General features: G+C 41.1%; 5 protein-coding genes and 1 long non-coding RNA gene across 12 annotated transcripts; 4 read left to right on the top strand and 2 right to left on the bottom strand.

Annotated features, from left to right (window-relative positions):
- Window positions 1–1,874: 1,874 nt before the first annotated feature.
- Window positions 1,875–6,140, bottom strand: serpinh1a (serpin peptidase inhibitor, clade H (heat shock protein 47), member 1a). The gene is made up of 5 exons (XM_046411525.1): window positions 5,955–6,140; window positions 4,081–4,738; window positions 3,900–3,998; window positions 3,061–3,293; window positions 1,875–2,966 (listed from the first exon to the last, which is right to left on the bottom strand). The coding sequence occupies exons 2-5, from the start codon at window positions 4,712–4,714 to the stop codon at window positions 2,664–2,666; spliced, it is 1,269 nt and encodes a 422-aa protein (XP_046267481.1). The 5' UTR covers window positions 4,715–4,738; window positions 5,955–6,140; the 3' UTR covers window positions 1,875–2,663.
- A 4,680-nt stretch (window positions 6,141–10,820) lies between these two features.
- Window positions 10,821–34,657, top strand: gdpd5a (glycerophosphodiester phosphodiesterase domain containing 5a). Of its 3 annotated transcripts, none has more exons than XM_046411255.1 (16): window positions 10,821–11,175; window positions 15,925–16,099; window positions 24,143–24,246; window positions 24,489–24,582; window positions 24,671–24,730; window positions 24,830–24,928; window positions 25,546–25,639; window positions 26,050–26,195; window positions 26,984–27,066; window positions 27,425–27,575; window positions 27,992–28,222; window positions 28,711–28,856; window positions 29,580–29,727; window positions 30,106–30,188; window positions 31,724–31,836; window positions 33,315–34,657. In XM_046411255.1, exons 2-16 carry the CDS (start codon window positions 15,983–15,985, stop codon window positions 33,404–33,406), a joined length of 1,761 nt encoding a protein of 586 aa, XP_046267211.1. In that variant the 5' UTR covers window positions 10,821–11,175; window positions 15,925–15,982; the 3' UTR covers window positions 33,407–34,657. The 3 variants fall into 3 exon arrangements, with proteins under 3 accessions (XP_046267211.1, XP_046267209.1, XP_046267212.1); XM_046411253.1 differs by having other exon boundaries at window positions 10,821–11,180; window positions 33,315–34,656; XM_046411256.1 differs by having other exon boundaries at window positions 10,822–11,180; window positions 27,992–28,213; window positions 33,315–34,656.
- A 2,052-nt stretch (window positions 34,658–36,709) lies between these two features.
- Window positions 36,710–50,730, bottom strand: samsn1b (SAM domain, SH3 domain and nuclear localisation signals 1b). The gene is made up of 15 exons (XM_046411758.1): window positions 50,407–50,730; window positions 47,494–47,613; window positions 46,402–46,448; window positions 46,200–46,240; window positions 45,940–46,020; window positions 45,582–45,679; window positions 44,456–44,591; window positions 43,967–44,373; window positions 41,715–41,792; window positions 41,425–41,547; window positions 39,768–39,900; window positions 39,343–39,494; window positions 37,766–37,966; window positions 37,501–37,651; window positions 36,710–37,131 (listed from the first exon to the last, which is right to left on the bottom strand). The coding sequence occupies exons 1-15, from the start codon at window positions 50,428–50,430 to the stop codon at window positions 36,941–36,943; spliced, it is 1,983 nt and encodes a 660-aa protein (XP_046267714.1). The 5' UTR covers window positions 50,431–50,730; the 3' UTR covers window positions 36,710–36,940.
- Window positions 50,731–76,834: 26,104 nt separating this feature from the next.
- On the top strand, window positions 76,835–112,380 carry nrip1b (nuclear receptor interacting protein 1b). Its single transcript, XM_046410030.1, has 2 exons — window positions 76,835–77,163; window positions 105,752–112,380. The coding sequence occupies exon 2, from the start codon at window positions 106,202–106,204 to the stop codon at window positions 109,811–109,813; it is 3,612 nt and encodes a 1,203-aa protein (XP_046265986.1). The 5' UTR covers window positions 76,835–77,163; window positions 105,752–106,201; the 3' UTR covers window positions 109,814–112,380.
- Window positions 112,381–121,463: 9,083 nt separating this feature from the next.
- Window positions 121,464–152,146, top strand: usp25 (ubiquitin specific peptidase 25). 3 transcript variants are annotated; one of them, XM_046410311.1, is made up of 26 exons: window positions 121,464–121,716; window positions 126,905–126,982; window positions 127,820–127,964; window positions 128,212–128,335; window positions 130,251–130,413; window positions 132,916–133,002; window positions 134,146–134,283; window positions 135,790–135,866; window positions 136,030–136,103; window positions 136,834–136,985; window positions 138,157–138,284; window positions 138,396–138,491; window positions 138,683–138,847; window positions 139,732–139,970; window positions 140,081–140,151; window positions 140,254–140,482; window positions 140,807–141,067; window positions 141,686–141,825; window positions 143,217–143,390; window positions 144,205–144,300; window positions 145,304–145,482; window positions 146,185–146,263; window positions 146,932–147,011; window positions 147,322–147,445; window positions 149,812–150,004; window positions 151,251–152,146. In XM_046410311.1, the coding sequence occupies exons 1-26, from the start codon at window positions 121,675–121,677 to the stop codon at window positions 151,421–151,423; spliced, it is 3,507 nt and encodes a 1,168-aa protein (XP_046266267.1). In that variant the 5' UTR covers window positions 121,464–121,674; the 3' UTR covers window positions 151,424–152,146. The 3 variants fall into 3 exon arrangements, with proteins under 3 accessions (XP_046266267.1, XP_046266268.1, XP_046266269.1); XM_046410312.1 differs by having other exon boundaries at window positions 121,465–121,716; window positions 143,217–143,255; XM_046410313.1 differs by lacking the exons at window positions 143,217–143,390; window positions 144,205–144,300 and having other exon boundaries at window positions 121,466–121,716.
- A 10,229-nt stretch (window positions 152,147–162,375) lies between these two features.
- On the top strand, window positions 162,376–218,160 carry LOC124070609. 3 transcript variants are annotated; one of them, XR_006845216.1, is made up of 6 exons: window positions 164,301–164,526; window positions 168,264–168,319; window positions 170,608–170,711; window positions 179,742–179,828; window positions 201,557–201,616; window positions 215,251–218,160. It is a non-coding gene; the product is annotated as an uncharacterized LOC124070609 (long non-coding RNA). The 3 variants fall into 3 exon arrangements; XR_006845215.1 differs by lacking the exons at window positions 164,301–164,526; window positions 179,742–179,828 and adding an exon at window positions 162,376–162,725; XR_006845214.1 differs by lacking the exon at window positions 179,742–179,828.
- The last annotated feature ends 731 nt before the right edge of the window (window positions 218,161–218,891 follow it).

The following is a 218,891-nucleotide window of genomic DNA, read 5'->3' as shown; positions in this document are numbered from 1 at the left end:
TGATTATACACACAATAACAGACTATTGTAGAAATTATGCAATTTGTTTTAAATACAAGTAAAACAGTGGCTATCTCAAGGAAATTCAATCAAATGCAATTGGACTTAGTTATTTGTCTTTGAAGACGTTTCACCTCTCATCCAAGAGGCTTCATCAGTTCCTGCTCGCTTGACTAGGCTGGGTAGACTAGTCCAACTAGCTGGTGTGGAGATCCAGGTATTTAACCTCTGTGGAGGCATTCACATGACCAGTGGTGTCATAGGCTCGTTTAGTGCCCCATTGTGCCAAACGACAGTCGTTGAGAGACAGTCGTTGGGGATGGTGAAGTTGGTTTCGACTTCGTTAATAATCTATTGTGTTATAACGACAGTTGTTAGAGTCACGTGGGGTCCTTTGTGAATGGCAGTTGTTCTTAGAAGCTAAGTTGTTGAATCTCCTGGGAAGGGATGAAAGGGCAGCATTGTAAATTGGAGATAGGTGGTGTCGCAGACCTCCTCCTCTGCTGAGAGATGGTTTTTCTAATTTCACATAGATGGCTTCTTTTACTCCTCTTTCAAACCATCTATCCTCTCTGTCCAAGATGTGGACATTGTTGTCCTCAAAGGAGTGAGTTTTCTCCTTCAGGTGTAGGTAAACAGCAGAATCTAGGCCTGAGGAGTTGGGCCTCCTGTGCTGATGCATGCGCTTGTGTAGTGGTTGTTTTGTCTCCCCAATGTAGAGGTCTTTGCATTCCTCATTGCATTGGACAGCATACACCAGATTGCTTTTGCCCAAAGACAGAACACCACACACTCAGAAAAGCAATGGATTCAACAACTTAGCTTCTAAGAACAACTGCCATTCACAAAGAACCCCATGTGACTGTAACGACTGTCGTTATAACACAATAGAGCATTAACAAAGTCGAAACCAACTTCACCATCCCCAACGACTGTCTCTCAACGACTGTGGTTTGGCACAATGGGGCACTAAACGAGCCTATGACACCACTGGTCATGTGAATGCCTCCACAGAGGTTAAAAACCTGGATCTCCACACCAGCTAGTTGGACTAGTCCCAGCCTAGTCAAGCGAGCAGGAACTGATGAAGCCTCTTGGATGAGAGGTGAAACGTCTTCAAAGACAAATAACTAAGTCCAGTTGCATTCGATTGAATTTCCTTGAGATAACCATGACCTGGATGAATGAGAATATTCACAGGCTTAAAACAGTGGCTGTTCTGTCCTACATCCAGATGTCCTCCAGGTGGTGTGATACACAAAACTGAAACACTGACGATACAAAAATACAAATACTGAGCACTCCTTTATTTGCTTATATGTTAATCTCCCTTTTAGTCATCTCCTTTGCAAAGTACATTATGTCGACCTATTTTATTGACTCTTATTTGATTCAATAATGACTCATTTACTCATTCTTGACTATTTTGTTAAAGTTTTCTTTGTGTATAATGTAAACATTCAGGTGGGAGGTTGATGTGGTGTTTAGCTTTGCTCACTGGCTGCAGCTGCAGAATGTTGATGCAGATATTTCGTTTAGGTCAAAACATTAAAAGACTATGTTTACCATACAGTGTATACCATAAAGCAACTATCTCATTCCTTGCTCAAGTAGAGCTGTCCAGGAGGTCATATAATCACCATGACTGGAATTTGTTCATGATACACAGCTTTAAAATCCCACTGGAGGCCAAACGACAGCAGACCTCCCCAGGCTCAACTGCTATTGCAAACAGACTTTCAAACAGACGAGTCTAGAGGCAAACTTAATGAAAGAGCCAGAGTATTCTGGTATACACACACACACACACACACACACACACACACACACACACACACACACAAGCAAAAAAATATTTAAAAGTAAGATGACACTTTTTGGTTTTCTTTCATAGCTTTATTGTAAAAAACTGAAATTTGTAACAGTCTAAAACCAACCATATTTTAAAACTGTCAAGCCATAGCAGTTCTTGTTAAACCAGCCATAATTTGGTTTGTTTGCCAGTGTAGACCAGTGCTTTCAAGAACTGATACCAAGAAAACAGCAATGCCTCTTGGTTAAAAACAAAAAACATACAAACAAAAAAAATACATGCTTCTAGTTGAAAGCAGTGCAAAGGATGGCCATAAATTGATGAAAATCCTTGGTCTCAACAAAGTAGACACACGACAAAATGTTGTTAAATTAAACAGCAAGCACCATAAAATCTCTCCAAAAATAAGACTGTTTAACACCTTTTACAAAGACTGTTAAGACATGACAGTAGAAATCATATTTGTGCGGGAACATACTAATTATAATGTTTAACAGGTACTCCCCTCTGCCATTAAAATTGTGCATTTACATTTTAGGCATTTACCTTGCTTAACCTAAGTTCTTAGTCGTAGTAGTAGTATGTGCCAATATATAACACACACTGATATCAAATAGTCTTTAAAATACAAATGAAGGGTGCGCACAATACTTTGCTCACAGACAAAAAACACAGATCTTCAGATTCAGATTCAGCCATATGTAGTGGAATGTTGTTTGCATGTGCTGTAAAGGAAAGCACTTGTGAAACATCAAATATAGCTAGTTCTCTCAGCACAATGCGGGAGAAAATATACACACACACGCACACATTCATAAATGTAACTCAAGATGCTCAGGTCAATGCACGGTTACAATTCATCTCGCATCTTTTCACCCTTTGGCCTGACCATCCTGCCAATGAACAGGATGGAGTTCGTCTTTTGGTCCTTCACTAGGAAGACGAAAGGATGGTCAGCGTAGAACAGTTTAGGGGTTTTCAGCTTGTCTGTGCCAAAGATGCTAGTGTCAATTTCATTTCCGTCGGTGTCCCATTCCATGGCAGAAGCGTGAAACACAGTGGACAGGTACAGGTCCTTCTTCCCAGAGATTTTGGAGAAGTCAGCTTTGGATTTGTCCACAGCTTCTGTGAGGCCCAGTTCCCCGAGGTGTTTCTAAAGGAGAGCAGAGAATGGCGCAGTTAGATTTATATTTAAAAAGGAGTCGAGGCAGAAAACTAAGATGTAATTGGTCTCGTGCATCTTTTACCTGCAGGTTGTGACTGACTTCCATGCTGACTTTGGGCAGAGACACCGCTACCGCTGTTGGCTGCAGTTTGCCCATCCACGTATCCAGCTGCTCCTTGGTCAGCATCTTCTCCAGTCTCTCCAGAGTTTCCACATGGTGGGGCATGATGAACACCACAGTGGACTTCTTATGAGCCAGAGGCATGCTCAGGATGATCAGCTTATTGGTTATGTCATCATAGAAGTCATAGAGACCTGAGGAAACAAATGAAATCAGTTACACATTAGACCTTATGAGTCCATGGCTGGATTTGTATTCGTGTGGTCTGCAGCTACATCTTATTTCTGCTATCAGTTAACATGTTGATTATTTTCACAATTAAATGATTAGTAATAAAATGTAAAAACAAAAAGTGAAAAATGCTCGTCATACATTGTCAGAGCCCAAAGTGTCCAAATTGCATCGTTTGTCCATTCAGCTGTCCAACACCCAAAGACTCTTCATTTACTATCATAAATAACAAACAGCAGCGAATCCTGACATTTGAGAAGCTGGACCCAGCAAATGTTTGACAGCTTTATTTGACTCACTGATTAATCAACTAATTGTGGTTCTGTTTGAGCTATTACAAATGTTAGCATGATGTTAAAAGAGGTTGTCTTATCTTGTAGAACAGAACCTGAAAGCTGTAATTTCAATTTGACTCTCTCTACTGCGCATACATTCCACACAAATTCAGGCACACAAGGCAAGGGGAAAATATATTGGGAATATTAAGTGATTTTGGGCACAGTTCTTACACTTAGCATGTTTCCCAGGATTGTTTTTGTGAAGGTATTAACAGGACTGTCGTCCCCTACCTGTGCGGTGCATCATCTGTACGGAAACAGTGTAGCTACGGGATACCATAAAGCCACGGTTGTCCACCATCTTATGATGGAACTGTTCATCCCAGTGAGCTGTGAGACAAAACAAATCAGTTACTTTTGACAGCATTTACAGGAAAAATATTGCACTTATCCAGATTATAAACACACTCACGTTTGAAAAACATAGCATTGATGATCATCGCTCCATCGGTCTTTTCTACATCCTTAGTAACCTCGGGCAGCTTGCCATCAGTAGACTTGGCTGCCCACTCATTGATGGAGTTCACAGCGCTCTTCTTATCTCTGAAGTTTATCTTGGAGTGGTCACAGTTATAGTGCTTTTTGCTGCGCTTGACAAAATCATCCACAAAGGTGACGGAACTGGGTCCATACAAGCGGTTGCTAATCTTCCAGGTGACATTGCGGGTCTCTGGGTTGCTCACCTCTGTCAGGAGCTCAGCCAGACCAGAGTGCAGCTGCTCATCTTTAACTTGTGCCGCATTCAGAATGGTTTTTACCTGAGAGGCAGTGGAGGCTTTGCCCCCAAGAGCCACCAGACCCAGAGAAGAGGCCACTACTACAGGGGAAATGAGAATGTTTTCTACCTTTTTTTCCTTAGCCATGTTTTGGTAGAGCGTGAAAGCCAGTTTTGCACTGTTGTCAGCCAGGATGGTGGCGTGCTTACTCAGGACTTTGTCTGCTGAAGCTGAGGTGGCAGCTGAAGCTGAGGTGGCAGCTGAAGCTGAGGTAGCAACTGAGGCTGACGTGGCCAGGAGGACCAGGGCTACCAGGTTTGTCACCAACATGATGTAATGTTAATCAGTTAAAACCTATGACAAGACATGCAGACAACCATCAGTCATTAACTTTCTGGGACAAAAAGAGAGACCAGAGAGTCTGGATTAATGTTTGTTGGGTCAGTTTGAAATACCTTGCTTATGTTACTTTTTTAAACTCATCTTGTGGTACATTTAGGGATGACTCTGCAGTTTTTAAGGATAATAGCAGGGGGAGCCCATGGCATTCAAATCAGATCTCACCCAGTACCTCAAGTACCTCAAGTACTTACATAACAGCCACGTAGGCATCTGCAGGATGTAAGACCTAAGGCAGCTTCATGTTTTGACAACTCAAAAGATTTAATTCCTCCAGAATTCTGTACAGAGAAATGGGCCTGGCTGACGCTGATTGGTTCCCCATGATCTGGAGGAAGTGACCACGTGCTGACACACATAGAACCAACAGTGGGATTTTACTGCAGTCCACGTATATAGAAAGGGTGTGTGCTTTGTGCATGACAAGTCACAACTATAGTTAAAATCTGTTGAACTAAAAGAGAAAAAGCACTTAAAGATTTTCTGCGTTGCTAGCAGTTTTAGAACAATGAAGGACAGAATGACAAAAAAATCGTAAGTTTGGCTTGTATGTATTTTTGTTCATGTTCTCTCTAGAACCTTTCATAGATGTTTATCAGTTTCGTAATCTCGTGATCATTCTTAATATTCTCTTTGTGAGCTCTTGTGAGATTGTCATCTCTCAATAGTTCATTTAACCAGACATGAGAGTTTGAATGAATGAGGAGAAATTCTCTTGTGCAGCTTTATGAACACGCAGTGTTTGTGTATATTATCAGAAAAGTAATGTGTTTTGGGAAACGATTCAATTCAATTCAAATCAGTTCAATCCAGTTCAATTCAATTTATTTATATAGCACCAAATTACAACAGCGGTTGTCTCACAACACTTTACAGTTAGAGCAGTGTACTAGGCTCTGCCAAATATTAAAAATAACATCAGGTCAAAAGTTTCAGCTATCTCCCTAAATGTCTTAACCCTCAACTTGTGCAACATACTTTTACATTTTCATCTGTCTTTTCCTTACATACTTTTCAAACCCAGCAACCATCAAATGGAATTTTTACCGATTATCACAGATCTGACTTTGTGGCCTCTTTTCACATGCCTGGGCATTTCCCACCAGTTGAACACTACACTGGATACTTTCCCCCCTCCCCCTACCCCTTACTCACAGTGCTTGTATCTTACCTTATTAGGCTCTTTCACTAATTCAGCAGGTTGTTGTCAAGCCACTTGCAAGTATCCCCCAGAGCTGATATGCTCTGTGTGAAGTTAAAGGATTTAATTGTTGGAAAGAATTGTATGAGACAGTTGCAGAAGTAGTCAAGCCCATGAAAATCTCTGCACAGGAATCTTTTTTCCAGGCTGGTCCCGCCCATGGTATTCAGCAAGAGGGGGAGAAAAATCCTCCCCCTCCAGGTCCTAAAGCCTGAATAATGGAGCACTCAGGCACCTACGCCCCAATGACCTACTATAAAGATACCCCTTGTTAAATACTGATTATAGCTGTGCTGATATATATGATAGTTTTACCTTTAGTATCTAAGACAGTTTCATAAGTATTTTCTCATGGAGCTGATATGTATTGTTTGTATTCATATGAAATATATCCAGACAATCAGTCCTGATGTGGAAACCATACACATACGTCTAAATCACTATCTATATGAGGAGTGCACTTCCGAACCAATTTACTTGGTAAAACCAACTTTCACCCACATGTGGGTGAAAGTTGGTTTTACCAAGTAAATTGGTTACTTTCCGCTCCACCCTCCCTGTTATTGCACCTCCACCAGCCAGCGGAAAAGAAAAACATTCCACAAATCAAATCATTCAAACGATGTCCCTGATGATGTCATCAGGATTATTTTCTCCAGCGTTAGAAAGCTCCTGCAGAGCCACAGAAGACAGCTGTTTTCATAGGCTGAATAATACTGATGTTAATGAGTAAGCTAACCTTTATGGGTAATGTTGGTGCAGTGGCCCTTTAAATAGGGAGACTGTAGAGAAATCAGATGACAATATGTGTTCTACACAGTCCCGTCCTTGGTGGAATGCACAGTAAGCAGACAACAAGATGTTCTTTGAAGCCATGCCATGGCTAACAATAACATAGCCTCAGGCTACATGTCTGATACCTCAGTGTTATAACAAAACAGTGTCAGGGATGTGGTTTGACCAGATTACAGACACAACTGTGGTGCAGCATGTGACACTATAAAGCCAGAGCAAATTTATTCAGCTGAATCCCAGCCACACGGACACAGTAGAGAGACAACAGAGGCAAACAGAATGTCATGTGCTTTCTGCCTTATCCCTCCTGGAAGCTGTATCCAGTAATTTTCACAGACATATTCATCATTATGGAAACATTTTCATTCATACAGTGAAACTCAGTATGTATATATGTGCTGTGTAAAAGGAGTATGGGAACTGAATGCGTTGGCTGCCCCCCAACCTTCCACCCACGCATGAATGTCTCCTTCTCTTCCTCTTGCTGTTATTTGTATCCTCCCCCTGCTTGGGAGACACTTTCAGAGGTGGACCAGGCAACAGGAAGTCACAGAAGGAGCGGATGCATGTCCGGTGTAACGCTGTCCCTGTTCTCTTGATCCATTCAAGTGTTGCTATGCACTAAGAATCTGATGGAAAAAACACATGCATGTATGCAGAACAGTTTTTAGGGATGATCCAACAGCAGTGTAAGAGAAACCCACGAGTGGCAAATCAGTCCTGCCTGCTAGCTAGTTTAAAGAACAGACAAACTCCCCTAACATAGCTGCAGTGGTCAACGTGTTAAGACTTGTGGAGATTTTGACCTCTCTTAATCCCTTTTCTTTTTCTGTAAAATCTCTGGAGTGGCTCTGACAACATGTTGCTGTTTACATGTTCAGATTTATTATGCCCCCCCAAATAAGAAACTTAAACAACCCATGTCTGAAGGAGATGGTAGAAGGGGAGCAGCTCTAGCACCCCCTGATGGTCAGAGTGTGTAAAAAGAAACTAAAAACTCACCTGGCCCTTCTTTCCTGCATTAAACACACCTATGAGACAGCAGCTGAGGTCAGCCTTTGTGTGGTGAGAATTTGTGTTTTTCACTTTATAGGTTTTAATCACTCACCACCTGACTAAAATAATCATAAGCACGTGTTCATAATCATAACTTAGCTTAACAATTTGATATTAATATTAAATGTTTTAATGGTTTATAATGATAATGTTTTATTTAATGTTTTATGATTACATTGTAGGCTACTGCAGGTCTGCGTGTGGTTTGTCCAGGTGGGGCTGCCGTACCCCAGCAGAAGCCAACAGTATTTTTCAACACATAAAACAACACTCCGTCCTTCAGTTTATCACAAAAGCAACACATCTGGAGATACATGCCTTTCACTGCAAGGGACCTGTTACATGAAAAGCAACTAGTAACTAATGCTGTCAGACAAATGTAGTAGAGTAAAAAGTATAATGTCTGCCTCTGAGATGTAGTTGAATAGGAATAAAAAGTTGTACAAAAGAGAAATACTCGCATAAAATACCCCAAAGTTTTACTAAAGTACAGTACTTGAGTAAATGTGACATTCAGCCACAGTTTAATAGAGAGTGAGAGAGGGAGAAACATTTAACAGTGTACAGGGATTGCAGCTATGGAGCCCTCTGCTGGCTGCAGTAGTGACTTTCAGCTGAGCAGTGGAAGTACCTCCCATGACCACTAGATGCCGACAAAGAGCTGAAAATAAAAAAGAAATAAACCAAAGGCAGCAATTTCTGTTTCCCCACTGAACATTATAGTTACCACCACCACCACTACCTTCATTATCTTTATCATTTCACACAGGAATTAAATTATTTTAGTTGCACTGTGATGGGATGAATTACCAGTACAAATCTAAACATGCACAGCAGATTTGAAATTACTAAATAGCCCCCCCTGACAGGTTTCCATACTTTACATTGCTCCACATGTGTCTTTTCCAGTCCAGACACCATCACAGGAACAGCATGCATTTCATCTGGAAGAGAACTTGAAGCTGAGGGACAATCGAAGCCGCCGCTAAATTGTTTGGGATTAAAGGGATCTGACGTAATTATCCAAAGCCAAGGGTTAATCTCTGAGTGCTGGGCCTGGAATAGATCTCCTACAAGACGTTACTCATCTGCTCTACCTCTTTGCCAGGTGTTGGTGATGCAGGGTGTTTGGTGATGTACAAGTGAGTGCACCATAATTATTACAATAATCAATCAAGAGAAGAGGAGAGCACTGTCATGTTCAAACCCTCTTGATGATGAATGATGATTCAATTTAGGGTTATGCGCTTCACTGTGTTGACAGCATTGTCTGACCGTTTATACAGCTTTATGGACAGAGAGAGCTGTATGAAAATATTTCACGAGGCATATCAAACTTAACTATGAGGAGACAAACAGACTGGGGAAATTAGTGGAGCAAATGAAATGCAACTTTTTTAGACAGTATGAGCTAGCAGTCACTAAAGTGGGAGAGTTACAATAGAATAGTAGGGATCCATGAAGGCACATAATCTAATTTGTGATATTTTGGTCTCTTCTGCACTACACATATCATCTCCTCTTTGAACATTCATTCATTTGTACTTCATCCGTCCCACCCAAACCTCCTCACCTTCTCCATTGTAGCTCTGCTGGGTAAATTCCAGGAAACACTAATATTTTTTAAAGACATGGGACCTATGCCAAACGTCCCTGGCAACTTCAACCCTCTCCCACGGTGAAGTTTAATTAAATTTTTTCTTTCTTGTCCCCTCTCATTTCTCCTTCCTGACATCTCCACTTTCACTTAAAACCAGTGCCATACTTGGATTAACTTTCTCAGAACACATCTCCATTCCAGTGTAGGACACCATTTGTCCTCACTGTCTGTCACGTCCCTGCTCCCAGTGCATGTTGGCCTCTGGCAGGGCTGCCCTTTGTCACCGGTCCTGTTCATCATTTTCATGGACAGGGTTTCATCTCTGCTTTAGACAGCAGAGTCACTTTCGTTTGGTAGAGTCGCTGCTCCTCCACATCGAGAGGAGCCAGCTGAGGTGGCTCGGGCATCTGTTTCGGATGCCTCCTGGATGCCTGCCTGGGTAGGTGTTCCCAGGACACGATGGAGGGACTATGTCACTCGGCTGGCCTGGGAACGCCTTGGGGCCCACTCTGAAGAGCTGGAGCAAGTGTCCGGGAAGAGGGAAGTCTGGGCATCCCTGCTCAAGCTGGATGGATGGATGGATGTCTGTCATGTCTGTTATTGTCTTCAGACAGGACTCCTCCCCTCTGCATCAGACTGACATGACACTAACCATGGCATTACACCTGTCATAAACATAAAGAAGTCTTTATGAGTGCTTGATGACTATGTCAATAAGTGTAATTTGGTCAATTACATTATTTTTATTAGGGTTAGGATTAAGTGACTGACTTACACTTAATGATAGCAGTCATTAACAATCATATTTACTCATTCATGTTTATGACAGTTGTCATGTCAGTCTTATGCACATGTACCTTTTCTCCTTACGTTAGCCATCTGCTTCTGTGATTTTAATAAAGCTGAATTTATGGGACAAAATTAACACCTGCAGAACTGAGTTAAGCTGACTTTTAATACTGCAGTGATGTCAATAAGGGGGTCTTTAGATCTTCTTAGATCTTAGGACAGTTAGGCCGTCTCACATGTACATACTGTTTAATACATGTAGAGTAATCTCTTTGACCCTGTCTTGTCTCAAGAAAGTTCCTGAGATGAATGAAGCTGTGTTGACTTTACTGGACTGAATTCCTCACTTTGTTACAGAATATTATTACCGATTGAAAGTGGGTCATCATTTTGCAGGAATGGACTGTTGGACTGGATGATGGGAGCAAAAATCCCTTTGTTTTCAACCTTTGCTCCTCCTTGTCGGCCAACAGTGCAGTCTTGCCTCTCAGGTCCTTTTAACTCTGACAGTTATGGACACTATAAGAAGTCAACACTCCAGTTGGTTCACGGCCGGCTGTAAAAACCGCCTACATGGAACATCTTTTGCAGTGTGCTGCACGGCTCCACCCACACCGGGTCGGACGGATTACAGTTTTTAACTCTTCTGTGAACACTGAAGGTGTGTCCATTCAAGGAGAAGCTATCATACGATGAATTAAAACATTTTATTATTTGAAACCTTCGAACTGTGGTGTGAAAGCTGGTCATCGCAGTTGGGGTACAGAGCAGTCTGATGTGTGCCACTGGCGCGTCTCCTACGGCCGCTGACAGTAGACTAACTTTAAAGACTTAAATGAACCCGTCCTACTGCGAAGAGACAACATTATGTCAACATCCATGGACATAACTGAATAACCGAGAGCTTGTGAGGTTTTCTGCATTGTCCGGGATACACAGGCTGTCGTGGAGGTAAAGTAAGTGTTTGTGCGCACTTTATCGGATTATCTTTATATAATCGGAGTTACTGTCACTTGACACTGGGCTTGTTTTATGAGCAACTGGTGAAGCTGTGTTGAGAGTTTTTGTAAGTATGAATGAAATCATGTCATTTTTTCCAGTTACTTCTTCTATCATTCAGAAATGTCAGTGGCATTATGACCAATGTCAGCACAGCGCTGTGGCCGTGTGGCACCACCCTACCTTCTCCATAAGGGAACGTGAAATTCAGAGGATGGCGGACGGGGACGAAACGTGTTATTAGTTGTCATTTGTTTTTCTGCATGATTGTTAATTGATAATGAAGCTTCGGTGACAACTGCTGCAGAACTGCTGTGTAAGTTAGTGGCAGAGAGAGTCGATGTTTCAAAGTAACAGTACAAAGTTAGGAATCGGTTAATTGAACACTAAACCGAATTATTTTTAATTTGACTCGTCATTACGCATGCCACCTCTGGCTAACGGACACCATTCTTTTGACATCCTGAACTGATCATGTAGATAGAGGTTCTTTGGTTAAAACGAGTGTTAGTTTATCCTTTTATACTGCATATAATCCAAGTATCTCGATAATTTTTGACTGTTTACACTTTATAATCTAATGCAAGGCAACACAACAACTCTCCCATAAATTTGCAAAGATCATCGTGTCAGGCTTTTATTGACACTGTCATGGAAAGAAAGACATGTCAGTATAATGCGGTCCAGAGAACACCACCACCATCTACCAGAGTTGCACTACTGGATTGATTGCATAAGTGTACCTAATAAAGTTGCCCAGGAAGAGGTTGTAATAAAGGCTTTTAAGGATGATTTGCTGACCTGTCCTTTGAAAAAAGTCTTTGACAGCCATTTAGAAGAACAATGTGATTAAAGCTTGATTCATTTGCTTTACAAAGATGTAGATCTTTTTGTCCTTTTGTCCTCCTGAATCTGATTTGTAGAAGACATAATTACCAATTGTCTTATCTATCTGTACGCTGGTCTTCCTGCAGTGCCACTTACATTATCTGTAAGAATTACAGCACCTCTAATAAATCAGGGGTTGCCTCTGAACTGGCAGGTGATGCTCGGCTGATGATGTGCAGAGCAGGAGAACATGCTCTCACTTTTACAATCAGAAGCTCTCTGTCGTATAACCACCTGATGAATGCAGGTTGAAAAGACAGGAATACATCTACTGAAATAAACACAATTGCTTCAACGCCGGCTTTGTTTCCAGTGTGTTCCATCATGCTCTCTGTGTGGATAATGAGCACGTGGCACTAATGGAAATTCTATTTTTGGCTAAATCCACTGAAAGATTAAGGATACTATTAATGCATGCATATCTAAATTTCATGAAGGAATGAACGATGGAAGCCTGGAAAGAGGCGACAGTGACCGAGATAAAAGGCTAATAATAGAGCGATATGGCAGAGGCTCTTGGGCAGTTGGTTGGCTGAGACTTAGTGGATTATTGTATTGTTATTACTGTTGAATGAGCAGTTCTAACTCCACTGATAACATGGTGTCTGCAGCCTTGGAGGGGTAACAGTAACCAGGTTACCTCCAAAAGCTGGCAACAAAGTAAGGAGAGCAGAAAAGTCCTTTCAGGTAAATGGCAAGTTCATGAGAAGAAACTGGCCTGGAGCCAGCTGAATTAGAGGCCAACTGAAAGCCCGGAAGTGAGAGCTTCGTCATGGCTGAGTACAGGTGAAACTGGGTGAATAACAGTAATATGTGGAGAACTTTCTTCTTCACAAAGCTGGAAGGTCCTGCAACAATAACCGATTTAAAAGGTGTAATTCTTTGGTTTGTCCTGAAACAGGAGAGAGGCTGTTACTGTACTGCACACAGCATGTGACAGAAGCTCAAAGAAACAACAGCAAATACATTAAAAATTAATAAGACATTAGACCTGAGAGTCCAATCAACAGTACAGTTCATGCTGCTGTAAGTAGCATCAAAACAGCTAACATGCTGACTCATTACAGCCAACACACTGTAGCCAATTTCCATACTGAACTGCTTATAGTGCTTATGGATATTTTCATCAGGTAAATCAGGTCATCAGGTTCATCAAAACGCACATTCAGTAAGGCCAAAAGTTTTTGTTTGCAGTGTTCTCAGGCTTGTCTGTGTGTGGTCGCTCACAGTGATTTTACTGTAAATACAACTTGTGTTGAAGACATTCCTTCAAAGGCTCCTCAGTTTACACGTTTTCATCAGGAGATTCATGTTTTCTGTCAATCTAAGTCCTTGAATGCTTTGTAAGCCATTTTCCAATAACAGCTGCAGCGTGTCCGGCATGTTTTCATGATATTTTCTTTTGTCTTTGCTCTGTGCACAGCCTCACTCTATTAAAAACATCTATCATGGCATTAACCCTAATGTCAGACAGAAACACTTAGCTGTATCTCTTGAGAAAACATTTCTCCACATTAGGTACCGTGTTTACAGTCACTGGAAAAGAAAGGTGAATCAACAGACCCTTTATAATTGCTGCCTTTTAGTAAATGTGTACAGTATAGACATGATTTATACAGTCATTTTCAGTTCACTGCAAAGAAGTTTGAAATCATGCAGCAATAGTGAAGTGTCTCAACACTGACTGAGGCCCAAGTACACCTCATGAGGAGTACTGAGTCGATAGCACCATTGGAGAGAGCCACAGTGTGACAATAGGCCAAGCTAACTGGAAGAAGACCCCTGTGATTTCAGCTTCAGTTGGCCCTTGTTTGAGGATGGAGTCAGTATGTGAATGCTGAGAATCTGCCAACTCCTCTTCATCCAGGAGAAGGCTCCCTCGGGCCTGGGAGTTCCAACCAACAGCCAGTCGACCATCAAATGCTGCGGATCTACAAGGTGTATGCATAACAGTTTCACAGTTCACAGTGGATCCTAATGTTCACAGTGATCCCCTGAGAAAATCTGAATAGGATAAAATACTATACAGCATGCAGAATAATACTCAACAATATGGATTTTATTCTGTTTTAAAGTAATTTTTTAGCAATTTCTAAGAATTAAAAGGGATAGTTTAAATTAAAAAGTAGGTCTGCAGCACCAACATACCATTCCCAAAAAGACAATGAATTTTTTCAATCAATTTTTATTTTTAATCTTTGAATATATTGAAGTGACATGGAAACAGAGAATTAGCTCTACACAGACATATTTAGCTCAGTCCCCTTGTTGTGTTATAATTTCTCAGAAATAATCAAAATCAAATAATCAAAAACTTATTAAAATCAGATCCATCAATATGTGAACATACATCAGTGTGATAAGAACTACCTAAAATGTATTGTGTATGTAATGTATGTATTTCATGTGTACTTTTTAGTTTTTAGATTGATCCATGTCCCATCTGCTAACATGGAGAGGGAGGAGTTTATGACCTGCACTGCAGCCAACCACCAGAGGGCGATCAAGATGTTTTAGCTTCTCTGCAATCCAACAATGTATAAAAATGCCATGCTGGTGGCTCTGTGAGGCTGTATTTAGGTATAGCAGTACTTAGAGGTAACTGCTAACATCAGCTTGCTAACATGCTCACAGTGACAATGGTAACATGGTCATTTTTGGGTTAAAATCAAAACATTCACCGTCCTGTTTTTTTTTAGCATGTTAACATTTTAGCATTTGCTGCTAAACACAAACTACTGCTGAGTCTGATGGGAATGTCATTAGTTTTGTAGATATTTAGTCATCAGCTAGTACTGGGCAAAATCAAACTTTGACCCAAAGGTGGTGATGGTGAAAATGGAGAGAGGGTCTGTAAGGTTTAGGAACTCATAGGAACTTCAGTTATAACCAAAAGTGTCAACCTCATGATGGCACTCAAGGAAGAAAGTCTGACCTGCCAACATGTTAGTACAAATTTCATGAGGTATTTATAACTGGACCAAAGTTGTGGAATGACATTGCCATCCACAGAGCTTTGCTGTTAAAAGCAAACAATAATAAAGTCAACATTGTCTCAGGGACTGTCACTTACCGGGGCACCAAGGTGTTTTGTAAACATAAATGCAATAAAGGTCACAAGCTCAGACTTATTTCCAGGATGGGTCATTATTTTTGGATGTTTTATAAATTATAGGCACTGTAGATGAGCTAAGACTATACAATTCAATAATTTAAACTTCATGCAAAAATGATCTGAAACTGGTAAAAGCAAAAAAAAAAAAAAAAAAGATACAGGATGTCGTTTGGCTACCTATCTTTGGGACCCTGACTAGAAGAGACAAGCACAGCACTATCTCTTCCACAGAGCCATGAGAAACAACACCTTCTGTGCCAAGACATTTTTACCTGCCACCAAGGCAACAAGCCTTCTCTAAGGCAAAAGTGAGTTTCAGGTCAACATAACTGACTTCATCTGACTAGTTCTTTTATCATGATGTTCTTCTTATTGGAGCATAAAGTCATACATATCCTAACCTACCGATGCCCATTTGCTGCTTTCCACAGTTAGAGATTCTTGCAAAGCATATCTTATGTTATTATGTCTATCCCAGATATGACTCACTATTGAGTAGTGTGTTGACTTCCTCTCACTGGTGTTGTTTCTGCAAACAAGGCACAGGGCATGTAAACATGTTCACATTGTTTTGTGGCAATATACCTCAGCAACATGCCGTGACATGGCATGTTGATAAAAAGTGTAATTGTATGTACAAAGACTGAGCTAATTATTTAGCAGCTTGTTCTGTGGAGTAACATTTTGATCTTTTCCAGGGTTTCCAGTCCTGTGTGGGATGTTAACAGACTGGTGGCGCGTTGAGGCTGAAGGAGCATGGTGAAACACCAACCCTTACAGGTCTATGAAAAGCAGGTCTTTGTGTCCTTCGTCACTGGGATCTATGGTTGCCGCTGGAAACGCTACCAGCGTTCCCAAGAAGACAGCTCCAGGGTAAGACAATACCCCCAAAATAAAAGCCATACATTACTTGTTTGGTATATTAATAAAATATACCAGTAACTTTCTATTGCTGTAGAATCTTGTTGTATTACTGCAGTACCATTATTACTGTTAGTAGATGCATCTTGGCAAGTTTTGCAGACATATGATCAAATCATCCATGTACTGCTTACGCATTACACAGAAAAAAAGTAATGACAATACTGCTCTGATTACTCAACTGCAAAAGTAATGCCTTACATTACTCTTACATTACTTTATTTAAGGCCAGCTCGGCCAAAGGCACCTTTTAACAACTGCACATCCTCCACACCCACACATCATGTTGGTTGTATTTAATGTGCAGAAATAGAAAACAAGACATTGAGGTTTAGCTAGCAGATAGCCCTACAGTTTATAGGGATTTACTGACCATCAACAGCCGGGCTGAGTGTCTGCACACAGCAGGTTGAAATGTCAACCTCAGTTGTGGCTCACACACAAAGTAGCCACTCCCTAAACCATAGCTCTATATTATCATCTATTGTAGTGACAGACTAGCGCAGTGCAGATTTAAAATGGCCTTTTCAGAACAGTCTGCTTGGCATCTGCTATTACTGTTTGCAGATTTCTCAAGAACTGCTCATCCAAATTATTTCACACTGGCTGAGTAGGGTTAACGAAACTCAAATTAGCTGACAGCTCATCAGGTACATGCACTGTTGAAAGAGAGGGTTAACTTGAACACTGTATTTAAAATGGTTTGGGTTATAAGGCTGCAACTAACATTTAAAAAAAAAAAAAAGTTAATCGAATGATTATTTTCTGTGATTGATCAATTAATCCAAAAAATAATTTAGAAATAAGTACTTGATTAATAGACTTATAACAATTAATTTACCTCAAACAGCCTAAATATAAAAACCTATTTTCTATTTCATTATTTTATTCAGTCATGTGATCATTCCAATGTCACTGCTGTGTTATGATATTATGAATAATAATAGACTTTATTTGTCAGATGTCTAATCGTTAAAATACTGGACCTCAGATTCAACAGGATTGCTGTGAGACAGATCAATTTATCACTGGCGAAGCAAACCTTGACAAATAGTCATTACATGGGTTTGTTTCATCAGTGGAGTTGACACCAGTGGAGTCAACCCCGACTACCTGAAAGAATGGGAGCTATAAGTCTACTTCCTGCCCAATGTTGTCTGGAACACATCTTTACTTTACTTTAGTCCTAAAGTAAATTAGCCATAACACGAAATAACGGGAAGTAAACAGAGAAAGCTGAACCTGAGTGTCATTTTTCAACTGCTTATCACACATAGTAACTGAAGTAGGGACGAAGAATAAAGAACCACGGTAATTAGGTTAATCACAGACCTCAGCCATAGGAGTGCATCTGCCAAATGCTCATGCTGTTTGAGCTCCTCCTTTGGGAAGTTGCAGCAGAAATGTATACCACCGCAGGAAGAAAATGTAGGTTGTAGTCTCACCGGTTGTAAAGACAAGAACAACACAGGTTTGATATGCGAAGAGAGATGTGTGTTGAGTCCATCTCCTGTGTGTGTTTGCCAAAATGATGGCATGAAAAAGCTTTAAGAGCAGAAGAAGTCTTAACAGGTATTCTTAAACATTTAACATTAACATTTTTGTAAAGAAATCAGATGGAGTGGAGAGAGTGTGGTCGTGTGTCTGACTGTACTTGTTGTGCAGTGGAGCAAAACAGGCTGATAATGAGACAGCTGAGGCTGCACTGAAACCTGATCACACCTCAGGAATAAATGAACTGGTTTTCTTTCCAATTGGTGGTTCTGAAGACCAAACAAATAGGTCAGGCTTTGTGAAAGTCAACACAAACTATGCGAGATAACCTGAAGTGCAGCACACAATCATTCATTCTGATTCTGGCATTACAGGCTCATTTTGTGCCCTGTCTTGTTTTATGGATTTTTTTTGTGCATTTTTTAATTAAATGGTCAGTACATAGTCTTCAAATAAACCACAGATGTTGCAGTCAACATCAGGGCTCATTATTGACTAATTGAAGTAATAGTCTTTTCCATAGAATGTCAGAAAATTGTGAAAAAATTCTCATCACAATTTCCCAGAGACCATAATGTTGTCTTCAGATTGTTTTCTGTCCAACCAGCAGTTCTTTTGTCCAACCAGCAGTTTTTTTGTCCAACCAGCAGTTACATACACATACTGAATTTGACTTCTGCATTTATCCCATCCTTAGTTGAACACACACATGCAACACCCGGCAAATTACATGCAGTGAAACACACACAGGAGCAGTGGGCAGCATCAAGCGCCCGGGGAGCATATTGGGGGATTAAGTGCCTTGCTCAAGGGCACATCAGCTGGCTAATGGAGGGGGGGGAGCATTTTTTCGCATTAATCACTCCACCACACCCAAATTTTTCCTGCCCGTCCGGTGGGGAAATCGAACCGCCAACCCTCCGATCACAAGCCGCTTCTCCAACCTCTAGGCCACGGCTGCCCCCCTTATCAAAATAGTGGCAACTCATTTTCTTTTGAGTGACTTATCCATTAATCAACTAATCATTGCAGCTCACTTTAACATATGTATGTGTGTTTTAACTTAAAACATCCGAGATTCACTTTAGAAATTATTTAGGAATTACCTTCATTACTATGACCTTATACCTTTAAAAAAGGTTGTTTCCAAAAGTAATACATTCAAAGTTCATCCTACTTTTCATTTATTTATTTATTCATTTTTTTCCCCCACCTGAATTCCTAAGTCACTTCTAGACCAGACCATAGTAACTGGGAAAAATTATGCTTACAATAAAGCAAGCAACAGAAGCAGTGCAGTGTCTGGTTTTGTAAAGCAGAGCCAGACGCCCAGCTGTGTTGGATACCCACAGGGCAGCCACAGCTACTGCGGCTGGATGTCTTCTTTATCACAAAGGGCCAGTGGCTCTGCCATAAATTAGTCCATTTACTGAATGTGTGAGCCTGGCACTGATGACCAAAAGGAAACACAAGCACACAGCTGCCTCTTTTCCTTCTCTGTCCTCATTTACACAGCTTCATGTGGTCGCACACACACAGTGCTCACGTAAGCAGAGAATTTGGCATTCAAGCACTGAATTGGAGTGTGTTTACACTGCAACATAGTGATGTGTGACTGATTGTATTATTAATGACAGTCCTTTATGAGTAAACACAGATTACACCCTCAGCCTTGCTTTGGGTTTCAGGCTTACTGAATTTCCCTCAGGTTCAATAACCTACCTACCTACCTACCTACCTACCTACCTACCTACCTACCAACCAACCAACCAACCAACCAACCTACCTACCTACCTAGGCTCAATGTTCTTGTAGACATCATGAGGACTCTGAACCTCTGATGCTCTCAGTTAGTCAATATGAGTAGTGGAATCTTTGCATCTTGGGACTGACAGTAACATTACAGAGTTAATCCAAGAAAATGGAGAGTGTGCTGTCTGTACTGTATGCATGCATGGTCATCTATACAATTATACAATGTTTTATACAATTGATGACATGTATCACATTTAATGTAAAGAGATCACTCCAAGTGAGAAACTCCTCATAGAATCATCAACAAAGTCTGCAGTTCCTCCCAACCTTACTGAGTGTTTTAGCTCCTTTTAGCTCGTTGCTTTGATTTTACAGCCTGTACATTTACTGTCTCTGGTTCTCTATCACTGCTCTTGTCAGCTTGGTTTCAAGACAGCACAGGTGGATTATTTCCAGAGAAAGGCTCTGATAAACCATGACCTGCCCAGCACAAAGTGATAGACACATAAAGTTAATGATTCATTGTTGTGTCACTGGGTCTGTTAACATGTTTTCCAAATCAAATTTATAATGTGATAATATCACATCAATATCGACTTGTGCAGAACCTAAGTGGCCAAAAATAAATGAAGGAATGCTCATGTTTTCCTTTTCTTTCTGTTGTATCACACATTCTATTAACTAGCAAACCAATAATATGTACTACTAGTACTTCTAAGATAAGATAAGATAAGTTGAGATAATCTTTTATTTGTCCCACAGTAGGAAGATTTGCATTGTCACAGTAGGACAGCAACAGCAAATAAAAATACAGATCAATAAAAACAAATACAAATAAAAATATACAAATGAAAATAATGAAAAATAAAAGACACTGATGATATTTACAGTGTCTCAAGAACTTTTACATTATTACAGTAAAAAAATAAAATCACACTATTGCACTAGGAGATGGGGGATTATTGCCCAGTGATTTACTGAGATTCACTTTGTTGTGGAGTGCATGGGGTCTGCTGAGAGCAGTGCTGGTTGTACAGTCTCACAGCAGCAGAGAGGAAGGACCTGCAGTGACGCTCCTTCACACACTTGGGGTCGAGGGAGCTCCCTGTGATGGAGCTGGCCTTTGGTCCAGTCTCTTCCTGTCTGCAGTAGAAATGCTGCTGCCCCATCAGACCACCACTTAGAACAGGGCTGATGCCACCATGGAGTCAAAGGACCTGAGTCTCCTCAGCAGGTACAGTCTGCTGTGGCCCTTCCTGTATCAGCATCCATGTTAATCTGACACTGGTCTTGTCTAAAGACCTTTCTGTTCAGTATTTATCAGCAGAGAAGAGGAGGACACAGATGACACAGATCAGGATTTATGAATGCTGTTAGAAATTGGGTACCAGCAGTTTCACTTGGAAAGATCGAGAGGGCTTTGAAGGGCACATAGCACTCATAAGAAAGTGCCAGATATCACACAGCTTCCTTGAAAATGACTTGTACTGCACAGTGAGAGTGGCCTGCTAAAGGTTGGGAAATGTGGTATGGTGATAATGCTCACATTTTGCATAAATGGATGAAATGTATTTAGGAGAAACCCTCATTTATCTTCTCTCATGAAGTTGTTCTTCAAGCTCAGATATACTATTTGTATATAACCTTTGACTATGGCATGTTTTTCTTGTATAATAGCTAAGATAAGCTTTCCTTATCTCTCATTTAGTGGAAAATTCAGTATTGCAAACTTTATTGTTATTTTGATACAGAATTGCACAGTGACAGATGTTGCCCATCTGGATTCAGAGGTGGCCCCTACTGGAAGAGGCAGAATATTCATCCGAACTGAAGGAGTTTTTACTGAGCAACAGGCTTCTTCTCATCACCTCATCTTTTTCTTTCTCCAAGGAGATTTTCTCAGCTAGGGATTACTTGACCTGTTAGTCACAACCTTTCTCTGACCCTGCTGGTCACTCCCGGTCTGAAACAACAATCCCAATCTACCAAACAACCAGTCTCTGGACAATACCCACGTATAGCAGGGGGATATTTAAAAATTTAACTTACAAAATACATTTACTTAATTATATCTGGTATTTTTCTAAACTGATGACTTTTTCGGAAATACCGTGAACATCAGTTAATTTTACAGTGGCATTCTGTTGTTTCTCTCCAGTGCAAGACCACACAGTAGAAAGCAGTATTAAGACAGCATTAAAAATTTGGGAAGTGGTCTGACTTAGTTATGAAACTCCATGGACACTATTTCAACTGTTGTTTGACACTCAAGATAAATTGATAACGTGGCTTTGGCTCAGTTCCCTTATTGCCTTGTACCATCACCTGACCTCCAGGTAGCTGCTAAACCAATTAAAATTAGCTTCTGTTACTTGTCATATCCCCACTTCTGCTGTCATGTTGTTACTGGCTGCATCAGATTGGTAGATATTCCTTGAAGCATATTCATGTGCTCTCGATTCCTGACTGAAAGTGAACCCCATCACAAGTCATTCTGTGTACACTCAGCTGCTTCATCAGTTCAGCCATTTGCTCCTCACCTGCACACACATCAAATGGCCTCTTACATAAGTCGCTAGAAATGGTGAGAGGAGGCCCAGTGTGGTGCAAAGCTGATCAGTGTTCAACAGGATCTGTTGACTAGCCTATCATACCCTACACCTCCCCTCACATGGCACCAGCCCCTAATCTTGTTAACTACTGAAGGGAAGAGTCCTTGAGTGTTACACAAGCTCTCCTCTATACCTTTGTCCCACTTGTGAAGCAAGACAATTTGTACAGGAAGAACCTGGTAATGCGAAAACATTTTTGAATTAACACATATGCTCTTCTACACACTTGATATTGGCTATGTCTTTATAGTGGCATGCAGGAATCAGGGAAAGTCAGGAAAGGATAAAGGACTGATCAGATAGAGAGAAAGGCTAGGGTAGGCATGGAATTAGGGGAAATGTGGCAGGCAGGAGTTAGCTTGGAGGCTGGTGGTTGGTGGTTTTTCAGGAAGGCAGGTCATGACCCTGGGACACAAGAGATTCAGGTGAGAAAACACAGTAAAGTAAACTAGGCCTGAAAGCATTAGTACAATCATTATTACCACTGAGGTTGAAACAACAATCTGAATGAAAAGACAGAATGAAGAGCTGCAGTCGATAAGCTACAGGGAGGTTAGATGATGGGAGGCAGGTGTGCAGGATGAGCATAGTCAGGTCCCAGGAGAATAAGGAACACGCCTATGAGGGAACATTAGGTACACTAGGGAATCTGAGTGCTTGTAGTGGAAATCCCAGACCAGGGACAAATCCAAGATGTTATGTCAAGAAAAAAAGAAAGTACTCGTAGGCAATGTAGGCAGGGGATCATCAGCTAGGGGGGTGTTGTATCTGGAACAGAAGGAGTAACTTGAGGCTGATAACAGTCTGGTTAATGACAAGTGTCAATCTCATATGGACTGACTTCAGATGGTTTATTTGAATTAATGGGACATCCCAACTTGCTGACCTGGTTGGTAGTTGGGAACTGGAGTCCAGTGGCAGGCTCCAGTGCATCAACAGAAGAGTTTGAAATCCAATGGTGACATACCTGTGACTATGCCAGAGTGGGAGTTGTGTGCGTACTCAGTTCACATCAAGTTAGTGTCCTAGATGACTCATTCCTTCTGACCATTTGTGGGTGATCAGAAGACAAGCTCACCACTGCTCTGGGCTCTTGTCATGGCTTTCCAAACTTGGGATGTGAACTGAGAGCTATGGTTGCACACAATGGTTGTGGGAATCCCATGGAGACAGAGTTTAGTTAGGGCCACATTTGTGCAATCTTAGAAAATGTCTCCACGGTGGTGAGTATGGTAGTATTATCTTCAGAAGTTGGGACACTGTCTCATGAGACACATGGTACAACTGATGCACAGATGACAGGAAAACCAGGAGGTATGCAACCACCGAAGATCCTGGGATGGGACAGAGTCCATTACATAGATCTGGGTGAGTCTGCTGGGCTTTCCTGACTAGGGATTTGATTTCTGAAGGCACCAGGGCTAATACACAGGAAGCAGGAAGGCTGGTATCTTGGTGGAACGTGCCCCCTCGGAGGGTATCTTGTGTGAGGAGGAGACTTTATTATGAGCAGAACTTTGTTTACTTTATGTTTAGTGTGTTGTGATTTTGTCAGCCATGCTAAAAGTAACTTTATAGCCGTCTAAAAATGGTAAAATTGTAAGCAATAATGGAGTAGCAGAAATAACCTGTAAACATCTCATATCCAGCAGTATGTGGAACAGCGTCATCATCGATTAAGAGAATTGTTTCTGAATATAAGTCCAATATAATAATCCTGCTTTAGCTCTGGATTAAGTCTTCACCAACCCCTGAGGGAAATACATCTTGCTCTTTAACAGCAAAATGCGCCACTACCTTGACAGTTCACCAGTTAATCACTAAATTTGTTGTTTGGTGCTGGAAAAGTGGGGTACAGTGGAACTTCATAGCCTGCTTACTGAAAACAGATGCCTACTGCTGTGATGAAACTGAGTCAGGCAGTAAAGTTGTGGGCTGTAAAATCAAATAAATGGTTTTAAGAGATACTAAACTGACAATGAAGTAGGTTTTTGAACATCCTCTTTTGTATTACATTTTGTCATTTGATCTGTTATTGACGTAACATTACAGAGTATAGCAACTTAAACTCTCTGTATTCTTATATATTGTTACGAAACAGTCCCAGTGTAAAATCTGTTGTTTTTCTTTACAGTGGGAGTGCACATGGTTCACCATCTTGTGCATTTCTTTTCTTCTGCTTCTCTTTTGGGCCTACTTCTGGTTGGTGGCCCAAAATGATTTCAACGAGTTCAACTGGTGAGTCACATACTGTATCTCATAACATGACCCAGGAAATGTTGTTTGTGGGCAAAAATGGGCCAAGTTCCAAATGAGGTTGTGAACAGCAGGATGCTGACCTCACAGCAGCAGGGTTTTTGGTGTTACCATGCTGCAGTTGAAGCAAAGTTCTCCTTCTTTTTTTTTTTTTTTTTTTTTACAAAAAACGATACTTTGTACCATCAGCACAATCAGATAAACCTTTCCTGTTCACGCTCCAGGTCCGTATACAACCGCTCTGGAGAATGGAGGGATGAGACAATCCCCATCCTCGCATCCACCACCGTGGGATTCAGCTACATTACATTCTTAATGGTAACAGTCGTTGTTCAAAGCACTGAATGTCTGCAAAGTTGCTTGTTTCTCAGTTATGATAACTCAATAAATTTTGTTTCTTTTTCAGATGTTAGCACTTTTCCATATATCCTTAGGCCAGCAGCTGAACCTCTACTGGGTTCACAAGGTCCTGTGATTCTCATCTTAATTTTTCTGCCATGGATTTGATGTACTCACATTTTTGAAATAAAATCTGAGCTCATCATTGTCCCCTTTGTCTCTTCAGATTGGAGTGCTGGCTACTCTGCTCACCACTATCTCAGGTGTTGTTTCTGTTGATGACATATGGGGAGATGAGTGGGACATCCTGCTTGTATCACTGCAGGTTAGAATCAATCAGAATCAGAATCTTCATGTTGTGACTAAAAGTACAAATTACAGCAGAGAATAGTGACATTTAAAGGGAGGTATAACAAAATGCTAATTTACTGAACTAATTTACTGAACGTGAAGGCACTTCCCATTAAGGGGCATCAGCTAATTAAGGAATTTAAAGAAGGATTCTTATTTTATCAGAAATTTATTGTTATCATTATTCAAACACTAAAAAGTTCCATAGTTGAGTTCAAAAAGTTAGAAATGCTTATCTAACAGACAGATTTAACAGCGCTTTTTAATTACTGCCCAAACTGACATCTTTCACATACAAATTGCAGACAAAACAACATTTTTGATATTAAAATCATTGTGTGTTATTATCATTGTGTAATGGCAATGATAAGGATTTATGGTTGACAACACAGTATCAAAAAGATCTTATATACTCCATTATTCCTGTAACACACTTAGAAAGAGCTCTGATGATCACACCATGGACCTATGTTATATTTCTGACGTATTAATTCATCCTCTGTGTGTTCTCAAGGTTGTACTCTGCCTTACTCTCGCTCATAAGTAACCACAGATTAACACCAGTGTTGTGTATTCATGTTTTGTTACCAGTCCACAGCACCTTTCTTGCACATTGGAGCCCTGGCAACAGTCACCGCTATCAGCTGGTTGGTAGCTGGCTATGTGATTCGCAGAGAGAGATCCAGTAAGTGTTGACTTGTACAAGTAAAGACCCCTGTCACCACCCAGGCAGAGTTCTGCTTTTGATTTCTTTTTCTTGTACAGAGTGATGAGCAGTAAACACTATCATTTGTAGGTTAAGCTAAGCTATATTTTTCCATCTGTTCCCACGACAACATGCTATTATGCAAGATTTGACTAAATGCATGTTGATATATTTCATATGTTGTGTGGTATAGTAAAGCTGTTTAACTACATGTGTGCCTCTGTAAAGTTGATTTCTCTTTGAGGAAGTGTTACACTCCAGTGCTCTAAACTAATTCAGCTGATCAACGTAAACAAAGCTATGTTTAGCTTTGTTTACCTTTCTCATAATGAGTAGAACTGATGAAGTAAAGATGAATAAAGTGACTCTTAAAGCCTCCTCCCTCTTAGATTTCCAGGTGATAGTGCTGCTGATCTTCATCATCATCCTCCTGGTCGTCTACTTGGCACCTCTGACATTCACCTGCCCCTGCATCATGGACCGCCACAGCCTCAAACCTCGACCTGGCATCGTTGGCCGTCGGGGAGCTCCTATGGTGAGTTGGTGCTTTGGCAGACCTCACTGTCTGATCCAGTTAATTGTTCAAACGGATGATGCTTGGCTTTGTGGGAAGAACTTGCCACTGCCAAGGGCTGTCGGGTGTCCTTTTCCTTCTGCTACTCTGGTCCAAAGTGTCAAAAAAAAAAAAAGTTCTATTTGTTGTATTGTTGTTGTATTTGTTCTATACTGTTCTATTTCTATGTCCATAGTGTGTGTGTGCCGTGTGGTGTATAGTTACAGTACTGTTATCAAGCTCAGTAAACATGAGAGTCAACAACACCCTGAACTGTCATTTCACAGCTGGCCAAGCAAATACTGTTCCACATGACGAGCTAACTGTACATAAGCAAATGTACAGGGATGTTTTCATGGCCTCTAAAGGCACTCGCACACACTCATGCATACAGTATACACACATATCACAAAAGCCACCTGCCACTCATCTCACTGCAAAGAACATCAGCTGTTATTTATTTATTTTAAATAAATACCAGAACAAATGTGTTTGGATAAATGAATTTATTTTGTGTTGTTTTTATGAAAACGTCTCTCAGCACATCTGAATCGCAATCTGAGTTATTCAGATTGTACTGTGTACCATGAAGTCAGTAATTAGAGTAATTTCACTTATTTCACTTGGTAAAGCTGCACTATGCACTGCACTGGGTACCTGGTTTGGCTCTTTATGATCATATGTTTCTCTGTTTAAATGTTCTCTTGGTGTGTGTTTCCTGTGCGCAGTGACTGACAGTAGTCCTCCTGTCTGTCTCCTGTCTGCTCTAGCTGGCTCCAGAGAACACCATGGTGTCCTTTAACAGAGCTCTGCAGCATGGCGCCAGCTCCCTGGAGGCAGATGTATCGATCAGGTCATTAATCGCACATTCATAACATTTTAATCCCAGGTGATTTATTTTTAATGAACTTGCTGTGCGTGTGAGTTCCACACATAGATCCCATAGTTGAGATATTGGTTGTTTTTTAGAAACATTTACATTTAACAAGAGGGACGCAGCATAATAATGTTTGATTTCTTTAAAGCACCTGATGTCCTGTTTTTAAAAGACAAGAAATGTTGATGTCATGTAATTATCAGAGCATTCCATCTCTGCTTTTTGGTGTTACTTACTGAGCTGCTGTTTTTATTTTACATCACTATTTTCCTTTTTACCACAGAATAAATCTTAAGTGAAATATGACTCTTGCGGACCATCTTGTCTCTTTCAGTGTGGACGGGGTTCCCTTCCTGATGCGAGACCGCACCTTGAGACGAACCACAGACGTTAGTAAGATCTTTCCAGCCAGGCAGTACGATGACGCCTCTTTCTTTAACTGGACAGAGATTCGCTCTCTAAACGCAGGCCAGTGGTTTTTAGAGGTACTGAAACCAATTTTTTTTTTGCATGTGTTATTTGGTATTGGAAAATGAATTATCAACAGGACTTTTTTTAATAGCAGTGAAATTTTATTTGGAATCTCATATTAGTTAAATGGAGTGAAACCTACAGTTGTAACAGTAATATATGTTAAAAAAAAATGTGCTATCATGCTTAAGAAATTAGTTAGTTTGGAGATAAGTGTGCAGATATTTTAGAATAGTGATGCAAAGACAAAAAGGAAAGAAAAATTCCAAATAAAAATATCCAAAATACAAGCAGTGCACAAATTAACTGCACGTACTTCATAAAGTGATTGAGTGTGCAAATTATTTTTCATTGTTATATCCATTCTGCACAAGAACATAGTGTGTGTTTCATTAGTGTATGTTACATCAGTCAGTGTCTCTGCTTCCAGAGTGACCCCTACTGGACAGTAGAGACCCTGACAGCGAGGGACCGGAGCAGAATAGGCAATCAGACGGTTTGCAGTCTGGTGGAGATGCTGCGTCTGGCGGCCAGAGCCAACAGTTCTGCGCTGCTCAACATCCGTAGACCTCCACCAGAGCACCCGCGCTACCGGAGCTGGTTCATGGACACGCTGTGGGCTGTGCAGAAAGCAGGGATTTCCCAGAAGAGGGTGAGGACTGTAGGTCCCTCCATAATATTCCTTTGATTGCTTAAAGGTGCTGCTTGTAGTACTGTAACCCCAGTCAACAATCACTGTGATTGGCAGCTGGTATTGTACGTTAGACTGATTTTTTCATAGTGTGTTTCTGTGAAGAATACTTTGGGAAATTTGCAGGATTGCTTTTTTTCATAAAACAGTTAGAGTGTACTATTCTTCCAGCTGCAAACTGCTGTAAATCATCACAAAAATCAGACATCTAAAGGCTCTCCAACCTGATACAGTCTGAGAAGGATAAATAGCACCAATAAGAATGGGTTATAGAATGTAGTCTTATGTTTGACTAAAATCCCCAGCTATCACTGTTTATTTACCCTCATATGTATATTAGTATTTCAAATCCTGCAAGTAACACCATTTTACCATACAAGTATAATTACTCTGGATATGAAGCATATGCTGCATTCTGTCTGATCAGGGTCTTTCCATGTCATATGTGTTTGTGCCAGGTGACGTGGACCCCCGACACGGACAGGGGGAGGGTGCGAGGGCTTCAGCAGACTGCAAATGAGAAGCTGTCAGTGGAAGAGATAAGGCAAAGGGGAATAACAAGCCTGACCCTCCACTACAGCAAGGCCAGCCACAAAGATATACAGTAAGAACAGTTACCATGAAGGAGATAAGAGGGAGCTTCGTTTCCTGCTTCAAGTACTGAAATCGAAAACATGAAGTGAAAAACAATTCTGGTTTAAATTTGACTCCATTCCAATGAGAACTATGTGCATGCTTACATTTAGATACATTTCAAGCAAATTTAAGTAGAACTCCTCTGTCGTATTTCTGGACCCGTGCAAGTAATGTGTTTCTTTGGCTGAAGCCCTTTGACTTGGTCTGTATTGGGCTGTGAACTGTTTCAACTCCATACTCCTCCAAACCATATGAGATTTGATACTGAAGGGGAACTCTGCAGGGTTTTGATGAAGAAGAATGTGTGGAATAAAATGCACAATATCAGTGATTCTGCTGCATTAAATTGTACAACAAAGAACTCTTCATAAAAAAAAGAAAAAACAAAACATTTGGTGTTAATATTCAGATTTGTGTATCTTAAGAATTTGCCACTTAAAATTTATACTCCAGTTTCATATCCTGTTTATTTCAGTCTAATGAAAAGGGCATAAACATGCATATAGAAACTGAAAAATTACCAAAACTGTTCTTGAAAACTTTCATCACTACTAGTAAGAAGCTTTATGATACACAAAGCATTTGAAGTGACAATATTTTCTGTGCTGTGACAAGAGAGTAAAAGGAGCTCAGGAATGAAAGGGAGAGGGCCTTCATTTCTGGGGCTGACATGTATCTTTCCTTTCCCCAGGGAGTATCTGGCCAATAATGTGAGTGTGACTGTCTACCCAGTGAATGAGCCCTGGCTCTACTCCATTCTGTGGTGTAGCGGGGTGCCTTCTGTGTCCTCTGATGCCCCCCAAGTCCTCCGAAAGGTGCCTTACCCCATCTGGCTCATGGTAAACAGCCCTCTTCTCTCTCTGTCTCTGATCTGACACCACACACACACACACACACACACAGACAAGGTCACACAGCGAGACGAGAGGACAGCAGGAGAGAGGACAGAGACTGACGAGGACCCAGCAAGACTCAAGGGCAAGGCCGCAGAGAAATATGAGGGAGCTCAGCAGCAGACTTAAGCTCAGCATGGCGTTACAGAACAACAGGACCCTGGGAAAGATTGTGGGACAAGTTGAGACAAGGGCACAGATCTGAACTAAAAAGCAGCTGTCGAGCAGGCTTTTGCTTTAGTCAGGACTTTGTGTTGGCTTAATGGTGACCTCCTCTGGCGTTCACTGGAAACCACATCGCTCTCTCTCTGTTTTGCTTCGCAGAGCCAGAACTCTTACAACTTCATCTGGATCGCTTCAGATCTGCTCTCCCTCGCCATAGTCATTGGGATTTTCTGCTTTCAGAAGTAAGTCTGGACTGTGATATAGTCACAGATATTTTAATTTTATTTTATTTTTTTTTTAATTTAAGTTACTTTATTAATCCCAAACTGGGAAATTACTTCTCTACATTTAACCCATCACTGATTGAGACACACACACATGCAACAAGCAGTGAAACACACAGGAGCAGTGGGTTGCACCAAGCATATTGGGGGTTAAGTGCCTTGCTCAAGGGCACATCAGCCAGCTAAGGAGGGTGGGAACATTATCATTTGACCACACTCAAATTTTTCCTGCCCGTCCAGTGGGGGAATCGAACCAGCAACCTTCCGATCACAAGCTGCTTCTCCAACCTCTAGGCCACGGCTGCCACGGGTCCAAAAGTACATCCTGTGGAGATACCAGGGATTGAACCCGGGGCCTCATACACGCAAAGCATGTGCTCTACCACTGAACTACATTGATTTGAAACACTCAAAACACAATTTACTTTATGTTATAATAGTTACAAAAAGGCTGGTGCACCTTGTGACGGAGGAGCCACAATCCAGAAAACGTTTAGTTCATGTGACCTTGTGATATCTAATAATACAGATAGTGCTGGTGTTATTTGTTCAGATTTTGAGATCCCTTAATCAATGGAAAGCAATGTCACTCTTTTTCACCTGAAAACCACACGATCAGCTGTTTTTATTCTCTCAGTTTATTTGGTAGAAATTAGTTCCAATAACAAATTCAAGATTTGGGTACATCCAAACCTGGGGTATTATTTTTTTTTATTACATTTGAGTGAACACATTCTCTAAAAATCTTTAGGTTTTATTTCATTTTTATTTTTTTTTTCACCTTTGAGTGAGACTTGAGACGTTTCTTGTTATGGCTCAGGAGACACAATTGCACATTTTATCTGCTTTAACGAACACAGTTAGGCTTAATGTCCTGTTCAGATACAGTGAATATAATTTTGGGTAGCACCTCATTCACAACTTCACAACGTTCAGTATGTGTTCAGTCACATATTATTTAAATGCATATCTGAATGTTTCAACATTTCACCACCAGCCTCTGAGCCTGAGCGGTCCCTTTACTGTTCTGTCTTTTGTCCTCTGAATGTTTCAATGTTTATCCTCCATGCTATAACCTGTTTTTGTCTTCTCTGTCCTCTCTTTCTCGCTTTCTCCTTTGACATTCTTATTTGTCCTGTGCTCTGTCTGATCTGCATGCAACCTTTCTCTGCTGCCCCTGGCATCTGTCAGCTATCATATGATCAGGTAACTGCTGCTACTGCCTTGGCCTTTGTTTCTGCCTCCTTGTCTGTCCTCTTTGTGCTTTTTCTGCCTGACACCCCAAGGCCAATTCCTCCCTTTCCTTCACAGTATTTGTTTATCTGTTGTTATCGGTGTAGGTTCCAATGTATGTATCATATGTATTATTTCATCTCTACTGTATCTTAAACACTCAACAACACTCTGGCATCATATTGTCTCATTTGATGACGCAGTTGGGATCGTTGCCTCCATGTACTTGTAATGGTTTGTATCTGTGTGTGCGGTAACAGGTGGAGGATGAGCGGGATGCAGAGCTATAACCCAGAACAGATCATGCTGAGCGCTGTGGCGCGTCGGTCCAGTCGAGACGTCAACATCATGAAGGAGAAGCTCATATTCTCAGGTGCAGGTTTGACTACATTCACACTTCACACTGAATTGTTCAGGTTGTAACTAGGCAGAGAGAACATGTAGAATATTCAGGGGGAATTCTAAATTCGCAAATCCACTCTTGTGACCGAAACATATTTACACATTAAGACAAATATGACAAATTTCACATTAGGTCTGATATTGAACTGGTGACACAAATCCCGTGTGCACACCCTGAAACTGTGCTGATTGCATAGATCTTCTGTGCCTCTCAGTTGAAGATGTGTGTGAGTCATCCCCATTTTACAATTTAGAGCTTCTTCACAGACACATCCACATTTGAAGTCCTGTAGTCCACCACAAGTTCATTGGTTTTGATGCTGCTGAGCTTCAGGTGATTGTTGTTGCACCATGTGATGAAGCTCCCTAACTTCAGTCCACTGTATTGCTCCACAAAAAAACAGCCTCTAAGGAAAGACACCATGTTTTTCACTTGAAATTATTCACGTGTCAATAAAGTGATAAGGAACTACATTTATTTACCTTTTTCTAAATTCCTTTAAAGTCGCCATTACATGTATTATATGAGACTTGGACAGGCTGGTGGAGGCATACAGCCATGGTAATTCTAGGTTATTTCTCTCCTCTTCTTCCTTCCTGCACATACCTGTACCCTGGTTATGCATACATGAATACATGACACACTTACATACATGCACAAGTAAGCACTTGACTACTTGCAAATGTTACAAGTGTGGGTGTTCGCACAGACTCAATAACTTTAACACCTGGATCCTGGAAGCCTGCATATAGAGTTTATGATTTAATGACAATGCCACATGGGGGTGCCAAAGATGGACGATTTAAAAGTGGGGTGCTTCTTTCATCACACTAAAAGTCTGTTCACACACATAGGTAGAACTGACGATGCTGAAGTGACCTTGCTCCAATAAAGTTAACAAGTTTTGCAACTGTCTTCATTACGTGATCAAGCTGCAATACAGATTTACACAGTGCTTCCTGGTGGATTATGCAGTGTAGGAAAATGACCTCCTGCTTAGGGTTGTCCTCTTTCACCCTCTCCTGGATTCTTTTGAGCAGCCCAACGTTTTTACCAGTCAGATTTGGCGATCCATCTGTGGTAACATTGGCAAGCGCACTCTCAATGACCCCCGACACTCTTTCATACAAGTCCTCACCAAGCGTTTTCCCCTTTAGGGATTCCATGGCAAAAAACTCTTCCGTTATCTTAAAATTGTCATTAATCCCTCCAATAAAAATTAAAAGCTGGGCGGTCCAACGGCCAGGATGTGGCCCGCGGGCCATAGTTTGCACACCCCTGGTTTAAATGAAGGATAAACGGTGCGCTTGTGGTCAGTGAACAAAAAGATCTAACGCTACAGTATATAAATGCCTTCGATGACTATTGATGTGATATGTCAGTATATGTTAATTTTGTTCACTAAAAATATTATAACATCATTAGTCATTTTTCTGCCATCTTTTCAGAAATTAACAATGGACTCAGCAGTACAGAGGAGCTTTCTCTGTTTCCTGAGAACGGTTATGCGAGATACTCTCACGGGGGCCTCAGCCGCTGAAAAAACCCCCACACTGCCACAGCTGGCAAATGGATGCTACTTTGATTTCAGAGCTTTACTCACTGAATGCTATTTTCTTGTCAGAAGAAAAAGGAGCACTGTTTTCTTTGTCAACTTCTCCCTCCAGATTTGGTGACAGCTTGGATAGCAAATCTTTCGTCAGTGAAAGTTTCTTCTTTTTGGCCAATGATTCATCAGTTTTTAGGATGACACATTAGGAACTTGTTTATGTACAAGTTATATGTAATATATGTATTTATATGATAGTTTGTCATTTTCATTATACTGCAAGCTTGCCAGTCTTTACCACATTCCTCAAATGCAGTTCTCCATTTAGTTGCTAAACGTCAGTATGGAGCAGTAAAATCTTGCAAAGCACATTGCTGATATGTGTCTATGTTGTCATCAAATGTCTCAAAAACATGATAAATCAGATGCTGTTTACAGCTGAACCAAGTGGATCTGGAATTTGTGTTTGTCTATGAATGAAAACATTTGTTTGAGTCATAATTTTAAAACTGCTTCATCTCACATTTTAATGTAGAACAGGAAAAACAGTCTTGGTTATGCGTGTGGTGACTGGGCCAAAAATCCATCTGACTACAATCAGAAAAGAAAAAATCTCTGATCAGTCTGTTTGCTTGAGTGACCTTCTCAGAAGTTAAGCTAATTAAAGTTGTAATGTTGTATTTTTCCACGTTATTCACTTCGCTGTTGTTTTATAACTGAGGAAATGGACTGTGTGGTGTTCTGTATTATAAACTGATGTAAATATGAGTTGTTTTACAGGTTTTTATTTTTTCCAATGGTGTGGACATATGAAATGTATATTTTTATGTTTGCATTAATTATCATTATGACTCATATGCTATAAGTGATAATGGCAGATTAGGGCATACATGAAAACAGTTTCATGGGGGTTTTGAGGACTTACTGTAGTGAAAGATCTAACCTTTTTTTCTGCCTCTTTTCTGTCATGCCATGATTTACCATGTAGTCATATTAGCTATTGCAACTTTCACATGACTGCCTTTTTGTTTAATAGAATGCTAGAATGCTGTAGAATACATATCTTTTTGTCTTTTAGTTAAATAAAAGGTGTGCACATTTCTAGTTAAAACACTTATTATACTAGCCACGGATATGTTAACTTCAATAAAAGTCATGTTTTCCCTTTAAAAACGTGTAGGTTGTCTTTTGTGGAATATATGTAACAGGTAAATCTAAAAATACTCAAAGTAAATGCTCAAAATGAAAATCAAATAAAAACGTCATTTGCAACAGATCAGAAAACTGAGCTACCAGTACAGCTGCAGGTTTATAAGCCTTAAATTGTATGAGGTGCCTTATTCCTATTTTTGCTGTTTTTCCTTTTATTGTTATGTCTAAACTGTTCTACATCCATTATACTGTGTTTTTTTTTATTTTTCAGCCTAATATATACAACACGTCAGTGGAGTCTCCCAGCCAAAGAACTTCACATGAGCATGTACTGTACAACAGGAGTGACAGTAAACATGTCAGAATGTTGAAAATCCATACATAGTGAAGACAGATGAATGTAAGCCATGTTAGCACGCTGTGAAATTCTTATACCTGCTTACAATTGATGCATTAATAAAGTCCTGCATACAGGACGTTAGGCTGTACAACACTTTATTGCTATGGGTACATTCATGTTAGCTCAGAAAATGTGTAGTAACAGCAGTTAATATTTTATATTAATCAGATTAATTAATCAAGTGAAATTAATAAACTTTAAAAAGTACATCATTACACTTTGAGTAGTATAAAAGTGATGACATCCGTGCTGCTGAAAAGGTTAAATGCTAAATCAATTAGTTGTTTGCCAAAAACACCATCAGCAGCAATTTTAATAATCTCTTGTTGAAGTCATTTTTTCTTTTTTTTTTTTTGCTATTTTTCTTTGTCCTAAACAAAAGTCATTTAAAACCCTTTGAGTTGTTGGTTTCATCAAAATGAACATGGGCTCCTGGAAAATATGGTCAACATTTTTCACTATTTTCTGATATTTTATAGAGCAAATGTCTAGAAAGTACGGCATCCCTGACGCAGAGAGCTGGACCCGGATGCAGAGTCTCAAAAAGGGAGGCAGACGGATGTGCAAAAACAAAATTCTTCTATTTTTTTAACAAAACAGCTCAAACTGACACACACTTACTGTGGCACCAGGATCAACAAAAAAACTACAAAAAGCTGTGGCAAAACATGGCGAGACAAGACAAGAAAATCCTGGCATGGACACATGAAGACAAAAAAACAATCCGACAAAGATGACAGGGAAGACGAGGACTAAACAGAGAAGACAACGAGAGACAGGTGAAACACATTAGGGGAGGAGAAAGCAATCTTGATAACCCAAAGTGGGCTGTGGTTAGCACTGTCGTCTCATAGCAAGAGGGTTCCAGGTTCGAATCCCGGTCTGGGCCCTTCTATGTGGAGTTTGCATGTTCTCCCTGTGCCTGCGTGGGTTTTCTCCAGGTACTCCGGCTTCCTCCCACAATCCCATAAACATGCACATTAGGTTGACTGGCTACTCTAAATTGCCCCTAGGTGTGAGTGTGAGAGTGTGCGGTTGTTTGTCTTTGTGTGTTGGCCCTGCCATTGACTGGCGACCAGTCCAGGGTGAACCCCGCCTCTCGCCTGTAGTCAGCTGGGATAGGCTCCAGCTCCCCTGTGACCCTGACAGATAAGCAGTATGGAAAATGGATGGATGGATAAACCAAAGCAACGCTACATGAAAAAGAGACACTCAGGGGAACGCTTTTAAAATAAAACAGGACATGACAAAAACCTGGATGAAACATGGCACATGGACTCCAAAACCAAAAGACAAAACACAAGGCGTGACAGCAAACAAATTCATCAAGAAAATAATTGCTTATATTATTTAAATAATTGTTTACTGCAGCCCTCTGTGTCTACTCAAGATAGTCTTACTAGTCTTGATACTTTTCTAAGGGACGGTCAGTGATTTATGTGAACTGGTTTAACCATAATGTTGTATACAGACAGAGACATGGTGATTGTTTCTGATGTCTGTTATTATTAACCATTATTATTCATCCATTATCTATGACTGCTGGGGCTGGAGCCTATCCCAGCTGACACTGAGGCAGGATACACCCTGGACAGGTGGCCATTTTACCACAGGGCTGACATAGAGAGACAAGCAAACCATTTACACTCACAATCACCAATTAACCTAACCTGCATGTCTTTGGATGGGTGTCTGTTATTGGACACAGTAAAATATAATTATGCACAAAAGAAACAGACAGACAGATTCATAAAATATTTTATTTCAGGAAACAAATGAACAAAAATTTAGAAACACATCCTGTAGTGGAGTTGGAGAACAGCGGTGGAAAAGGCTCAGTGTGGGTGTTTTATTAATTACATAATTGGAAATTATACTGTTGCAAGAAATTAAATGTATGCTTTTGATTCACAAGTCATGTCAGCAGTAACATAAGGAATAAAACAGGCATTATAACAAATAGTTTATTCTCATCAAGCTGTCCGCTCAGCTGGTAGAGGGTATTCAGAGACTAAGTGAAGGTCTGTGTCCTCTGTGCTGTTGTCAGAGCTGTCAGATGGCATGTGGCAGCCGGAGTCTCTTGGGCAATTGTTCATATCTGCCTTCATGTTCTCACCGAGTGTCTTGGCCTCCTGATTGGCCTCACTGTCCACCTGACTATCAGCTGTGAAGCAGAGAAAACAGGTTGGTTGGTTTGTCACAGACTTAAATAGACGAGCAATAAGTAATCCTTTACAGCTATTATTCCTGTGCATTTAAGGCTCTACTGCCTATCTGTCTGTAGCCACTGTCCTTGTGTGTCCTGCTCTATTCTCAGACATGCTCTTTGTAGTTATCCTGTTATCCTTAACCTCTTAAGCTGTGGCCCGGATACCTTCCCACTCTTATCTACTCGAGGTGCAATGTCACTTGTCCCTTTTTTTCTTACTGAATCCAAACATCGCAGCTTATCCTTTTCTGGTTTTATCATGTCACAAAATGTGCATTATGACACTCTCCTTAGATAGCCTTTTCTGCATTTCCCATTACTCACAGCGCAGTTGCTGCAGGGAGTCGACAGCGGCAAGCAGACGATGCCTGTGCTCTGGATCAGTCACATTCAGCTCTGTCAGGTGGTGCTCCCTCAGCATCATCAAGTCATCTACTGTTTGGTAACCGTTCTGTTGCAGAGAGGAGGAATACTCCTAGTGAAAGAAGTGGATAAAGCAGCATTCATGAGCAGAAGGGACACCTGCTCGTAGGGTAGATGATGGTTGCTACGTTAATATTAATCTGGAATGCACACGAGAACAGAGTACCTCCAAACTGAGGCGCTTTAACACTTCCTGGACTGTTGATCGCTGTCTCACGCTGTGGATTTGTGGTTCCTCATGTGTACCTGTACACTTCTCTGTTAGCACATCCACGTAAATGAACTTGAAATTTCCCATTCTGCCGTTCAGCACACCAGTCCATATGCCCATGGGGGGCTTGGCGATAATGTCAATCACATCTCCCACCTGAATGAAAGTTTTGTTTTATTGCATGTATTTCACTGTGACCATTTATAAAACAAACATTAATAGACAGAGAAGTACCAGTAGCTGCTTTGTACTAGTAGCAATAGCATACACTGTACTTAGCCACAGTAGTACTTTGAGTGTTATCATCAGCATGCTAACATGCTCACAAGGACAAGACAGGTTGATGTTTAGCATGTTCACCATCTTAATTTAGCATGTTTGATGAACATACTAAACTTTTTAGCACTAAGGGCTAATGGGAAGGTCATTAGTTTTGCATGTAATTAGTCACAAGCTTTGACAAATTACAATTTTGACCTGAGGGGGATGCCAGATGAAAATTTGATACACATCCAACAGCTTGCTGAGACATTTAACTAAAATATCAACCTCATGGTGGCGCTAGAGGAAGAGTCAAATGCTGTACATTGGATAAATTGGCTGGAAACCATGAATGCCTGAACAAAATGTTCTGCTTATCCATCAGTGGTTGTCAGGTCATCTCACTTTAACAGTTTTTCAAGTCAGTTATAAACCAACAGAACATTGAAACAGGTTCTGCTTGTTGTAATCATTCCTTCAGTTTATATTAACCGTCATGAGATCTCCTATCATTCTTCTACTGTAAGGGATGGAGAACAAAACCCACAGTCCTCCTGTCATACAAAAACATATTCAGAAGTTTATCTGAAGTCACTTAATTAACAAAGGTTTTGCTTCAAAACGATGCTTTTTGTTACTATTCTTCTTCTGCAGCTTAATACACTCCAGGGAAACTTAACGGTGGGATCCTTTTTTATAAGCTGTGGATTTTGTCCCTCCATTGCTGCCATAATTGTCAGGAAAATATCAATCTCACAATTCTAGTGTCAAGGGGTCATGAACAACATTCCATGGCAATTTATTAAATGGTTGTTGGAATGTGGTTTCAGTGGTAGACCTGTGGCTCATGACTTAGAGCAGTTGTCCACCAACCAGAAAGTAGGTGGCTCAGTCCCTGGCCTGGGGCAAGCCAATGAACTGATGTCTGACTGTTCATGTGAATGGTTAACACTCCCGAGAAGCAGATGGCACCTTGCATGGTATCTTTTGTCACCGGTGTATGAATGTTAATGCTTATGTATGAATGCTAGCTTGTGTTGTAAAGCGCTTTGAGTGGTCAGTCAGACAAGAAGAGCAACACTCCAACAAGTACAGTCCATTTTTACCATTTACCTACTGTCATTGCCATCGATATGTGAAAGAAGAAAAAAATCTTACAGCTACTGGTCAATAATTGTTATCCTAAAACGTGTAGCAGCCCAGTACAATTATAGTTATACAGTCCAACAGTTAGGTAATTTCATTTTCATTTTCTTTGCAGACTGGTTTACCTTTAGTTTGAGAGATTCAGTGTCATATGGACTTGGCACAAAGTCTGTATGGACTCTGGCTCTGCCACAGAATTGTCTTGTGTAGAAAAGATCATCCTCCAGCCTCAGACTGTTCCTATTACTGGAGCAGTCTGACCCACTGGTGACTCCACCTAGGGAACAGTAGACAAAAGAGAGGGTTCAATAAGTGCCAAGCTAATTACTTCATTCAATTCTACCACCATTGAGTCATCCACAACAGTCAATAGTAAGATAGTCCAAGTGTGAGTGAAAGATTCCAATTTTGATTTTAGATTAGCGTAGCTCTATGAATTAGTCCATCTAAAGTGAAGTAACAGGATGCATGAGTGCAGATGCAAGGATTGCATAATTCATCAGGTTGTGGTGTGAGGAATACAGTTGGCCTGCTGCCTGACGGAGCTTACTTGAGGAGCTTTGTCCACTGTTGAAGCTGCAGACACTCTCCAGAGAGTTACGGGACTTCCTGTGTCCTTTAACAAATGGTCCGCCACCACCAACTTCTCTTTTCTCCGCTCCATATTTCTGTGTTTTTCCACTCTGCACAGTAAAAAACACCAAGTCACATTCTTTTACTGCCTTTTATGCTTTTGGTTCTCTGTCATTTGTTATCTTCCACCACAGGCAAACAAAAGAGAAAGCTAACCAACCAGAAAGCTGAGTCAGGGCCCTAAGCTGCTGCGTTTGATTCCTCATGTGACGGAACAGCTCAGTATCTTACTTTATGCTGGGACACGCAGCTCCTCTGGCAAGCAAAACACTTAATCCTGAAAGAGTTGCCTTGCTTTTTATAGCTGTGTGGTGAGCTTAATCCCCAACTACCTGTGCTCAGCTTTTAACTTCCTGTTTCTGTACAGGGACTTTCACACCATGGACTGTATTTACATCAGTCAGCCAGTGGCGGTTTCTGAAGTGTAATATTCTGCATGCTGCACTGAAACTGCACTGGTATACAGTTTATGACAAATATGATCAGATTTGATTGAATCCTAAATTTAGTAATGCCTGGAAATAATTAGATTTTATAATCGTGTAGACAAATACAAAATTTACCAACGCATGTAACGGAAGTGTTCTTCTCATCTGAAGTGCAATATTTTTGGCCCTTATTTATTCAATTATTTATTTAACTTGTGAACTGAGGCCTATGGGTCATACAGTGACATGTATAAATATAACATATGTAAACTCAGTGGCTTGGAATTTATGATACATCTGCATTATTTCATGCATTAAATAACATGTGAAGCCTATGTTCTGAACCGTTACTATATTATTATCAAATCGTGACTGCTTCAGATTTAGTTAAAGATTTATTAAATTCATGCCTTGACTTGTCAAAAAGTAATTAGAGTTATCATAAATAACAAAAATACATTTTTACATTAACTTACATTAATGATAGCTGCAATGTGACCCCCATCAGATGATAGAACTGTTAATAATATGAGAGCTCACTGACACTGATCTATGCCAGTGTAACATACGTACAGGATCAACTTGTTGAGATTTTAAGCTATTCTTAGAAAAAAAAAATCAGGCGACATGCACAGTTTAGTGAATGCATGCATGGATTTGTTTTAACTGCATGTAACGGAAATTCGTAATAGATCCTGCATCATCATGACTCACGCATTAGTTAAGAATCATTTAAGCATGTAATTATTACCACTGAATATACATTTAGTTATAGTTATCTGAAATATGATGGATTCTCTGGCAATTTAATCAATTTAATGTTCTATATTCATATTGTTGTGTTAACCCATGTCAAATAGCATTTTTTAAACTAGGTTAACCACATAAGACAGCAGAACAGCTGCATATGTGTTGAACTTGTCAGCCCCTACTCTGCTTTTAGCACTAATGTCAACACTAGTCTGTAAAATGTCAAATGATAGTTTGATCGATCATTTGCAATCTGGCAGAACAGGTGTTGGGCTGACAGCTGTGGCTGGCTGGTAACAGATGCTATTTCATTATGTGTGAACAGCAGCAAATGTAGAGTGCCAAGTACTTTAACTGCTTGTATTATTGTAAGCTTTGTGTGAATGCGTGACATACGATGATGGCGGTCAACGTTTTCTCTGGAGTGGCTTTGGGGAGCTTTTTGTCACTGTGCAATGAGGTTTTCTTCTGTCTCTGCAGCCTCAGTATGGTCAGGTCACCATTCTGCTCCTGCTTTTCCTTTAAACACCAAACACATTGTAAACAGAGCTCTATCTTTCAACTGTCAAATAGACATGGTGGTCATTTTCTGTCTAAAAATGGGATTTGCACGGTATAGATGGGCTTTGAGAAAGCCAAATTCCTAGATGGACCAGCTGGCAGATTGAGGAAGTTGGTTCTCTTACCAAAGAGCTTCCATTATCCTCTGGTTTCATTAAAGGCGAGTGTTGTCTGAAGGCGTCAAATCTCCCAAATCTGGTCAACTGTTTGGGTAAAAGAGAGATTAAAATGGCTGTTATCTGGTGACAGATGGGCATATTGTCTGCCTGTGTGTGCATGTTGTTCCTGTGAGTCCACAACTCAAACAGCTGGATGTTTATTCCCTGTTTACAATTCATGTTCTGAATTAGGTTAAACCCTGGCAGCCATACAGTTTTTGGATATGCTTTATTTTTATATACTGACTCAAAATATTGTGTCTTATAAGATGCACTTGAATGATCATGTTGCACTGAAGTTTTTCTAAAAAAAAAAAAATATTATTTCAGTATCATATGGGGAGATGTTATTTTTCTACTGTTTTTATCCTGCTAAATTTCCTAATTTATATTTTTGTATTTGCCATTTATAAGGCTTAAGGGTCATTAACGATGGTTATTTTAGTGGTTATTCAGGACTGCTCTCAGAACATTTGTGACACTGACTGTTGGCTCATTTCCCAACACGACCGTTAGTGAACCGAGGCCTTTCTGTCATGCACAATGAGATCGGATAAGCAATTATTATTACCATTGTTCTTAATACTTAACATGTTGTTTCTCATCTGTTTATTAAACCAATTCAGTTTCATGTCATGTGATGGACTATTTCTTGGCTGTTCCAGTACCCTAGTGTAAGTTGTTGTGTAAGTTTAGTTGTCACAAGTTTTTGTATGGATTAAACAAACAAGATATTAATTTTAGAGCTAACTAATGTACTCGAAGAGTTAAAGCAAGGTGTCTGGACTTGTGAAGATTTGACTTGAAGACGTTTCACTGCTCATCCAAGCAGCTTCATCAGTTCTGAAGCTCTGAAGCTCTAAAGTTGCTTGTCACTGGCCCTCAATAACATTAGCCTCTCAAGTCCTGAGAGAGCTGGTCATATACTCTGATCTGATTAATTGTTTGAGATCAGCTGCACTTTAAACCAATGCTTTGTAATTGCACAGCACTTACTTATGTATTGTCATTTAAGTCCATCGTGCTACATGGTAAATCATAATACATTCCTTTTCCAATAAGGCTCTTTGTTCTCATTTATCTTTCCTGGAGCTTGCTGATGTTTAATTCTGAAGTTGCTGCTTACCGGTTACCAAACTTTATGTGTAAACCCTAATCAGATATCAATTCATCCCATGTGTTTTGTTTTCATATGATTATGATATTATTAAATGACAGTTTATGGTGCATTAACTATGCAAACTCAGGCTGAAAATGAAGCACTAAAACATTTGGTTCAGGATACCGTAAAAACAATAAAAACAATTGTTATTTGGAAATTCCAATTACAGTTCAGTATAAATGCTCTCTAAAGAGCTCTGAGGTGCAATTACAGAGTCAGGCCCTGTAAAGTGCAGTTTAACAATGCTTTGGAGATCTGGGAGAATGTTACAGATGAACTGCAGTGAGAGAGACTTCTTAGCCTTGATGGTTTCTACTGTATTTTGGCACAAAAATTAACGCTTAACAAGTAACAAGTGACATATGAATGTCACTTGTTACAAATATTCAAGACGAAGGAGCTCCCACCATGTTTCAATAAAGCTAAAGAGAAAGCCACTTAAAGGAATAGTTTTGGCAAATGAACTTTATTTGCTACCAGAGTTCAATAAGAATATGAATACCACTGTCATATCTGCAAGTCAGGTTAGAACCAGCAGCAGGATATCTTAGCTTAGCATAAAAAATGGAAACAGCTAGCCGGAGCTTTTGTCCAAAGGGGGGGGGAAGAAAATCTAAATAGTGGCACCTCTTAAGCTCACGAATTAACATGTTTTATCTTGTTTATTTAGTCTGTGCATTTAACAAATTCAGTTTTAAAAGTCAGGTTTATGCTGAGCTATTTCTCGTCTAGAAGCAGTAAGTTACCATTCAGCAGCACCCTAGTGTAAGTTGTTGTGTAAGTGTAGCTGTTACAGTTAGGTGTTCGTATGGATTAAACAAACAAGATGTTCATTTTAGAGCTCTCTAATGTAATTTCACGTGTGACAGACAGACAGATAGGAGAGAGGTATTAATCTTTTCATTCAACTCCTCCATAAAAACACTAAGGGGATTTCCCAAAATGTGCAGCTATTCTTACATGATGTAACATATGCTGGATCTTGTGGTAAAACACTACAGGTTGAGTTAGTTGGTTAGTCAATCCATTTTCTGAGGGCAGTAAGTGCATATCTTACGGTGTTTTGTGAGAACTGAAGATCTGTGATGGAGCGAGGTGGTTGTGGAGGAGACAGATCAGACTGTTTGCTGTCCAGTTCCTGTATCAAACTCTCAAAACGATCCCATTCTGTTGTCCGGGGCAGCGACAAGGTGCCGCCGCACACCCAGAGTTCATGTCGAGGTTGGTGACAGGTGTGGTAAAAGGGAGTTCCAGCCTGTGGACACTCAAATGGGCTCCACAGATAATTTCCAAGCCGTGGGCTCCAAACAGCTTCCTCTTCTGAATCTTCATGAACATCTTTGGTCTGTTGTTGCAGCTGCTGTGCTGAAGGAGCGTTTTTAGACGGTTTCTTCTCTGTTCTCGTCCCCAGGCCCATGCATGTTAGCACTGGGTTGTTGTTACTCAATACATTTGTGAGATTATCTGAAGATGAGCAGGAATTATTGTTAATAATAACAGACTGACTACAGCAACAGTGTAAAGACCCTCACCCACAGTAACTCACCATTATTCTCTGATGTGCTCCTCCTTTTTGCAGCACCACTCTGATGTCCCTTCTTTGTTTGCACCAGACTCTGTAACTTCTTCAGTCTTCCTGTGGTGTGTACTGATTCTGCTATGTCAGCTGTGGTTTCACTGCCCTGTAATTAAGAAACAAGATCTATATTCAGTGCAGTGTACACACATTTGGCGGTAATCACATGTGATTTTGTATAATAAAACTGTTAATGGGCTTTCACACCTGTGCACAGTGGTTTTTCCTCTCTAAATAACCTCCTACTGAACCACCACCTTAAGTGGAAACAGGGAAAATAGTCCCTTCTGTTTTAATCAAACTATTTCGATTCCCTGTATTTAATACTATACAAGTTTCTATTGTATTCATTTAGAAGAAAATCTCAGTGGTTCATTAATGAATGGTTCATTCATTGGTGGAATGTAACTCAATACATCACCTACATCCTGCACTTATGCTCACATGTTGTCCTGCACAGTACAGTTCTGAAGAATTTGTACTTTATTTGAGTATTTTCACTTCTACTCAGTCATGGAAGTATTCAGCTCTTTCACTAGAGTAAAGTCACCACAGTGAAACACTGAAATTAAAATGTGTGAATTCCAAATCCTACTCAAATGAAAGATTAAAATGTATTTTTCTTTGCTGTCAAAAGGCCTAATATGGTATTTATAACAGTACCTGAGTGCAACAGAATCTATTCCATCCCTCAGTTACAGCAGCAGATCGTGGGACATGAGCAAAGATAAACAACCACTGACACTCCCCTCACGTGCACTAACATGTGCACTAACATCCAGCCAGGTATCTTTGTGCCTGTCTGGCACACACAGTCATGTGGGTATGGGATTACAAAAGACTATACTCTACACAAAATTATCATTTGTGGCACTGAAGTGATTGTGTCTGCCTGTGAATGATAAGATGGTGTTGTATCTGCTGTATTGTTCTGTATGCACTGGCTCCAATACCAAATATTAATCTTCTTTGTAAAATGTAGAATAAATCATTTCTATTTATAGATATTGTAGATTGGTGCTTTTGACATGCATATTAGACAATATTCATCATAGCATGGTTCTGCTGGCCACACGGTTAGATAATGTGGTTTTACCTGAACTGGTGGATGTGTCTGTGTCCTGCCAGTGTTCAGCTCCTTCACTCTGTCATCGCTTGTCACCACGTTGCTCTGAGAGGCAGCTTTACACACCTCTGCAGGATCAGTCCACACAGGTCAGACCATGCTCATACAACCATACAGTCAAACATATCAGTGATATCATTAGCTGTGATCCTAGATGTGAGGTTAAAAAACACCAGCTAGTCTCGCCTTTGTCATTTTATATCTCTTTCTCTATCTGGTTTCCTTGCTCTGATAAGTTCTCTGATGTTCTACTGATCTCTGACCTCAGTAGACCAGAGTTTTCTAACATAAGCATTTTGGTTTTGCTCATGTAGACATATTTCTTTACCTCTGTTCTGGACTTTGAGTTGATGAGATAGGTCCTCCTTGTCACCTGATGACATCCAGCAGGCATGATGAATGTCTTTGTCTGCAACAGACGGGGTGAAGGGGGAAGAGAGGCAGGGGACAAGCTGTCACATTGTAACTGTATGCATAAAGCTTCAGCATGTACTGAAGATCCAGATGAGTATTGTGAGCCTGAAGTGACTTTTATTCCTAACTACCTGAAAACTAAAACATTAGAGTAAGTATGATCATTTAACCCACCTAGCGTTTCATTGTCCAAGGGTGATGTTGGCACACATGACCTAAAATGACAAACGATTATGACAGATATTTTAATTCTATGTTGACTGGAATGAGTCAAATACAAACAAAACATTGCAACATATAGTGAAATTATTACTGAGAAATGCAGTGTATGCTCACTTAAAAAATATGCAAAATATTCAAACAAAAAGTCACATACCTTCTATTATTACTTTTTACTTTTATTGTACTCTGAGGTCGGTCCTTCTGCAAACAAAGACTGACATTACTTAAAGCAAAATTAGAAAGGAGAGAATAAGTAGAGGATAGAGTTAAGAGGAATAACACTATGTGTGCTTTTGTATGCGTGTTAGCACTATGGTGCAGTAAATGATTCTGGAGGCACATAGTTGACTCCTGAGTCTCATTCACAAGTCGTTCAAATACCAACGCTTGAAGCGTCTCATTCCACCACCTGGGAATTAGACTCAACAATCAACTATCTGTCAGCAGGTGTGTTCACATGCACTAGCTGGCACGTGTGGTTGCAGCAGCTTCCAAAACAAAGAACAGGGAAGCTCAGATTACAGCACACACACAGAGGGAAGGTGACTTCATTGTCCCTTCAGGATGCTATTACTCCACCATATCTTTACAAAGCAAATAGTCTTTTTCTGCTATTATTGTTCAAAATCTCATGCTGGTTTATTTGACCTTGGAATATTGGATTGGAAGTTTTCTATATGTGTGTGTAGTCTAATATATGTAAAACATTTTGTTAATTTCTGACAAATGTTTCAAAACCTTCAACATGTGTATGTGCATGACATAAAAGCTAACTAACCGATCATGGTAAATATCAGGTTGTTGTTTTGTCATTTTGATCACGCTTTGCCTTGAGTTCTGAGTAATTGCTGTGCTTCAGTACATAGAACCGCTAGCATGGCTGTACTCTTTTACTCCTGCACTCTGTTTTCCTGGTTAATTATGTTGTTGCACAGCTTTTCATGTACCTGCATCAGCCCTTCAGGATCTACCAACACAAAGTACGGGAACAGGTCTAATTCCAGTCTAAGAGAGGTGGATGGTGGCAGTGCACATGGCTGATCAGCGCTGTTACACCTCTCTCTGTGACTCTGTGGTCGTACAGAGCAGGCTTTCACCCTGTGTCACTTTTTGTGCTGACAGATCTGAGAAGTGTTGCAAGTCTCTGGTTTCACATTCAAGTTTGTTTTAATGAATAAAAAAATATCTACTACGTGCATCATGGCTGTTTGAAGATCTGCAGAAAACATAAAGATAATAAACTGACTGAGGTGATGGATGGATCGGAGCCGCCCCACTCAAGCTTACGCCTCAGAAGAGCAGGGCTGCACTGGTACTTGAGTGTTTGGCTGCAGGCTGGTTCATATATGCTTTCTGTGGAGCCTTCCTGAGGAAAAAAACAGTCATCAATCTGATGGTTTAAATACTACAGTACTGGATAGGTTTGACTTTATTTTGTTGTTGCAGTTCATCGAGGAAGAATTTTTCTAGAATCAATCATCAGTGAAATTTCACAATGCAAAATCAGTGAAAAGCCATACACCAGGGAGAGATGAACACGTCTTCTAAACTAAGGGTGACTCTCATGTCATCATTCCTTATGTACCACTCAAACATGTACAATCAATATTCATCACACTTCAGGAGACTTTTTTTGCTTAATTTTCCCAGTCCAAGGATAGCACTGATCAGCAGTCCGCCATGAACACACAGGTTCAGTTCTGGCCATGTCCTTTGTTAAACATAGCACAGATTTTGACAACATGATAATGTAGTGAGTCATAAAATCTCGAACTTTTAATGTGTATTGTCAAATTAAGGTCTCATGACTTGGTAAGAAGTTTATACTCTATAAGACACGTATTTTTAAGGCTAATTCTGATATTCTAACCTAAATATCATAGGTTTTGATTGTTTATAGGCAGAAAAAGAAAGATAGTAAAAGTAAAGTAAAAAGTAAAAATGATTTCTCCAGCACTGTTATATATCTCCTACTGTACAGAAGACTTGAGCCCATAATAAGGGCATTACAATTTGCAGACTATGACTGAAGTATTAATTGAATTGATATTTTAACTGGTTGTTCGGTTAGTGGGAGGGATTCTGCTGGGGAGTTTAGACTTGAGTATTTCGAAAATCCTGCCTACAAACTCATGACAAGCCATTCTTCCTGTGGTGACTTTGTCCTTCATGTCATATTCTGCAGGATCAGCTACACCACTACTTGTTTACAGGACAGGATGGGATTGATGGGTTATAAGCCCCATCATCTAAAGCTTAAGACTGTGACACAGATACTGTAAGATGTTCAGTCCTGATGTGTGTGTGTGTAAGATGGCAACTTCTGATATATGTTTCAGCCTGCCTGTTTTGCATTTACAACTTCTTGAGAATTTTGCAGCCATCTCAACTTATATGTCCTTCCCCATATTAGGTTAGATACATTATTCAAATCTTTCAGCCTTAACTAACGAGACAGGTTGTGTAACCACTGACATAAATCTGTCATGGTTTGTTCAGGTGAGCAGATCCTCCAATGCTGTTATGTTATTACAGTTTTGAGCTGGTGAAGCCTGTGACATTTTGTACTGTTTTGTTGTTGCTAAATTTAAAGTAAAGCCTTGAAATCTGGCACTGGTTGAAAGGAGTCAGTCAGGAGTCAGTGTGGTATTAACTGCTACCACTACAAACTGTCACTAATAATCTGATTGAACATATGCAACCATGTGGCAGCTGTAATCACTTCCAACAGCAAAGTCATTATCACTGTGACAAAAAGCAGCCACTGGTGGCATGATCACATGACAGCATTTTCATTCCATCACATTCACTTAGCATTCACTTTTGTCATTTCTGTTCTTGTTACATTAATGTAAAATTATCATCTCTTGAATATATTAAGTGATCTAATAATATGTAAGCACTGAATGTGAATGTGATAACAATGGACAAAGAAAATTGTTGAATTATTGCAAAGTGACATGTTAACATGATTCTTGCATTAGTATATGATAATTAATTACACTGGTTCCAGTTCAAAATAAGACTACCCTTGTAAAGGATTTAACTGTTACATACAGATAATAAGTTTATTAATTAAACTGTGACACCCAGCAGTCATTTTTTATATAAAAAACATTTAACATCTAATAGCTATCATAATAATATATCTAATAATAGTTTTTCAAATGTGAAAATGTATTGTTTTTTCCTTTGACTTATTTCATTTTAATAATATAAAGCTCTGCAGTACTGATTGGACCAAACAAATGATAAACATAATCAGCGGATTAATCAAATCAAATAATCATTAGTTGTGGTCCAATACACAGTAGATCAAAGTGAGCTCCACCTCAACCAGCTACAACAGTAAAATCCTGCTTTTACATTAAGCCATGGGTCATAATAATCTAATGATATCATATGTAACAGTATAACAGTCACAGGGGACATTTTACTTCACTGAGTACTTTTTACTTAGGATTTTTGCTTTTAAAAGAATATCATCACAGTGCTGTATTAGTACTTTTACTTAAGTTAAGGGTCTGAGTACTTCCTCCACCATTGCAAAGTAACACATCAAATTGGCAGATTCATACGCTAAAGCTTAGGCAATATTGTTTTACCTTGTTTTACACATTACAGTAAGCCTTCGTTTTGTCAGTTCTAAAAGTTAGTAAGATTAATGAGCAGTAAGCAGTAGCTAAGTGAGAAATAGTAAGCCTGCATCAATGGATGAATGCTGTGTTGTAAATTATTTATAACTGTTTACAAATGATTTATGGTGTTTACAAGCTAATTATAAAGCATTTAAATTCCTCAGTAAGGGTAGTCTTATTTTAGAGTGTACCATAACACTGCAGCAAATGTTACATATTACAGATGTAAGTAGCCAGCACAGTGTAGAGAATGCAAGCACAGCAAAGCACAGCTGCATCTAAGGAACCTAATGAATCTTACAAAGAGTGAAAGTTGTTTGCAGTTTTGCCTCATTCCCCTGAGAGAGCATTTCTGATCCTTGTCACCAACAGTAACATCAGCAATCTCTCAAACAGTACACACACAGTTTCCTCTGTTTACAAAAAAAAAAAAACAAACAAAAACAAAACAAAACTGCAAGGACTAACACAAGTGCTCCTGATAGACAACGTACAGCAGTTCAGAGGATGCTGTATCTTACCAGTGTGAAGCAGAACAGGTTCATGTTTGAAGGTCCGTGCCAAAGATCTGGAGGGAGCCAAGTGAGACAAGCTGCTGCACACCGTGGCCTCTGCTACGCACAAACACACTTTCACACACACCGCCCTCCCACTCAAACACACACAGATGCACCCTAACACAACCCTGTGATGCAAAAGCTCACGCAGCCCCCATGCTGTCTCCAGCCCAATGGCCTAATCCTTGCATCAAATCCCTCACGTAATCCAATAGATGCAGCGAGCCATCGCGGTCCAACGCTGGCCTCAGAAAGCGCCAGGCCACCCGTGACAACAAGACAATAAACAACACATGCCGGCTTTGTTTGGCATGTGCCTGAAATGATTATGATAATGACCTGATTAAGAAGAGATTAAGTAATCACTAGGTGAGGTTAAATTTCTAGCAACTGCATTTACTTTGAAATGGGCTTTGGTCGCTTGTTTATCAACGTGTTTCACGTCTGTGTGTGTTTGGACACATGTTGAAGCCAGTGGTTTGTGTAATACATTTAGTAATCAGTCCAGGAATACGTTTAATCTTATTGATTCTAAGTAAGGAAACAAACCTATTTTGACAGTTAGAATGAATGAGTTTCATTATTTCTGTGATGGAAAAGTGAATAAACTGGAACATACAGTTTCTATGAGACAGAAGTACCATTACACCATATATCCCACAGTATTACTGCAACATTTCAACAGTGTGTGTTTGCGCAGTATTTTACCTGTTCTCTGAGCAGTGATACTTGAAAATACTTGAATGTTTCACTCTGATAAATCCCATAAATCTCTAGAAACAAATCTCTTTTTCCAGTTGCTTCTTTTCATCTATTCTGAGGATAAACATCAGTTTAAGTCTTTTTTCTCTCCAGGCAGTGGTCCCACTGATCAGGCTTCTGAAAATAACATTATTACAGTTATTATTGATGTCAGGCTCAATGTTAATCTCCACTTGAAAGCCCCCTCCCCCCGTTCCTCCTCAGTACAGTTGTCTACACCTTCTCCTGCCCCGCTGTCTTTTTGTCTCTCATCCAGAGATAAAGAAGACCTTTCATGTTGTTGAGAATTGGGTCAGAGAATGAGAACAATGTGTCTCTGGTAATAAGGAACAAACATGCTACTTACTTTACTCAAGAGCCCTACTGCTATAGAGGAACTTATGTTTCCTTCTTTGTGTTTACTGATTTTCATTATAAAATCTGTATAGAAATATAATAAAAAATAACCTTGCTTCTACCATATCAGATCAAGCATTAAGAGCTGACAGCATGTAATAGAAATGCATTTCAGCGATGCACTTTTTTTTTCTAGAATGTCCTACTTCACACATGCACCAGTTTCACACATTCAAACTGGAACCTGCCCAGCCACAGTCACAGTCACTGAGCCGCTGGCCACTGAACAGTTGGGGGGTTAAATGTTTTGCTCACAGGTATCTCAGCAGTGGCACTGGTTGTTTCTGTAACCTCTTGGCTACCTTTCACTGCAGCTCAGCCAGCTTCATTCACAATCCTCTGAGTAGCTATTAGTACTGCAGCATATTAAAAATGTTATGGCTGCATATTTAATATGTTAGCTTCTGCTGCTGCTGCTGGATTGTGACCACTGCTGCAGAACATCTGCCACAGTCAGGGGTACTGTATTACAACAGAGCTGGTGAGGACACCCTGGTCTGGTTTCATGTCTGTAAGCCTTTTGTGGCACTTCTGAACTGGGAAGTCTTGTAGAAAAATGAGTTGTACTTAACTTGACCCAGCCATCATGAGGGCTGATATATGTCAGACCCCAAAATGTCCCAAGTATCCGTCTGAAAGTGCTACATTTGTCAAGTCTTCAACATTACTCTTGTCCATACAAAAGAGTTTTATGTCAGTTAATCAGAGACAAATGTATGGATGTGCAGACTGCTGCAAGTGCACTTCTGTTGTGAAAGGAATTTTCACACATCACACATCATAAACTGTCATCAAAATGCCATTATTGGTCACACTCATGTTTGAACAGTGCTGGTACTGAGGGCTGGTGTTCTGCCCTCTACTGGAGCTGTCAGGAACCTAAGTTAAATCTTCACAGACTCAGTAGGCCTTAATTTAATCTCTCAATATTCCAAAGTAGTAATTCCAAAGTAATGATCAGCAATGATGAAAACAGTGTCTGAAGCACAGATGTGAAACAGGCCTCACAGAGTAACATCACTGTATGTCATAAGCTGTCAGCGTTTTTACCTTCAGGTGTTCAGGTATTTACTGTAACTCGTCAGCTACAGTAAATACTTCATTTCAATACAGAGCAGTTTCTGAAACTTTCAGCTTTTGATTTCAAGCACTCATCAATTACTTACTTATTAACCATTTGAATATTTTCGTTGCTACTTTTTCATCATCAGTGATTTAGTAGTGGATATTTATTTAACCATTTAAGCATGACCATTGAAAGTTATGGATAAATGTAGAAATACTTGAAGCAGGTAACTACTACAACTACTTATCTTTAGAGCTCTGCTTGCTTGCTTGTTGCAGCAGCAAGCAGTAGTGTTCAGGTGTCACAGCTGCAGTGGATATACACACAAAAATGAGTGGAGCTTCTTTTTAAGCTTTCCAATTAGCCAATAGCAACTTCAGAAGAAACCCCTGAGGTACAAGTACAGCTAGTTGGGAATCAGTTTACTGTGCGGTCTAATTAAACTAACCACAGTTATCCCTTTGTTTCACACATGTCCACTTGTTTAGTCAGTTTTTTTTTACTTTGATTTTAATCATCACATTAAAATCTTATTGTTCACTGTATCATTGTCTGGAACCCTGGCTGTTTTACATTTCTCCTGTAGATGGCAGTGTCACACCTACTGATTCCAAAATGGCTCTGAGTTCACGTCTTCTGTCATTAGATGTTTTTCTTGTTAATACAGTAGTTAGATAGTTAGCAGTTAGTAAAGTCAGGGGAAAATGTGCGCAAGCTGAAATGTTTGAGCTTTATGTTCCATAATGGTAAATATTATACAAGTGTATGTTTAAATTATTCAATATACTTCAGCCTTGTAATATGTTACAGTATGCAACACTCTACATTTTGAGTCTTGAAAGAATGGCTGTCAGGGGATATTATATTAGTTGCATAAATTTTATCCACTGCAGCAACAGTTACTCTCGAAAAGCTTAATTAAATACTGTTATTCTTCTTTTGACAGTCCGAATATAATATGATCCACTGGTTCCCATTATGTGCTTTCCACTGTGTGTAATTATAATATTAAATCAGTTACACCTCCAGCCCAAACCTGCTGCTGCTGTAGGTACAGTGTGACCTCTAGTCTCACGAATAGGGGAGTACAATTCACATTTACTCGGACATGTTCATCCAAACGGGAGGTGGAGGCTACACCTTTGACCCTGCTCCCAACCTCACATTTACCCAGCATTCCTGTGCTGACCTCTGACCCCAGGACGCACAGAATCTCAGCCCAGAGGCTACGACCTGGTGTCCTTTATTGCGACCTTTTGAACTTTTGACACCCCCTAGTCAAAAAGTGAAACAGTTTGTCCCCTTGGAATAAATGACCTCTCTCCCCTTGTCCGACAAAGGTATGTGAGTACGATGACCCCGCTCAACCTTTCATTAGCGCTTCCTTTTATTACACCGCTTCCTCCCTGCTGCCTCGTCAGCACGTCACAGAGCGGGGGATGGTGAAAGGAGGAAGAGGTGGTTGCGGTGTGTGTGTATATGTGCGTGCGTGTGTGTGTGGGGGGGGGATGAGAAAGAGAAGGAAAGCAAAAAGAAAGCCAAAAGAGAGACAGAGAGAGAGACAGAGACAGAGAGCTGAAGAGGCAGAGAGGGGCGGAGGAGAGAAGAAAGAGATAGGGATGTGAAACGAGGGCAGGAGATAGAGCCGAGGAAAGATAGATTGGCAGCATCTGCTGCGCTGACTGAAATGTCACCTTTAAATGGCTTCCCCGTCCTTGATGCCGGACCTCCCTATCTGATCTCCATTCTCCTTGGGAGTTGTAGTTCTGATGACTTATGTAGGACACAAAACAGGTCTCTTATAAAATATAGCCCCAGTTCAAGATAAGCTTTAAGCAAAAGGAAAAAAACAATTTCTCATGTCTCCTGTGGTTCTGTGAGTTCTACTGAAATTGACCATTTGAATGTTAAGTCAAAGGTCATTGTGCCATGTATGTATAAGATAATTGGATTTTGAAGCTTGCTGATACTGAGAGCTTACCGGGGTGATGGCGCTACTCTGCCCAACAACTCTAATTCATCTTTTCCCCAGTTTTGCTCTCATAAGATATGAAATCTATTTTCTTGAACGCTGCACTGTACAGTAAGACTTCTCTGCTCATCCTGAGCACACCTAGCTTAGATATAGCTGAATACTTCAGGATGAGGATTTAGCTGTAATGCTCCCAGTCCTAAAAAAAACCCAGAATGTAACAAAAAAACAAAATAGAAGAACATTTATTGTATATTTTATATAAATCTCAGGCAACTAAATCTGCCCCAAGGCAAGAACTGCACATCCACATCTGGAAGGTGGCAGATCTCGTTAGCTGTCACTTGACATGAGATGCAGTTGACATGTGTAAGAGATATGTGTGTATGTGCGTGGGTGGGGGATCCACAGTATTTTGGGGCTAAGTCAGATCATGCTGACATTGTCTCCATGTGGTAGCTTGCCACAGGGCACAGTGGTGCCACACTTGATGTCAATTCTATCTTAAATGTCACTCTCAGTAAGCCCATCACCATCTACTGTCTAGTGTCCCTGGGGCCACATTCACCCTTCAACCTTACAATAATGTAGCAAAGAGGAGAGGGCAGCCAGACCTCGTCTCCTGCTCTCTTAGGCTGCTGTTTACTCCTCTTTTACATAATCTACTGTGTCACTGTAGGTCATTAAACTCAAAGATACACTGAAAATATAATGAGGTTCCTTGTGTGAGCTTATGTGCACAGTTGACGTACGCTCACCGTTCTAACCGTTGGCCCTAAAGTGACCTTTGATCCAGCGTGACCTGGAGGTCATATGGTGCCCTTTCATTCCCACTGGTGTGGTGACAGCCAGGCTAATTACCCACACTGTGTGTCTGTGAGAGCCATAAAAGGAGTTACAGCTGTAAGGATGACAAAGCACTGTAAGGCTGCTGCTCATTTAGTGGGGCATTGGTGCTGTTGTCTTCTGTATTCATTAATGAATAAGATGTGGACAGTAGTGGGAGTGTACCAATATATCATAATGGAAACTTTGAGAAGTCACTCATTGAGACATGGCCTGTAAATAATCAGAAAGCATGTTGTGCATTATTATGTTTGTGAAGAGTAATGGATTTAAAATTGAATGAAGCAACTATTAACAAATGATATAAAATAAATATGTTACATGTAAATAAAAGTAGAATTTACCAATAGGAAATTAAAGGGAAACTATGTAATAGTTAAGCAACTGGTTGCACAGTTACATTTCACCTTTGTTTTAATCATCATATCAGTTTCAAGGGCATGAACATGTGCATTTATCATCAATGGGTCAGGTTACATTCATTTAAAGTTTCCTTCATTTATTTAAGAATTATTGCCTGAATCTATGCCTATATATTTCTCTCGGGAGCTGGTAGAGACCAACAGAGAGCTAATTAGAGGAGAGTGAATGTTAGAGTGTTTCATATAAATTTTTGTTAATTTACCTTAATGCCAGCATGCACAGATATGTATAGATTTCAATAAGAGCAAAATGTGACAGTTTAAAGATCTGGTGTGTCAAACTTAGTGCCATCTGGTTGTGTGGTTGCAGACTGCTACCCGTGTACTATCACAAAGTGACCGCCAAAATGTAATCAGTTCATCCTTTGGTCAAAGTGGATATTTATGCTGATAGAAGAAAGAAGAAGAAATTCCCTCAAGGTGTTGATCAGATTTGAACTTTGACAAGAATGGAAGGGATGGACAACCTGGAAACATAACATCTCTGGTCACGGCTACTGCTCACACAGAGGCATACAAAAGTGTAAGATGTTCTGCTACAGTTCATATTTTTAAAAAAAAAAAAGTTTAAGAAAGGTGCTTTAGCTCCCACTGTAAGAGTATCATGATGTGTCAAGCCTGCATCTGTTTGCTGAAAGCTACTCCAGGAGCAGATTACCTCTTTATAACATCATTCTCTGTAGGAGAGAATAGTAAGTACTGAATGTCTTCTCTATTACCACCACAGACAGACAGATTTACATCTCTTTCTTCACTCAGTATCTTTCCCCAAGCAGACTGACATGAATTGAGGGAGTTTACATTTCTCTGTAAAACTGAGGTGCACATCAGAGGAGCCTGTGTGTTTTCATTTTGTGACTTAAAGCGGTCTTTTGCACTGCAGCTGCACAACTCAGTCACTACTTTATCAAAGGCACAATAATGAAACGCTTCTTTTCCAACATCCAAATATAGAGTGCAATGAAAGTGGTGTCAAAAAACAAACAAACACAAAATAGATAATCCATTTGTGACCCATTTCTGTCCCTGTGTGAGCTCCATTGTTTGGAATAATAATGACAGAAAAATTTTCTCCCCAGGCACGTAAATATCTACAAAGCCCTCGACGCTGACAAAGGGTTTGTCACTGTGGGACCATGAGGAAATTAGGACTCCTGAGCAAGAGGCTTGTACAACCAACACCCTCCTTAAAAAAATAATAAAAGAGAAAAACTGTCGCTTGTTATACCACCGGTGTGATCCCACTTCTAATTTTGAGATTCCCACCCCTGCATGTGCATTCGAGTGTGTGAAGCCGAGAGCATTAGTGCTGCCTCTCTGATCGCGTGCCGGCACAGGAAGGACATTGTCACCATGTGTGTTTTTAATGGGATAGCAAAATAAACCTGTTTTCTGGTCAGCAATTACCCATTCTTCTGGCTCGGTGTAAATTAGGAAAAGCCGCAGAAAAGAGGCTTTGAAGGGGGAGGGGGCAGACAGGATCTCAAATTAAGTCCGGGTTTTTTCTTTTTTTGTTTGTTTTTTTTTTAACTGTGACTCTTTCGATTCCTCTCAACTCTATGTGAACTGAACTGCAACCGCGGATGCTCCCTGGCTTCCTGTGCACCTCCTTGTTTTGAGTTTTCTCATCACATCTCTTCATTCCATGTGACGCTGTGTTATCAAATGTGTTTGTTGGCTTTGTGTTGTCTAGAGTGGCTGGCTGGGAAGAAATCAAACACCTTTCTCTCATGGCAAACCACAGAACACAGGAACCCCACCACACACACGCACACACACACACACACACACACACACACACACACATTGCTCTGAACCACAGTGCTGACTGTCAAGAGAGCTCAGATGAAACACAAGATTATAATTGGCAAGGAAGATCATTTCATCATTTGACTTTCTGAGAAGGAGTTTCAAACAGACTTCATCTTTAGGGTGCAATTCAGGATGGAAAAGGTTTTACATCACATTCCAAATAAGAGCATTGCTCAAAGGCTGGTGAAAAGTGTATGGGAAGTTTTTGTATGGAATGAAAGATGTGATGTATGTCACATGTACAGTGTTTGAATGGAGGGTGTTTATAAAAGTGAAGGCAGCAGAGTGCATGTTGAGGCCTCGGGGGCAGGTGATGTGCGGCTGTGATGCCACCTGACATCTTCCTCAGAGGTGTTTCAGGCAACAAATAGCAGGTCTGTCTGCTGTCAGCCTCCAGGCCACCTGGGGGGGTCAGGCCTGACACTTTGCGTCATGACAGCACAAGCACCCTCCCACCCTCCCCCCATCTTCCTCCTCCTTCTCTCAGTCCAGGGCCAGGCTACAGTCCCACAATGCACCGGGAGCCGTCACGGCCGATGAGAAGTGACGCTGGTGAGGAAGAAAAGAAATCCCTCTTTCCTTAAGGTGCAATGAAAGGTCAGGAGCCTGGTATCACTGGGAGAATTACTCACCACGCCGCCCACCTTGACATCAACAGAGAGCCGAGCTGCAGGGAGCGAGTGAGAGTGAGACGAGGGGAGAGAACAGGTGGAGGCCTGGAGAGCTGTGGCAGATAGGTGGTGAGGGAGTAATGAGTCTGAGGGGGGAGGACGGCATGACAGGGTCAGGGGGAGGTGGAGAGGCAGGTTGAGGTAATGGGCTATTGGGAGCGTGTATGTGTGTCCTGGCATTTGAAATCCCAGTGTGTGTGTACTCCTTTTGGAAGGGAGGCAAGGCGGAGGAGGGGGTGCGGGGGTGGGGTGGGGGTGGGGGGGTCGTTGAAGACGTCTTGCCCTTGCAGCACTTCATCACATTCAGTTTTTTATCCACGCTTCCTGAACTTCCACTGCCTTTTCCGCTCCAGTTGGCTCTCAGCGGACAATGCGATCAGAGTGTCCCTCCATGTGCATTATGCAAGCATGTTCTGGTCTATAGTTAAGATGTCAATGATGCGTGCGCCTCCCCAAGGTCAACACCCTAATGAGAAATCTCCTGGGACAACGGTAATTATCAAATAACTGAATGCAAAGCCACCCAAAGTATGATAATTATTCCTGAGCCCACCGTTGCTAAAAGGTATGATTGTATCCTTTCCTTTGGCTTGAAAGAGAATTTTTTTCCCCAAAAATTCATGCTCATCAAGTCTGAGATGATGTCAGATACCGGTAGCTTAGCTTGTCAGTCGTAGTCTGGGCCTGCCACATATGAATTCTGGGACCATCTGCTACTTCATACATCCTCTCTAATAGCTTTCTTTTTCCATCAGGGCTGTCTCACTATTGACATAATGTAGTTATGCACAAGACATTCACTCAATATTCAACAAAGCACACGCTATCTGACTGCACGGCTGTGTGGCATTCTTTCAACCTGCCTGCACATAACAAGAATTTAAGCACATGAGCACTCCAGAGTCTGAATAGTGTGGAGGAGAGTTTTGGTGGAGGATTGAGATTGATCTGCGCTGGGACAGTGACTGTGCCGCTTGCTGAGTGTTTCTGATTTTTTAAGGTCACCCTCACTAGAACCAAAAGGGCACATCAATTTTAGAGCCCTCATGAGGAGGCGTCGCGTCTCCTCTTCGATCACTCAGCCCCCCGTGGAGAAACGACATCTGAAGGTGCACTTGATTTGTGTGAAAGCCGGTACCGTGCATGATCGGAATAAAAAATAAACAGACACAACCTGGGTAAACAGATGGATAGCACCTCAACATGTGGCGCTAGACAGCTTCAGACAAACATGCAACAACTGGAAGGCAACTGATTAGCAACTTGGCAGTTGTCAAAAACAATATGACGTTCTGTAAGTCACACTGTATTGCCCTATTTTTGTGGTACCAAATGAGTGAAGAAGTGTTTGTGTTATGTTAAGTTTGAAGATCAAGAAAAAATCATTACAAGTATGAAACTTCTTCTGCTTGCCTTAATTAGCATAATCAACACATAACATGAAAATGGTTAATATTTGCAACCACCTCCCGCACGTTTATATCACAGATACTGTTTGGGTCAATTTGACCCAGCACTCAAACTGGGGGTAAAAGGGTGTCAGAAAAGTGAAACTGAAAGTGGTGAAACATGTTTTTTTTTTTAATGAAAAACAACTGAATTATCCTAGTTGAACCATTATCTGTGAGAGGTAAGGAAAACCATTGCACTAAATATTGACAGAATAGTTAGTGAAGTTAGTAATTAAATATTAACAATGCTGAGTAGGATTTTTTTTTTATTTTCAGACTTCTTTTGGATAATAAAATATGCACTGGGTCAAATTGACCTGGGAACATCGTTGCTGTTCCTGACAAATGAACACAACAGGAGGATTAAAGTAGCTGCTAGGGGTGTGGCTGAACAGCTGAACTTTTCACTGCCAAATACTCCCTATGAGAGTTCAGAGCAACAAGTTCAGAAGCATAGACATGATTATGTCTTCATTTTCAAAGGGGAATCAGGAAAAAGGAAGTAAAACACCTAAAGAACTGGGACAAACCGTCTCTAATGACTAACCTCTTAATGAAAGTGAGTTTGGACGTGTTCAAAGTGAAATATATAACTGCGTCAAATATAATTGGCCTAGACATGACCCCTGCTCCTTATAAAACAAAAAGGTCAAACAGAGTGTGAAGCTGCTCAACATCCACATCCAATAATGCACTTTTGAAAAGCAGCGCAAGGACAAAAACAATGAGGCGTTCATCCCCGAGACAGCTTCAGGGAACAGCAGTGAGTGGGAGGAGAGTGAAAAGATAACATCTCAAAAAAAAAAGAAAAAAGAAAAAAAGAAAAAGCACAGACAAGGAGAGGGAGAAGGAGGGAGAGAGCAGGAGGAGAGTCGTCAGAGATCAGGGTGACCCTGCGCCACTCAGGAACATGTTCTGCCTATAAGCTAAAGGAGAAGCCTAAAGTTTGCCACTAATCTTTCCGCTGTCAACATCCCGGGGACTCGGCCTTGACCGTGACCACGTTCCAGCAGCGCGGGGCCACACTGGTCTCAAAACTCTGCTTGACATAGTTGAAGCTTATTTTGGCAAAATGTTTAGCCAAGTCTCTCTGAGCAGACCAGACAGCAGAGAATAAATATACACCTACTCTAAGCCCTCATACAGTAAGAGGTTATCAGAGACACTACAGGTTGAAGAATTCTCACAACTAACTTTATGGAGGGGAAAGTGGCCAAGGCGGGGGAGGGGACGAGGAAGCACACTCGCAGCAACATCACAGCAGATGGTGTTTTGTTTTGATACATGTCAGTTTGAATGGAGCCTAGCCACCATAAAAGAAATACAAACTTCTTACTTAAACTGGTTGAGCCTGATCAAGATGTGCATTAGTCTGTGGTAAAAAGGACAGATCTGTCTGTGGTCACAGGAACTTAAAAAAAATGTTAACAATTATGCAGTGGTTCAGCTTTTTCTTTATAAATGACCATGCATCCTCAGTAACAATTTCACAAAAAAATACAACCTCAGCTGGATGGAACAACAGCCTTGTGACAGCGACTGAAATGTCTTAAGAAGTAACTTTTTACAAAGAGCAGCAGGAAGTAGATCTGAAATCATTTTGAGAACACTGAAGTAACAGGGAAGCTGCATACAAAATTGAAGTTCATCAACTTTTTTTCTTCCACACAATAAGGAAAGCTAATTTCAAAGTCTCTAAAGTCTCTAAAATGTCACGTCCAAACCCATATGCAGAAGTTGATGCTAGTTCCTAGTACACATGAGAAGTGAGAAAATGTCATCAAAATAAAGCTGGTGATATTCCACTCATGGCTCTGGGAATGGCAATGTAAATCTGTAAACTGCTCTACCTCTTTGATCCACACTCAAATGTCTCGAAGATTTTTAAAAACAGGTCACAAATACATAAAGTTAAAGCATGCAAGCAGTTTCCTAAGGCAGCTGGATATTGTAGTTTCAGCTGCTGATTTGGTACACTAGTAAGTATTTGTAAAAGGAAAACAATGCACCTGTATGAAACCTAAAAAAAAATACCATGACGCATATGTTCATAATAATGAATGCTCTACGTCGTGCAGTGGAACAGTGTGGCCCATCACTGACAGAATATCACCAGACTTATTTGGACTTGTAGTCCACCACAAGCTCATTGGTTTTGATGATATTGAGCTTCAGTCTTTGCACCATGTGATGAAGCTCTCTATCACTCCTCTGAAAACTAATCTTCTAAGTGAAGAGACTGTGCTTCTCACTGGAAATTATTCCCAGGAATAAAACATGTCAGTATATCACAAAATACAATTATTGCCTTTTATTAAACTCCTACAAAATCTATCATCAATAATGCAAGTTTGGAGAGACATGAATGTTAACCACAACTTGACTACTTGGCAGAGTCATACAACTCCAAGGTTCTAATTCTAATTTGAACATGTCATTTATTCCTGCACTCCCTGTTTGAATTTGGATGATTTTGTAATTATTTCAAAGACCCCTCTCATCCCACTTCGTAGACTAGCTAGACTTAGACTTAGACTTGCATATATTTTTAAGTAATATTTACTGTTGTCTGATTCTTACATCAAAATTTGATCATCTAAAATACCTCAGAGTTTACAGCTGCAGTATCCTTCCCTTTGCAAACCAATGAAGCTACTAAAGCTGAACAATGGTAGCTTAAAATGGACAACCCCACCAGAAATAACTGGCCTATATCGACCCCCTACATAAACAACATGGGTCCTGAGACCTGGGGACATGTTGAAATCTGTCTGGTTAGGTTTTAATGCAGCAGCCATCTCTCCTTTGCCTGACCCTTCTGAAACACTGATGACCTCTCCCTTAGGTCCTTTGTTAGTACAGCAACTCTTCAGTGTATACTGTCATTTGCATTTTAGAATTGTTAAACAAATACCCACCCATGGCTCCTTCTCTCTGCCACCCACTGTGACCCCACACCCACTCTCCTCACAAGCCAGCCAAAGGTAATAGCAGGCATGCGATGAATGCTGCTCCAAATGTTAGCCAGCGAGAGCAGGGTCAGAGGGTGAATAATTCTTATGAGTGAGTGGAAGGAACGCTCAACACAAGGGATAAAAGTTTAACTAGCTTTGCATCATCATCAGCATGCCAGAGACTCCTCAACTTGATGGTGAGTTACTCAAATAGAGCAATTTAGTTTAATTTATTAAATGGCTCACTGCACCATTTTGGTGATGTGATGCCGTAAAACTATTGCATTATCGAACAGGGGCCGAATGGGCTCGGCATGACATCGTCCCCATGCGCATTAGCCGATGATGTCAGAGGCAGGGAGGCATATTTTTGCCACTTGGCATTTTGGAAATGTGGTATGGCCGTTGCTGTCGGAGCCTGAGTGTGTAGGACTCTAGATCAATAGCCAGCTTTTGGGCAGACAGTGGCAGTGTGCTGCAGTGCAATCTGGGAGTTTCCTCTGGGGAGGAATAGGTCACAAAGGGGTACGGAGCGTCGCACTGCTCATGTTGTTTAAGATGGGAGTACAGGCTAGCGCTGTGTGTTTGTGTTGCAGCTGCTGATGCGTGAAATGGAACTCAGGTAGCTGGGCGGGCCTCAGGCCTTCGCTGTATCTTCCGCCAAGTGATTACTTTACTCCATTGATTTTTCTCCCTCCTCCACTGATCTGAGAAGATCACTAGAAAGAGAGAGACAGAGAGAGAGAGAGAGAGAGAGAGGGAGAGAGGGCAGAGGAACCATTGATTGACCTAGTACCGAGATTCAACAATTGACAGCAGAACCTTGAGTGGCAGCCCTCCCTCTTAGCCTGCTAATCTATGACTGAGATCGCTGGTACATTCAGGCAGCACTGTTTCATAAATCCTTACAGATAGAGGCCAAATCTTTTCCTATCCAAACATGTTGAGACACTCAGAAAAAATATACTTGTGAGAACCCATCACTGTCACATTGAATATGCTGTCAGGAACATATGTCTTATACATTGCCTTATTAGGCAAATATTCTACTCACCGCACATTATGGTTGGCTTTGCACACGCTATCAAGGTTTGTTGATCTAGCAGGGCTGAATAAATATATTCATGGGTTTTCGAATGGTTTATTTTATTTTCATAATGCAGCATATCTTTCAGACAGCATGACATCTCCAAGAATCAAAACCCTACTTCTTTACCTCCAAGGCAGATAATATAAACTCACATGCAAAAGGTGCGTGTCATTAATATACGCTACAATGGGTTTGTGTTTGTAATGGCTAAGGGTCTATTAAGGGATAAAGTTATTTCTATCGTCGTGTTTAGCTCAGTCTGCAGGGCAATCATCTGCCAAGGTTCAGCCATAGCAGACTCAGGGGCAGAGTTGAACCTAAGTGAGATGATTCACACAGTTTCCTGTAAGAGTCACTATCTCAACAAAGCTGATAACCTTAGCATGAAACAGCTTGATTTGTCCTAGAAATGCAAGAACACTTACTGTTGAGGCAAGAGCGTCTGCAGTCTGTTCCAAAGGCCGGTGTGGCATTATCAGAAATCCTTTTTTTTTTTTTAACCATTTTGCCACCCAAATGTCAGTAATAATCCCTCACCGGCTGAGAAAGCTGAACACACAGCTGTGGTTAGTACAGTGAGCCAAACTGGAACAGGAAATTGAATGATGGAGTGATGGACGTTTACAATTAACAGTTTGGGTGATCGCTTCACCACTCATTTTTGTTTTCTTTTCAAATAAGCTGGTGGGTTGTTTAAAAACTTCCCCAGTCTGACTAGTTTTTGACAGTTTCGTTCACACAACCCAGCAATTTATTTGGTTACTACTCTACCGTGTCATTACTACTGTGCACAAAAACCACAGACATAAGAGCAATGGTAACAACGGAGCAAGAGCAATAAAATAGATTTACCCTTAATCTATTAAAAAACTATTAAAAAAAAGATTAAGGACTGGTGGAAAAAGAAGTATCAAAGGTCAAAGTATTTGTGGTAGAATGGTATGCATATCACACTATATCCTTGTAGCACCACAGTGTTGTAGTTGGTCATGGTGGAGCTAATTTTAGCTAGCTGTCAGAATAAAATACAATCAAAATACAATATTTACCCCTCAGTACAAGTATAAATAGTACAAAATTGTGTTTAGTAAGTAAACTATTTTTAGTAAATGCACTCAGTTGCTTTCAATAGCAGGGTGCCTTGCCGGGGTGAAACGTGCCTCATGAACTGTAACCTTCCATTAACCGAGCAGTCACTTTGTGTGGAAGGTCACTGTGACACCTTGCCTGCTCACAGGTATCTATGGATCTCCACTGACAGAGTCGCTGAACTCCATAGTGTAAGTAGATAAGATACCTAGGAGAGATGCAAAGTAGTAAACAACAAAGGTTTGCACCACATAAATCAAACACGGGTCAGTTCTGTTTATAAAATTATTGAACATTAAAATTTTATCCTGTGTTAGTGGAATGGCACCTTTGTCTGCCCAGCAGCTAGGGAAGGTCAAACGCAGCAGTGTTATTGGAGCATCATTAGGCAGGGAACCATGTAAAGGCCACTGTCGTAATTAAGACCTGAGACCTGCGCTTAACATTGGCACACTCTGGGTCTGGAGAGTGATAAGTGCTTGATCCTGATCAATAAGATGCACAGCCCCGTTGCCACTTGCAAAATCAATATTGTTTTATTTGCTGTTACAATAGGCTTGTCTGGTTGCAAATTAGGTCTGAGCCGCAGAGTTACTTTGGAAGTGGAGACCTTACCCTAGACTTCTGCCCCAGTTCGCCGTAATGAATAGGCCAATAAGTGTCTGCACTGGTGACCCCTTCAGTCATACACCTGGAGGAGCACTGCTGGAGAGATCCCCAAAGGAGTTTGTCATTATCTTTACATACACAGAGATTCAAACCTGCAAGCAGCATGCACAGATTGACTTTATTTATCCAATATGTTGATCTATTAGTGTTGGTTTAGCACATTGAGGGCATTGCTGGAGCAATATTTGCTAATTATTTAATATTTTTGAAGGTTGAGGTTGAGGTTGAAAAATGTGTCACCTTGTAGAATTAGGACTAACTGCAGCGATTAAGGTCTCTCTAATGTTAATTCCTTCTGACACCAGACAGCCTCAGATATAATGCAGTGCAATGTATCCATTAATCCTCTTCATATGTTCTATAGATACAGAGGTGGGATGAGTTAATCTGGATTTAGCAAACATGAATCCTAGCATTGAGCCTAATTGTCATGATAGAATAAAGATGGGGAAGGGAACAATGATTTATAAGATAGAAATCGGCCAAATTATGGATGGCGTTGGGCAGTTCAGATAATAGAGAAAAGGGTCTAGAATAGAAGGTCATTAATAGACTCAACAAATCTATTCATTCTGCAAAAATGTTCTGTGTCCTTCCTCCAGTCGAATTATAGATCACGCTAATGCTCTGGCAGATTTCACCTCCCATCTTGATTTGCTCTCCACTATCAGCTCCAGCTGACACAAGCTCATATGTGATGATTTCAAAGGAGCCTTGTTTTTGTCTTGATTTTCAGGGAACTCTAATAAATAAGGAAAACTAGCAGGTGTTTGTTTCTGTGGGCACTGGCTGGGGAATATCGCTAAAATTGTGCCAGTGCTCATATTTCATTTGGTTTTGGTAACTGACAAATTTAAAGTTGAACTGAAACACAACACAATGTCTAATACTTGACTCACTGCTGGAGAAAGCTATTCTTACTCTCTTAAAATTTTTATTAAACTATTCCATGAAAAGGACAAACATGAATCAGACTGTAGCTCAGCCTTGACTACAACACCTTTTCCACCACCACCATCACCATCTCTGAACTTCCTTTATTTTCCATTATCACCAGCACTCATACAATCAAATCAATAATGTTGCACTTAAGGCTTGTTCACCTCTTAAAGATTTAAACCCCCCTGCTCTACCCTCACAGACTCCACCAACTTCATTACAGTGCTGTGCAAGAATCTATTTGCCACCCCTGCTGTAATACTTCCCGTCCCTTCACCATAATTCACCTGAGCTTCACCTATGGGGCGCCATTTTGTCTAAGCCAAACGGCAGTGCTAATAAGGCTCCATAGCTCTCTGTGATTATTATCAGTGACAGGCATGGTCAGGGACCAGCAGCTCTCTACTGCCCCTCGTGTACATCAGATGCTGTAACCCACGTGCCCCCATGGCTCTGGCCGATTCACCCTCTTGCCCCTCTGACACACCAATGCACTGCATGGCCTTGTGGAGGGACAGAGGGGGCTGGAGAGGTTGGCTGCTGCTGGTACCCACAGCACCGCCTGCCACAGCCAGGCAGCCAGGCCCTCCATGGCCCTCAGGCTGTTCTGTCTGCTCAGCATCTCCCTTTAACCTTCATCTAGGAAACAATAAAACAAGAACAGAGAGGAGGAGGAGGAGGAGGAGGAGGAGGGGATGAGAGGGTGTGAATTTGTGTGTGTGTGTGTTCGTGCTCAGTATCTGTGTGGGGGGAGATAGAGAGAGATGTTGTGGACATTTGACACATCTCCTTAAGCCAATGTCTACTTTATTATCTTTGGCAGTGCTTATTGGTTGCACTAATCAAGTGGAAGGCAGTAGCGCTGTGTCGGGGGCTAACACACTGCGTGTGACAAATATATTATTAACTGGAGGGAGACGGGCGACCTTGGCCGTGTCACCTGAGGACCCCGCCGGCACTCACTCTGCCAGCAGGAAACGACCTTCATATTAAATCCCCGCAGAGGTCAATAAACTAAATAATTCACAAAGGTTATGTGCTTTGCACTGAAATCTGCTAAAAGAAAAAGAGGTAGAGAGGAAGAGAGTGGAAAAGGGAGGGGAGATGGCAAATCTTTTAACTTGTGAGCGGCTAAACGAGGAATGGTGTCCTTGTCAGAGTGTAGTCTCTTTATCATTGGGGGCGTTTATATGAGTGTGTCAGAGGACGATGTAAATCCTGAATCTCTCTCTATTTCCTCACTGCTGTCACTCTTCAATCGATCCGTCATTCTGTGGCAGTGGAAGTGGTGGTGGGGGTAAGTTGGGGGGACGAGGGGGGTCACTGAGCTCTAATAACACAATAGTCTTTTTTTTAACAGCACACATAGCTGTATTCATAAACATAATCACAACCTGCGGTTGATCAACCCGTTTCGTTAATTATATTTAATGACTTTCTGCTCAACAAATGCCTGTGCAGTAGCACATGTCAGCTCTATATGGCATCAGTGCATGCAATGCATTTCAAAGTGATGGATGCCTTTTGCTTGTGATAGTCCATGCAGGGCTATTCTTGTGGGCAGGAGGAAGACCCAACACAGCTAAAGGTCACGGTTAGAAAAAGAAACGTCTGTCTCTGCATTACTGACAGGCTGGACAAGCGGGAGGGGGGTCACTCACTTAATCTGAGGTACAGTCATTGGTGACAGTTCCCAATTACTGAAAATATGTTTTCAGTTTTTATCGCAAAGAACAAATCTCAACAAATCATTTATTCTATAAATTTCAAGTGCAAATTGATCTGTTTTAAAAGATTCTGGTATCATTTGGTATGTGATACTCAAAGAGAAAATGCAGAGACACATGAATATATCAAACCTGAACTAACATGCTGAGTTTTTGCAGGTCCAATGTTTAAAGCTTAACAACTTTAATCTTGACCAGGATTTGTAACTGTTTCAACATAAATATGCATGTAATTTGTAATTTATGCAACTTATAGGCACAAGTAGGAGGACTAACTAAAACTATAAAAACATTCTGAATGATTGTCATCAACATACCACAGACATATCTGCAGATTATGCTACGCTGAGAAAAGTACATAATGCTCTTTGATAGTGATATCCACCCACCCGTCTCTAGCGGGTTTTATCACCTGCCACAGATGTTTATGTACATTTTTTGTCATGATCAGAGAATTAAACTTTCAATGATTTGTTCATTCCAGTTAACCCCGGGTGATGTGGTAACTTTTCTTGTAAGGTATTCTGTGGGTCTGGCCACAATCTCGGTATTCATCATCTCGGCGGGGGAAAAACACACTCCTGTAGTTGATCATTGGTTTGTGATCTTTCCTTTCACTTTCACACGACCTTCAACAATCGATGAGAAATATTAAGATGGATTGATGGGTTACATTACAGGACAACAAAGTACAATGGAGGGTTCAAGTTATGGCCCTCGTACTTGACTAAATATGCACATGTGCACAAGCACACATGGAGAAACACACACATGCACACTTTCTAACACAACAAGCCACGCTTCTTGCTGTAATTAGACATTGCATAACTGACATCTGGAACTTGCTGACACACTTACAATTTCCAGTGAAAGCAGCAACTCTTGAGGCATCCTATACATGAAGGAATGATGGAGGGGGGGGGGGGCAACCCGCTCACCTGGCAACCTGCTTTGGTTATGCTCTTAAAGCGTCAAACATTTCACAGCTCAAGGATTTTGCAGGGGAAATCTTTAATATACTTGGTAGTATCTGCTGCTGCGTCTTGCTCGTCTGTCTTTGAGGTGTAGCAGCAGATCAGACACATCAGTGCCATCAAGGCTTGTCATGAGGAACAATCACGTCTTGAAATAACACAAACAGCCGTGTTCAAAGACCAGACATGAAAAGATGACATGCATATCAAGAGTTCTGAATGTGTTATTGTGCCTGAGCGTGTGTGTGTGCCACATTAAGAGAGAGGGGTTTGCAGGAAGAGAGAATACGTTTCATATAAGGTGCAGAAATGGATGGATTTTAATGTGAATGCAACTACTGTGGAAGAAAGGCAAAGAGAGAGAGGGAGAGAAGGAGGAAACAGTGAGACAGGCAAGCAGGCGGGGGTGGGGGTGGGGGGTTGGTTGGGGATGAGAAGGATAGACTTTAACTGTCTGAAGGACAAAGCTACTGACCCGCGGATCATTCAGAGGATTGCCTTTCAGTTTCAGAGCAAGGTCAGGCTGCTTATTTTACCTCAGTGTTTTCACTAATCTGTTTTTTGTGTGACACAAACAAACACTGAGGCCGTGTTCACATACACACAGGCGGCACACGCGCACACACATGCAGACACTGAAACTAAGCCTTCCCATACTGCCTTGAAATAATAACAGCGTATGTAGGCTTTGCTATCAATAAACATAAGATGTGCAAGCTTTGTGCCTACATGAGTATCACACTACCTCGGACCTGTCATGAATTTCAATTGCTGTGAGGGGCTGTCACAGACTACACATGTCCATGCTGCATTCTAATGTGTAGGAGACATTTTCGTCGCTGGTGATTTGGCCTTCAAATGGATAAAATACTGTGAGCTTCATGCTTTAATCTATTGTTAGACATCTTGGTCTAATGAGCCAAAACAAGCCTCTGTATTATATTGACAGGTCTTAAGGAGCTGACAGTGGCTGTTGGTTGGCAGCTCATTAGTAGCCACACTACATTTATGTCAACACGTTTACGTTTAATCAGCAGGGGGATGCTGGGAAGCCTTGACTATCCCACGGGACAAGCCAGCATCTGTGGAGGAGATGTAACAGTGGGTGTTGAGCTCCTGGTTGAGCAATCTGTCGTACTACAAAAAAAAAAAAAAAAAAAAAAGCAATGAGGACCGATCGTTGGAGCTAACTTGGTGTTCTAGTGTGGGTTTGAGGGTAGGGTTGCTATGGAGCAGAACAGCCAAAATACTGTTCTGAAAACAGAGTAATCTGCAACCAGTGTGTGCGTGAAGTGTGAGGATGTGTGTATGTGCATACAGAGTGGGTTAAAGTGCCCCAGTGTGTTCCATGCTGATCTGATAATGAGTGAGCAGGGTCAATAGGATGTTAACGGCCCCGTGGGAACGGCTGGTGGTGGTTGGGTGGAGGAAGGACGAGGGCCCAGGGACACTGAGCTGTGTTTTCACTGTCCTCGGTCACCACCATCTGTGTGTGTGTGTGTGTGTGGGCATGTGTGAGAGTGCAGAGTGTGTGCAGCAGGGACAGTAAGGTGCCTCTGTCCCTGATATTTGACTCTTTAGCTCAGCCCCAGCTGTGTTCTCCCAGTAAAGTCTCAGTCAAACAAAGCAGCTCGTCCAGTGCAAAACCAACATCAACACAGCACTGCGGATTAGTCGTCGCTCTGTCTATGGTTTCATTTGTCACACACACATGCTCAACAAATATGCACATTATACAGTGTGTGTCCACATATCACTGAACAATGGTAGAAACTTAGTAATGGCTTCAAACGGAAGCCAGGCTAACAACATTCTGAAGGTGTTTTACAGAAATATAGCAGCATATCACTCATTATGCTTGCCAATGGTCCACACTGAGTGAATGAGTGGGTTATAAGAGCCATAAACCACAAGGTGAAAGAGTAATTGGATCTCCCAAACATAAGTAATAAAACCTCATACAAGAAGACTGCATGTCAGCTTTGTGTCAGTGGGAAAAACTCCTATTACATGTGTAAGCTGAGAGACCAGCACTGATAGCTGAATAGTGAGGATGGCTACATGATCAGGGCTACAGCCTGGCTTCTAATCACTCAGAAAACACCCACCCACACACACACACACACACAAACAAAGAAAGTATCAGTGACGCTTTGAACCAGTGGGTCAATACGGGTGAAAAATATGGGTGCCTTTTATGTCCGACAAGTGGATGAAATAAGAAGAACCATCAGAGCATACAAGGGAAGGGGGCAGAGGAGGTGCACAGAGCACTAAAAAACATTGCATGTTGTGTTGGCAGGCGCTCCAGTCAAATCCCTTGGCAGTTTAGAGATGTTTTTTTTTTTGTTTTTTGCCACTAGGCCCCGCCTTTGCCATCTGATATTCAAATGTAGGGGAAACTGGAGGAGAGCTCCTCCCAGACCACCCGCAGAATCGTCAGGGATTAGTCAAAGAGCACCAACTAGGTCAACAAGATGTAGGGCCAGTGCTTGTACAGGGGGACGTGAGGCAGCTCACCCACACAGGAGTCGACCTAGTCTTGCCTGTGTTCCTATTCACACCCATGAACTCTCTCTCTCTCTGTCTCTCCCACACATGCACACACACACACACACACACACACAAATGCCGTGCTCTCACACAGAAGCAGCCACGCTTATGCAGTGACCTGTTTTCCCATACTTTGACAGCTATCCAAAAACAACTCCAAAATTCCTCTTGATTTTTCTTTTTCAGAGCAAGTGGGTATGGGTTAAGCATTAGATATGAGGACAGGCGTGGGGAGATGTAAACATTCCCACTGCTGTCAGCAGCCTTACAATTGATTCTCGGGCAGAACATTTGCTTTGCTGGGTAAAAGCAAAATGATGAAATGATGAAATGAAGGAGTTTTATTATGTCCTGTTTTGGGGCAAACCAGTTATTGCACCTCTAAACTCAGGTCATGCAGATTATTGAATAGCATCTCTACAGTTTCACAGTTACATCTTAACAAAACAGCTCCAGGCAGGGTGGCCTTGGAGATTCTTTCTTTCTTTCTTTTTTTGAAACCATAGGTGTTTATGTCTATTCTTCTCTGTGCCAGTAATAGACTGAAGAAACTGCTGAATGGGAAAACAGACACCATCCCTATTGTGAGGCCAACATCATGATATCCCTTCGCAGGGTGCAGCTCTGAGTGTGGATCCTTTCAGTCAGATCATTGGCTCTCCAGAGAAACTCAACACGGAGCTGCTGCACTAAATAACACTGACATACCTGGACAGTGACTGGAGTATCAGCTGTCTGAGCGTCAATACCCCAGAAGACATTTCTCAATGTCCCACGATGACCTCAGTCAAATATAATGTTGCTTTCCTTGAGCACTTTTCCTGGCAGCACAAACTTAAATAACTCACCCAGCGTGCTGATTGTGAGTCTGATAAACAAATAATGTGAAGCAAAAGATGGGGGTCATCATAGTAAATCTGTACTTTGGCACACCTTTTCTGACAGAGGCTGCTGTGACTTTCATGTATCTCCTCTATTAGCGCAGAGCTGTGTTATACTGGAATTATCTATCTTGTCTATCAGACACAGTTTCATCCCCCTGACACACTTCAAGGACAAAAGTGGAATATTTACTGAGACGACTGCGATGGCTGTTTAGCATGTCTGCCATAATCCAGTCATAATCACTCTTGTCTGTTTATTTTGAACAGAGGTCATGCATTTTCCTCCTGTCCATAGTTTGTCGCACCAATAAAGACAGTTTCGCTCGTTAATGAATAATCCACTCATCTCAAGGCCACTGTTGAGTCTGTAAAAAGATGTGTTCTGTAAGTTGAAGCACTCCTCTCTTTTACTTTAAAAAGCGAATGCAGATCTCGTTTATTTCTTTTGTTGAATTAAATATGTGGCCTTGGCAGAGTATCACTTAAGCCATAGGTGTAGCAGAACCTTTCCTGCAGCTGTATACGTGAGGAATGTCACAACCATCCCGTATCCTCTCCAGTTCAAAGGGTACAGTGTGGTGTGACTTCCAGCAGGCCCTCCCACTGCAGCTCGCACCTGCCTACTCCCCAAGAGGGCCTTCCTTCACTCCAAGCCTTGGGAGACACGGCGGTTGAAATTGGGGAGTAGAGTTCAAAGGTGGAGGGTTAATGTCTGCTGACACTCCGGCTCCCTCCCTCGGAGACAATCGGGCGTCTGAATCTAAACTCTCCTCTGTTTGCACTGCTGGGCCAAGAGAACGCCGCTGCAGAGCTGACCTTTGCCCACGTATTCATATGTTTTCCATTTTTTCTTTACCTTGAAATATTTAGCGGAGTATAGTAAGGTGTGCATAGAAAACCAATTTTAGAGACGGCTGGGGTCAGATTATTCCTGGATGGAGGAACAAATCAAATCTGCATATTCCATCCAAAGATTTGAATGATAATCTGCCCCGGTAACCGCTCAGTGAACTCATGCCGACACGGAAGGTGAGGCACCAGATGAACTGGCTACATTATGGTGGTCAACATTTGAACAATCGGGTGTACCGTTCTGAAATACGTGTAAATTTAAAACTTTCACCGTACTCTGCACTTGTTTCAAATTCCAGCACCGTTTTACACACTTAATACGACACTGTGTTAACAACATTGTAAAAAGTCAGTCTTGTAAAACAACAAAGTCCATTTTCTAATGACATCCACATGATTGTTAACCTTTCCTCTTATAACGCGACACACTTTTCCCATTTTCTTCCCTTCTTCTGTCACCAGCCGCAGCTCTATCAACACACACAGTATGGGTTACATCTGTAACCAACCTGCTTTTCTGCAGCTCCTTTCAGAATGTGTTAAATCACATACATAAATAAAATCTTGAGCAAATGCTTTCAAAAAGGCCCCAGACGTTTTTGTCAGCCACTCTCTGTCCTGATCGGGTCAAAGGACAGAGTTTGCCGAACCACATTTGTGTGGAAAGCTTCAGGGGCAAAGTTCAGTCTGTTCTGGTTGGGGGAAGGAATGAAAGGGAGGATATTGTATCTCCATCTATGTGGCATTTGAGGTCAGGGTTCAAAGATGAAAGGTCGCTCCAGTTCAGAGGTTACAAGGTGAGATACCATCCAAATTGCTGAGCCAGTCTGCTCATCTGACTTGAGTCTGATGTTAACTGCTGAACACAAAAGTGTTGTCCTGAGCAACACTCGTGGTGCAATCAGACAACAACAATAAATGCAGCAACATCAACTTTTTATGAATAGCACTTTGGCGAGGACTTTGATCAGACTTTTAACTGCTGTTGTACTCAAAATGCAAATTGCAGGTATCACCTATTGTGAGCAACAGCCTTGTAAAAGAAAACTATCCAATTTACCTGACTGACAAGTTGAGTGCCGCCTCTGTTTATACTACTGGCAATGAACTGAATTACTGTTTAAACACCACAGTGGGGTTACAGCAGGTTAGAAGGCACAGTATCCAACTGGCTGAAAGCATGTGGCCAATAACACAGCATGATGTGATAGCAGAGGGGAAGGAGGAGGAGCTAGCCCCCCCCCACTACCCCCCCATCCTGGATTTGAAAGGGGAAACAGAGACAGGGATGGGTAGAAGTAGGTTATGTTGTTGTGTTCTTATTCATGAGAACACTGATGTTCCCCAGGTCCTTAGAGACATTTTGTTCAAGGCCATGTTGAGAAGCCAGGCTGCAGGCCAGTGGACCTGATAGCACAGATTAGCACGAGATGTTAGAATAGAAAGGGGGGGGGGGGGGGGCAAAGTTGCTTGCGTTTTAAGTTTAGGTTTACACAATTATTGCTCAATTGTGAAAACCATGTCTTCACATGGAAGGCTGAAAAACATAAAGTGATGTTTTAAATCATTCAGAAAGTTTCCATATAGGCACATCTGTTGTTTGTGAATGACACCCTGCTTCACACTTTAGTGACACGCTTTCACACCTGGGAGCTGCCTCGGTACCTTGTTCAAGGGCACCTCGATGGCGTTGATGTTGTTCATTTTCTTCACTTGGTCACTATGTGCTGAGGCAGGTAGTAAATCTCCAGTACTGAGGCAGATATATTCTTTTAACTCTCATATTTTGGACCTCACCCAACAAGAGGCCTAATGATTTGTTTGGCAATGCTGACTAAAAGGTTGGTTGGGGCACTTCTTACTTAATTCTTCATTTATCTGAAAGGCCATTTTATTAACCCGCTTTTGTGATGAGGGGAAAGGTCAAGGAATTATTGTATAGTCTCCATTAAGGTTTCTGATTTCAGAATGCTCATTAATTGGTATTTGACTGTTAATTATAAAACAAAATAAGTGGCAATGATGTGCATAGGTGTAATAAATTACATTATGTTTTATGTTAACTCACCAAATGAGAACAATCTGTACTCCAGAAACAGAAAGAGAAGTGGGTTTAGGATGGCCCTGCGTGACATTAAGGTATTTAGGTTGCAGTAAGCTTTAAATTTGAGCAGACACTGACAGTGAGCAGCCTTATCATCATTTCCATTAAGCTTCAACAAAGTTGTGAGACTTGTGAAAGTCACACTGATAAAACAAATGGTCTACAAACAGTGGATCCTACATTTCCCATAAAGCCACTTCTTGCTCTGAATTTCTCTTGCTTGGTACATGCTCACATCTTTCAAACTCCTCGGCCCAGTGTGTGACACTGGTTTTCTGTTTAAAATCTTATTGGAACTGCCCCTCACATTTATGTACACTCTGTGAGTAACATCAGTAGAGCTCGCCTTTAAGTTGTTCAGTAAACCCAAGAAGATTTAAAAGTGACTCTGTGTCCTGCTGATATTTAGACCCATGTATTTGCTCGGCCTCCCTCAAAGCAGAGCAGTTCCTGTCCTCATAGAACGGAGACTGGTTGTAACCTGCAAACATTTACAAAGCAAAAATACATACAGTTATGTAATTTAACTTTTGCGTATGAAAATCCAGCTGACTTAGTATCAATTAATGTATTAAGTTGCTGAGAGTTTCCTTAACTGTTGATCGATTGTATGCGTTAAATATCAACTAATCACACTAATCGCAAGTCATGGGGACTGGATCAATTTCTCGATTAACCGATTACTCATTTGGTCCATAAATTGTTAGGAAATATAAATCACCTTTTCCCAAAGCCCCAGGTGACGTCCTCAAATGATTTGTTTTGTTCCCAACCCAAATATATTCAGTTTACTGTCACAGAAGAGGAGAGACACAAGAAAACATTCACATTGGAGAAAGCGAAATCAGAAAATCTGGACATTCTTACCATAAATATGTTAATTGATTGTAATGAGTATGATTTGTACCAAATACAGTATTCTGCTGCTACTGCAACTCCTACTGTTAATATTACTGACTTAGTTTTCAGAAATTACAATTAAAACCTACTTAAAAAATAAGCTGCGGGTAACGCAAAATTATAAAGCATAACACGTCTGTGAATGCATAGACTTGTAGGTGTGAATTCCTCTTCTTCTTTTTCTTATTAACAGTGGGAGTGTGTGCAGTGCTGAGTGTTCCTTTAAGGGTGGTGTCAGCGGCAGGCGGAGTAGGAGGAGTGTGGCTGTCTCCGTTCACTTCTCCACAGCGAGGGCACAGGGAGAATAAACAATCCCCTCAGACTACACGCCACGCTCCTCAGCTCGCTTTCAGTCGCAGCGCTGAAAAAAAGCAACAACAACAACAACAAAAAACAACAACAGCAAAAAGAAAAAAAAAACGAGGCTTGTTGTCGGGATTTAAATTTTGATTTTTAAAGCCTGCCTCGCTATCTCCGTTTTCCCACCCAGAGTGTCACGGCAGATGCGACCGTTTTCATTGGATTTGCCTCCTCCTGTCGAATAATAACGATGCGCCTCTCCGGCTGACTGTGGGGTGGACAACGCAGGTAGGGGATCTGCGTGTTACAGATCAACGCTCTGTCATATCTGGACAATTATTATTACCGCTGGGGGTGGAAAAATACACGGGTGCGCATAGGGGACGCGGTGTCGAGGATTTTAGCAGATTATTGTGTGTGTATGTTTTTTTTCTTTGGTTTCTCTTTTCGATATGAAGGGCTGTTTGTGTGTCGTAAGGCGATCAGAGGCGCATATGGATGTAGCGCTGAAAACGCTGCATAAAGAAGTGGAGAATGAGAATAGACCTGGCTGTGCGCGGTGCCATAGGCTTCTCTACTAGCCGTCAAAGTCCCTTAGTAATAAAGGCCACGGTCTTGCCTGAAATATAGCCAGCAAATAGGGCCTACAGTAGAGGTGCCTATCTGTGTAAAATGAGCTGAAATGATCCTCGTACACGGACCGAGCGCAGCTAAATCAAATGAAACCGCACTGCTAAATTTCTAAATGCATTTTAGCCTACTGTCACGGACTGACCATATGACTCCTGAATGAATAATGTCACCCCAGCGGCCCATTTAATAATAAGACACTGCGTAGAGATGTCCACGGAAAAGGAGTTGCAATGTAACGTTAGTACAGTTAATGTGGTTCATCACATTGGGTCAAAACAGTAGACAGCCTCCTATTTTGTAGTCGTTTTAGCACCACCAATGGGAAACACTTCACATTTGCATTATTCTGTACGTTAATTACTACTGGTAAGTCCTACTCCTTAAAAAAATCTTGAAGGGTTTCCTCCAAAAGGACCTGGGTGTAGTTATGTTTCACACGAGTAGTAAATAGGATTTCTGAGGTGTTAAAATACAGCTTTGTCCTGAATGCATTAGGCTGCTTAATGAGAAATCTCCTTGGTTGCCCACACTCATACTTCACAGTGAGATTCATTTTTGGGGTTGAAATTGGTTGTGACAGAGTCTTGAATTTGTCTTACATATATCTGTATGCTACGTGTAGTGTCATTTTCTGTTTTACATTGCAATGCCCCTCAGGGGAAGTCAACCAACCCCTGAGCATGTACAGTAAATACAGTACAGGCTGAGGTTGCTAAAATGTTACAAAGCGTTATCTCGCTATCTGTTGTTACAACAGTTCTATATTACATTCAGAATATAAGCAAAAGTTGGCTTTTTAATGAGCAGCCATGATCTGGAATCTGGAATTGGTTTATGATCCCCAGTAATTGTTATTTTGTTTTGTCTTGTTACTCCACATCCTAAAAAAAGTCAGCTTGTCTATAGCCACTGGCTGGTCTATTTGAAATGATAGTTCAGTCTGCGGACAAAAATGCAGTTGGTTGAAGTTGGTCTGTTGCTGCCTGTCACATCACTGTGTCGTCATGTCAGATATGTTTTGATAGAGTTCAAAGGCTTGGATGTTTTTCAGTAACTGCCAGGGAGGCTTTTTGAATGGCCTTAGCGTAGGTGTTCCTTTTCCTGAATGTCCTATTGCTTCATTGGACTTTGGATCAGTGTGGAGGCAAAAGGTCGGGGCATGAAGTTTGCTGCAAGTTACTGGGCAGAGTACATCCTCACTTCGCATGCTCTAAAAGGGCAATTTACAAAGCTTCCCAAACAGCAACCTGTTGGGATGTTGTAATATGACTGTCAGAATTAAAACAGTGTGCTCAAGGTAACAAATAACCACTGTAACACAGACAATCTAAAGTAGTGTGAAGAAAAGTCAAACTTCTTTAAAGCCCTCTAAATACTGTGTGTGTCTGGGGGTCTGCCTTTTAGCCTTTCTTTTGTTGAGCGTTTAAGCTGCTTAATTATTTGACCTGAACTTACACAAGATGTTCAAGGTAGTTCAGCTTGTCCTCTTTTGCCACAGATAACTAAAACCTGCAAATTTAGAGCCCATGTTTAAAGTTGCAGAAGTACATCTGTTTGGTCTGAGCAGCATGCTCTAAAGGCTCCTATCTACTGGATGTAGCTTGACTTGACTGCGCCGTCAGCCGTTGTCCAGGGAGCTGCTGTTGAGTGATGTGCAGTCGCCTGCAACAGAACCAGAGGACATTCAAATAGCCACATGCAAATGGTGTCGGGGCTGTTGAACAGTCACAAGACTGGACTCTGGACTGCACTCTCTTATCCATTGGCTGCCTTTCATGACAGCAAATCTTATCTGTCATCAAAACACCACTGCTGCTGTATGAAAGTGGCATGTTGTGACGTGTGTGTGTGTGTGTGCTTATGCAGGTGTGTTCTGAATATTTTTTTTTTTTGCTTGTGTTTTTTTAGGTGATGTATTTTATACACACGCACGCAAACAGAATCACACTGCTTGCTGCGAGTCAGTGGCTTTTCAGTCTTCTGTAAATAATTAGATGTAATAGGGTGATGATACAGATCCAGCAGTACCTGCCCAGGAGCTTCTCCCTACTAACAGCCTCTCTAACCGCTACCACTGTGCCGACTCAAACCCCGCTGTTTGTAAATCTGTCAGTCACAAAACATGAGATGCGGGGCAGACAAAATTGAGGGCGGCGTCCCGGCTTTTTGATAACTGAGATAGTCGGCGAAAAAACAAACTAATGTGCAATCTACCAGAATGAGTGTCATGCATTTACTGCAGAGTTTTTGATTTATTATAGACCTGGGAGCTGCCCAGCACTTGTGTTGTTGGCCACCGAACATTGTTCAAGGGCACTTTGACGGTGGATGTTGAGGAAGAGAAGTGCATTTCTCATCTACTTACAAGCCTGTACTTTGTCAGCCCACTGAGGATTCAAACCTGAGACCTGTGGGCCACAAGCTCATTTCTCTAATTGTTTGGGCACTATAATATTTGTGTGGAACATGCATTAAGCCAAATACCATTATTGTTCTCATTACTACTTTTTTTTTATTATTATTATTCAGTAGACACTCACTAATAACTGCTGTTATTGGGCAGTGATTTACACCATAACAGTCGTGCTGTAAATTTATTGTTTGGACTAAGACATTTATCTCAAATTGGTGAGACGAAAACACAAGACTGGTCAGTGTTGGCCAAAATGTTTATATTGATCAGTGTTCAGTATCTTATTCTAAAGTGGATGTTAACACTCCTTAGTATCTTGACTCTTCTCTGTGCCTCCTCCTCCTCCTCCTCCTCATCCACACCTCTTATCTCTCACTGGATTTCAGACACACACACACAAGTATTGTAGACACTACAGCACCATAATACACAAGTCTTGATACCACAACAGTGCCAAATTGCGTAAAACTGGAATAGAAAATGTCTTGAAATGGATATGACGAAGACAAAAATGTTAAGGCTTGAGTGATTAAAGTGTAAACATACCCAGATCGATTCCAACAAAATGGGATGAATATTCAACAGAGACATTAATAAAACTAGTAGTGGAGCTCATCTCCTCTAAGCTGATTTGAAATTAGTTAGGGACATACATTAAACAGCATTTGCCACTAGAATACCCAAAGAATGAGGCTGCATCAGAAAAACAAGGCACAAAACTCCTGAAGTCAATTTTGCTTTCTGAAATAAGATCATTGTGTGGGCAGGTTTAGAGTATTCCCACTGCGTGTTGCTTAGAAGATAGGGTTTAGTAAAGGCTTTCAGTTGTATAGCAGCACTATCTCATTCAGAGAAAATCACTCCGGCTCCTGTTGGTGCTTCTGTCATGAACAGAAGGCAACCAAAGTCAATGGGGCTCATTTTGATGACAAGGCAGGAACTGCTAAATGCGTCTTTACAGCCATCGCTCCTGGATGCAGGCTGGAATGACGAAATGCAAGGAAGAAAGATGGACGCCTCCGCTGCAACCCCGGAGAGCTGCACCAGCCAGAACTCATCTGTTGAATGACTCCCCCCTCTCACCCCCCCACCCTCACCTCCAACTCTCCACCCTTCTGCCTCCGCATTTCACCTTGGCCTTGGTGCAATGACAGGCGCCTCAATTATCTCCACCGATTGATCGCTGCTGATTGCAATTGCTGTGAATTATTTAGACTTTGCTGAAATTGCTCACTAAAGGGGATGGAGACCAAAAGAGAAAAAATATTGTACCCATGTGAAGTGTCAGCCCATTTTAAAAACAACAGCTGTGGAAGCCTAACTTTGCTGATCGATGAAGCAGAGCACAGAATCAGCATCAAGTTACCTTGTATTGTGGTAACAGAGCTACCAGCTCAACACCAAATCGCCAGTGTCCCTCTCCTCTGATACGTTAAGTAAAGGCTGAGGAGAGCGCGGAGCAGCAGACCTCCTGGGTGATGTGAGAGGAGCTGACTCTTTCCCTGGCGAGGCTGGTGTGGTCATAGCAGAACTGACTCCCTCCCTCCCTTGCTCCTTCTCCTGCGCTCTCTCTGCCGCTCTTGCTCCTGTAGCAGAGCTGCTGCCCTGGGGCTGTATAGGTGCAGTAGGAAGGTTTCTCTACCATTGTGGCAAGTGTACTGCCAGGATGCTGCAGTCAAATGGGGGTGGGGGGGGGTCTCTTGCTTTGCCACAAGCAGGCCAATGTCACAGGCCTAACAGAGTGGGCGGGATGCAAGGGAAATGAGGACAGACGCTCAAAGATGGTAGGAATACCCAGCTTGTGTGTACATGTGATGTCTGTGATGTGCACACAGTGTCTGTGTATGTCTTTTTTTCTTTAAACAAAGGAATAGAGTAAAGATGACAGATTCTTGTCTACATTTTTGTACCTTTTTTTCCAATTGTTCAGCTACAGCAGTCAAGAGAATGCACATAGTTAAGTCTGTGATAATACAGTTATTTATCCCAAGGATAGCACACACGGATTCAAATGAGCTTGCGTCATGCTTCACTCAAACCAAACAGCTTCTGACAGACGTCAGACAAGGCTACTGCACCTTGTGTACTAAATGCTGTGTTGCCTTCAAATGTATTATAGCATATGTCCCTGGCATGGACAAAGAAGCCTAAGGGATGAAGGCTAGAACAACGGGTTACAAAGTCCAGAGACCAGAGAGGTGGGCTGTTACTCAACTGTCTTATTTTAACCAGGTTATGTGGCAGGAGTGCAGGGGAGAAGCTTGGGCTAAGTGAAAATGCCACTCATTCCTGAAGAGTCCCTGGCCTCGTCAAGGTTAGTGGCTTGTCTTTGTAAGTTGAGGGATTGATGCATGAGCCTGTCTGGCGCTGAATTCAAAGTCCAAAGCTGTCACAGGCAGTAGCTCTCCCCCAGCTCCCTCTCTCCCTCCCTCCCTCCCTCTTTGCAGGCTATCACAGGGCCCCGTCCTTCCCAACTTCTTAGCAGCCTGTCCTTTTGGGAACCTTGAGCAGCCCAGGCAAGGACACAGCGTCTGGTGCAGTAAGACTGTGCAGAGGGGGAGGCTTTACGTAACGTTCTGCTTTAAACATGGGTGTATGACTTCCCTGACACAGAGCAGTGCGGTGCAGAACTGCACAGCTCACAGCACATGTCCCTTTGCGCCCCCCTGGACAAGGAGGGGGCAGAGAGATCCCAGCAACTTAATTATATCTTTCTCTTTTAAAAGCTTTCGTTTGAAATTAAATTTTCCCAGGCAATTAACTAAAGAGGAGTTTTCAGAATTTATGAATGAATGATGGATATATTGCACAGGACGACAGGGGAAGGAGGAGGGGGGCAGAGGGAGCGGAGGATGCATATGCAGCATATGCAGTTAGGTTGTGTCTCTGAGATTTATTTCCATTGCGAAACAAGTGAAGTTCGGGGAAATTCAGGCGTCATTAGACTTTGTACCTGCATGCTGCTCTTTTATACCACCAGTGCTACAACACTTCAGAGTTCATAGTGCACATTCAACTGTCAATATTTGGGTTATTTTCAGTACAAGCTTGTGAATACTCACATACTTTCACGTTGCTTGGCTTCTCAGGATGGCTGGAAAATGCAAGAGCTGGGGTTTCCCCCGTCCTCATTCATTCAGATCTCATAGAAGTTGGATATAACTTGCTGAATGATGTTACGTGCTGCAAACCCCAGATCCTCTTTTGGCTTCAGCTGTAATTGTGTAACTTTTTGGCTTCTACTGATGAGCTGAATTGTTGCTGGGCAACAAGCGACCTGTGCGGGTGGCCGTGGAGAGCCTGAGCTATGTGAGCTCAGATGGATCTGCAGCACATTATCCAGGTTCCCAAATCCTGAATCCCCCTGAAATACCTTATTTTTTGCATATTATTCCAAGTGGAAGAGTTCCTCTAAATTTAGTTCCTCATTCCTCTAAAATTATATTGCATTAGAGTCCTTCTTTTAAGATGCATAACAACCAGCCTTGTAATGGCTCTGGCATTACAGATTCCTTTCGCTCCATTTTAAAATTGTCATTGAATATATAAATGGCTCATTGCACTTTGAATAAACATTTTTTAACATATCTTAATTAAAAAATGAGTGTACTCCCACACCACAAGGTAAGGAGTAAGGACATTTGGCATGACCCCAGCCCCCCTCTTTCACTGTGGTCTCTTGAATTTCTGAAACATGCTGTGCTTTTGTGAATCTGCAGCCCACTTTTAAATCCATTAGTGAGGTGGTGTTATTTAGTGTGTCCTCACTGGAGCTGGGTAAACAGACTGAAAGACTGTGCTTCAGACATGCAGCTTTCTCATAACTGTGTTAGAAGGTGCACAGTAGTAGAGAGGCCATTTGAGAGGAGATGGAGAGCACTGGGCTGATGACTCGAGGCAGCCATATGACCTATTACTTTGGAAAAATGGACTGGTGACCAGAAGATTGCTGGCTCATACTCTCCTCACCCTCTGCCCTTGAGCAAAGGCAATTAACCTGGATTCCTCCAGTAAATATCCAGCTGTAGAAATGAAAGGAGATGTGCAAGAGTGATAATCGTGTAAGTGACTTTGAATAAAAGTGTCCACTAAGCAGGAAGATTAATACAGCTAATAGAATCATAGCTTGTGTTTTCAAGTTATCAAGGACCCAGGACTGCTGAACATGTAGAGTAGTGCATAGTCACCCCTCCTCCCTTTCGTCTGTCTTTATGCTTGCTTTCTGACAAACAAATGCACATTCACAGACTTCTCTCTTTTCCTGTGGCTTTAACCAAACCAGAGCTCGAGCATGACCTTGACCTGATTGCTATGGGACTTTTTAAGTAACTCTCCAGAAGGAGATCCAATCATGTGACACCCTTCACCCAGCCTCACCCACTATCCTCTCTCCTGACCTTGTATGTCTATGAGGATGAGGGGGTGGAGACACCAACCATGCACGTGTATGGAGCTGCAGGGGCTGTCATTCAATTGGGTAATCACCCCAAGGTGAAGCGGGGTCAAGGTCGTGTCAGATAGAGCACTGAGGCTCCAGCTAATCCTGCCCCTATCTGAATATGGTTTCCTCCCTGTTTGTCTGTGGTGACGAACTGAGCAGGTTTAGTCATCCTCTCCATTCTTAATCACTGATACCAGCATATGTCAGGGAAAGGTTGTTTCATGTCCAGAGTGATTCATGTCCAGAGTGAGCTGGCTGCTAGGATTTGTGTTATTGCAGTTGCCTTCACTTGCTCCCCTACAGCTGCCCCGCTGTTTAAACCACGCTGGCTCACTGTCTCGCTTTAGAGCATGCTACTGTCTCTGCTTCAGAGTATTTTTATGCTAGTATGTTAACATTTCTGCCCCCTGGATATGTTTACCATATGGCTGGGTAAATCAGGATCCCAGCCCACTTTGTTAAAACATGCAATAATAAGCTCTAGCCAAGTGTCAGTCTTTCTACATATGATTTGATCATTTTTCACAGCTTGAGAATCTTGTGCTCTGCTTTGTCTTTAATCTGTAGCTGTAGAACTGGATATTCAGATGGAGGCATTGTGTCCCCCCAACTTTGTATGCTAGTTGGAGCCTATAGTGATGCTGTGTATTCATAAATTTGCCCAGTGTTATAACTATATTTGGCATTTGGAATGGCACCCTACACCTTAAACTCTTGCACTTTAACCCCATTTTAGAATAAGAAATATTCATCTCTTTGTCATTTCAGGTGTTGTGGAAAATGAACAGGGTAGTGACTCTTACCATCATAATGTACCATCAAAACATCAAATACATTGCAGTGTACTATAAAAATAAGAAATGGAATTGAATTCAGTAGAATTCAGCAAAAGCAAGTTGACATTTTGCCTTGTGATGAAAAACAGACCTTAATGTCATCAGTGCAACTACTGTAAATTCAAAGCTTGAGATAGTAAGAAACTTATAGCTAGATAAGAATAGATAGAAATAGACAGAAATGTACTCTTTCTTTATTTTCTGTGGTGTGTCATTAATAATAATAATATAATAATTAAGTGTCATTAATTCTCAAATGCCGTGCTTCTCAGCTCACTGTAGTGTTATTAGAAAACAGACTGAGACACGCCAGCTTTGATACAACTAACTGATCATGTGCTGGACAGAGTAAGCACATCCTGACATGGCAACAGTACAACCATTTGTCATGTCAGGATGGAGAGGCTTTAGTAGGGGAGATAAGTGATCCAGATGAGCAGATGAGCATATCTTCTGTATCTGTTACATATAAACAACTCTTGGAGCTTTTTTGACTTGAGTGTCTTAACTTAATCAGTTTTGTGCGACAAATATTCAAATTTAAATTCAGCACTTGTTTTATTTTCACCTCAGATGGTCCCAGTGGGAATCATACTCCAAATCCTTGTATTGATAATACTGTGCTCTCTCTTGTGCCTCCAGTGCTTTATAAGCTTCCTTGATTATGTGCAGAGAGTTGTCTCATTAGACACAACTAAAATAAAGGTGATCCCCTGCTAAGATTTGACATTTAAAATCAGACATCAGTTGCTGCCTGCCTGGATACACCTTTAGTTCACACAAACAAAGGAACTGAGAGGAACCTGTAGCTTGTATGTACTGGATGTTGACTTTCAGCCTCGGTCCATCGGAGGAGCTCCTCTTGTGTAACTGTATTATGTCCAAAGAGCAACACAACACAAGTGTCACTAACTCATATGTCATTTCAAGGTAAGCCTTGTTTGGGTTTTAAAAGGTAATGGAAGCTAGGGTAAAGCTTGTAAAGCTTATATAACACAAGATTTTTTTTGTACGCACACACACACACCCACATGCTCTCTCTCTCTCACACACACACACACACACACACACACACACACACACACACACAGACACACACACACGCACCTAGGGTTAGCACAGAGGAGCTGTGTGCTTGTGTAACTGTGTTTACACGTCTGGGGCTAGCGCTGGCACAAGAGCTAGACGAATGTGGTTTATCCAGGGCCTCTTTCTCTCTAAGCCACCTTCCCTTCCATTCAATGTTGACCTTGGTGCTTATGAGGAGGCAGGGCTTGACCTACATTCACCCCCTTAACTGGAACTAGAACCTCCACCAACCCCCGCCGAATAAAGAGACCTGACACCCTGTACTACTCGCTCCAACAGCCATTTTCTCTCTGTCTCTGGACCTATTTGTTGCACTTAACACATAAAAGTAAGATACAGCAGAGCTCCATCGTTTTTGCAGCTTGTCTGGCAGCAGAGAAAAGTGGAGCAGCAGGCTTCATGAATCGTCTCTGAGGCACCAACATGTCTGTGTGCACTAGGTCACCATTAGCACGCAGGGGCTTAGCACCGGGCTGGTGAGAGTTTAGCAGCAGGTCAACCCTCCTCTGGTTTTTAAAGTGGAGTGTCAAACTGTGGCTGATGCAAATGAGTACACACGCAAACACATGTAGTCGCTAGCATCTGGTGGGACTAATGTTCTTGCATGGACAAACTGTGTGACACTGGGGCGCTAACATAATGCACGCTAATGTTCAGAGAGCTATTTTACAGTCCATTTTTAAGAGTTTTGTGTAACCAAATTTTTGAAATTTGCATACAAAGTCATGCTGTGGTTTCAGAAGGGCTAAGATGTGTAAAATCACTGCATTGTCACAAGTAGCCTTGCTTGTCAATGTGTTATTGCAGGGATATTTCTCAAATTTGTCTTCCATCCCAGAATGTATACAACAACCAACTAAATGCCAGAGCAAAAGCTACAAACACACACTGCATCAGACATAACCAAAAATAAGCAGCAGTGCAATCAGTTTAATTGCTCACTTTTACATTTAGAGCTTAGTCTACACGGGTATGAAGGAATTAAAGTGTAAAAGAAGAGGTCGCACAATATAGCTGAAGTTGTATTGTTCAGTTTCATCTCTTCGGAAGAAGAAGGTTTTTAAAAGGTAATAATTAAATGTCAGTCTCACTGCTACAAATATAGCTCTTGAATAGAGGCTAAACAAAGGTTGCTAAGCGACACCAAGGCGATGAGTGATGAGTGATAATTTTTTTGTTGGAGCATTAATATTTAAATGAGCAGTCAAAGGTGTGTGTTGATTAGCTTTATCACAGTGGCTTCAAACAGGAATCCAGCTCTGATACAAAGGGCGTCTCAGAACAAACTATCTGTTTTTATTAATGAAACGCTCAGCTGTTGTCTGAGGGACGTGTCTGTCGAGGAGAGCCATGGTTAATGTATGGAGGGACTACAAAAGCAACGCATGAGTGAGCACAGCTTAATGAGGGAAAGGTTTGCATGAGAGCGCCGTGCGTGATCTGAGATATATCATGAGCTGTCCTAACTCCACACACAGGCATTCGAGGGGGGGCAGTGTCATGCTACCAGGCATTAGGGCAGCTTCCAGCTCACTCACTCTATAATATCTCTCCAAGCCAAGAAAGGCTCGTAATTTTTCTGGCTGGATGACATGTCATACCTTCATGGGTGTTAAATGACTGCAAAAAGCAGAGTGTACGCCTGTGTTTAAATAAGGCAGAGGATCCTATTTAGCATTCTGAGTAAAACATGAGATAATGGCCACCTCGAAGAGGAGATGTAGAAATTAAGAGGTGGGATAGACTGTTCAGGTAGAGGGTGTTTGACATCGGGAGCAGTTGTTGTATCAATGTGCGGGAGGGGTTTTGCCAAACATACAGCAGGCCAGCTGTTGAGGCTGCAGGAACCCAAAACCAAAATGCAGGGATTCATCACAGAGAAGCATTGGAGTCGGTCATTTTAGACTTCTTTTCTTCCTTTGTTTCCCCTCTCTCTCTCTCCCTTGTACTGTCTCCCTTGATCATGCTCTGCAGAACTCTTTGCACGATCTTAGGGAGGGAAGAAAAAAAAAGAAGAAAAGTGGGTCAGGGCGACCTATTTTTTTTCCCACAGTTCACGGAGGCAGAGGGTGGCGGTGTTATCGTCAGTTAGACGAGGAGCAGGGCCTGATGGGGAGGCAGGGCCTTGTCGCGAGACGCAGCCACTCAGAACTGGGTCAGCAGCAGAGGCTACGTCTTGTAAACGGCTTGTCATACCGGGGAGAAAAGCTGCAAATGAACCATAGATTATACGCCCCAAGCTGAGCGCTGAGGTCTCTCCTCACTTCCCAGCCCCACACTTCAAAAAAACAAAAAAACAAAAGACAGGCACATATAAGCATTACAGTAGCACAGGAGTATTTGAAGCACTGCCACCTCCTCTAAGTTCCTCTCTACCGCTCTTAGTCTCCAGTAATAGCGTTTGATTACTGCAGTCAGACCTGACAAGCTCAAAGCCCGAGCCACACACGCTTTTATGTGAGGGATCTTTTCACGTTTCTCTTTCTCTGACACACGGGTTGCTGTTTTCTAAATATAGGCTGCTTTCTCCCAGATTTGCTTGACTTTATTCAGGTCAGGTTATTTACTGTACCAAGTTCAACTGTGGTTTAGAAATGAGCAAAACAGATGCTTATTCAGCTGCAGTGACCTCTTTGCATATCATCTGTGCCAAAGCCAGACATGTGAATAGATAATTTGCTTACATGAGCCCTCATGAGATATTTTTCTGACAAAAATAAAAAAAATTAACTCATCCCGGAAAACTTTTAAAAGGAGCCCCAGAAACTTTTTTGCTAATAACTTAATCATTTTCAACATTTGCAGCTTCTTAAATGTCAGGATTTGCTGCTTTGGGTTTTGGACTGTTTGTCTGACAAAAGAAGCAATCTGAAAATGTTATTTTAGGCTCTGGGAAATTGTAATGAGAATTTAATTTTTTTTTAAAACAAAATTATTAATTGATTTAATGTGAAGATAATTGGTAGAATTGTTAGTCAATATTGAAAATTACGGTTAGTTTCAGCACTTAACCGGACTGAGCATTGATTTTATGTTAGAATGAGACTTCATGATAGGTCAGTTTTAGCCATGGAGTTTTTGGCAAGTACCCCTCAACCATCAGGACAGAACTATCCATAGTCAACATATATTTTTGATATTGGTTCCAAATGGGTCTGTGCCATGGGTCGTTGTTCCATATCCTTTGTGTCTTTCTCGATAAAGTGGGCCAAACACTGAGTTTGATCTCCTTCCGACAAATAATTGCTGTGGTTGTTGTATTGAGCGAAGAACTTAGAACTGAAAATTAGGGCTTATTCTTGCATTGGGGTTCACTTATGGAGCAATGCAATTTTCAGGCAATAGAGCTCACTCATATTACACTATGTGGAACAAATCTGCCTGTAATGAATCTCCCAGGACTGTGGTGTCTACGCAAAAGAGCCTGCTTTTTGGCTCTTCTAGGGGAGAGATCTATAGTGGACCTTTTAATATTTCAACACCCCCATCTCCCTGATATGAAAACTAGATTTTTGTTTTTGATGGGAGGAATTTCTTAACAAATACACACAAGGTTCATTTGAATTTGAAACCCCCCCTGTATCAGTCCCAACTAATGTTAATCATATTGGTTTCGCTCTGTGTAAAAACAGACTTATTAGCTAAGGTGTCACACTAACAAACATAACATAATATCCCGAGGTGGGGCTAAACATGGCGGGGGATCAGATTAGCAGCAAGACTCCGGTTAGTACACACACCCGGCTCTCCTCAGTGCCACAGTTCCCGAGCCCTGCCACTGCTGGGCAGCAGACCTGTCTAATGTTATTCTTAGCCCCAGAACTTCATGTCTCTGTGCGAAAGCCCCTTAACGCTAATTGAGGAGACTGCTCATGGCTCACGTCGTTCAACAACAGCCTCTGAGGGGGTGTATGCGTGTCACCGTCTGTCTTTCCACGTGTGAAGGTGAGGCATGCTGAGCAGTAAACCAGTCAGAACCAGTACTTGGCCTCTACAGCTAGTGTTATGGGGTTTGTTTGTTTTTTTTGTGATCGGAGCCACAACAGTGCCTTTAGCAGATGGTTTCCAGCAGGCCTGCGTATGACATGTGATAACATTACAGTTTTGAAAGGTCAGGCATGAAGAGAACCAGTAGGAGGGTTAGGCCAGTCTCAGAGTGTCCAAATCTCCAATACAGTCCTCTGCACACACTATTATACAGTGCATGTGCCTTGTGTTCAAAAGAAAAAGGCCTTTTATGAATTTTCAAACACTCAGTATTGAACACATTGCTGACAAGGCAATGCAAATATTTACTGTATTGCTTGAACCTTGGTGGCCTGAGTCGCAGTTGTAGGGAGGGTTCTGCAATATTTGCGTGTTGATAAAACCCTTCTTTGTGCTTTTACAGTAGACTACACTCATTCTAATGCAAGAGCAGAGCTTAACAGTGCAGGATTGGACTCTGGACTATGGACCTTGGTGTTTTCTTTGGAAAATCAGAGGTCTTCATTGGGACCCAGCAGGTCATCATCAACCTGTCAAAACACTGGCACTGAGGCGCTGCCCCCTCTCTTATTCAGAGAACCTTGGATGGCCAGTAAACGGCTCATCTTTGGAAGGCTGGGATATTTGTTTTGAAGCTACAGGTCGCTCTGTGCCAATGGTTCAGAGTAGACTGTGGAGGAAAAACAGTCTGGAATTTCCTTATTCATAAACAACACCTCTGGAGAGGATGGACATCTCCTCACACAGGTGTATTCCATAATGCCCTTTTACCCCCACCAACACCAACACCACCCTCTTGAAATGGCACAGGGCTTGTGCACGAACAAGGAGAAGGAGGAGTTGGTTTAAAAATAAATCTGCACAAGCCGGTCAGACATTTTGAAATTCTGTTTCTATCTCAGTCTGATAGAGAGGTTAAAGATACAGCATCCTGATAAATCTCTTCCCACCAGGGGGAACAGATAAGGAGTGGCGTAGATTGAATAAAAGAGCTGAGGAGAAAGGGGGAGGATAGGTGGGGTGGTGGTGCGAGGAGGGCTGAGATGTCTATCAGGCCGCGTGAAGGGTTTTTTTTTTTTTTTTTTTTTTTTGTCTTGCAGATCCAGTTCAAGGGCGCCCGCAGGCGAGGCAGCTTTCGCTCTTGCCGTGCCAATGCTGCTGCTCAAGGTCATATGAGCCAGCCCTGTGACATTAAAGAGGAACAGGAAAGGGGAACGGGGAGGGGGGCAGAAGCCATCAACCACAGACATGCACAAACACACACACACACACAGACACAGACACAGTCACACAAAATTGAGCTGTAAGGGGAAAACTAGTCTTTAACTATATGAATCTTTCCTGTAACTTTCTGCACTGGTGTCTGGGTCTGTAGTGGATTTTGTTAGGGCAAGAGCTTATTAAGGGCAGTAATGTGAGTGTCTTATTCTTTCTGCACAGAGCCAAGAGATGCTTGGCTAACTGCTTTGTAGTTGCCAGCTACACATAAAGGCAGTGTGTGTGTGTGTGTGTGTGTGTGTGTGTGTGTGTGTGAGAAAGAGAGAGAGAGAGAGAAAGATGGAAGAGAGGAGAGTCACAGTGATAAACCTCAGGGGAAAGAGGTAGAGAAGAGGGAAAAAGGTCTTAAAGTTATTTAAAGGGACAGCAACCATTGGCGGACTCTTCCAAATGTTTTTCAGTTGAGGGCTGCGACTAAAGTGCGATTTTAGCTTAAGTGAATATCACCATTTTTTGACTCCAAAGAGCAAAAACTGCTGTACAGACAACCCGTAGTGCATCAGCAAGTGGTTTCTAGTAGAAAGGAGAGGTGATTGATTATACTCCCAAACTGACGCATGCATGGACAGCTGTGGACACCACAGATGTGTAGTCAATCGCTGTTTATAGGAACACATATTTTCCAGATATGCACTACAAATCAAATCAAAATGGCGATATCTTTGCAAGTAGAGGAGCTGCTTTGTCTGTGGAATACAACACCCTCACAAAGATAATTAAATTGTACAGATGCAGGTAGAAATGAACATCTTCACACAGCCTCTTTTCAAATTTAGAGACAATTTTGATATTTCAGCATTACAAGTGGTCATCACAACAAAGTGAAGGTACAGGCCAGTCCGCACAGAGCCTACATATACAATATTTACTTTACATATAATTGGGGAAAGAATTCCCGCTTGAGTTTCACTGATTAACTGCAGCTACAGTGTGAATATAAACATTTTTAGTACAATTACTCATAGATGATATAGGCTGTTTTATTATGTCAAATCTATGTCATCCTGCGCACCCAGTGGGTGCTGGTGGTGGGCTCCTCGAGTGCTCATCACTATATTGACATGTGTGATTCCGGTGAGTAATTTACAGTGAGATACATGGCTGGTTTCATTCAGAGATGTCACCACTTCATCTTTTTATTCTGTTAGACGTGTGAAATTGTGTCATGATTAACATGTGAATTATTCAGTTATGGTGTAATAGGTTTTGTGAGGTCACAGTAACCTTGACATCTGACCTTTGACTACCCAAATTCAATCAGTTCATTCTTGAGTCCAAGTGGACATCTCTGCCAGACTTAAAGAAATTCCCTCTAGTTGTTTCTGAGTTCACAAGAAAGGGACGGATGTGAGATCACAGACACCTTTGACCACTAAATTCTGATCAGTTCATCCCTGAGTCCAAGTGGATGTGTGTGCCAGATAAAATGAAATTCCCTCAAGGCATTTCTAAGATATTGTATTCGCAAGAATGGGAAGGAATGCGATGTCATAGTGACCTTGATGTTTGACCACCCAAAACTAATCAGTTCATCCTTGAGTTCAAGTGAGCATTTGTGCCAATTTTGAAGAGAATCTCTAAAGGCGTCCATGAGATATTACGTTCAAGAGAATGGAGCAGACGACAGATGGATCGACAACCTAAAAACATAACGCCTCTGACCGCGGCTGTCGTTGGTGCGGAGGCATAAAAATGATACAGAATGTGCAATATGCTTGGGTGGCTGCTAACATAACGCATGTGGGAAGCACTGAGTATCATGAAACAAGTACTATATTGTGATTGGTAGAAAATATATGCTGTTTGTGTTGATGTTAACCCCAAAGCTTAGTTTGCCAAAAAGGCTATTTTCCCTTTGTACTAGCTGGACAGATATCACACAGTCAACTTAGAATAGTGTTAATCACTCATTTCTTTTTTAAACTTGATTCGCCATTAGAAATCACACTTTTGTTTTGTACATTTTGATATCAACATAGCAAAAGGGAGCTCATACCTGAATATCAACCACATACACTGAGAGTATAGCTAATAAGTTGTAGCATGGAGTATCTATGGGCTGACTTGCTTTTGCTTGTTCACTTTTTGTTTACATTGTAGTCATATGTCCATCAGTCGATCCGGTGTCGCTTTGCAGTGCCCATTACGTTGTGCCTACGCAGTAAGATGAGAACAATGTCTTATGTCCTATGACAGCACACAACTGTTCATGTCAGTGAGGTTAGAGACCATCCTATAACCCGGTTACCTCTTTTCAAGTCCCTGCTTTTGGCAGCATACTATATGTTGTGCTGAACTGTCATTAAGAGGAACGCTGGATCACTACCAGCCCCAGTCCAGGAGTTCAGCTATGCAGTTGCCCCTGGCCTCTGACCTTGCTTTGATGGGGAAAGTGAAGAGGATTTCCCTTAATAAAGTATCACATTATTAACAGAATCCAATTATTATTTTATGCAGCTGTAATTTGGCCCTGAGAGTATGTGATTCCCTTAGACCAGTAGGGTTTTTCATCTACTGCCAGAAATGAGAAATACCTCCTCATCAATGATTTTATACCAATTTACAATGAATTGGAAAAGAGAGCAAGGTGAAACTAATTTGGATGATTTTTGGACCAAGATATGGCTATGTTTTCTGGGACAGAAATAATGGCCCTACCATCATCTAAATTTCCTTGTAGATGTAAAAGTACAGGCAGACATTGTATGAGTCCCCAAAGTCAGTCAGGCCGCTAATGGAGCTGCTTCAGGCTATGCATCAATATGACATCACAGATTACAATCTTTAGAGTTTGGGAGCACTTCAGGTACTTTCTCTGCTGGAAGAACGTAGCGAGAACTGGCTGACCAAACACTGAGTCATTATAATAACAATCAGAAAGACGGGTGGAGTCATACAGCCGTGCAGATATTACTTAAGTATTCCCATAGGGAGTTGTAGTGTCTTTGGGACTTTCTAGGGATTTTACATTGACCTTAAAGAATTTTATAGTATCACTAATCTCATACGGCACTGCAGTATTTCCTTACCTATTACATTGTACCAAACGATTTACACACCACACAATTGTATCACTGTAGAAATTCTCTTCAACATGTTAAAGTAACGAACCAGTTTTTTATGTCTTCAGCTAGACCAAAACTGATATTAACCCATCATTAAACTCTGAAAATAAGGTTACAAAATGTCAAAATAACAAAGGGTTACAGGCATTAGTGACTGTAATTTAATGCATCATTTTCAAATTGTGATCCCTCTCTGCACCCACTACTGAAAAAAATAATCACGTTACCGAACATGTTATATGCGCTGCTGCCCTGCTCTGCTGAGGTTTATACCTCACCACAGAATACAGATAGAAAATAAGGGTGTTGCTACCTCGAAAATAGTCACTTCCTGTGATGAATAATAAATTGACATTCAAATTGCAGCAGAGAAAGTCCTTTATGTGAAGTGTTGCTCAGGGGAGTGTGTTTATCCCTGTTGCATGCTCTAACCAATGTAAAAGGGCATTTTTTTTCTCTGTCTGCACAGTCCTCCCTTCCTTTTTGTATGTGTGTTGGTGGAATGTCTAGCAGGGAGTTTACCCCAGACACCTGTATCCGAGTGAAAACCTTCCTCTAGGGTAGAGGAACATATGTATCCATCCTGTATGACATCCAGCCTAAGTCTCTATGAACTGTACTTTCTACTCAGACAGGATTTACAGGATAAGTGTCTCTCGCACTTGTGACGCAATCCTTTTGAACACTAACCACTCAAAGCTGGATTTGAAGCTCCGCTGAACCCTGATGAACTTTGACATTTAAAGTGGAACTAAGGAAGAAATGGGTGTAGAAAGGGATTCCTCTCACCAGCTAAAGCCTTGCTGTGTGCAGACCCCAGGGCATTCGATCACACCTGTTCATCGCCCATTTGGCATACGAGCGTTTTGACTCTTTCTTTTGATTAAACGAAAAGGCATTTAGACTAAACAATCAATAGGTAGAGGCTTGAGTCCTGAATTTCTCTAGCATAAATCTTCTTGGTGCCTGGCATGGAGTCGTCTCTGTATCATTTTTGCTGATTAGTTTTCCCATTACTCAAAACGGATGTGTTCACTGGTGATGAATGATCCAATTATGGGATATTTGTCACCCATTTGATATCTGCTGCTAGTCAGAGACGAAAGAATTTCATTGTGGTGCTACCCTCCAGTCCTCAATCCACTCTGGCTGGGTATGTGTTGACCCAGCCTTTCGGTGTGTTTAACTGGCCAACTGGCCATCAGACAGGGGTTGCCCTGTGGTGTTTTTCTGTCCCAAGTAGCACCCAGCCATTTCTCCCTGATCATCTCATCAATCTTGCGGTTATAGATAAGGGAGGTACTTAACAGAGGACTCAGCACTCATTTCATTTTGAGATAACAGCTGCCCTGTCATAAAAGTTCATTTAACTTCTGAATCCTCAAAAGTCTGCACACCCTGCTGCCCCTCCTGTTGACATGCCTCAGATTGTAGTCATACATGTCTAAACTGTAGTTGACCCTCCAACTGTGATATGCACGCACACACACACACACACCCCCAAAACAATACACAAACACTCACAGCTGAAAGGATACATGTACGCCCTCCAACCCCCCCTCTGTCTGTGGACAGTAGGCTGATTTTGCAGCCTCCCTCCCTCCCTTCCTATCTTTCTCTCTCCTGCTTTGCTGTGCTGAGTTCTGTGTGTGTGTGTGTGTGTGTGTGTGTGTGTGTGTGTGCATGTGTGTGACAGCTGCCTAATTGGGCATTCTCCCCTCGTCGGAGCGCCTGCCTCTCCTCTCTCTCCTCCAGCCTGGGCCGGGGCTGCTGACGAATGGCAGCGGATTACAGATGAGGACACGGTGACCTGCCTGACCTTGCTGCACAGCCGCGGGGGAGGGAGAGGGGAGGGGGAAGACAGAGCACTAGGGGTGGAGCGGACAGGGTGCTAGGACTGCAGAGCGGTGGGGAAGGGAGGGGGTGGCAGCAGTGGGCATAGGTGGAGGAGGGGGGGCAAGTGGCGTCAGGTCAGAGGAGGATGAGGTCGCCCGAAGGTGGGCTAGATATTAGGATGGGTGTGTGTGTATGTGTATTTGTGTGGGTGGGGCAGTGTTTGCCAGGTGGCCGGGCAGGCATGCGGGTGGACAGGTGGGTGAGCAGGCGAACAACAAGAGTGTCACATGACAGTAGCCCCCCCCCCCATGTCAGTATGTCAAGGGCATCAGCCCCCGCTGGCAACCGCCACTGCGGCATTTTCCCCCACTTTTATTTATATATTTATTTCCTCTCTTCCCTTCCTCTTCTTTTTTTTTTTTTACATGTTTTTATGTGTCTATCAGATGAGCAGCTTCTATATGGCTCCTGGCTTGCCTCCACACGCCCCCGGGCCGCGATGTGGTCGGTCAAAAGGAGGCGGCAGATTCTTGAGTGTGGTGAATTTTAATTTCTGTGCGCACTGTAGATATTTCCATACCCCCCCCCCCCTTTCCTGCTGTGTGTGTGAGACTGCCAAGGTGAGGTTGTGTCCTCTTGTTAAGAGCGATTAATGGCACTCGTTATGTACATAATGAAATATCCCTGCTGATGCATAGGGTGGCGTTGTCTTTCTCCCTCTGTCACACACGCTCCTATTGCCTGTATATTTGTATGAGTGTGTGCAGTGTGTGTAACATTGAGGACGCTTTGTTACAGCCTCCAGGCAACTCTGGTATGTGTTTGATATGGTGTAGAGACCCCCCCCTTGTAAGCCATCTCTCTCTTTCTAAAAAAAAAGAACAGGAATTAAGGCCCTGTCAATTCACAGTCGAGTTTGTTCCTCTTTTTCGCTTTAGATGCGCACAACACTGCAGCTCCCTGCGTGACATGTGTTCTGAGAGATAGAGATGGGTGGCTCACCACCGAGTCCCGTTTTGACTGGCGAAGTAAATTTAGATCTAATCTTCTTGTGTGTGTTCTTTTATAGCCTGAGAATGTTCACCTAACATCAGCTTTTAAGTTGACCTTGTTGTGTTGTTTGCTCGTCTGAGGCTTGTGTGTATGTGTGTGTTTCTAGGACGAGACGCTGCTGGCTTCTCTATAAGTTTTTATTCTGACCTCGTGTGTATTTGCCTGCGCGTGTGTGCATGTGTACGCGCTAACACCATTCAGTGCCTGAGTCAAGCTGTGCAAGCTCTTTTAATCCCACGCCCCGGTGCACGTAGGCTTGATTAGTGGCAGCAGTTATCTGTGGAGAAGACAGCCCGCCCTCCTTTAGCATTTGGTCAGGTCTGGGGCACTGAGGGGGGTGTCAAGTCATGAGAAAGGTGAACGAGGAAGGAGAAAGGCAGAGGGGAGGGCGGTGGCGGAGGGATGGCGAGAATGAGGGAAGAGGGGAGGGCTGAAAACTGATTAGTATTCTAAAGGAGCACTCCTGCCAGTAGAGCAAATTGATTACTGCACTTTACCTGTATCAGCCTCCACAGCTAAGGATGACAAGGTACAGGAGCATGATTTGTGTCTGCGCTCACCTCCCAACCACAGCAGAACAGGTGTGTTAGCATTTGGCTTAGTGTGGAATGTTTTTGTTACTCTGTACTCTGAACTTACTACGTTCACCACTGGATAGTTTCCCCTGTCCTCTCAATCTCCTTCATGACAGAGAAATAATAGGCTGGCTGCAGTTGGGTGCTGGCCTTGTCTGTTGCTCTATGTCTGATTTAGTAGTCAATGACTGACTGAGGGAAGACAGACTCATTTCCTGCAAGCCTTGGTCCCATGCTTGTCTGCATTCAGGCTGACAGTTAGTGTGTTTCTCTTGGTTACGGTGAAGGCAACCTCATCATTTTCAAAGTAAGAAAAGCCCTGCGAAATTTAGTAAATTTTTACTTAATAATTTCCATCAACACACCGTTAAAAATGTGAGTTCAGTACTGGTCTTCAGGCTCTGAGCTCTACTGGTTCTCAGAGTAGCAACTCAATCAGGGACTGATTGTACCTGGGCTGCTAGGTGAAGGCAATTAGTTACAATTAACCTTTTTGCTTAGATAGAAAACCAGCGGTAGTTGGTTCCCCTCTCACCAAATGTGAACACTGAAAGCTGTTTAAAGGGAAATTTTGCTTTGTGTCATTGCAATGTGGGTAACATATGAAATGAACAGTGTCAAACTTCTTGCCTCTGCCCAGAATCCCCCACTCATTTCCCGGAAGAAGTTGCTGTTTCCCTCTCTCTCTCTCTGATCAAGGAAGGGGGCAACTCACCAAACTCAGATGAAACCGTGAAATGAGGAAGTGCTGATTAAACATGAACCTCTAGCCTGTTCATTGTTAATTTCTTGCCTAAAACTTTTCCAGAAACATATTTTATTGCACTGGATGAGCCGGAACCAAGCACCACCCAACTCACAATATGTCACCGGCCAGAGCTTTTATTGACCTGCTGCAGCACAATGTTGTAGGTTTTCTACTAATACCACAGCCCGGTCACCTGGTCAGGTGTATTATGACATGTGTTGCTAAAGTCCATTTATAATATCTGTTCAAGTAGGGTATTCAACAAAATTCAACAAAATTTTTGACTCAGTCTGTGTAAACATAGCTGTTGTAGACTATTTAAGCAAGCAGTAATGAAAGAACTGGGATAAACTTGAGATTACTTTGGTCATATTTTGTAAATCTTAGGGTAGTGATGAGTTACTGAACCAAGGCAGCTCATCCACAAATATTGAACAGACAAAGAACAGCTCAGGCAGGGCCTCATATCTTGTATTGTAACACTCAAGTAATCATGCTGTCATTGGGGAAACGCTGGGATAACTCGGTGTGTCCCAAAAAATTTATGAAGAAAGAAAGAAAAAGTTATGATTCAAAGACAACATTTTTGAAGTCTCACTTTGTAATTTTGGGGTCGGTTATCCCCTTATTTTGAAGAGATGCAAAAAGCTAAGGACCTTCATATATCATACTACATTCATTTCTGTGATGCTGTCTAATTAACCTTCCTCATTATGATTATTATTATTTACAATAATAATCATAATAATAATCATGTATTTTCTATATGTTTTTGTATTTATAGTTTTTAAATACTGAACTGTGCAGTAGCCAGCAGTGGCGGTGACTCATGCTCTAAATAAAATGTTTCATAAGAGAGGTAGTGGGTCTTAAAACTTTGGCAGAGGTAAAGCTATATATTTCTGAGTATCAGAGTAGGTAGACTTTCCGGAAGTGGGTTTGCAGTGACATAACCGGTTCTGTTTTAGTCTTCATGTGGACATGTTAATCTTTAGTCAAGTCTTTGTTGATGTGTTAAACTGAAATGCAAAGTTGTCACAGCTTTTGATTAACATGGACTATTGTCATCACCTTCAATTCATGTTGCAGTTTTCATCCTAATGGCCCATGTATTTCTGCTCAGCCTCGTTCACGGCGGCGTGCGACACACTCCCAATCCACGTGTTCGGCTTTGCTTGTCAATCCACTTTTTAGTCCACCGAATGAAGTGTTGCCTAACTTCAATTTCCTATACCACTGTTGTGAGCTTGTCTTCCAAAAAGTTTTTTTCTCTATTGGTGTTTTTGACCTTGCAGTCAACATATTTCATAATAATTACTGATGTAATGGATTATCTGGACTTAATAATTGGTTAGTTAAAATTTGTTTTGTATCATGTTTTCCTGAAAAGCAGTATTGGGCTTAAAACATTAACTTAAATGGCTGAGGTTGTCTGTCTAAAGTCGACACTTGGGTTCTCTCCAGGTTGTGTAACAGCACGGTGGTACAAGATCCTTTGGGGTTGCAGGATGGCAAGCATATTGTTGCTCGTTTTATTAGTGTCACCTAAAACCCCTTGCATGGTGGTAAAGCATAGGCACTGCAGCAGTTACTAATTTTGTTTGTTTTTTTAGAACTGTATCTCGTAAGGGGGCATCCAGAGAGAGAATTTTAAGTTATTGTACTTTTGTTTTCATGTCTGTGTTATTTGCACCTTAGATAATCAGTTAGATTACCAGTTCAGCTTACAGGTTTGTGGTCATGTTTGTGCCACCCTGACCTCAAACAAACTTTTATTTAAAGGTGGTTTTGGTTATTAACCTGGTTGCTAATTCAGATTCTAAGACCGTCAGAAACAATTAGAGGGAAGCTGGTTTTGCTGGTTGCACCAGCTATTGCTCTGTGGGTCGGGCATCAGGGCCAGGTGTAGGACTAATCTTATTGAAGTCTCCTGTTCATTGGCATGTACTCAGCTCTGCTCTGCCAACTGAATTTGCTGCTTGAGAGATTTTTTTTCAGAAAGGTTACACGTAATTGTTTTATCCTTTATTGGGTTAAATGTGTCCGATTGATTTAAAAGATTTCTTTAATGGTGTAAGTTTGAATAGGACTATATTCTTGCTTAAGCAAAAGGAGAAAAAGATTGTGTTTTTGATGATTCTAATGGAATGTCCCTTCACAGTCCATTGTACCCGTAATATCTTTTTGCAATCTCACTCAGAGCATTAGGATGATTTAAAAACTAGAAAGTAGGTCAATGGGAGCATTATGAAAGGCAAAATGATAGCAGAGATATGTCTTCTTCTTTTGTCTGTCACTTAGACCTCAGTCACACCCCTTATTAATCCAAACTATCGCAAATTACTGACAGTTAAAAGAAAAAGAGCAATACTCTTTTAACCCAATAAAGACAGACATCTTGCTGACTCACTGCAATAGCCTTCTCGGGGTTGATGCCAAGAATATTATGGAAACGATTCATTAAAGGCCAAGTTTTTTTTATTTTTTTAGCTGGTTTTATCCAGCTTTCAGGGCAGCCTGACAGTGGGACATTTGATCTCAATTGCAAAGTGGCCCATTTCCCTCAGACATCACCACTGCAGTCTGTTTCAAGGGCCTAGCTCTGCCTTTTGGCGTGCTGGCCATGGGGCAATCAGCTGTTCCTATTTCCAGCCCCGGTGTTTACAAATGGAAAATGTGTGTTGTTTCGGGAGGGAAATGAGCACCATTTTGGACAGACGATGTAAGCAGAAGATTGCCTCAGAGCCCAATAGAAATGAATCAGGTATAGATTGATGGCAGCCATGGCTCATTAAGAAGGAATGTGTGTGTATTTAATTGATGCAGTAATTTTCAGCCACTCAGGAAATGGCCCTTGGGTGGGTCCTCCAAATGGCACACAAATATTTACTATCAACACAAACACTTCTGTAAGCACGTCCATGCGAGCCTGGGCATGTAAGGTAAGGGTCTGAGGTACAGTGCTGTGATATCATCATTGCACCGGCTAGTTTGGCTGGATCCTCTGCCAGTCAGCTGGGCTCTCAACTGCTTAGATGACTCATCAGTGTGCATGAAATTTTCTATGCTCTCTCAGCCCCGAGAACTCTTTGTACTGATGAGTACAGATGAGGTTAAAATCACCCCCGCGCTCCTCATCCGAGGCCAGATGCAGGCCAAGAACTTTAGCACTCCAGCCTTATTTTGTCCAAGTCTGAAATGTCAGCACTCAGTCATCACATATTGCTCCTCACATTCAAAAGTACTCTGAGTTGGATGATTTTTCCCCGTTGACCATCTGTGCTACTTAACATAAGAGGTCTGACTTTTCAGCATTTTTGTATCACATTTCCTTTATGTGGGGTACAGCGTACAGAGTTTCTGTGTGCACACATGGAGGCATGTGTGCTATGCATGACTTGTTTGGTCAATGCATCCTAAGAAGTGGGTCAGAGTGCCCTAGTTCTCATTGTGTGGGCGTGCATGTGTCTGTGTATTGCATTTCAGTGTTATTTTGTCCTGATTGACTTATCTGTGAAAACATCTTCTTGCTCTAGCTCTCCTGCTGTTCGGTAGCGTGTTGTTCTCTTGTTTACCTCTCTCAAGGTGAACAAGAGCTTTTAATTCAACTTTCCTCTGGTGCACTCATTCACTTGTGGAGGCCTTGGAACAACTGCGTTTGGTCAGGTAGCTTATGTTTTGTCTTATTTAATCACGTCAGGCCATATTGAATTTACAAATAGCGGTCACGCCGCATGTGTAAGTGAGCTACCCTGTTGAGTATGTGCAGCAGGGCTGGGCTGCAGATTACATGATATAATAGTGTTTAGGCATCGCCTCTCCTTTTAAATTCCTTTAACCTTGACTCCCCTTAAATGCAGGGAGAACACATCTGCCAGGCTGGTGTCAGACATTAGTAATACACACTGCTCGGGCAGCATTGTCACTTTTTATTAACGCCCAGAGCTTTGCATGGACACCAGCTGTTGCATCAAGTGGAAAAGCCTTGGCGGCATGAATGACCTTGACTTTAACTGCCGCTCCTTTGGCTCTTCCCCCTTTTAATTCTTTTGTTTGGTCTCATACATTTTAAATGGCTTAAATGGATTACCATTACTGACAATGAAGGTCATTTAGCAACTCAGTTTTTTAAGATAAAAAAAAAGACTACATTGTCAGCAACAGCACAGTGGGTGTAATCTGGAGGTCAGTGGAGAGAAGGAGAGACGGTCACTTTTTGAGATCTAATCCTTGACATCTGCAGCACCACATTCATGTCAGCCGACTGGTAATTCCACATATCTTAGGAAGTAGTTGAGAGTACAGTGACCTTTCCTGTTCCAAGTGTCTTTTAAGTACAAGAGGAGTGAAACTGAGAGTGAGAAATAAATAAAGAGCCCACCAGCCAGGGGATGATGAAGCTTTCACCCCTCCCCATCACTTGCCCTCCCTCTCACATGTACGTGGCTGACTGTAGGGGTAAAAATCACTTTAGAATGGTGCCTGCTCTGTCATTGGCTGACATTGTCAAGGATAATGGATAATCACCACAGAAACCGTAGAGCAGCTCATTGGTGCTGTGGTGTCCCACAGTGGGGGAAGGGGGTGGAGGTCAGGCTTTTTGGGTGCCACCGCCAATGAGATGACATGTTAACAGATGTGTAAGGTCATTTTCAATGTATACACCAGGGGAGATAATGTAATAGTAATGCACATCACACATTCTGAAAGAGGAAAGGAGGAGAGCTGTATGCTTTAGGGGCTCAGTATAGAGGACAGCTTTCCCCATATTAAGGTCATTTATTTGTTAACAGAGCTCTGTCACTGAGGACAACATATTTTTTTTCTTGCCCTTGCTGTAGCAGGGCTTTTTAACACCAGCTCTGTCATTACACATCTCTCAAGAGCCTGAAGGTCCCCACTTTGTTTAAAGAGTTATTTGTTCCTAATGGGAGATAGTGAAGGCAGCAGCTCTGTTGTGTATATACTAATATAGTGCAGTGTCATAGTCTCCCTGTGTTGCCTTGTCTGCTCTGTATTGAAGTTTCTTTGGGCAAAAACATAGACAAGGTCAACTGTAATTCCAAAGGTTCACTGCCAGCAGCAGGGAGATTAACAGAATTTCCCATCCCAATGTTCCCATCATTTACATCTCTCTCTCTCACTAACTGCGGGCCTGTACAACAACATATAAGTTACTTTGCCATGCCATGTTGAAGGTAAACAAGTATACATGTTTACAGTACTAATCAAATGTGGCATTACAGAGCATTCTATTATAATAGCGTTAAGCTCACTGGCGGGAAAATAGCCCTAATCCTGAGCATCTAAGATTAGCGTGTCAGCAGACGTCAGATGGTCCAGTGTGACCAGGTTGGCTTTTATTGTTGTCAGATTTAGGTCAACAGCTTAAAAATGGCCTTGAACTGTAATTGACGCTTATGGGCCAATCTCAGTGAAGTTATTCTTTTCTAGTCAATGCTCCACAGTCTGAAGAGTCTAATCAACCTGTGGACCTTTTGGTTGTTAATACTGCCGATCCGGTTTTTCTACTGCTTTTCGGACTCAATTTTGCACTGATCATCTTAAACCCAGCCTCTAATCCCAGTTCATTTTCAAGGTGGCATTAAAATGGCCACCTTGCTGGCCTTACTGTCATGACAACCTGTGGACCTTGGCCGCAGAGATGGATTTCAACCTGATTAGAGGCCTGTTGCCCTGTTGTTTTTGGCCCTTGCTTCTGCTCTCTGTGAAGTATTTAGGCTGGTGGCTGCATGAGTTGCCATGGCCTTTCGTCATAATCAAGGGCTGCTGTCCTGTTGTGTGACCTGCTATGTTGGTCCACTCAGCGGACACCAAAGGTGAGGACGGCATCGGGAAAGGACACGGACAGCAGCCGAGGCGAGGTGGAAACTCTGTATTAATTAACCTTTATGGGATGCAGCCAGGACTGTCGGAGATGTCCTGTATCCACGGAAACCACGCTGACAGGGTTCAGAGCAGAGGTCTCTCAGGGCAGCGCTGCTGACACTGTCATGGCAACTGGCACAATGCTCACCCCTGTGTCACCGGTGCTGCCCTCCTGACAGTGGTGTGGTGTGACAGGTGCACCTGATCCTTAAGCTATCCCCACCCCTCCGTACGCACACACACAAAACACACTTGACATCCAAGTGCAGCTTGTCTCTTAGTGATATGCTTGCTTTGATTCTCACTGCCTTTGTACTGAAATCATAAAAAGCACTAAGTCAGTTATTGTTTTGCTTTGTCCTCTGACTAAAAGCATTTCATGGTTAGGAAACAGAAACTTTGTGACCAGGTGTTAATAAAAACAGTGAGTAGCCATCAGAATGATTTTACATACTGTGTATGAAAGTATGTATGTGTATGTCTTCAATGCCATTTTTAGACTTGTGTCTAGGCATGAATGCTTGAAAGCTTGCTAACTTGTATGCATGCAGGTGGGTGGCTCCAGCGTTGTGTAGACTGAGGGTTGCGTCGCATGAGATGCTGCTCAAGTGCATAAGGAGCAGGAGGTGGTAGAGGAGGATAATCCACTGAAATGACAAGCTGCATAAGAAATTATTCACAGCTCTCACAAGGCCCTTCACTTTTGAAAGACATCGCTGTGAGGGGCTTGCAGCTCAAGACCTGAATGTTTTCAAGGTAGTGGGCTTGAATTTTCAATTTGGATCCAATCAGGCCTAATCTGCATTTGTCGTCTGTTCAGTGGCTGCAAGGGGAGAGTGCAGAGAGGAGAAGGAGCCGTGTGCAGTCAATCTGAAATGTTGCTAAGTAACAGAGATGGCAGACGAGGTGGTGAAATGAATGTGATATAGTGCTGTGCAAATCCCTGCTTCTCACACAGTTTCTCCTTTTTCTCCTCTTTTTCTCTGCCCAACAATCTCTCCCTCCCTCCCTTTTTTCTCTCTCACTCCCATAGGTCCCCCATGTAAAATCTGCAAAGCTGAAAGGCGCCACTGACAGAACCACAGCCAGGCCTTAGGACAGACATCCCAAACATCCACAGCCACGGAATGTGTCAACATCTTTGTGGTGAAATCCCGCTGACTCGTTGCTTGCTACTCACGTAAGCCTGGAGCTGGGCCTTCTGGGATTCTACAGTGTTTAAAGGCATATAACAATGCCTGGGAGGCCCACCTGCCCCAGATTGCCTCCAACCATGGTAGCTGTTTCACGGCAGTGCTGACTGTTCCCAAAAGAGGGATCACATCCAGCCAGTGCATCCTTTACCCTGCAGACTCACTCTGTGCAATTGTCTGCCTTCTTTTTGGTATTTAGGAAATACATGCCACTGTCAACCAGATGACCTAGTGGACATTTCTGTCTCAGTAGCAGTGCTGAACTATACGAGGGGATCCTACTATTGAACATGACTCATGGGGAGGAGCCTGGCCCTGAGACACACAAGGATTCAGCTGTTCTAACTTATCTGGAAGGTTTACTGATGCATCCAGTGGTAGCCGGGCCTGGGGCCACGGCAAGCGGAAGGTCTGAGGCTGCCCACAGCAACCAGGAGCAGGGTGACAAGGTGGGCGGGCCCTTCCAACTGCCCAACCATGGCCCTGCAGCTCCCAAGGCTGGTACCAACGGGCCCACACTAGGTTCTTCACAGCACCTAAAAAAGGCCCGCTTACTGAGGTCTGGAGCCTGGAATGATCCAGGGAACCAGCGGATGAGTTCACCCCCAGTGGAGCTGAATGGCCAAGGGGGCGGGCTGCAAAATGGAGCACTAGAGGGATCTCCTCATGCTGGGGAGAGCACCCTGTTGGCTTCCCTGCTTCAGTCATTCAGCTCGCGGCTTCAGAGTGTGGCAATGTCTCAGCACTCAAATAAACCCCCCAGTGAGTGTTCCTCTCCCTCTAAGGCATCACCTGCGGACAAAGAGCCACTTCCTGTATATGGGTTAGCCTCAAGCCGTCTGAAGGGCCTCATGAGGAAGAGCAAACTTCAGAATCACAACAACACACCTTACAGTCGCCGAGGGCACAGTCAAGACAGACCCCCAGAATCTCCCCGGTCAGCACACAGCGCCACACCTCCCTCTGCTCCTACAGCTGCTGACTCAGTGTCCTGTGCGGAACGGTTGAAGGCTGTGGCCAATATGGTGAAAATTCGTTCAAGTCCAGCACCGTCACCCAAGCCCAGTGTGGCCTGCAGTCAACTGGCCCTGCTGCTGTCCAGTGAAGCCCATCTGCAGCAGTACTCCAGAGAGCATGCACTCAAAGCCCAGCTCTCAGGAAGATCTGCCAGTGAGAGACTAGCCGCCATGGCAAACCAGCAGCATGGCCAGGACAAAAGGCCACCTAGTGTGGGAGGCACTCTAACTGGAGCCCCAGACACACTAAACACACTAAGCTCCTTAACAACCCAAAATGGAATGACAACAACAACTACAATAACAACAGCACTCCCTCGAACAGCCCTATCAAGTCCACAGAGCCCCTCTTTGCTGCATGGCCATAGCCAAAGCTCCCCACCAACTCCCCCACATGCTCCAAACCACACTCACAGCCAGCCACCTAGGGAGAAGCGAGGCTTTGACTCACGTCCAACCCGACCCCCTCAGACATGCAGCAGTTTACTGCTCCTGCTACTCAACAACCACAATAACCAGAAGCAGCTGACCAAGAATGGGCACCTGGAAGACAGCTGTGGTATTCTTCCACCAAGCGGCTCCTCTTCAGTTACATCAGACAGTGAGTGCTCCACCCAGGAGAGGAGCTTGACAAAGGACAGCAGTGATGCAGAGAGTTCCTACTCGAGTTGCTCTCCCATTGACCTCTCCATGAGAAGACGGGCCAATACACAAGATACAGGGCCTAAAACTACCACCCCCCCTTCCACCACTACCTTCTCCTCATCCACCACAGTGTTTTCCTCTACCCCAGCTGCATTCTCTCCTCAAGCTTCTGCTCAACCCTCCACCACCTTTCCCTCATCCTCTACTGTTGTTTCCACTGCTTCTTCTTCCTCTTCCTCCTCCTCTATCTCTACATCCTGCCTCGACAAACTAACAGAATCTCTAATAAATAAGTGGAAGCCAGAGCCATCAGGATCAAAGGTATCCAAAAATAAGGAGCCTGAAATGAGCCCAGACATGAAATCCCACCCTAAAGTCACACTTATGCAGCTTCTTCTTGAGCGCAGAAATAATGAGATGGTTAATAAAAGTGTAGCTAACCAGGATTTGCCACTTGATATAACTATGGCAACCATGTCTCAAGGCCAAGCAAAGGGCCTGATGCCCTGGGAGGACACCAGGACAAAAAGCCCCTTAGATAAACCTGTGGCCCCAGCCCAGCCGCTGTACTCGCTTAACCGTGACACTAGCAGCGCACTATCCCCATACTCTTACCCCTCCCCCCATGTCCAGTCTAGTCCACTGGATTTGTGTAAGTCTAAAGCCTTCCCTGCTGAGAAGACTTCAGACCCTTCCTTCAGTGCCAGTAAACTGCTACAGAATCTGGCTCAGTGTGGCACAGCTTCTTCCTCCCCACCCATTCCCTCCAGCAAAGGGGGGAGTCAGGAGCTTGATGCCAGCAGGCCCCTTGCCCTGTTGGAAAGGCTCAATGCTCCAATCCATAGGACCACCACCACCCCTCTCTCCGATGGACCTTCAGGTAGTGGGACACCTTTCAGTCAGAAGGAATCTTCTCCTCCTTCATCACAGATTGAGAACCTTCTAGAGAGGCGCACTGTGTTGCAGCTCCTCCTGGGAACTGGCTCAACTACTTCCACAGTCAACCGCAAAGACAAGCCCAGTGGCAGGAGGAGTGTGGAGATGGCAGGGGGGTGCTTTGAGAAGAGCCCTGGTGCTTCTGTCGGCTGTGACAGCTCCAACGGCCCCCCTTTTGACATAAAGGTCAAAACAGAGATCACAGAGGAGGTGGGGCCATCCTCAGCCATATCTGAGGACTCCAGCAGCAGAAAGAGAGCTAGTGGCTATGGGAAAAATAGTCCCCTGTCAGATTCTCAGCAAGACTTTAAAAAAGAACCAAGGCCCGCCGAGGTCATAGCAAAATATGGCCTCCTCAGCCAACTGCTTAAACAACAGACTGCTACCTATTATACTAGTGCTGCTATGCAGGCTGAGTCACAGCCTCGGCCAGTTAAAGAGGAACAGAAAGAGTACCCAAGCCCCAGTCCCAAGAAGAGACGCCTCTGCTCTGATCAGACTGATAATTTGAATAACATTAACTCTCCAAGAGCAGTGGACAGTGGCGACACAAATACCTTTTCCTCTTCTACTGTTCTGGTAGAGTCTGGCCAGCAGAGAATTCTGAAGGAAGAGGAGGCTCCACCCAAGAGCCCACCAAGTGAAACCCTCACCAGAGAGAGTCGGGGCTTCAATGTGCTCAAACAGCTGCTGCTCTCTGACAACTGCCTGAAGGAACTGTCCCAGCAGTCCCGGGGGACACCCAGTCCCTCCGTCCTGCAGGCAAATGGCAAGGCCAATGGCAGTATTCTTAGTCAGCCTTCCCATAATCACAGTTTCCTTCACCTGCCCAGCTGGCACCCCCATGGTTCCCTCAACTCAGGGCTTGCAAGTAATCTCAGACCACTGCCCACCCCCCCTGCAGGTGACAGCCCAGTTAGCACCCCCTGGAACCGCCAGTCAGCTCCATGGCCAGTCACTCAAAAACGGGACCACCCTACTCTAGTCAAGCAAGAGCCTAAGAGCCCTGTGCGATGGAGTAGTCAGGAGAATGAGGAGGATGAGGGTTGTGACTCAAACCTGGACTCTCCACGGCTCTCACGTTCCAACCCCATCCTGTATTACATGTTGCAGAAGGGCAGTATTCAGCTGAGGAAGGAGGTGAGGGATCAAGCAGAGGGCACCCAGTCTGTGATCAGAATTAAAGAAGAGCCAATCAGTGACGTGCATGCCTATGATCACAGTCTGAGCTCCACCTCACAATCACCGGCCCACAATGAAAAGCACAGCCATGAGAGCCAGGGGCTGAGCCAATTGTCTGAATAGAAGTTGTATCAACTACAGAAAAATACAAAATGAAATCAAATTCATTGACTCTTTTGCTTTTCCTTTTTTAATGACTTGCCAAATTGGTTTAATGAAACAAACAACAAAGATTGAAAATTTGTTTGTTTGTTTGTTTGTTTGTTTTTGTGGAATAGAGCAAGTTCAAATTCAAATGTATACTTGCGTTGGTTTCTCAATTTTAAATAGTGAGGTCATGCAATGGTACAAAACAGGTCTAGCTTAACAAAATTGAAAGAGCCAAAACTACACATCTGTCACAAATTTGACCTTTCCCATTATCATCATTACTATCAAGCGCTACATATTTCATTTTGTGAATTATGAAGTCCTCCTTTACAGTTGGTCTTGGTTTACACTTATTATTTTTATCTAAATTGTACACCTACCACTATTCCATGTCCTCTTTGTTGCCTTCCATAAAACATTTAGCAAGAACATTTCTGGCAACCTTTATTATTGATGACTCCAAAAATGTTACCGCTGAGTTCGGTGGACATTTATTTATTTTTCCATCAGAACATTTTCAGATAGACAAAGTCCCATCAATTTTAGATAAGATTCCAAATACAGTCATTCTAGGGCAGGCACGGTGGTCTATTACAACAATGTACATGATAAATTCATTCAGAAGAGGACTTTGAAAATAATATTTACACTGCAATAGCTTCAGTGAGGATCCTACCACGATGAATGCTTTGTCTTGCTTTTTCTCAAGATTTACAGTGTGGTATGATTACCAAAGGAATATATCAGTGGGGGTTTGAATGGTCACAACTCATTCGATTATGCTTTTTTTTAAATGAACTGTTAAGGACAATATTCGACAGTGCAAGCTCGTGGTGATGTGTTTGCAGATTGTGCAGGTTTGAGCAGATGGGTCAACAGAGCATGTGTGGTGGTGATTACAGTTGAGCAACTGTGTGCAAACAGGTTTCTAGAGCAACAGTTAAAAGGCTGTAGTGTCTGAAAAACCTATCTTACTCATCCTGGGTAAACCCGCACCACTTTTCTTCATACAGACAAAAACTTTAGAATGTGAAGCACATGGCCTTTTCTTTTCTTTTTATATAAAGGAGCACCCAGAGTTTGCACTATCGAAACTAAGTCCTTGGTGTCCTTTTCAGAATAATTTAATGGCATGTAATAAAAAAATGTCAGTATTGTTATCTGTTGAGAATTTGACAAGTTTGTGGGTTTTTTTCAGCATTTCTTAACTGTTGTGGTTTATGAGCATCTTTTATTTTTTGTGGCAGTCTCTTAACTCAAAACATCAAAAGAATTGCATGATAATTAAGAGAAGACCACGGGTACATCTTTGTTTTCAAAGCAGCTGGATATGTGCACCCGCACCCCTATAATCACCAAGATATTTTGGTGTCTTGAGGGATATTTGGTGTCTAGCTCCTTATTTTGATTGTACTGTATTCTTTTCCGTTGATTTCACATACTGCTTTATCCATTTAGTCTTGTGATCTTTTTAATACATATACCTATGAAGTATGTCTCTTCGATTAATACATTTTCACAATGGTTAAATATATTTGTGTAAATAGTACTTTCAGTATGAAAGATGACTATTTTGTAATGTTTAAGAAAAGATATTACCCTAGTTTTTAATGCCCTGATATGTAAATATGAATTATATGCGTACAAGTGTACATACAAAGGCAGAGGATGCTATTCCCATCTTTTGGTTGGTTTGTTCTTTGCATGTGTCTATATGTGGTAAATGATAATCTATCCTGCGCTGTGTTGTGTAATAATGTCTGACTCTCCTCACTGCTGCCTGTTGCATGCAGACGCATGGGAACTACCTGTGTATCCCTACTGGTGATGGGGGAAAAATGTCAAGTCTTAAAATAGGTCTTTTTTATCACAGAAAGAGGTTCATTTAGAATATGGACAGTCCCTAAATAACCACAGACTGTTGAGCAAGTTGATTAAAATGTGTGAAAAATAAACGTGCATTGAATATTTTTGTGATTTCCTTTTCTGTTACTGGTTAACAAAGCTCTGTGAAAGAGCTCGGGGCTATAGTGGGGGATTGACGTACAATCATACATCTGCATTGTGCATCGAAGAAAATACATTTGTAGCAGCAAATATTAAAAAAGGTGTTTCATTTTTTTTTCATGTGAAGACCTGAAACATTATTTCATTTTTTTATGTTTTCATTTTTGGTGTTCATTTGCACTGATATCTCAGAAATAAAGTACTAAAATGCATGACCTAGTATGAATGTGTTCCTCTTTTTCTAGCTTGCAATTCAGACGTGTGTCTTTCTTGTGTGCAAGTATATCAGATGTCACATTATCTTGAAGAAGCTCTAGTCTTTCAGGTGCCACCACAAAACACATTTGTATTTCTCTAAATGATTTTAAACAGTACTTGTGTTTAATTATTTACTTGTTCAGCTGCCACGTACAGCCTACTTACAAGTTATCATAGAACATATTAGCTTGATCCAAATAACCAAAAGGGAAACTGTTGCATTCCATACATCCCAATATCTGGGTTGCCTCAAATATGGTTTATCATTATTATTATTATTAAAAAAAGGACTTCAAAGCCAAACTGCACTTTGTGTAATCAAAGACTGTGGTCCATTAGAGTAGAGTGAGAGGATGTCCTGTATTTGCCCTAAAACTTCTGCTTCTGAGTTGGCTGCTGTTCACTACAGTGCTGAGTCTTAACAAAGGCAGGAAAGACACTGAAAGGAGGGAGGACACATGGAGGTCACCAGATGTACACTGAATGCCCAAGGATGTGCCTTACAAAATGGAACATATATCTTTTACTGAAATCTTATAATAGATTTCATTGTACAGCCAATACAAAACCTTAATCCTCCTAGACAGTCGTCCATTTTGTCATCATTTTCTTGACATAAATTTGAGAGAAACAGCTCATAGTGTGAGACTTCCACTAAAGGTGAAGATGAGTTCAAGCTAAACTTCCTTTGCTCTGGGTTTGAATATGAAGTCCAGTGGGTGAACAGACGGCTTTTTGTCTGCAGTGCACTTTTGAAATCGCAGCACAGTTCCTCAGCCCTGACTTCCCTTTTATTTAATACTCCTCATGACTGGCTGCACTCTCTTTAAACTCTCAGTAACCTTTCCCCTCCGTGAACTTCTCTATTTCAAGATTCTTATCAAGGCTGAACCGCCAGTAACCTCTTGATTTCCTCCGATTGCTGAAGCATCGGCAAACATAAAGGAGGGAGTCACAACTTTAAGCTGAGGTCAAGGTGTAAAACTTGACAATCGGCTGTTTGTCTGCGGCTTCTCTTTGATTTCCTGACCTCAGCATGAGGCCAAAAGGATGTGAGCACTGCACACCGGGCCACCAATCACTCAACAAGAGGCCAAGGACTTGGAAGTCCCACAACAGACATTTCATAGTTATGAGGCCTCCAAAAACTATTTCCTGGCGTTACAGATGCGTATTCTCTGACAAACAACTTAATGGCTGCACTTAATGTGCTTGGTCAAGGGTTTTAATACATGGAAACATGAACTGTTGAAAATACAAACTGCATTATTATGCACAGATTTGAGTGTGCTTGTGAGGTGCTTTGTTTATTCACATGCAGGTCATACAGAGCTAACACTTGTCACTTGTCGTCATGGTGATTGGTGTGATAAATATGCCCACAGATGTTCGATCACCCTTTCCTTATACAAGTGTTTGAACTTTAAGCACATGGTTTGACCTCACATGTTATGTAAACACACACACACACAAACACACACAGTGTAATTAGCATTTTATGGGTCGTATGGCCCCATTTGGCATGTCGTAATGACGAAATATATTAATAAAATTGTAAAACATCACTTTCTTGCTAAAAGATATCTGTAATGCTACTGCTTGGATGAGTGTAAGCACACATGAGATTCAAACAAACAGTAAGGAGGTTAAAGCAAACACCTGGGGAAACTGCTTTGAGAAAGGAGGTCAAATTGGTTTATTTTCCCAACCTTATACCGGTTCCCCCAGTGGGGTCTTTGCTTTTGAAGATGTACCTCTTTGTGAAGTCTGTTCCTTAACCCCTGGGGCCACGACCTTTTGCTCCCCTTTTTGCCCTGACCTGGCTGATCCTGTTTCCCAGGACAGGATCAACTGTTGGCCTGCAGCTGTGGCACCCCCTCACACACACACACACCTCCCACCTCCCTCTCGTCACATACACACACAAACCACACACCACCCACCTTCCTCCCCCCTCCCCTCCCCAGCATGACACTCAGGCCATTCTTCTAATGTTTTGTGTAAATATGACAAGTGGCAGCAGTCCTTTCTTTCCTTTTATACTTGATAGCCTCTTGACCCTTACTGCTTCCCATGGCCTCCTAGTCTACATACATGAGGTAGGAATTAGTCATAAATGACTAAATGACTGATTAGCATTATGTGCAGAGAGTCTGCAAAAATGGGCGGAAATAATACATACATACACACACATACCCGCTCAGATCAATGACAGCTATTTTGAACAGCCATAAGCTTCCTTATGGTGGCCATGTGCAAGCATGTAAACACACCCAATGTAATATTCATGATGATCGAGAGTCCCTGTGGTCCACAGTTCAGCCTGTCAGCTTGAGGGATCTTGGCTGACACTGAAAGAACATGGATGATATTTGCCATGTCGGATAAGCACAAGGGTAAATGTTTTACAAGCTGGCTCGGGAGAACTAGCAATGTCAATCTCCTGTCTGCCAGTGTCTTTTACGTCCACAGATCTCCCCAGAAGTGGAAGTTCTTTCTCATACAGCTAAAGATTTTTATTTTTGAAGAAGAAAATCCCCTCTGTGCTTAGTGATGTTTTTGGAGGTGATTAATTTCACTGTCGACCTGACCCTAGCTTTAACGTATTCTCAGAAAAAAATGTGTTGACAGTCATCTCACCAAATTCTAACTCTTTTATGTGAAAAATCTCATCTTCAAGAAGTGTATTTTACCACCAACTTCCTGTATGTTTCATCACAAATGATGACGCTGTGGTTGATCTGCAGGGTCATGAACTTTTCAAGTAAACATTTCTCAAAATCCCCGGTAGAATGAGAAAGGGCAGTTCAGTGTCAACCAGTCTGGCTAAGACCAGCTTGGGATGTGAACTTTGTGCCGCGGGGGCTAAGGGCCATTTAGGACGAAGCATGCCAAATTTAACTCTGTTGAGTTTGTGCTCTGATGTTCCACTCAGAAAAAATATAATAGGGCTGCATCTGGCATTCAGAAGGGATTACATCTCCAAAAAGAATGTTAAGAGCTCTTAACAAGTTTGGACAGTATTAAAAAGAGCAATCAAATTGAAAGATGTGAGGAGGGGGCAGAAATATATTACTTTGCCATTGTCCGGTATCTTTAAATGTTAAACAGCAATACTAAATAATCACAGTCTTTGTCACCTAAGTGTTTCCATTTCTCAGGTTTTGTTTATTGACCCAGTTTGCAGCTGTGCTAGCAGCTTGGCTCTGTGTCAGTCAGCACTCCGCTTTGGTCCACACTGAATTATCTCAACTACTGGATGGATCACCGTGCAATTTGGTTCAGACATCCATGTTACCCACAAAATTAACTGTAACAGTTTGATTGATTGGTGATCTGCTGATTTTTCATTTCTTCCACTCATCAGGTCAAATACTGCAAAACTAAAGCTGTTCTCATCAGCCTCAGCTGTACAATGTGTTTAGGGCTAGTTAGCAAATGCAAGTAACATTAACATTTGGTAGACATGCTGCATATTACACCTGCTAATCATCAGCTTGTTAACTTTGTCATTTTGTCCGTATGTTAGCATTTAGCTCAGAGTACCAATGTGCCAAAGCCTGTCATGAGCCTGTCACAGCTGCTGGGCTGTGGGCTCTTAGTTGTGATCTGAAAACCAGACTTAAATGTATTATATGCTTGAAATTACTTTTTGTATGATTTTTTAGAACCCTTCAAGTGAAGCATAATTAACCTTTCGAGTGACTTTGGATTATGTATTAAAAATAGATATACATTATTGATAACATAATACAAAAGATATAAAGTAGTCCTAATCTCTGTCGTCACAGATGTTTTTTTGTATCCTGTGGTAAAACACTTAACAAATTGTAGTTTGTGGCATTAACTTGGCTTTAAAAATCATCATGATTAAATATATATATATATATATATGTATGTATATATTTATATAATTTTTTTTCTCACAGAAGGGGACTTACTAGTGGAAGCTGTGAATGGCAATGCAAATCTAGAAAATGGCTGAAATCCTCCAGAACAAATATTCCGTCACGATGCGCTACATCCAGCCCCAACAGGGCTTAACTACTTCATTCTTTACACTGTCATAAAATCAATGCTCATATTGCAGTCTGAAGAAAAGAACAGCAGAGGCAAAGGACACAGTGAGTGTTGTTCATAATTAAATGAACTATGTATTATTGCTGCCACGCCTGTTTTCTGCAAAATACATTGATATGTGTTCACTGACTACAGTGCTTGCTGTGTTGCGATGCCTCTGGCACAGTGTAGCTTCTGTATCACATATTAACATCTGTGACTCACCCTTGTGTCTGTATTTGATATTAAGTATGTGGCTTTTCCCACAGCATAAAACACATCGAGGCTGGTCTTGTTGATATGAAGACCAAGACCGCATGTACCACCTGTTCGGAAACTGTAAGTCAGAAAGATGCTGAATTTGATTGAGATACTGATTTACTGGCTACTTTCTCCAATAAAGTTATTGTTAATAACTGTTTCTGGACAGATGCAATAACACCTTTTTTGTGCAATATGCATTATGTGCAATATTGGAGACAATGACAGAATGTGGGTTGTATGTGTGTGTGTGTGTGTGTGTGTGTGGCTTTATGTGTTTCACTTTCTTTATTAGCTTCAGTTATATATTTTATCATTTTTATTTTCTTTTTCTAGAGCAGTTATAATTATAGTTTTCTTATTTTTCTTTTTCTATGTATTTGTATGTTTGTATGTACTTATGGCACTTCACGTTCCAATTTCATCATACATGTACAATGTCAATAAAGAGTATTCTATATGAACCTTATGTTAGATAGGTAGTATTAAGGTTTACCAGAGAAGCAGTTGCACTGTCTGTTCCTTTAAAAATGGTGAAAGACACAATAGTGATATGTTGAGAAACTGGACTTTAGCTGATTCAGGATGAGATCCTAACAATTTCATAGTGACTGAGCCAACTCATTTGGACCTAAAGCCATTATGTGATAGACTACACTCATAAAAGTTATCACAACTCAATTTCATATAGTGATCGCCACAATGTCTGTCTGAGATGGCGTGAAAGATAATGGGTGGTGCATTGTCAGCCAAATTCAGAAACATGTAATTGCTCCACGCCCTTAGTTAATAATAATAATTTTAAAAAAAGCTCTATTGACAATAACTCTACAGTATCCATCTGCAGCTTTAGAGCCTGGCGTGTCTAAAATCCCAGAGTAGTGGACAGCGAGAAAAACCTGGCAAGTGCACAAACAGACTCAAGAGGGCAGCACAGAGGAGATGACCATGGAAGCATTTCAAGATTTTGTTTCCAAAACAGTGTTGCAATATCATGTGTATACACAGTGTGCGCGTGGAGCCAGCTCAGTCTGCTCTGAGGAAAGGGTCTCTTTTAGCGACAGATTAGGTAGCTGGTGACATTTGCTACAAAAATTTGAATCCTGGAGGAAGACTGGTTTTCCAAATAATGTTATCAGTTTATTTTCTATATCTGCTTATTATTTTTCAGGAATTCCAGAAATGTGGACAATCAATCTGAAGCATGCATTGAGTGAAATAAAACAAGAATAAATAAGTCTCTGTTTCATTCAGCATGTAGAGGGCTGAAGACATGGCAGGTTAACCTACAGGGGAGGCAGGTGCCCTGCACCAAGGACCACCAAGGACCCCAAAGGCTACACATCTACTGCATATAAATGTGGAATGTAATATTAAATGTGAATTACAGCGTACTGTATGTGCCTAAACAGGGCCACCAGTTTAAGAAACATATAGAAACTGTATGTTAAGAAGTGGTAGAAGACTGCATGAGATTCACACAAGTTTACACGTTCAAAACAGTACATTTTGATGAATACATTTTCACATAATTTTTTATCAGTAATTATCTAAATTTATATTGAAGTTAATTTGAAATACACTTTGTACTTGTGGTAGATTACTGAATCAGAGAGAGAGTGGGAGGGGGGGGGGGTTAAATGTCCTGGTGTGAGTCAATCTATTATCATACAGCCCTCGGGCTCACTTTCAGGGTTCATTTTGATCTTCAACAAACAAGTCTGAGCTCTTAACATCAGCTTGTCAGCCAAGGATCTATTCAGACTGCAGCGGCTATACTGTTTGACTTTGCCAATTGATTCATCAACTTATTTTCTGATTGGTTTCCTGACAGCTTCCCAGATTCTCTGACTGATAGCTCTACCTCCTGCCTTGAGCTCAACTATGATGTGTCTGCTTAGATATGAAGGGTGTTTCAAGAGATGTTGCGGGTGCTTAAGGTAACCTTCATGCACTCTGGTGGTCGGTCAATATTTCAGCATGCTTCACATAGAACTCTAAAATATTGATTAAGCGGCAGTGTTGAAAACTGGAAACAGACTTTCTAATGTATAATGCTACTTGATTTACCAAGTGGAACCATTTTCATGATTCATTTCCTTTTGCACATTCCTGCTGCTGCTGTGTGAGCCTGTCAATATGCAAGCTGGTGCTTCAAAGGAGGATGTTGCCATCTGCTGGAAACAGGAGCAAACAAGTGACATTTAACAGCCAAAGTACTGAAAGGAGTATTAAGGCCATAGGAGAGGATGTACTGAAAGCTACTGTATGTTTGTGCATATTAAAAAAGCAAAATGCCAAATGGCACTCATTATCATTTTAATTACCATTCTTCTTGTATATATATAGTACATGTATTTATAAATGTATCCTGATGTAATCTCCCCTCATAACCTCCCTGTTGTTGTTGCTAAATCCTTCCCCCAGTAACACAACAAAGTTCTGCCTATTTCCATTAATATTTATATGTACTAGTTAGATGACACAGTTCATGTTAACAAAGCATGCTGACTGCTTCAGTTATAACTATTACAACAATTCTATTCCTGAACATCTAAAGGATGACCCAGTTCTGTGTTAGAGGACTGTTCTCTTCCAACTTGCGCTGAATTAATCACAGCTGACAGATTTGAATGGCCAGTGTTTGGCTGCTGGTATGATTTTATCGGTTTGAATAATTAGACAAGAAATTGGACATTTGAATTTAGTCCGTTTATCCACACATGATCTAGAACTAGAACCCGTGTTACTTAACCAATCAACCCTACTGTCAGACTCCACTGTTAACAGAATAGCACATGTTAGATTATTTCAGTCTGTTTCAGACAGAGCTGAAACAATTATGAGAAAGAAGCGACAAAAATGTCACCTTATTTTAGATAATTCATAAAACTAGTTGACTTCTATTAAAACCAACAGAAATGATCTGACTAAGCGGATGTGTCCACTTTTTTAGGGAAATAATACTTAATTTATGATCCAACAATAGACGCAAATTATTTTGCAAGATGAAGAATTTTGTGTTAAAATAAACTACAAAAATGGAGTGTTCAAAAAATTCAATGATTCCATCTGCATGGTACTTGAGTACGTAATTAGTTACTTTCCACCACTGTTAAATAGTTGCTAAAAATAATCAGCAGTGGTGTTATGGAGGTAATTTTCACCTAAACCTGCATGTTAATCCACATATCTATATTAAACTAAATGCATTCAAATCTTAAACCTGTATGATGATAGTCGAGCGGGGGTTTTAGAAGTACATTATGTGCTATTGTTATAGCACCACCTGGAGGACACATCATAGACGAGCTTAACGGTTGAGCTTTTCAGTGTAGTTATAAGCATACTGAAGGGTGCAAGTCACGGGATTGCGGAAGCCTTTATCTGATTAAAGCAAAAGTAAACTGAACTTACCACACGCAATAAAAGACAACGGCAACACTGCAAAGTGAATCATTTCTAAGGTTGATAATAAGGCACTGAAGTATTTCACAGGTCAAACTGGATGAAATGAAATTTTCTATTTTTCTTTTCTATTTGTTGCTGCCATGTCGCTGATCATCATAGCTAAAGAAATGTATGATTGAATAGTACTGACATGGTCTGTGTATCACCTGAGAGTAACCTGCAATTCTTATGTTTAAGCAAAATGTAAAATCATTCTAAAAATTATGAATACAAAATGAAACAACAACTGGTAGTAGTTTATTCCCTGTTATATTCTCAGTTGTCTAATAACTCACTGGGTCAAAGCTCTTTGAATTTTAGTAGGCTATTTCTAGTATTATGTTGAGTACTGCATATCTACATATCTAAATCAGGCAATTTGAGGATCTCCTTACATTCTTTGTGTTATGTGTTCATAGTTTTATTTTATTAGACCTGTCTCATTGAATAGGTTGATTAAAAAATACCAAGTTCACTTTGAAGATTTGCTCCAAAAGAGGAACAAGATACAATTTATCAAATGATGTAAAGCAAGGTATAGGCTAAATATTGACCGTGAACAACTTCTTTGACTGAAGAATGTAAAACAGAATTCATACAACCTCATTCAGTGTCCTTATACAGTAGAGGTCAACTGATACTGGATTTACAGAGACCGATAATAATGATAGTTACATGACAGTAGAGGGGAAAAAACCGACCAATATCAATCAGCAATATCGCCCCTAAGCCAAAATCACCCAAAATTCGACACAGTTAGAAATGAACAATCATCAGCCTCATTAACAACTGAATAACTGTTGAATGAAAGTAATTAATACCAAATTTAGAAATCTGGGACTGAAGATCAAACTCAAAGTAATTAATATATGAATAAAGTCAGTATTCCCAGTTGGGAAGTTGACTGGTGGAGGCTGCCCAGCCATCTAACTAACCCATGAATCGGTCTTCTTATTAAACAATATTTGAATAACTTACATATACATGGCGATATTGAACCATGTATGCAATGGTCTGGTATTGATGAAGCTTCCTACATATTCCTAACATTTTAGAACAGTTTCTAAACCAATTTAGCCTAGAGTTCTTTAAAACAAACATAGGATTCTTTAGATTATGGTGGTAGTAGCAAATAGGCCTGCAATGTGGTTATTGTTTCGTCGCCTATGCTGCTCATATTCAAAACTGAAGGGATACTAAACTAATAAAAGCCACTGAATAATACGGCACAAAAAACAACACATATGAAATATTGAAGGTATTAAGTCCCACATTTGCAAATACGTTTTCTTTCGTATTACCCTAAATACAACTGTTGGCATATATTGTTTGGTTTACTCTTTTGAAAATGTTGAAAAGGAATTGACTTACTCGTAGGAATGTAACATTTTTCCAACATAAATCCCAGGTTAATAAGGAAGCTTCTTACTCTGATCGAAGTATGGTTGTGAAGTCAGAAATGTGTTCACAACATAACCCACGTTTAAGAAGGAAGTGGCCGATAATAAAATCAGAAATTTCTTGCAATGTTTTTTATCCATTATTTTTAAAAGTCTGTGTCGTGACGTAAATGCAGTTCAGACAGACGTGAGTAATCGATCCCAGATCTGAGGCAGGGCAGAGCAATGTTTTCATGCCTGCTGTCGACCTGCGCCAGTCACTCTGCCATGGCGCCCGTAGTGTCGCTGATTAAGGAGGGGACATCGTAGCATCGTGTTTTAATTCGCTTTAGTGGAAATTATCAACTGCGTTTTGCTACTCCTGGTTTAAATTTAATAGCATTTATCTCTGAACCCGCCATGACCGTGGAGCAGAATGTCCTCCAGCAGCATTCTCAGAAGGTAAGCTTACAGAAGCTAACTTGGTGTCGAGATAACTTTAGCTTAACTGTATAGCTACATAGTTTTAGGGCTCGTAGTACATGCAGAGACGGCTTGCTAGCTCCTTGATAAGTTATGTTAACTTTGAATTGTCATTTTATTTTGGTTACGGATAGCCGTTAAAAAGAACCGTTTGTAAAACGCAAGTAAGTTTGTTTAAGCTAGGCCTATCGTTGTGCTAACACAATGCGTTATCCAATATTTTGCTAACTGTTAGCCAACGTTAGCTAACGGCAGCAGTTAAAGTTAGGTTAAATCGTTGTTTGTGTAACGTATGTGCTGATACCCATAGCTAGCGGTAGCACTTGGGGCGCATTAACAAAGACGACACGTCCTTTGGTAACGTTAGCATCCTGGGCTAACTGTGTCGTCAGTTGAAATAAACAAGGCCAAGTGACAGTGACAGATTTAATGTGATCGTTAACGGGACACTCTACTAAAGACAAGTGATGATGAAGGTTACCACCAATGATGATGCCTAGTTATTAGTTGATACTGTGTATCTATGTTTGCAAATGTTTCCTGGGTTAAGTTAGTCATCACAAATCTGATATCTTTGTTTACAAAGTAGCTAAGTTATTGCCAGAATCATAGCCGAGCTCAGATGCTTGGCGGACGTTGCGTGGCCACATAGCAAGCCAAGTATGTGATGGTTCATAACAGAGAAGGCAGATTATTTGGTTACATTTGGCCATAACTCTTGATTTTGACAGTGTATCAGGGGTCGATCCTGTTGCTTAGGCGCATGGTTATGAGATTTATTCAGTGACCGCCATACCCAACATTGCATAGCTCTGGTTAGTTATGTAACCAGTTGACTGATGTTGTTAAAACGTCAGACAGCGTTAGGTGTATGCTCTGTTAGACTAATTGAAAAGAAATACAAATTTTGCTTAAGGGTCCGTAATCACAGCCATTTCTTAATACAGTGCATACAATTCAGTACCTCTGTTCTGCAGCATAAACCTGCTGTGTTAAAGCAAATCTGGCATAGTTCACTCCCCTACAAACACATCCTAGCAGTGTGAGATGAATATCAGATACCCCATAAAAACATGATCTTGAGTATAGGCAAAAATAAATACTTTGCCCTCTAATGATGACTCAAACTAACAGTAGCTGTGTAATACAAACCTTATTATGCAGTCTGACCTTTTCAGGGGCTGACATTAAACCTTGATTAAAAACAATTACAGTAAAGATGGGCTAAAATGATCTAATACATTTAGATGTGACTTAACATTTGTAAATGAATATTAACAACTTTTCTTGGCTTTCATCCTGTCACCTTTATACTGTTTTATAACTGTTTTCATAGTAGACTTTTATACAGAGCTGTTCAGATTTGTTTTGTATTGACAGCGTACAAGTGAGTGGTGGGGCTACAGTTGTGCTCCAGTCAGTGCTCCATGAGGGCAGGGTGTGGTGAGGGTTTCATGAAGGGACTTGTAATGATACTAGGTCATGTTCTACTCCTGTCTGTGCAATTTGATTTGATTTGCAACTCCTTCATACTCACATACAATGCAGCTGTGAGAACCTGGTAGGAGACTGACTGCAAATTGCTCTGTCTGTAGCCTGCTGTAAAGCCTCAAACTTGTTCTCTGTGCCGTGCAGTGAATTATGTGGTGTTATTCACAAGGCCGCCTCTTAATGGCTGTTGTCCAGTGTAACAAGCACCCATGCCAGACATGTCACGTGGAAATGAGAAGTGTGTGTATGTGAGAGAGAGAGAGAAAGAGAGTGGATGAGTGAGTAAACGCTCTTGTGGTTGACTTGGCCCAAATCTATCACAGGTGTAACTTCCCTCACGCATCACTGGCATCGCCATCCTCCATGCCAACAAACCTGCATACACAGAACACACGTCGTATTGTTTACCTGTCTGCAGTGGTTGAAATGTGGTAAAATGTAAAGTTAACAATTCTATGAATGCTGTATTAATGGAGCTTTTTAGAGACACTACATACACAGGCTGCTGATTATTAGACAGAGCTACTGTAAGTAGAGGTTTTATATTTTTTTATTTATATTGATCAAAACTGTTTGAAGACCTGAAAGAAACACTTAAATGAGGATCTATAGTTGCATCTCCTCTAAAAGGTTGGCAGAGAACAGTATCATGTTGTCATTTACCAATCTGTCGCTGTGACCTAACCTGCTAAATGAGTATTAAGCTCACTGCTGCGTTGTGTTTCCATGTGTAGTGACAGTGAGCATGGTCACAGAGAAATTGGGTTTTGTGCATTATTTATGTGATGTTACTCTAATAAAAGCATGAACTTTCTTTGTCCTTTCTCCAGTGACTCTGTGGGGGGGAAAAAAAGTCCCTGGGGTTTGCTTTTTGAAAGCTCACTGAAAATTATGTAACTGATGGCAGGTATAGAACAGCAGTGCTTTACTTCAGGACATGACAGTCAGACAGATGCTGTTCTAATGTCTTTGACTGGGCTGTCAGTGCTGATCAGTTGTAAATGCATGTTTTTCCCAATACTTAGGTTGTTGTGATGATGACAAATATCATTCGTATTATTTTTATTCAAGAAGAATTGTTTTAATATGATTACTGAATTTCTAATGAAGTGATTTATATTTTTAAATCACTACAAAAATTGGTTCTCCAATCTATTTCCAAGGCACACATCTGTCTGGAAATACTTGTAGTGTACATTGTTTTGGGTGCATGACTGACAACTCAGTTTAACTTTTTTTATTTTATTTAACCTTATCTGTGATTCTGATGTATTGTTCTGGGTGTACAAGGCAAAAGGCTAACACAGATTGCCTTTGTTATGAACAGTTTTTGTGCCTTAAAATAAATAAGATTTTTGATTATGAAATTACATTCAGCTTATATTCTGGGCTGCATGTATAATTTAAATACACATAGGGTTGTGCACACCCAAAGTTTGCAATTTGTTGTGAGTACTGTTTCGCATCAAAACTGCAAGTGGGAGGTAATTAAAGAAGATTCATTTGCCATGAGTGCAAAAACAAGAAAAAAAAACTAGAATAGTGTGTGGCAGTGTGATATCAGCCTATGTTCACACTTGGGCCAGTTAGAGAGTTCTTTCTGTCAAGATTTTCTTTGAGAGTTAAGTTTAATGTTTAATTAACATGCAGTCCACATTTGCTCACTTTCAAGTGCGTTCATGGTGCACATCCATACACTGCACAACAACGCAGAACAAAACACATGTTGGATGCTTGGTGGTGCTACTGCTGCTTTATGACACGGCATGTTCCCAGCCCTGTCTGGTTTTCATTGCCTTCTGTGGCAACTCCACTAACAGTGTTTAAAAATGACTGTGACGTAGATGGTGTACACCGTTGCCATGCATGTGTGTTGTGCAATCAGTCTATGGTGTGTGAAAACAACCTACAGTAATGAGACTTAACCCGGTGAAGACACTTCGGACCGACACTCTGTCTGTCTGTTGCCTGCTGCACCTGTGAAAGCAGTCAGAAAGAAGTCGGTGGTCCTCTCACTTAAGGCTTCTGCGTTGGACACTGACATTAAGAGCACTATCCCATTGTTTATAGTGCATTTATTCAAGCTGTGCATTTCAGGTTAAGTGTGTGTGGTAAGGCCTTGCAGCCCAGCTGGCTTTGACATCTGTAAGTCATCAGACTTCAGGGACCATACTAATAAGGATGAGAATTGACAGGTGTAATTTGATACTGTATAACTTCTCTAAGTTAATATAAGTAGGAATGCCCAGATTAGTTGGTTTGCAATAATTGTCAGTCGATATTTAGTAAATGTGGCAGGGACATCAGTAGGGGTCAACCAGTGTAATTTTTTTCCTTGGGGCTGTTACAGATTTTGATCATTGGTAATCAAAGAGACTGATAACCGATATTTGGAACCAGTTTTGCAGTACAATACTTTACTTGAGTATATTTTCAAGATACTTCAGTACTTAATTACATTTTGGGGGCTAAAATTTTACTCTTCAGTCCAGTACATGTATTTTATAACTTTAGTTACTAGTTACCTTGCAGATTCAGATTATTAATACAAATTGTAAACCTGGCATTATGAACAATAATTTTAAAGTTATCTAAAAAAAAACACACTGTTACACATAATCAGAAAAATGCTGAATGTCAGATCTGAGAATCTGCCGATATTCCTACTTTCTAGTTGCGACTAGTGACAGTGACATGCAAATCAACGAAGTCTCTTGGTACTCTGTAGGTCTGCTTTATGAATGCCTCACTAGCTGAGCTGCCATTCCTGCAGTGTGTGGTGTCCTCCTCCCTGCCCCACATGTCGCACATCCACACACACACGGGAGGGGGAGAGAGATTACACTGCGTATTTCAGTTGTCCTTCTAGACTTACTGAAGGCTACCTGTTGCATTGCTCCTTTGAACTTCTCTGTGCTGCTCTGTTGATTGAACAGACTAAAATCATGTTGCAATATGAAACCATAAACACTTACTTCTTGTGATTCTTTATTTTGTAATGTACAGTCACACAACATATAGCCCAGATTAGACTGCCACCTGGTGAAGATTTCAACACACTACATAGCAGTCTAACTGAGCTGTAATACTGTTGTAATAGCTGCTGTAGCAAAACAAAACAAACAAACAAAAAGATTGGTATTGCCTGTGTATTCGCTGATACAGCTCATAGATGATTGGAAAATATATCGACGTCAAAAAAACACTATTGGGGCGTTTTTAAATATTAAATGTGTTCAAGCTAGAATTTCTAACATTTGGATTTGGCATTAGAAATGTTTTGTGATCAGTTGCTACTTTTATTGCGGTTTATGTGTGTAGTTGATTTAACTTAGACTTTACAAAGTTTATTTGGAAGGCAAAGCAGCAGTTGGCCTTTTATTTTTCTCACTGCCTTTCCCTCAGGATGATGTTGTGGCAGATGCAGTCAAATGTTTGTTCCATAGAATGTAGCTGTCTGTGATACTGTCAGGTTAAATTCTCATCAGTTTTCAATATCTGAAATAAATAATTACAAATCATTTGCCATATAAATAATTCCAATATGCAGATACAGATTTAGTTGAAATGGTGGCTTTTTACCCCTACAGTTTTGGTTGGTTTTGGTTTTTAAACCTGTTTTAAACTACTTGCTTCTCTTTCACCATGCTCATGCTCTTTCTTTTCCCTTCGATAGCACCAGCAGACGCTACTAAATCAGTTGAGAGAGGTCACGGGCACCACAGACGTTCAGCTGCTTCAGCAGGCCCTGCAGGTACATCATCAAACACAGGCGTTGCAAACTCTGATGTCACAGCTGATACATGCACACAGACTGTTCTCTTGCTGTTTGTCTTTTTTTGCCTTTTTCACACTAATACAAGCTCACTGTTTAGAATAACAAAAGTTATTCTAAACAGCAGCCACAGTCTTCAGGTCTTATCACCAAACTAAAAAACATGCAATTCTGAACTGAAACCAGCTTCAAGATATGATTGAGTTTTGCTGATAACTGTTTTTCTGTTTTCATACACAACTGACGTAAGCCTTAACAGATAGATTGAGCCTGTTCAGAGCTGGTATTGACATTTTTTTACAAAGAAAAAGTTAGCTTGATGTATAATGCTTGCCAAATTTACAAGAAGGCTCAAATTATTACGAAATTGTCGTAGACAGCGCTAAGTCTGTACTGCTTCTCCTAACTCTGGGGACTCACAGCTGATGAAGTAGCTGCCTAAATTGGTTACTCTTTGCTGTATTTGTAAACAAAATGTGGTCTTATTTTATAAATTTAGTGTACATGGTGAAATCAGTTGAAACAGTGTGTTCAAACTGCTGCTAAATGTCAGCATGTTTTTTTTTTAAACAAGTAAGCAAACAGTTGTGTATTGTATAAAATGCTGAATTTATGCAACTGGGTACTGTTGTGCACGCACTGCTAAAAGAATGTGGTCGTATGTGGCACAGACCGCAACGAATGTGGCCACCGAGTGCTTGGATTTTACAAGCGTCCTCAATTCATCTTGGGGTGTATTCACAGCTGTGCACCTGTGATTGGACCACTTAGGATACGTGTTAATGCCAGGTCTGAACAGGGCCGTTGTTACTGCAGGTGAGCAATGGAGACATGGCTGAGGCTGTGGCGTTTCTGACAGAGAAGAACGCCAAGGTTCCTCAGCAAGATGAGACGACCTATTACCAGACGTCTCAAGTGGCCAGTGACAGATACATCAGCGTGGGCAGCCAGGCAGACACAAGTAAGCAGCTTACTTAAACTTTTGGCAAGAAAGTTATAGATACCTCACAGGGATGATTAAACTCTTAATCCATAATTCTGTATTTTAATTTCAGTTCATACAAAACCAATTCAACAAATATTTCTCACCTTTGTCAGTATTTATATGTATATAATATGTATATATTGTGATAACACAAAACATCATCACCATGAAATTAAAGTCTGTGTTTATGTAAATCATAACTGCGTGCATTTACTTAATGCAGATGTGATTGACCTGACTGGGGATGATAAAGATGACCTGCAGAGGGCTATCGCTCTCAGCCTGGAGGAGTCCAACCGGGCATTCAGGGAGACGGGCATCACTGATGAAGAGCAGGCCATCAGCAGGTGGGCTCTACAGCATACACTTGCCAAGAAATTCTGGATCCATCATCTTACCACACAGTAAAAAAAAAAATTTTTGCACCAAGCCTTGGATGAATATCCACACTTACCACCTACATCTTGTCCATCTTTGCCCAGCGATGAAAATATATCTTGCATTCATTTATGTTGTGTAATGCTGACGTGTTGCTCTGTCATGAGAAATCACTGATGTCCTGAGTTGATCCTAAAGATTGGTATTGATGCCAAACCAAGCATAGCTGAATGGGTCAGTATTGGGTTAAATAAAGGTGATTAAAGTTTGATCCTTTCTTTACTGAACTCTGCTGCATTTTTTTACACCTCAGCTTGTTACTGTTGCAGCGCTGCTGTCCTTAAAGGGCTTGTTTGATAGTTTTTGAAGTGGGGTTGTAAGGTTCTTAGTCCGTGTACTACCTCCAGTAGTAAGTGGTCAGCGTGACCCCAGGTTGATCACCTATCTTGCAAAATTTTATTAATTTATTATGTCCTGATAAGAAAGAATAAAAATATTATTAACATTGTATTTTAAATCACAACCCTTAATACCAAGTGCAGTATGACTTAAGCACAATACTCAGGAGCCACTATCTGGCAGTTTAATCAAACCCCATTCTGGCTGAACTGAGGTGGACTGTTGAGATAAGCCTCTCTGATGGCTGATGTTTGTATGAGGTCATGTTGTTGGCGAGAAACACTTTGGAACTCCGTAATGCAGCTTCACTTATGTGGGGACCATTGTCACGCGGTTTTGTTTGATTTTTGCCAAAGATAAAACAGTGTTTCCATCACATATAATTTTCAGCAGCAGATCGCCACTGTGGAATTATTGCAGCTGCAGTTTGAGAATTTACTCTGCTGAATTCTAACGAACAGCCATCCACTCTCCATTCACTTTGAGGATGAGCAACAGGACCTCAAGTGTGTTGCCAAGTTGTGACAACCAAACAACAGCCCAAGTACAACATTTGCTCCTCCAGCAGTGCAACAAGCAGGAAAGGGGATAGGATTGTGTTATCAAAGAACAGGACAAATGGAAATTTGACCAGCTAATGCTTAAGTTGTAACCCTTAAGATTTCAGTAGCTGATTTGACAACACCTTCAATTACTGGTAGTAGCAGCAGATGTGGCTTAATACTACAGGCCGCAGGATTCTGGGAGCAGAAAAACAAATCCATGCGGTCTTGATAGTTATCAGAATTTGTGACCCAATCAAAATACAATGGAAGGACAATTTTTGTTGCTGCCGCTTTAAATGAAAAAGACTGTAATGTAGTGTAGTGTAGTGTGTAGTTTGCACAGCTTAACTTCCCATTTGGTTCAGGGAATCTAATGAGTCACAGAATTCGGTGCAACACAAGAAATGTCTCCACAGACCCAGGTTGTAATACTGTAGAAATATATAAATATTTTAATGCTTTGACCACAGGCTTAATCATCATTGTATTACCTCATTTATTGATATTGACTTAACAGACATTTAACTAAAAATCATGTCCAGTTAATAATAGTTAATATTAATAATTCACCATGACATATGCACAACCAAACCCTTTTCCACACAGTTGAAAAAAATCCTGCAAAAGAAAACACTGAAGAATGCGATGAAAACAACGCTTCACTTTCTGGGTGATACATTGAAGGATAAACTGAAATGAGGCAGCTACTGAGTGATGAGGTGTCGAGGAAGACCAACCTGTCCCCCCATACTGTGAAATGAACACAAAACTAATTGTATAATTAAGGTAATCCCTCTACTACCAGTTTGTTGAGCAGACATTTTCAAATGTTGCTGGGAGATATATCTGGCACTGGTGAGATCATTTAGTGGAAAAATAAAGATGTTGATTTCCTTCAAATGAATTTGTTTATGTTTTGCTTTCTTCTCTTTTTTCTAAGAGTTTTGGAGGCCAGCATAGCAGAGAACAAGGCAAGTCTGAAGCGTACCCACACAGAAGTATGGAGCGATTCGCCCAACCCCCATGACAGGAAGAGGATAGAGAGTTGCCCTGTGGGATTGAAAAATGTTGGCAATACCTGCTGGTTCAGTGCTGTCATACAGGTGGGCATATACACATACACATAATCACACAAAAGACATTATTTGGAGGGAACAAAAAGTGATGAACCCTTTTAACAACGGCTTTTTCACAGACTTAGCAAGCCTCTGCTCTGTGGCTGGAGAGTTTTCTGGCTGTTCATCCCTCCATCTCATTTTTGTGAACGCTTATACACTAATTATTACAAAATTTCACGTAAATGGCTAATTGGATAAAAAGTGATGACATTTTATATCGAAAAGGTCAAAGGTCAACTTCGCTGTGACATCGTAATGTTTTCTCTCCATTATTCAACACCATGACTCAGTAACAGTAGCGGGGATTGGACATCATGTTTGATCTGATATTGAATTGGTGACACTAATGTTGAGTGTCCACCTTGATACTGCTGATAGATCTTCTCTGCTGCTGGGTTGAATAAGTGTGTAAAGTATCAGTGTTTTAAGATTTGTGGCTTCTTTGCGGCAGCGTTTTTTTTTGCAGCCTTGTAGTCCAAAAATTTCATTGTTTTGATGATATTGAGTTTCAGGTTACTGTTGTTGCACCATATGATGAAGCTCTCCATCAGTCACTACGTACAATATTTTACATAAGTTTGGACAGACATGGAAACAGTAACTTGACTGGTTGGCAGAGATACAGCCTCAAGGTGATCATACTGGTTTCTGATTGTTCTCTAAGCTGCTCTTGTTTGTCAGTTTGGCTTTTTTGTCATTCTTACTCGTGCTTTGCTTTTACAGCTCTTGACTTTTTCATTTTTCATAGTGTTCTCATTTGGTCGAATGCCGTTGTAACGACTTGAATTTGCAACAGCCATCATAAGGACTAGTGGGTAGGAGAGCCATAAAAATACTTACATGCTGGTAAATGCTTGATCCTAGCTGTCACAAACACTTAGTTTCTTGTATATTTGTGGAGTCAGTGGTAGAATGTGACCTGAGCTGAAATATGCCGCACGAACACTGGATACACCATCACATGGTGCCTGGCTCCTGTGTGTAATGTAACCCTCCACTCTTGAGAAGAAGGCACTGCCTGAACCTGACCCCGCTGCACTTGGTACAAGAACAGGAGTAAACAACTTTCTCTGTTCGTGACAAGATATCCTCCTCTTGACAACTTTCATGTTCATTTTCATCAATAAAACAGAAACTTAATGTCATGACCCTAAGTTAAAGCAGTGAACATAAGTTGCTCTTGTTATTGCTGTCACAGGTGTGAAAAGTTGGGTTGAATGCGTGCAGTTTTTGTTGAAAAAAGTGACTTACAGTCCTTGGTAATTAAATTGTTTGTTATGTAAAACATTGTGTATTTTGTGAGACTGTGAATGTTTACCCATTGCTTTCCCACATCACCTCAGGTTGTTTTTCAGTACTTTATCACATGATGCAACAAAAACTGTCTTATAATAAAGAAAGGAGTCAGGTTTATATCATATATGTGTATAATCTAGCTTTAATTTCTGTTTCATGAACTATAGTTGCTTGTGATTGGCTTGCGTGTGTCTGAGTTTCCAAAGGGAATGTCTTAATGTAGTTAACAACAATACCGAAAACACATTTGATGATTTTCTTCTTTTATTTGGAATGGAAAACAAAAACAATTGTCTCACATGAGACAACACTTGAGTTTCAACTTTGGTTCAAAACATTGTCATGTAAAAATGGATGACAGGTCTCCACTTCCTCTCACTTTACAAAAATGAAGACAAATTATCTTGGATACGGGCACTGCCGTCTTACACTGGTGATGTCATTTCGAGCCAGAGTATGTGCAGCAGTGATTGGGCGATGTAGCTGTTGTATCATGTTCCCTCCCATACACTCAACCAACCAAGTCGTGAGCGAGACTCAGTTGACTTTCATGATGTTTTACCCCCTTTTTAATGCATCACATAACTATTTTTTTTTAGTCAAAATGTATTGGCTTCAATTTTAGGGAGCTCCCATGTCCCACATATTTTGATACAAATCAGTGGTTCCAAATAAGAACAATAATTTTGGGTGTTACAGGTTTTGAGGTTAATAGGTGCAAGTAAATAGCAGCATGGCTTCAGTCAGTGCCATGTAAAAATCCCAGGAATTAGAGGTGCTTTACCGCCACCATTTGTTAAGCAGTCCTGCTGCCAAAATTACATTACCTTGATGGAGACAGCTGTGGTTGTGAGGTCATGTGAAAATGCAGACCTGGTTTTTGACATAGCCTTCCCCAAATATACAGCAGACACTAAAGAATTACACCTGGGGGTGGAAACCGTAATCTGTAAACTGGAAGCTTGCCAGATCTCTACTGGTAGACACATTTCTACCATTAGGCAGTTCATACTGTCATCCTGTCCAACCCTACAGGGAGCAAAAAATGTTAAGGAAATGTAGAAAATTAACACTGTATTTTTCAGTGTAGCTTATCATGGCTGATGTCTGACATTAAAATTGTATGTGAACCAAGGCTGTTGTATCATTAGATGTTAACAACTAACATTGTTATTACTTTTCATCCTCTAGTCCCTGTTCAATCTGCTGGAGTTCCAGAGGCTTGTGCTCAACTACTCACCTCCAGCCAGAGTCCATGACCTGCCCCGTAACCAGAAGGTATGACCCACAACCTTTCTTCACAGGTTTTCAAAATAAAGTAACAACAACAAGTCTTTTAATGCTTTTTAATTCAGTTTCCCATGTGTGTGCAACCTTACAGCAGCTCTATTTATGTCATAGCAGCGCTTCTATAGCTTATCACAGCAGCAAGCAGTGCTTTAGCTGTGAGGGTTTGACCCTCTTGGAGCTGCCACCATTCAGCAGCTGTGTGTTGTTGCCCTTAGGTCACAGCAGCTTAGCATTTTGCTCCTTTTGGTTCACATATCTCATTGCTAGCAAGCTACTACAAGCGCCAACAAGTATGAAATGTTGGGTTAGACGTCTGTATTGTAAATTGTAAATGAATATGCGGAGAGCGTGTAGTGTTCGGCCCTGGAATTTGAGATGCTCACGTGTTCAGCCATAGTCATCGCTGCATTGACAGAATAGTTCTCAGCATGCTTTTTATCCTTGTTTTTCCTTTCCCTCACCATAGGGTCAACAAGCTGTCATTAATCTGCTTTAAGCCTCTGCTGTAGAAATGTAACTTGGGGCAGTCATCTCTTCATGTCAGTCCCCTTGGTCCTAAACAGTGACCTTTTACAGCTGTATGAGACTGCAAGATTGTAGAATCAAATCTTTATATCAGCATCTATGACTCACTAGCACAGAGAAACAAGTGTGATTCTGTGCACTGCTAAGTCACGTTACCTGTGCATCTCACGGTCTTATTGTTACTATGGTGACATTGGACAACTTAAAGATGCAGTCTGCAAGAAAAAGGTACGGTTCGTATGTTGCTGTTAAAAGTTACGTGTTTCAGTCTGAGGTCTTTACTTTGGACTTCAAAAGACTGCCTCCTCCTGTTTAAAAAATTAAATTCAATGAAATACTTTCTACTTTCTCAGCCTGTCTGGGGCACTGAGCTCCAGACTTGCTGAGTAAGATGTAAGAATGGGTATACGTAGTGTTAAAAGTGACTGCTTTATGTTAAAGGCTTAATGATTTCTTTAAACACCTGAGCACGGTAGTTACTTCATTACTCAGACAGGAGTAAATAGTGCGCATATTTGAGAATATATAGTTTCCCTCTGAGATGAGGAACACTGATTTGACTGAAGTTTGATTCACTAAATTTGTACATTGTATTACTATGACCAGGAGCACAGGAACCTGCCCTTCATGCAGGAGCTGAGGAACCTCTTCTCCCTCATGGTGGGGTCCAAGAGGAAATATGTGGATCCATCACGAGCTGTGGAAATACTCAAGGATGCCTTCAAGTCCAGTGAGTCGCAGCAGGTAAGCCTCTTTCTGCAAAAACCTCCGCAGGATAATGACATTCACTTAGAAAAGCCAGTATTCAAAGGTGATATCTTCATTATTGCAACCAAGCGAGAAATTATATTCTTTCTACGGTTAGTATCTTCTGATGAAAGCAAAGAGATGTCAGACATTTTACTACGATGGCATCCATAACATGCAGTGGAAAACATGACCTGGCAGATACTGAGCTGCTCAAGAAAGTAACAACATTAGAATCTACTAATTATGTTTTATGAATTGCATTTAATGCAAAATTTACAAGATGATTTAGAATTTGTCATAGTCTTTTCACTAAGTTTCTCTTGACTTAACTTTCTAAATTGCTCATTTAGGGGGGAGGCAGGTGTTTGGGCATATTGTGGTTCAGTAGAGAAATCAGTTTGTTTCCAAATATCTGCTGCTTATCTTGGCAGGCAACAGAACCCAAATGTGATTAGCATTACATTGAGCCAAAATAAAATGGGCTTGTGTACTTATAGAAGACCTCAGTTGAGTAGGCGGTCCTACAGTGTGGCCCCGGAGATATTAGCATATACACTGCTGGTTTTCAATGCTCTTTAAAAACACACTGGAATTTTGCAGATAGAATTTTGTGAGCCTTTTTCATGTAAATGTTTATTAACCACTGTTTATATTTGTTGTTCTGTATTGTATTGTTATTTTTTTAGTGATTACAGGGGTTACATACTGTTTAAAGACTGTGAGGGGTACAATAGCGCTGTTCTGTTTTTTGTTTTTTTTTTTTACGTTTGGCAATTACTGTCACTCTCTAGGAATATCAGTAATACCTATAGAAATGTGTGTGTGTTAATATTATTACTTTTGTTTTATAGAATATAAGCACTTTTTGCAGCTTACACATACTAGAAATATTTAATGCCCTTTATCCCCTTTTTGTGCCTAGTTCTTTCCACCAATGGTTTGACTGCTTAATTTCATTGTTGTTCTACTGACTCAGCTCTACTGAATCTGAGACACTTAACCTCCTTTATCTATAACTATTTATCCTCAAACCCACATCATCCCCCCTGAACTTTGCAAAAAGTAATATTGACTAGGTTTTGTGCATATGTCTACTAATGACATGGCGAATGTACAAAACCGTTCTATTCTTCTCCACACTAAGCCAGTGTCTCTGTGGAGGTTAACTGAGGTTAGCCTTCTGGCCTCTGTGCTCATCAGTCATGTCTGTACTCTGTGTATTAGTCAGGATGGATTGGTATTGACCTGAATTATCGGCTGGCATTGATGTCTCGTGGTGTGCAGGTTCACTTTGAAGTTCAGCCAGCACTGATCTGTCATCTTTCATCCAAAGCTCAGTCTTTATCAGCATATGACAGATACAGCATTGATTTGAGTGACTGACTACATGACTTAACTGTACCTGCGAACAAGAAAGTCCTTCTTTCTCGTAGGTACAGTTAGTTCCATGTCTCAAAGCAGTTCTGTAATTGATCATTTTATATGTGCTTTGTTCAACAGCAGGATGTAAGTGAGTTCACCCACAAGCTACTGGACTGGCTGGAGGACGCCTTTCAGATGAAGGCTGAAGAAGACAGGTAAGCGCAACTCTTTATATCCAGAGGTCACTGTTGAAAGAATGGACATGCAGTATACACACAGTAGTTGATGTTATTGGGCAGCAAATAATAATAAGAAGAAGTTTACATGGAACTGACTCGGAGATGCATCATGTAAACAGCTTTTTTTTTTTCATTTCAGGGAGGGTGAGAAGCCAAAGAACCCTATGGTGGAGCTTTTCTATGGTCGCTTCCTTGCAGTGGGTGTCCTGGAAGGTGAGCTGAGGAGTTGAGGCGTTAAATTAAAACTACCAAAGAGAAAAAGTGAGGGGTAGCTACACAATCACAGAGAGATAACACATTAGCATGGTCTCATTGCTGCAGCCAGAAAGCAAGCAAGTCTTTGCCCCTAGTAATGAAAAATGACCTTGTCTTAATGAGATGTGGTCCATGTAAAAGACAGAAGTGGTTGCATTGATTGTGGAAGACCTTGATGCCTGATTGACATTGTGCTTATTATGCATGACAATACTGGCCCAGAGCCACCAAAAGCTGGGCCAGTGGACTCTGCTGCTCATAAAATGACCTTAATGCCTCATCTGCATGTCCTCTAGCAACTCCTCTCTATTTCCTTTTCTTTTTCTTTCTCTCTCTCTCTTGCTGCTGCCCCCCTCCCCCCCTTGTGTGGCTTCTCATCAGTGGTTGATGTGGTAAAGTCTGTGCAGCTGTTTAATGATGACTGAGTGACTGCTGAACAAGTGAAATCAGCTTAAATGCAAATGAGTGTGAAATGGCTCTTTATTGCTTTTCCTTTTACGCTCTTTGCTTTTCCTACTCATCTGTCGTGCCTGGCATACCTTTGGCCTATGTTTGTGGTATGATGTGTAAGGACACACAACTAGCTGTTGGGTTCATCTTAACCCTCTTTCAGGTGGGCTAGCAATTTTGACACTTCATTAATTATTAATTGCAAGTTTATGTCTGTTGTATTCATATCATTCCACAGGTAAAAAATTTGAAAACACTGAGATGTTTGGGCAGTACCCCCTGCAGGTGAATGGCTTCAAGGATCTCCACGAATGTCTTGAGGCAGCAATGATCGAAGGCGAGATCGAATCCCTGCACTCAGCAGAGAACTATGCCAGGTCTGGACAAGAGGTCAGTGCCAAAGCAGTTTGACGGCAGAAATTTTGACAAGTGATACAAAATAAAAGGAAGAAAGTTTTGCTTTCACCCTCTGGTATTTATTCAAGTAATATAAAGTTGACAAGCCATATACGTTCTGTATATATGTGTACATTGAGTCCATTCAGTGGAAGTCAAACACTTAAATCTTTCATAAAGCAATTATCAGTCACCACCTCTCGGTAGCACCCTTCACAAGAAAAGACAATCGGGTTAAATAATTTGGGCTTAATGTGGTTGATCCTCTCCAAAGGATTGACCTCCTTGCCCTTATGTGACACGTGCGCTATTTTGGGTTTGACCTCTGGTTAGCTGTAGCCTTGCCTATGCCGTCCCACAGCAGCTGGGAGCAGCTAATTACCATGCCAGTGCACAGATGAGTATGGCACCAAGCTCCTGTCATCAGCACAGGGGAGCACTGCCGACAAAGCGTGAGTGATGCTCCATACACACCATGTAAAAGACAGGGTTTCACCTGGGGAACTGGTTAGCAGAGGTTGTAAGAGTAAATCCCCAAAAGAGAAAAAGAAGAAACCAGTGAGTGACATTAGTCGTTTAGAAAATGTTGTTGTGGCATAAATTACAGTCAGACAAGCATATTATTTTGTTAGATTTTAGATCTGTTTCCAGGGAGATAATACTGAGTTTATATGGTCAGTATTGAAAGCATTTTTGTTGCTGCTTTACAGATATTTGTTTTATCATATTCAAGTTGTTTTTTTAATTTGTGATCCTAGTCTCGATTTATTCTTAAAAAATAGTAATTGAAATTGTTCTAATTAAAAATGAGCAACTTTGCCACAGATGAGGATGGAAAATGCAGCACATCACCAAACCCCAAGTTCTTATTGTGACATGAGTTGTGGTGAGCTCACACCTGAAGTATTTTTCAAGTGCAATCAAAAATAGACGGAAAAAAGGAGTTATTTTGCTCCTCAGTGATGAAATGAAATGGACGTCATCGTCACCTGCCCCTGTTATGGAAGGTTTGATCTTCACAATTGTTTGGCCTCCATGTCGTGGTTAAATCCAGCTCAAATTTAAATCAGCAGCCAAAAACTCTAAATGTTACAGAGATCTGCGACAGGTGTATTCCAAAATGGTTACAGAATTAAACTCAAAATCAACATTCAATTTCTTTCAGCATTGGTTCACAGAACTCCCTCCTGTTTTGACCTTTGAACTGTCAAGATTTGAATTTAACCAAGCATTGGGGCGACCTGAGAAGATCCACAACAAGCTTGAGTTCCCCTCTATGCTTTACATGGACAGGTAAGAGAAATGTCAGAAATGGCCTTTATTCTGCAATAATTATTTCCACAGTAAATAGGCTATTAATCCCAAGTCTCTTTAAGAAGGAAACTGTCATCTTTGTGTTGTCAGGTACATGGACAGGAACAGGGAAATAACCAGGATCAAGAGGGAGGAGATCAGAAGGCTGAAAGAGCATCTGACACTGCTTCAACAGCGACTTGAGAGGTACTGCTTGTCCAGCTACAACTGTTTATTTAGCCAAGGTCAACAAAGCTGTCAAGACTGCCATGGAGAGTTCATTTCTCACTGACTGTGTCCTCTCTTTGCCTGTCATTATGCTCTCTATTCTTACTCCTCTCTTTCTCGACTTCCCTGCATCTCTTTGACACTCTCACACTCTCTCTGTTCTTTCTCAGGTATCTCAGTTACGGCTCGGGCCCAAAGAGGTTTCCTCTAGCAGATGTCCTCCAGTATGCCATGGAGTTTGCCTCTAGTAAACCAGTGTGCACCTCCCCAGTTGAAGACATTGACTCATCAGCACCCCCTGGTGGCACAACAGGACAACAACTGCCTGCACCAAGGCAAGTTTCATAACATACAGCCTGCTGTTTGTGGTCCCTGCTTTTCCTCTTTTCCATCATCAGCCCTGTTAGTTTCAGGAGCAGGAAGCAGGTGAGGATGGTGGAAATTAATAAAGGAAGGGTGCAGACGGGAAATAATGGGCCCAATCCATGAATATCTGCGTAATTCTAAAACCCTCTTAATCTTATTTTATATCTGAAATGACCTCTTAAGTTCATATTGCAAACTTGTTCATCTAGTCGTTACAGAGCAACATTAGTATTCATTGGCGTTTGGCCACCTAGTAAACACAAGTTCTGTGGAATTCTCTGGCTCTTTAGCTGCTAAATTCTCTGCTGTGTTTATCAGCTAGTTACTAACTGTGTCTGTCGGCTGTTTGTTTAGTGATGAGCAGGTAGTGTACAGTGTAATTGTGTGGCTGCAGGTTGACATTTTTGTCTTTTAATGAAATATCTACTATAACTACTGGATGGATTGCTGGATGAAAATCTGTACAGATATTCATGCCCTTCTCACTTTGACAATTTCCTGACCATCAATTTAAAATTAAAATTTTTTTAATTCTGATTGGTTTTTGAATAAATAACTCTAAACTTAACAATAATCCCAACTGTACTATCTGTGTTTAATAGTTAACTTTGCAGAAGTTTCACATTAGCATGCTAACATTGTCACTGAGAACATGATATGATTCCACTTTATTAAATAACAATTCTACAGCAAGCAATTTAAACCCATTGAGCACTTCTTGAGGGGATTTCTGTTATAACCACCAAAGATTTAGTTTGTAATTATTTTAAGCTGTAAAAATCTTGGCATTGACTGGATCAGACGGTTTTATATATGTTTGTTTATTTTACATACTGTGTCTCTCACGCTGCAGCACAGCCGAGCAGGAATGCTTGCCTCCCCTAGAGAGCTCAGGCCCTGCTTCAGGTCCCACCACAGCTCCCACTGCATCCCAGCAGCAGAGAATACCTATTCATAAGCCCTTTACCCAGTCCCGGCTACCCCCCGACCTCCCCATGCACCCAGCCCCACGGCACATCACTGAGGAAGAGTTGAGGGTGCTTGAGGGCTGCTTGCATCGCTGGAGGAGTGAAGTGGAAAATGACACCCGTGGTAGGTCTATGTGTTTTCCTATCATAGATCCTTTAGAATGAAGGATTGTGATATGCAAAAATAAGCATTAGATTGGCGCTTAATAATGGACATGACATTCTTCCCACCAGATCTACAGGGCAGTATAGCCAGAATCCACAGAACCATTGAGTTAATGTACTCTGACAAATCTATGATGCAGGTGAGCAACTCCTTTCTGTAACCGGTCATATTTCCTATACAAAAAGCCACATCAGCTGCTCCTTTTGTTAATCTGTGTTGTAAATCTCTTGTGTTATTCCAGGTCCCGTACCGACTTCATGCAGTGCTGGTCCATGAAGGCCAGGCGAATGCAGGCCATTACTGGGCTTACATCTATGACCCACATCAGCGTTGCTGGATGAAGTACAACGACATCTCTGTCACCAAGTCCTCCTGGGAGGAGCTGGTCAGGGACTCATTCGGAGGCTACCGTAACGCCAGTGCCTACTGTCTCATGTATATCAACGACAAGAAGCCCTTTCTCATAGAAGGTACGCATGGACCAAGGTTTAGTCTGTAGGAGCTGTGTACATTTTTTCTTTTTTTACCTCTGTTTTTCGGCCATTTTTCTTGGGCCAAGAAATAGCTACTGCTTCAGTCATAGGAAAAACATTTTTTGATCAACCTTTCAATTTCTGATTTATACTGCTTATTCCAGAAGTTCTGTTTCACTCTCTTGTTAGTTATTGCATAATCTCATTCCTTCAAACGTGGAGGTAACAAATATATTATTCAGATATTAAGCGATTTTATTTGACTGACATTTTTTTAGTTGACCAGGTTATATTCATCATCTCTTTCTGTTGTCTGTGCAGAGGAGTTTGATAAGGAGACGGGGCAGCTCCTCAGTGGCATGGACAAACTGCCTCCAGACCTGAAGCAGTATGTGAAGGAGGACAATGAGCTGTTTGACAAGGAGATTGAGGAGTGGGATGCCCTGCAGGCCCGCAAGGCCCAGCAGGAGAAGCTGGCTCTGGCCACAGCAGCCGCAGCTGCCTCGGCAGCATCCAGCACCTCCACTTCTTCCTCCTCCCCTCAGCCCATGAGTATTGAGTCCAGCCCTCCAGACAACACAGGTCAGGGTCGTGGCACTCCGAATACTGAGTAGAATCCTTAATTGAGAATCAATACTTGGTAGGAAGATAAATACAGAAAAAAAGTCTTGTTCCCTAGAGAGTTAAGGAAAAGGATGAAGAAATGACCTTGAAATATTGGCATGCAACCTTCCAACTCAAACTCCCTTTGACATGATATAATATATAATACTGTAATACTGTATAAAAATGTACAGTATATCACAGGAAAGAGCATGACTAAAAAGTGAGGTAAGGAGTGCATAATTTAGCCAGCAGCTCTTCAGTTCATTATGGTGAACACACAGTATGATGACTGGCTAAATTAAGCAGTGACAGGTATTTGTTATTGGATTGTTATGAATTATTTTATAGTTTACTGGAGATTACTGCTATTATCTTAACTGCATTTTAATTTAGGCACAAGCAGTAGAAAATTCTATGGATCATTCCTGCAGTCTTGCTCACACTTACCCTGATAATTTTGCAGCCGGTGCACGTTTGTTGGCATTTACGAGGATGAAGAGCTAGTAGTAAATCATTTGAAAATGTTTGTGTGAAAGCATAACAAAAAACAGTGCATTTACGCATGTCTCTGATGGTGTTGTTGCCCTCCTGCAGTACCCCAGCAAGACCCTGAGTACATGGAACAGCCATCACCCACGAATGACTCCAAGCACCTGCAGGAGGACACCGAGCGGGCCATCTCCAGGGCTGCTGCTGAGCAGGAGGAGAGAAGCCCTGAAGCATTGTTAAATGCTGTATGTAAAACATGCAAAGACACTGTACGCTGCACTCGCACCAAATCATTGTCACCATCATGTGTATTCTGCCATCTCACTCTTAATGGAGCTAAACAGGGTCATTTAGCTCATTGTTTTGGTTTTCTGACTGGGGATGGTTCTGAAGATTAACTTCCTTTCCCTGTTTCAATGGGCTTTAAACATCAGGGAAAATTAAACTTGGTTTAAAGTTAGTCTAGTCGACTGGTCTCAAAATAAGAAAAGACTGTGAAAAGTCGAAATGAGCACAGTTTAAACATTGTCAGAAATTATTATCATTTATATTGTACTGTATCCATTATAAGAGCCATTTCAAATCATTAATCACATTCCTCAGTAACACCTTAGAACAGTTAACAGGCATGTTCAACACATTTGAGTATGAAGACATGATATTTCATGGCAAATTACATCAGTGTGTAATTTAATTTTGCCCTGTCGCGACTAAATTGACATTTAAAACCACTGAGAGGCTGCATAGACAGACTAATAACTGACATGCTCGCTGTATTACTGCTTAGGAGTGAAATAACAGCAGCAACAAAAAAAAGAAAATAAAACAATAATTTTAACCAACTAACGCTGGTGGTCTATAAATCACACACATCCTCATTTCTGACTTGCACCTTCATTGTTTTGGTTTCACCGCTTACAACCAGAAATTTTTATGAGGAGTTGTTGGAGACCAAACAGGAGCTGGAAGAGAACTTAAAATAAGTTATAATGCTGCTCTGTAACTGCTGGATAAATATATAAATAAGCAACTTTTTGCTAACAAGCTCACCAACTCAGAAGGCAAGAAATAATGCATTTTTTTTCTGTGTTCATCTTGTTTCCACTGCCCACCGGTAACTAAACATCCATTTAGTGCGGGTCTAAAGGATGGGTTCGAAACTATTCAAAACAGTACAGAGTATCCTTGATGAGCTGCCGTGAGGAATTGTAACACTAACATTACCTTTAGCTAAACTTAAGAATGCATTTGTACACAGAATGGGAATTGTGGATTTTGTCCCTCGTTATTTGAATCGCATTGGGAAACAAGCTTTGAACACATAGTGTAGAGCAATTACAGCAACAAAAAAAAATGTATAGGGTTTCCAACAGCATGTCCACATTGTTTCCCAGTGAGTCAGAACAGCGATTACGTTATTTGATCTGTCAAGTCCAGTTCTGAGGCAGGGTCAGCTAAGAATATGTCAGTCTTTTGCTAAAAACTGCATCAGATCTTGTAGTGTTCAGATCTAAAATGAGGACTTTTTGTCAATATTTTACTGTATAATATTTATATATTTTTCCTCTACATTTGTTCCTTGCCTCTTCGTCAGCACTCTGTCCTTCCTGTTTCATCTGTACCATTCTCTCGACAGTCTCTTTCTCCTCTCACCTCCCCTCAGCCTGAGGTCCAGGTGAGCACCCCTTCCACCCCTCCTCCTGACCTGGTCACAGAGGATGAGTCCCCTGGCCAGCGCATGGTAGAGGTGGCCATTCCTAATGTGGGGACCTTTGTCATTGAGTCAGAAGAGGGGGGGTATGATGATGAGGTAGCTCTCGCCCAGACAAACCTTCCGAAGTCTGTGCCTGTTTGATACATGGACTGAGAGTATCATTGCCCATTCACATGGCTCACAAGGTTTTTCACACCTGAGAAAACCTGGCACTTTATGCCAACTGATTTCAGGATTGGCTTGAGGCTGAATACTCTGTGTTATGAGACCGACCTCTTTGTTGGCCTTCCTTTGTTACTCTTGTGTGAAAAGTCTCTTCTTGAGCCAGTCTGCATCTTGGCACAAAGGCAGGTTGACCTTAAGCTTAAGTCTGCTTTTTTACACAAGTCACTCTTCACTGAGAATAGACAAGAACATAGGCTCATGTTGTGACTTGAATAAGCTCTTGATAGCTAACTTTCGCCTGCTTAGAAAACTGAATGCATCTCGAGGGGATGTCTGTTTCATGTAGTTCATGCAATCATAGTTTTTTTCTCTTTTGGGTTGGCTTGATAACTGCTGTAGTTGTAGGTCAGTATGTTGTGATTGTAGAATCTCTGCTGTTGTTAGTGTTCCAGCCTGTCTCCTGCACTGTTGGCTATCTGTCACACACAGCTGTCACATAACCGCCTTGGTTTTCACACAGTGTCTTTGTGAGGATTGCACATTGTGCCATGAAACTGACTGGCTGTGTCCCTCACAGTAACAGCACTCTTAACCAATGCATGGACTGCTGAGTGATGTCTAGCATGCCCTGACTGCGGTGTGCTTTATTGTAGTGCCTCAGAGCACATAACATAGTGGTCAACTTTGCTTGGTTCGTCACAAGGACCAAATGTTGTGTTTAATATGGTTCCTGCTTCCTGGGCAGGCAATGATGACCCCCAACATGCAGGGTATAATTATGGCCATTGGCAAATCCAGCAGCATATATGAAAAGAATGGGCCTGAGGCAGCCTTTTTTAAGGTACACGATATCACTCCTCTACCTTTTTCTCATTCCACACTCACTCACTCATTCTCCATTCACCTTTTCTTTTTTTTGTGTATCCATTTCTTGGTCTTCTCCTGTGTACTTTCTTACAGTGCAGTTGGACAGAGCAAAACAGTCACATGTTGAGTTGTGTTTTAGGGGAAAGTTATCTGTGTTCGCACATTAAATTGAGCACTCGTCACTTGAATCTCAGTAATCAAAAAAGGACCCTAAATAAATAAATAGGGATAAGATAAATGGGACAGTTGTATGTGCCGCTTCTCCGTGTAAGTTCTCAACTAAAAGGTGCCTGAATAAGTAGCAATATCTATGTTGAGACCACCTCAACCTTATGAAGATTTTATATGCCTTTGCGCCAGGGACATTATATTTTATTGGTTGTCCATCCATCCATCCCTTCTTCTGAAGGAAAACACCCTCTCAGAAACACCCTCAGGGATTTTCATTACATCTGGCGCAAAAGGCCACATGGACTCAGAGTTAAACTGATTAGATTTTGCAGGTCAAACAGGATTTTTGACCAACACTCAAATTCATCCACGAATAATGTCTGATAGAACAAAATGGTGAGTTGATAGCGTTTTATGTCGAAACGGTCAAAGTTCAGCTTCAGTGTGACATCATAATGTTCTCTATCCAACACCATAACTCAGGAACAGAAGAGGAGATTGTGACCAGATTTCGCATTTGGTCAGATGCTGAGTTGGTGACACTAATCTCGAGTGTCCACTTTGAAACTGTGTTGATTCATACCTTCATACATGTCAGCATAGTGATAACCTCAATTTTGCCAAGAACTACATTTATTACCTTTTATTAAATTCCTTCAAAGTCTTCACAACATATATTTTACGAGCCTGGGCATTCATGGATGTGAGTTGCAACATGACTGGTGTGCTGAGGCCTACAACCGCAATGTGGTCACTGCGGTTAATAATGACTTTATTTCTGTGTGTCTTTCTCCCTCTCTGACCAGGCCATTAAGTTGGAGTATGCTCGTCTTCTGAGATTTGCCCAAGAGGACACACCTCCTGAGAATGATTACCGACTACAGCACATCATTGTCTACTTCATCCAAAACCAGGCGCCACGGAAGATCCTGGAGAGAACTCTACTCACACAGTTTGCTGACAGGAACCTGGCCTTCGATGAGAGGTAGGTTTGACTGGACACTGTCCACAACTTGTTTTTTGTTTTGTTTTGTTTTTTTAAAATCTGCTAATAAAAGTGCACTTTTTTGGTCATCATAAACTTGCTCTTTTAACAGAATTAAGTTAGATCATTTACATCCTATCAAATTTTCAAAATGACCAGCAGAGGGTAGCAGAGACCTCGATTGAGATATACAGGACATGGTTTACTGTCAGCACACACTGACAGTGTCTCATCTTGACCGTGCTTTTCTGCTGCAGATCTGATGGTATTCTTTCTGTCTCTATCAAACTCAAACCTTAAGAGACAAATGTCCAATAGTGATTTTTTTTAATACTGCTGGCGATGTCAGGATCCCCTCCCTAGCAACACGGTGATGCTTCTGTCATTAGGTTATGTAAGGCATCTTACTATCTCTTAAAACTTTTCGACTATGCTTGTTGGCCTCAATCCATATTCATGAGTGAAAAATTGATTTCTCCCCTCTCCTCTATTTTGAGCAAGATAATTAGATTTATGCGTGCATGTGGCCTCAATAGGAGCCTCCGGAGGAGTGTTTCACTTCTCCTCTCAGCCCTGAAGAGTGATTCATTAGGCCATGTTAAGGCCTAGGGGCAGGGTGGACCCTTTCATCTCCTGGAGCACCCTCACAATGACTCACCATCTCATCGCTAACACCGGTTCATCTTCCTGTCTCCCCCACAGATGTAAAAGCATTATGAATGTGGCACGTGCCAAACTGGACCTAATTAAGCCCGAGGAGGTTAACATGGATGAATATGAGGTCAGTAGCAATATGTTCTGGGTTTATTTATCAAAATAGTCATAAATGTATCTAGGGTTGCACTGGCATATTGTGGTATGAAAAGCTGGATATCGTACCCAACCATGGCGTATATTGACTCCATTGAGAACTGTTTGCTTGGTGCATACACCAACAAAATTTCAAGCTTCTGGGTTACTTTTAGATTTGTGCGATCCACTGAATATGTGCAGTAGTCTTGATCCCATCATACCTCTAGTACACAGTTGTGTCGGCTCTCAGATAAAAATGACTTTTCTGTGCTCTGGAAAAGGTTAAACCCACATAGCTGAAAAATGTACAATACAGAGAGTAACAGCTGAAAATGTTGATAGCTTTCAACACATTTACATATGTCTCTTTTACAGTTGTAGTTTAAAAGTAAATGCTTTTTGCACTATAGGGGATTTTTTTAATGCAATACCATGAGTGGCCACTGGGAAAAAGTAGAAGGAAGGCTGAGCGTCTCTTGTAATACATCCATGAATGCATGAATACTAGATTTGAGTCCTTTTCTGCTGCCTTTCATGCTGTATTAAACATATTCCTAAAATTTCCAATATTTGCCAGTCAGTGTCATTTAATTTGATTTTTTTATATATATACTTGAATTGCTGTGCTCCTCTTTAACTCCTGTTTCTCTTAATCAGATGTGGCATCAGGCCTACCGGAATTTCCGTGAGACAACCATCTTCATGGTGACTGGCTTGGAGCTCTTTCAGAAGGCAAAGTATGGTGACACCTTTCCACTGCTCCTATTAATATCTAATGCTGGAAAAACTGAGTCTGTCTCCAACTAACTTGTTTGAGATTTAGGTCATGTGAGTTTAATGTTGCACTTTATTTATGATTGTTTTCCCATCTTAAACTGCTCGTAAATGTTTAAATATGACCTGCAGAGGGCAGCAACTTCCAATCTGTGCAACATCTTGCTTTATATTTGTGCAGTGAGTTCATCAGGTTTATTTTTTCTCCAAACTCTGTAAGTTCTCATTGCTGCTGTGACACTGTTTGTATCATGTGTATCTCTCTCTTTCCAGTTACATGGCCGCTCTCATGTATCTGATTTACTCATACCAGTACAACAAGGAGCTATTGTCAAAAGGGCTGTACAGAGGGCATGATGAGGAGCTTCTTGGCTATTACCGTCGAGAGTGTTTGCTGGTGAGGCAATACAAGCAGTTACTAATGTGATTTATTTCAAACAACTTGTCGATTCTCTGTTGAAGTTCGTGGAAATGTTTATTTCTTTCTGCCATTTTTCGTCAGTTAAACAAAGTGTTTACAAAGTGGGAGTTAGCTCTGTGTAGGGTGTGTTTCGGAACTGACCGCTTTGTGTCCCGCAGTTCTTTCCCTGTGATCTTCGTCTCCTCTTTGTCACTCCCTTTCCTCTGTATCAAACTTCCTCTTTTAAAATGACTCAGCAAAACTAACATGGCCAGACATTTCCCCTTCAATACTGAGCTGTGGTACTATAATCAAATTGCTTTTGCTGAGATATTGCTTTGGCTTGCTTGCAGCCCACAAAAGATTCCACTGAAGGTTTTTCATCTGATAGTGACAGATGAAAATCCTTTCAACGTTGTGATGTGAGCCCCTTTTCATTTCAGCCCCACCAAGCTCCAGGCTGTGCTCTGGTATTATTGGTTAGATCTGAGGGTATTTTGGTCTGATCAGCCTCATACTGGTCTTTAGCGGGCCTCTTGCTGCTGCACTCAGTAACCTTACACCAGCATTGTGCTCATAATGTAATCATAGGAGTGGGAATAGGAAGCAGGAGGGCCAGCAAGTGTAAACACATTACCATGAGATACAAGTGTGTCCTCAGCTAACCTCAAAGTTCAGCTCTGAAAACCCTGATCGGTCATCTTGGATCTCTGGCCAGAACTTTTGGCTGTGTCCGCTCAGCTGTTTACCTTCAGCTCTTGTTTTAATTGAAAACACTGCTAACATTGACACAGTTAATGTACTTGGATCTTTTGCACATCCAGCCTCGCAGTCCCCGATTCCAAACTGGCTTGCAAAAGTTTCCTCAGAGAGGAGGTCAGGGAGTTTGTCTGTGACAGCAAGGTGGTTTTGGCCAAGAAAGGGAAGAAAAGCTTGTACCCACATGCACGCAAGAACGTCAGGGCCCACTTCAGTTCCAGGGGCTGCAGGATATTATGTGGGATTAATGTTAGTACTTAAGTTGTCAAGTACTTATCTATTAGAACAAATGGAAAAACTTCAGTGAAATGAATGACTTCAAAAAATTATATTATTTAGAGTGTGTTCTTTGACATTTATTTACAAAAAAATAAACTGGCCATAGACCAGTTTTTGACTTAACGTACCTAATGCGGCTCTGTTTGCCGCCGGGAGGTAAAATGAAGGTTCACTGGTGATCCAGAGTTTCTCTCTGCTTCCATGTCTCCATTGCAGACTGCAGAATGAATTTACTCACACTTTTGCCCTGTGTTGTTGGTAGCCGCTACGCTGACGGAAAGTGATCTGGTTGTCTTTATGCCAACAATCATACCACTTGGAAATGCTAGGGGTGGTGGTGGTGGTGGGGGGGTGGGGGGGGTTGTCTGTTTCCACTTAAAGAATGAATAATCTTCATTTACTTGGCTTGAATCTTGTCCACTTGGATTGTCTGCTTGAATGTGGAGCAGAGCTTTTCAAACTATGAGGTGCCTCCCCAGGGGAGAGGTGACGGGGGAATGACACGAGGCAGAGACGCCATATGAGATGAAACAGACAAGTTCATGCTGCTGTTGTAAAAACAACTGGAAATTACTAATTGACACGGTGACACAATGTTCATGGAGGCATTTAAGCTCTAAGACTCTTACCATCTGTTTGCTGCAGTTGACATCAAAAGTCATTGTCCGTGTCAGAGTGTGACTTTCTAAAGATATCACCATCTCTGTGAATACCTATGCACCAATCTGCACAGATCATACAGGAAAAGGTCTTCAAAAGTGTGCAACTTACATGAGAATCGTCATATGTTAAAGTTTAATCCAGTAGTAATTGTCTGCACATCCATGGATATGGAGGAAACAGAAAAGCTAATCATTTTTTCATTTTGCTAAAACAAATATGGATTTAAAAAAATATTCTTAAGTTGTAGCCCACAGCTAATTAATTGACTCCATGGCAACATTGTACCTCCTATTTACATCCACATCATTTTCAAGATGGCGGCGCGCAGGAGTGCAGCAGCTCGTAGCTCTCCGAGCTGGTGTTTGTTATTTTTACTATTTTTTAGCAGTTCAACGTTGTGCTTAATTTGCAAGGCAAATTGTTCGTTGTATACCCAGGTATATAATGACACTAAAGGCTTTCTGTTTCTGATTCTGATAAACCCTAAATTTGAGAACTGTACTTCCAGAACTTAAAGCACAATGACAGTAAGATGTACGTAAAAAGAACAATGAAGAATACAATGCATGAATGTTGGTTAATGATGATCCGTTTAGTAACACATAACATCTCATTTATTTAAGATTAATCAGTGTCTCCCTTTATCTCAATCCCCACCATAGAAATTAAATGAGCAAGCGGCTGCCATGTTCGAGTCGGGAGAGGAACCGGAGGTGACCACGGGCCTTGGCATCATGAATGATCTGGTGGTGCCCTGCATCCCTCTGCTGCTGGTCCACGACACAGAGAGGGACCTGCTGGCAGTGGAGGACATGAGGAACCGCTGGTGCTCCTACCTGGGCCAAGAGATGGAATGTGAGTCCCTGGGAGAGAGGGAACACACTCGACCTATTAGATATTTCTGGAGAGTTGAAATCTTAGGTTACTAGTACATTCCCCACACCCCTGCCAAAGATCAGCGTATTCAGGCCAGTGCTCAGTTCATTAGAAAGCTTTTTCCTCTTGTCCTGGGAAATCTGTGTGAAGTGTTGGAGACAAGTTCTAAAAATGATTTCAGAGCTTCACTGCTGTAATGTGTTGTGATGTGATAATTGATGAATCAATTATCGGTTCATAAACTCTAAATGAATCTGTAACTATTTTAACTGATTTTAATTGATTTGTTATAGTTCCATTTTATTTTTTAAGCAAAAATGCCAAATATTCATAGGTTCCAGCAAATGTGAGAATTTAATGAGAAATTAACAATTGACAGATAAATTGATGATGAAGATAATAGTCACTTGCAGCCTTGTTCTAAACATTTGTTTCTTGTTATGTTCCTTATGTTTATATAACAGTGTTACATATTGCACATTATAGATATCAATCATCATGTTTGACTTGATGTTGAGTTGGCCCCTTTGGCTCACTGTCAGTGTATCACCACATCAGCATATGTATCGGTCCTCTTTCGAGATGGTACAAATTGATCCAAAACCATAAAAATATGCAGAACTGAAAAGATTTGGTTGGTTGACAAAAAATGAATCTGTAGCCATTTTGATGAGTTGATTTGTGGTTTGAGAGGATTTTCAGTGCTTTTCTGTTTTCTATCACTGTAAACCGAATAGCTTTGGGTTTTAGATTGTTGGTTGGTCTTACAGCCAAGAAAATAATCAAGAAAATATTCAGCAAATTAACAGACGATGAAGTTGTTTAATGAATCATAATGAATCATTTTAAAGTTTACCTGTGAGATGACTCTTAGAAATCATCAGAGAATTCTCCGAAAAACAATTCCTTGATAGAAAAATAGGACTGAAGAGGATTCTTTTATCTTCTTTTATCAACATGTTCCACACAGTCCAGAGACAAGCTCTTCTCCCAGTTGCTGGCTTTTGTTCAGGAAAAGCTGAGCTTATCACCCAGACCCTCATTCACTAGGGTTTTCAATCAGTTTCTGTTGCAGAGCATGCTTTCAAACTACATGTGATATCACACTGAAAATATTGACCCTGTGATTTCTGTGTTTGGGAATCAGTGTTTCACTGCGCTGTGATGCAGGAACCTTACAGTTAATCATGTTCTCTTTTTCTGCGTGTCCTCCTGCTGCTGACAGCCAACCTCCAGGAAAAGCTGACCGACTTCCTCCCCAAGTTACTGGACTGTTCGACGGAGATCAAAAGCTTCCACGACCCTCCCAAGCTGCCCACCTACTCCACCCTGGAGCTGTGTGAACGATTCAGCTCCATCATGGCCGCGCTCTGCCGGGTGCCCACCGAGGGGAGATGAGCTCGGAAGGGATGGCCAGACAGCTCTCCCTTATCACAGGCCCGGCCCTGGGCAGAAATCCATGGACCTCTCTTAACCCATGCCTTCCTTATAAAACCAGGGGTCACTCGCTTCTAGCTGTTATTCCTCTGTTACTCTTTTGCTGCTATAGGTTTTATCATTATGAATATTATTTCACTTTTATTTTAAACAAAACACAACAGAGGGAGGAGAAGAGGATGGACTGTCGAGAGGGAATAAAGAAATGAGAGCGGAGAAGTTGATGGAAAAACAGTGGCAATCCTGCAGTGGTTAAAAGCCAAGCACATTCTGCTTCAGCTTTGCAAAAAAAAAAAACAAACAAACAAAAAAAAAAGAGTTTGGGGTTTTTTTTCATAGTTTATTATTGTTGTTGTTGTTGCTGTTTGATTCAAGCTTCCCCGACCATGCTCACATCCCTTTCTAAAGCACCCCTCTCTGCGTGAAAAGGATTACCCTGCTGCTCTGCCTCCAGTTTGGTACAGTATTACCATGTTTTGTTTTATTTTTCTAAGGAAGTAAAGAAGAGAGCCTTCAGATTTATCAGCGGCTCAGAGTATCTCAAATGGGTCTCATGTCTTTGTTGACTGCGCCAGAATGAGATGTTTTAAGTGCTGTGGTAGACAGCCATGGACTTCCTGTGGCTTGTTAATAAATTGAGAGAATAAAATTTTATTTATGGCCCTTTTAGGCCAGATAAACAAATCTTTTGCCTGATGTTGATTTTTCCTCTGCTTGCACATATTGACATTTCTAAGAATGACGTGAAACCTTCCCCCTCTGAGGCAGTAAGTGAGGTAAGTAGAGGTTCGGTGCCCTGCCTGAAGACACACTGACATGACATACTGTACCTCAGATTTGTCATCTTAAATCTCACACATGCTGCTTATTAGAATAACACTTGGAAACACCAAAACGTACAGTGTGTGGCCAAAAGAACAAATACAAAACAGACTCAGTTTTACTTGCTTTGAAATTGGATTTTTTAAAAATGCCGTTCTGAACTTATTTCCTGGAGTAATACTAATTTCTATTAATATTCATCACTGTAATCAACCCATGTGATGAAGGCACAAAACAGTTTCAGAAGCCTTAATCAAACTTGCTACCAGTCAGACATAAAATGAAAGTTTTAAAATTTGTCAGAAATATGCTGTGTGAATGTGTTGAATTTTATTTGGGCTTTTACCCAGAGCCGTGAAAACTAATCACTCTGGAAGAATGCAACATTTAGATCATAACCAGAGATTTCTCCATTAGGTTGCACAGATTTGGTTAGGTGCACACATACTATGGACCTGTCCACTATTTTGTCACAACACTGGACTTCAGTATGCTCATAACTCATTTAGTAGCTGTTTCAAGAATCCTGGAGCTCTTTGTAAAGACTGACAAAGATTTATAAAATGACATCCTTAAACTCTTAGAAGTCCTGATCTTGAACATGTCATACGGTATTACAGTAAAAACTTGATATATGATGATTTTTTTTCTTCTTTGGGAATTAAAGTTAAATCTTAACTGTACACTGACAGTCAGGTATATGGTGCATGTGTGCATGAGTGTAGTTTGGACATTTTAATGCTGTGCTGTGACCTTTTGGTAAAACAAAATGTCTGTCCACCTACAAGATGAGACCTGGCTCATAAAATGAACGTATGGTTAGTCTGTACTGACTGAAGCTAGTTATTATGTGCAGTCTGGAAGAACAGTTGTCATAGGATCAAAAAAAAATATTAACCCAAAATTTTGCACACACTAAAATAAGTTAGACTTTGTCAGACAGCTTGTTAGCCTGAGCGTTCACACTGTGTGTGTCGTTGGCCCCAGATGAACTTCTATTGGCAAGTAAGGATTGCTTGTGCGTTCCTTCACGTCTCTCTGTTACCAGTGTTGGACCGTCAGCTGACAGCTTGTCTGCTACAATTGTGGCTGCCTTCCATTGCCTTTTTATCAATCAGCCACAGGCCTATCATGTCATTGGCTGTGTTCTTTTGTGTGGTGAACTCATGTTGCTGTGCACAAGCTGTTCAGCATAAAAATAACTGGTTAGACAGGGCAGTTATTTTAAAAACTTAAAACTGTCAACTGTGGCGCATATCGACTTGGTTGATCTAGTTCAAGCTTTAAAATGTTCCTGTTTTTACAGTGGTGCAAGAAGTATTAACATCCTTTACATAAGCAAACTATACAGCAATATCAAAAATATTCCATGAAGAGTTTAAGTTCTGCAAGAAAAATCCCACTAATGGAAAAGTATCGAAGTATCATCAGCAAGATGTACCTTTTATCCTGTGTACAGAATAAGCCAAATTAGTAAAACTGCATGGAAAGTCAGGATGACAAAATTATGAATAGACTGCAAACTATATGAGGAATATTGATCTGGGAGGATGTCTCCACCATGCAGAAATGGAGAGAGGACAGACTATACAAACACAAGAGGCAAATCTCATCCATTCACACAGAAGAGGAGAGGCTGAATCTCCCGTAGGACGAAGGTTCAGATCCAAACATCTGGAATGCAGCAGCAACAGCCACAGGGAGGGAGATGATTAAACCGCTGGTTCTATCATCAACAGTGTGTCATTTAATAAGCTTGTTATGCTACACCAGCACAACAGTTCTTACTAGTATTAGCTCTGCTGGCTCACATTTATATTCCACTATTGGGACAGCAGTTGGTTGATGTTTTAACAGTTCAAATTGCAAAGGCCTCACATAATGTGTTAACCTGCTCAGCCTTCACTGTCTGTCTGAAGATTAATAAAATGTTTATGAGTATCCCTCATCATCAGGCCCATCAAGTAATAGAGTAGCTGGAGATCTGCTGTATGGGAGACAGTACACTGTCCTTGTTTTACCCTTGTTTTAAACAGACCATCATCTGCATTGCCCTCTCTCTCCCTTTGTGTGTGTGTGTGTGTGTGTGTAACCACCTTTGTGTTGGCCTTTTGATAGACCTATCTAAGCAGACCATGCTGGGTTGAAAATGTTTATGGGGCATTAAATATCATTATTGGCAGCGGTATCCCCTAATTTTGCTCATTATTTCTATTGACATTAAGTGGGGCATGAGGCCAAGTTCTGCACTGATTATAGAGTAGAAACAGAGGTAGTTTATACAGTTAATACACTTAATTATTGGTTTGAACTGGTTTTCCAAATTTAAACCCCATGAACCCAATTCATGACCTGCAGTTGTTCAAGTGAAAAAACAGCTGAGACAACAGAGTTACCTCTGCCCAGTCCTCCTAATTATGTATTCAATGAAATTACCATGTAAACTATATCTTACATATGCACACGTATATGCACGTGTATTCATGCTTACGATTCTACCTCCTGTTGATTTGATCACGTGAGAACTGTCTGCGCTGCACCAACAGTTGTAGGTAGAAAGTAATGAATGAACATGGATTTGTGCCATGTGCACTCCAATATTAGTCTTATTTCTATATTCCTAACAGTAGCCACAGCCCTGCCGCCGAGCATCACTCCAGTCAGCTGGAGAGAAGAGCATATCGGGTGCCATCTTTGTCGACAGCTCTAAATGGAAGTCAGCCCACTCTGTCTGTTTAGCATTACATGGTCTCATACGATATGTTGTACTAAGTCATTAGCTGAAACTACATTGGCATTTTCCCACTATACGTCTTTTCAAGTAATACATGAGCCTTTCTTCTACCCTTTTCATCGTTTTACATTTGTGGTGTTTAGAGAAATTATTGTATTACTGGTTTACATGTTGACATGATGACATGAAAAATGAACTGAAAAGTTTGAGCATGTTTTTGTGTGCTACCAAATAAAAGGACATATTCTTGAATTCTAACAGATAGCTGATTGGCTGGTACCTGATTACCCATAATGCCAATGGGCACAGAAAATGGGATGATCCATTAAAAGAGACTATAAAAAGATGTAAAACAGTGTAGACTTTTATTTGGATGTGAGCTGTGTGCATTGTGATATCCATTTATTAATCACAATGTGAAACCATCACACCACACACGACATCTCCCTCACTTTCTTTTGTGATGAGAGGCTGTCCACGGTTTACCTGTGGGAGGTCATTAAGCTCTTTGAAATTTAAAAATACATAGTTGAGCTCGTTAAAGTAGATTACCCATATCTCACTAAGAATATTTTACATCCCTGGGAGAAGTGTCACTCTGCCTCAGCTTCACCTGACAAACAGTTAGCACATGTTCTGCTTTCTTTTGCTTGCCACATTTTCTATGTGTCTTCCCTTTTCGATTGCCAAGCTGTGGTCACTCAGCCTGTACTTGGTTAGGATCTCTCCCTGCTTTCTGTCTCTGACAGTAGAGAAATATATTCTGCCGGCTCATAATCCCTTTCTGGGGCCAGACAACATTCTAATCTTCTTTGACTTTTAGCTTCTCCTGTCCAATGTTCCAAATAGGATTCATTATATAGCACTGGGGGTGGATTGGTGGTTCAGTATCCAGCCTCTGCAGTCCACATGTTGAAGTGTCCTTGGGCAAGATACTGAATGATACAGAATTGCTTCCAATGGCTCTTCCATTGCAGTATGAGTGTTCATATGAATGGTTGTCACTCCAGATGAGCAGGTGGCACCTTGCATAGTCACCTCTGCAACCAGTGCATGAGTGTGTGTGTGTGTGTGTGTGTGTGTGTGTGTGTGTGGATGAATGTAATGTGTTGTTAAGTGCTTTGAATGGTCTGTGGACTTGGAAAGGATTCTAATCTGGTTTACATTGGTCTTTGCAAATCAGTGTGTTTGTGAGACTGCTCAGAGTGTCCATCAGTTTCACCTGCCTTTGATTTTATATTAAAGCTGGAACAACTTTGTTTCCCGCACTAAAACGCCATGCAGGTAGCCGCCCTCCAGCCCCACTGTGCTACTGCAGGAAGATGTGAGGGCACAGTTAGTGAAGCATTTGAAGCCATTAGATGGCATTGCATTGTTTCAACAGCTAATAAATATAACACAACTTTTTCTTCCTCTCCAATGTTAAATGACTCACTTTTCAGACGAGTCAGCATTTTGTGTTTGTCAAAGAATTTGTTCTTCAAAAATGTGCAGAAATCCAAAGTGCAGTGGCAGCTCAGCCTTCTGCAGCTGCAGCGAGTGATTCCGAGCTCAGACGGTTCCAAGTTCATGCTGCTGGCAATTTGCAGCTGCATGAATAGAAAGCAGCAGAGGGCATTCTTCACAGAGCCATTCTGAACACATATTTAACATCTTTGTTCATGTGGGTCTTTAATCCCCCTCCCTTCAGGTTTGAGAATAGCTGATGGTAAATCGCTGCCCGTTCACTTAGCACTTAATGGTGCTTTCTGAGAGTCCTGCCCTTGTTGGCCTGTGTTTTATGGTCAGATAAAAGTTGTGCAGGAAGAAAAATGCCATCTGGGCTCTGTGCCAGGGGCTGGTGTTTCACTGCAGCTACTGCCTCATGCCGGGATGTGATGAGAAACTTGGTGTGAGAACAGATCTGAGGTGAGGAGGGAGAGCCTCTCAAGGTGCCACTTCCATGGAAACGTATTTGGGCCAAACAAGACTTCCACCAGTGGACAAACAAAAGGTGAGATGGCTGCCTGACTGCCTCATTACTGGAAGCCCAGCAGCCACCACCAAACTGCTGAGATCTTTGGGCTGTCAGCGACGGCAATGCTAATCAACATATGTGGTAATGAGTGATGTTGAGCATAAATCTTTTTCTCATAAGATTGACTATGTTGTTGCTGTTGGCTCGGTTGCCTAGGAAATAAGCATCTCAGTGTTGGAAGCAGGCTGCAGTCTGCTTTTCCTCAAAATCTTTTTTATTTCTGAGTTACAGCCATCCTCAAACTGGGCATGTTTTTTGTCACTTGCTTTTGTTTTGTTTAAACACATTGTCTCGCCTTGTTGACTTTCATGTGTCTGTCAACCGAGCATTGTCAGAAATGTCTCTTTTCACCACTCTTCTTTTGGTAAGTTTAAAGACAAAGGAGGCAGGCGATGATTTCACCTCTCACTTGACCATCCCACTCGCTGCTCCTCGTTCTCTCTAATTGCAGACACTGAGACTCTTGGAGTATTAGCTGGAAAAGTATAAAGCGCAACCAGACTCCTTTCAAGTGTGGCACTGTGCTCACCATGTGCATTCAATCAGCACGTGTGGGAAGACGCCAACATGTGTTTGCCCTGATAAGATTGCAACAGGATGGACTGCTGACACAAGATGCAAGATGGTCATAGGGAATTATGGGATTGTATATGCAGACCATAATCTGTTGTGGCTCTTCATTTGACCCGGTGATAAACTATCTATCATCAGTATAGAGACATAAATTATTTCTGTTTTATCAAAATGGAGTGGCACTCATAATATACTGCAAAACTAACAGTAATGTAAAGTTTGGTAGAAATTTGCAACTGTTATGTTTCCCGAAAATGTGATTTTATCAAAGACCTTTGCAGAAAATTACCTTCAAAGCAACTTAAAATAATGACATCTTTTACGCATTTCAGTAATGACAACATTTTTTAACCTTTTCAGTGAGGTTTTATACCTGCAATAAAAGTATTACTGCCTCTGGTTAATCCTTTGTAATAAATTCTTAATTAGTGTTGATGAAGTAACTCCTAAGTGCTATTGAATGCTTTCCTTTCAGAAGCAGCCAATAAGAAATGAAGTCATGAACACAGAGCGAAGGAAACGAAGCAGGAGCACTAAGTACTCCAGTGAAAAGCACTCAAGACATTCAGCATTCAATTTCCCATTTAGGCAAAGTCACAATCAGCAAAAAAAAAAGTGTCTTGGCATCCAGTCAATGAAGAAAAGGACTGATGCATTTAATATATGAAGAAACATTCCATGAAACCCAAGGCCATGAATCATTACCTTAGACCCTTTCAGCCAGCAGTTTTCTTCTTTAATTTGCCCTCCCTCCTCCACCTCGTGGCCCAGATCACTGAGGAACTCACTAAGAGCATTGTTCCTCTTGCCAGCTCACTTGGCATATCTAGTTTTATTTAGAACCCTCTGGCTGTTTGGCAGCAGGAGAGAATAAGTGGTGTTACAAGAGCTATTTATGAGCTTGTCCTCAAAGAACCTTTCTTTATATCAACAGTTTGACTAATGCATGTGACAGTCAACTTGATGCTGGCAGCAGCTATGAAGAAGTTGTCTGTGTGACTGATGGTGGTTGTGGTAGATGCCAAGCCAACATGTATTAATTATAGAAGCTTTCATGTGCACCAATTTTCATGAAAGACAATGTTTGGGAAATAAGTAAATGATCAGGCTGTGAATGATTACAATTCCCTAAAAGGTACAAATTAAAATCCATATTCTGAGATGGTTTACCATCAGCAACATGTACATATGACAGTGAAATCAAGTCAAGTGTTTTCATGGACCGATGCTTCATCTAGGACACATCTCCCAACAACCCCATAGGGTTCTCTGCTTTGAACCCTATAGGTGGCCCTGTTTTCCAATAGTCTGTAATAATGAATTGCTAGATTTGCTAGATCCGCCCCTCCCCCAATCTAGAAAGTAAAAAGAAAAAGAAAAACATTTAATTAAATATCCCAACTTCTCAATATTTCACCAAGGTAAAACATAATAAGGTTCTCTGCTCTTGTGGTTAGTTCCCTCAGTGTTCATTCAGCATGTTAAGCAAAAGCTCCACTATTTTTTTATTTCTTTTAGAGTTGGAAGCAAACTATGCTTTGGAAACTGCTAAGTCATATTACTAAGCAGGACAGATTTCACATATTTATCATGCATTAATAAAACCTTTTGTTGCTGATTTTCATTCAATAACTCAAAGAAATCACAGAAAGGTAGGCTAACCTTCATTTGGAAATTAAGAACAACTTCATGCTTTGATCAATATGAAAGGTTTCAAGGGAAGCTAGTAGAAATTGAAATAATTCACTAAGGCAATGGTGGTTACAGGTAAAAGTCCTGAAAATTAATTATCTGCCAGTAGGTTTGTTGAAGAATCAACAAATAATTCCAGCTACCTATAGAAACAGGAGAGTGGTTGAATATAAAACATCATATTTTATAAAGTCTTCAAATGTTGTGTGTGTCAAGATCTTTAACTGTAAAATAGCTGTCAGATAAATGTAAAAAAAAAGCCCAATCTGAACATCTGAGGTGTAGTGGAGTAGTGCCTTAAAGTAAGTACCTTAAGTTTGTACTGAAGTAAAGTATTGGAGTAAATATGCTTAATTACTTCCCACCCCTGCACTGATGATATTAATGAGTTCATACATGTATATAAAATATAATAAACATAACTAATAGTATTAATTTTGGAATTAGATCCAATGTGGGAATAATGCACACTTTATTTTAAATATTTACAATCATCAAAAACTCTACAGCTAGTGAAAAATCCAACTTAAAACTGAAACTGTAAGTCACAGTCACTTTGATACTTCTGCATCGCAAGAGCCCAGTTTAAGACCTCTAAACCCACTCCGTATCGTTATAAAAACTGCAGTGGCTTTTAAAATCTAATTCTGATCTAATTCTGAATAAATTCAAATAAAGTGAAACAGGAGAATATTCAGTAAACCTGAGGGATGAAAGTCCATATTTGTGGCTTCAACCTTGAAAATGTAGCTCAGCAGACATGCAGGCGACAACAATATTTGATGAGAATAACTTTGCCTTTGTCAGCCTCAAATTTCAAAAATAATGTGTAAACGGTTTAAATGACTGATGGGACTTTTTATTTCACTTGGACACTCCCCCCCAGTAATTCATTGCATTTTCCCACAGTTAAGTAGTTAGTGATACCTAACCACACATCCATCTTTTGGTTCTTTTGGTTAAGGCTCTGTGCATGACCTTCTGACTGATGATAACTTTAAGGACATGACGTGAGTTTACAGTGTGTGCACTGTAAAAAGTTCACAGAGCTTTCCAACCAACAGCTCCCTTTTCCCTCAATTTCTTGTATACTTTAAGACAGTTAGTGGTTAATGTAGGCTCATCTTGGAGCCTGTTTCATTTAAATGTAACTGCTATTATGTAGATCTTATGTATATAAAGTGCAGCTGAAGTTACTTTCAAAATGTAATGCATATTTACATTAATTTGAACGAAATATGTTACTTTAGTATATTGCTATTCATGTTGAGTAATGTGTTACTGACCACTATTTATTGCATTACATTTAGCAAGAAAAAAAAAAAACTAAACAAAAAAATTTCCACCTAAGTATGACTACGTATTATGATATAATATAATGTAATATTGTTAATGGCTGTAATCAAGGCACAGAAGCTCAAATTTATTGCAGTAACTTACAAATCCAGTGGTGGGTGATGTATAGCCTGAAGCTCTCGGTCAGAAACACAGCCTCTGATTGGTCGGTAGAGGAGAGTGGGAACGGTTGCAGCATGGACCGGTTGCAACATTGCTTATTCCAGTAAGGAATGAGCTACAGTAATTCTTTTCATATTGCACATTCTTAGTTACCCCGTCCAGTCACATATTACCATTCCCTCTGCAAGAAATACTTTTCAGGTTAAGAAAAAGTATTTTTTTATTTTTTTATCCCTAGAGTTTTTGCTGTACCCTCTAAGCTGTTTGCGTGAATAACTGTAAAGTCATGTCATTTTAACCAGTGTCAAAGCTATTGTGTCAAGCTAGGATAGCAAGTTTCATCATGGCTGTCAGTGCAGGGACAGTTGCAACAAGTCGTCCCTTATTAATCTAAAAGCTCATTAATGTACATAACAAAATTGCAATTGCAATTTAAATTTATTTAAATACAAATATATAAATTTTGTTTAAAAAAAATAGGCCGTAATGTAGTCCACATTTTATCTGTTCTGTAATTTTTCCAGTATGCCGACAGAAAAGAAGCGTACAGCAGATAGGGTGCCCCTCCACCTGGGTGAATACTCAATTCTGACTGGCTGAAGGGTGTCAGTTAATTCCTGTTAATGGACATCAACGAAGGAGTTCCAGTCAACCGGTTTGTTTACCACTCTAAATGAACACTTCTTCACATTTGAATTAAATGATATGAAAAAAGTGAAATATCAACACTCGGTGTAGCCTTTCAGCAGTACCTCACTCTCACCACAGGATGGCGACTGTAACGCACAACACACTGCCTCTCTGAACTTAGCCTGTAAACATGCCGTAAACAACACATAAACAACCCTCTCACCTCCGAGTCAAAACTCTACTTAAGACTGCAGTTGACAGTATTCGTGAACTTTTATTTGTACGTGAAAATGTTGACATTAATTTGGGGAGCATGGCTGTATAGCTAGCTAGTCTTGCTGTTATACATACTGTCACATTATATTTACTATTTGTGAAACGCACGCATCTTTATTGATACTGAATTTTGCCAGCATAAAATGACTTTTCTGGCTCACAGCAGAACCAGAGAGGAGTGGGCTAGACAAATCTCATATGGAAAAAGTCATATCTAAGGTTTGTCCCATTTACTGGATTGATGAACAACGTTTCCATGGGTGGGAATGATTCCCAAACTCTCAGGTGTTACCAGAGAAGCATACTTATGGCTTGTGAAAAACTTCAAATTTTGGTTGTAAACCACTAAAAATGTAAATGAAAGGTCTTGATAGGTAACCATTGTATAAGCAGGATATTGCCTTCCAGCGTGTATAGTCAGGTATTACTGTTCCCACAATGGATAGCTTCTCGGGCATTATCCCTTTCTCATATAAAACACTTTGACATTTGTCATACAGGACACCCTGGACAGCTGTCAATGAGCGACAGTGTAGGGCTGCAAATGTATGTATCAATTTAGAAATCATGTTATGATATCACTGCTATCTGCTGAAGGTGATATTACTTCTATAACGCGTTCATCCTACATTGTATATGTGTAACAGTATCATAACTGCAGCTACGTTAATACGCCTCATTTGATCGTAGCCAAGCTAGCAGATTAGCTAAGGTTAACCTTAGCTAATTGTTATTTTGAGCAGCCTCCATATCCAGGAAAATTAACAGACGCCGTTCTCTCGTTTTTGGTTAAAATCACAATACAGTGATAGGGAATGCATAGAAGGAAGTTGTGGAAAAACTTCAGGTCGCTTGTCAGTGTCAGTAAGTAGTGTAGATGCTGTGTCAGGTGCAAATTAATTAAGCAACCAGTTGTACATGTGGTTATAACCGCAGGGTTTGTACAGAAAACTTGTCACAAATATTTCTGACTCGGTCAACAAAATTTCGGCTCCTTCTCCTTCTTCCCCTCCATGTGGAGCAGCGGACATCCTAGTAAAACAACAGAGGAAACCGTTGGGGTGAGTCCAGTCAAACAGACGGTGGCGTGGAACCTCAGTTCCATTGGTGAACTTAGTTTCAGCCGCCCTCCATTTTCTGCCATTCTCCCGCTTTATTTTGATCCTTCCAGAGGATTTCTCTTCACCGACACGTGCGTTTGTTTGTTATTTTTGGTAATAATTAAACAGGAACTACACGAGCTTCCTGTCTCTTGCTGATAAATTTTATCATGTTCTGCTTTGTAATCGTCGTTATTGACTTATTTAATTTATTGACTGACATAATGGAGAGGCTGTTCATGGTAGGCATCGAGTTCGAGACGCTTTTGTCTTATCTTTGTCCAGTGGTCCACCTATAGGGTAATTCAAACACTGAGAGGCTGTTTAAACTGTATGACGTCGGCGTGGACTGTAAGATGTGTTTTTTTTGGCCATCACCAGAGCACAAAACAGTAAAAATGTGTGCCCTCGTGGAATGTTTCTCTAGTGAAGTCAGTGTTTAAGTTTCGCCTCAGAGGGTTCTCAGTCATTTTCGTGTTATATCGACTAGTCTTCCCGGGCCACAGAAGTGATTAGAGCATTCCTGTTTACTTACTGTCCACTAGGTATTAAATGATAATGGTAAAGTGGTAAAATAAAGAGTCTCCTCACTGAATACTCCTGTTCTCATTTTATTTTCTTCAGTCTTATTTAATACATTGAGAGGTGCTACCTTACATTGCTGTTGCTTATGGTAAGACGTGTATAATGAAATTAGAATTTCATTCTGTTTGGCAAGTTTCTTCTCATCAGTCAGCGTGGTGGCCACTGACCTTACTAATGAATTAACTCAATTATATAGTGTATCTCTGCTATATCATCGTAACTAATTCATCAGTCCGAAACATCAGTCAGTGTGAGTTTCTGAGAAATGAAAGGGTGTCTGTGACGGACTCCACAGAGGTGTTTGGACACACTCCTCTGACTGTTTATGAGTGTAACCTTGCTGTGCATGTAATATTAAAATGTGCAATTTTCCCACAAAAAAGAGGAAGGCAACCAAAGGTTTGAAGACCTGTAATCTGCTGTGAAATCTAACAGCAGTGGCGCCACACATTGAGAATGGAGTAAACAGATGCTGTGAGACCTTTCCTGTCCGTTTTAGCACAGGAAATATTGTTAATGTTCCACATAAAAAGAAAATGATTAAAAAATACAAATCAGCCTTATTGTTTCTTGAAAATAAGCACATAATTTACCTTCTAACGGAATCCCATTAAGAATAGATGATAAACATTCAGGCGTGATGCATGCATATAGCATCTTAAATTTCTTGCAAATTCCTATTCTGCTAATGTACTTTAATTTATCTCTAATTATGAGCCAAAACTTAAATTTTTCCCAAAATACCAATATTCAAATGCAGGTAAACATACCCAAAGGTATTTGTTACTGTTTTTATAAGAGATGTTAAAAGGCCTTGGATTCTTAAATGCTTTGAATGTTCACACTTCACTGATCAGCTATATCTCTATATAACCTGTGGAGGGCAGCAGTAGGCTTGGGATGCATCTAGGCTGCCTGTAGTGTTCAAAGAAGAATAAGAATAGGAAGGAGAACAACAACACACCAGCCTTGCAAGGAGTGAAGCTGATAACTTTATTGTACGTCTTATGTTGCTGGCTAGACTTTTTAAAGTCATATTCATCAGATTTGAAGTTGCAGACCTGAAGCAGATCCACCTTGGGCTGATTTAAGAGTGCAGCCAGAGGAAACAGAACTCCAGGATATACATTATAGAAACATCTTGATCTAAATACATTTAAGAAGGTGTAGCTCAAAGGTAAACAAACTTTTGTTTTATGACCAGTACTCAGTAAGAAACGGCATGGAATTAAGGAGACTTTCAAGAGATAAAGAGTTAAATCATGTTTAGCTTAACTGTGATGTGGTCACATTCAGTTACTGTGCACAACACTGAACTGACTGTTGACACTTTTGTGAGGTGAAAATAGTTGTGTGTATGACTGTATATTGTAGACGCTGTAAAAACTGCTTATTTATACAGGGGGAGGATGAAAAAGACTTGTTACAGTCATAGGAGTTTGTTTTTTTATCGCATGGATGATACTGGATTATTGAGGCTGATAGTGAGGTCAATCTTATTATTATACTTTCTGTGTCTGTGAGTATGCAATAGTCTGTGTGATGTCAGAGGGTACACCTGCATGCTCTGTGTGGTTGGAGGTGTACCTCTTATTTGTTGTGAACATGCATGCAAAAACTGACGAACTACAGGATATGTCAGATTACTCCAAGTGGACTGCAGAAAGTAGTATGAATTGAACCAGTGCTGGTGTAACTGTCCACATATGTGTCAGGAGTATATTTGGCCCTTTAGATACCCACTAGGTTTGGACTATTGCTTCTGTTTTCGTGTTGTTAGTTGTAGTGATTAGAAACTGCCAGTAAGTCATTTGATTCTTTTTGCCAGGAGGTGCCAGGAGTAGCACAGGGTGGAGTAAATTACATCACAGCCTGCCAGGAAAATGTTTGAATGGAGTTGGAGTCAAGAAATGTAACAGAAACCTCACTAATAAACCAGCACTATAAACCAGCACAAAAATGACAATTACCAACATAAACTATTATTTTCTGAACTGAAACACACTAAAAGAAAATTGGGCATTTTTGAACATAAAACAGCAACCTTCACAAACAAGCAAAATGTATGATGGGAGATGTGGGTTATCCTCATAGCTACATTACAGCAGACAGCAGAGTGCTGCTCTCTGGACAGAGGTACTTGCTACATGTAGGTGCAAATGAGAAATATGCCCCAGGTCTAAAAACAGGGTTAGTGTCAAAGAAAACTGTAACATCATGTATTTCTGGGTATTTATGCACATACCAGCGTATCTGCAAGCTCTGTAAAGGTCTGTGTGTCTGTGATGGCTGCAACAAAATCACAGCATCATGCTTCTGTTTAACATCATTATTTTATCTTAAATATGAAATCATATCCATGAAGTTAGGCCAATCACCTAATCCACACTTGAGTGAGACATTTTACAGCTCAAAAGCTGACTTGTTCTTTAGTTGACAAACTATCCAATAGTAACACTTCAAATGACCTCATTTTGGCATTTGTGTTTTAGAATCTCCTATAAGCGAACATATACACCAGTAATCATAACCGTAATAATGTAATTTTGACTGATATGTTGGCCTAGCTGATTTATTGATCTAGCTCAGTGTGATCATATTATGTCACTCAAGCTGAGACAAATATTAATCCTATCAGAGCGATGTCAAGATTTCAGATGTTAAAAAATTATAGCAGTATAGCTGACTGGTGGTAAACTCTGAATAGAGCTGTTTCCTAGCACAGCAGTCCTTGATATTGTATATCAACATGATAAAGTTTATCTGTGAAGATAATATAGTGATAAAAGAAGTAGTGTGAGCTGAACTGTTTGGTTTGTTTTTGCTCTTATTGTTTTCAAATGTAAATATTTCACAACTTGGTTTTCAAAGTCAGGAACTAAATAATGAAACTGTTGTGAATGGCTGGATGAATAAGACAGCCTGTGTGACAGGCAAGTTTTATTTTATTTTTTTTCCTATGATATTTCCAATAAGAGCATTTACACTGTAACAAGCAAACATATTTCCAAAGAAGTTCTGAACTGTAGACAAAACTGCAAAGCCTTTTCACAGAAAAGAATGGGCAGCTTTGTTCTTGTTTAATATAGGTATGAGAATCTGACCATTCATTCAGTGTCTATGGTTCATGGCTGTCACTTTAGCTTATAGGTGAATAGAAGGGGCTGTCAGAAGAACAATACTGGAAAAACATGCTTTTTGTGAATAAAATAAGCCAGAGGAAGCAGCTAAAGTCTGGACAGAAAGAGGCCCAAAATGGAACCCTGAGGCATTCCACTCTTCCCTTGTGCCTTCTACAGTACGGACATGGTTTCTAATTGAATTTGTTAAAGCTAGTCTGCGAGAAGATTCACCAAATATGTGATCTAAAATTGAACAGTTCATCTTTATTGTTCAAGAATGCATCAGCTGCTGTTAGATATTAATGTTTTGACAACAGAGAAATGGACAACTTTCATACATTCTGTGTGCTCAACAGTCTTATGAAACTCTCACAAGCTTCAAGAAGTGACTTTTTCTTATAGCACCTATATTGTAGTTTATATTCATTCCCTAAGTTTTGCCCTGGACTTGCACCATGGGATAAACCTTGATAGTTTTGACTGTCTCTGTGCTTTATAAATCATGCATTCCTTATACCTTATAGAATGGATGCATAAACCATTGTTGTTAGCCTGGCAGATTATACATCCATCCATTTTCTGTACCGCTTATCCGTCAGAGTCACGGGGGGGCTGGAGCCTATCCCAGCTGACTACGGGCGAGAGGCGGGGTTCACCCTGGACTGGTTGACAGTCTGTCGCAGGGCTGACACACAACCACACGAAATGTTTTTGTGAATTTCCCTTAGGGATGAATAAAGTATCTGTCTATCTAATGTAGAGTAGCCAGTTAACCTAATGTGCATGCCGGGGTACCTGGAGAAAACCTACGCAGCATCAAACCAGGATTTGAACCTGGAACCCTCTTGCAGTGAGGTGACAGTGCTAACCACTGCACCACCCTGCCGCCACCTGGTTGATTATCATATCCAGTATTCAGCATTTTCCTGATTATTGGTGTTGGTGGTTTTTTTTGTGTCCAATTGATGTTGAAATAAAGTAATTTCAAAATAATTGATCGTAGTAGGAGGTTTATATTTTGCAATAATACCCTGAATCTGCAAAGTAACTGATAACTTCTGGTTATCAAATAAATGTAGTGGAGTGGAAGTATAAAGTAGCTGGAAATGGAAATGCCCAAGTAACATATCTCAAAACTGTACTGAGCTGTACATTGCACCTCCAGCTAATCTAAACTTTGACACAGCATTTAATTTTGCAGTAATTGCACGTTGATTCCAATTATCAGTTATAGGCCCTGGAAAAACTTTTTCACTCGATCCGGATTTACATTGTGTTTACTGTCTTTTATGAACTCTGTGTAATATCAGATAACTACTTCTTGAAAAACTTAATAGTGGTAGTAGGAGCAAGCTGGCCATTATGACTAAAGCAGTCACTCAGATTGTAATGAGATATTGTAAATCATACTTATGAGCATAACTCTTAAAATAAATGCAAATTTCAAAATTTCATGATAATAGCAGGAAGAGTTATTAAAAAAACATAAACATATTTGTGTGGTATGTTTTTACAAGCTCTGAATCAACAAATGCTTTAATTCACATGAACATACACTCAATTCAAATGATTATTTTCTATCCTCCACAACATCTTACTCATTGTGTTATGCAAGCTTAATTAGAAATGCAAATATATGGGACCTGTGAGTGTTATGTAAGAATTTGAATGTCCAATTGGGTAAGGTATTCCCTTTTATGTGGGGTTTCTAATCTCATTATACCTCACCGCATGATGTAAGCACAGCTGGGACTTTGAGATGGATGCATAATGTGTATTATTCCTTTAACAGGATCTTCCTGTCAGGACTGCCCCAGTAGCCTCAGCAGAAATATGAACTTCTATGTGGTAAGTGGCCTGAGCTTTGTGTTTGCTGTTTACTGTTATAGAGCTGTTGAAGTGTATGTCAGTACATGCTTTTGTTGCTTATGTTATTTTTTGTTACAAAATGCTAAAATACCTGCATGCTTAGAATAGAAAAGGGTCTATATGTAATTGTTTCAAATATTGTTAAGAGGACAATCAATCCTTAAGTCAGAATTTCATTTTTTCTCCCTCAGTATAACTGAGAGCGAACATGTGTTTGCTAAAAAGTATGCACTTACAGGGAGTTTGTGTGTGTGTGTGTGTGTGTGTGTGTGAGGGAGTGAGAGATAGACAGAGTGAGGGCAGGAGGGACCCGTATTAGCTGGAACACTTGAATGAATTTGAAGAATAGGTTTTTTTTACATGCAGAACAGTCACAATACAGGGCCCTGACTGGCAGACAGTACCAGCTTCTCTCATTCAAAGGACGCAAACCTGCCTGATTGGAGGGATTTGAAACTTGTTTTAGCTGAATGTCCAAACAAAACCAAGTTCAGTTTGTGGAACTTTGACTGCAACTAATGTGAAATTTGAAAAAAAAAACAAACAAAATAAAACTATGAATAAATATTGGAAAGCTGTGCAGCTTTAGTCCAAGCTGTGTCCGACAGCATGTGTGAATTGTTAAAATGGACCCCATTCAGATTCTTCTCTCTGATCCCTCTGTCCATTTATATTAGTATTTTCTTTCTTTCTTTCTTTCCTTTATACAATTCATATAATAGATGAAAATCATTCTCAGCAAGGCAGCACAGTAAATGTAATAAATAATAAACAGTGTGAAAAACATTTGAAAATCATTTTCAAATGAAACCAGAGACACACCATTAATCGCTCTGCCTGTTTATCAGCTCTGATATTCAACTTTTTTCTGATTATTGATATCAGTATTTCTGTTTGTTTGATTGTTGATAAAATAAATTCACTCAAGTTGTTTATTTATATATTATTAATTGTTCGTAATAGCGGTGATATATAATAGTATTTATGTTTTGCATTAAAAATCTGAATTTGTACAGCAACTATTAACTAAAGCTAACAAATAAATGAAGGGCAGTAAACGGCACAATATTTAGCAGAAAAAAGAAATACTCAGGTATGGTACAAATACCTCAAAAATGTATTTACATATAGTACTTGGTTAAGTTCTACTTAATTGCTCAACATTTAATCGCTTGTTACTCTAGAAGTTAACAGTAATTGACAGTATTTTTTGTGCCATTGTGTAACAGTCCAGGATGTTAGTTCAGTCATAACATCCATATGAGTCTATACTCTCCATATATAAATCGGCTTAATAAAATTACTCCTACAGAGTGAAAGCAGTTGTTGTGTCACATAATTCTGACCTGCCACAGTGGTGCAAATGTCTGACGGTATTGTTTTGGTCAAGTTGCTGCCCAGGTATGGTTATGTGATCTTGTGAGGCAAAGCTGGCCCCTCAAATTTCAGCATATACACTACACAACTAAAGCTCCCTGTCCCTCCCACACACACACACACACACACACACACACACACACACTCTCACACTGCGTCTGACCTGGGGTCAAGGTGCAGTGACTCCGAGGGTTGTCTAACTGGGCCTCTTGAAACTCTTGCCTTGCATTCCAGCGCCTGGAGGAGGGGTTGTTGCAGCCGGGCTTATTACCAGGGAGAGAGAAAGAGTGATAGAGAGTGAGAGAAAAGAGAGAGAGAGAGAGAGAGAGAGAGAGGGAGGGAGGGAGAGGTGGGGGTAGAAAGAAGCTGGAAGGTATTATGCACTATTTCCTCGGCTTCCTAGAAGCTCCCGCTTATTCCCTCCTACTCGGCCAGCAGAGTTCTACGACACAGTTAAGGAAACGCTGAAAACTTCAACCTGCTATTTCTCCAGCTGCCTCGGCCTTCTAACTGACTCACTTGTTTTCTTTCACTGCCATTCCCCTCTGTACGTCTTTCTCTCTCTCTCTCTCTCTCTCTCCCTCACTCTCTCTCTCTCTGTCTGTCTGTCTTTCTCTCTCTCTCTCTCTCTCTCTCCCTCGCCCTCTCCCTCTTTGTCTCTCTCTCTTTCTCTGGGCTGTGTGAAAGAGGATCACTTTGTGTCCGTTGCCTTTTTCCGCGGTGCTGCAGACACACATGGAGGAGAGGAATGGATTTGAGGAGATACTGACGGGGGTGCACAGCTGCAACAGTCCCCTCCATCTCCACACCAGGACTAATGCCCCCCCTCCCTCTCCCCCTGTGTGTTTGACTCTCCCTCTGTTGCACTCTCTCTGCTTTCTGCCTCTCAGAGGGGTGGGGGGTGCCATATGGGAGCTCAGAAAAATGGAAGTGGATCGTAGATAGACAAGAGAGGAATCTGTCATTCTTAGGCTCGGATGTCGGGATCTGTGTGGTAAGTGCTTCTCTCTTTCTCTGTCTGGGCACTTTTTGGAAGTTCTGTCCTCTCCATATGCCTTGAATTCTCAGCAGCGTGTTTGACTCCCTCTTTGCTTCTGATTCCTATGTTGCAAACAGTTACCTATTTTGAGTTTTTACTGTTGGACTGGCACGCCTGCTTCTAAGCTAATAAGCCGAGCCTAATTTTTCTTCCACTTCATTTGAATGTGTCCAAGTTCAGATTTCATTGTTAGCCCACAGTTATTAGTGATAAGAAGGGCTTTGCTCATCTGAATTTGTACCAACTTTTGAGGGTCAAGGTAAAATGTGGAGTGGGGGAAGGGAATTTGGAGGGGTCAAAGAGAATGGCACTTGGGCCAGGCAACACAATAGCTCTGAAAACTTTTTCAGACTGACATGGTCACTGTGAAACATGTGGCTGCCTCAAAACCTGGAAACTGCTGCAATTTTCAGCTGGCTTTTACGAGGTTTGTCGTAGAAGCCATTTATTTAGAAACTGATCAGTCGGTCTTTGGCTCCACTTTTTTATGAACTTGGAATTTTAAAGTTTAGGCTGAGTGCAGTTTTGTGACGATGAGCGTGTGACAAAACTGTTACGCACTTTTTATGTCTCATTATATATTTTAAACTATTTTTGTTTATAGAAATGATACCATAGAAGCATCTTTGATGAAGAAATCAGACAGAAACTAAGTTCACAGTGTTTCTTGTAGAATAATCAGTCTAACAGATTTCAACAATATACAATATAGTCAGTATACGATTCTTCAGATTTTGTGGCTGGTGTTGTTGAAAGAGTGCTTGTTGCAGAGTATTTGCACTTGGTTCATCCCCGTAGAATTCTGAAACAGGTCATGGTAGATGTTGCTGCCAGTGCAAGCTAATACATTACCGCAGGCTGACTGAATAACTCCATTATGTGATAAATGAAAGTGATACCTCAGCAGCACTAGACTTGCATATAGCTGTTTAAAGTACACTTTGACATTTGCTTCTATTTCACTATTTATGGCAGAGTAAACTAATTTTGCCAATGAGCAATTATTGCAAGTCATATTCCTCCTGAATTTTATTTCACAATTTCATAATACAGAATTAATCATTAATCATACCATTTTAACTAAGTTTTTGACTAGGTCTGTATATGTATTGAGATAAAACTGGACAATAGAAAACATCATGTTTCAGAACTGACTAGACTAAACCCCTAACAAACAGTTGTCAGTTGACTGAATCTCATGAAAATCTTTAACATAAAATAGAATTTTCTTGAATTCAAATACACTTGCATATCTTTTTAGTAACCATAATTTTCCAAGGGGCGAAAGTTTTTACAAGTTAGTCTTATTAACTCTGAGAAACGAAGAGGAGTCACTTAAAAGTATAGTGTACTTGCACTCTGAAAGAACGAGTGTGTGTAAGTCTGTGGAATGGACTGACTTGAGTGAGCGCATGAACTCCTTTTACAACCATATTGAACTCTAGAGCTGTGATTTATGTGTTTCACCTTGATGGTTCATTGGCAGTTTGGGGTTTTGACCTCACTCCCTTGCCTCCCGTCTCTTTGAGGAAATCAGAAGCCGTCTCTCTGACTCTGACTCATTCTGTGTCTCCCTCGCTCCCTCCCTTCATTAGACGTCTTAGTAACACGGGAATGAAGTGTCTCGGCGCTGAAGTCTGAAAGGTGGTACTAAGGCACCAATTTAAAGGGATAAAAACATCATTGAGTTTAATGATGTCTGTATGAATTTATTTTTGGTCTGCTCCCTGTGCAGTGTAACTAACAATATGTCAGGAAGCTTTGCTGGATTTCAGTCACTAGTACTCTTTATAAATACACAATAAATGTGTCTGCTGCAGAATCTAGTTCTCTATTTTTGGCAAGTGGGTCACAATATAAGGAAGCAGCACCGCACACCTTCTTAATGAGGACTGATGAAGTTACTTTTCTTAAAGTTGTACTCTTGGTTGAGGTGCCTTCAACCATGTAATATGACATTGTATTTAGACAAATCGCCTGCTCAGCACTGGAAAATAGGAAATAAATTTGTGGATAACTTTTTTGTTTCAAAACTTTTCTCTCATTCTCTAAAAATCAGTAAGGAACTCTGAGGTTCTGAGGGGGTGTTTCTTGTCGAGTAATTTTGTAGGTTTTTGGGGCGCTAGAATTTGTTATCCGATACACATTTCAGGTGAGTTCAAATGCTTCTGAGTTTCCAAGAGTACAGGTGTCTAAAGTAAAAAAAGGCTTCAGTGTTCTTTGGGTTACTGTTAGTCAGTTGATAGGGTTCAATTCATCCTCTTACCAAGGAGCCTGGATTATTTCAGTCTGGTAGCTAGTGTTTAATTTATTAATAGTACTCATCTGTTGTGTGTCTACAGATGATCTTGGTTGTTTGTTGTCCTCTATGCCAGGTGAAGACATGTTGTCAGATAACCTGCATGACCTCCACGGCCAATTTTAGCCTCTCCCTCGTGCCTACTCTGGTTATAAATTAGCCTGGTTGTTTGCAAGCAGTGAAAGGAAAAGCTCACTTAGTAGAAGTGATTTATTAGTTGTTAGCCTGCTGCTGCCATGTGAATGACAGAGGTGCCATTCAGGATGAAAACAGAAACTCAGAAAGCGGACAGGATCTGACTGCTTCAGGAAGTAGGAGGTGGTTTCCTTTTCTGCCACTCAACCAAGAGGGAATCTGTTTGATTTACCTTTTAGTATTGCTTCCAAGGAAATTCTTAGTTGTCCACAGAGCATATTAGCTGTTCCACAGTGTAATGTTCATGTAATATTTACGATGGTCTTAATAAGGATACATCTGTACCACTCCCTACTCCACACAGTTGTTTGATAGTGAACATCCTGAATGATGTGTGAAGGCTCGTAGGGAAACAGGAAGTAGGGGCTAAAAGGTAATATGAATGCACTTTTGTGTTGATTTATGGGCACATCAGTTTAACGCAATTTCTCTTGCATGCAGTTGTACTTTCCATCAGAAAATCATTTGCTGTTACCTCAAAAGGCATGTTTTATTTTTCCATGACATGTGGCTCTTTCTTCAAAGACAATGCTTTACATCTCTTTCACTCTGCGACTTGTGTGGCACATGTGCAAACTCAAACCACTGACAGAAACCAGGATGTATGGTGTATTCTGTGAATGTGGAGAGTCATTTGAAAGATCGATGAGCAATCCATCTCTGTAAATCGAGTTGTGCTTTCTCCGATTACGACCTTAATGCAAGTAAGATAATTTTGTTAAGATGTTTGTATGACAGCCGCAATAATCTCAGTATTACCTTACTCGGGTTGTGATTAAATTACTAAAGTGCATGTAAACGCAATGAGTGGCAACCCTGTTGACCCCTCTCTCTGTCTGCAACAGTTTCTGTCGTGCAAGTTTTCAGACAGAAAACCCATATTTTTCCCTGTTGAACAAGTAAAAATTGAGTAGCTTAAGCCAGACCGCCTCTGAATTCTGTCTGGGATGAAATTTCTGGAGTGAATGTGAAGGAAATGCAAGGTACCCTTTATTGTACACCTCAGTTCCTTACTGACAGCAGACCAATGTTACGCTCTTGAGACTGGACAAACGGATATGCCTCAAGTTTACTAATGTGGGCACCCAGTGTGTTAATGTGAATCCATGCTGTTCCAGGAAGGCATATGATGATAGCCGTTATGTGAATAACTGCTCTAACAATGCAGTTGTTCATTAAACCCCGGAGGCCAAGAAAACGGTAGACTGGCTGACGGTGGATGACTGTGCTTAGTCAGATCTGACTAGTACAACCATTACTTTGTGTGAAAGACCTCTTCAGGTTGATGACCAAGCTTTGATAGTTGCTCCTTCATTATCTTGACAACATCCTGCACAAAGCTGTGTTTCCAACATAATGACCCATATGAATGTACTCAAGCAGGAGGTCTAAACCAAATTTGGATGGGAAACTTTGTTAAAATTAATGGCCAATTTTGTCTTTCTGAAAGCAAAAGTGTTTGCAACCATTATTGTCACATTTTATCAGCATGGTGTGTCATTACAGGGTGAATGTATTCTAATCAAAGCTTGAATCATTTCTGGTTTAGCCCAGTGACTAGCTGTGGAAGTTGATCAGGCTACCCATTAGTTCATCAGGCTACCCATTAGTTCATCAGGCTCATCGGTTCTGTTCTGATCAAAGGTCACATCATCATTGGTTCTTGAGTGGATTTTCCCTGCCTTTGTCTGGGTTCCATGTTGTTTGTAAAATGAACAATGCAAGAAATGGTGCTGAGCCAGAGCTCTTTGGTATTCTGCCATGTACCCAGACATTGGGATGTTTTCTCTCAAGCCGTTTTCTCATGTGAGCTATGAACATGCAGCACATTTATGTAGCACACAAATAGAGACTGTCTCTCATCTACTAGAGATTCTCTGTTTGGTAAAGGTGAGGCGTGGCACCTGGGTAGAACATGCAGGAAGATGAGGACTCATCCATAACGATGACTGTTTGTGCCATGATATAGGTACTACATGTATTTGGTGGTACAGTATCAACAAAAGAGTGGAAAAGCAATATACAGGCAGGCAGGAAAGAGTATGAAAGCAGCTGCAATCTGTTCAACGTCATTAATACTATGAACAAGCCCACACACTCGCTGTGAATTCTCTGGACAGTGACCTGCTGTATTCACACATGGGCTCGCTCTGACAGTACACCGAGTTTGTACAAGGTAGCAGGCGGGGAGGTCTGGCTAATATGCAGTTCAGCTGATTTGGAATATTTCAGGGTTGCAGTGCATGTGTGGAAGGGGCTTCAGAGTCTTTGCCGTTGACTTGTTAAAACTTTTACAAGGTTACAGTATGTTGTCAAGACCTTCCAGCTCTGAGCTGTGCTGTGGATTACTCCATCAGGATGTAAGACTTTTTGTGTACTGAAAGGATTCTCAGTCGACCTTAATGTACATGCGGTCTCTCAATAAATCACTTGGGGCCCTTAACAAAGTTAACTGTTAATGTGGCACCATCACTGAGCTACCACAGTTCAAATCAAGTGATATTCTATAGACAGAGACATCATTTTTCATTCATCAGCAGTCATTATAGTGTCTAAAGACAAAGAGTCAGATTTTAAAGCTGTGCTTTAAGCTTTGGACCTGAGAGCCAAGGGTGACCAACCCTGTGATTTGTCACAGACTGTTTTTAAGTTTTCCATGGAAGTCATGGAAACAACTTATTTTTTAGAACTTTATTTATATGGTGAAAGATAGGCATGACAGTATGGCTCATTAGCACAACTTACTTTGATTAATAGTATCAAGGACAGATGGATGCAAGATGTCATTCCACACTAAGATAATGATGACAGATGATATGCATCATAAGTCAGATTCTTGCTGAATTATTGATGACTTGAGCCAAGTCTCGGGCCTTGGCAGTGGAAAATAACACAGATGTTTAGTGGTCATTGTTTTCTGGAATGAATCAATACCCATGGCTACATCTTCTGTTCAACCTATTGTTACCATATGAATGAAAAAAGCAGAACAATGTGTTGGTCTTTGAAATTAATGTGATATAGAAAAGATATTGCAAAGACAACTAATTTACAGCTTGCATACACACACACAAACACTCACACAGCATTGAATTCTAGCACAAATGGCCCCCAATGGATTAGCTATAAAGGGAGTGATGTCATGTCTGTGATGGAGACTGTGTCTCGTCACCAGTGATCCATTTCTTATCCAGCTGTCCTTACTGACGCAAAGCAAAATGAAAGAAAGAACACCACCCACCCACCCACCTTGAGCCACCTTTATGTCTGCCAATAAAATGTCTCTGTGATCAGTGAAACGGTGAAATTTGCTACTTGGTGCAATTGAAACACTGCTGATCTTTCTTTGTGCTTTGATGCATCACATTTACATATAATTGCAGTTACTTACAAAGTTACTTTTGTGTTCCATCGGTTTTATTATGGACAGTTGCCTGTTTCTCGGGTCAAGAGTTCATAAGCAATTTGTCTGCTTGTCTGTGAGCTGACAGGAGCTCGTCCTCCTTATTTGCAAGCAGAGGGGTGCAGGACCTCTTTGTGGACTCAGTGGTCTATGTGTGTCTGTGTGTCAGGCTCAGTGTTTCTAGTCACATGACTACACCATTTTAAACTGCTCCGCTTCTTTAACCATCTCAGCCTCTTGGTGGTCACACAGACGCAGGGGCACACTGGGAAATGGCTTCCATACATTTAGTCTTTCCGGCGGTCCGGTGTGTTATAGTGGGGTTGTCACATCAAAGCTGTGCAGCGAGGAGGGGTGGAGGTGCTGGATAATGCCGACACAATGGGCTAAGGCAAACATTAGGAGTGAGACAAAGGACACTCCAGTCAGGTCACAAGAGGGGGGCAACTCTTCCCATTATCTGAGGGAAGTGATCGTAACTGAGGGACTTTTTAAACCCATCAGCAAATTAGGGGCTGAGCTGAGTCGCCGTGTGTGTCGGGTTCATGATCAAAGCCTCGAGAGTGCGTCTGTTTGTAGAGGAAGGCTGTAAAGCATAGGGCAGCAGTCACAACAAGACACACCATGAAGCTGGGTTACCATTGAGCATGCTATCATGACCACGTTATCATTGTTGCAGCCAGGGTATTTACTCATGGGAAGCAGAGGTTAAGTTCTTTCGCTTCTACACTAAAAACACTACTAGTACTGTGTTCCATAGGGTTAAGAGAGGGTTCCCACACCAGATGCATCCACTTCTGTTTTGAAATTAGCCAAAATCCAGTCAATCTCTCTGTTTAGGAGAGACTGACTGGATTCTCTTTTCTATTTCACAGTAATATAGTGAAATGATTTTTGACCAATTTTTATTTCTTCTCCTTTTGTAAAATGATTATGGATATTGCTGGAATTGTGTTTGAAAGACATCAGTTTTTACCAATTAGGCACGACTTGAATGAATATTTATTTGTTGATAGCAAATCCTAAAGGCATGATCCATTTTTTTTTACTGATTAATCTGCCAATTTTATGAATTCATTAATTAATCTATTTGAATCATAAAATGTCCATCACACTTTTATAAATCCCAAGGTGATGTCTTTAAATATCAAATTCCAATCCAAGATGTGCAGTTTACAATGAAACCAAGAACATTGGTAAATAAAGAGCCAGGAAAGGCATTGTTTGGTATCTTTGTTGAAAGTTGATTTAAATGATTAATTATCACAATAGTTGCTTATTAATTTTCTGTCAGCCAAGTAGTTGATTCATTGACTATTCATTTCAGCTCCACTAACAACTTTAGTGCTCTGATGTAGGTCAGCTTTTTCACATTTTTTATTAGCTAAACAGCCTGTCAGGTTGTGCTCTAATTTATTACTTGAAAACAAGGCGTCAATTACATGCTAATTACACGCTCTTAAAGCTACTGCTTAACTGCTAGACATTATGAACATTTATGTTGTTGTCTCAGTAAACATGCAATTTATGTTTAGATTGTTTAGCCACTAGGAAACAGTGTAATCAAAACAAATAATGTTTTGCATCAAAGTAAGAGAAACCACATATGAAACCAAAAGGAGTCAAACTAACAAACAAATGTAGGCAGGCAGAACCCTATTTTAGGAATCTTCAAAATGAGTCAAGCGAATATATATATTCACATGTGGTTGTCCAAGTGTGTGTGCTTTTTTTGTATGAAACCCTATGCGTGTTTGTGTGACTGAAGGGCCATTATGGGACAGGCTTTTAAGGGAGATCTGGGAAGTGGAAACCTAATACTGCCTGACTGCTGCTCTTGTGTACATGAACCCCACAGCTGCTGGAGAGAGACAGGAATGAGGGAGAGAAAAAGGGAGGAGGGGGTAGAGGAGAGCGTGGTGCGCCCGGTAATTAGTTGTCTGGTTTTGTATTGACCAGTCTGGTGCTTAGGCCTTGGGGACTGTTAAATTTGCTATTGAAACTGAAAGGATTATGCACCCAAAAGAAATTAAACGGGAGCAATGAATAGATTCTAGGCCACATGGTGGACTGGGGTTTTTATTTTTTCCTTCCTCTTGTTCCTTCTCCTTCCACCGGTCTTTACTCTCCCTCAGTTGGACAGGGTTGTATTTTTCCTGTCAGAAGCTGCTGTTTTTCATGTTATAGGTAAATTGAAAAATGCACTGCAGGGTCATGGCAGTTTTATGTCGTGATAATGACACCTCGTTTTGAGACTGAGCCTGTAAAAGAAACAATACAGTGCTTTGCTCTTGAACAACTGTCAGATCTAGAGTATTCGTTGGGGTATGTTTATTAAACTGAGTCGAAATCCAAAAATCATTTCCGCATGTTAGCCGTTGAAAGGTGTGATGTCGCGAGGGTGTAATGAAATCTGTTTGATGGGGTGATTGTAAGGGGGAATTGATGTCTCCTGCCTGGGCTGCCCAGAGGAAAGAGAGATTTGTGCCTCTGTTTACTCCTGCTGAGGCTGGTTGTACTCATTACAGTGGGCACAGACAGGAGGGGACATCCTCAACATGCCGGCACAAGCTTAGAGACTCGCTTCCCTTCACATCAATATCTAGCAAACTGTTATCTGTCTCCCATGGTCACCTCTTTGGAAGGGACAAAAAAAAAATCAGTCAAACTGTAACACCATTCACTTGGAATGACTTCCATTTTCTAAACAAGCCAGCACTTTGTGGCAAAGTTCAAAAAGGTGACTGTGATAATAGGTTAATTGTAAATGTACTGCAATAATTGTCTACCATAACCAACAAAGCATCGTATAATTTTTGCCTCTCTTTCACCCATTCACAAACACACACACACACACACACACACACACTCACATGCCGGTAGATCAGTATCTTGCTCAAGTAGCTGGGGATCGAACTGCCAACAACGAGCCTCTCTCCACAGCCACACTGACGCAAGAGTCTTTAGTTGTGGGTTAACATTGGCCTCCATCTGCATTGAGCATTTGAACCTGCTGAACTGTGAGCCTCGAGTGTATCTAGTGGATGATAGAGGGGTGATGTCATGTTCTTTCTCACTGTTTGTGTAGCTGGCAGAGGCCGGCGTGCTGCTGGAGAAGGTCGCACACTATGACTCAGGCAGGACCAGAGCAGCCCAGTAGGACATTGTCTAAAAAGTAGGATCTTTTTTTTTGTTGTTGTTCTTACTGCCACAAAAATCCATTTTTTTTCCTTTGAGTTTCTGGTTTTCTCTTTGATTCTGTTTTGACAAGATGATAAGAAATCTTGTGCCAACATTCCACGTTTTTTAATCTGTTTAAAGTCTCTTGTAACTTTTTGATACGGGATAGGAGTGAGCACTCTTTGTAGATAAGATACACAATCTGGTTGAGATCCCCCTTTGTGATTATCACAGTATAAATACAGGAGAGCCTGTGCACAGGTGGCTGGCGCTGGGTTGATGGTAACCAGACCAGACTGATGTCTGTACGCAGAAAATAAATCACTGCTGTAATATCACAGAAAAGCCCTAGTCTATTTTTTAAACTATGTCAGGGTCACTGAAACATCATACAACAGAAGTTTTTCAGTGCCAAACAATGAGCCAACTTCAACATAGCAACACAGTCAAGCTTTGTTAAGAATCCTCAGCTTGTGGACAGTGTAAATTGTGGTGAGATCTCACAGTGACTGGTCCTAACAGATATCACCTGTGTCTGACAAGGGGTGACCAGGGGAGGCAAAATCTCTACTGTTTGATTGGTTCTTTTTAAATAAAAACATGTATGTACACATCTGGCTGTAGCTCAGTGATTAGCAGTGACAGATATTTCTGAGTAGCGTGAGTCAATGTGCTTGAGACCTAGTGGTTGTGAAATGGAGCCCGGCGCTTGTCCCTGCAAGAAGACATAATCTGGGGAGAATCATCACTCTGCCAGGGGCTGTGTACCGAATCTCACTGAATGAATTTCCATAAAAGCACCTATTTGCACATGGTATTGTTAGATTACTCTGCAATGTTGTTGCAAAATAGCAACTCTGTGTTGTAGAGTTTGGGTTTGAGTTTGTGGTGCCGTGTTTATGATTACTGCGTTGTGGCCAGCAATGCATGCTGCTCCTCATGTTAGTAAAACACATTGAGGCTATTTGTTTCACAAAGCTGCCACAAATAGTACACTTCACTGTTGCTCTTTTTTGTTTTGTAATTGTTCAATTAACGCTGCCTTGACTTCCTTAAATGATGTATATATATATATATATCTACAGTATGCTTTGAAATGTGCTAGTTTTTCCCAGCTGATTTTTTCCCATTCTGGGCTTTAAGACAATAAAGCCCAGAATGGGAAAAAATCATGAAGTCAGACCTGAGTTCCCCTTGCAAAATGAACAGCGCTGAACTCTGCCAAGAAGAACAAGAAACAATCCATATCAACATAAACTGAATTGGCAGATTTTTTTTTTTCATTCAGATTGCTATTATAAAAAATGAAGATTTCTTCTTCTGTTAAAATAAATAATAGACACATATGGAACTATTTTGTTCATCTCATTTTAATATCATGTCAGGTGTGTAGAGTTTTAATTTTTTATATTTTTATCCGGACTTTATCCATAATTCATTCATTAATCACAGAGCAAAGAACCAAGAATAGAAACACAAAATGATTGTGTTTAATGGTGAGTTCAGGCATATTCAAGGTAAACAGCAGTAAATGTGAAAAGGAGTTTTGATGTTCATTGTATCTCTATGTGAGTGTGGTGGCAGGCTTTGGGCTCCTGGTGCTCACCAGCATTTATTAACCTATCTACGGGAGCTTTCCTCCTGTTTAGGGGTGTCTGTCTCCCCTCCCCTCTTTCCTCCTGATAATAGATGGCCTCATCCCTCTGGGTTTGAACCCACCTTTAAACAGCTAGACAGGACTGGGGCTTGTTTCTGGCCAAACGATGGAAGTGGAACAATAGGAGAGCGTGACATTGTCTGTGTGTGTCAGGAGGCCCACGTCTGTCCGAAAACACACGTAAAAACACGTGACAGCGTGCTCTTGATGCAGCCCGGGCCTGCCAGGTAGCAGAGGGAGGATACAGGACATCAAGGGTATGCAGATCTGTGCTATTTGTTCATTTTTACTTCTCATGTGTTTTCAATCCAGTGCTGTTTCTCCAGTCTGGCTTCTTACGTCTAGGGGTCGCTGGATGTGTCTGCCTGTGCATCACGTTCACTGGTGTTTTTCATGATTCCTGCTGTTTGTCTTTCAGGGCAAAGCCTTTGTCTGGTTAAACCCTTTATACAGCGTGGCTGCAATGTACGCTGTGTGGAGCTGTTCTTGTGTATATGTGCGCGCGATTGTTCATTTATGATAAAGCCTTTCTAAATATGTGCATGCAATCGCGTTTTGATTCATAAGCTGCTAGGCTGACAGCAGCATTGACCTTGGCTGCGTTTGAATGTGTGTGGAGAGGAGATAGAGAGAAAGAGTTAGTGTGTGTGTGTGCATGCGCATGCAGGTTTTTATTATTCTATCTAAATGTGCTTATGATGCCAATATTTCAGTTATTTGCCATGGGGGAGGATGTGGAGTTCTCCCTGCAAATGTGTGTTTTCTCACCCTGCTGTGGCTCCCTGGGACAAGGATCTTGCTTGTTATTTTTTTTTCTTTAGCATATCTAACATTCATATGGAAATGGGGGGCAGAGGAGGGACAGAATCTCACATCAACTTGATCTGGTCATGAATAGCTGCCAGTGTTTGGACTGACCCGGAGCCGACTTAAAGGCACTGGCCAGCCTCTGCCCTCAGACCACAGAGCTGAGAACCAAGCACATTTTCAGCTGCAACACACACGTGTATCTGTGTGTGTATCTGTGCTCACATTCGTTTGCTTACACTAAGGATGAAAAAAGCAGATGCTCATAATTGCACTCACACAATTAGACACACTTGAGCACTTGGGAACACTGAGCGCTGTCTCAGTCTCTGTCACTGTCTCTGTTCAACACGCGCACAGACAGCCATGCTAAATCCCAGGGAGACGCCAGTGTTGCAATACACTCTTCTTTTTTTCTCTTTATTTTATTAACTCACACTTCCCTCTTTTGCCCAACCAAACCATTGTCACATCCAGATGATTTTACTCCTTTAGCAGCAAGAAGGAACTTTGTTTTAATTTATGTTTTATTTTTATTTTTAAACACTTGAAATGTAAAGAGCAATTAGTGGGACAGTTGTTAGAATATTTTGTTTGATTCAACAATTTAATTGGACAATTATGTGTTAGTCTACATTGGGATTAAAAAGAGAATAGAGCATGAACGTTATATATTTTATCATAATAGGTGTAATTAAAGTAGATAAAAATTTATTTGGAAAAGATGAAAAAATGTTTCATATTAATGGAAATGCAAAGATAAAAAATTAAGCCTGGAGACTTTTTGGTTTTCTTTTTTTGTTCAGGACAAAACAACAATATTAAAATTGTTCTAAAATGTGTGGACCCTGGATGGATTAAGATAATATCCTTTTGCCATGCTGTCTCTGAATTAATATTGCATTTGTAATAAATTTTGAGCATGTTTCCTTCTTGAACGTCTCTGATACAATGGGCCTCCCAGACCGGACTGCTGCGGTTGGATCTAGCAGCAGGGATCCATCAAACAAGATTTGTCTCGGTGGATATGCTGGTTTTGTCCTCCAGGATTAGAGCCCACCACCCATCTTCATCCCTAGTCTAGAGTTACATTGTCTTTAATTTATCTAGACAGTTGCCAAAAGTGTGCCTGGAGAGTTTTAATTAGTTTAGATACAAATCAGGAAACATTTTCTTGTTTTTTGACCTTTTAAAATTATCTCTGCAATCTGGCTTATTTCAGTAGAAATACAATAAAACAATAGAAATGTGATACAAAAAGAAAAAATAGAAATTGCAGTGAATTAAATAAAAAGTGTCAAATTGTATTTCTTATATAATTTAATTCAATACAGTTTTTTATTTAAATATATGAGTATTTCAAGAAACAAAATTCTTATTTATTTCACAAAGACTGGCATATTCCAGTAATAATTCTTTGCGTTCATGCATGTTGTATATTTTTTTATTTAGTACTAAATATATTGCATAATATTAAACATTGAATTCAACACTAGTTTATTCTGGCAAATGTTGGAATCACTAATAGAATTTTTCTAGACATTGATTTCATTTTGTTTGAAAGTTTTTTTTCTGGTGGCTTAGTTCGTTTCCATTTTTCAGAGTTCGTGGTTACATTTAGTGGGAGCACAGTATGTGTCAAGCTGAAGCATGGTATGTCGTCCTTCAACTTATAGGCACAAGTGTTCAGTCTATAAAAAGAGCAGCGCGTTGTAGGAGGGCCTCACTGTGTGTGTGTGCTGTTTTGTCTCTCCATTAGCACCCATTCAAGAGACAATGACTTAGAGAAGCAGACGATGGGCTTGTTAACACACAGGCATTAGTGAATCAGTGTGTGTCTTTGTGAGGGAGGGGACACTCCTCTAGTGTTATGACAGGAGTCTTTCACCGTCGATACCCTCCACTCCAACACCACAAGTGTCCAGCCACTGAATGGGGAGGATTTGTTGCTCTACACCTAATTAAACCGTTCTTTGAATAGTGGTTATGGTGAGGGGGCCCTTTGTTCCAATTCACCTTCTAAAGCACCTTGGAAAGCTTAATGTTTGACTTTGGTGACAGTGATGCTGCATGCCTGAAACCTGGTCCTCACTGTGACAAACACAGGAACTGCCTTTCAGACACAGTGATCGTAGCTCCTCACGCTGGTCCTGATCTATTGGTTCTGGGGTATCCGACAGTGTGTGTCACCTCACAAAATAATGTTTATTTTTCTAAAGGTGGTCCCCGATGTCCACTGTCATTATTAAAACTGACTCAATCTGTTTTCATATTCCAAAACAAAGTTTTAAGAAGTAACCAGAATTAAAATGTGAGTATTTTTAACACAGAAGCAAAAAGCTGTGAAATAGTACAAGCCAGATAATATAGTGAAGATGTTTTGGCTTTACTTAGCGTTGTGTATTTTGAACAACTCCAGGGGGGGTTAGGAGATTACAATGCCCTCAGTGTTTTGTGAGGCAGCCTATGGGCTTGACCTGAGGGAGGGAGACACATGCCTTTGTGGCCCTGAGAAAGGACAACAGGTCATGGGTATTGGCATCCACGTTAGTTCAACTTAAGACTTTTGTGTGTTTGTATCAAGGAGTAGCAGTGTTATCCTGGTCAGTTGGTGAGGGGGGGGTCTGGGTTGACTTTTGTTAAAAATTACATTCCAGCTGGTCATCTTATTCAGAGGCTTCTCTTTGACCACAAGAGCTATTTGTGAAGAAAACAATAGGATTTCACACATTTTATTATTTTGTTTAATTATTAATTATATAAATTAATTCTTTATTTAAATGGGTAATGTCTCCCAGGATTTTCATGACTTTGAATTGATGTTGTCCGTCACCCTGACAACCCTAAAAGAATTTCATTAGTTTGCATTTGAGGGGAGATTTAGTGTCATGATGGTCGAAATGCTGTTCGAGAGGTTTATACAGAGAGGTTTGTATATATATATATATATGTGTGTGTGTGTGTGTAGAGAGAGAGAGAGAGAGATGTGTATATGTCTGTCTAGAAATGCAACACCTGACTTTAGTGTAACTCTGATGAGTTCTAATTCATATTAATTAAACTCTAATCACCAACGGCAGTAACAGTAATAACGCGTATTTTCTAACATTAAAATAAACGGTAGCTGTGCGGATTTGTCACTATTGTCAGATCATTTGCTGTCTGCCCGGGCTGCATTACGGAAACTGGGACAGGATCAGTTCAGAGACGAGGGAGCTGGAACTTCTCATCCCTTGCAAACGCTCACTTGTATTTGGTTAGCTTCGCTGCCTCGTAATGATGCATGTGGGCCGCTGACACTGGGTCGTGTCTTTGTGGCAGGGCGAGCAGACGTGGTGGAGCTGCACTTGGCATTTGGCTGCCACTGTTTCCAGGCAGGATGATGGCGATGATGGTCTGGTTTATTTGTATGTGCCAGGGAACATCTGCCAAAGCCGTTGTTCATGTGTGTGTGAGGTGCAGAGAAATCTGTTGTTTGCTATCTTTTAGTAGATTCAGGCTTGTCCTGTTACAACAAAAATGGAATTAATACAGTAAGTGCTAATTAATTTGAGTGAAAAGAGACAAACTTGATCATATTATTAGAATTGCTGTATATATTATATTTCTGTATTTTAAGTGTGTTGTATTCCAGTTCAAGAAATAACTACAATTTGGAATTGCTTTAAAACTGTATAAAAATGACATTAGAATTCGAAATAGAAAAAAAAACCTTCCTTATTGTGTTTTATTCGTTCATTTTATTGCGTTTTATGTTCTTAAAGCACCATTTTACAGTTTTGTGTTTTATATCTCTGTGTAAAATATGGGCTCATGCTAGTGTGTAATATGAGAAAGGAAGATTAAGCGTCTTTGTGGCAGATTTGGCCAGCCTGTCCCTGTCGGTGTGTTGTATGTTGGTTCAGTCGAGACATCCTCTCACCCCCGCAACCGCACCGCACCCCACCCCCCACCATCTCCACTATTGTTCCTGTTCAAATCAGCCAGCTCTATTTTCAACACACCACATCTGTTGTTAGTATATCACAGGCCTGTTTTCTTTTTCTTAACCAAAGGATGAATAATGTTCTGCATTACTTAGGGGACTTTTTTAAATACTTGTTTTATACTTTTATACTTTCATGTTTGTGTTCAATTTTTAAGAAGGAGATGTTGCAAAAAATATATTAAGATTAAATAAAGATAATTCTTCTTGATGTTTTACTCTTTAAAATAATTACTCTGTTTTATTAATGTTATTATCATTTTTTTGAAAATAAGAACGCAAAATGACAAAAAAGTAATTGTAATTTCATGAATTACACTGTGTATACTGCAGTATATTACATAATGATGCCCATACAGAAGTGTTAAGCAGACATTAGTGTTATTTAGGTCAACATTTGTCTGAATGATTTATGTTTATGAAGATTTGTTTCTCACATTACACTCTTAGCACATTTTAATTACATTAACCTCAACGTAATTAAACACTAATGTTGAGTTGGTGTTTGCTGCTTGTTGCCGATGTTACTTTTCCATCTGTTTGATTGCGTCATTTATTTTCACATGAAACCACATTTTCATAAGCCAGTAGCAGACCTCCTGCTGTAGCCCTTTGGTTTTGTGCTGTTTGGATGTGGCTTGTGGTAGTGGCAATATTTTCGGAGACAGGCCCAGTACTCGCTGTGGGAGCAGTCTTGATTGTTGAGCGAACACAATGCCTTAGCCTTCTTACTTCACTGGTTCCTTTGCCTTCCTTCCTCTGCCTTTGAATTTGCTCATTTTCTGCCCTGTTTTGTTCCCCCTTCTGCCCCCTTTGATTGGCCCCTGCGTAGCAACTTGTCACATGGAGCATGGAGGCTATAACTGCTCCTTTGCTTTGCAGGTTTGGTTTCTAAATTTGATTCTGCGTAGTATGTTGAAAATCGTGACAATTTGTTTTTACTTCATTTTGATTATGCACTGTATTTTTAGCTCCCATTAAAGCACAATGGGAATATATTTATTATCTCAAGGTGTTAGATTGCGTTTTATAATTAATTTATAATTAATTTGGTCAAAATATTAAAAAGATGTTTTCACAAAGGTGAACACATTGATGAGTTTTCTTGGCTTTGTGAGCACTTATGAATGAGATTATTTACATTTCTTTTACAAAATGAGGTTGTAAAAGAAATGATGAAAACAAACATAGACTGAATCTTGCTAATTTCTTCAACACCAGCTTTAATGTTAAAGTAAAAGCCGACAGTGATAAGTCATAAAGTCACGTGTCAATTACACAACAGAATGAGTTTTGCTTTATGAATCCGATTGAACAAATAGTCACCTTCTGCGTGGCCTCGTCCTTGGTTGAACAATATTGATATGCCGACATTGATCGTCTCACCTTTTACTAAAGCTGTCATCGAAGCTCTCCTCTGTCTCGTCTCTCTCTTATCGCCCTGTCAAATGCATTCGCAAATAACCATTTACTGCAAGAGGTCAAAACGTGAACAAAACACTTTATGTTCAAATGAAGAAATATAATTTTATCAGCTCTGAAATAATGATTACATTTGAGTAATTGCTGTTGTGTATTTTGTGTATTTTAAATGTGTATTTTGACTTGAAATTATATTCTATGTTTTAATCTTATTTTTTTTTTCTTTTTAAAAATGATGAAATGTTGCCAAGGAAAACATAACAATAATTAATTACTTGACAATTTCTCCCAAAAAACATCTTTTAGAAATCAGTGTTCACTTAAAAAAGTGTTTATTTATTTTTATTTATTTATTTATTTGTCTATCCATTATGTATAAATATTGAATACAAAGGATCAGATTAATTAAAGTAATCATAACATTTAATTTTTCACACCTCTGATTGCACCTATTGTCAGTTTCTCATTTCTTCATGTATTACTATTATGTGGATTTTTTTTTTTTTTGCACTATTACATGATTTTAGTTTTATTGCATATAAAAACAAATGTTTTAAATTAGTAAATACAATGTCAAAAATGTCCACACAAAATGAAAAAACTGATGAATGAAGAATGCTAAAATCCACATCACATCTTAAAATGTAAGTCCACACCAGAAATAAACTTAGCATGAATTATTTAAGTGGAAAAAAAAAAGTTTGAAATAAAAATGACATTCTTACAATTAACAAGAAAATAAATCACAGCTCTGGGCCCACGACACAGACCCGAGAAGAGAGAGGGAAAAAAATGCTTGCTAAGCTATCCGTTTCACACACGCAGGGACAGAAGGTTCGATATTCATTCGATCGATGAATGAAAAAGGCACAATGGCAAAATCGGACGGGCTCCTTTTCAAATCCACGTCTCCAATGTCCCCCCCGCCACCCCTCCACAGTCTGCAGTCGCTGGGCGGCTGGTGTGGCAGGCAGAGAGAGAAAGAGAGAGAGAGGAGAGCAAGGGTTACATCAAGGCTGCTCCCTGGACCGTGCAAACAAGTCTAGACCAGTGACCTGTTCAATGGCTCCTTTTGAGGAGTGGGGCAAGTTCGGTCAGAGCGAGGAGAAAGGCAGGCACAGCCTCTTTTCACTGCCGAAGCAGCTCACAGCCTGCGATCGACAGGAGGTAAGGAGGGCCGGGAGGGCAGGCATCTGCTTCCATGGTTACGGGCCGGGTATGGGGACCCTACTATTGAGGAAGCTCCGTTCTCATGCTCCCACAGAGGCAATGTCACGCATTTTAAAAATGCGTCAGGCCGGGGCGAGGACCATATCCACCAGCGGCAGAGTCGCTCTTTGAGAGGGGAAATAAAATGATAGCGCGTCAGTTTGAGGAGGGAAAAAAGAGTTGGGAGAACGCTTCGGGATGGGGGTGGCAGCATGTGCTGGAGAAAGAAAGAAATGCGTCACATGATCATGGCAAATCCTAATTCAAAGTAAGATGCTTTTTCTGCGAGCCGCGATGATGTTCTCAAATTTGCTCGGTCTACATTTTGAGCTGCTTATATGATGAAATTGTATTGTTCTGTGGAAGCCAGTGCCACAGATGATTTATCCTCAGAGGGAGCAAAGGTCAAGGTTTATGTGTTGAACTCCTTTGTTGAGTCAGAGATACCATCTTAATGAGGATTCTCTCCAACCAGCAACTTTGTCGTTTTAAGCAATAAAAGGAAGGAGGAGGGAAAGGAAATGATCTGTTTTTACTTTTCTTTAACATATGTTTTTAATTAGCATAAAACTGTAACCTGGTAAAAATGTATTTATAGGCAGTTTTAACAGATCAGTTGTAGCAAACTGTGCATAATTGTTACAATAACAGATTGTGTGTGAGCGCTTTGGATTGCAAATGTGTCGAATGTGAGGAGTCACATCTGACTGTTTGTGTGTTGATTTGTTTGTGTTGGGCACAAGCTGTGTGCGTGTGCTTTGAATTGAATGGATGCTCTGGGCTTTTCTTCATGAAGGAGGGGTGTGTTGGAACGTTGAATTTGGTCATGCAGCTGACGCTTTACCCCCTAACACACTCCAAACAGAACGGACAGATGGCCGGCCCTCAGGAAGGGCTCGGGGCGTTGGATTTGCTCTCAGACCGTGGGAAAGTCTTTGGCTGACTTCACCTGCTCGGGGAACTGATGTGACTGGATTAAACAGCAATGAAAGAAGTGAGAAAAGAAAACTAACATGGCCAACGGTGCACAAGCCTTTGTGCAAGTGCGAGCATTTTCTCATATCTCGTTTAAGAGAGATAAATGAGACAAGTGCAAACCTATTAAAAAGATTTACTATTTGATTTTTTATTATTATTATTATTTTTTTAAGAAGTGCAACTTGTAAAATATATTTGTTCTAGTGTGTGCAAAGGGAGCCAGGGTGGATGGGTTCATTCTATTTTTTGCATGTGTCTTTGTAATCCTAATTGGAAACAGTTGATCCTCAGTTTGTTGGGACGTTAGACATGATGTTTGGCCATCTCTCTCTCTGCTTTTGATTATCTCTGTCTTAGAGAGACGGCAACATGCATGCTTTGATTTATTGTTATTAAAAAAGAATGGGGCTGTTTGTCATCTGGCTTTCATCTGACTGATGCTGAGCTGCATGCACACTTCTGATTCATACGCATAAGAAACCATGGGCCGTGCATTTAATGAGTCGTTAATTATTTGTTTGAACGTGCAGTAAAGTCAGATAAATTGGTTTCACTGTTGTGTTTTGCTCATTTCATTTAGTGTGCGGAAGTTGGAATTTATGAAGATGCCACTTAAAGGTGTGCTGACAAGTGTGAAACTCCTTTTTAAACCATACAAATGAATGATCAAAAACAAAAATCACTGTCATAACAGGAATAATGATCAGTGTAGCATGACAGCCCAGACAGGTAGCTCTTTATGCACCGCACAAGGATTCCCCTCTGTGATCTGAGTGCAGATTTCTGCAGAAAAAAAACAAAGATCTTCATGCTCTCCTTCACCTGTATGGTGATGGAGAGCATTTATTTTAAAAGGGTTTAAGTTGCTGTTACCATGTCAGTATACTTAGCATTGTGAGGATGTGTGTATGTGTGTGTTTTGTGTGTGTTTGAGTTAGTTACTGACAATATTATCTAGTTTAATTTCATTCACTCTTCTTACACTGTTAAAATGATATTCTTGCCGTCCTTTAAGAGTATTCTTTCGAAATTAACTAAATTAACAGTGACTCAAAATGCAGAAAATGAATTTGCCAAGTATCTAAGTGCACTGGCAAATAATTGCATAGTTGTCATGTTTATGACACCAGCCTTGGCGTCTCCAAATTCATAACCACAAGAATCCCTGATTGCTGCTATTTTGAGTGCCATGCTCTTAGTGAAATACTCCATCGCAGTTTGGCTACAAAAAGGCATTATCGTTCATACAAGTTGAGTGCATAAGAGTTCAATTTGGGTACGAGTCAAGTGCTCTCCATCTGAGAAGGGTGTGTGTGTGTGTTGTTGGGTGGAGGGAGCTGTGGAGAACTAATGAAATGTGGTTATGTGCAGAGCGGTGTAGTCAGTGTTAGACAAGAAATGTGAACTTGACTCTGAAGTGCTCCACAGACCCTTCAGGAATTTTGCATAGAGCAGTTTAGCTGTAGGTTTATTGTATTCTTCAGATTTAGCTGAATCTGCCTTATATTTCTGGGAATGATTTGTGCCATAAGGATCAGGTCATACAGTTATACACTTAACATCCATTTGCACCGCATTACCCACCAGGGTAGTGATGATAGGACAATGTCAGCAAGAATTTAGGTGAAATAGTTGTTTCTTCCTCTCTCGTTTCCAAAGCTATTCATCAGACTTTGTCTTTTTTTCCCCTCTAGTTGTGTGTGTGAGCTCATGTCAGGTGCTTACAAATGTCTCGATGCTAAATCGCTAACAAAACACACTTTTTAGTATGACTACAATTCTGCATAACGTTGATGTGGATGGAGCTGGGATGGACCTGGTTTCTGACAGTGGACCCACACTAATTGGGTTACTGGAGCTTGTTCCCCTTTCACTCATACATGTATATATACACAATACACACACACACACGCACGCTAAGATGCATTTTGTGCTCTGGCCTCACTGACCTGTTCACATCATGGTTTATTTTTATAGCGGTAATTTGCCATTGGCCCGATGGCTTGGTTTCAGAGGCCCACAACATTAATCATGGAGGGCATTACTGCAGTATAATTACACTTTCTCTAAGTGAACCCGCAACGTTTCCCGCGTGTGCGCTCTCTATCTCTCTCTATAAGACAAATATACACAACAGGATGAAGTCAGCTACAAAGTATGCTCAAGACAACTGCACACGACTGAACAAAAGTACCTAGTCTAAGTTCTGCTGAAATACTACATACCAGTATGTATCCAAGTTGTAATAAGTGGTATAAATCCTCATACACAGTGCAAACAATTAAGATCCTTTTGAACAACATCTGTAAAGAATAACTGAAAGAGTCGCTTTAACAACAAAGGCATCCTCTTATATGTCTTTTAAAGGTGTTTGCAAGAACTTAAGACGAGCTGACAACAATTATAACAGCAAACATCCCAGGAAACAAATGAATGCGTGTCGGGGGTTTGTGTTCGTGTGTGTGTCGTGGGGGGGGGGTAGAATCAGTGGCAATGCTGTGTAACCCCTTTAAGATCATTATTCCACACAAAATGCACCCCCGGGGTGTGTGACACATTTGTGAATGGGTTCTTCCACGGGATTTAACGGGTTAACAGCAGACAAAGGGAGCTGGGACCATGTAGCCCAGCAGGGGAGACCCCAGTGGAAACACCAGGCTGCCTTATAATCCCTGCTCTGTCCCATCCCGTTTGCTGTGCCTGCGATCACGGCTGACTGACATGTGCTCTGTAAGGCTCCATGGCTTTGGGCTGAGAGGAGCCACATGTTTTCAGCTGGAGTGCACCTCCGCAGAGCTCCCACCTCACATACACCTATACACACACACACAAACACTCTTTCAAGCCAAGTGAGGCCATTTTATGCTTTGGTACAAGCTGACTGGAGAAATGATAATGAAAGACAAATGTTTCAATCTGAATGAATGGACATGAACTTTGGATGGATTCCTGACTTTACTGTCTGGACCAGCTGCATATGATTTCATGCTGCAAGTCCTGATCCATCATACATACCAAGAAGTATCATACACGTAATGGTCTGGGTGTATGCTGGAGATCATATAGGCCTAGCAGAATGAATATGGTACATAATACAGCTTTACACACTTGCCAGTTCCACTGATGTTTGCACCATGTTGTCTGTCAGTGTTGTTTGAAAAGGAAAAGCAGGAAAAGGATTAAGATTTTTGGATTCTTTCTGAGGGTCTGAAGCAGTTTGGGTCAGTAATTCTTTTTAGTTATTTATGAACTCTAATTTATTTCCTCCAGATATTTTCTTTAGTTCTGGCAGATTTTCATGAAAACTGTGTACATAAAACATAACTTGATAATACTCATAGGAAGGCTGGCTGAACATCAGCATAGCAGGTGTTGTGAAGACTCAGTTATAAATCTCCTACTCAATACTACTTCAATACCACTTTTTGTGCTTAAAAATAATGATCTGGCTGAAGTTGGGTTTTTGCATATCAGATAACCTAAACCAATGTGTGTAATATCCTCTGAACAGCAAAAGCGATTATTTCAAATAACCAGACACCATAAATCATAACTACTGTTCCAACCTGATTGTCTTATCAAGCTTGATAGTTAGATTTGGATGAACTGACAGTTCAGGGTTTGATTTCCACTTTGGCAAGCTTTGTGTCAAACCTTTGCTAAAACGTACCTGCGGATGTAAAAAAGTAATAAAACAGTTAGGTTTCAGTGACATAAAGTAATTTCCTCAGCGGCCCTTTTCTTGGCACATGTGTATAGTTAAGATGAAGAAAGATCTAAGTATAAAAGTTATTCAACTAATAATAGTTATGTTAGCTCAATTTTGAACTATTCCATCCTGTCAGATGAATCGATGATCACTTTTTCTTGAGGATTATTAACCCATCTAACAGACTTGTCAGATTTTGGCAGTACTTGAAACAGCTGGGTTCCATGGAAAGTTTCATGTTGAAAGTTGTTGTTTGACTTTGCTGAAACCTGCATGGTTCTTTATGGACATCTTAAGAATTCAGGCCATGTTTTTGGACGCGTTCAGGCAGTGCTTAGCCGGCCAATTACAAGCTAATGGCCATTTTCATTGGAAGGCAGTGCTGGTTCACCTGCTGATTTACCTGCAAGTCACCTGCTTTATTAGCCACAATAAGAGCTGTGGACGCTTTCCACTGTCTAGTACCCAGCTGTGAGGGAAAGACATGTGAGTTCAAATAACCATTTAAAAATCATCAAATATTAATTCATCTCCTTTTGCTTATGAGTTTTAGCTTATTGACTGGTACTTCCTAATTGTGTCTGATTGTTTTGCAAGAGCCTAATTAAAGTCTTGAATCGGCAATCATTTTTCCATAGTCCTACACTAATTCACGTAATTTCCAGTGTTCTTCTCCCCATTGTCAGGAGATTGCTTTGATAATGAGAGGTTGTGCGGAGGGATTATCTTAGGGAAAGCATTTGGTAAGGACACGCAGAGAAAAGGTATCATTATGATAACTGCCTTCTCTGCCTCCTAAATGAGAAGTCATCCTTAATGTAGTCGATTACGGTCTGCTCCTCTGGAGATGTGGGAAATTATTTGTGCTATATAATGTTCTGACTTTCTTTGAAATGTACACACCTGTCGAAGAAATATGCAGAAAACTGCCTTTTAGTTTGGCAATGTTACTAATGAGGGTTCCAACTAGACAGTTTTTGAACATTTTTTGTTGAATACTCATATTGTTTAAAGAACTGTTTGGTGTATGTCAGAAGTGATAATAAAATAAAACAGATTATTTAATAAGTAATGATGGCGTAATGTGCTGTTTATGCTCTCCGCGTTTGTTATAATGTGTCTAAAATGAACTAATACAAGTAACACACTGCTCTGTTACAGTCTCCAGATTTGATGTTTCTTGGCTTTTCGTGATAATGTCAAGAGCCTTTGTCTGTTATCTCCACAGAAAATGTTAAAAACCATGCTCCTCCCTACCCACATGAGCATAACATGATCAGAGAATTTATCTAAATGTCACAAAGAAATCTTTTCAAAGCTGTTCTCTCTGTTAAAGGTACAATGTGTAACATTTTCACATTAAAAATGACTAAAAACCACTAGACCTTTGTTGTATGCTTAGATTACCCCAAATGTTTCCATCCGTGTTCAAACTCAGAGAAATCTGTAATTTTATTCAATGTAACGGTACGTTTAACTGTCACTATATCTTCCAGGAGAAAGTCCAAACCTGACTAATTGTATAGTGAATAAAACTTTAAAACATTACCTTTGTGAACATTTCTGTCACATCAGATAGACTTTCATCGGCAATCGTGGTGTTTTGTTTTCATTGTTTTGAATGAGACAGCAGGAACCACACACTGTTTAATAAAAAAAAAAAAAAATCCCTACTTCTAAGAACTTAACCACGTTTAAATTTGACTTGCTATATTTTATTTTTAGCCCTGAAAATACAGCACAAACACTTGTTGTATCACACAAAAACATGTTAAATGTTCACTGAGATTCATCATTGTTTTCTGCAGCATTTTTAATTCCTTACATTTTTGCACAGCACCTGCGTACTTTTTAATTACATTTGATTTGAGGACAATACTAACCTTATCTCTGTGTAATTCTAATTCCATCACTATGTAAATGCTACAGTAAGCCTTTCATTTTCTCCATTGTTTTTGTCGTATTGCCTGAGCAGCCCGATAGGAGACAGCGGTAATTAAAACACAAGGCCAGGTCATGAGGTGAGCCGAACACACAATAAAAAGCTCTCTGAGATTCCAAGTCGAAGGTGCCACGCAGTCCAATCCATTTTAATTGTCGTTTGAATTAATTTGAAAATGCTCAGGTCAATTAAGAAGATGCATTCCTCTGGCTGTGTGTAATGTCATATTCATCGATCTGTAGAGGTTACTTTATGCACTCATGTGTAGGATACATTTATGTTTTTGAAACTCGACCGTTTGAAATTCATTAGGTATTGATCTATTCTAGCGACGGTAAAAGCACGGTCTAATAGCAGCCTTATCTGAAGCCATGCTATCAGTTCAGTGCCATTCACGAACAGATGCCCTTTTATTTTGTTACTGTTATGGATCAACGTTTGATACCCCAGCAAACTCTGCTTATCTCTCAATCGCATAGTGTTTAAATGAAGATGGAGCACTTTCTGTATATTTACCCCAGAAGACAGTGTGCTCAGTTGTAGAAAATCTGAGATATTTTTGTGCCAAAAATATCAACATAAGGATTTATTGTCTGTGGTGTGTGCAGATTTTGTTTTGCCGTGTTTTCTTGTTGAGAGTTTGTATGAGGTTTGGTTGTCTCTGCACAGCCTCTTCCTCTCCCTTGTGCTCTCACACTCTGATTCTTGCCCTCCATCTATCCCTCCCTGTGCACTGATTGGCTGTTGGTTAGTCAGCTGCAGCCAATAAGCTTTGGTAAAAATCTGACTGTTTAGTCTGGTGCTAGGCAGCAAGATCAACAGACAGGTGGGTCAGGCAAAGTCATTGCCCCGACTGGCTGCACGGCAAAGCTCTGTTAGCTTTTAAAGCAACAGCAGTCGCAAAACATTATTTTTGTCATCCTAAACGGTTTAGTCAATATTTGTGAGCATCAGCAACTCTTTGGTAAAGCTAGAATGTTGAGAAGCATTGCTCTGATTTTGTCAAATGCACGACAGAAAGGACCTAGAGCTGCTTTCATGACTTCATTTTCATTTTGGCTTTTGCGCCCTGTTAGGCTGTAGTTCATTGTCCTGCTTACAGGACATGACGCAACACTACGTGCATCACAGGGCTCTCAAGTAGATTTCCAAAATCAATGGTACAACAATGTTACTCATGCAACATCTCTAAGAGTCCTAACTCGCTTGGCTCTGTTTTTTAATAATCTAATGTTGCAGTTGTAGTTTTCTTTGTGAATCTCGTTCGCAAGTGAAACAGTGAGAAAGAGGGGCCAGACAAGGGCACAGCAAGGCTAGGCCTCTCTACAGGGGAAACAAAGTCAATTCTGTGTGCAGCCTCAGCTCGTGCTTTCATGCCATCTTTTTGGTTTTTTGGGGTTTTTTTTCAAATACGCAAACTAACTCTGGAAACAGACTCATCCAAAATATTTTTTGCAGAATGTCAAAATTCAGCATTTGGGGGTTTTATTGTGCTATTCTATCTTTGGCAAGTGAAGTCACACACTTAAACTCTGAAATGGCTGGATGGGTATGTCTCATTAAAGGGAACTGTATAAACTTCTGTGTGGATTAACCTGTTGACTGTTTTTCTGCAGTGGCTTGAGGCAACATTAAATTAATGGAGATAAGAGCTTTGAGCCAAAAATAACACCATGTCTCTGGTGTGCCTGTGGAGAATAAAATAGCACAAATTATCTTCCTTCTGAGTTTTGGCTGCCAGTATGCAGAATTCTGGTATGGATAACAGAATGTGTTAGACTTTTAAAAATGCCAATTGTCAAGTGAACAGTTTATGATTAATACAGCAATTACATTTATTTTCATTTTGAAAAGGATGCCAGTGAACACTTACAGGGCTTAGTGTTTAGTTTTTTACGTACAGTGCATCTCAGCTTTAATGTCCACATTAAAAAATTATACCTGAGATTTGTTGGCCCATTAATGGTACGATGTTTCTGCAAGCTTACGTTATTGTTAGGGTATATTAACAGGGCCGTTTCTAGAAACCATGGCAGGTTTGTATGATATATCTTTTTATCCGCTATCCATCCATTATCTTCTGTTTTTAGATTCACCTCCATCTCTCCCTCCCCCACAGACTATCGATTTTTCATATCTTATGTATTACTGGGGTGAATAGTCTGTCTGATTTTTTCACCCCTGTCTGGTGTGCAATGGTATAACCCCAAGGGAAGTCCGTTACCACCCCCATCCTTATTTGAACTTTGACCCTGGTCTCCTGCCTTTCAGGATATGAAATGACCCTCTCAGTGGGAGAATGTTTTGGAACTGGTTTAGTTGAGTCTGTTTAATATAGGGCGGAGCAGATGAGGAGCTCAGAGGGCTGCGTGGCCATTTTGTTCAGAGATCTAAGGGCTCTGTTTTAACTATTGTAAGGACATGTGTCTTTAGACAGTGAGAATGTGCCGAAGTAGACTTTCTGTATTGTGTGCTAAGCACAAAAGGTTGATGTGACATGAAATGTGGATGGGTTGTGGTGGTGAATCATCATCTTCACAGCCAGTCATAGTACTCACCTCATGTATGTAATAAACAGACCTCCCAGGTCCCCAGTCATGGATCATGATGAAAATGGCTTGTCGTTGGAAATTTCAGTGCAGTTTCTCCAAGTAAAAAAAATGCTTTTTGTTGTTCAAGAGGTATAATCAACCACTGTGATGGGCAGAGAAGTTTGTGGGTTATTTTGCAATGTAATGTGCCTCTCTTTTCATCTTGTCCATGACTGCCATGATGTAGTAATGTCTCCAGTTGTGTCAATCCTATGGAAAACAGGTTTCACTCAGCTTGTCCTGGCCACCAATTTGATATCAAAATCACTTGCTGTAAGGCAAATAGATTTTTAATAAATAGTCTATGGTTCATGCTCTTGGTTGCTTATATTTTGTCTTTTCAAACTATTAAAATTCTCTGCTTTTTTTTGTTTGTTTACTAAGGTCATCAAGATACCTGAATTTTAAACTTTACTGCAATACTATAAAAAGATACTTAATACCTCTTTCAATACCTCAAAAAAAAGGAAATAAAAGTCATTTTTCATTAACAACCTGCACACGGTGCTGGTACAGAAAAAGTCACTGAAAACATACCAACGCATTTATAATATGTGCAGCCTTGGATTTATAATCTGATTGTAAATCTGTTTTTTATAGCTTCCATACTTTTGATACTATCAAATGCAGATATTGTATGATTTTAAACATGTGACATCGAACAAGCTTTGAAGCTTAGATACTTTTGACAACCTTAGCACAGACAAACAATCTGTTTTGAACTGGCACTTCAAGCTGCAGCTACAAGCTCCTCTTCTTATTTCTCCATTTTTACATCCTCGATTCCTTTCCTTGCCTGCTCTCCCTGTTCCTTAGCCCCTCCCACCTGAGATGCGAGGGGAGGAGCCAAATAAATGTTATGTGACACAGCCACATCATCTGTATACTGTTTTGTTGTAACCTACCACAGTCTTTGATTGTCTCTGTCAGATGAAGGTAAAGGTGTTCATGACAGCTCATATCAACTAATTTAGTTCACAACATGGCATAATTTTACTTAAGTAATATCTCAGTGAAATGCCATCAAGGAATGCAGGTAATAGTCAAGGGCAGAGAGTTTGATCGCACATCTGATCATCTTAAATACTGAACACAACTTATCAATAACGCGTTGAGATCGACATCCGGGTCACAGTCTGAAGGATCTCTCCTTCACAGTGAAATGGGAAGTCCTTGATAGCCTTAAAATTAGACAATTTACACTAAACAAATCTAACTGAAGGAAGGATTATGGATTATCTTTCTGCCATAGCATGTACTCTGGTCTATCGCTGTCTCGAAATTTGGGTGCTAATCTTGCATTCAAGGGTTGTAATTTGACCATATATGATGAAAATTACACCAGTATTAACTGTGGAAACAAAAAAATGTGATTTGGTTATGTGTGACCGAAAACATTTCTACACACATACTATGTAGACACAGAGCTAAAAAACCATAGTGCAGTGAGAAAAGAAAACTTGAAAACCTGACCACCATTGTTATTGTTCTCCTGCTCCAATGAATCACAAACTGACCATTTTCTTTTTTTAACCATTATGAGAGCTGAGTAATTACAGCAGAAGCTCACGTTATGCTTTTAAGACGTTGAGTTGAATGAGAGAGCCGATGTATAAGAGGCTCTCGTGGGAGAACTTTAATCTAGTCTCAGGCGGATACCTTGCTCTTTAGTGAGTCACAGGTCCATGACATGTGCTTGTGTTATTGTAACAAACCACCTGATTGTGTTTGCCTACTGTTCTGGCTAAACTGTGGAAGCATGCAGCATGGGAAAACACGTTTGTCTGCTGTTGGAGAGACTTGAACTCACATTCTGGTTTGTAAGCCTGAGCTTGTCAACTTTAAAATAATCTCCCAGCCATATTTATTCACTCGTTGAAAACAGGAATTTAAATGTAGTGAATGGACAAACAGTTGATATTTTACAAACCTGGTCTACTGTTGCTGAAAGATGATTTACATGAATTGTGTTTTAAAGGAGATGCGTGTCATCTTGATTTCACCCATCTCTGAATACATTTGAATCAGGAGGAACAGTACAAGCTTGTCATTAGTTTGTCATGCATCCAGTCTTTTGTATTTCCTCTGTCAAAAAAATTCTGGCATCTGCGCTGAAATCTTAAGCAACCAGCACGCCCATGGAGTTGACTTTGGAAGGCATTAAACATTCCTGCTCGACACCATATTAGCCTCTACTTCTTTCCACCTCAGGGTGCTGGGCAGACTGCCAGGTAGACGTTGCCATGACTCCTAACACCACCCTTTGCACCCACCCGCTCCTCCACCCCCCGAAGGTGCCAGATTTTGGGAGGAGGCAGGCCAGGCTAACGTTTTGATTTAGACAAAAGATGTCTTCACAATGTCAGCAGAATTCTTACTGGGAATCCTGTGGCTTTTTGGTAGGAAATCATGTGATCTTTCCAGCCAAGGTTTTGTAATGGTTCCAGGCGCGAGAGAGAGAGAGAAAGACACAGAGAGAGAGAAAAGGGGAAAACTTTGAATAATGATGCCAGCTAATCGTTTTTATCCAGTTTTTTCTTCTCTCGTTCTTGTTTGTTTCGGAGAAAATGGCGGACAGCACATCGCTGAACTGAACCTGTGTTGTCAGTGAGCTCAGTTTAGAAGTGCCCTACGGTCTTTTTCATCATTCCTCCCATTACAAAAAGAAAACGAAACAAGGGTAGTATCGCTCGCTGCTCATTGCTCACACCCAGCTAGAGAGTGTGGATAGAGAAAAATAGACATGATAAATCAGACAGGATAGTAGAAATCTGGGTAAGTGGCATTTTCCCTCTCTCCTTACTTCAGACTTTTCCTTTGTCGCACTGCGGCCGTAGGAATATTCCGTTGTTTGTGGCTGTCTGGCACCGGCACAGTTAATGGTAGCTGACCGTGGCATGCTTGATTACACTGGCATCCCTCGCAGGCTCTGCACTCTGCTATCTGCGGTCTTGACTAAGTTGAGCTAACCTCTCACCACAGCCACATTGCTGCTGGCCAAGATGAGGACTGCTATGGCAATTCTGCGGGCTGGTTTGGGGTAGCAGTCCACAGCAAAGTTATGATTGTTATTATTATGGACTTAATTTCATATCTGGTAAATGCTGAGGCATGTGACGCTCCCAAACCGAGGCACAGCAACTTAAGAATATACAGTCATATGTGTTTGAATGGTTTTTTTTCCTCCGTGTGGATCTGATGTTGTTACAGTTACTGGCATCTTGTAGAACACAGTGCTCCTCTTTTTCCTTTTTCCGTCACAGTGCTCATTAGCTTCTTCTGCAGTTTACTGATAGTGTTGGGAGTATTTTAAAAAGCGCTGTAACTCTTTATCCAGATTTAAAAGTAACCATTACTACAGCAAAACAGCAGTTACATACTTTTGTATGGTATTTAAAAATTTTCTTTTTCCTGTTTTTATAGATGCGAACTAAACGAGAATGCGGTCAGCAAACCCCCCTGCGCAAGACTTTTCCATGAAGGGTAAGTTATCACGATCCTTTCACCATCTTTTTGGGGTGAATCTGAACAAAAGCTCTGGCTGCAGTTTCTCAAAACAACAGCTAAACTGAACTCAAAAGCCTCTTTGCTCCAGACTTTAAACTCACTCTCTCTGTCACGTTCTGTATGAATGCTGAAGAACGCCCACGCTGTCAGCTGATGCTCAACAAGTTTTGAGGTCAAGTGTTGTTGTTTGATTGGCATCTCCCTGAGTGACATTGTTTTGACACACATTCACTTTTACAGTCACATTATCAGAGACGACATTGCCCAGATTTTATGCTGCATTTTTGGTTCTTTTTTTTAGTTGTTTTGATACTTTGGCCATAACCATTTGGCACAAACCCGTAGATCCGATCTTGTGGCAAATCTGACAGCACAAGCTCGCCTCTGTGGGTCTTTGTCATTGTGGTGTGAACGTCGTCTTTAACCTTTTTTCTTTTATTTTTTTTGCTTTACTGGTGATTTAAACATATAATTAGCATATAATTAGGTATAACACACACACACACACACACACACACACACATATTTTCCCATGATCATGTTCTAACATCCTGCTTTGTGTTTGATGAGTAGGACAAAGGGTCATTTGTTGTTTTTGTTGTTGCTGAAAATGTGTGCATCCGGGTTGAGGTAGTAGGTTGTATGGTTTAGAATTACACCCTGGGAGTTAACTGTACAACCTTCTAGCTTTCCTTGGAGTACACGTATGACATCAGTCTATAGAGCTTGCAGTTTAGCATGCAGTGTGTAATTTTACAATAGCATTGCATTTTATAATGCCTCCATGCAGTGTTAATAATGTTTGCATTAAGGTAATTTTTCTCATTTCATAGCTGACCTTTAGCTGCGTTCAGCCTTCCTGCTTCGGCTCAAAATCTTCAATTAGCTTTAGTTTGACGTGCGCTGTATTTTTAGACACAATGCATTGTGGTTAGTCAGAGTAACCGCATTACATCAGTTGCATTATGATGTCCCTAACCGCAAAATGCGCACCACAAATAAAAAAGCAGTCTGCTATTTTTGTTTATCTGTCATTAAGTTCCCAAATTGATAAATGTTATACGGTATACATGCATTTTTATGGTAGTAAATAGATCAAATGGCATGTGAGACTGTCGAACCAACGCTGTAACTGTGAAGTTCAGTATGTACAAAAGAAATAGTGTTAAAATGTTCTAAGTATGCTTTATTTATTGTCTTATTTGGAATTGCCATTTTCTCACAAAGGTGTAATTGCGTGGTGGAACCTATTTCACACGGTGATGGCTTCGCTTTTCAAACTGTTGCTCCATCTTTGCAGCCTGGTATTACACCTCAGCCCGTTTAGTCAGCATGGGGCCGTGGCATCTCCCGAATCAGTCGCATGTGAGCCGTGTGCCAAACATTATGATGCACAGACGGTTTGATATAAACACATAAATTATGAAATAAAATAATCATAATAAATCTGACTTGTTCTGTTTAACAGATCCATCCCAGTGACTGCCATGTCCTGTGGTTTTACTGCATTGCCATTTGCACATTTTATTGTTGTTCTTCAGCTGACTCAGTTTAGATACATTTCTCATGGATTTCCAGAGTTGGTTATCATACATAACAGTGTTTAAAGCTGTTTCCTCCACATCGCCTCAGTAGACCTCAGTAATATTGGAAGTTTCTCAGCGTGGGAAAAGCTGAATGTTTATATGTTGGCTCTGGGTCTTGTGATATATTGTCTGCAGTTCCATACAATGATGCATTTGTGATATGAGGTCTAGTTTCAGGTTGATGCTTGCCTCGGCGACACTGAAGTCTGTGTTTACTGTAGACTTGTCCACTAGGCTGAATGCGTCCAACTTCATCTCGGTCTGGCACTAAGCCACGGCTTGTAAAACGATCCCAAAGCACCGCACAGGAGAAAAATGGCCAAGCAGATCAGCTCACGAGTTATCACAGTTTGTTACTATTCAGGATTTGAAATACAGTTTGAGTAGAAAGCGTTGTTGTAATTTCTGCTATAGTTCTTTATCATTGTGACAGTGTTTTTTCAGCTTGATGGATGACACTGCTTTTGCTGTGTTTAGGGCCAGGGCTGAATGCAACCTTTGTCATTTATCCAATTAGTTCCTTGGTTTCAAGTGGTAGAGATTGCATCTTTTTTACCGTGGTCTGTGATGCTCAGAGTTTCCTCTGAACTGTTGTTGTGCTTTGAAATCCTAACTTATCATTTACATCTTCTTCTTTTTAAGGTTCCCATTTGTGTATGCAAAACAAAGTGAGGTTATTTATTTTACAGTAATAATGAGAAAGCAGTGCAGCAAGGGACTTTGTAAGGACAGAACAGTGATTGGGTGTTTTGAGAGTAGATGTAGACAGCCCTGGAAAACCCCTTACGTGTTTCCTATCCATGCAGCCATTGAATGGGATTAATTGGAAACAGCTATTTTTAGATCATCAGTAATTAAATCTGGCGTGATACTAACACCTCCATTGAAGCCCAGTGATCCTACTCAGCTTCGCGTTGCCGACAGAGTCATTGTCATGAAACAGGTTTCTGTGAAGGAGTTTGATCCTGGTAAATCCCTGGAAACCCAAGAACTCCCTTTGTCTCCGATTGTGCAACCCCAATGTCAGGAAGATCACGCCTCCTCGTTCAACCAAACATCACCAAGGTTCACATCTCTGCTGCTGTGACCCGCCCACATGAAAAATCGTCAGAATAGCTGCTGAAAAGCAGACGGTGTATGGAGGGACACAGAGGGAATTCCACACTAGCTTCAAATGAAGAACTTATGTATACAAGAACAAATGTAATCAGAAATCTAAGCTTTATTTTACAGTTCAGAGTATATCCTCTTCCTTAGCTCTGGCAAATTTAACACAGCATGGACAGTCAAGATGTGCCTTGCTAGAGTTTATTTTAAGAACTGTGATTTTCTCATCTTTCCTCACCTCTGAACCTCAATCGTTCCTCCAGATGTGTAGAGGAAGGCGTTGCTGCTGAGGATCATGCTGCCTCAGCACTCCCCTGTCCAGCTGCCCCAGCAGCATGGCTAAAAGTCATTGGTTCCAGCTGGGCCTTCATTTATGGGATGGTTGAACAAATAAATTATGGGATTAGATAGGGGCGATCCAAGCCGCTGATTTAAAAAAGAAAAAAACAAATCTCCGGTCTTCACTGCTGTAAAAACCCCTTTGAGAAGTCAAAAATCTCAAGGTTCTTCGGCTGACTTTAAAAATTAATAAAATAAAGACTATCTTTATCAAATTTGGTATGCTGCGGTCCAAATGATGCATAACAGAAAGTGCTGGCAATGTCATGGAGCTTGGCTCAGTATCACCTTTACACAAAATTGTATTAAAGAGGAACAACAAAAGAAGTCAACCATATGCCCAAACTGTGAGGTTTTTTTTTTTTTTTTTGGACAAGCAAGAATGATTTATTTATTTATTGCACATTATCGTTGTCGTATCAAAATTACCTCATTCCAAGACCTGTCATTACTTTAAAACACTATTCTTATAAACACAAAGCTGAGAATTATTCGTTTTAAATGTCTTTTCTTCATCAATGGCTGATTCAGTATACATTCCTCAGCTTTGAAATTCATTGACTGCTGTCTCTTCCAGCCAAAAACGTTGATTGTCTCCTGTTGTGTGTACAGTTAAACCTCAATGTCAATAAAAAAGGGATGGAAAAGATTCTGAGCTCTTTATAGCTCCAGCTGAGGAGTTAGAAAAGCAAAAACACATTTCATTCTCAGTGGAGTGTATCTGCTGATCACAGATCACAGACCAGGGAAACTGTATATACACAGCAATTAGGGTAATATACTTTGCGATACTTTCTCTTCCTCAGGTGTTCGAGAGCCATCCAAATCTATCACAAGGAGTGACACTCAGGCACAAAATACAAATCAGCCTATTGCTGCTTGCGCCTGTAACCGTCTACTAGCAGTGATTGGCTTCTCATTCTTGACGTCACAGACGAGCAGAGACCTTAGTAACAAATCGTCTGAGACCAGAACACTGTCAGATTTAGCCAGACTGGTACTTTAGCTCCCCAACTCATAAAATCTCACTTCGCTATAAAAGCAAGCAGCCTCGAGCATTATTTCTTCCCATGGAAACATATTCCCTTAATGTGGTCGGGTTAATGGCAAATGAATAATCATAACACACCAATGGCAGACGGGGGGTGTCATTGATCTGTCTGGAGTCAGCCCCTCTCCGCCTGCTGCATCAGCCACTCTCCCCCTATTGATACGCTCTTGCCCCTTGACCCCTGGGACAGATCAATGGCATTGATTGGAGAAGGGCAGGGACAAGGGCAGGATCTGCTGACTGGCCCGACAGCTAGTGTGACAAGACATGATCGTCATTAATGTCCTGCTGGCTGGCTGGCTGGCTGGCTGGCAAGGCGCTGTGCATCACATATTCCCTGCCTCCTCCTCCCCTCCCCCTCATCCCCTCCTCCTTTTCCTCCGCTCTCCTCCTTTCCCTCCTCCTGCTTCTGCTGCTCCATGTTCCCATTCTGTTTGCACTGACTGAGATAAGTCCATTGTTTGGATACCTGTCTGATGCTTGCCTGGCATCTGTGGCACAGATATGTATCTCCAGGCTGCTTGGAGATATTTTGAGCTTGTTGTAGAAAAACGAATGGTGTCATTGCAAGTGTCTGCTGTATAATGTCTTTTGGCTCATTGTGCGTGCTACTTACCAATCACAATGAAGCCAGTCCTATTTTTGGGCACTTTGAAAAGCTCCGTCTTGGTGCAATTCAAAGCTAGTGAATTACTTCAACTCTGTCACAACAACTTGCTTCTGTATTCTCTGATCGATGGCAAATCCCTCTCTAATAAGATACCTACGTACCCCGATTCCCAATGCGTCTTTGAAATTCTGTCATTGGTACCTAATTGTGTATCTGCTATAATACACTGTTTGTTCTTGCGGACCAGTTTTATCATGTCTATGGGTTATATTTCCAATCTAGACTGGAAAGAAGTGAGCAGTGTTTGTGTATATGTGGAGGAGTGATGGGCGGGATGCGGCGACAGCTCCAGACTCTGCAGTGACACGGCTGTAATGGAGCTGATTGATCACCTATATGGCCGCCTGCTGGCCCCGCTGGCTTTAGCATACAGCAAACTCCCAACCCCCCGTCTCTGCGTCACCGCCGCCATCTCCGAGCCAATCTACCAAGACTCACCATCCCCCACAGACTTCAACCTGGCCAAGGTTTTGACATTGGCTGCGGGATTTACTTCCACACCTCTTCAGCTTTCGGCTCGCCCTGCTTCTGTATGTTTCTGTAGGACAGAAAGGTACCGACACATTTGCCATCTTGATGATGTGACATTTTCCAGCTCAGCCTTTTCTGTGTTGCAGCTGAGTTAAAAAGCTGCTTGTTTTCCATTTGAATTAAAGGGCATAATCAATCAATGATAACATTTGCAGATCTTTCTCCCTGCCCCCTCGATGTCACACAGGGTCATAACCCTAATTTATCCAGGGTGTTGGAGGTGATTAAGTTCTGAGATTAGAACAAGCTGTCAAGGGCAGATCTTATTCAGACCAGAGAATGAGAAAAACGTCTTTTTCATAGCATTGCTTATATGAAAAGTGGATTTTTTTTTGGCTTTGTGCATTAGTGATGCAGTTGTAAATCCTCCAACCGATACTCCTGCAGTGGATGTCCATCTGAAAAATCTGTAGCTTGCAGTAAAAGAAATTGTGTCTGTGAGCTTTCCTTTATATTCTTAGTGGTCCTGCATGATCATTTGAAAATGATACAAATTTAAACACTTAAAATTCTGATTGAAGAGCTCAAATGTATATTATATTTAATAGCTGTGCAAGCATTTATAAGTATATATTATATCAAGAGTATTCAACTGGCAGTCCGTAGAACAGCGATGTGGTTTCTCTATGCTTGCTGTGATTTTGTGGTGCTCAGAGAATTGTGTGTTTACGTGGAGACAGTTTAAAAGGAGACACTTACATATAAACATGTACATCTGCAAATTTGGAGACATTAGATCATAATTAACAAATGCAATTCCTGCCAAACAAAAATAAGGCTAGTTTCCAGTGATGGAGGAATTCTTTGACACAGTGTTAGCAGATGCTTTCCCCTCTGACTTGAACAGTCGTGTGCCTTACACTACTGCTTACTCAAGCCTCGGTCACAATATTGTGACAGTGACTGTTTGTGTTCATGCTCGCGCTGACCACATCTCTGTCTGTGTGACCGTTTGTGTGTGTGTGTCAGCTGAGCGTAGCGGCTGCAGTGTCACTCTGTCTTGTTTCTCCATTCATGCCGTGCTGTGTATCTCTTTTTTTGTTTGTCGTCCATGCATGTGCTGCCAGCTCTGTCTGTCTGTGTGTGTGTGTGTGTGTGTGTGTGTGTGTGTGTGTGTGTCTCAGATGACTGTTTGTGCTGAATTTTGTATTACAGGCTATTTTACTTGATTAGCGTTTGTGTATGTGTTTTCATGTGCATTTTTGTTATAGTCCATGTTACAAGACAGTTGGATTGCTTCGGCGCATCCTCCTCCATGGCCAAGCAGTTCGCTGCAGTGTGTGTGTGTGTGTGTGTGTGTGTGTCTGTCTGTGCACCGCTGGAAAAGAGAAGAAATTGATCAGCACAGGGAGGAACGTGTTCACCAGCAAAGGCTGGATGGAGGGTGTGAGAGAGAGAGAGAGCAAGAGAAAGAGCGAGGGCTGTTGCTGCAGACTCCTGCTGCAGTATCTCACTTTGGGCAAGCAGCTGCAGACAGCGAGACAAGCAGACAGGTACAGACCTGGTGTGATGGGAGGGGGCGGGTGGGGGTTGCGGGGTGTGGAGATAGTGGTAGAGGGCAGTAGATGCTTGAGAGGCAGGGTTTGGGGGCGGAAGGGTCAAATGGGGGAGGATGGGGGGGTGAAATGTAGCGCGTTGTGGCGGTGGCGGCGGCAGCAGCTGGAGGAAGATGATGTTTTTGGTTCTTTTATATTTTTGGTGATGGCAGCCCACCGTGTTGGACATGTGACAATAGAGGAATGGGGGAGAAAATAAAAGTAGAGAGTGTAGATGACAGTGTCACGACATGGCTGATGTCCCAGTGTCTGGAGCAGGGAGGAGAAAGGGGAGGAGGAGTGGTGCTGGTGCTGGTGGGAGGGTTAAGATGCTGAGATCGAGCTGACAATGCAAGCAATGGGATGGAGCAATGCTGTGTGCAGGGGGAGGGGGTGAAGGGGCGAGAGCAGGCGTCCCACCTCACTGACCTGCGCCTGGCTGCAGCTTCCCGCGGACACCTCGACTTCACCCCCCCCACCCCACCCCCTTCACTTTCTTTCATCCATTTTTTTCTCTTCTTCTACCGCTGCCCTTTTTGTCTCTGTTCTTCCTCATCCTCAGCTCAGAGGCGGATAACAAAAGGCGTAGTTGGTGGCAGACAGAAGAGTGAGCGTGCGAGGCAACGCGTCGGGTGGCGCGGAGCATTCATTTCCGGAAGCCTCCACTTTGCCTGGCGTTCCCCTGAGAGAAGGAGACAGTCAGAGACATCTATCCGATTCTTTTTTTTTTTTTTTTTAAGTCTGAGGGGGAGGAGTTGTGAGGTGGGTGGCAGGATGGGGGACGGGGTGGAGGGGGTGGGGGCAAACAGTGGTGTGTTTGGGTACATGACAGGCAAAAATGACATGAGAATGTTTTCAGTATTACTTTTTTAATATTGACTGCAGTTTGGCATTTTATGGCAATTAATGTCTGGATTCTTTGGCCGCAACCATGCAAGCTTTTTTTTTTTTTTTTTTTTTCCAGTTTAATAGAAGCTGTTTCGTGTCTGACTGAAGCTTGTTGCTTTTGACTCTGACAACTCATTGCGTGCCAAGCTTGCCGCCATGGCGGCAGAGTTCGGCGGGTAGGTGGTAGGGTCTGGCGTCGAGGGTGTTGCAGTCAGTGTGGGGTTTTACCTGTGTTCTCATCAGTGCTGAGCAGCCACAGAGCAGAGCCTCGGAGCTCTGCGTATTTTTACCAGATATCTGAGCGAACACCACTGTGTTTGCCCCTGTGCTGGAAAGGCTGAGGCTGAGGCTGCTAGGCGGCTCACTGAGACTATCAGTCAGTGCAAACGGACAGACGGATGGATGGTCCAACAGACGGATCCGGGTCTAGCCATCCAGGAAGAAAGAAATGTGGACTGATGATCAGTCGACGCTCTTTAGGACAAAGAGGCGAGCCTGGCTGCTTGGCTGGGGGGCTTTTCCTTTTCCAACACAAAGGCTAGTTAGCACAGAGCAGGCAGTGCAAGCTTGTCTGTTTGTCTGAGTCTCAGCTTCTGCTTCTGTCTGGGTGCTGCAATGAAGATTATTTGACCAACAAATTTACCTCTTTGTCTTCCTTCGTCATCTCTGTTCCTTTTTGCTGCCGCTCTTGTTTTCTGATGTCTTGTGCAATTTAGAGCGTACAAGAATTTGTCCGAAAATGTTTGTACCTTCGCATGTCTTTGTGTGCACAGGAATCAAGCTGAGCCTTCTGAACAAAATAAGTTATCCTGCAGTGGAAGAAAAGGAGGAACACGGGAACCTCTTTCTCTGTCCAGGGCACAGAGACATTTTGTTTTCTGATTGCAGCCTCATAAGACGATAAAGAATTTGTGTTGGTACATTTGGGCAGAAATTGGGTACTTTTAAGTGGCAGTGGCTGAGAAAGAGACAGTGTGTGTGTGTGTGTGTATGTGTATGTGTGTGAGAGAGAGACAGAGAGAGAGAGGGAGAGGTGTCAGTGTCACTCAGTGCCCTGCAGCCGACTGCGGCTCCTCAGTAGACTCTGTCGTACTTCACCCGCTCCCTGAGACCCTAACTTGTGAGCTCTCTTGATAAAAAATCACGGGTTAGGCTCTTGGGACGCGGGTGGAGGGCACAATCGACTTTCTATCAAATGTTTCAAAGGTGGAGTTGGATTGACGCGCCAACTGATTTTCAAATATATAGATGTATATGTTAAGACAATATAGAGGAATAAGTTGAAACATTAAGGCGAGGTAGTTGAGTACAATAAAGAGCAAATGTTGGATTTCTGTTTGATCAGCTCGACCGACACATGACTTTTAAAATGTTACATAAATAGCAGCTCTGATGGAACTGTATATGTAGGAATGTCAATGTTTGTTATAGCCAAAATGATTTTGTTTTTCCCCCCAAAAAAATGTATCAAGAACGACTTTTGTGACCGCTGCAGCGTCATCGCTGTAAAACCGGAACACACATCTACGCTGTTAACTGACATTGTAATCTCTATCTGTGTCAACATCTTTGTTTGAATACCTTTCGACTAACACATGATCCGATTAGAAATGGCAGGACACCAAACACTCCAAACTACCACACCCCGGACTTGTGTTGATTAACCCCTGTCATCACCACAGCACAGTATCGCAGAGACCCAGCCAGTACATGAGATCCTCCATTACCGCTCTGAATTTGATCACTCCAGCTTCACTGAGACACTACAGGAGCGGACTTACACTAATGCCATATCTGCCGCTGCTGTTTATTTTTACATTGTAAAGCTAAAGATTCTAATACACACCTTTTAGAAGTTTGTTTTTCGCACTAACTTAATCCTGAGTCAGCAGCTAACTCCTTTATTTGCTCCTCACTTCCTTTGCCCCTCACATATATACGTTCTGTAGTTTCAGTTTCACTGCTTCATGATTTTCAGCATTTCTCAGCCAGCGGTCAGATACTGTTAAAATATTTATGTATTTATAAAAAACACAACCAAAGAATCAGAATTTAGCACCTGATAAAAATTACACTTGAAATAGAGAATTTTTACCCACTAATTTAGTACTATTTGAAGTTCTCAGGCACAAAAGTCAGATATTTATTTTTTTGTTTAATGTGTTATCACAGCTTAAGAGCAGGTGGTCATCACATGCGTCATGTTACAGATTAAAAACATTAGGAACAATAACAGCAGGCAGAACCCGTGTGAAGCCGCTGACTGTGTTGAAGTCGGACTTACAGAAGACAGGCATCTTACAGGATGTTAAATAAAAATCAATGAGCTCACTTTTCACATGTTTAATCAGGTCCACAGTAATTTTGTCACTTTCTTAATTTGATAATTTCTGTCAAAATCTGTTATTGTCATGAGACCTCACAACCAAATTGGTTAATGGTCTAAATCGATATTTACACTGGAGGCACACAGACACCGTAAGGCAGGCGGGCACAAAGACGAGATTGAACATTGAATAGAAAATGAAAATACTGGACTGGTCTCTTATGAAAACGACTATAGAAGTGCAATTATAATAAATTAGGCCTGCTAAAACATAGTTCTTTTTCTTTGTGCTATTCCAAGGTGTGCCTTCATTTACAATTACAACTTGACCTGGTTTTTAAACTTTCAATTTTTCCCAAGGCAGCATGCTTTTCTGAAAACCTAATTTCTGCTAAATTACCCATATTAGGAATGCAGTTCAAAACAATTGATTTTCTCTCTAATACCCTCCTCTCCATCTCTCTCTGACTCTCCAGTCTCCCTCTCCCTAATTATGTTTTTTCTTTCCGTCTCCCCATTTGGTTTCATAGTGAACAATGCCGATGCCAACTAATCAGTCTGTGCCTATGCCACAGAGCCCCCAGCAACAGCTGAAGGAGTGCCATGCCCCATGAATACCAAATAGCCAAGCACAGTGCGACAAGTGCTGAGCAGTCAGACGCAGCACAGCCAGAGCGGAGCTGGTGCCCACAAAACAGCCAGACAGTTTTATTAGGGTCTGTCTGACACGCAGCAAAGTCTGGCAGCACCCGAGCCCACTGATGAAATCCTCACCGCTCCCCCAACAGTAACAAAGCAGCATGCTCAGAGCAATCCGCCAAGGATCCAATAAATATCACCCCGTAAAAATCAGCTCCCGGCTAGCTCCTAACTCCACTGAAAGGGGAACAAACTTTGTTCAAAGTCAAACTAGTTCTCCGTGAGCAACTGCTAAGTGGATCTTTTTTTTGTGCCATCTAAACATCACAGAGGATCTAACACAGCAGGGAAAAACGGGAACTTTCCTTCAGAGACGTTCTGCGGAATCTTTTTCCCAAAAAGAAAAATTTTATTGACTTATGAAAACGGCACATTCATTCTCTTTTGCATGTTTGAACTTTTGGGAATAACGTTTATGGAACATGTTAATGATACAGTTAACTTTTGTGTTTGCTTTCTGACTCAGCTGATCTGTTTAATATTGGCAGAGGAAATGCAGAATGAGATACCTGCTTCATTTCATTAAGGCCAGTCAGCAATGACTTATTGAAGTGTATTAAATATGGGTATATTTGACATAAGAATGGGTTTGTTTAAAGTAAAAGCAGTGCTTGTAATTTTGCTTGATTGAAATAGATTCTATAAAATTTTTTTATTGTGATATAATAATATTCAGTCATAGTAAAGCTGGAAATGGCTGTCAAGGTCAGATTGCCAAACATTTTGTTTTTCAGGAAAAGCACACATATATGTACTGTTTACATCGTGCATATGTGTAAATTATAAATCATAAATAAGTGACAATTTAGACAGTAAAAATGACTGAAAAAGAGCAAGTGAGATGTTAAAATCTGCATGGAAACAGAATTCATGAAACTCATCAATAAACAGAAATTCAGCCACAGTAAAATATGAATAATTTAATCTGTAAATATGGTGTGAAATGTTTTTTTTTTGTTTTTTTTAGGACTTAATCCAAAGTTCCTAAATAAACAACATTCACTGTGTGGTTTCTAGCATCGTCTAGTCTCTAAGTTGACTGCGGGAAGGATTGATTCAGACCTTGAATAGGTGTAGATAAACCAAAGGATCCAGCTGATGGATCCAAGTGTGTGCGGGAGATTACACTCCATTGTTCAGAGGTGGTCATGTAACACGCTGCGCCGACACATCGCTAGCCGATAAAAGTAATAAGGACAGATTAACATTTATCCCTCACGTTTGGATTTGGGCTTGAGCTGACATGGAAATGGATTTAATGAATTAGAGGGCTTGTTTTTGTTTTTATATTACATTATTGTATTTATTTATTTCTTTGCATTCATTGTCAGGTAGTGTTTTCTTGCGAAGCAGCTTAGTGTTCAGTGGATCTCTTATCGCAGCGGGGTGGGGGCGGCGGTGCAGTAGGCGGCGGGTGGGGGGCATCAGGTATGGCTGATAGCAGAGCGGCGTGGAATGGAGGGGGGGCAGTGGTGGGGGCCGTCTGAGTTTCCAGACACTGCGGCAGGAGGCCAGACAGTCACCTGAACACACACACACACACACACAGAAGTGTGCTACGACACCACACGCATACACCATCACAAAACATGCAGATACACATTTTACCCCCACCCCCCACCCCGCTGAAGCCAATTCAATTTTGTTTTTAATTCAATCAAGGATATAAATTGTAGCACCACTCATAATGTAATTATCCCTGTGCATCGAAAGCACAAAAGTTTCTCTATTATTCTCTGGGTGACAGGGATGAGAGATAAACTCCATTAACTTTTTCAGATTACAGTAAGTGCTGTGGGAGGTGGGGGTGTCTGTTGAAAGGACAGTCAGGCTGCACTGAGACTCGAGGATTTTCACGGTAGGCCTGTGGGCACAGAGCAGGAGTCTGGAAAGTGGGCTGATGATTGAAAACCAAACAACGAAGCTCAAAGGGAGCAGAGCAAACGACCTGGCAGGCCAGAGGTCTCAGCACAGCCAACTGGAATGCTCTGAGACCTCTCAGACCGTGCATGTGTGTGTCCCATGCATGCATGTGCGTGTGTGTGTCACCATTGCACATACGTGTCTGTATGGTCTAAAGGTCCACAGTATTTGAGGGAGTATCCTCCTTGCCCGGCTCCCTCCCTGGGTTCGGTCTTATCTCCCCTTCTCTCTCCGATCTGTGATTCATTTTGGAGGCGTTGCCAAGGAAACCTGGTATCTGGCTAGCAGCTTGATGGAGTTATTGAACTGTAACTGGCTGGGATAATTATGCTCTGTCTTCCAGGTTAGCCATGCAGTGGCCGGGACCTATACCTGGCCTAGCATTGTCGCCACAGGCAAAAGCTTTTAACCCCTTGGCCACCAGACAGTTGAACTGCTGTAACTTTGGCAGAGATGACCAGTCAGAGTTTCAGTCTCTCCATGCCTCCTCATTTTTTTACGCCAACGCTGCATTAGTGCTGCAGTTGATGATGTCGATGAGTTGACTTCTGAACAGAAATAAAAGTTCTCACTGCAACTGTAGCAGACACACACGTGTTTCGACACATACACACATATCCAGCTAGCCTATCCACATTCTGGTAGTTTGCTTTGTGTCCCTGAAACAGGTCATGGACACTAATTCCTCATGTGTCCTCATGTGCATCCGTTTGGGCATGTGGACACTTGGATAATAATCACAGTGTATTTACTCAGATTTTTAAGGGTCGTCTTTGATATTCCGCCACACAAGAGGTGATGTTACAAAGATAAAATCTGCAAGATTTTCCTCACGGTTACAAGTTTTCCTGAGGGTTTTCATGTCCTTGCAAAGGCAGTGAACATGGTCAACCCTCCTCCATTTTCTGTTTTCCCACACTCTATCTAAATCGCTGTCATTATCTTTTCTGTCTAGGAGCCCTGGTAATTGTCTGTCTTTCTGCACATTCAAAGGTAAGACAGATCACAACTTGCATTTGCAACGAACCAACAACATCCATAACAGTCGTTTTCTGTGTGATCGATTTTGTGAGCAGAGTGGAGGATATGGAGGATAGTGTTTGGGTGTATGACTGCCTTGTTTTGCTTGCACACTTGCAGTGGTAGAGTGAGTCAGTAAAAGTGTCAGACTGCCGTAACAGACGGCCTGTGCGAGATAATTAGCCTGGAGTCATTTGGAAGCTGTTCAGCTCTGCCCAGGTGCCCACTGTGCACAGAAAGAGACCAGACGACCTTTTACTCAGCTTCGTCCCACTGCAGTCACTTAAAACAGTGATGGATGTTTCCCTTAACACCCCACTCCCCACTGCTAGGCCTCCCTCTCCTTTTCTCTCCACCCTCCCTCTCTCTCATCTCACCCCCGTCCTCTTCTCTCCTCTGCTCCAACACCACTCTCGCCTTATTTGTCCCTCCTCCTCTCCTTCTTGTTTTTCTACCATCCTTCCCCTTTCACTGCCCCCGATTCTCTCTGTTCTACCAGACTGATGAGGAGGAAGAGGAAGAAGAAAGGTGTTTGGTGGCGGGGGATTGGGGTGTGTGTGGGGATGTGGGTGCAGGGGGTGGGGTGGAGGGTGAAGTGGAGCCGTTTCCTGCTAGCGCAGAGATGAGTGAAGCTCCCCCTCCCCTCAGCTCCTCATTAGTATGCAGGGACTGTTGCTCAGGTGACATGGCCGCTGGATTCTGTCCCGACTGCAGGAACATCAGCAGCATGGCGGAGATCAGGATAGCAGGTAAGGACGATGAGAACAGGCAGCGGAACAGGAGGGTGGGGGTTTGAGAGGGGGACCGAGGGCGAAAGTTCAGGACTTTTTTAAGGACTTCACACATCCACGCATAACCACATATTTGAAGGGCCAATCCAGGCTCCCTACCAAAGGCGCACAGTGAAGGACAGTACAGTTTTATTTTAGTAATAAATATCTCATTTTGTCTGTGATAATCGCACATTTTATTTCCTGTATGCACTTTACAAAATGCATTCATTTACAAATGATTTCTTCTTGTATTTTATCTGATCTCCCTTAAAATGTAATAATTGTAAATGTAACAGTATCAACTTTTCATATTGTTAATAGAGAGGTTTCAATAAATATCAATAAATAATATATTCTGTGTTTGGTTGTTTATCAATTTAATCTTTTATTCCATGTAAACAAACAGTGAAGGAATCCTGGAGTTTCCCCTCAAAACATTTTCATTGTTTTCACTTGTGAGGTTTTCATTCCCCTTGATATGTTGGATATTGGTTTTGTTGCCTTTGGCAACAAAGAGAGTGGTGTATTAGACAAATACTCATACACTGTGTACGTGTGTGTGTGTGTATGTGTGTGTGTCAAAGGAAAAGAGAATACAAGGGTAAGAAAGGGAGGAAAAAGAGTGTGTGTAGATGTGTTTTTGTTTGGTCTGTGTATGTGTGAGAGAGTGAGAGAGAACTAGAGACAGTCTGTGTGTGTGTGTGTGTGTGTGTGTGTGTGTGTGTGTGTTCGGGGAGCAGTGCAGCCAGGCTGCAGATATCATCCATCTCCCTGTCACCAGCCCGAGGGCTGCTGGGAAAGTGGCAGACAGCTCCCCGACTCTGACAACAGAGGCTGCATCCTAATTTTCTGACACAGAATGCTTGAAAAACCTGCACTGCTCCTCCCTCACCGCCCGGTACGGAAAACCATTAACCCTGCGATCCAGGAACAAAGCATGGAGCTCAGCCTGGGACACCGCTGGCTGTGAGTCATATCGGCTCCCTTCCTCCAGCAGACTGTGAGCAGCAACACTTTGCATGAACTCCACTTTATAAAACATTCATGACGCTGCATTAAAGCTTCACATATGGAGCCACACTATGAAATGAGTTCATTTCTTAAGCCACATCTAACTAGGAGGTCAAATTACTGACTTGATGACATTTGATTTTAATTTCAAAATAAAAGTCCTCCTGACAGTAGCTGCAATAAGTGGATTACATGCTTTCTGGTTAGCCATGACTAATTGTATTATAAAGCTGTTGTCAGACATTCTATAGCTTTTGTTATCAGTGCCAGCACTTTTAATTTCCTATCTCTCCGAGGGTCTCACTTTCCCTGGTCTTTGGTCCTTGGCATCATATAAACACTGACATGAGGATTAAGTTAGTACTCATTAATGTGTGCAGCTGGTTTTTCCAAGTTTTTTCCCTCGTTTAATTTTGTGAATTTTACAGTTTCTCTAATGAGGAAAATTAAAAAGCCTTCAGAAAACATCAAGGCTTGTAGTTCTCGTGTAGACATGAAGTCACAAGTACACGCACGTCAGATCACAAACTGAAGTTTAACTAACGACCGGTAAGTCTCATAGTTTTCATGAGCGCTAAGATGAGAAACAGTGTACATATATGAATACAGATAAATAAAACAGCAAAGTATCCTCCATGTAAAACCTGATATTTGGTGTGAAGTGACATGTAAACTGTACAATAGATTAATCTATTTTTTTTTTCAATCGTGGAAATTTAAATAGAAACAATTGACATATAAACACACTTAAAATGTTGTTAGATATCAATGTGAATGGATATATTTATGACGAGTAAAGCTTTTTATACAAATTTCAGCTTATTGATCTTAAAATCATTAGAATATCACATTCCACTGCTAAAAACTGAGCTGACAACCAAGTGAAGCTGTTATTCTAGAGATATTTCTGGCAGACAGTTGCATATGAATGCTGTTCCCAAACCATGCAGTACCAATATTTGTTTTTTATAAACAATGGAATTGTTGGAAACTGTCATGAATCAAAAATTGAATGATTTCCCCCTTTGAAAATGTGAAATAAAACAATGACTAACAAAGAAGTTGATTTATGTTTGCTTTTCTTTCATATTGTTCTTCCTACTTGGTGAAGCTGATGTTGGCTTTTAGCATTCAGAGGTAATAAAACACATTTGACCACAAGAATTGTCTGCTCTGTAATGAATCACATTGATCTGCAAAGTATTGAACTTTATAGTGAGATAAAGACAGAATAAGAGATCTTTTCATTTACGCTGTCATGACAGCTTGGGAAAGATAGTTTTAAGGGTCGGACAGCAACACATATTCTGAGGCTGTTCTTTACTTTACCACTCGAGCACATGAGCACTTGTAGTCGTGAAGCAGCCTTTCGGAAACGAACAGTGACAGGAGGCAGCACAAAGCACTTTGGGACTTGGTCATATTTTTGAACATATACATTTAATAACTGTTTATCCTGTTCTTATGTGATTTATTTTATCTACTTGTGTGTGTGTTTTGTCTAAAAAGCTAATTCCTATCACCTGTGTTGACATGACAGTAAAATATTGAATTGAGGGAGTTTCTTGTACACTCGGATTAAGGCTGACATGGGAACAATGCTGTCAGAGCTTTAAAAGCTCTAAATTCACCATCTAAGCTGTGAGAACAAGGCCTGCTTTAGAGCTTTGATTATATTTCACATATCAGTGGAACATGATGGTGGGATCAAACACATTCGGTGTTGAACAAGCCTTCCACATGTTGGGTAGGAGGTAATGTATGTTAGCCAGCCAGTGCAGCTTACACACAG

The sequence above is a fragment of the Scatophagus argus genome, chromosome 14 (genome assembly GCF_020382885.2).
Source record: "Scatophagus argus isolate fScaArg1 chromosome 14, fScaArg1.pri, whole genome shotgun sequence".
NCBI classification, from domain to species: Eukaryota; Metazoa; Chordata; class Actinopteri; family Scatophagidae; genus Scatophagus; species Scatophagus argus.
This window is presented reverse-complemented; position numbering and strand designations above follow the sequence as displayed.

Coding starts and splice junctions, on each gene's coding strand:
- serpinh1a (XM_046411525.1), bottom strand. CDS start 4,714: ATGTTGGTGACAAACCTGGTAGCCCTGGTCCTCCTGGCCACGTCAGCC. Junction 3,999..4,080: donor CAATGCTATGTTTTTCAAAC/GTGAGTGTGTTT, acceptor TTTGTCTCACAG/CTCACTGGGATGAACAGTTC. Junction 3,294..3,899: donor ACAGATGATGCACCGCACAG/GTAGGGGACGAC, acceptor TTGTTTCCTCAG/GTCTCTATGACTTCTATGAT.
- gdpd5a (XM_046411255.1), top strand. CDS start 15,983: ATGGTGAAACACCAACCCTTACAGGTCTATGAAAAGCAGGTCTTTGTG. Junction 28,223..28,710: donor CCCAGAAGAGGGTGAGGACT/GTAGGTCCCTCC, acceptor TGTTTGTGCCAG/GTGACGTGGACCCCCGACAC. Junction 31,837..33,314: donor GGAGAAGCTCATATTCTCAG/GTGCAGGTTTGA, acceptor CCATCTTTTCAG/AAATTAACAATGGACTCAGC.
- samsn1b (XM_046411758.1), bottom strand. CDS start 50,430: ATGAACCTGTTCTGCTTCACACTG. Junction 47,614..50,406: donor ACCTGTTCTGCTTCACACTG/GTAAGATACAGC, acceptor TTTTTTCCTCAG/GAAGGCTCCACAGAAAGCAT. Junction 46,021..46,199: donor CTTGGACAATGAAACGCTAG/GTGGGTTAAATG, acceptor CGTCTGTTGCAG/ACAAAGACATTCATCATGCC.
- nrip1b (XM_046410030.1), top strand. CDS start 106,202: ATGACTCATGGGGAGGAGCCTGGCCCTGAGACACACAAGGATTCAGCT.
- usp25 (XM_046410311.1), top strand. CDS start 121,675: ATGACCGTGGAGCAGAATGTCCTCCAGCAGCATTCTCAGAAG. Junction 147,012..147,321: donor GAGCTCTTTCAGAAGGCAAA/GTATGGTGACAC, acceptor CTCTCTTTCCAG/TTACATGGCCGCTCTCATGT. Junction 147,446..149,811: donor ACCGTCGAGAGTGTTTGCTG/GTGAGGCAATAC, acceptor TCCCCACCATAG/AAATTAAATGAGCAAGCGGC.